At 43.1% G+C, this 288,358-nt stretch overlaps 4 protein-coding genes across 8 annotated transcripts; 2 read left to right on the forward strand and 2 right to left on the reverse strand.

Annotated features, from left to right (window-relative positions):
* Nucleotides 1-469: 469 nt before the first annotated feature.
* GABPA (GA binding protein transcription factor subunit alpha) lies at nt 470-97,951 on the reverse strand. Of its 2 annotated transcripts, none has more exons than XM_033942803.1 (10): nt 97,781-97,951; nt 80,374-80,473; nt 74,626-74,770; nt 73,191-73,275; nt 61,676-61,921; nt 48,836-49,030; nt 33,135-33,191; nt 27,459-27,599; nt 24,048-24,240; nt 470-1,310 (listed from the first exon to the last, which is right to left on the reverse strand). In XM_033942803.1, exons 2-10 carry the CDS (start codon nt 80,448-80,450, stop codon nt 1,082-1,084), a joined length of 1,368 nt encoding a protein of 455 aa, XP_033798694.1. In that variant the 5' UTR covers nt 80,451-80,473; nt 97,781-97,951; the 3' UTR covers nt 470-1,081. The 2 variants fall into 2 exon arrangements, with proteins under 2 accessions (XP_033798694.1, XP_033798695.1); XM_033942804.1 differs by lacking the exon at nt 97,781-97,951 and adding an exon at nt 97,613-97,670.
* Nucleotides 97,952-98,186: 235 nt separating this feature from the next.
* ATP5PF (ATP synthase peripheral stalk subunit F6) lies at nt 98,187-111,466 on the forward strand. 2 transcript variants are annotated; one of them, XM_033942805.1, is made up of 4 exons: nt 98,187-98,337; nt 101,472-101,650; nt 108,402-108,526; nt 111,335-111,466. In XM_033942805.1, exons 2-4 carry the CDS (start codon nt 101,481-101,483, stop codon nt 111,361-111,363), a joined length of 324 nt encoding a protein of 107 aa, XP_033798696.1. In that variant the 5' UTR covers nt 98,187-98,337; nt 101,472-101,480; the 3' UTR covers nt 111,364-111,466. The 2 variants fall into 2 exon arrangements, with proteins under 2 accessions (XP_033798696.1, XP_033798698.1); XM_033942807.1 differs by having other exon boundaries at nt 98,325-98,458.
* A 9,611-nt stretch (nt 111,467-121,077) lies between these two features.
* Nucleotides 121,078-176,259, reverse strand: JAM2 (junctional adhesion molecule 2). Of its 2 annotated transcripts, XM_033943267.1 has the most exons (10): nt 176,139-176,259; nt 154,186-154,248; nt 141,962-142,075; nt 141,446-141,595; nt 138,904-139,106; nt 138,056-138,155; nt 135,768-135,875; nt 132,524-132,536; nt 127,960-128,002; nt 122,561-122,740 (listed from the first exon to the last, which is right to left on the reverse strand). In XM_033943267.1, exons 1-10 carry the CDS (start codon nt 176,203-176,205, stop codon nt 122,708-122,710), a joined length of 894 nt encoding a protein of 297 aa, XP_033799158.1. In that variant the 5' UTR covers nt 176,206-176,259; the 3' UTR covers nt 122,561-122,707. The 2 variants fall into 2 exon arrangements, with proteins under 2 accessions (XP_033799157.1, XP_033799158.1); XM_033943266.1 differs by lacking the exon at nt 132,524-132,536 and having other exon boundaries at nt 121,078-122,740.
* Nucleotides 176,260-188,055: 11,796 nt separating this feature from the next.
* MRPL39 (mitochondrial ribosomal protein L39) lies at nt 188,056-217,655 on the forward strand. Of its 2 annotated transcripts, none has more exons than XM_033943244.1 (10): nt 188,056-188,223; nt 189,041-189,238; nt 192,587-192,726; nt 196,150-196,249; nt 202,065-202,132; nt 205,319-205,431; nt 206,774-206,839; nt 207,556-207,709; nt 215,248-215,295; nt 217,520-217,655. In XM_033943244.1, the coding sequence occupies exons 1-10, from the start codon at nt 188,172-188,174 to the stop codon at nt 217,547-217,549; spliced, it is 969 nt and encodes a 322-aa protein (XP_033799135.1). In that variant the 5' UTR covers nt 188,056-188,171; the 3' UTR covers nt 217,550-217,655. The 2 variants fall into 2 exon arrangements, with proteins under 2 accessions (XP_033799135.1, XP_033799137.1); XM_033943246.1 differs by lacking the exon at nt 188,056-188,223 and adding an exon at nt 188,643-188,709.
* Nucleotides 217,656-288,358: the final 70,703 nt, after the last annotated feature.

A 288,358-nucleotide genomic window follows, 5' to 3' on the forward strand; every position in this document is an offset into this window, starting at 1 on the left:
ACACTAGTACTTACAATAAAGCATTTTGTTTGACTCAGGGTCTGGCAGTATGTGAATGAACACCCAGGACAAGACTCCAAGTCATGCAGGTTTGCAAGGAAACAGGCCATATTTTACTATGAAAAACGTGAATATTTACTTTGAGTGGTTGAGTTAAGCAAAGAGGAGGTATGTGAGTACCAAAACTAGTCTAAACGGGAAATCTAACATATCCAGGAGAGAAGAGATGGGGTCAGACTGGGGAAAGAGTGTCATAACAGCTTCTAGTTACATTTCAGCAGCTGACAAAAAAGTAAAAAAATAGAATACATACCGACTTATTCAAGCTTGAAAATTAAAACTGTGTTAGTCTTAATAAATGATATTTGGGATATTAAAACACCTATTTGTAAAACCATCAAAGTGCTTGTTTCATAATATTGGACATGAATAGCACCTCTAACAGTTAAAAAATTTTAAACAGACAAGATTTTAACCTAAATTTTTTACTCCAGTACTGTACTTTTTGGTGTCTATAAAAAGGAACTTTATGAAGCATTTGATACATATATGCCATTCAAAAGGCATCAGCTCTCTATTTTCATAGCTCTGTCCATGGGCCTACAGCTGAGTGCCCTTAAAGCCCGTAACATGGCTTTACTGTAAAAGCATCAAGGGTCAGTGTTTCATTCACTATAGGCTATGAACAATAGAAAAGGAAAACAAAAGTCCATACACAATGTAATATAACTTTTAGCAAAACTGTACATTTCTGGTAGACATTTCATTATCTTACAGTAAGCCAATTAAGACTTGTTTTTTTTCCCCAATGGGTATAATACTGATACCCATCTTCTCTCCAGAACTCTAAGCAGTCTGTTATAATGCATCAGTCTTCATTTTGGGAAAAAAGCAGCAGTTTTGTCTCTTTAATATGTAGATAGGCATACAATGAAATATAACAAAGTACTGTTGACAGTCCTTGTAGAAAATCATGCATCATATTTGTGAGACTAGGATTAAAGAGCACTGCAGGTTGTAATGGGTTTGAAGCAGTAGCTGCTGACTCCACATGAAAAAGCCCAGCTGGTGACCCTGGCCCTCAGCTCTCCTTGTCCACCTGGAGAGAAGCAGCAGCAAGTGCCACAGCCGTGACAGGCTGCGCAAGCCCATGCAGCTGCATCTTTGCCATTTTCTTCTGTTCACACTCTGAGACCAACTGGTTCAGCTCTGCTGCACTATAGCCAATAAGAGTCTTCAAATCACACACAAATTTGTACACAAATCTCTTTCCTTGCACTTTACAGATCATATCACCATCATAGTAATACCTGCACAAGAGAAAACAGGTAATAAAACAGAGTGGCAAAGATATAAAGAATCCAACATGACAAATAATGCACGATATAATAAATCAAACCTTTAAAAAATAATAAAATTATATTTATTAGCAATTGTTTTACATTTTGATGGGCATGCTTTGCCTTTGGAGAAAAAGAAATTGTTCTGTTCAATTAGGTTATCATTTTATGCATCTCTCACATCATAAGAGTATAGTTTCTATATCTATGAAGGCAGTATTTATTTTTATTTTTCCAAATCCAATTTGGTGTGTGTGTTTATAATTTTCAAAACACGCCCCCCTCCATACTCCTCTAAGTGCAAGACACATGTGGAGGAGTATTTTGGTCATATCCAATACGTCAGTCCTCGTCTGAATTTTCAAAACATTTTTTGAGGAGCTTTACTCTAGTAATATGCAGTAAAACTGCTGCTGCCAGTAGAAATAATATTTTAGGGACTAACCATCTCTTCTATGAAATCGCGCTAGCGGTTTTTAGCGCAGGGAGCCGTGCTGAATGGCTCGCACTGCTCCCGACGCTCAAAGGAACTCAATGAGCGTTGGAAGCGGCGCGGGTCATTCAGCACGGCTCTCTGTGCTAAAAAATGCTAGCGCGGTTTCGTAGAAGAGGGGGAAAGGGGGAGTGGCCAAGATAGCGGTATGCTGCTGACAGTGCTTCAACTCTGGTAAGTTTTTGCTGGCAATTTGTCGTACTTTAATAATGCTGCATACTAATAGGTTAGGGAACTGTTCAGTCTGTTCCCTCACCGACCAGAATGTTTTTTCCCATTGAGCAAAAGATAGGACTATTTCGCCATCAAAACTCAATTACAAGCGATTTGCCTTGCTATGGTATTGGAAAAAAGGAGCATCCAGAACTATGGGGCTCGATACATCTCTTTCACCTTCAGTGACCCATCCTCCTCCATGTCCAGCAGCAGTAGCCAAGGGGTGCATATGGCAGCCTATACCAGAAAAGCTTTCGGATAGAGGGTGCTATGCCTGACAGTGAATCTGCTATGGAAACATGGTGGTCACTTTGGAAAGCCTCTGGAAGGCATGACAGACTTGAAACCACAGTCACTAAGTCAATGGGTGAAATATCAGATGTTCTAAGATGTACTGACTCCTCTATTCAAATTAAACAAAGTACAAGATGAGGTTAAGTTACTTCAAGCTCGACTATTGTAATTCGTTACTAATGAACATTATTCAAAAAGAAAAGAAACGCCTACAGATGATTCAAAACATTGCCGTCAAACTTATACACAATGGTAAAAAATATGAACATGTAACTCCTTTCTTGATCGATTCACATTAGATTCCCATTAACCATCACATTACCTTTAAAATTTTGCTCCTAGTATTTAAAACTCTATCTACTAGTGAACCGCAATTTATAAATAGATTGCTCATTCCGTATAACACACCCCGCTCTCTTCGATCTATGGCCCAAGGGCTTCTGGCAGTCCCTTCCTTAAAAGTTATTGGCACAAGACGTCATGACATGTTCTCAATAGTGGCCCCCCAAGTCTGGAATTCCCTACCTCAAAATATAAGAGATGAAAAAGACATTAACCGTTTTAAAAATAACTTTAAAACGTTTCTTTTTAAAGATGCTTTTAACCTCTAATGGAATGTATATAGCACAGTAGATTCCCTACTAAAAATGAAAAAACAAAAGAAAGAAAAATTTGTTACTCTTCCTTATGTTTTTTCCCTCTATGGCTCTTTTCTTATTCCAAAAGTATCAATTTTGTAACTTTACCCCCTTACTCCTCTCGTATTTAGTTTTGTCGGTATGTCTATTTTTTTAACTGTATGTTGTTGTTTTTAAATTGTATGTTGATTAGTATGTTTATTTTATATTTTATTGTAATTTGCTTAGTAAATTATGAATAAGCGATTCATCAGATTTATAATAAACTTGGTAAACTTGGAAACTTGGTTATCTGCTAACTTTGTGAAGGACCAGCGGTTTATGCAAAGATTGAGCGAATTGAAAATTATAATAGACTTAATCCACAAATGTTAAATTTCCTAAATTCCCTAGGGTAACACCAACTGATACATTTAAGAAGTTTTTGGTTGATAATTTGAAATTTACTTCTGAAACTATTTTTCCATTGAATTGAATATACTACGTTTCCTAAAAAACTGTCAGGGGAAAACAGTTAAGGTCAGAAAATGGATTTAAATAATTTTTCAACTCTACTAGAAGAATCTTTATCTGGAATAGAAGCAAGATCTATCCTAAGTATATCATTTATTTTTGAACAAAACCTTAATGCAGAATTAAGAATTTATTTTCATTGTTCACAATCCATGTTTTATGGCCAGAGAATCTAGATATATCTTTATATTCCTAAAAATACAAAAGAAAACAAGAGCGCTTTTCTGGCCACAAGATGAAAAATTTATATTAAGCTAATCATGTAAATGTTTGGTGAGATACACTAGGACTAAGTATATCTGTTGTGCTTCAGAACAATTCAGAGCTTTCCTGGACTTGAAAAAGTTATCATAAGGATTATTAAGATGATTTAGTGGACTATGATCACAGTAAATATCAATTTATGATCTCTTCATTTTTTTTCCCCTTCCACTCCCTTCAATTCCTGATACAGGTCTAAGGAAATGAGACTTAATTGATTTTGTTTAATATTTGTACTAATTCCTTAATCAGGCTGGATGTTGATCAAAGTATCCCTATTGCGAGGTCTTCTAGAAGTAGGAAGATCCTGGATTCTCTGCAAGGAGAACTGTTCCAGCAGTTGGTAATGGAACCCATGCGGGATGGGGTCATACTGGACTTAATCTTACAAATGGGAAAAGTGTTTCTGATGTTACAGTGGGTGATCACTGCATAGTACAGTTTAATATTGAGATAGAGAGGGCTCATTCAAAAGTAAAGGTTCTAGACTTTTAAAAAACTAACTTTGTTCAGATGGGAGATTACATCAAGGAATTGATGTCTGGATGGGAACATCTGGAAAGAGTAGATATGAAGTATGCAAAACTGAAAGGAGTTATTGTAAGGGCGACAGACCTTTTTGTTAGGCAAGTAAGTAAAAGTAAGAGGAAAAGAAGGTCGCTTTGGTTCTCAAAAGTAGTAGCTGAGAAGGTAAGGAATAAGAGATTAACTTTCATAAACTACAGAATATTGCAGAAAGAGGAAGACAGGCAAAAATATCTGGAAAAGTTAAGAGGCTGGTCGAGTAGTCGGGAAAGCAAGATACAAATGGAAGAAAAAATAGCTGATACGGTAAAATGGGGAGACAAGACTTTTAGGAAGAAGTGCAAAAGTGACATTGTGAGACTCAAAAGTGAAGGGGAGAAATATGTAGAAGCTAATAAAGAAAAGGCTGAATTGCTTATCAAATAAATTTCTGTTCTGTCTTCATGGCTGAAGAGTCGGGAGCTGGGCAGCAGAAGACAAATGCGAATAGGGATAGAGCAGTGGTAGACCTCAACTGATTTTCAGAGGGTTGTGCTTATGAGGAGCTAGCTAAATTAAAGGTAGACAAAGCGATGGGGCCAGATGGTGTACATCCGAGGGTGTTGAAGGGACTTAAGGAAATTCTGGCAGCTCGCAGACTGACCTTTTCAAGTTTATTTATAATTTGGTATACCAATCATCACAGGTATCTGGCTGGTTTACAATATAAAAAATTTATAAAACATAAAAATAAAATAGGTCTGGTTGTAGCCTAGACAGAGACAAAGTTTGGACATGTTAGATACAGAAGGAGCTGGGGTGGGGGGGGGGGGGGGGGGGGGGGGGGAGAGATTTTAACTACATCAAAAAATAAAAATAAGAGGAAGGGAGTGGTACCGGAGGACTAGAGAAGGGCAGATGTGGTCCCTCTACATAAAAAAGGAAGCAAGGAAGAAATAGGGAATTACAGGCCAGTAAGTCTGACTTCTGTGGTAAGCAAATTAATGCAAACACTTACCTTCTCAGGTACTACTTTTGAGAACCAACACAGCCTTCTTTTCTTCTTACTTTTACTTACTTGCCTCACAAAAAGATTTGTCGTTCTTAGAATAACTTCTTTCAGTTTTGCCTACTGCATTTCTACTCAATCCAGATATTCCCATCCAAACAACAATTCCGTGATGTAATCCCCCATCCGAACAAAGTTAGTTTTTTTTAAAGGTCTAGAACCTTTACTTTTGAACGATCCCTCTCGATACCCACCTTAATATTAAACCATACTATGGAGTGATCACTGGATGCCAGATGATCACCCACGTAACATCAGAAACACTTTCCCCATTTGTAAGCACTAAGTCCAGTATGACCCCATCCCATGTGGGTTCCATTACCAACTGCTGGAACAGTTCTCCTTATAGAGAATCCAGGATCTCCCTACTTTTATAAGACCCCACAATAGGGATACCCAATCAATCTTCGGCATGTTAACATTACCTATTAGTAAAACTTTTTTTAGATATATTCTGTCTACTATTAAATCTCTGTCCACTTCTTCAGTTTGTGAAGGAGGCCTGTATATCACACCAATGTAAATATATTTACCATTCCCTCTTTCCTAATTGATCCACAGTGCCTCTTCCTTGCCCTGCTGATCCTGCAATTGTGTGGCTTTAATATGATCTTTAACCACTGCCCCTCATTTTCTGCCTACCCTGTCTTTCCTGAATGATTTTAGCCTGGTATAACTACATCCCAGTCATGGCTCTCCATGAACCATGTCTCTGTGATCGCCACTATATCCAACTCATCTTCTTCCATCACTGCTTCTAGATCCAGAATCCTGTTTCTCATACTTCAAGCATTAGTATATACTGCTTTCCAGATATTACCCCCTTTTCCCATCTATGTAGAAGTATTCAGTGATTTACTTACCTGAGGGCTTAAACTCATCTGGTGGCTTTGATCACCCTGCCCCCATCACTTCTAGTTTAAAGCCCTCTACCGTAGATTAGCCAGTCTGCCACCGAAGACACTTCTTCCCTTCTTTGTTAGATGTATACCATCCCTGCTTAGAAGCCCTTGGAAAATCATCCCATGGTCCAGGAAGCCAAAACACTGTTGACAACACCATCCATGTAGCCACACATTCATCTCCAGGATGTGTGCTTCTCTGACCTGGCCCTTACCCTCAACAGGGAGGATGGATGAGAATACCACCTTTGTACCCGACTGCTTCACTTTTTCTCACAGAGCCACAAAGTCACTTTTGATACGTTTGCAGGAGTACCTGGCAGTATCATTAGTGCCAATGTGGATGAGCAGCATCGCATAATAGTCATCAGGATTGATGAGTCTTGGCAATCTCTCTGTAACATCTTGAATTTTAGCACCAGGTAGACAGCATACCTCCTGGGAAATCATGTCTGGTCTACAAATGGACACTTCTGTACCTTTCAGAAGGGAATTGCCAACCACCAGTACCTTATGCCTCCTAGTGGTCATGGATCCAGCAATTTTAGGGATTTCAAGCTTTGGTCCTTCCTCTCCCTAGGATGGTCTCATCTCCTCCATTTCCAGGGCACCATACTAGTTCTTCAGTTCAAGGGTGGGTGGAGTCACAGTCTCGTTCTTGCAAGGTTCCATAATCAATGTCCAGATGTCTTCCCTCAGCACAGATTCTTCTTCCCCACTGCTGTAAAATCTTTAATGACTCATGAACTATTTCATCAATGTACCTCTCATTCTCAGTCTTGCCACTTCCTCTCTCAGTTCCTTTACTTCCTTAATGAGGGATTCAAGCTGAAGACAGCTTGCACATTGAACTACTCCCTCTGCCTGGGTAACATTTTCTGTCTGCACAGAGACAGAAGCTATAACCTGAGCAGCAGCTTTAGTGACATGATGTTTCCCAGCCATAATGTGACTGCAGAAGTACTTATATCTGGAAGAAAAAAGAAAGAACAGAAAAATCCTACCAAAGCAATGCCATGTTCCTGGTTGGCTGAAAAGCCAAAAAAGTTTCACCTTGGGGTGGGCGGGTGGGAATTTACCTCAAGGGTCACTTGTGGAGTTTGATCTTTAAGAAAGTCCTCAGAGTTCAGTCTTGTCAGATAAATCTGATCAATTTCTTTGACTGGGTAACCAGAGAATTGTATAGAGGGAGTGCGCTAGATGTGATGTATTTAGATTTTAGCAAAGTCTTTGACAGTGTTCCATACAGACGTTTAAATAAATAATCTGAGATAATCGGGATAGGCCCCAAAGTGATGGGTTCTACACCAGAGTGGATCCCTGTATTCAGAAGCTTGGTATGGTGAGAAGCAATGTTGTCATGATGGTTAGAATAGGTGATCCATCTTTAACAAATTCTACATCCTTTATGGATTCCTGTATGGAATTACAGTGGCAGAGAGAACCAGCAGAAGTGTTCCATGATTAGCAGGCTCTACACCCATGAAGGAATACCTCTAATTTACAGGATTGTTCATAAGTAGAAGTGATCCAACTTTAAAAGACACCATAGCCATAGTGGATCCTTCAGAGTCATCTTAATGGCATTAACAATGCAAATATGCGCAGCAGAGAAGAAGTAGAAAAGGTCCAACATTGGGAGTTCAGAGTACTCGATGGTCCAGACCAAGCACTGAAAATGCCTCACGAGAGTTGTGAAATCAGTATGCATTGATGAGCTATGGAGAGCAGGAACCGGCATGTAGGTTGCTGACCATAGTGATTGCTGAGGCTAGGCTGGTACTGAGGGAAACAATGGAAGCACTGGTACCGGTCATTGAAAATAAAATTACAACAGCAGCAACGGTACCGAGGTAAAATGTAGCATTGGTACCGATTCATCCCTGCTCTGTGTTTATTGCCTACATCAAGACTCGGTACCAAGCAGAGTCTGATGCTAATTAATACTGAGTAGAGAAAAAGGGGCATTGAGGACAAATTCATTGTAAGCTCATGGCCAGCTGTGCACCATACAATTCCCCTGTATATGGTGAGTGATTGCACCGGTACTAAGGGCTATGAAGCTGGTACCATATATGTCGCAGGGTGTTGAAGCATTGGTAACCCCAAGAGGAAGTGTGCTTCAGAAATAACAGCATGCATCGATGAACGATGGCATCAATGAGAGGCATGTATCAAGAGACTCGATGCTGAAACGCCAGTGATGATATTGATGAAACTGTCAATGCTCATTGGTACCAAAGGGAATATATTCCACTCAGAAGATCAATCCGTGAAAAGGAGGCACCGGTACTATATGCTGCTCAGCTGGTACCATAGGTGCATCAGGGTGTTGAAGCATGAGGAATGCTTCAGAAATGACAGCCTGCATCGATGGCATCAAGGAGGTATGCATCAAGAAACTCGATTCGAGAGATGCCTGTGACACTGATGATGATTTTGACGTCGATCTAGGAATTGGTACCGCAGAAAAGTCCAAGTTCAGTGTTCTCACTAGCGCCTTTTAGCCGGGCGCTTCACCCGGCTAATTTAGATGCCCGCCCGGATGTCATCTGTCATGAATCTTGCTGCTGCTGCTGCTTAACGCATAGCCTGATGAGCTGCCGAAAGATTCCTGCCCGATTTTTATTAAAACAAAAAACACCAGCAAGCGACTTGAACTCGTGCTCTGGGGCTCTAACGGTACCACTGTGCTTGCCAGCTGGACAAAGGTGACCCCATAGACATAGTATACCTGGACTTCCAGAAAGCCTTTGACAAGGTACCTCATGAGCGCCTACTAAGGAAACTGTGGAACCACGGGGTGGAAGGGGACATACACAGATGGATCAGAAACAGGTTGGCAGACAGGAAATAGAGGGTAGGAGTAAAGGGACACTATTCTGACTGGAAAGGGGTCACGAGTGGCGTCCCGTAAGGTTCAGTGCTGGGACCACTGCTGTTCAATATATTTATTAATGACCTGGAAACAGGGATGAAGTGCAAAGTTATAAAATTTGCGGACGACACAAAACTCTCCAGAAAGGTTAGATCCGTTGAGGAATATAAAGAACTTCAAACTGAGTGAGTGGGCATATAAATGGCAGATGAGCTTCAATGTAGAGAAATGTAAAGTCATGCACATAGGGAAAGGAAACCCGATGTACAACTACACGATGGGGGGGATGATATTGGGGGAAGGCAACCTAGAAAAGGACTTGGGGGTTTTGATGGATAAAACAATGAAACCGGCGACACAATGTGCAGCGGCCTCAAAAAAGGCGAACAGAATGTTGGGCATTATCAAAAAAGGTATCACTACTAGAACCAAGGAGGTTATCCTCCCGCTGTATAGGGCGATGGTGCGACCGCATCTGGAGTACTGCGTACAATACTGGTCGCCGTACCTTAAGAAGGATATGGTGATACTCAAGAGGGTCCAGAGAAGAGCAACAAAAATGATAAAGGGCATGGAAAACTTTCCATATGCTGAGAGGCTGGAGAAGCTGGGGCTCTTTTCCCTGGAAAAGCGGAGACTTAGATGGGATATGATAGAAACTTATAAGATTATGAAGGGTAGAGAAGGACAAATTCTTCAGACTGGCGGGGACAACAAAAACTAGAGGGCACTCAAAAAAATTGAAAGGAGACAGATTCAGAACAAATGCTAGGAAGTTCTTCTTCACTCAGAGGATGGTAGACACCTGGAATGCGCTTCCAGAAGAGGTGGTAGAGCAGAGTATGATTTTGGGTTTCAAAATGGGATTGGACGAGTTCCTGAAGGAAAAGGGGATTGAAGGGTACAATTAGAGGGTTACTATACAGTACAAAATGCTTTAGAGCATTAGATCACTTACAGGTCATTGACCTGGGGGGCCGCCGCGGGAGCGGATTGCTGGGCATGATGGACCTGTGGTCTGACTCGGCAGAGGCGATGCTTATGTTCTTATGTTCTCTCCCTCCGGAGCATGCGGGAGATAGGCCAGCCATGGAGGGAAGCTTACAATTTGCTGCTCTTGCTTAATTTGGGCCTCTCTCGCTGTCGAGTCCTGCCTACTTTCTATTTCCGTGAAGACAGGACCCGGCAACAAGGAAGGCCTGAAGCAAGCAAGAGCAGCAAGTTGTAAGCTTCCCTCTGTTGCTGACCTATGGGAGATAGGTCAGCGACGGAGGGAAACTTACAACTTGCCTTTGTCTGTAACGAATGTGCCGATGGGGGGGTGAGAAGAGGAATGCTACTGCTGCACCCAATTAGGTGGGGAGGGGGGATAAAAATGCTGCTGCATCCAATGGGGGGAGGAGGAAGATAAATGCTGCTGCACCAATTGGGTGGAGGGGGAAGAGACATGCTGCTGCACCCAATTGGGTGGAGGGGAAAGAGACATGCTGCTGCACCCAATTGGAGGTGAGGGCGAAGAGAAATGCTTCTGCTGCTTCACCCAATTGGGGGGATGGGGAAGAGAAATGCTGCTGCTGCACCCTATTGGGGAGAGAAAGGGAAAGAGGGAGAAGGAAGACTAGGGAGAGGAGAGGAAAGAGATGCCAAGACCATGGGAGGGAGGGAAAGGAAAGGAGATATCAGACCAAGGAGGGGGATAGAGAGATGTCAGGGCATATGGGGGGAGGGGAAGGAGACAGATGCCAGACCAGGTGAAAAGAAGTAAGGAGGGAGAGAAAGGAAGGAGAAGAGATGCCAGATAATGGAGTAGGAGGGGGAGATGGAAGGAGAGGAGAGAGATGCCAGGGAAGGGAAGGGAAACTAAGGAGACATAAAATGCCAGACCAGGGGGAAAGGAAGGAGAGGAGATGCCAGAGCAAGGAGGGATAGGGAGAGATAGCAGAGAGATGTCAAGGCATGGGGGGAGGGAATGAAAGGAGAAGAGAGAGATGCCACAGCATAGGGGAGGGGGCAGAGACAAAAATTGGAGAAGGGGTAAATCTGAAATGAATCACGTACAAAGGAGAGAAAAGACACAGGATATACAGTTTATTGAAGGGACATAGAAAGAGGGAAGATGCCATATGAGAGAGAGGGTGGACACTGGATGGAAAGGGCAGAGAGGGTAGACAGTGGATGCAAAGGGCAGAGAGGGTAGACAGTAGATGGAAGGGATAGATAGAGAGAGAGGGCAGAGGCTTAGTAGAAGAGGCAAAGAGAGAGGACAGATGATGCATGGAAGGGAGAGAGGACAAGAGCTGAATAGAAAGAAGAGAGCGAAAAGAAGATGATTAAAGCAGAAACGACAAAAGGTAGAAAACTTTTTTGTTGTTTTACTAGAATCAAGTAGTATTGTAACTGTAGTGCTTAAAGTTTATCAATAGGAAATAGAAATAAGGCAATTTTGGGGGGGGGGGACTAAACCCCTTTCCTCAGGTCATGACAGGATACTATAACAGCAGTATACTGTACTGTCCTGAAGAAAGATTTGGCCTCTGAAAGTTAATTACTACTAATTGAAAAATGGATTAGTCCAATAAAATGGTATTTTCTTATTTCACATTATTTGTTTTATTTCTATTTGTTAATTTGTAAAGTGGTGATTGTTATGTAGCAATTTTTTCAAATTTACATCTATTGTCTTTATATTTTGGGCAGTATTAGGGGACATGTCACTGTTTCTGTGGTGTTGCATTGTATGCAGAGTCTGGTTTCTTGGCAGTTCAGTTTGACTTTTGTCTACATATTTCTATTTTTAGTTTGTGATTTTTCCATATTGGGCGAGGGTGTATCTGTGATCTGTGTGTAAGAAAAGGACATGGTTTTCTGTTAGCATCAACTGTACAGGATCTGGCTTATTTAGTTTTACAATGCGTGTGTTGGTGTTCTAGTGCTCACCCTTGTTGTGTGACTCATGGATTATTACTAGAAATAACTTTTTTATATAGAGGAGGGGGTTGTTATAAAATGATCAGCACTGGCTGTCTTATATACTAGGTATGCCACTGGATTTAATGACCCTATTCTAACTTTACTGTTGACGTAAGTGGTGTCCCCCCCCTCCCCCTCGGGTATAAAGAATTGAAGTTGTATCAAGCAGCTTTCAAATGACATTATACGCAAATATAAATAAAATATTTTTAATAGTTTCAAGTTTATTACCTTTTGATGAATCACTTATACAAACTTTCTAAGCGATGAACAATTTAAAAAGCCACTAGTTAGTGGTCTCACAGATAATTGGGTATAAAAGACAACATACAAATTAAATAAACCGACTAACATTATTGCAGTCAGATTAAAGACAGACATGATTAAAGAGGGAAAGGGGGGAAAAGTTACAAATTCATCTTATATTGAAAATTACACAAAAAGGAAAAAACGAGAGGGAGGGAAGGGGGTTAATATCTGTTACAAAATATGAAGGGTCCAAAATTAGACTTATTAAATATTAAAAGCGTCTTGAAACAAAAAAGTTTTCAAAAATGTTTTAAAAGAGGTAAGATCTTTTTCATTTCTGATATAATGTGGCAATGAATTCCAATTGAGGAGCCATAACAGAAAACATATCACTTCTTCTTCTGCCAACGATTTTCAAAGAGGGAACCGTTAATAAATTTAAAGAAGATGATCGAAGAGAGCGAGGGGCATTGTAAGGAATAATCATTCTTGTCATAAATTGTGGTTCATTGAAGGTTAGAACTTTGAATACTAAAAAGAGTATCTTAAAATTAATACGGTGGAAAATGGGAAGCCAGTGTGATTTAATCATTAATGGTTGTAACATGATCATATTTTTTCGCTTTATGAATAAGTTTTATTGCTGTATTTTGGATTATCTGAAGCCGTCTTTTTTCTTTTTGTGTTATGTTGATTAGAAGGGAATTACAATAATCAATTTTAGATATGATCATGGAATGGATTAATATATTAACAGATTTAAGGTCTAGAAATGTAGAGATTGAACGAATCAGACGTAATTTATGGAAACAAGATTTAACTATTTGACTGATGTGATTATGAAATGATAAGTCAATACATTGCTAATTATTACCTGCAACTTTACCTAAACTGTTTTGCCCTAGCTCTCACTTTGATCTTTATCTGCTACTTTTTTATTTTGCTGTAGTGCAATCACAGAGGTCTCCTTCAAGACTCAGTAACACCTCTCCATAAATTATGTGGAAGAGGTCTGAAAGTGGGGATTGCATCTATTTCATATCCTCAGTGAGACCTTAGGAAGGAACCTAGTGATCAAAACATTATTAGAGGTGTTGTAGAGCCATTTCTTGTATGACTGATGAGCTATATTTATCTTTTTTGTTAGTTGTTTAAATTCATGCAGAAATAAATGGCTAGGTTGAACCTAATGACTTCATTAACGCATTTCCCTTTTTTAAACCTCTATACCAGTGATCCCCAACCCTGTCCTGGAGGACCACCAGCCAGTCGGGTTTTCGTGATAGCCCTAATGAATATGCATGAGAGAGATTTGCATATAATGGAGGTGACAGGCATGCAAATCTGCTCCATGCATATTCATTAGGGCTATCCTGAAAACCTGAGTGGCTGGTGGTCCTTCAGGACAGGGTTGGGGACCACTGCTCTATACCATTTGAAAGAAGGCAAATATCTAATTATTCCCTTCTAGAATTGGATACTTCTTAAATTTAGTAAAAATATTCTGGCACAAGTGTCAAACCTTAAAATAGGAAGTCATGTTGAGCACTGGAAAATAATTAATAATAATTAACTAATAAAAAGAGTACACATTTAATTTTCCCCACCACCAAATTTCCCTGTCCCGCCCAAAGGTGAAAATAAAGAAATTTAATTAAAAATGTAAAGGATTTAAAATAAAAACAATTAACAAAAAAGATATGATGACATTATTGAAAATACAAAGCAGAAAGGCAAACTCGACTAGATAAAGTCTTCTTCACTCCGTGGAAAATGACCTCACGAGCCGGCATCTGATGGGAAGGCACTCATGCATGTGTGGTATGGGCAGTCTTAAATCTTTCTAAAGCTTAACGTGATAGTACACTTTAGCACTGTCTGTACCAGGCTCCATGGATGACATCACCAACATATGAGAATATGCTGCCTGTTTGTCCTAGGATAATTATTTTTATCATATTTAGTAACAATAAGCAAAGTTTAAAAAGGAGAAATTAGGTTCTTACCTGCTAATTTTTTTTCTGTTAGCTTCTAGACTGCTATAGTCCTTACGAATGGGTTATATACCTCACTGCTACCAACAGATGGAGACTGAGCACAAACTTGTATATCAGTATAGCTTCCCCTCTAGCAATCCAGTCAACCGAATAGCCAAGCAGAACCTAGGAAAGACTTCAACTGAAAAAATAAAATATACTCCAAACAGGAATGTAAAAACAACAAACATCTGTAAACAATTGTTGGAACATGTGTAGAACTTAATCCTGGTATAGAAAATATCCCCACAGCTCACCAGCTAAGCCAGCTGAGCCCTGTGCTTAATTCTTCCTGGCCCTAGAAAAATACTAGAACCTGCAGAAAAAACAAAATCTGCACGTGAGCAAAAACTCGCAATCACCACACAAAGACAGATAGGGTGGGGAGTATACCAGTCTACAAGCTAACAGAAAAAAAATTAGCAAGTAAGAACCTAATTTCTCCTTCTGTATCGCTTGGTAGACTGGTATAGTCCTTACGAATGGGACGTACCAAAGCAGTACCATTAAGGGCAGGACCCCCGAAGGACCGACACCAGAACACATTCACCGAATACCATGTCCCGACGCACTTGAACATCCACACGATAGTGTCTTACAAAGGAATGCAGAGAAGACCAAACTGCAGCCTTGCAAATATCCACTGGAGGCACCAGAGAAGATTCAGCCCAAGAAGCTGCCTGACCCCTAGTGGAATGAGCCTTAAGAAATACTGGAACAGGCTTCTTCTTGAGAAGATAAGTGGAAACAATAGTCCCCTTAATCCAGCACACAATAGTAGCCTTAGAAGCACCATCCCCTTTACGAGGTCCCACGAGAAGGACAAATAGATGATCTGATTTCCTGATCTGCTGGGTCCTCTGCACATAAGAGTGAAGGACCCAACTGACATCCAACGTACGCAACTGCCTCTACTTGGAAGAGCCCTCCCAGCTACCTAACACTGGGAGGACAACTGCCTGATTGACATGAAAAGGAGAAACTACCTTTGGCTGAAATGAACAGGCCTCAAGACAACCCGCTTCCTAGAAAACTTTAAGAAGGGAGCCCTACAAGAGAAAGCCTGAAGCTCAGAAACACATCTAGCAGAAGTAATGGCCACCAAGAAGACTGCTTTGAGTGTCACAACCTGCGCTTTGGCCGAGCGGTTTTAGGTAGCCAGGCAGTGACACAGGACTTGAACCTTGGCATGAGCCCCTTTGAAGTAGGGCAACCTTTCACATAGGATACCCCTAGGTTACCACCCAGGCTAAACGGTGTGGGTTCTTCCACAGAAACTCCAGTAGACTGAATGGCTTCAATGCAAATTATAGACTTTATTAGGCCACTGGCCTCGGCAGCCCCAAGAAACCCCGGTTCCACCGGTGGCATGAACTTTATACACAAAACAAGCACTCTTCAAATCAAACATAATTTGCTGTGCTCCGGGCTTCATCAAAATAAATCATAGTTTTTAACTTTTCCTAGTTATCAGTGGAACAGCAGAGAAACAGCAAGTTACAGAAATCTTTCCCCTTTTAAACTCACAGCACTTATGCAATCTCCATTTGCTCAGGATGTGTTTCACATGGAGCATTGCTTTCTTCATTTACCATAGGCTCAGGCACACAGTATTGTAAAGGAGAGTTCCCAACCTGTTCCTCCTTCATGTCCCAGACTCAGCAAGTAGCAGTGGCTGCTTCCAGGTCAGTTCAGCCTCATGCTGGGTTCCGTGCCTCTGCACTGCTCCTGTCCCGAGGGCTCTGCTGGGTCCTTCCTGCTCCGTCCCTGCTGCTCCCCTTAGCTCACTACAGAGCTTCAGTTTAAGCTGTGGGAAGAAACCACTCCCCTTTAGCTGCAGGGGGGGAAAGTTTTCTTCCCTCTGCCTGAATCGTTTCTCTCCAGGCACCCTGCTGCTTTGCTTTCTGCCTAACAGGACCTGGATCGTAACAAGGCAGAACTTTCCTGCCTGGCTTTAGGACAGTATCAGGGAAGTCACAGCTTTTCTGTTCCACTTCCATTACCTCACTGTCTACAGGATAGTCAGCTGACCTACACCCCCGGCCCTTGACTTGGTCAGTCCTTCTGCATCGGGGTTTGTAAATCCTTCCATATCTCTTTGTGACAAGCCTCGGGGATGCAGGATTGTCACAAGAGAAAGGCTCAAAAGGTAGGCGCACTAGAACTGACAGAACCAGAGTCAGATCCCAAGATGGAACAGAGGGTCATAAGGGAGGCTTAAGCAATTTGGCCACCCGCAAGAAATGAATCACATCAGGAATGGCAGTCAAATGCTGACCTTTCAACAACCCATGAAAATCTGACAAGGCCGCAACCTGAACCCGGAGAGAAGACCAACCAGTCCCCCATCCAGGCCATCCTGCAAGCGCGAAAAAGAGACCACTCCACGCACATTACACCACTCCTCAAATAGACACCAACACCCTCACATAAGCCTCCGGGACCCCAAGAGAGTTGAGATCACTTTATCTGAACACCCCTTCTTATCTTTCAAGAGCCAAGCCGTAAGACAGAAGGGACCCAGATCGAACATTGGAATGGGACCCTGAGTCAGAAGGTCGTCCAAGAGACATAGAGGAAGATGATCTGCCACCAGATGCCTCACCAGATCCGCGTACCACAGTTGTCGGGGCCAATCCAGAGCAACCAGAATCACACATCCTAGATGCCGAATTATGCGGAGAACTCTGCCCACAAATGGCCACGGAGGGTACACATGCAACAGCCCCTCCGTTGGCAATGGTTAAATCAGAGCATCCAGGCCCTTGGCCTGACCATCTCTGCAACGACTGAAGCAGTGGGGCATTTTGGCGTTGACACTTGTGGCCATGAGGTCCATGAGGGGCTGACTCCAAGATTTCACTATCAACTGAAAGGCCACGGGACTTTAGACACCACTCTCTGGGATCTAGCACGTAACGACTTAAGAAGTCCGCTTGAACATTCTCCACTCCGGCTATGTGGGAGGCCGAGATGTCTTGAAGGTGAGGCTCTGCCCAGACCATGAGCAGAGCCGCCTCCTGCGCCACCAAAGTGCTCCTGGTGCCCCCCAGATTGACATAGGTCACCACTGTGGCACTGTCCGAAAGAACCCTGACTGAATTGCCCATCAGAAAGGACTGGAAAGCTAACAGCACCAGACGGATGGCTCTGGTCTCTAAGACACTGATCGACCAAGAAGCCTCCTCCGTGGACCAGGCGCCCTGAGCTGAGTGACCTAGACAATGAGCTCCCCAACCAAGAAGACTGGAATCCGCAAGCAACACCGTCCACTGCGGCTGGTCCAGACTCACCCCTTGTACAAGATGGGAGGTCTGGAGCCACCACCGAAGTCTGCACTGAGCCAAGCCCGGAAGCTGAACAGGATGATCTAGACCAGGGGTGTCCAACCTTTTGGGTTCCCTGGGCCACACTGAACGAAAAAATTTTTCGGGGGCCACACAAACACTAACTGATGAGAAAAAAAAAAAAGGCTAAGCAGGTCCCAAATTTGCAATCACTAATATAGAAGATATACCTATCTAATAATAAACCTTCATTAAAGGGACACTGGAGAGAAACCCAAAAAAACAGAAATGCTTACCTTGACTGAGTGATCCTCCACGTGCACCGCTGTTAGTGGGAGCAGCCACAGGCTTCTGCATCCCCACTCTGATGATCAGGGATGCGCGCTCCTGGTTTTCCCATTACAGCTACGGTGAGCCTCATCAGAGTGGGGATGCTGCATCAGCTGTCAGTGGCGCATGTGGAGGATCATTCAGTCAGGGTAAATATTACTGCTTTTTTGGGTCTCCCACTTTGAGCTTAGGCTCCCTCAAAATGAAAATCTCCCCTGCTGTAGCTAGTAGGGATCCCCAAGCCTCATCAACTGACGGCCAACTCCTCCCCTCCAACTTCCCAAGTTCTGCAGCTGGCAGCAATATTGCAGAGCTGCAGTCATCCTTCCTCCCTGCCCCCACCACTACCACAACCTTGGCTTTCATGCATGCATGCAGCTTGAGGATATTGCCATTGGCTGCAAAGCTTGGAGATTTTGAGTTGCCAGACTGGAGTAAGATGTCTTCAGGTGGCAGGGCTTGAGAATCCCCATAGCTCAAGTATTTGTAAATTGCACTCAGGTGGGGAGAAACTTTGGTGCCCATCCACTAATTTTGGGCTCCAGTCCCTCCCCTAAATCATCTGTATATGACTACACCACTGAATACAAAAATAACTGTGATGCACATATCTCAAAGCTAACATATTCCAGTTAATAAATTCAAAATAAAACAATTTTTTCTACCTTGTTGTCTGGATGTTTTGTTTTTCCATCATTTTGGTCCCAGTTTCTCTTTCTGATTTTTGTCCATATTCAACTAATTCTCTTTCAAGTTTCTGCTGTTCATTTTTTTCTCCTCTCGTTCCATTTTCTCCTTATGCTTGTCTCCAACGTATTGATTTTTCCCTTTCAGCTTTCTTAACTTTTTCTTTTTTGCCTCTGTCTCACCTTTTTTGCCTCTGTCTTGCCTTCTTTCTCACCCTTCTTTTTACATGTTCAGCTATCTCTCAATTCTCCATCTTCTCTCAGTCCCTAGCTCTCCCATTTCCCATCTCACTCCTTTCCCAGCCTCTGATTTCAGACTATCTACTCCCCATTACCCCATTTCTACCACTGTACTCACTGCTCTCTCACTCATCTTGTCATCTCCCTTTTGACCTCATTCACATGGCTCACCACTTTCAGAATCCCCCTCCCTCTCTCCACTGGTCAGGCTATAACTCCCTGTCTCTTTCTTTCCATCCCCTTTCTTATCCCAGCTCTCTTCGCTCCTGCCCTCCAATGGGTCCATCTCTCCTCCTCTATCCCCATGGTCCAACATTTTGCTTCCTCTCTTTTCTGTTTTTCTTCTTCACTCCCCCCTTGATGTTGAACAATGAAATGGAGGGAAAAAAGAGAGATGCTGCATCTCTCTGCCTTCCATCCACAGGCCTAAAATTTCTCTCTACCTACTTTCCATCCCCAGATCCAATTTCTCTTCCTTTCTCTTCCCAACTGCCCCCACTCCATATCTCCCCCTGCCTGCCTCTCTCCCCCAAGCCTACCATTTCTCCCTTTAAGTCTCTCTTTCCCTCTTCCTCCACACCACCCGAGGTCCAACTTCTCTCCCTTCAGACCACTGCCCACCATCTCTCTCTGTCCTCTGTTTCTGGCCCCAAAAGCTCTCCCCCCACACTTAATCTAGCACTTCTTTTAATACCCTCCCCCTCTGTACTTTAAAAAAAAAAAAAAAAAACCCTCCCCCTCTGTACTTTAAAAAAAAAGCTTCCTTGGCCCAGCATGTTCTCCCCCTCCTCTCCCCACCCATGCATCTCTACCTCACTCCTCTCCCACCACCATGTCCAATAATTCTCTCTCTCCACCTCCCTCCACCCAACAGTTCTCCTCTTTCTTCATCTCTCCATGTGCACCATCTCTTTCCCACTCTCAGACACGCAATTCTCCCTTACTGTTCCCTCCCCCTCACACCCTCCATTCTTCAATCATATGGCTCGTGCGCCCTCCCTCCTTCCTTCATCATTTGTCCAAAGTTTGTGCTCACTCTCTCTGGCATCCCAACATGACCTTCTCCCTCCCTTCTAGCTGGCTCCCATGCTGCAATTGTTTTTCTGGTGAAAACTGTGGGCGGTGGTGGCTGGCTTCTCATGCAATCCGTGGCTGTGCTGGACATATTTATTTTATGGCCGTTGGCGATCTGAATAGGGGTCTGGATAAAAGATGGATTCCCCATGTGCTGTGTGGAAATAAATCACTAACCTACCTGGCTCTCCCGATTACTTCCTAAACCCACCACCTGTAGTGCCCACACAGTATATACATGAACACCCAATCTGCAGCACAAGAGAGATGGAGTCAAAAAAAAAATTCTCATTTTACAGAAGTTAACCTCCAACTTCATTCTAGCCTACTATAATCCTTCTCTGAACAGAAACCCCAAACCCCGCACTTTCTTTTTCTAGAAGACATCAGCACAGAACATGCACAATAGTGCAACTACAGAACTGAAAACAGCACATCTGCCTGAAGGGAGCTGTGGCAGCCATTTTGTTAATTCTCCAGCAGGTAGTTTTCTCTTGTTGCAGTTGTCCGTGGGTGGCGTCAGCTCCTCGCGCACGATTCATGGCTGATTCGGAAGCCTTCGCTCTGACGTGACATCAGAGGGAACACTTCTGACACAGCCACAGATCACGCATGAGGAGCTGACATCGCCCACGGACAACTGTAGCAAGGGAGCCGGCCAGAAAACTACCCACCGGAGGGAGGCACAGAAGGGAGGGATGGAGGGAGGGAGAAGCTGGGCTGCACAAAACTCTTGTTAGGCCGCAGGTTGGACACCCCTGATCTAGACTGTGCCTCTGAGGCTACCACATCCGAAGAAGAGCATGCTGATGAGGATGCATGTGGGCTCGTGACCACCTCACCACATTGAGGGAAGCTGCCATCGACCACAAGACTTGGAGAAAATCCTGCGCACGAGGACACCAGGACGCCATAAGCAGGCGAATCTGAGATTGCAATTTGCTTACCTGGGCCTCCAGAAGGAAGACCTTCCCCGAGGAGGTATCGAACAGCTCTAGATACTCCAGGCGCTGAGAAGGAGACAACTGACTCTTGGCAAAGTTGACTACCCATCCCAGTGACTGTAAAAACTCCACCACCCGAGCCGTGACCCAGGTGCTCTCCTGGAAGGACTTTGCTCGAATCAATCAGTCGCCCAGGTAGGGATGAACTAGAATGCCCTCTTTTTGCAACGCCGCCACAACAACCACCATCACTTTGGTGAACGTCCGCGGAGCCGTGGCCAGACCAAAGGGAAGTGCACAGAACTGATAGTGTTGCCCCAAGATCGCAAAGCGCAGGAAGCGATGATGGGAGGCCCGAATAGGAATGTGTACATAGGCCTTGGTCAGATCTAGAGAGGTCAGATACTCCCCCGGCTGAACCACCAGAATCACAGAACGCAGAGTTTCCATGCGGAAGGAAGCACGTGAAGAGCCCTGTCGACTCCCGTCAAATCTAGGATGGGTCAAAAAGTACCAACCTGTGCCCCACTCCTGTGGGGGAGGGGGGGAACTGGAACCACCGCACAGAGATTCAACAATAGGCCTGCTGCTTCCACGGCACCTGCGATGGAGAAGCGAGAAACCGGTCTGGCAATGAATGGGCAAACTCCATAGCGTAGTCATCCCGGATCACCTCCAGAACCCACTGATCGGAGGCGATGTCTGCCCACTTTGGATAAAAATCCCTCAACCGGGCACCCACCGGAACCAAAACAGGCGCCAGCAAGGAGTCATTGGACAGCACAGGTGGCAGGGGATCTGGCAGGGGCGCTACCTGTACCCCAACGGGCCCCATGAAAGGAAAGCATGCACTGGAAGAACCTGCTTCTAGAGAGCCCAGGGGGCTGAAAAGAGGAGCCTCTCGACAAGGGCGGAAATGGCGGAAATCACACCCACGAGCAGCGCCACCTCGAGTCAGCAGCCTAGGCCTATCCTCAGGCAAACGAGGCACTTTAGAATCAGTGAGAGTCTGAACCAACCTATCCAGGAAACTTTGTCAACTTAGCTTTGGATGCCGCATCCGCCAACCAAGCACGAAGCCACAAGGTATGGCGAGCTGCCACTGCAAATGCCAACGACTTGGCAGAAGCTCGCAAGAGGTCATACATGGCAACTGAAAGATAAGAAGCACCCAATTCAATTTTTGCTACCTCACGCTTGAGCAATCTCCAATCCTCAGTTTTACAGTCAAGGAGATGCTCGGCCCAGCGAAAACACACCCGAGCCACTACCCTACCACACATCGCCGCCTGGACCGCCAGAGCCATCACATCAAAACTTTGTTTACAGAGGGACTCCCACTTACGCTCCTCTGGGTCCTTTAAGGCCGCACTGCCCTCAACAGGTACGGTATGCCTTTTAGAGATGGCCGAGACCATCGCGTTCACTACAGGCGACTTCAGAGTGTCCCTATCCCCTTCAGGAATGGGATACAGGTGGGCTATGGAGTGTGCAAAATGAAAGGAAGCTTCCGGCACCTGCCACTGTGCGAGAATAATATCTCGAATATCCTGATGCATAGGAAAAGAGCGGGAAGCAGAGCGGATCCCCTTCAGCAAGGGGTCCACCATATGCGGAGGCTCCGACATAGTGTCTTCAAAGTGAAAAACAGAAGAGACCTGAAAATTTAGTTCATGAAGTTTGTCCCGCTGAAAAATGCACACCTGATGTATCTTCATCAGCAGGGAGGTGCTCGAACCCCTCGCTGGTATAATCTGACCCTCCCAAGAGGATCCTGGAAATCTCCCCAAGGGTCCAGGACCTCATCAATAACATCTTGCACCTCTGGGCAAAAATCCTCATCTCAAGAAACCCTTAGGCACTTGGATGAGAGAGGAGGAGAGGGGAGCAAAACTGCCACTGTCTGGGGCTGCACTGGGGAAGACGCTGAGGGCAACCCCCCCCCTCCCATCCCCACGATCCCCGGAGTGGACAAAGAACCTCCAGCTGCCAGAACATAACTTTTACATAGTGCCAACATAAATTCAGGGGGAAAAAATCCCGGCTGCCCCAGCAGGGGACCCTGCCATACCTTGCCCTTGTATTTCCAGAACAAGGGGATGGTCGCCTGAGGCAACAGAAATGAAGGAGAAGGTTCCTGCCCAAATCGGAGCTCCTGCGGCCTGTCATGTCTGAAAAGCCTGAGGCCGAGGAACCGACTGACACAAAAAAGGAATCCCCAGCTGCTCCGGCAGTAAGGGAATCTTTCGTGATGTACATGCGGTGGGGTGCCCTGGCCGCCGGCAACCGCTGCCAACGAGACTACCCCACCTCTCCGTCCTGTACAACGATTACACAGGCCGGCCACGAGTACCTCGCGTCTGGAGTACAATGAGCATTTTTTTCCCCCTTAAAGGTTCTCTTTGTGCTGAAAAATGGCCTGGCTGTCATAAAAGTGCCGGTTAGATGAGAAACCCCTCCCCCCCCCAATACAAATGGCAGTTTTAAAGGGAATTGAGCCCTTTAGACTGGCACACCTCAGGATTTTTTTTTTCATTTAGTCAGAACAGACACCACAGTTCTCAAAGCTGGAGGGCTGACCAACTAGGGGGCCAAGCCGCTGGCTGAGGCACCTCTACAAAAATGTGGGGAGGTGGAGGAAGGTGGGGGGGAGGGACCCAGCAGGAGACCTACAGAGTTTAACACCTCCAAGGTCAGATGGATCCCCAAATAGGACCTGTCTAAGCTCTATCCAGTACAAAAGGGGAACCCAAGAGTCCAAAACAAAATTCCAACAGTACTAAGAGGGGAGTCAAATTAGTCTTACCACCTGCTTTAATGGAGACTGAGAAGACAGGATTGCAAGAGGGGAAGCTATACTGATATACAAGTTTGTGTTCAGTCTCCAACAGTGAGGTATATAACCCATTCGTAAAGACTATACCATTCTATCAAGCGATACAGAAATCATATTTTAGGAAATATAATGTTTCAATTTTAGCAAAACAGAATACATGGCAGGATGGAGTTTTGTTTCCACATGCAGAAAAAGGATCACCTTTTATTTTGCACTATGTAAAATGTCCTTTTTTCTGAAATAATAATCCAATTACCGAGTAAAAAGATAGCTGCTCAATATCTTACCGTAGTGCACGACTAAGTTTCTCATAGTTCATAGTTGGTTTATTCTTGCGCTGTCCCCATTTCTGTGCAACTAGTTCGGGCTGGTTTAGCTTAAATTCACCCTCATTTCCAACCCAGCAAATGCACTCTCTAGAATCCTTATCAGTAAGGAGCTCGAGCAAGAACTGCCAGAGCTGAATCTGGCCATTATTTCCTGTAAGGTAAGAGTAACATGAGCTGAAGAACAAATATATAGCTATAATAATCCTTCCTTCGTGTAATTTAGATGAAGTGAGTAGCTTAATTCAATATTAAGGGTGCCCAAATGGGTTACAAAAAAAAACCAAACAAGAGCCCCCCAGTCTGGGATGGGTCTGGGGTCGCAGGCTATTCCATCTTGGAAGATCTGTAAACAAAAGATGGAGAACCCTGTTCAATATGTTTGTGAGCGACACTGCTGAAGGGTTAGAAGGTAACCCTTCAGCGGATGATACCAAGATTTGTAACAGAGTGGACACCCCAGAGGGAGTGGAAAACATGACAAAGGATCTGTAAAAGTTAGAAGAATGGTCTAGCGTCTGGCAACTAAAATTCAATGCGAAGAAGTGCAGAGTGATGCATTTGGGGGGTAGAAATCCAAGGGAACCGTATGTGCTGGGCAGTGAGAGGCTGGTAAACACAGATGGAGAAAGGGACCTTGGGGTGATTGTGTCTGAGGATCTAAAGGCATCTAACCAGTGTGGTTGTAGCCAGAAAGATGCCAGGCTGTATAGAAAGAGGAATAACCAGCAGAAGAAAGGAGGTGTTGATGCCCCTGTATAGGTCGTTGGTGAGGCCGCACTTGGGAGTATTATGTTCAGTTTTGGAGGTTATATCTGGTGAAGGATATAAAAACACTTGAAGTAGTCCAAAGGAAGGCGACAAAAATGGTAAGAGGTTTGATTCAAAAGGATTATGAGAAGAGACTGGAAAACCTAAATATGTACACTCTGGAGGAAAGAAGGAACAGGGGAGATATGATAAAGATGTTTAAATACTTGAAAGGAATTAATATAGAGCCAAATCTTTTCCAAAGAAGAAGAAATGGTAAAGCCACACAATTGCAGGATCTGCGGGGCAAGGACGAGGCACTGTGGATCAATTTGGAAAGAGGGAATGGTGAATATATTTACATTGGTGTGATATACAGGCCTCCTTCACAGACAGAAGAAGTAGAGAGATTTAATAGTAGACATTCAGAATATATCTAAAAAAGGGGAAGTCTTGCTAATAGGTGATTTTAACATGCCGGATATTGATTGGGGTTTTGCAGGGTCTTCTAGAAGTAGGGAGATTCTGGATTCTCTACAAGGAGGCTTCAGCAGTTGGTAATGGAACCTACACAGGATGGGGTAATACTGGACTTAGTGCTTACAAATGGGGAAAGTAATTCTGATGTTATAGTGGGTGATCATCTGGCATTCAGTGATCACTGCATGGTACGGTTTAATATTAAGATGGGCTCATTCAAAAACAAAGGTTCTAAACTTTAAAATAAACTAACTTTGTTTAGATAGGGGTTTATGTCTGGATGGGAACGTCTGGAAAGAGTGGAAATGTGGTGTGCAAAACTGAAAGGAGCGATTGTAAGAGCGACCAAACTTTTTGTGAGGCAAATAGGTAAAAGTAAGAGGAAAAGAAGGCCACTTTGATTCTCAAAAGTAGTAGCTGAGAAGGTAAGGAATAAGAGGTTAGCTTTCGTAAACTACAAAAAAATTGCAGAAAGAGGAAGACAGGCAAAAATATCTGAAAAAGTTAAGAGAGGCTGGTTGTGTAGTCAGGAAAGCAAAGATGCAAATGTAAGAAAAAAATAGCTGACAGTAAAATGGGGAGACAAGACATTTTTTTTTATATATTAGTGATAGGAATTTAACTTTTATCTGCCATCATATTTCTTTGGGGACTCACTTAAAGATCTCAATCTGTATACTTTGGAGGAGAGGGGAGATATGATAGAGGCATTTAAATACCTATATAATGTAAATGCGAATGAGTCGAGATTCTTTCATTTGAAAGGAAACTCTGCAATGAGAGGGCATAGGATGAAGTTAAGAGGTGATAGGCTCCGGAGTAATCTAAGAACATAAAAACATAAGAATTGCCGCTTCTGGATCAGACCAGTGATCCATCGTGCCCAGCAGTCCGCTCACACGGCAGCCCTTAGGTCAAAGACCAGTGCTCTAAATGAGCCCAGCCTCACCTGCTTACTTTCCAGTTGAGCAGGAACTTGCCCAACTTTGTCTTGAATCCCTGGAGGGTGTTTTCCCCTACGACAGACTCCAGAAGAGTGTTCCAGTTTTCTACCACTCTCTGGGTGAAGAAGAACTTCCTTACATTTGTACGGAATTTATCCCCTTTTAACTTTAGAGTGCCCTCTCGTTCTCCCTACCTTGGAGAGGGTGAACAACCTGCCCTTATATACTAAGTCTATCCCCTTCAGTACCTTGAATGTTTCGATCATGTCCCCTCTCAATCTCCTCTTTTCGAGGGAGAAGAGACCCAGTTTCTCTAATCTCTCACTGTACGGCAACTCCTCCAGGAAATATTTTTTTTACAGAAAGGGTGGTAGATGCGTGGAACAGTCTCCTGAAAGAGGTGGTGGAGAAAGACTGTGTCTGAATTCAAGAGGGCCTGGAATAGGCACGTGAGATCTCTCAGAGAGAGATAATGGTTACTGCAGATGGGCAGACTAGATGGGCCATTTGGCCTTTATCTGCCATCATGTTTCTATGTTTCTTAAAACTAGAGGGCATAATTTGAGGTTAAAGGGAGGAAGACTTAGGAACAATATTAGAAAATTCTTCTTCATGGAGAGGGTGGTAGATGCCTGGAATGCCCTCCCAAGGGAAGTGATGGAGAGGAAAACAGTGATGGAATTCAAAAAAGCGTGGAATAAAAATAGAGGATCTCTAATTAGAAAATGAAGGATGTAGATTAAAGAACTAAGGCCGGTATTGGACAGACCTGCACGGTCTGTGTTCCATATATGGTAATTTGGTTAGGGTGGGCGTCAAGGTGAACTCAACTAATATGGAACAGGAGGATGTTACTGGCCAGACTTTACGGTAGATGGCCTGCAAACAACAGGATGGTTGGATAGGCTGGAGTGAGCTTGGACGCCAACTTCAGCATTTGGAACCTAGGAGAATACCAGACTTTACAGTCTACGACCCAGAAATATCAAATAAGACACAAGTTAATCTAATCATGTATTTTTTAATGAGTATAACTTATGGGCAGACTGGATGGACCGTTCAGGTCTTTATCTGCCGTCATTTACTATGTTACACCACTGGGAGCAACAATTTCTAAACATTTTTTACCTATCTTGTGTTATGACTTTGCACTGTTAATTTAGGTATGGTATACACTGGTGCTGCAGACGTCTACTACCTGTCCTATTGCCAGGAGAACTTCGGTCTTCTCCAGAGATCCTTGGTGCTCGCTGCACTTTAGCTGCCTTTGCAGTGCTATTTATGACTTTGATGGTGGTTGGAGTAGAAGACTGTATTGATGCTGGGATAATATGCACAGCTAGAATATAAGCAAATATAAACCAGAGAGTTTATAAAAGAAAGGTTAGGCAGAAAAAATGCTCTTGAAATTTCTTCCTTTTGCAAATGAACCCAATATAGATTCTGCTTAAGACTAGAAGTAATCCTTCTCATGGGACTAATTTCTTAGTGCAGCCTAGTGCCCGAGAACACAATGTCTGCAATTATTTATTTCAATATTTAATCTGTCCTCCCAATAAAGTCCATATTACAAAGAACAAAGTAAAACAAATACAGCAATACTGTAATTAGTTAAATAGCAATGTTTAACAGCTTTCCTGAAAACCACAAATTAAGAAACTGACACATGCAAACCTTTAGAAACCTCACAGTTTCTAACAACTTATGTATCTTTGCTATGGCCAAAGATTCAAAATTCTCCCATCCACAATTTAATCTTGGTTTAATTAAAGGAAGCTTAAAATGTTAATGTCTGCAGTTTGCCAGAATGTGTCTTCTGCACAGGATCACTGAAGCAACATTTTTCAATCATCCTAGCAACTACAATTCCGAGAATACTTATTTTATTCTATAATAAACAATTTTGTTCATGGTTTCATGCTTCACTATCTTATAAGGCTCAAGACTGGTACAACACCTCTCAAATTAAATTTAACGAACGATTAAGTTCTTACCTTTGTTAATCTTTCTTGTTAATCCACACTCTATTCCTGGACTATTGGGTTATTTTCCCATACTCACCAGAGCTTGTCTTACCTCAGGATTGCCGCCTCTGCGCCCCACCCCCCAGGAAATCAGTTATTGACAATGCAGCCAGGAACATTTGTGGAGAATAAAGGCAAAAGAGATAGGTACAGGGACACTCCCTGACAAGTAAGTCAAATCTGCTCAGAACAAGAAAGTTAGAACAATCATAACAATTGAAACAGGTCAGCAAACATTAGGAACCTGAACAAAAAATAACAGTGCTATAAAGAGACAGTCTGTACAGAAAGAAGGGGGCGCTTACAGAAGGACCCCCAAGACAAAGTGCTAAACATATTCATATAGTACTCTTAGAAAGGCTGGTCAGGAAACTGAAACCCAGCTTACCAGTACTTGTAAAGGCAGACAATTGGCAAATCAGCATATCACAGGGCGGGTTCCAGGAATAGAGTGTGTATTTACAAAAAAGAAGATTAGCAAAGGTAAGAATCTAATCTTTTGCTCTTGTACAATCCCACTCTATTTCTAGACTACTGGAACATAACAGAGTAGTCCCGCAGAATCAAGATGGGACTGATGAGCCTGCTGCCAAAGCAGAGAAGCCAAAAGCAGCATCTTGCTTGGCTGCCACATCGATCCTGTAAAACTTGGTGAAAGTATACCCAGGTAGCAGCCCTGCAAATCTCCTCCGAGAATGCCGATGACTCATCCCGAGAGGAAGAGATGCCTCACCGAGAGGGGGGGGCTTTGTACCGGCTGCCACGTAAACAGAAGAAGTGGCCACATGGATACATCTGGAAATGGCAGCCCTGGAAACTGGCCTGCCCTTGAAGATGGTCAGAGAGACAAAAATAATTTGTAACCTCCAGATACCCCAACACGATCCAGCGTACATCTAGGGACAGCAACACACTATCCTGTTCCCTCAAACCAGACTTCCTGGCTAACAGGGAAAACAGAGACCACTTTCAGAAGAAAGGAGGGAACAGTGTGCAGCACCATGCCAAAAACCACAATACGTAGAAAGGGATCCTGGCAGGAGAGAGCCTGAAGCTTGGAAACCCTGTGGGTGGAAGAAATGGCCACCAGAAAAACAGTCTTGACCTTAGGGCCCATAAGGCAAACAAGCCAGAGACTGGAAAACACGGCTGAAATTCCAGGATGGACAGGGTAACTGCAGTGGGGGACGAAGCCTCAAAGCGACTCGCAGAAAACAGACATCTGGACGAGAGGCCATGGAGCCCCTCAAGGAAACAGGTCCCAGACAAGAAGACCTGCAATTCGATCTCGAAGAAAAGCCACAGTGAGGCCCTTTGTCAAGCCATCCTGAAAGAACTTCAGAATCCAGGAAACCAATGGATCTTCGTGCTCCCGAGCACACCACTTCTAATATAATCTCTAAGCCTTCGCATAGGAAGCTACCGGGGACTGCTTCATGCTATGGAGGAGAATGGCAATGACAGCCGAAGAGCATCTGCCAACTAAGGCCACGCGCTCAATAGCCAGGCCTTAAGACCAAAGCGGTCTGGATCCTGCAGCGCAATCTGGTCCTGAGTGAGAAGGCAAGGATGACCAGGGAGCTGGAACTCATGAACTCTCTGCATCCAAACCAGGTCGACATACCACATGCGCCTCAGCCACTCAGACGCGACAAGGATCACTTTGAGAGCGGTTGGCTCTCAAAGGGACTGTGAGGATCTTCAGAAAGATCTAAATCAGCTGGAAACGTGGGCGATAAAGTGGCAGATGAGTTTTAACATAGACAAATGTAAGGTGATGCATCTGGGAAAGAAAAACAAAGAACATGAATACAAGATGTCGGGGGTGACATTAGCCAAATGCAAACAAGAAAGGGATTTGGGGGTGCTGATAGACAGAACCCTGAAGCCATCGGCTCAATGCACAGCGGCGGCGAAGAAAGCAAATAGGATGTTAGGCATGATTAAGAAGGGGATCACGACTAGGTCGCAAGATGTTATAATGCCACTTTACCGAACAATGGTCAGACCACACTTGGAATACTGTGTCCAACACTGGTCTCCATACCTTAAGAAGGACAAAATTCTGTTGGAGAGGGTACAGAGGCGAGCTACGAAACTAGTCAAAGGCATGGAGAATTTAAGCTACATGGAACGCCTCGGTAAATTGGGACTGTTCACCCTCGAAAAGAGAAGACTGCGTGGGGATCTAATAGAGTCTTTTAAAATATTAAAGGGATTTGATCAAATTGACCAGGAAGCAGCATTACTGACATTTTCAGATGTGACGCGGACAAGAGGTCATAGCTTAAAACTGAATGGCAGCAGGTTCAGGATAAATGTCAGGAAGTTCTGTTTCACACAAAGAGTGGTGGGCGCTTGGAATGCTCTCCCAGAGGAGGTGGTGGCAGAAAATACTGTGCTGGGTTTCAAACGCATGTTGGATGCACACCTTCTTGCAAATCATATTGAGGGATACGGGAAAACCGGGTCTCCAAAAAGGAGCACCTAAATGGGCCTCCGCGTGTGCGGATCGCCGGACTAGATGGACCTTGGTCTGATCCGGTGAAGGCGTTTCTTATGTTCTTATGATCCCTGTGGGCCACTATCTGTCTCAACAGATGCCCGATCATGGGTCAAGGAAGGAAAGCCAGGGATAAACCAGAGTGTCCAGGCCTATGCTGATAGCTTTGTGATATTGAAGAACCTATCTGCTTTCTTGTTGGCCACCAATGACACGAGGTTGAATGTGGGATGACCCCAGCGTTCCACTATGCAGTCAAACGCTCTTTGGGTCAGGGTCCACTCCCAAGAGTCCAGTCTGACGACTGAGATAATTCACCTGCACACTGTCCACTCCAGCCACGTGCGCAGCTGAAAGTGTCCCGAGGTGCCTCTCCACCCACCAAAAGAGAAGCTTGGCCTCCAAGCTGAGGGAGTGAAGTCTCCCCTTTTATCCTTTAAAAAAATAAAATAATAAGTTTGTATTACCCTCCCTTGTAAGTATATAATTTTTATTGTTTTAATGTAAACCGCTTAAGAACATAAAAATAGCCACTGCTGGGTCAGCCCAGTGGTCCATCATACCCAGCAGTCCGCTCACGCGGCGGCCCTCTGGTCAAAGTCCAGCACCCTGAGACTAGCCCTACCAGCACATTTTCTTGTTCAGCAGGAACTTGTCTAAATTTGTCTTGAATCCCTGGAGGGTGTTTTCCCCTATGACAGACTCTGGAAGAGCGTTCCAGTTTTCTACCACTCTGGGTGAAGAAGAACTTCCTTACGTTTGTACGGAATCTATCCCCTTTCAACTTTAGAGAGTGCCCTCTTGTTCTCCCTACCTTGGAGAGGGTGAACAACCTGCCCTTATATACTAAGTCTATCCCCTTCAGTACCTTGAATGTTTCGATCATGTCCCCTCTCAATCTCCTCTGTTCGATGGAGAAGAGGCCCAGTTTCTCTAATCTTTTTGCTGTACGGCAGCTCCTCCAATCCCTTAACCATCTCAGTCGCTCTTTTCTGGACCCTTTCGAGTAGCACCGTGTTCTTCTTCATGTACAGCGACCAGTGCTGTACACAGTACTCCAGGTGAGGGCGCACCATGGCCCGGTACAGCGGCATGATAACCTTCTCCAATCTGTTCATGATCCCCTTCTTTATCATTCCTAGCATTCTGTTCGTCCTTTTCGTCATCGCCGCACATTGCGTGGACGGCTACATTGACTTAGGATGTTATAGACAGTATAGCAAGCAATAATAAGCTTGAACTTGAAAACACCCTTTTGAAGACCCCTGAAAATCAGTGATTCAGGCTGTCAGTCTTGTACTCACTGTGTAAAGTGCTGCCTGGAACTGTATAAAAAACTGCTTACAGGGAGATCCTCTGCTTCAACAAGCAAGCAAACTGGACTGCTGATCTTCTGACTGCTCCCTTGACCCGACAACCATGGCCAGGGACCTCCGTCACTCTTGGACACCCTATAGACACGCCTGGCAGAGGAAACACATTCGGCCCTGATCCTGGGAAAACCACCACAGAGCCACGCAGCCTGCGCTTGACCCACTAGTGGGCAAACCTGGGGTGAGCAAGCTCCCAAGGGAAAGGTCCCAGAGCCCCGATCTGGTGGACTGTCCAGAGGGAGCATTACCCCGCAGCCAATACCCTGGAAGCAGACTTAGCATAAAGTCGGAGCTGCCTGGAACTGTATAAAAAACTGCTTACAGGGAGATCCTCTGCTTCAACAAGCAAGCAAACTGGACTGCTGATCTTCTGACTGCTCCCTTGACCCGACAACCATGGCCAGGGACCTCCGTCACTCTTGGACACCCTATGGACACGCCTGGCAGAGGAAACACATTCAGCCCTGATCCTGGGAAAACCACCACAGAGCCATGCAGCCTGCGCTTGACCCACTAGTGGGCAAACCTGGGGTGAGCAAGCTCCCAAGGGAAAGGTCCCAGAGCCCCGATCTGGTGGACTGTCCAGAGGGAGCATTACCCTGCAGCCAATACCCTGGAAGCAGACTTAGCATAAAGTCGGAGCTGTCCCCCACAGGGAACCTCTGCAGCACGAGGGCCGAAAACACGATTGAAAGGACAGAAGATAAAGAAAAACAAAACAAAACATGAGCAGAAAAAAACAAGCTCCTACAGTCTGGCTTGTAGGAAAGAAACTGATTTCCTGAGGGGCACTCTTGAGGTAAGAGGGAAGGAGCTCAAGACTCTGTGTTATGAGGCTTCTTACAAGCTCTGGCGAGTCTAGGAAAATAACCCAATAGACCAATGGGATAGTACAAGAATAAAATTTTATATACAGTATTTCCTTTTAAGTACAAGACACAGAATTATCAAATAGACTAGAAATGCATACTTACGCTGATCAATTGTAACTGTTGCTATTTCACCTGCTTGCTCCTGGCTAGCTAACACATCTGCAAAAAGGAGAAGAAAAAAAAAACCCAGATTCAATTCTCTAAACCTAAGCTATAATATAGAGAAAATAACACAATACTTATTGGGAAGTAATAGGTCAATTGCTACCTACTTGTATTATTTATTTATTTATTATTTTTAAAAAATCTTTATTCATTGTCAAACTTACAATAAGTGTGACAATATATTCAAACAAATTAACAATAAATATATCACTTAATAATCATCAATGGTACAAATGATATGCTCTTCTCCCACCCTTCCCACCCTTTCTTATCATATAATCAAATACCTTGTACGATTTGTAATAATAAATTACCCTCCCTCCCCCCCTCACAGTTGAACTTGTAAATTCAAGGGAAAAAATGTCCTCTAATCAGTACAATATTTTGTTAATGGCTTCCAAACATTTTGAAATTTCTTAAAACACCCTTTCTGTATTGAAATAAATCTTTCCATTTTATATATATATGACAGAGAATTCCACCAAAAATTATAATTTAGTCTACTCCAGTTCTTCCAATTATAAGTAATTTGTTGAATGGCAAACCCAGTCATTATAAGTAATAATTTGTTCTTATTTGAAGAAATCTGACTTTTTGCTCTCATTGCCATACCAAACAGCACAGTATCATATGACAATGCCACTGGATTATCTAATAAACAATTAATTTGGTTCCAAATTGATTTCCAAAATGTCATAACAAATGGACAATAGAATAATAAATGATCTAAAGTCCCTGCCAACATTTATTAGACTTAGAGCTATCCAATTTTTGTAACCGAACAGGGGTCCATAATGCTCTATGTAATAGAAAAAAACATGTTTGTCTCATAGATGCTGACACTGTACATCTCATCCTCCAAGTTCAAATTTGTGTCCATTGAGTCGCAGAAATTTGATGCTTGATCTCAATGCTCCAAATGTCTCTCAGACCAGTGTTTGGTTTCTTTTTAATCAGTCCAATTAACAATTTATACCACTGGGCAGCCTGGTGACCCAGCAAGTCCGCCTGAAAACATAGTAACTCCATACTATATTGATCATTAAGGTTTTTCCATTCAGGGATTCCCGCCTGAATGGCCTGCTTCAATTGCAACCATCTAAAACTTTCTGATTTATTGATGCCATATTTATGTTGCAATTGTGAAAACTCCTAAGTCTCGTTCTGCTACAGTCCTCGCTAGGATCTCGCCATTAAGGGTGTAAGTCACAGCTGACTTTTATCCTGGGAGCGAGGACCTCTCCTCCTGATGGCAAGTGCTGGGTGGTGGCTGCAGGGGTGCCTGACTGAAGGGAGATGTCGGCAACAGCTTCAGTCAGCCCTCTTTTCTCCGCGGCTCACAGCTGAGGGCTGACTGAAGCTGTTGCCGACATCTCCCTTCAGTCAGGCACTCCTGCAGCCACCACCCGGCACTTGCCATCGTGAGGAGAGGTTCTCGCTCCCAGGATAAAAGTCAGTTGTGAGCCGCGGAATGCAGACGCGACTCCGTGGCCGTGTGGCCGAAGGGGCATGGCTAAAGGGGCAGGACACGCCCCTTTTGAGCCCCTTCGGAGCCCAGGAGGAGCAGGGAGCAGATTTGAGAAGTTATGGGCAAACGGAAGGCAAAGATTATTTCTACTACAAATTTAGGTCCAATGGATCATCACTTATGCCATATTCCTGTAACAGTGTTGGAAGGTAAGCCTGATTTACAGACCCAATCTGTTTCTCACTCATCTGGGGAACCCACGCCTCCACCTCAACCTGTTCAATTTTCTTCAGAGAAAGATGACTCTGATTCCATAATAGATTCGGATTCATCTCCTCTACACTCATTTGAACTTGAACTGGATCCCAAAAGCACAATAAAGGGGAAACAATCGTTATCTGTATCTCCTGTTTCTATGCCTACTGGACCTGTTAATAGGCCTGAGTTGGGCAATAAAGTGGTTACTCTTCAAGATGTCTGGACAGTTGTGAACAGAATTGAGAACTCATTACAAGGCACAGTAGTAAAATTATGTCAATTTTCCTCTGAGATAACAAGTAAAGTGACTGACCATGATGCTCAATTGGCCTTAATTGAGAAGAAAATTGATAAAGTGGAAGCATCTGTCTCTGTAATGCAATCTTGTGCAGTTTCTAATGTAAAGGATAATACTTTATTACATTTACAGATGGAAAAAATGGAAAACGCTATGAGATCTAGGAACCTCAGATTTCTGAATTTTCCTATATCTCATTATCTTTCTCATTTTGAGTAATTAAAAATGTACTTAAAGGATATACTCTCCTATACTAAGATAGAATCTTTTATACCAGATAATCTTTATTATATTCCTAGTGGAGTAAAAGTGGTTTCAGAAGAGGGGGAAAAGGATCAGTTAGTGTCTTCTGACAGTTTAAACATTTCTCAATTCCTGGAATCATCGAAGGATTTTATAGCCAAAAGAGCAACATTATTGGTCACTTTTAAAACTGACATAGAAAAACAAGACATTCTTAAATTATATTTTATAAATAAGAATGCCCTGTTTTGTGGTCAACAGATAAACATCTTTCCAGATGTCTCTAAACAAACACAATACAGGAGGAAACAATTCCTACAACACAAGACTCAAGTCTTAGGTGTGGGGGCTTCTTTCTTCCTTAAATTCCCATGCAAATGTTTGGTGACTTATCAAAATGTTAGATATGTTTTTGTAGATCCAGCTCATTTAGAGAATTTTCTTCAAGATAAAAGTAAAGTAAATATTTTACCTGAAACTAATACAGAGATTGAGGTTGAGTGAATATAGAAGTTCTTCTTCTTTGCCTGATCTGAAGATTATTGAATAATTTATTTCCTGTTAATCTTTTTCTTATGATTTGGTGATATCAACAGAAAAAACAGCCCTCATATAATGTGGACTTGAAAAGATTTTCTTTTATGTTGAAGTATTTTCCTTGATTATTGTTTTCATGGAATTGTTATAAGTTGTAACAAATGAATAAATTTATAAAAATAAAAAAAGGGTGCAAGTCTTGCATGGATTTTGGCTGCCAAGGTGCATGACTTTACAATTTTTGGCACTGAAACTTAGTTGCCAGGTCCTGGACCAGCGCTCCAGTCGGAGTAGGTCGTGCACCATACTGTCGGGCATTGAGTTATCGACAGGCACTGTGCTTTTGTCTGTTGTGTTCTTGCCTACTACATTGCATAGTTTGGTGTCATAGACGAATAGCGTTATTTTATCTCGAAGCCCCTCAGCCAAGTCCCTTATGAAGATGTTGAACAGGATCGGGCCCAAGACCAAGCCCTGCGGCACTCCACTGATCACCTCCGTCGTTTCGGAGGGGGTGCCGTTCACCACCACCCTCTGAAGCCTACCTCCAAGCCAGTCCCCAACCCATGCTGTCAATGTGTCTCCCAATCCTATAGAACTCATCTTGCTCAACAACCTGCAGTGTGGTACACTATCGAATGCTTTGCTGAAGTCCAAGTATATGATGTCCAGGGACTCCCCAACGTCCAGCTTCCCCGTTACCCAGTCAAAGAAGCTGATTAGGTTGGATTGGCAGGACCTCCCCTTTGTAAATCCATGTTGATGGGGATCTCGTAGATTCTCCTCATTCAGGATCGTATCCAATTGGCGTTTGATTAGATTTTCCATTAGCTTGCTCACTATTGGAAACTAATCAAACGCCAATTTTTCAATCAGTTCAAATGGTTGTCTCAGGAATGGTTGTCTCAGGATTTTTCAAATAGAGCAAAATATCATCCGCATAAGCAGAGACCTTATATTCATGATCTCTATAAGGAATACCCTGTATCTCCTTCTCTTGCTTAATCGCTAATAACAAGGGTTCCAATACAATATCAAAAAGCAAAGGAGATAAGGGAAAGCCTTGTCTAACCCCCCTCCGCAATCTAAAACCTTCTGAAAAATTATTATTAATGTACAGTTTAGCAACATGGGAGCTATACAATGTTTGAACCATTTGTATAAATTCTGGACCAATACCAAACCATTCCAACGCTTGATACATGAAGGTCCATTCAACTCGATCAAAGGCCTTCTCTGCATCCAAGGATACAGAAAAAGCCGGATCATCTAAGGCTTTTGGTAAATTCAACATATGCAAGGTCAGCCTAGTGTGTTAGAAGAATGTCTTTGAGCAACACATCCTGTTTGGTGCATTCCAATAATAAAAGGGAGAGCTTTAGCCAAACGTATCGCCAATGTTTTAGCTAAAAGTTTTCCATCAATATTAATTAAAGAAATAGGCCTATAGTTTGAAACCAGTGTGGGATCTTTATTTGGCTTTGGCAAGACTATAGTTAATGATTCCACCATGGTACCTGTAATACAACCTTTAGATAGTTGAGTCTGATATAAATTTAACAAATATGGTAATAGGGTAATTTGGAATGATTTCTGGAACTCTACTGTAAAACTATCTCCACCTAGAGCGGATCCAACTCTAAGGGACTTCAATGCTGCTTGCAATTCTTTTATTGATATTGGCTTCTCTAAGCTTTCTTTTATATGCTCAGGAATTTTCGGCCCCTTGATTAATTTTAAAAATTCCATTCCATCCTTTTCTTTATCTAAATAAGGCTCAGAAGAATATAGATCTTTATAAAAATGTAAAAATGTAAAATAGGGCCATTTTGTGAAAAAGCATTTCCTTTTTCATCTTTTATCGCCACTACTTTTGTTTTTTTGCTTTTAAATAATTTGCTAGTAATCTTCCCGCCTTATTTGAATTTACATAATACAATGCCTGTTGAGAAAATAAATCTTTCCTTATTTTAGAAGAAATCTCATTATATTTCCCTTTAGCTTTCAAGAGATCTTGTAATGTAGAGTATTCCCATTTGTCCATCAATTTTGATTCTAATATCTTTATATCTTGTTCTAAACTATAAAATTGTTTTTTAATTTGGTTTTTAATGTATGCCAAAAAAGAAATAATTTGACCTCTCATGGTTGCCTTAAAATCATCCCACAGTGTTTCCATAGAGATATCTTCCACATTAATTTGTTAGTGCAGCGGTAGGACGCCTACCGCTGCACTAACAAAAAAGCTAAGTACAAACTGAAATGTAGAAAAAACTAAAAAAGTGGTAAAACAGTGCTAAATTTGCATTTAAACAATTAGTACGGGCCAGTGAGGACATTACACCTGTGAAGCTCCCCGTTTTAAGATTCGAAAGTAACGGATGGAGGAGGGTGGTTCTGAGGTCCAAAAGAAAGCAAATGAAAATAAGTATAACAAGAAGGTCTGAAATGATATATGAGTAAAAGGAAGAAGTATACACTTGGAATCATGTCTATATGTATACATCTTCCTGCAGGATCAGCGGCAATCAATTTAAACGTAGCATTACATTGGTTACTCACTAATATTGCTACACCTGCCTTTTTCTTAACAACTGGGGAAAAAACACAATGTTTTACCCAACCTCCTTCTAGCTTTTTGGACTCTATAGTTGATAAATGAGTCTCCAGGATATAGCATATATCTATATTCTGCTGTTTTAAAAACAAAAGAGTTTTCTTCCTTTTTATTGGATGGCTGAGGCCATTAACATTTAATGAAAATTTAAGCTCCATTAAGATAATTATTCCTATGACATCTAAACTTCAACAAATACATCATCTTATTATTATTTTCCTGCGTAAAACTCTTTTCCCTTAATTTACAATATATAGCATCCTCCCTTTCCCTTAAGTCTATAAATTTTATATTTATAAGATTACAAAATTCCTTCCCTTCTCCCTCCCATAACCCTCCCTCCCTTATATTACAATAACTTGAAGACATAAAGTCAGACCAGCCATCCACCCCCTCCCCAAGCATCCTACTTCACTATTTCTTTTCATTATGCACATCAATCAATCTACATATTACAACCCCCCTAATTATTCCTTTAATTATATCCCAAACCCATTACATAAAAATCTATATAAATTCATTTTAGTAAAGAAATGTATATTATAAATTACCTTATGTTTACAATATAAATCTAAATATAAAAATACATTAGAATTTCCTTTACCCTTCCTTTTAAAAATAGTAAATTAATTGCAAACCATAAATGCATTACAATATTACAATACATCAAATCTCTTAAAACTAGGAATTCCATTGAATTATAAATTTATAACATTCTTTCACTCCTTCATTCAATATATTAAATAATTTATATAAATTTAATTTTAACCATTCCTCCAATTCATTTTATGTATTCATTTTAGGAAACTATTATATAATAAAGTATCTTATAAAATAAAACTTAAATGCATTATAAAATTTCATTCTATCTTCACTCCATTTATTACACATTTAATATAACTCAACCATTCATACATTTCATTTGTCTATTCATTTAAGGAAACAAATCATAAATATAAATATATTTATAGATGTAATAAAGTATTATTAGAAACCATCCAAAACAATTAATTTTGTTAATATATTTCTTATTATTTAAATCAGGAGTATGCTATTAAATAAACCTATCATTTCAGTTCTACCTTTGAAAAGAGAATGTACGCAAAGATAGAGCAGCATGTCACAATATCAAATCTTCAAGGGCAACACAGCAAATCTTCTCAACATGTACACTAGTGGTCTTATATATTAGTATACAAGTTTGCTTACGGAGCATCTTCAGGGGCCAATAATATTGGAAACCATTCTATTTTTCTTACTGTCCATTGTAGTGGCGCCCCAGTACCAAGGGTTAAGCTAAAATCCCCATCCAGAGGCTGTATCACTCGAGCTGTTCTTCCCCTCAGGACATATCCTCTGAAAACAGATGTGGAACGGGTACTTGTCATTTAAAATCTGAAACCTCCTGCCGTCCAAAACAGTAGAAAGAAATGTTCATATCTCTGATGTCACTATAAAAGAGGACTGCAAGAGCCCCAGGCAGCACCAGGAGAGGAAGTGGCATCATGGCCCGCTGGAAACTCCATCTGATGAAGCGTGCCGACCTCCAACACACTCAAGAGGGAGCCGGACATCACGGAGGGGTCCACGACCACTAACAGACGTGGGAACAGGACCGGGCACATGCACATCCAACGTGCTCCCGGAGCAAGGCCCACCGCTCTCCTTTCACATTAAACTGCAGTAGATCCGGGGCAGATAAGTTGCTTCTGCTGTGTAACCAGGCCCAACCTCTCCAGCAGACACCTGCGGGTGCGACGTCCTCTTCCGGCATCAACAGAGGCAACGCAATCCATCCATCTCCAGACCTGAACCTGCCTCAGATCCAGGCCTGACCTTGCCAACAGACACAGGCAGATGTGGCGGCGTCCCCCTCCAGCGTCAACAGTAAAAATGTGCCATAACTGGAGTTCAACGTCCACAGGCAAGAGGACCACACGCCGCTGCCCTGCTTCATGTATCAACAGCGGTGGCTTCAACACTGCACAAGATCTGCATTATATCCTTTATTTGGCTTCTCTTAATAACCTCTTCATGTTTTATATATTTTCCTGTCTTTAAACACCATCCAGGACAGAGAGGAGGGATCAGACTTCGATGACCTCACAAATCCACATTTAGAACTCCTAAACGTTAGATTAGCTCTGCATATATTAAATTACATCAGCAGGTATTTTTGTTAAAACTTAGAATCTTCTCCTGTTCTAAAGTACTTCTAATTCCAACAGTTCTATTTCAGTTAAAAGTCTGTTGTAGCGACTATCTTTAATGTTAAAAATAAAACTTAAAATATATATTCATTTATTTCTATAGTTCTGAATTTGTAATATTTTTCAAGCTAAATTTTTGCTCTTACCATTATTTTAATTCTTAGTTCATTGGTGTCTGAGAAGATAGGAACTCCTTATGTTTTTCTGGGTCTTCAAAGGAATAAACTTATCTTTATAGGTGATTTTCATTTGTGCTGGGTAGAATATTCCATATTTTGCTCCTATTTCTTTTAATGGTTGCCTCAGCTGTAAAAACTTTTGCCTTATTTGAACAGCTTCCTTTGCCAAATCTGGAGTAAAAATCAATTTAGAGTCTTTATATACTATATTTTGTGTTTCTCTAGCCGCTTTTAAAATATCCAAAACATGTTGGAATCGCAATAATTTGAATATTACTGTTCTTGGCTTACCTGGATTTTGGTATTTTTTTCCTCCAATTCTATGAGCTCTTTCTATTTCTATTGGTGTTTTAAACCTAAGTGAAAGAACCTTTGGAATCATTTCCTCTAAAAAAGAAATCATATTTTTCCCTTCCCTTCCTTCTTTTAATCCTATAATCCTCAAATTCTGTTTTCTAGTTCGATTTTCAAGATCTATCATCCTCTTCTGCATTACTTTTAACATTTCATGATCTTCTTTATTTTCTTGTTGTATTTGTTCTATTTTTCCTACTCTGTTTTCCATGTTATCAATTCTGTTGGTAATTATATCGTTTGCTGTTCATATGATTCATTTCCTTTCTCATCTCCATCAGATTCAAATTTATGTTTTCCAATTTGTCCATAACATCTATAACATCCAATGCATCTATAGATGATGAACTTCCACTTGATGTCTGTGGATCCTCCTTTAATCTTTTGTTTTTTCCTACAGACTTTGTTGAAATTTCCTGTATCTTCTATTTAGTAGATGTCATCTTTGAAGATTTTCCCCACAAACAAGACAAAAACTACAATTATTGAATATTGAATTCTTGTATTAGATGCTCAGAGGAGGGAGCTCAGTCTGTAGCCAGCCATTCACTCAGTCTCCAGGTCCGGAATCATACTTGTATCATTAATCAAACGAGCAAAAAATGTATAACAAAATGCAAGTCAGCGAAGTATAATCTTACTCTGTACCATTACCCATTCTATGCATGCCAATGAAAGATTAGGTTCTTACCTTTGTTAATCTTCTTTCTTGTAAATCCACACTTTATTCCATGACCAGTGGGTTTTTTCCGTCTACCCACCAGAATCTGTAGGAAGCCTCAAAACTTCAGAGGCATTTAACCTCATACCTCATCACTGAGCATGCTCCTCTGCTCACCACTCAGTCTTAAAGTAGCCAGGAACATCTGTAGAAGATGATAATAAAAGAGATGGGAACAGAGAAACTCCTCGGCAATTAAATCAATTCTACAGCCTGCACTGTCAGAAGAGGGTGCCCGAACTAGGGCTCCCCCAAACAAAGCGCTAAACCCATTCTGATTCCTGATCAGTCTAAGAAAGACTGGTCAGGAAAAAGAAAAAGCTTACCAGTACTTGTAAGGAAGACAATTGGAGAATCAGCAAGTATAGGGCAGGTTCCCGGAATAAAGTGTGGATTTACAAGAAAGAAGATTAGCAAAGGTAAGAATCTAATCTTTCGTTCTTGTACAATTCCACTGTATTTCGGAATCAGTGGAATGTAACAGAGCAGTCTTGAAAATTCAGGGTGGGACTGATGAACCCGCTGCCAAAACAGAGGCACCAAAAGTAGCATCCTGCTTGATTGCCAAATCGATCCTATAAAACTTGGTGAAGGTATGCAAGGAGGACCAGGTAGTGGCCCCGCAAATCTCATCTAGAGCAAAGGTTCCCAACCTTTTTTGAATCAGAGCCCACTTTTTCAGTAAATGATTCAATAGCGCATCCCTTGGCTAAACTATATTGTACATACTATATATTGAAAAACAAGGACAAATTTTTAAAATTATTTTATTAGAAGATAACAATATTGATATATTTTTAAAATCATACTGTGAGCAATACATGTTATTAAAAAAATGAATATAATATTATTAGTGAGAGAGCTGAGCTTAATGTGATGAAACTGCCATCAAACGTCTGCTCCTTCCTCGCTTCACTTCCCTTCAGTGTCTGCTTCTCTCTCTCTCCCCTCCTCACTTCCCTTCAGCATCTGTTACCCTTTCTCACTCTCCCTCCATTTCCATTCAGCACCACGCAACCTCTTCCCCTCATCGGGCCACCTTCCTCCCGTCCCCTAACCTTCGTGAGCACTCTTCATAATTTTCTCTTTCTGAGGTGTCGACACTGCAATGTTCTCAACAAGTCCCACGCGACTGCCCTAAAGCTTCTCCTCTGATGCACTCCCTGTTTCCGCCTGGGCAGCTTGCATCAGAGAAACTTTGGGGCAATCGCACGGGACTTGGAGAGAACATTGCTGTGGCAGCAAAAAGTTGAAGCGTCAAAACAAAATTTCTGCACACGGTCCTGCTCCCTCGAACCAGAGAAGGCAAAAGAAGAAAGTCAAATGTCCTGATTCACATGGAAAGCAGAAACCACTTTCGGAAGAAAGAAGGAACAATACGCAGCAGTACAGCAGAATCCGTAATATGCAGAAAAGAATCCCTACAGGAAAGAGCCTGAAGTTCCAAAACCTTGCGAGCTGAGGTAACAGCCACCAGGAAGACCATCCTAATTGTGAGATCCATCAGAGATGCCTGCACGAGAGGCTCATACAGAAAACGAAGCAGAGAGTGAAGAACCAGATTAAGATTCCAGGATGGATAGGGAAGGTGCAAGAGAGGCCTAATCTGCAGTGCGCCCTGCGGAAAACGATCCATATCCGGATAAGCAGCCAATGAGCCCCTCAGGGAAGGAGGGCTCATACACAAAAAACTGACAATCTGTACTTGGAGCAGAGCTACCACTAGGCCTTTCTTAAGGCCATCCTGCAGAAACTCCAGGAACCGAGTAATAGATAGAAGAGATGGGTCCACTTATCTCAGAGCACAATAGGACTGGCAACATCTCCAAGCCTTCACATAGACCGCCAACGTGGACTTCCGTTTGCAGTGAAGCAACGTGGCAATCAATGCTGAAAAGTAGCCCCAGCTAGTCAAGGCTGTGTGCTCAAGAGCCATGCCGCAAACTCAAAGCGGTCTGAATCCTGCATCACAAGCGGACCCTGTGTGAGAAGGCGAGAATGACTGCGAGAACTCTCGGCAGCCAATTAGCTAGCGGCTCTGCGTAGGCAGGAGAAAAGAAAGATTGTTCTTGCCACGATTCACCGTTGGACCACCAGGAATACTAAAGGGCATGGGCAGAGCCACTAGCAGCAGTCAATTAGCTAGTGGCTCTGCACGGACAGGAGCGAAGGAAGGTCGCTCCTGCTGCAATTCACCGCTGGGCCACCAGGGATACTAAAAGGTACACAGGGGAGGCGGGAGGAAAATAAAAATAAATTAGAATTGGCTGGGACAGGAGGTGGAGGGGATCCCTCCTGTCCCGGCCACCGCTGGATCACCAGGTCACATGGCAAGCTCGGCAGAGGCCCACAAACAGGTTCGGGAGGGGGACAGGTCAGCGCTGACCTGAACATAAACCAAGTCCCCCATTTTTAGGCCATTTTTTTGCCCAAAAATCTGTTTATATTCGAGTATATACAGTATGTTGTAATGCATTCTAACATTTGTAATCGCCATTTTCTCCGACAGTTTGAATCACTATGTGTTCTTCTGGTGGGTTATTTTTTGAAAATGGAGATTTTAAACAGAGCTTTATTTAGCATTTGTTTTTTTAAACCAGAGTTTTATTTATACGGCGGTTTATCAGCATTTGTTTTATGTTGTTTTTAAACAGAGCTTCACTAGAATTTGTTTCATGTTGTCATAGTCCCCTGATATTTGCGATTGCCATTTTTTAGCATTTGTTTCATGTGTTTTTATTTCCATTTCAGGATTTATTTTCAAGATACATTTCTCTAACATTGTACTAGATTTTTCTGTGACAAAGTATTCCCTTCAAATTTCCTTTTTAGTAGCACATTTTCATTTGTTTCACAATTTGACACTCTTATATAAGTCTTTATTTATTTATTCATTCAATTTTCTAAACCGTTCTCCCAGGAGAGCTCAGAACGGTTTATTCAGATACTCAAGCATTTTCCCTGTCTGTCCCGGCGGGCTAACAATCTATCTAATGTACCTGGGGCTGGCCCGGACCTGCTCTCCGACGTCAGAATTGACGTCAGGGGTAAGGCTTCTGGGCAGGCAGGGTGCAATCGCTGCACTCACCTGGCCCTTCTCAGCAATTTGTTCCGTTCGGAGGGAGTGAAGCGCTGCTCATCCCTCGCTCTTGGGCCGCTCTCGGTGCCGCGCAGACGAGTTTGACCTGCTGCTTTTGCCAAGAGTCCCCCCCCCCCACAACTGCAGATTCGTGGACGTGTTCTCACAGCGGCAGCAGCAGGAGCCAATTAAAACAAGCGGCTGGGCAGGCTTGGGGGAGGCGGAAGAGGACAGAGGCTGGAAGGCAGTGAGGGAAACATAGGAGGGAGTGAGGGAAGAAGGGACAATTGTTGGGCCTGAGGAAAGAAAGAAGGAAAGCAAGCACGAAAGAAAAATCACCAAACAAAGGTAGGAAAAATGATTTTATTTTCAATTTAGTGATCAAAATATGTCAGTTTGGAGAATTTATATTTGCTGTCTATATTTTGCACTATATTTGTCTATTTTTCTATAGTTGTTACTGAGGTGATATTGCATATTTTAAAAAGTCATCTGCCTTGACATCTGTGCACTGTCCCTGCCCGCCCTGTGCCCTGTCCCAGCCTACCACTAGACCACCAGAGGGGGGACAGGGTGTAGAGCTTGGCAATGAGTGTGGAGTTGGGTGCAGAGCCTGGCAGGGAGAATCTGGTTCAGAATGTTTTTTTCTTGTTTTCCTCCTCTAAATCTAGTGTGCGTCTTATAGTCAGGTGTGTCTTATGGAGCAAAAAATACAATAACTCTTTAAAATCCAAGTTCCGCCCACATATTATTCAGAACACAATACTACAGAGTTCTCTTGTATGGGATAATCAGAATAAGTGAACAGCTAGCTCTGCACACAAAACTATTTCGCTTTAAAAAAGACAAAGCAGTAATAGTTACAACCTATTGATAACAACCCCAAACTACAAGATGTTCAGAAAGGAAGTAAAAACTATACTCTTCAAGAAATCCCTTAATAAAGCCATGAATACCCCTTCTTACCATCCCCTCCCCAACCCCTAATCCTTCTTATCCCTCTCTTGGAAACGATCTCTGATCTAACTTTGTAACCCTTCTTCCATATTTTTTTTTGTAATCCGCTTTGAACCGAAAGGTAATGGCGGAATAGAAATCTGTTATGTAATGTAATATATGCTATTTTAAAACATTTATTAAGAAACCTGCAAATCAGCAAATTCCATTGGAAGAGCATATATCTGTCTAGGGGGAGCTATAAAACTTTAGATAAGCCATAAACATCACATTTCCTCGTTACAGGTTAAAATAAAAAAAAACAAAAAACTAGATGCTAGATGTATACAGCGCTGTACATTAAAACAATCAAGAGACAGTTCCTGCTGAGCAGAGTTTACAATCTAACCAAAGCAGACAAATAGGACAAGTAGGAGGTTAGGGAGGGAGTTTCTCAGGCATGGGTTAGGAGTTAAAAGCAACCTTGAAAAAGTGAGCTTTTAGCCTGGTTTTGACTACTGCTAGGGAAGGAGCTTGAGGTACTGACTCAGGCAAGTCTGTTCCAGGGGCATGGTGCAGCAAGAAAAAGGAAGTACAGGTCTCCCTCCATAATGGCAAGTTTGGCAACTCAAAACTTTGATTATTCGTGGTTTTCCTCTTGTTGACTCTGCCCCCCGAGTGATATCATCCTGGAGTGCCAGGAGTAAAGTTCAGCACTTTGCTTCAGCATGTTCAGGCAATGCCAGCATCGGAGTGTATTTGGTTGTTCAAGAACAATACAACTCTAAAGGAAGTGGGAAAGCTTGTGTGCCTAATTACCGTATTTTTCAAAACATAAGACACTTTTTCCACCCCCAAAAAGAGTGGAGCACGGGGCTGCCTGCCTGGTTGGTAGAAGCTGCTGTCTCCTCTTCTCTAGTAGCAGAGTGGTGCTGCCTGCCTGCTTCCGAGCCGCTTCCTGCAGGCTGCCTTGTGCGCTGCTCTGCCGCCAAAGAGGCAGTTGCGTCCAACGAGGGGCAGTGGAATTGAGATAAGGCAACGGGGGAGCAGCGTCCAGTGAGGGAGGGCAGTGGGATTGAGATAAGGTAACGAGACCCGGGACCGGGGCCTGATGAATTAAAAATAGGTAGGGGGGGAATTAGGTACAGGGTGGGGGGGTGCCTGAATTAAAAATAGGTACAGAGGGAATTAGGTATGGGGGGCCAGCTGAATTAAAAATGTGTAGGTGTATGTGTGTAGGTGTGAGGCCGGGCCTGCTTCCCTGCCTGCCTTGTCCCCCATCCCTACCTGCCTACCAACCACTAGGCCTGCCTGCCCTGTCCAGCCACTAGGCCTGCCAGCCACTAGACCATCAGAGGGGGACAGGCAGGGAGGATGCAGAGCTTGGCAAAGAGTGTGGGGTTGGATGCAGAGCCTGGCAGGGAGAATTTGATTCAGAATGTTTTTTTTCTTGTTTTCCTCCTCTAAATCTAGGGTGTGTCTTATGGTCAGGTGTGTCTTGTGGTCCAAAAAATATGGTACTTACATTTGATATTGATCTGTTTCTGTTGTTCAGCAATCACTGATCTTATAAGACTGCCATCTACTGGGTATATTTTGAATTGTGTATACTTTACTTTTCATTTTGTCGTTAATGTATGATCTATTGATGTCAATTTATAGATTCATATTTATTTTATATACTGTACATACATACATATATATTCATAGTTTAGACTGTATTTGGATTATTCATTTATTTATTTATTTATTTTAGTATTTTGCTAGTGTCTGATTATGGCTAAATGAATACAATTCATAGATTTGAACATGTCAAGTGACACACAGTATGTCTTTCTTTTTTAAATATACAGCTCCCCCTCCTGATTCGCGGTTTCCCTACTCACAAATTTGATTATTTGCAATTTTTTTTGCCCCTTGTTTTTAAATGTAGAAATGGTGCCCCGGAACTCCCCCAGACCTTACCTGGTGGTCTAAAGGTGATGAGTGGCAAGAGCGATCTTCCTACGCTCCTGCCCCGTGCAGAGCCGTCGTGAAAATGGCTGTCGTGAGTTCCTGTTATAGTCTCAAGACTACAACGGGAACTCATGGCTCTGCATGAGGCACGAGCGTAGGAAGATCACTCCTGCCCTGTGTCACCACTAGACCACCAGGTAAGGTCGGGGACACAAGAGGGAGGCAGGAAGGAGGCGGAGGTGGGTCAGAGCCAGCCCAAAAAATTATTTGCGATTTTCCCTATTCATGGGCTGGCTCTGCCCCTAACCCCTGCGAATATTGAGGGTCTGCTGTATCTCAGTTTTTATATACTTATACATCATCAATATTTGTAAATGTCTGTTTTTCTAGATGCTTGTGTACATCTGAAGCAGGCATTAGTGCCAAAACATGGACTGTGTCGGGTCTACAACAGTTTACTTCAATATATAACAGAGACTTTTATTGGTTCTTAATAAATATTTGTTCATTGGTTTTATCTCTGGTTGATGTGTACAGTTCCATCCTCACTTTGGCAATTTCTGTTTGTTTTTTGTGGGGTTAGTTTTCTTGTTCTCTGCTTTTTAGCAGTACATTTACAACATATCTAAAATGATAATATGCACTCTGCTCAAAACTGCCCTCATTATTGGTAGTTATATTATAAAGCTAAACAAAATTTAAAGCAAAAAGCTATAAAACAGAAATGAAAAACAATCACTAAAAATTAAAATGGCAAGCCAAAATCAGATTGACTCACGCACATTTCCGGAGCAGCTCCAGGTGACTCCACAGAATTTCTCCTTGAGGGACCCTCTGGAAAAAGTCTTCTTGGCTAATGTTACAGAGATCCCGTCCTGGAATACTGAGGGTTCCAAGGTCTATGTCTGGCATGCCAAACTCCTTCATCACCCATACCACCCAATGAAGGACTTGATCTGTAGACCACTGAAGTGGGTCTGAAACAAAAGTTAGAAATCTGCTGTTAGACTAATAGCCCACTTCTTCTGTCAACATTAGCTACTGCAAAATGTTTCGCTTTGTTCTACCAACTCAAAGCCCTGCATTTACAAACACACACAAAGCACTATGAAAGATTTAGGGCTCCTTTTATCAAGGTGCGCTAGCGGGGTTAGCGCGTCAGACATTTCATCACGCGCTAACCCCCGTGGCAAGCCAAAAAGCTAATGCCTCGTCAATGGAGGCGTTAGCGACTAGTGCGGCAGGCGGTTTAACGCGCGGTATTCTGCGCGTTAAACCCCTACCACACCTTGATAAAAGGAGCCCTTAGTCTTGCTGAAATAAGATTTTTTATATACACCACCTATCAAAATTATCAAAGCTGTTAACAATCAGGCATTCAAGCATTATCCTTATCTGTCCCGGTGGGTTCACAATCTATCTAAAGTACCAAGGTTATTCATTATTTGTATTTATTTATTTTAACATTCATATCCCTCATAACCAAAAACCTATGTAGGATACAAAAGGAACACAAATATAGGTGAACACACACATATCTTAAAATACTAACATGCAATTCTTAAACTTCCCCAAAATACACAATCATACAAGTTATTACAAAAAAGATCAAATTTTTCAAAACATAAAATAATAATGTCAAATTCAGATATAACCATCACAGATTTTAAAAAAGCCCTCTAAAAGAAATAAGCCTTCAAACATTTACGGAAAAGTAAAAATAAAGAGATTTAATGAACATTTTCTGGAAGAGCGTTCTCTGAAGACCCACCACCGCAAAAACCCTGGAATAATTGACTTAACTATAGTCCATATAGACAAAACAACCAACAGTTGCTTAGATTGTGAATGCAAAGATCAAGATGGCTCATATAAGGCACGAGAAGTTGCCATTACTTTTGGCAAAGCTTGATGGAAGACCTTATACACCAACACCAAAATTTTAAACTGAACCCTCCAAACTGGCAAACATTGTAATTTAGCCAATAAAGGGGTAACATATTCCTTATGTGAAATGCCACCAATCATTTTTGCCACTGCATTCTGCATTACTTGTAATGTCTGTAAAGACTTCTTCAGAAGACCACATAAAAGGGCATTACAATAATCTAAATGTGGTAGACTTGATGAAAGTTAGCCAATGAAAGTAAACCATGCAGTTTCAATATCAAATGAGTCTTTAAAAAACATTGTCCTTATTACTGATGCAATATGACCCTGAAACTGAAAGGAGGAGTCTAATAAAAATAAAAAAATAAAAAACCAGACTTTTGATCTCCTGTACTGTAATTGTCACTGCATTATACACAAAATCTGGTGGAACATCTAAAATACCAGATGATGATAACCACAGTAGTTTTGTTATAGAAACATTTAAACAGAGGCAATTCAAAGACATCCAAGCCATATAAGATGACAATGGAGCAAAACCTTGCACATAATCAACTGGAAATTTTTTTTAAAAACCAACAACAAAAACTGCAGATCAGCAGCATATCATCGATACTGTACTCTAAGATTTGAAAGCAATGTACCAATCAGGGGACATAAACAGAGAGAGAGAAAAAAACTAAAAAAAAAAAAACCAAACCAAACAGTGCTTAGGTTTCATACACTGCAAGCTTCTAGAAGTTGTTGGAACTCAAAGGCTGTGTTTGTCAAATGTCTTCTGGAGATACCCAGTCTGCACATCTTCTACACTTTATTTACCCTTTTCTTCTCGCATTACTAGTGCAGATCAGGTATTCTCATATCAATCACCTTTTCCGACAGGCAGCCTAGGGACTGCAGCTTCACTAAATCCCTTTGCACCACAGATGTTAATTTAGGCAGCATGAAAAAGGGACACGTGCTCCCCCCAAATATGATTTTAATTTCACATTTTATAGTAAAGGGAGATTCATGCACCAAATTCTCCTATTTTTTGGTGCATAAATCTACCCCAGGTTACACTCTCCTCTCCGTATTTGAAACAAAAGATTTTCCACTACGGAAAGTCATTTGGGATGTCCTCATCTTATGATCCATCTACTTTGGGAAATGAAATCATATGGAGCTCCTCATACACTAGAATGGGTGGCCATCCCATCCTACTATATGAGAGACCAAGAAAGACTTAGCCTGTGGGAAGGAAACAGATGTTACAGATTTAAAGGCTTAGCTGCGCTCCTGTGTGTTAGGGAGACAGACATCACTCCTAATTACCCCCGAATATCAGACCATTCATTTTCTGCGTGTTGCTGATCACCATTTTACCATCTTAGGTAGCAGCGGGTTGCTAGCCTCTGAGAAATTTGATTTAAGTGGTAGCAGGTTGCTAGCCATTGAAAAGCTTTAAAATTTGGATAGTAGCAGGTTGCTAGTCATAGAGTCCTGTGATGGCGCACTCACCACAGGAGAAAAGTTTCATTTCAGTTGAACAGAAAAAAAAAAAAGAAAGATTGAGTACAGTATGTCAGTAGCAAATTGAGTACAGTATGTCAAAACAATTCACACATTTCCCTTTTAAACATGAACCATCATGTAAATGAACAATTATTAGAACACATTATAAAGCCAACAGGCAACATCTTACTCCCTTTCTCCCAGGGAGCCCTAATTTAGGGACTCCTCTCATACTGTACACATTGTCCTGGTATAGTTTACTCCATTATAGTTTACCCCACTAATGGAGCACAAACTTAAAAGCAATACTTTTCTCGGGCTGTACCAATGGCAGGATATGGTTTACCCCTTGGTGTGGACACAAATGCAAAATATACACAGCAACCTTATACTGAAAAATAGTTAATGCAGACACAAATAACTAGTAATAGTGCCACCAACCCTCAAGTCCTCCTTAAGTACTGTACCACTTAGAGTCAGGCTTCCGGGCACTTGGCTCAACTAGGCTCGGCTGGCTGTCGATACTGATGGTGCAATCCCCATGCTACTTGGAGACTGTGATGACGCTCATTCAGAGCGGAGCTTGGACACCCAAATTGGATGCAGTTTGAGGCAACCTGCTCCATCCAGCAAGCCCTCTCCCTCTTCCTTTGGGCTTTGCTGCTGGATCACCCCCAATGGGGGCTGGCAGTAGTTCACCCAGTGTCAAACTGGCCAGGCATTCAAGCAACTAACATGGCTCCACTGTGGTACTTGCCTTGTCCCAGTTGATGGGGGTTGGGGGCAGGTCTGGAGCCCCAGTGTCTCCAACAGTCAAGGAGTTCCCTGCAGTAGGGGCCTCAGATGCAAAACCAGCTTGCCTGTTATGGTTGTGTCTGTCCTTGGTCTCAAACAAGTCCTCAGAACAATTTCGGCAACCAGGAAAAAAACAGGGACTGGCTTGTGGCAGTGCTTACAAGCTAGGCACTGAAATTGTCCCATCAGCCATCCTCCTTCCAGAGCGAGGACAACCCCTCCTTTATATTGACACACTGCCTGGTCTCCCATATCAATAGTTGGATAGGCAGCCTGGGTACTTGGGACACTTGGAGGAGTCTGTAGCTGCATGAGCAAATCACAGCCATCAGCCAACTCAGTGAGCCCGCTCTTCCTCTCACCTAACATCAAAGATAGCAAAGGCAAAAAAAAATCTCTCCCATAGCACATGGAGCCCCGAGCAGGGATGAGGGCACACAACTCCTTCAGCTCAGGATCAGCTCTGTACCCCTGCAAGTATTCTAGGTACTGATACTCCAAAAGGTTGCAATTCCTGAGCAAAGATTATAAAATTCACTTTTTGCACTATCTAACTGGGTGATCCTCGAATGTAACTTGTTCTCAAGGCCCCTTTACGTTGAGTACCATTTATGTTAATACCCTTTTCCCACTCGACTGTTAGGAAGGGGCACATAAGGTATTTCTTTAAAGTAGGTCCAGTTGGCAGATCTTCACCATCAGATCAAGGTCCATCCAAAACAGAGGATCTTTTCCAGGAGACTGATTATTGGGAGAGCTATTGAAAGCGACTGTAAAGCAATGTTACTTACCGTAACAGTTGTTATCCAGGGACAGCAGGCAGCTATTCTCACTAGTGGGTGATGTCATCCGACAGAGCCCCGACACGGACATCTTGAAAGCATGTCTTGCTTGAAGAAACTTAGAAGTTTCGAGATGCCCGCACCGCGCATGCGCCAGTGCCTTCCCGCCCGATGTACCGGGCGTGTCTCCTCAGTTCAGGTAGCTAGCCTGAGAAGCCAACCCAGGGGAGGTGGGTGGGACGTGAGAATAGCTGCCTGCTGTCCCTGGATAACAACTGTTACGGTAAGTAACATTGCTTTATCCCAGGACAAGCAGGCAGGTATTCTCACTAGTGGGTGACCTCCAAGCTAACCCCAATGGGATGGTGGGAGAGTTGGCAATTTCAAGAGAACAAATTTTGTAACACTGTTTGGCCAAACTGTCCATCCCGTCTGGAAAAAGTGTCCAGACAATAATGAGAGGTGAATGTATGAACCGAGGACCAAGTGGCAGCCTTACAAATCTCCTCAATCGGTGTCGATCTGAGGAAGGCTACAGAGGCTGCCATTGCTCTGACCTTATGGGCTGTGACCTTACAGGGAAGGGATAATCCAGCCTGGGCATAGCAGGAAGAGATACAAGCCGCCATCCAGTTAGAGATGGTGCGCTTCGATACAGGTCGTCCCAACTTGTTTGGATCAAAGGAGACGAAAAGTTGAGGAGCAGTTCTGTGAGGCTTTGTGCGATCCAAGTAGAAAGCTAAAGCACGTTTACAGTCCAGAGTGTGCAAAGCAGCTTCCCCAGGATGAGAATGAGGCTTTGGAAAGAACACTGGAAGCACGATGGATTGGTTGATGTGAAATTCAGAGACCACTTTAGGCAGGAATTTCGGATGAGTACGAAGAACCACCTTGTCATGATGGAATACAGTGAACGGTGGATCCGCCACTAGGGCCTGAAGCTCACTGACCCGGCGAGCAGACGTGAGGGCCACCAGAAAAACCACCTTCCAGGTGAGATACTTAAGTGGAGCCTTGTTGAGAGGTTCAAACAGAGGCTTCATGAGATGAGACAGGACAACATTGAGATCCCAAACCACAGGAGGAGGTTTGATAGGAGGGTTGACATGAAAAAGACCTTTCATAAATCTGGAAACCACAGGATGAGCAGACAAAGGTTTCCCCTGTAGAGGCTGATGGAAAGCCGCAATAGCACTCAGGTGGACTCGTATGGAGGTAGACTTGAGACCATACTGAGATAGGTGTAGAAGGTAGTCCAATACAGAAGAAAGGGAAGCTCGCTGAGGTTCCGTGGCATTGGAAATACACCAGGAGGAGAATCTAGTCCATTTTTGGGAGTAGCATTGTCGAGTAGCAGGCTTCCTGGAAGCCTCCAAGACCTCCCTCACTGCTTGAGAAAACTGGTGAGGAGTTATGTTGAAAGGAACCAAGCTGTCAGGTGGAGGGACTGCAGATTGGGATGAAGTAGTGAACCTTGATGTTGAGTGAGTAGTGAAGGAAACACTGGAAGAAGTATGGGCTCCCTGCTGCTGAGTTGAAGTAGAAGGGAGAACCAAGGTTGTCTGGGCCACCGAGGAGCAATTAGAATCATGGTGGCATGGTCTGATCTCAACTTGACCAGAGTCTTCTGAATGAGAGGAAAAGGAGGAAACGCATATAGGAAGCGATTCCCCCAACCCAGCAGAAAAGCGTCTGCCTCGAGGCGGAGAGGAGTGCAGATCCTGGAGCAAAACTGAGGCAGCTTGAAGTTGTGGGGGGCTGAAAAGAGGTCTATCTGAGGCGTCCCCCACTGTGCAAATATCCGATGAAGGGGTTTGGAATGGAGCGTCCATTCGTGAGGCTGGAGAAGACGACTCAATTTGTCTGCCAAGACATTGTCCTTCCCCTGAATGTAGACAGCCCTGAGGAAGGTGTTGTGGCGGACCGCCCAATCCCAGACTCGAAGAGCTTCCTGGCAGAGGGAGGCCGAGCCCGTGCCCCCTTGCTTGTTTACATAATACATGGCGACCTGATTGTCGGTGCGAATTAGGACCACCATGTCGTGAAGCAGATGTTGAAAAGCTTGAAGAGCATTGAAGATGGCTCTGAGCTCCAGAAGATTGATTTGATGGAGTCGTTCCGCACTGGTCCAGAACCCCTGAGTGCGAAGACCATCCAGATGAGCTCCCCATGCATAGTTCGATGAATCGGTCGTGAGAACTTTCTGGTGGGGAGGAGAGTGAAACAGCAAACCTCTGGATAGATTCGAAGAGGTCATCCACCAGAGAAGAGACTGCCGTAGAGCAGGAGTGACTACAATGTGGCGGGACAATGGGTCGGACACCTGAGTCCACTGAGATGCCAAGGTCCATTGAGGAATTCTGAGATGTAGTCTGGCAAAAGGCGTCACATGAACTGTGGATGCCATGTGACCCAAGAGGACCATCATGTGTCTCGCTGAGACGGACGGGCGAGAAGACACCGACTGGCAGAGTAGAAGAAGAGCATCCATGCGCTGAGGAGGAAGGAACGCTCGAAGTTGGATGGTATCCAGGACCGCCCCGATGAAGGGGAGAGTCTGGGTGGGCTGAAGATGTGACTTGGGAAAGTTGATCTCGAAGCCCAAGTTCTGCAGAAAACAAATCGTAGTCAAGGTCGCCGAAATGACCTCTGGGGCCGACGGGGCCTTGATGAGCCAGTCGTCGAGGTATGGAAACACCTGGAGACCCATGTTCCGGAGTGCAGCGGCCACCACCACCAGACACTTCGTGAAGACTCTGGGTGAAGAGGAAAGGCCAAATGGAAGCACTCGATACTGCAGATGTAGATGTCCCACCCGAAATCTGAGGAACTTGCGGGAGGCCGGATGAATCGGGATGTGAGTGTAGGCCTCCTTGAGGTCCAGAGAGCATAACCAATCGTTCTGCTCGAGGAGGGGATAGAGAGAGGCAAGGGTCAGCATACGGAACCGCTCCTTGACCAAAAACTTGTTGAGGACTCGAAGGTCCAAAATGGGCCGCAGATCGCCCGTCTTCTTCGGAACCAGGAAATATCGGGAGTAAAACCCTTGGTTCTGCTGATCTAACGGGACTGGCTCGACGGCCCGAAGCCGAAGCAAGGCCTGAGCCTCCTGGAGAAGAAGGGCGGTCTGCGTTAAGTTGGAAGGATACTCTCTTGGAGGGTGGTCCGGGGGGACCCGTTGGAAATGAAGAGAGTATCCCTCTCTTACGATGGTAAGGACCCAAAGGTCTGTGGTGATTGACTCCCATCGATGACAAAAATGATGGAGACGACCCCCTATGGGAAAAACAGGGGAAGACAGAATGTTGGTTATGCTCCCTGGAAGAGAGTCAAAACGGCTGAGTAGCCTTGGGTGCAGCCGGCATCTGAGGCTTCTGCTGAGTCTTTTGCGGAGGCTGTCTCTTCGCAGGCTGTCTCGCAGGAGGAGTCTGCCTCGGTTGATAACGCCGCTGGTAAATTTGAGGCGGTCTAGAGGGACGAGACTGCTGAGGCTTCGGTTTAGGACGCAGAATAGACTGAAAAGACTTTTCATGGTCCGACAGCTTTTTAGTAACAGTTTCTATAGACTCATCAAATAGATCAGCTCCTGCACAAGGTACATTTGCAAGTCTGTCTTGGAGGTTCGGATCCATATCGATGGTTCGAAGCCACGCCAGGCGACGCATGGCAACCGAACATGCCGCAGCTCGAGCCGAGAGCTCAAAGGCATCGTAGGAGGATTGCATCAGTTGAAGGCGTAATTGGGACAGGGTCGCCACCACCTCTTCAAACTGGAAACGAGCCTGAGCATCGATGAAAGGAATGAACTTGCGGAGCACCGGCAAGAAAAAATCCAAGTATGAAGAGAAGAAAAAGTTGTAGTTGAGCACTCGAGTCGCCATCATCGAGTTCTGATAGATACGTCTACCAAACTTATCCATCGTTCTCCCCTCTCTGCCCGGAGGCACGGAAGCATAGACTTGGGAGGGATGAGAACGTTTGAGAGAGGACTCGACTAGAAGGGACTGATGAGAAAGTTGAGCTCCCTCAAACCCCTTGTGGTGAACGATGCGGTATCGAGCATCCAGTTTACTGGGAACTGCAGGCAAGGAATACGGTGTCTCAAAACAGCGCATGAAAGTCTGGTCCAGCAGCTTGTGTAGAGGAAGCCGAAGTGTCTCCGCCGGAGGGTGAGGTAAATGCATGGTGTCCAAATACTCTCTAGAATATTTGGACCCAGTGTCCAAAGTCACATCCAAGTCATCCGCCATCTGTCGGAGAAAGGATGAGAAAGACAGTTGGTCTGCCAAGGCCGGCCGACGAGACGGACTAGAAGACGTGGAAGCCTCCGGGTCCAGGGAGAGCTGAGATCGGCATGGAGAATAGGAGGCAGATGGCTCCCAATTAGCCAACGCTGTACTTTCAAAGCTCTGGCAATTGCCCACAAGAGAATTTATTCCACCACCCCCTCCTACATAAAATCCAAGCTGCCCATCTACAACCCCACTCGCACCCTCCGCTCAAAGTCAGAGATACGCCTTTGCACCCCCCCCCCCGGAAGATCCCTGCTCACAGAAACAGCCCACAAACGATCCTACAGCCACTTCATTCCACACCTTTGGAACCAACTCCCCCCCCAACTTAGACAACAGAACTCATTATTAACTTTCAGGAAATCGGTAAAGACCCTCCTCTTCAACTAAAGATCTCCTCTGTCTTCTCCCCCCCTTACATCCCCCTCCACTCTCCTATCTCCCCCCCAAAACTCCAATACAACCCTCTCTTACTCTCTCCACCAACAAATTGTATCTAAACGCATATAACTTTCCTTAAATTAAACTACTGTATTTCCCCCTTCTCTCTTTCTGCTATACTCTCCCTGTATTTAATTCTCTCCAAAATCTATAAATCCAATTACTAAACCTGTTGTATTACTTATATGTCTATTTACTCTCCACTGTGTATGTTCATTTGTAGACCGTTCTGAGCTACTGGGAGGACGGGATAGAAATCCAAATAAATAAATAAATAAATAAATACTCCGGCCCCTCCGGCTGGGACACATCCGACGAGGAGTATCCCAAACGCTGCATCTTCTTCTGCGGAGACACCTCCGAATGACGTGAGGAGTGCCGAGAAGAGTGCCGAGATCGATGCCCCTCCCGGTGACGGGACAGAGAACGAGATCTTCTATGCATCGATTGATCCTTCGAAGCCTCAAAGGAATGGATAGGGCTCGATGCAGTGGATCGCAGAGGTGGCAGAGATGCGGATTCACGCAGCGCCACCCATGTCTGGTATGGAGTGCGGAAGAACTCCTCCTGCGATGCAGTATGCCCAGGACTACGATTATCAGGAGCCGCCCTAGCACCCTGTTGGCGTGGAGGTGTGATGGGCTCCAAAGGTGGCATCTCAGGAAGGGAAGCCCTCCTGGAGGATTCCGCCGCCCTCCGCCGATCCCCCTCGTCGAGCAGAGAGATCGAACGACGAGGAGGAGGGGGAGGGGGCGGACCGCCCTCTGAAACCGAGGTCGGAATCTCACCTTGAATGTTGGCGATAAGCCGGGGTCCCATAGTGCGCATAAGCTCGACAAACTGAGCTTCTAGCAGGGATCGAAGCGAAGCCGATATGGAGGGATCCGCACCGAAAGGGGGTCCTCCTGCACGGTCTTCGCGTTCCTTCGTGGCCAAGTGCTTCTGCTTGCTAGCTTTAGGTACTTTGATGACCACGGGAGGGACAGTGGAAGGCGGTACCTGAACCGAGGAGACGGAGGCAGGTGCCGATGCTGAACTCGAAGCTGAAGCCGGGACAAACGATGCGGGCTTCACGATGCTCGATGCAGGAGTCGCAGACGTAGGTTTCGAATGGACCGGCGAAACCTCAACAGCCGCAGTAGCAGAGATGTCCTTGGCAGTCTCCATCTTGAACATCGACTCCCAGAGCAAGCAGCGCCGCTTAAACGAGCGCGCAGTGAGCGTGGAACAAGGCCGGCACGATTTCGGAACGTGTTCCGGACCAAGACACTGAAGGCAGCGTCGGTGTGGGTCCGTCAGCGAAATCGCACGCTGGCACTTGCTGCACTTTTTAAAACCGGTGATTGGTCGGGACATAGGCCGGAAAATCGACGCTGCAAGGTCGAAGCCGCTAGGCCGCAGCCACGAGGCCGGCCCGGCCGAACCGCCGGAAGAAATAATTTTAAGTTTTTTTTTTTTGTTTTTTTTTAGAAAAATAAAGTAAAATTGAAATAAAGTCAAAGAAATAAACAGAAACGCGGGTTAAAGAAGGCAAAAAACTGAAATTCAGTCAGCGCAGAATGAAGACAAACTTCTCAGCTCCGCGGAAAGAAAAGAACTGAGGAGACACGCCCGGTACATCGGGCGGGAAGGCACTGGCGCATGCGCGGTGCGGGCATCTCGAAACTTCTAAGTTTCTTCAAGCAAGACATGCTTTCAAGATGTCCGTGTCGGGGCTCTGTCGGATGACATCACCCACTAGTGAGAATACCTGCCTGCTTGTCCTGGGATAAATAGTGTTACCTGTTCTGAAACAACACAGTTAAAGAGAGTGCCTCTGTTCCTGTTGGCAAAGAAAAAATGACAATTGGAGTTGAGTTTGCAGCTACTGGTGTGGTCTGGCTTTATCTGATGGATGAGAGACAGTGAAAAGAGTGCTTGCAATGGCCTGCCAGTTTAGCACTGGTCCCGGCTTACTTTATGTACCCTTTCCCAACAGCCGTGTGGAAAAAGAGGCATTGTGTGGCATGACCTCCTGGTGGAGGAGATGGAGAAAAAATATTGCACCTGAATTCAAGAAAGCTTGGGATAGGTACATTGGATCTTTAAGGGATAGTAGATGGCATGGCTAGGTAGACTAGATAGGCAATATGGTCTTTTATCTGCCTTAATTTTTCTATATTTCTGTGTTTTTATCTTCATCTGTACATCTTCGGAATTCTGTGTATGGGCATGGGCATGGCCACGGCCTCTTTTGTGAAATCAAACTGGAAGATGTCCAATATCTCTGTTTCTAACTCACAACTTTACAAATTCAAAGAATGAGAGCTCCTCTGGGGAAAATTTTCACCTCTCATATAATAGAGAGTAGTAGAAGAAAGACCAAGGCAACCTCTGGTGCTTCCTTAAGACACCCAGACGTGTTCAGTGTATGATTGAGAGAAGTATGCCCCTAGAGATGCCCGAGCTCTGTTTGCCTCAAATGACTAACCTTGAAGTCAGGTCATGGCCTGGGGCATCAAGGCACCAGAGACCTCTGGTGCATCAGGTAAGCTTTCTTCTCCAAAGGGCTGGAGACCAACATTGGCACAGTGGGCACCAACCCTGATGCAGACACTGAGGCCTTGAAGCATCACTTGCAAGAAGTGACCGAGTCTCCAGGATGGGATGAATGGCTTTTATCCTTGGCAGATGCCCTTGATGCAACGGCCTCTTGCTTGACAAAGTAGCATTCCATCCGTTCCTGAGCTTACCCAAGAGCCACTCCCTCAAAGGCTACCACTGTCAGATGGAAACTCTGTCAATGTGGTCATGTCCTTCAGACACACATGGGGTGTTTTGGAGGCTGGCTTGCCCCAATCTGATGCCTATAAAAAGGGTGAGCTACCCTCACTTCAGGGATGCTCCAAAGGCATCTATGACCTCAGTGCCTCAATAATCCTGGTGCTGTGCTTTGAGAGGAAATGGCATCACATCCCTTGGTGTTGTCAAAAGACAAGGACAAATCCTTCCTGGTCCTTGTGAGGGGAGGGGAGGGGGGGAAGGGAATCTGAGGGTACCTGACCAGAATGGTCTCTCCTAATGCTTAATATCAAGGAAGGTGGAAACCCCTTCAATGTCCTCGGTGTCTGATACAGCTCCCAGTCACAGAAACTGATGCTCCCATTGTGAATATCAATGGACTGGACTTCTCAGCACCAAAAATCCTTTTGTGCTACTTTTCATGACCTCTGATGCCTCTATTTGATATCTGCAGTTTATAAGAATGAGTCATGATCAGGTACCAGGCAGCAATTATAAGTGTCTTGACAGACATGATCCTATTGCACTAGGTAGACTTCTTAAAGCCACTGGGAGCTTTCTGGGAAATATTTGAAAAAACTGCCACTATAGTGGAATCAAACAGCTTGACCTTGAAAAAAATATCTAACCAGCTAGGTGCCCAGTGTTTAAAAGGCCCTTAGTGTGCCACAGAAAACAAAGGAAAAACTATAGTAAGGGCCAAAATCCCTACCTAAGAGAGACTACCAGGTAAGAGGCCCTGCAAGACATGAGATTTACACATTATGAGAAGTTAAAACAAAATAGACAAGGTTGAAATGCATCAAGGCAATCTCCAATGTGAGCTGAAGACCAATGAACACATCCATACTGCTCAATAGAAAGATGAAGACTGGCAAGATCATATGCAACGGCAGCATGAGGGCAATGCATACATGCGCAGTAGAATGCTTCCAAAATCTTTGAGAAAAAAAGCTGGGCAATTTTCTTGCATGGGCTCCATTGGGATGATATCATTTCACATGTAAGAATATCATCATCCAGCTTGCTTTCAGAGGAAAACATGTAACTATGTACACTGAAAATGGGCTGCTATTTTATATATCAAATGAAGAAACTAAGTATGCTTAAGTGTGGTATTTTTTGAAAATAAGAATAGAATTCTTACCATAAGGTATCCCAAGGCGTTCTTGCTCCTTTCTGTACCCCTCCAGTGCAGCAGCCCATCGTGTCACTTGCTCAGATGTTTCATCGGACATTGTGGCGATATGCTTTGTGCCATCCAGTGTTATCACTTGGGTTTCTTCCACAAGCTGAGCTTCAGCACCAGCATGATGGGCATCCGGGTCAATGACTACTTCGACTGTTTCCACCGGCTTTACAATCTCAAGGATGTTTAACTTTGGCTCCAACCCTGCACATTTATTTCAATAAATGTGTGTATTAAAAATGAAAGAAACATGCTTAAGTGTTTATGGTTAATCAGGACTATAAATAGATAAAAGCTCTGGATTTCTTGTCCTCTGCCAAATATAATCATTTTATTTTAAGAAGTGGTCATCTGTCTCAAGAATGCAAGTCTGGAATACAGAAAGGCCAGAACAGCCACTCTACTCTCTAATCTATTGATTATATAAGGGCCAGGAGGGGAGGGATTATCCTGAAGATGACACTTAAAGAGGGTGAATTATCACAAGCTTGGCATCCCTGCTCACAAGTTTCAATCTTCAAGGTTTTAGTCCCAATATTGATGACAAGACTTGTGCTAATTCAATCCCTTTATATGTCTATTACCCAGAGCAGCATTCTATCACTTTTTGTCCAGACTAGAGAATGATGTGGGAATGGGAAAAATATCAGCTGGTTTACATTGAGAATGGGAGCAAGGCCTTTTACCACCCTGTGGGAGCAGTAAAAAGCCTTGCTTTCGCGGTACAAAAAAAGTTGTGCCCAGGTCGGTATCTCTATGTCTTCTTCCCCAACTCCCCTCTTACCCCACAACTATTTACCTTAAGGAGCCTCAGCCATGCCACGGAAAAGAATCTTCAGAAGCCTTCTGCGAAGGGACCTGGCAGAAGGAAGGCCCTTGAGAAGGCCACTGAAGATTCTTTTCCATGGTGTGGCTGAGGCTCCTTAAGGTAATCTAGATGTGTCTGTCAGTGTGTACCCATGTGAAAGGACTGCTGGACTCGAGTGGGGGGGGGGGGGGAAGTCAGGGCTTCTGCTGCTGCTATGACCTGTATGAAAGGGGATGCTAGCTGGCTGGTTCCAGAGCTGAAGGGAATGGAGAAAGAAGTGCTGTACCTGGTCTGAGGGCTGGAAGGAAGAGCCAAAGAGGGTGCTGGATCTGCAAAGGAAGGATACTGGAGCTGGAAGAAATGGAGAGGTGCTGGGGGGAGGATTGGAACCGTAGGAAAGGGAAAGAGATGTTGGACCTGCAGGAAGGAGGAGAGAGAAGGGAAGGAGATGCTGAACCAAGGGGATGAAGGAAAAGGAAGTAAAATACTGAACACAGCAGAGGGAGGAAAGAAAGAGAAGGTGAGAGATACATTGGTGTAAGGGAGTAAGAAAGGGGAGAAGCTGGACACAGGGAGATATATGGGGAGATGGTGAGCATGGATGGAACATAGAGATAGGACACAAAGGGAATGCTGCATGGGGTGGTGAATGGACACAGAGAGACACTGCCAGACATGGGAGTATGTACAGACAAAGGGAAGATGGCTAAACATGGGGGAGAATAGGAACACAGAAGGGAGATACTGGACTTGAGGAGGGGCATAGGACACAGAGGAGAGATGCTGGACATAGGGGAAGGAATAGGGACCTAGAATGGTAATGATAATGAAGACAGGGAGATGGATACAGGGGAAATACTAGAAAAATAAGAATAGGAGACACAGAGAAGGGAGATGCTGAACATGGGGATAAATACATACACAGATACATACACAGAGCTTGAAGAAAGAAGAATGTCAAATGGGCAGGAAATCCTGGAGAGTGAGTTAAAAGAGAAGGAAACTGAAACCAGAGCCTGAAACCAAAATGGCTTGAAAAATAAAGTGACAAGACAACAAAAAGGTAGAAATTGTTTTTTTTCTATTTTACGGTTAAAATATATCAGATTTGAAATATGTATCCTGCCAAAGCTGGTGTTTGATATAGCTGGGGACCACAAAACCCACTACCAGATCGTGCTTTCTTCAGTTTCCAGCAGGCTTAGGGCTCTCTCTGGCCAGGGGCAGTTGCCCTAGTTACATTCCCCTAACTCAATCCCTGCCACATGTGATCTTTATGTTTTGAACAATATAAGAGGAAATGCCTATTTCTATTTCTTTGATGATGTACTACATGCAAGTTGTGACTTCTTGGGATTTTGGTTAATTTATATTTATTTTTTTGGGTCAGCTATTATGGATTTAGTATTTGTGATCTGTGCGCATCACTGAGGTATTCTGTTAGCATGATTTTTCTATGAAGCATTTTGTAGTAATTTGGCTTGTTCAATCTGTCTTGATAGTGGAGAGGATATTTATGAGGGGGTGGAGGGGAGACAAGGGTTTTGTTGATCCTTGTTCTGCATTTGTGATTTATGAATGACAGTTGTACAGAATATTTTTTATTTTTATACTTTAATGAAATGATTTCAATATAAAATCATAACTATTTGAAGTTTGTGCAGATGGTATCAGACAGTGTGTGCGGGGACGGGGAGAGAGTTTGCAGGAATGGGGCAGGGACAAACTAATGTCATTCTCTAGTCTAGATCCAAGACACAAGGACATATATGAAAAGAAGGGAGATGGTGGGCAGAGCAGAGCTGGCAATGGAAAACAGTTCTGGCTCCTCCTTGGAAATGGAGCAGAGCCCCTTCCATGGGCACAGATCATTTCTGGCTCCCAGTCCCCAAAAGCAAAGCAAGAAACATGGAACTATTTACACTTAGAAAGGAACAGCCACATAGCTTTGATATTGGCATGATTTACTTATACAACTGAAAAAGACAAAGAATAAATGTCTGTTAGGGTCACTGCTTTTTCCATTACTTACGGCCTCTTTTACAAAGCCGCGCAGCAACTGCCCCGAAACCCTTTAAATCTCTATGGGCTTCGGGGCCGTTAGCACAGCTTTGTAAAAGAGGCCGTTAGTGTGTCAACATCAGCTTTGCTGCTGCTTATTGTGTTAGATTCTCAGACCTCTTTTCCTCTGCCTTTGGTGACCACAGTGGGAAAGTGAAGAACTACTGAAAGAACTAGATGGAAAGGGGGATAGGGGAGAAATAAGGTAAAGGATAAGAGAGAATGAGCGAGAGAACTGGAAGGGCTGAGGTGTACAAGAAGGGGTGCGGTAGTGGAGGAAGAGTGTAGAAAACAAAGTATAAAAAGATGCTGCTCCTATCATCCTCCCTCCCCCGAAGCAATGGCAAAATAGGCCATGCTTTAGAATTCCAAGGCCCTCCACTCATCTGAGGTAAAAGAGAAAAGCAGGAAGTGCAGCCAATCTGCTCCCAAAACTGCCTTACTAGCCAATGAGGTAGTGGAGAAGAGTTTCCAGAGAAAACAATTTTCCAGGAAGGAAATTGGGGGACCATAATGGTGACAGTGGTAGTAGTGGGGGAGATCAGAGCAGAGATAGTTACAGAACTTCCATCAACTGGTTTAACTGTGGCAGAGAGAAATGTTCCAAATTAAAAGATCTCAAAGTACCAAAATGCAGGCAGAATTTATTAAAATATCATGAAGAGAAAATAAGGAAAAGTAGGAAACTTTAGACAGCCTTGGTCTAAGCCCCATGAATTTATTTTCAAAAGATCTTAAAAAGCTCCCTTTTTCCTGTCCTATTCACCCCTCCCTAATGTTTTAAGTCTGATTTCTCATCAACAACCTACCTTCACAACATTAAAATGAACTTTGGCAAAGCTTTTATTATAAAAGGGTTGGGGGAGGAACAAAACAAAAATTCAAGGAACTGATTGCCACTTCTCCTTCTTCCTGCCTAAACTGTGCCCAAATTTTAAAATGGAATCAAATACCCCACCTCTTTTTCCTAAAGTTCCATCTCAGAGTTTGGAACAGTCAGAAGAACTAGCTGCATCAAAGTTATAACCAGGATTTCTATTCTTAGATGTTTAAAAATTGTTAACTAAATATAGGTTATTTTTCAGCTACTTCAGGGTTCTTTGAGGGTTTAAAAAAACATTGTTTCAGTGCTTTTGCATTGGAATCAAATATGTACGTCAGCACAGAAAAAGGCAAAAAAAAAAACCCCAAACAAAACAAAACCGAGAGATGAATACATAACAAGCCAGGGAGAGGGTTGAGGGAATACTAAGGAAAAGTGGTGTTGTCTGATGGGTTTAACCAATAAACACCTTTTCCTCGCTCTTCAATGAGGATGTTGGCGTTATCAGCTAAAATCTAAAACCAGAGGACTTAGTTATAATGGGGAGAGACATACACAAAATCATAATACAGAAACATTCTAAACAGTTTTAGAAGTCTCTGTTGTACCAGGGAACATTTTGAAAACTTCTGAATTTGAATGGACCTAGTCTTCTGGGTTTTCTAGGCGACTACAGAATTCAAAAATTTCTAGAGTCTTTCACAAGCAGAAGTTTTACTGTTAATTTCACACAATAGAACAGCTTAAAACTCCCTTCTACTGTACAGTTAAATATGAAAATAGCTGAAGAAATTTAATAGGTAAGACTGCTAAAATCTGCAGCATGCAGAACTTGGATAACTGCTTCTGACCTCGATAGCTACAGCCTAACCTCTTCTATGGTTCAAATAACTTCAAGCTACACAATTTGAAACAAAAAGGAACAACTGTTTTGGTTTAAATTAAGTGTATTTATACTCTTTATCCACTGCCAAGCCTTTTATCAAATCGTACTATTTAATCAATTTTGGGGGTCAGGGGCACAAAAATTTAATTCATTAATTCCTAGCAGGCAGACCTAAACAAATAATATGCCCTTCTTTATGGTTTTACAAAATCTCCCACTGGAGAGTTTTGTTACCCATATGTGTAGAACTGAAACACTAGGGCAGTGCATCTCAAACTGTGTGCCTCCTGAGATTCCAAGTGTGCCGCGGCACACTGAGGGGGGAAAAGAGGCGCCTGCCAGCTGACTTCCCTATGCAGTACAGCGCCAGCGCTGCCCAATTCGCCGAAAGCCTGCATGTTTCCCCCTTCTCTCTAGTGTCCTCCGGCTTCCCCCCTCCAGTCTCACCTTTAAAGCTAATTACAGCAGCCTGCAGAGGATTGCCGGTAGGTAAAATGATTTTATTTTCAATATAGTGATTGAAATATGGCAGTTTTGAGAATTTATATCTGCTGTGTATATTGTGAATATATGAAAAATGAATGGAAAAAATTGCATTACAATTAGTAAAGGGGATAGGATCTGGGGCAGAGCTTGGGTGGGCCTAGGGAGGTCTGTGGTTGGGGTATTCAGTTGATATTTGTTAGACTTACGGGGTACTTAGCTTGAAGTAGTTGAAAAACACTCCTGTAGGCAATAAGCTGGCGCCAATGCCTCTCCTTCTCTCTGGCCCTCTTCCCTGCTGGCACCCCTGCTCGGAGCCGCTCAGGGGCTGAAGAAACCCGATCTCGCAGCTGCCACCAACGACCGGGTTAGTAGTGGGGCAGGAGCACGGAAATCTCGCTCCTGTCCGCTGCATCTCTGGACCACCAGGGATCGGCAGACAAGATACGAGAACAGGGCAGGGAGGGGAAACAAGGTGCAGAGCCTGGCGGCATCCTGCAATAATTCTGGGAGGGGGCACTGGCCCGAATAACCAGGACCCCATTTTTGGGCCAATTTTTTTGGCCCCAAAATCCCAGTTTATATTCGAGTATATACGATAATTGGTCATAATTTGAGACAGTACTCCATGGCAGCCTCACTATATTTAGTCTCTGAAAGATGCTTGCCCACTGAAATTTGCAGTGGCCAGGGATAGTGGTGCAGTGTTTTACAAGATGCAGGTTAATCCATGAATAGCAGGTGCAGGGATTTCAAAATGAAATTCTCTTCTTTGTATCGGGAGCTTGTCTCCAGCACTGCCTCTTTTCTCTGTGAGGAAAAGTAGATGAGCACATTTCCCTCTATCCCCACAGTGTAGAACAGTTTTTTAAAAACAGACCATTTCAGCAGATTAACATATATTCACCCACAGAGAATCCATCTGCAAAAGTTCCTTACGGATATCCATAAGGGAAGCTCAACAGAAGAGAAAAGTTAGATTATGACTATATCTTCCTGTATGTGTTCAATTAAGCAAAAGACAAATAAGGAAGAGCTTATTACTGCTCGATAAAGTCTTGCATGATCTTGTCAACTCATGTTTAAACTTATGGAGAGCTGTCATGTTATCAAAGCTTGCAAAAAAGCACAGTTACTTACCCTAACAGGTGTTATCCAGGGACAGCAGGGAGATTTTTACATGTGAGCAATGTCATCCACAGAGCCCATACAGACAGCGCTAAAAGTGTACTGTAACTTTAAGTTTTTAGGAAGCTTCGAGACTGCCCGCGCCATGCATGTGCCTTCCCACCCAACATCAGCTCACGGTACTTTAGTTCAGTGAACAAGCTAAAAAGCCAACCAAGGGAGGTGGGAGCAATGTGAGAATATCTGTCTGCTGTCCCCGGATAACACCTGTTAGGGTAAGTAACTGTGCTTTATCCTAGGACAAGCAGGCAGCACATTCTCACATGTGGGACTTCCTAAATTAACTACAAAGGAATGAAGGGAGAGTTGGCCTCCAAGCAGAAAATAAATTCTGTATAACTGCTTGGTCGAACCTACCATCTCATCTGGAAAAAGTCTCCAGACAGTAGTGGGATGTAAATGTGTGAACTGAGGGCCAAATAGCTGCTTTACAAATATCTTCAATGGGAGTAGAATGTAAGAAGGCAACTGATGCTGCCATTGATCTGACTGTGTGTGCTGTAACACGTCCCTTGAGCGGCAGCCCAGCAAAAGGAGATGTAGGCTACTAACCATAAGGAAATAGTCCGTTTAATTACAGGTATTCCAAATCTGTTAGGGTCAAAAGAGATTAACAGATGAACAGAAGTTCTGTGCAGCTTAGTATGTTCCAAATAGTAAGCCAAGGCATGTTTGCAGTCCAAAGTGTGAAGCGCAGTTTCACCAGGGTGAGAATGAGGCTTTGGAAAAAAGCAGTTAGTACAATGGATTGATTGAGATGAAAATCTGTGTCTACTTTCGAAAGAAATTTGGGATAAGTCCGAAGAACCACCTTGTCATGGTGAAAAACTGTGTACTGTACAGTGGATCACAGACTAATGCTTGGAGTTCACCGACTCATCAAGCTGAAGTGATACAGATTAATAAAACTACTTTCCACTTGAGGTACTTAAGAAGAGTAATTACAAGAGGTTCAAATGGATGTTTCATCAGAATGTAGAGGACTACACTGAGATCCTTAACAACTGGAGGGGGATTGATGGGAGATTTTGAGTTCATGAGTCCTTTTATAAACTTGGAGATTAGTGGATGAGTAGCCAGAGGTTTATTATTGAAAGGAGTATGGTAGGCATTAATAGCACTGAGGTGAACTCTTACAGAAGCAGTTTTGAGTCCCAAGTTGGAGAAATGCAGAAGGTAGTCTTAACACTGAGGAAACTGAGGTCATTTTAGGGTCCAACTAATGGTGACTACACTAAGAGGTAAAACATGTTCACTTAAAACAATAGCTTCACTGAGTGGAGGGTTTCCTTGAACAGCTAGAATAGCCTGAACCAGGGCAGAGAGATTGAAATTATCTATATGCCCATCGAGAGGTACCAGATTGTTAGATGTAGAGACTAGCGATTGGGATGAAGACGGGAAACTTGGCTCTGAGTCAGAAGAGACAGAAAAATCTGTAATGGAACAGGATCCTTGACACTCAGTTGAAGTAGAAAAGAATACCAGGGTTGTCTGGGCAATGAGGATCATGGTGACTAGTTCTTGCTTGAGTTTGAACAATGTCTTCCACAAAAAGTACTGGCAGAAATGCATACAGGAACTTACGAGACCAATCAAGAAGAAAAGCATCCCCCTCCAGATGATGCCAACAGTACTGTCTGGAGCAGAATTGAGGTAACTTTTGATTGCTGGGGGACACAAATAAATCTATTAGGGGAGTTCCCCAAATGGAGATGTAACATAGTAAATGATGGCAGATAAAGATGTGAACGGTCCATCCAGTCTGCCCATTATTTATTCTCATTAAAAATATGATATTCTTGGATATTTCTGGGCCATAAACTAGAGTCCACCTGGTATTATCCTAGGTTCCAATTGCTGAAGTTACTATATAAGCTCACTCCAACCTATTTACTTTAGAGCCTGGCCAGTAACATCCTCATGTTTCAAGTTAGTGGAGCTCCCGTTAATGCCCTCCCCTGCCCATCCTATACCAAATCACCATATACGAGACACAAACCATGCAAGTCTATCTTAGTTCATTAATTTATACCATTAGTTTTCTAATTAGAGATCCTCTGTGTTTATTCCACGCTTTGAAAGCCTACTCGTTTGGCCGAAGAAATCTGCTGAGCTTATCAGCCAGAGCATTCTGCTTCCCTTGGACGTATACTGCTTTGAGAAATATATTGTGTCAAATCACCCATTTCCAGATTTGTATGGCTTCCTGACATGGGCAAGAGAGCTCATATCTCCCTATTTGTTGATGTAATACACAGCTACTTGATTATCTGTCCAGACAAGTAGCACCTGGTAAAGATGACGGTCCTAAAATGTTCACAGTACATTGTGGATTGCATGGAGCTCTAGTAGGTTGATATAAAGAGCTTTCTCCTGAGTGGACCAGACTTCTTGAGTCTGCAGGCCATTGAGATGAGCTCCTTACACATATATTGAGGCGTCTGTCATGAGAACTCTTTGGTGCATAGGTACATTGAACAGCAAACCCCTGGATAGACTGGCTGGCTGTAACCACCAATGAGGAAATTGACACCGAAGTGAGGAGACTGACCCCGCAGGGATAGTGGTTCTCTGGCTTGAGACTATTGATACACTAGATCCCACTGAGCTGCTCTGAGGTGGAGACATGTGAAGGGGGTCACATGAACAGTTGACGCCATGTTTCTAATAGGCGCATCATCTGCCTTGCTGAAATTGTTTGAAGAGCAGACATGTGATTGCAAAGATGAAGCAAGCTGTCCTTTCTCTACTGGGGCAAGTAAGCTCATAAGTGAGTTGTGTTAAGCACCGTTCCTATGAATTCCAGGATTTGAGCTTACTGAAGATGAGAATTTTGGTAATTTACTTCAAACCCTAGAAGTTCTAGAAGAGTTATGGTCATTTTAGTAGCCAACTGAGCTGACTGACGCATTGAAGCTTTGATTAGCCAAACAACCAGGTAAATAAAAACTTAGCAGCAACTTTTTGTTCGTATGGATTCCATCACAACTAGGCACTTGGTGAAGACTCTGGGAGAGGAAGATAGGCTGAATGGTAGCACTTTGTACTGAAGATGGCGAGTTCTGATGCAAAAGCGAAGGAACTTCCTTGAGCAGGATGAATGGGAATGTGTGTACACTTCTTTTAGATCTAGAGAGCAAAGCCACATGATCTGGCAGTTTGTCAGAGGGAATAAATTGCTCAAACTCTGCCAGATGCTTTACCAGCTGCTTTAAGTAAAAAGTTATATATAAATTATAACCGAGCACCCAGTTGGCAAGCATAGAATTTTGATAGAGGCGACACCCAAATTTGTCTAAGGTGCGACCTTCTCTTCTTGGCGGTGTACTGGCATGTGACCGTGAACTAGTTGTCTTTTTGAGGGTTGACTCAAACAACAAAGACTGGTGCTGGAGTTGGAGCTGTGGCCTGTCAAAGCCTGAGCAAGATTGAACCCTGTATGAGGACTCAATTTTTCTAGGCACCACTGGCAGTGAGAAAGGAATCTCCCAGTTCTTAAATATAGCTTCCTTGAAGAGATGGTGGAATGGAAACTTGAGAAGGTCTTTAGGCACTTCATCAAAGTCTAAGGCATCAAGGAGTTCTGCCCTGGGCTCCGAGTCCGTCTCCATTCTTACTGGTAAAGCTTTACTCATCTGTTTAATGAATTTAGTAAAGGATAAGCTTTCAAGATGAAATTTGTGCCTGCGTGGAGGAGATGGATCAGAAGAACTCCATAAGATTCAGGCGCAGATAATTCAGGCTCAGGCTTGGTATCATCATGCATAGTGAGGTCTATGTCACATTGTCCTACCCCAGGCAAATCCTTGTAGGACTCTGGTGAAGGAGCTTTGTGTTTATAAGTAGATGGCATGTGGCATCAATGGGAACATCAAGAAGCACTCCTATGAGCAGACCGGTACTGATCTGATGAAGAAGATGGAGATGCAATGACGAGAATGTGTAGACCTCGACTTATGTCATGGAAAATGAGATCTAGTACTGTGGGACCTCAATGATATCTGAGATTTAGATCTACGATGTGGAGAATGAGAGGTGGTACTGCTGGGCCTCAACGCACCATGTTCAGGCTTGGTCGGTACAGAGGGAGGCAGTGCAAGCAGTGCTGATTGCGTTTGCAGCAGTATGGCAAGCTCCCAATAAAGCAGCTCCTTGAGTTGATACTTTATAGACTGCACTGGTACCAATTGCTGTACAGCTGGTACCTCTGGTGCAGCAGGGCATCGAGGCGTTAGGGACCTCAGTGGTGATGTAGGCTACACTGATGGAGATCAATGGTGGCACTGACACATGGCACGCATTGAGGGACTCTATGCAGAAGATGTCTGCGATGGTAAAGACTTCTTAGCAGGTTTACCCAATGCCAGTACGAGTCTGACATTAAGGGAGGTGTTTATGCCGGTACCGTCGATATAGTGTTAGCTTCCGAAGTCATGGAAGTGGACGGTTCTCTAAAAGGTTTCTCTTTGCTGGAGACGTTGAGCCTTAAGAGAATGCTTTTGCAGCGTGAGACAGCTGGTACAAGAGTCCACTCGATGCTCCAGCCCAAGACAATAAATGCACCACTTGTATGGGTCAGTGATAGAGATGGCCCAGTTACAACAAGTGCACATCCACTAGAAGGCTTAGACATTGACAGAAAAATTACAGCAGCCAAATCAAAAGACTCTGGTTTGAGAACTGCGACAGAAAAACTCAGCGATGTTTCAAATTTCCTGAGGGCGGGCACAAAGCCCGAACTGAGAAGAAGAAAAAAAAAATTTGACAAAAAACTAAAGTAAAAGGGTAGAAAAGAATTATATGGTATGTAAACCAAAAAGAAAAAAGCTGAAGGCCGAGAAACTGAAATTTGAAAAAACCAGGAAGGCAAACTAAGTCCAGACACAACTTCTTCACCTCACAGAAAACGAAGAACTGAAGTACTGCAAGTCGACGCCAGGCAGGAAGGTACTCATGCTTGCACGGTGCAGGCAATCTTGAAGCTTCTTAAAAGCTTAAAGTGTCAGTACACTTTTAGCATTATCCATACCGGACTCCATGGATGACGTCACTCACACATGTGAGAATATGCTGCCTATTTGTCCTAGGATAATTTGTTTTACTCCAGATCAATAAGGCTTCTAGAGCTGAGCATTAATATCTCCTTTCTATAAATTCAAAAACCACTCTCTTTCATCCCAAATGTACATCGACAGGTAAAATTAATTGCAACTTCTGGTACCTGGACGGGATATAACTTGTATACTCAGCTGAACGGTTCCATCTGTCTTAACTCCTTGGTCAAACAGACTGCGATCAGGATCAAGCTTGTGGACAGCAGGAAAGAAACTTATTAGTTTTTGAACAATTTTGGAATTAGAGACTTTTCAGAAAAGGTCTTTTCTTTCAAGTGATATCAGATAAAAATAAATCAATTCCTGAGCCGCTGATGTCAAACACCATAGTTTTGTTGAGAGGAATGTGTACAATCCTAAATCCTAAACAATCCTAAACAAGGCTACTTCTATACAGTACTTCCCAGCGAATCGTGAAAAACCGTGAATATGGTTTTTCAATGGGGGAGACTGGGGAGGGCAGCGGGAGAGGCAGGAGAGAGCAGCAGGAGCGCCGGCGAGAGCAGGAAATCACTCACTGTATGCTCCGACGGCCTCTTCCTGCGTGTCAAAGCAGCTCCTGATTGGATAAGGCCCGACTTAGTGCAGGAAGAGGCGGTCGGAGCATACAGCGAGTGTTTTCCTGCACTCGCTGGTGCTCCAGCTGCTCTCTCCTGCCTCTCCCGCTGCCCTCTCCTTGTCGGCGGTTCGCGGTTGGAAAATACCGCGAATGACCGGGACCGCAAACCACCAACCGTGAACGACTGGGGGAACACTGTACTCTTACAGGAGGATCATTGTACCTTTACATTCTGACAAGACCAGAACAGAATGTCACCTACATCAAACTCTATAGGCTAAGTAGACTCAGATTCCCTATAAAAAAAACTTTTACAGTAGAGTAAGATAATTTCACTGTTATATTCATGTACAATGCATAAAAAACAAACCCCCTTCTTTTATCAAGCTGCGCTACAGAAATTCTATGAGCATCTCATTTACCGCACTTGCTCGTGCTAATAACATATAGCGCAACTTGATAAAAACCAGGAAGGCAAACTAAGTCCAGACACAACTTCTTCACCCCCCCCCAAGACCTTTGTTATTCAACTAAATGAATAGAAAATCACTAAAATAGTTATAGATCATAATCATAAATTTATCTCACTTTTACAAAATAAAGCAGTCAAAGTGCCTGCTCTTCTTTCTCCATTTACACAAGTTTTGATTATAGTTTACATTCTCTAAAGGGGGGGGGGGGGGGAAGACAGCTTGTTCTTAATTTTCAGCTGAATATAAATTAAAACTACACACTATTTGTTAAAAAGTCAGTCAACAATGAGCAAATGATCTTTCATGTTTACGAGATACTTGAAATTTCTAGGAACACCATGTACAATCATATAAATATTTTTAAATTTTTGGTCTAATAAGAATTTTGAGTTCCTCTCTCTTTCTAGCCAAAGTTTAAAAAGCATCTTAAAGTACAAGGAAAGAATATGATCATTTATTGCTCTTCATATACAATATAAACCTAAACAGTAGTCCTCTCATTCTCTTTACCTGAATATCCTGCAGACAGATCTCATGTGCATCCAATGAACACTGAAGTCTTGGCTCCAGTAATTTCTTGAGATTTCCAATTGGTTCATTGATGTCAACGGCCTGACTAACAAATTCTGCTGTAGTGTATGTCTGCTCCACAATGCTGAACATCAAAGAACAATGACATTGCAAATCAATATTGATCAAACATTGGCATTATCTTTTATATATATTTTTTTTTCCTCCTTGCATTGTTGTACATATAATACTCATGTACAACTCATGATACATGGTTTCTGTTAGTGCTGCCCGATTCAGGGAAAAAAATTTCGATTCGATTTGATTCAGCCTAGTGAATCGATTTTTCGATTCGATTTTCCTGTCCAACTGGGTGTTTTTTTCAAACATCCCGGTGGGTTTATTTTATAGCCTCTTCCCCCCTTTTTCCTTCTCCTAACCACACTGGCATTGTGGTGTAAACAAAATAAACAAAAAAGACTTTTCCTCTCTCTGTTAAATCCTAGCTCACGTTTGCGGTCTAACTTCAGTTCTGGCAGGACACATGTTTCAAATCTGACATATTGTAATCACAAAACAGAAAATAAAATTTTTTTTCTACCTTTTGTTGTCTGGTCATTATTCAAATCTTGTTGGTCTCAGGCTCTGGTTGTCTTCTGATAACTTGTTTGCTAGGGTCTTTCTTCTTTCTCCATGCTAACCATCCATCTTCTATCTCTGTCCTCTCCTTCCGTTTTCCTTCCCTCCCCAGGAGGCCTGGCATTTTTCCATTTTTTCATCTCCATTAACAGATCCACCTTTTCTCAGTTACCCTTTCATCCAGCATCTCTCCCTCCTTCCCCACCACCCCAGGATCCACCATCTCTCCCTTTCTTTTCCGAACTACCCTCCTATCCAGTATCTCTATCCCCCCCTCCACACCATCCCTTGTGTCCAACTTCTCTCCCTTTATGTTCCTTCCTTCCCTAAATCCCATTGTTCACCATCTCTCTCCCTCTCCTCTGTGTTTAGACCTATTATTTCTTCCCCCCAAAGTCTGGCATATGCACGCCTTTTTGAACCCCTCCTTTCCTCCCTCCATGTACTTCTACAACAGGGCCCCCCTCCCCTGAAGGTCTGTCATCCCCCCGAAGGCCTGCACCCCCTCCTGAAGGCCTGCCTGTCCCCACTGAAGGCCTGTACCACCAACCCTGAAGGCCTGTTAACCCCCCCCCCCCGGAATGCCTGCATGTTCCCGACCTCCTGAGCATCCGTTTACCTCATTTCAGCAGCCTGCAGAGAGGATCACTTGTGCTAGTGATCTCTGCAAGCTGCTAAAGGCCTTCGGAGCTGTTTCCTCTGCCGCAATCCTGCCTCTGATGTCAGAGGAGGGGCAGGACCGCGGCAAAGTGAAGACAGCTCCGAAGATCACTAGCACTGACGATCCTCTCTGCAGGCTGCTGAAATTAGGTAAACGGATGCATTGGAGGCCAGGGGAGAAGCCAGGCACCAGCGGGAAGCCGGATACCAGCACTTCCCGACTGACCCTCCCCTCTTCGCCCTCTAAAGCAGGAGCTGTAGCGGCCGGCCAGCAAGAGGCAGCGCTGCAATTCCTGCTTTAGGGGGCGAGGGGGGAGGGTCAGTCACTGAATTGGGAGGCCGATTTTTTGTTGTTTTAAATCGATTCACCTGAAGTGAATCAGTGAATCGATACGAATCGTGAATCAGGCAACACTAGTTTCTGGTTTCCTCTGTAACTCTATTTGTATTCAAAAATACAATAAATAAACTTTGACTAAAAAAAAATATTGCTCAAACATTTGCTTTTTCTAAAAAAAAATAAAAATAAAAATATGCAGTCAGCCTGCTTGAGCATCATTAATGGGGGGGAAAAAAAAGGCCACATATAAAAATATCTAAAATTTATTAAAGAAAATACTGTTAATTTTTACATCAATAGAACATTTTAGTTGTGAATCATTTAATACGACGTCATTCCATAGGGGTATTTTATTAAGGGATGCCAACAGATTTAGCACAAGCTAGTAAATTCATGTGGGTTAAGTGCCATCTAGACCACACGGATACAGTGGGCTTTACAGCATTTAGTGTGTGCTAAATTCATTAACTTCTTAGTAAAAGGACCAGTACTGTTAACCTGAAATGACAGGGAAAAACCTGAAAATAATTTTGTTCACCCCCTTTCCATCTCATCAGTAGACTGCATGCTACTGAGCAAAACTGTGCACTATTAATGATATTATCCCTCAGATAAACCATAAACGATACTGAAAGCATAACGAAAATTCTTGGCCTGTGAATCCCTTTATTTCAGAGCCGACTGCCATACTTACATTACATTAGTGATTTCTATTCCGCCAATACTTCTATTTCACCTCTAGTGACCATTGATTACTTTGGTGTTAACACTCTAATGCACTAGTAATTCTAGTTTTTACAAGATACTGAATGAATTACAGTCAAACCTCAGTTTGTGAGTAACCCAGTTTGCGAGTGTTTTGCAAGACGAGCAAAACATTCTCGCAAAACTTGTCTTGCAAACCGAGTGTTGACTCGATTTGCGAGCACCCCCCCCCCCCCCGAGAACCGGCATCGCTCCCCCCCCCACTCGCAAAGGCCTCCCCGATCGAACCGGCACCCCACACCTGAACAACATGAAACTTACCCCCCATCTAACACAGGCACGCAGCCCACAGGACGTGCCGTTGCCGCTAGAAGAACTTCCTGCTTCTGCCGGGCCTTGAGCATGCATCTGCGCTTGCTCAAGGCCTTCTAATTCTCCCTCTCGCGCAGATGCATGCTCAAGGCCCGGCAGAGGCAGGAAGTTCTTCAAGCGGCACCGGCACGTCCTGTGGGCTGCATGCCGGTACCAGACAGGGGGGGTAAGTTTAAAGTTGTTCGGGAGGGGGGTGCTGGTTTGCGCAGGGGGGGTGGGAACGTATCAAACGAGTTTCCATGATTTCCTATGGGGAAACTCGCTTTGATATATGAGTATTTTGGTTTATGAGCATGCTTCTGGAACGAATTATGCTCATAAACCAAGGTTCCACTGTACTTATGTACTTTAAATTTCACTGAGCTTTAGAAGAACCCCTAACCAACTGCCAAAATTCATCTCCTTATTCTATTTATTCCTTTTACTGACAGCAGTGAAAACCAAAAAAGATGTACAAGAGGGTGCTGAAAAGTTCTCAGCCCAACCAACTTCATAAATTCTGAGCATTAACTTTGTAAAATAACACACTTTTCAGCTATAGTGGCAAAGTGCCAATTTGCAGAATCGTAATGCTATGTTTTGACATCATTTTAGATCATTGATTGAACCATGTCAACGAAAAGTGTGGAATTTTCAAGTGGGGAACTCTGAGCCATCATGAAGTTCCTAATCCTGCAGAAGAAAACTCCAAAGGAAATCAATGAATGTATGGTGTAACCAATGCCCATCCTACTGTGCAAACTTTCAGCATGGAAATTTTGAGACCAAAGATGCAGCAAGGTATGGAAAGTCTCAAATGGTGTCAACTCCTGAAATTGTTGACCATGTCTATGACCTGATTTTGGCAGATTGGTGAATATCAGCTAAAATAATTGTTGAGACACTAGAGAATCCAGGAACATGTTGGGTGTATTATTCACTGAGCAGCTGGGTATGCAGAAGCTGTCAGCCAAGTGGGTGCCCAAATAAGAAGATAAGAACATAAGAATTGCTGCTGCTGGGTCAGACCAGTGGTCCATCATGCCCAACAGTCCACTACCGGGCGGCCCTTAGGTCAAAGACCAGTGCCCTAACTGAGTCTAGCCTTACCTGCTTACGTTCTGGTTCAGCAGAAACTTGTCTAACTTTGTGTTGAATCCCTGGAGGGTGTTTTCCCCTATAACAGCCTCCGGAAGAGCATTCCAGTTTTCTACCACTCTCTGGGTGAAGAAGAACTTCCTTATGTTTGTACGGAATCTATCCTCTTAACTTTAGAGAGTGCCCTCTCATTCTCTCTACTTTGAAGAGGGTGAAGAACCTGTCTTTATCTACTAAGTCTATTCCCTTCAGTATCTTGAACGTTTCAATCATGTCCCCTCTCAGTCTCCTCTTTTCATGGGAGAAGAGGCCCAGTTTCTCTAATTTCTCACTGTATGGCAACTCCTCCAGCCCCTTAACCATTTTAGTCACTCTTCTCTGCACCCTTTTGAGTAGTACAGTGCAGTATTCCAGGTGGGGGTGCACCATGGCCTGGTACAGCGACATGATAACCTTTTCCAATCTGTTTCTGATCCCCTTCTTAATCATTCCTAGCATTCTGTTCACCCTTTTCGCTTCATTCACTTTTCGACCAGTACTCCCAAGTCTCTTTCCTGGGGGAGTCTCTCCGAGTACTGCACCGGACATCCTGTATTCGTGTATAAAATTTTTGTTATCGATATGCATCACCTTACACTTATCCACGTTAAACCTCATTTGCCATGTTGCGGCCCATTTCTCGAGGGTGTTTATGTCACGTTGCAGGTTTTCACAATCCTTCTGTGTCTTCACTACTCTGAATAACTTTGTAACATCTGCAAATTTAATCACCTCGCTTGTCATACCAATTTCCAGGTCGTTTATAGGTAGGAAGAGCACCGAACTCTGCGGCACTCCACTCATGACTCTTTTCCAGTCAGAGTATTGTCCATTTACTCCCACACTCTGTTTCCTATCTGCGACCAGTTTTTAATCCATGTGAATATTTCACTCTCGATTCCATGGCTCCCAATTTTTCGAAGTAGTCATTCATGCGGAACCTTGTCAAACGTCTTCTTAAAATCCAGATATACAATGTTGACCAGGTCACCCTTGTCTATCTGCCTGTTTACTCCCTCGAAGAAGTGCAGCAAGTTCGTCAAGCAAGATCTTCCTTTGCTGAAACAAGGTGAATGATGCGGTCCTTTATCAGCGCCTCTACCATCTTTCTTGGTTTGAATGTTGATGAATGTTTGAATGCTGACGAGGAACAATGTCAAGTGGACACTTCCAAGTTAATTTTGCAGCATTTTCAGCAAGCTGGTGCCAACATTTTGGAATGGCTAGTTATTGTTGATGAAACATGGTTACACCACTATGATCCTGAGACAAAACAACAGAACATGCAATGATGACACTCAGGTTCTCCAAGGCCAAGAAAATTCAAGACCCAAAAGTCAGCAGAAAAGGTCATGGCCACAGTGTTTTGGGATCAAGAAGGTGTTGTAATGACTACCTTCCAAAAGGCCAAAAGTTAATTCAGAATACTACTGTAACTTGCTGTGCCATTTAAAGGAGGCATTGAGAGAAAAAAAGGAGAGGGAAGCTGCCGAAAGGAGTTCTCTTTTTGCACAAGGTTGGTAAAAAGATGGCTATTTTGACGCAGTTGTGGTTTCAGTGCATAGACCATCCAACCTACTCACCAGATTTTGTTCCATCTGACTATTCTATTTCCAAACCTTACAAAGAGTTTGAAAGGATGGTGATTTGCAAGTGATTCGGAGGCAATTGCAGTACAAAGCAATATTTCAGTGACCAGATATCAGAGAATTTTTGGGAAGAGTTACAGAAATTTCAGACATGATGTGCCAAGTGTGATGAATTTAGGGGTGAATATGTTAAATAACTTGTAAATTTTATGGCTCTACATCATTCCCTTCTTGGTTGAGCTGAGAACTTTTCAGCACCCCCTCTTAACCATCAGTTAAGTAAATCTGTAGCACTGAAAACACTCTAAACAACAATACGATTCTTACCTTTCTTCTGTACATTCTTGCTTCTCTGTTCCATCAATTTCTATCTCTATCAACTCCTCTGCCTCTCTTTTTGTCATGGCTAATGCCTGCTACAAGAGCCCTGCAAAGGAATCATGTAACAGTTATAACCAAGGTATACTTTGTTGCCATTTATCAAACTCTCTATTGTCCCAATATTTCAAATGCTATTAATTTTTTCTTATTGAAAGCATAATAATGCTCGAGTGGTTTGAAGCCATCATTATTGAATCTACTTTTCAATAATTTTTTGTAATTAGAATTAAAAAGCAAATGAAATATATTACCATTATATTACTTTTAATCATTCACCAGGATGTGACTCTTAGAACAAACTGGTGTCAGACTAATGGTCCATAAAGCCTAGCATCCTGTCCCATAAAGTGGGGAATCAAGATCACTTTGAAGTACCAGACATCTTAAGGGAAAGACCCTATTCTTCATTTCTAAACAAAGGAGATGGTAATACTCAGGTCTACCTGGCCATAAACTGCTCATGGACTTTCTACTAGAAGTTTATACAAATTTGCTCTTATATCAACTATTCTATTAACTTTGAGAAGACAACTACTACTAGGCATTTGATAAAAGACCCTGGCAGCTGATGCAATGCCAAAAGGTGGGATGTAGTAATGTCTACCTACTCAAAATCTCAATCATAGAAGTACTGAAATGTGGTAAAGACATCTTTCAGATCCAGAGAGCATAGAAATCTTTTTCATGAACTTTTCTTTGACTAGGAAGTATCTGTTTGTGCTGAGAGCTGATGAATGAGACTCTTGGTAGGCAAGTTGGTGCTTTCTGACGCCAATGAAGTGCATAACCGAGACAGACTATTTGAAGAACCCACTGATTGGAGGTTATAAGGGATCACCTCTGATAGAAAATATTCAAACTCCACCCTACTGATAAGCCTTGAGAGTCTATGCATCCTCACATGCATAGCGGAAAATCTGGATGCAATATCAAAAGCATCATAAGTGCCTCTGGCCAGATATATCCTGCACTCCAGCTACTTCTTGGTCAACTGGTGAAGCTCTGTGGTCTGATCTTGAGGAAGAGAAAACTGGTGAAGCTCTGTGGTCTGCTCTTGAGGAAGAGAATTCATAAGACTGAATGCATTGCATATCAAATACTTCAACATAAAGCCTTGAATGCAGTTGGTAGGTTTGGATGCAGCCAACAAGGTCTGATAAAGCTTTCTCCCAAACGAATCCCAAATCTTGGTCTCTCTATCTGAGAGGAATCAAGCCATGAGTCATGGAACTCCTGGTCCATTTGAGGGTGGATTTGATTACTAAAAAGAGTAGTGATGTACTGTAATAGTGCCCTTTTGAATCTGAGAGCTTTTCAGATACAATATTGTGTACCCACCTTCTTTGGTATGACCTGCACTGAGAGGGGAGAATCCCAGCTATTCATTGGTGCATCCTTCAGGATATGTTTTAGTGAAACCACAACTCCTCAAGTCTCCAACTTAACTGGGATAGCAGATGCCATCTCCTTCACAAAACTGATGAAAAAGAGCCTCGGGTTGAGGATTTGCATCTCTCTTGTGGTGGGGTGGGATCAGAAGGGCAGACCACAGAGCACAAGACTCCTCCTCCAAGAAGTAATGTGGATCCTCTTCTTGACTCCAATTAGCAGTCCAAATCAGACTCCTCAAAACACTTAGGCTGGACTGAGTGATTCTGTGCCTACCCACACCCCAAAGGGCACCAAGATACAGCTCTACCCTCAGATTCTGGAGAAGCTTCCTATGCTTGATGCTCCATGGGTTGATATTGGCATTGATGCCCTCTCCACAAGCAGAACCTTGGCCTGAGGAAGGAGCCAAGCCTGAGGTGCAACTGGCATAAGCATGGAACACCTGTGCCAGCTCCTGACAAGGCCCAGTACTGCTCAATGAGGAAAGGTATCAGCAAAGGTTGAGGAGTTGTTTCAGAAGACAGCCTGTTGAAGTGTTTGTGCCAAACCAGAAGCGGGGACCTGGTTGCATGAAGACTAATACAGCGGCAACTCTACTAAAATGGGGAAGTGGTTCTCGCATACCAGCACATCTCCATACTCGGCAACTTGCTTCGTAGAGGATCAATGCTGATGCTTCTTAGGCTTCCTTCGATGTTCAGCATCACAATCCCTCGGTGCCAACAAGGATGTTAAATCTGTATGCATCCTCGGTGTCAGGTCTGATGCTAACTAGTCTCACTCAGAGCCTGCTATCAGCACCTGATGTCGAGTGAGAAGAAGAACTCTTAGATGTTGATGCACACCCATATTGATTCAGCCTGGGCAGTCATCAAGGTCAATACTTCTAGTGCCAATGTCAATGGACCGGCCTTCAAGGAGTCAAAAAGTTTCTCCTGCTGGACCCGACACACCTTCTGTGTCCTCAACTGCATTTGGAAACAAAGAACAAGAATCAACCTGGTAATAAGGCCCTAGTACCCAACTCACCAATTGTGCAGATCCGTAACAAATCATCCGACTACAGTGGGTTCTTCAAATAGTCTGTCTCGGTTACGTACTTCATTGGCATCAGAAATCACCAATTTGCCTACTAAGAGTATCATTCATCAGCTCTCAGCACAGATACTTGTAGAAGAAATTTCTGCCCTTCTGTAGACCAATGCAGTCAAACCCATATCACCAAGGGAAGATGGGGGGATTTTGTCTCATCCTTGACCTAAGGGCTATAAATTCCTAGTCAAAGAAAAGTTCATGAAAAAAAATTCCACTTAGACATTAAGAAAAGAATCTTTATCAAATTTTACTCCTCAATCTTGAAAGTCAAAAAGGGACAACTTAAATCGAGGCTGGTGGTCAGGCTTAAGCAGGCTTAACAGCCACGAAAAAAAGAAAAGAAAACCTAAAAAGACAAAAATAATTAACAGGGAAATGAATAAAAACTAAAATACTGAAAAAAATAAGTTAAAAAAAGAAAAGGGGTGGAGGGGCTCAACCACCCACAAATGGAAGGCACTAGAAAAGCTGAAAATTGATTTCTCATATAAAATTCTGGGTTTTATTCTAGATTTTCACTCTCATTATCTACTCAAATTAATAATGTAACAAAAAATATGTTTTTTTAGTCTAAAGATGTTTAGAAGAGTACGTCATCTTTTTTTTCAGCAACATTTTGCAGCCATGGTTCAGGCTATCATTCTATCTCAGTTGGACTATGGTAACTCACTTTATGTCTGCTTAACTAAATGTAATTTGAAGAGACTAAAACTTATCCAGAATACAGAGGGCAAACTGATATACGGTAAACATAAATATGATCATGTTACACCTTTATTGAGATCCCTTCACTAGCTTTCTGTTTATTGGAGGATCCAATTTAAATGTGCAACTGTAATTTTCAAAATCCTATATGGTATTTCTCTCCTTTGATCACTGTCTCGTTTAATTCACAAGAAATCTCTAATGCTAGGAGTTCTCAAAAATTTAAGCTTGGTTTCCTACTTTTAAGAGAATAAAATCTATGGCCAATTTCTGTCGATCATTTCCCTTTTTGTTCGCAAAAATTTGGAATGACCTACCTTCTATAGTTAGAGTTCTCCCTCATTTATCCATTTTTCGTTAAGCACTGAAGACATACTTATTTCAGAAATGTATTAATGATTCTTTCTTTTCTAATAAACGACTATTAAAGATAAAAATTTCTCTGTATAAATGATACAGTTTTTGCTCTAATCTTTTGTATATCTAATATAATAAAGCCCTAAGCGCGCATGTGCACTCCCACCTGCGTGCTCCCGTTTTCCGTGAGCTGTAGGGACCCACAGGTAGGAGTGTGCATGCGCGGGGCGGCGCGGAGCCCATCAGACGCGGCGGCTGTTGTAGTCTGAAGGATGTGAACTAGCCAGGGTGACGTCAGCGGGGACCGGAACGGACTTTAATTCCTGCCTCCCAGGCTTCTCCTCCTGCTCCGGCTGGGCTCGCGTAAAAAAAAACCCAAAAACCCAGAGCACGCTTCGGGTCCGGCAAGGGCTGCGGGTCCTGAAACCTTCCGATTCTAGTAGCGTCTGCAGCACTCTACACACGCTGCTTCGGGGCCTTCTACTGAAGCAGCAGTGTGTAAAGTGCTGCAGATGCTGCTGAAAATGGAAGGTTAGTCGGGACCGCGGGAAGGGAAGGGGGGGCGGTAAGGGACTAAGGGAGCCGGCCAGACCGCGGGAAGGGAAAGGGGGGTAGGGGAAATGCTGCTGCTGCACAGGGAAGTGGTGTGGGGGGAGGGAAATGGAGGGGGAGGGAATCCTGCTGTGGCTGCTGCACAGGGAAGTGGTGGGAGAGAAATGCTGCTGCATAGGAGGAAGGGAGAGAGACAGATAGAAAGAAAAGAAGAAAGACACAGGGGCAGGGAGAGACACAGAAAGACAAACAGACAAAGGGGGCCAGGAAGAGAGAGACAGACAGCGGTAGAGAGAGAGAGACAGAAATAAAGACACACAGACATATATTTTAGCACCCGTTAATTTAACGGGCTAAAATACTAGTTTCATTAATATTTTGTTAACAGAGTTGAGCCCTCTTGTAGGGATGAATCGGTATATAAAATCAAAGATTAAGAACACAGACACATCCTCCTGGCTTTTCAAAATACAGACTGATGAACTCATGCTCACGCATCAGGCGGTAAGACATCTGTGCATGCTTGGCAAGATGCTGCTAGAATTTTCTTAAGCCAATTCCCACTAGGCAGCATTCACATTGTGTTCTGTTGGATGACTTCACACACACGTGATAATACAACTGGCCTGCTCATCATTGGAAAACTTCTGCATTCTCTGTGCTATCTGCATTCTATTGGATAATGCTTTCAGTTTCCTGGGGGGTCATACTCCATTATTCTATTCTATTCCATTAGAACTTCAACTTCAGTGCTTTATTCAATTTGATACAGAAAGATTCAAGGCTCATCTTTTCAAGTATCTGGTGAGCTTTTATTGCAGAGAGACTCCATGGCTTTTGTTATCTTGCCTTTCCTTTCTCTCCTGTTTTTTTTTTTCTTTACTGCCCTACTAGTTTCTGTTTTAGATTGTACACTGTCTTGTTTGTGCCACAAGAAAGGGGTACATTAAATGGAAATAAGTAAAATATATAGAATAATAGCACACTATACACAGATCAGACATTCACCTTGATTTTCTGTCCCATTTCACATGAGCAGTTTCTTGTACGAGACAAGTATATAGAGTGCTTGTTTTAAAATGTGTACTTAGAGCAGGGGTGTCAAAGTCAATCCTCGAGGGCCGCAATCCAGTTGGGTCTTCAGGATTTCCCCAATGAATATGTATTAACCTAAAGCCTAAGCTTGGGTTTTTTTTTCCAATTAGTTAAATAGCTGTCTTTTGGATAACTCAAATTCTTAAAACCAGCTATTAAATATTTAATACAAACAAGTATTATCTGAATCAATTCAATTTTAATCTTATCTCCCACAGTTCTTTTCATTACAGTACTTTTACAACTTACCAATACTTAATTTATTAATAAATATCAGAATAATTTAGTCCCCATCACTCACACTCACTTCCCAACTTTCACACACATACTACAGTCATTGTGATTTACTTTTATCCAAAACTGGATCTTGATTAGTTCATGAGTTCATTAGCCCATGATCATCTAGTCAGAGAGGCTTCAAACTGAGAGTTGCACAACAGTCTAGCACAGTGTTTTTTAACCTTTGTACACCTATGGACTGGCAGAAATAAAAGAATTATTCTGTGGACCGGCATTGGTCCGTGGACAGGCGGTTGAAGAACACGGGGCTAAGTCGTGGGCCAGACCCCGCCAATCTCTACCCAATCTCCACCCCAGACCCCACCCCCATAATAGTACTAATTGCACCTTGCACGTTCGGCACCTCATCTGGAAGCCTTCCCTCTGATATTGCAAAGTCAGAGAGAAGGCTTCCGGTTCAGGCGCAGGATGCCCGTAGGAGCCGCTGCCCGTGGCTTTGTGCACTGAATCAGTTAGGAAGAGAGAGCTGGCTCGAAGATAACGCCGCATCGATCACACCGTGGACCAGCGGTTGAAGAACACTGTTTTGGGCCTGATGCACATGTTGGCCCTGTGGACCAGCACTGGTCCATGGACCAGTAGTTGAAGAACACTGGTCAAGCACAGTGGTTCCCAACCCTGTCCTGGAGGACCACTAAACTAAACTAAACCTTAAGTTTATATACCGCATCCTCTCCACGGAAGTGGAGCTCGGCACGGTTTACAAGAACTTAAAATATAAGAAGAGAAAGGAAAAGGTTTACATGAGCTTATAAATAGAATGGAAGAGTAAGGGGGAAAATAGAATTACAGGTTAGAGAAGAGCCAAGTTTTCAGTTGCCTGCGGAATATTTGGAGAGAGCCCAGGTTCTGCAACGGGATAGTAAGGTCGTTCCAGAGACCTGTGATTTTGAAGTGATTTGGAAGTGAGAGGCATGCAAATCTGCTCCATGCATATTCATTAGGGCTAGCCTGGAGACCCGATTGGCCTGGGGGTCCTCCAGGACAGGGTTGGGAACCACTGGTCTAGCACATGAAAATCACAGTTTCTTAAACACAATCGGCAGTGTGAGCGATAGGGATTAGGTTCACTGCCTAAATTATTCTGATATTTATTAATCAATTAAGTATTGGTAAGTTGTAAAAGTACTGTAATGAAATTTTTTTTTTTAATTTATTCAATTTTCTATACTGTTTTCCCAGGAGAGCTCAGAACGGTTTACATGAATTTATTCAGGTACTCAAGCATTTTTCCCTGTCTGTCCTGGCAGGCTCACAATCTATCTAATGTACCTGGGGCAACGGGGGATTAAGTGACTTGCCCAGGGTCACAAGGAGCAGCGTGGGTTTGAACCCACAACCCCAGGGTGCTGAGGCTGTAGCTCTAACCACTGCGCCACACACTCCCATAAATGAAATGAACTATGGGAGATAAGATTAAAATTGAATTGATTCAGATACTACTTGTTTATATTAAATATTTAATAGCTGGTTTTAAGAATTTGAGTTATCTAATGAATATGTATGAGATCTATTAGCATACAATGAAAGCAGTGCATGCAAATAGATCTCATGCATTTTCATTGGTGAAATCCTGAAAACCTGAATGGATTGCGTCCCTCGAGGGCCGACTTTGACACCTGTGATTTAGATTGTGATCTATGGATTCAAGCTCCCAGTAGGCTTTGCTGCAGCCTGTGGCTGAAGTCCGCCTTCTCTTCAGCCTCTGTGAGAGAACAGAATCCATTGAGTGGGACAGGACAGAGCTGGAAGAAACCTTAGGACAAACATTGTCTCCTCACCAGGTTTTCATCCTTTAATTCTGATAGTCTAATACTACTTAGGTTCAGTAACTAAGGCGCACTAATTATTATAGAATATAATGGACGCGTTAGCCTTTAGCGTGCACTAAATCAGCTAGCGTGCCTTCGTAAAAGACCCCCTAAGTCTGGAGCAAAGTGCTATTCCCCACAAGGTATGTGGCTATACTCCCAGCTTCCCTGTGTATAGGATGTGCTGGTCAAGTTTGAACATACTGTAAAGAATTGAACTGCCTTGAAAACATCAAAACTATAAGTGTTTATTCTTTAAGTTATTAAAGAAGTTTATTCAAAGAACTACAGAGTCTGATTTGATAACATTAAGACTATAGTTTTAAAGAGTTTAACTGAGTGGGATTGTCAGGGAGATTGTAAAAGGAATATCAATGTGAAAGCTGGCAAATTATTTTTTTCTTTCATTAGTAGTGTATTTTATTTCATATGTATGCACTTTGGAAAAAAAATCATAAGATAAAAAAACGCCCATATGAAAAAGTCATCACAGCAAAAATCAACATACAATCCTTGACCTACAGTGTGCTGCACGCTGACTTTGTAGTCCACTAATTAAAAAAAAAATCTCTTTGAACTACTGGTGGTAATAATCTAAGCACTACACTGAAACAGACATGGAAGTAAGACTGGAGTTAAAAGGCTTTATTTCATAGCTGTGAACAGCTAATGATTTCCTAATGACAAACAAGTTAGTATAAAAAAAGATTATGTACTTACCCTGGTAATTTCTTTTCCAGTAGATATAAGAACATAAGACTAGCCTTACTGGGTCAGACCTATGGCCCATCAAGCCCAGTAGCCCGTTCTCATGTGGCCAATCCAGGTCACTAGTACCTGGCCAAAACCCAAGGAATATCAATATTCCATGCTACTAATACAGGGCAAACAGTGGACTTTTTCTCCAGGAACATGTCCAAACCTTTCTTAAAACCAGCTACGCTATCCGCTCTTACGGTTCATAGTCTGTCGCGCGCAAGACACCAGCACGCCGACAATCCAGTGCTGACAATTGGACACAAGAAAAAAGCGCGCCACGGAAAAACTTAATTTTAAAGAGCTCCGAAGCGGGGTGTGAGTGGAGAAACCCCCCCCCCCAACACTTTACTGCATAGTGTTTGCACTGCTTTTGGGGGGGGGTTGGGGGCTTGGAACCCTCCATTATAGAGAAAACGGAACTTTTTCCGATTTTTTTCGGGAAAGTTCCGTTTTCTCTATAATGTGTGGGGGGGGGTTGCACCCCACACACACCCCCAACAGCAGCGCAAACACGATGCAGTAAAGTGGGTGGTTCCCCCAACACCACCCGTCGGAGCTCTTTAAATCGAAGTTTTCCCAAAGCGCGCTTCTTTTTTGCACCGAATTGTCAGTGCTGGCTTGTTGGTGTCTGGCGCGCAATTATCCCGTCACCGCTCTTACCACATCCTCTGGCAACGTGTTCCAGAGCTTAACTATTCTCCGAGTGAAAAATAATTTCCTCCCATTGGTGTTAACAGTATTTCCCTAACTTCATCTAGTGTCCCCTAGTCTTTGTAATTTTTGACGGAGTGGAAAATCGATCCACTCAGGATTTTGTAGACTTCAATCATATCTCCCCTCAACCTTCTCTTTTCCAAGCTGAAGAGACCTAACCGTTTGAGTCTTTCCTCATACAAGAGGAGTTCCATCCCCTTTACCATCTTGATCGCTCTTCTTTGAACCTTTTCTAGCGCCACTTTATCTTTTTTGAGATAAGGAGGACAGAATTGAACACAATACTCCAGATGAGGTCGCGCCATGGAGCGATACAGGAGCATTTTGACATTCTTAGTCTTGTTAACCATCCATTTTAAAATAATTCCCAGCATCCTGCTTGCTTTCTATAATGATACCCAGATCCTTTTCTTGGGCGCTAACTCCCAAGGTGGACCCTAGCATCCTGTAACTGTGATTCAGGTTATTCTTCTCAATGTGCATCACTTTGCATTTGTCCACATTAAATTTCATCTGCCATTTGGACACCCAGTCTTCCAATTTCCTAAGGTCTGCCTGCAATTTTTACAAAATCTGCATGCATTTCAACAACTTTGAACAGTTTAGTGTTATCTCGTCGTTCCAAATTCCAGATCATTTATAAATAAGTTAAAAAGCACTGGTCCCAGTACAGACCCCTGCGGCACTCCACTGTTTACTCTCCTCCATTGAGAAAAATTACCATTTAACCCTACCCTTTGTTTTCTATCCAATAACCAATTCCTAATCCACATTGCCACCTATTCCATGACACTTCAATTTTCTCAGGAGCCCCACATGAAGAATTTTATCAAAAGCTTTCTGAAAATCTAGATACACTATATCAACCGGCTCACCTTTATCCACATGTTTATTCACACCTTTATTTATGTTGATATTTTCAAGAATGTTTTTGTATTGTCTTGGTTTTCTTGCTTTGTGTATATTTAATTGGAAACTCCTGTGACTCCAGGTGGTATATTAAGTTTTTAAATAAATAAATAAAAAAAACAAGTGAGTTGTGTCCCCATAGCCACGTGCCATCTGCAGAAGGAATGCAATTTGGATTTCTCTGTGCCTCTTCTGTACTTCACCGAGCTCCTTAGCACCACCTACAGTTAGTACCCAAGCACCAAGAGCCACCAAACCAAAGTGAAATAGAGACACCCACAACAAACAAGTTCATAAATAAATGTTCTGCTCTAAGAAGTAACATGAAAATATAAGCTGCAAACAGCCAGCAAAAACCTCAAGGGAGCTTAGAAACCTCCCATAGAAATGAGGAACAGATATACAGCATTCTCCCCAGCCCCCAAGGGCTGATTGGCATAAACAAACTGGAGAAGCATAAACAAAGTGAGAAAGTAGGCAGGCACAGGAAAGATAGGGCAAGAGTCTAGAATGTCTCACCTATCTACTGGAAAAGAGTAAGTACATAATCTATTTTTCCAGTGCAAGTGCATAATCTCTTTTTCCTAGTGCAATAGGCAAGACATTCTAGATAAATGGGATGTACAAAAGCAGTCCTCAAAAAACTAGGGTGGGTTTACTGTGCTGACCCTCAAGACTGAGGACCCGAAGGCAGAGTCCTGTCTCATTACCATATCCACTCTGTAAAACATGGCAAACGTGTGCAGAGGACCATGTTACTGCCCAGCAAATCTCCTCAGGGTGTAGATCTCCCTAGCTTTGGCCCACAAAGAAGCCATACATCTAGTAGAATGTGCCTTGACAGAAATAGGAAACTGTTTCCCAGAAAGAACGTAGGCTGACGAAAGGGCCTCATGGATCCATCTGGAAATCGTGGCCTTAGAAGTGGGAGCAACCCGCTTGACAGAATGAGTCAGCACAAACAAATAGTCAGAAAGACGAAACTAATTTGTGACCTCCAGATAGTGAAGAAGCACTCTGTGCACATTTAGTTTCCTCAAAGCATGATCCTATCTTTGAACCAGTAAGCTGAAAAACAGGCAAACGGACTTCCTGATTAACATGGAAAGCTGAAACCACCTTTGGCAGGAAGGAAGGAACAGTGCACAAGGAAATCCCCATTGCCATTACATTGTTAGAGAAGACTGACTGTTTGGCCCTCCAGAGTCTTCTGCAAACACACTAGAACCAGCCAAATGGCTCTGAGCTCCAACCAGCTGAACACCCTTGAATAGGATGCCGATTGTGGTGGGCTTCCCAGCCCCAAAGGCTGGCATCTGTCATTACCACAACCCAGGAGGTAATCTACAGTGGTACACCCTTGTAAAGTGATTGCAGGAGAAGCCACCAATCATGTTGGCCCAAATCTCCAGAGTCCAGGGTAAACTGTTCTGTAATGCATCCGTGGGTGAAGCCCAGCAAGAGGGTAGGACATGCTGGAGAGGATGCATGTGTACTCTGGCCCAAGGAACCACATCCAACAGGGCAGTCATGGACCCCAGGACCTGGTTGACTCAGAAGGGAAGAAATCTGGGAACGCAGTTTCAGTCTGCATGCCCCTGGAAGATAGACGCGGCCCGCAGCTGTGTCGAAGAGAATACCTAAGTATTCCAGAGACTGTGTGGGTGAGAGACTGCTCTTTCTTAAATTCACAATCCAACCAAGGTCCTCTAGCACCTGGGTCACTGGATCCACCATGCTTCGACCCTCGGGTATGTCTGTAGCCGGAGTACCAAGGTCTGAAACTGGCACTGGAATACAAGAGGTAACGCTTGGAGCCACGAAAATTAGAGTGACCAGAACCTCTAGAGCACAGGTGTCAAACTCAAAGCCCGTGAGCTGAATCCGGCCCACCTGGCAGTTTTATGCGGCCCGTGGTACGATGCCCCCAGTGTTATCTTCTGGCTGGCTCCCTCTTCCTCACTGCCTTAGTGTGCACAAAGCTGCAGGTGGTGGCAGCTCCTTGTGCGTCCCACGCCTCATCCGGAAGCATTCCTCTGACGTTGTGAGGCTTCTGGTTCAGGTGCAGGAAGCGCAAGGAACCGCCGCCTGCAGCTTTGTACATACTGCGGCAGTGAGGAGGAGGAGGAGGGAGCCAGCCAGAAGATAACACCAGGGGCATCGCACCACGCACCACCGTGGGCATGTTTGTATATATTAGTACTTTTAGTTTTTGGCCCCGTATTTGCATAGCGGTTATCTGTGTTCTGGTAGGAATGAATGTTGAGAAGCATACAGTGTGCTTTGTGTAATTTAATTTTGTGGTTAACCATTATGTGTTGTTAATAAGATTATATTGTGTGTGTATATATGAAAAATGAATGGAAAAAATTATGTTACAATTAGTACTATTATGGGGGTGGGGTCTGGGGCAGAGATTGGGCGAGGTCTGGCCCACAACTTAGCCTGTTTTGGATTTCAGCCCCTGCTCTAGAGCAGTGGTCCTCAACCCTGTCCTGGAGAACCACCAGGCCAATCAGGTTTTCAGGATAGCCCTAATGAATATGCATGGAGCAGATTTGCATGCCTGTCACTTTCATTATATGCAAATCTCTCTCATGCATATTCATTAAGGCTAGCCTGAAAACCCGATTGGCCTGGTGGTCCTTCAGGACAGGGTTGGGGACCACTGTTCCAGTGGGTCTGGGTCAGCTATCAGGCAGGGTCTTAGAATGACTGACTACCACTACAGAATTCATGAGGTAGACCAGGCCCTTGCCAAACAACAACTGCCCTTAAAGGGAAGTCTTGCCAAAGTAACTTTAGAAGTGGAATCACCAGCTCATTGTCTAATCCGGAGCATTTTGGGGGGGAGAAATGGAGAACATCAAAACTTGCATACGGTCATATAAAGCATCAGTCACATAATCCAACCCAGCCAAAAGAAATTGAGGAGAATCTACAGCCTCACTCTCCAGAGTGCGCAGCCGAGACAGACAATTGCATGTGACAAAAGACGCCACCAAAGCAGCTACATCAAAAAGCTTCCAGAGGACTATGTCAGCACGGCAGTCTTAACATATCTGTAAGCACCATATCATCTTCCCTGAGAAGAGAGGTGCGGTTTGGCACCTGTACAACCATAGAATCCACTCTAGGCTGATCCAGAAGCTGGTTGCACTCCAGTGCCAGAGGGTACAAGTGAGACATAGCCCTTGCTATCATAAAAGCACATTCTGGAGAGTCACACCTCTCTTCCCAGGGAAGATGATATGGTGCTTACAGAGAGTCAAATTGTTCTTAAAATGCTCATATCTAGGATGCCAAGGAAAGGTGGAAGACTGTGAGCGCACACCACAAAGCCAGGAGGAAGAAGAGGATGGAGCTGGCTGAGTGACCAAATGCAATACCTGCAAAGACTCAAATAAGATCCAGCAAAGCCACTGACTTAAAGAAGCGCAGAACTGTGGGATCATTCCCAGGTTCTAGAGCCACTGAAGGATCCAAAGATCCAGCATATAATCCCTGGTCCACCGTCTTTGGTAGCGTTGTATCTATAAATAAGGGGTCAGCAAGCTGGTCATCAGCATAAAGATCTGGATCAGGCAGACCAGGAACAGTAGCTGACTGAGACAAGAACATGCCCATAGAAGCAATGCCACTAAGAGATGCAGCTGAGGCGGAGCGGACTGCATAGAGGAAGAATGCCTGCCTCGATATGCATTCCACAAATGTTTCAGAAACCCCGATAAAGTCTCAGGCTCTTGGGATGCATAGTCACCCTCCGATTACTAAACCATGCATTTTGCAGGCTGCGGAGGGACCACAGCCTTGCGTACTGAACTATCATAAGAACATAAGAATTGCCACTGCTGGGTCAGACCAGTGGTTCATCGTGCCCAGCAGTCTGCTCACATGGCGGCCCTTAGGTCAAAGACCAGTGCCCTGAGACTAGTCTTACCTGCGTACGTTCTAGTTCAGCAGAAACTTGTCTAACTTTGTGTTGAATCCCTGGAGGGTGTTTTCCCCTATAACAGCCTCCGGAAGAGCGTTCCAGTTTTCTACCACTCTCTGGGTGAATAAGAACTTCCAAACGTTTGTATGGAATCTATCCCCTTTTAACTTTAGAGTGCCCTCTCGTTCTCTCTACCTTGGAGAGGGTGAACAACCTGTCTTTATCTACTAAGTCTATTCCCTTCATTAACTTGAACGTTTCAATCATGTTCCCTCTCAGTCTCCTCTTTTCAAGGGAGAAGAGGCCCAATTTCTCTAATCTCTCACTGTACGGCAACTCCTCCAGCCTCCTTCTCTGGACCCTTTCGAGTAGTACTGTGTCCTTCTTCATTTACGGTGACTAGTGCTGGACGCAGTATTCCAGGTGAGGGCGTACCATGGCCTGGTACAGCGGCATGATAATCTTCTCCGATCTGTTCGTGATCTCCTTCTTAATCATTCCTAGCATTCTGTTCGCCTTTTTCGCCACCGCCGCACATTGCGTGGACAGCTTCATTGACTTGTCGACCAGTACTCCCAAGTCTCTTTTCCTGGGGTCTCTCACCAAGTACTGCACCGGACATCTTATATTTGTGTATAAGATTTTTGTTATCGACATGCATCACCTTACACTTATCCACGTTGAACCTCATTTGCCATGTTGCAGCCCATTTCTCAAGCGTGTTTATGTCACGTTGCAGGTCTTCGCAATCCTCCTGCATCTTCACTACTCTGGATAACTTCATATCGTCTGAAAATTTAATCACCTCACTCGTCGTACCAATTTCCAGGTCGTTTATATATTGAAGAGTACGGGTCCAAGCATCAAACCCTGCGGCATTCCACTCGAGATGCTTTTCCAGTCCGAGTATTGTCTATTTACCCCCACTCTCTGTTTCCTATCTGTCAGCCAGTTTTTAATCCATGTGAGTATTTCACCCTCAATTCCATGGCTCGCCTCAAAAATAAAGAAAGCCACTCTATCGGGCTAGCCAAGCATTTTGCCACCTACTTGCTCAGGAATAGGCAAAGCTTTGTGCTGCTGCCCATCCCAACTGCGCCACTTCGCACCTGACACAAGAACACTACTAAAACAATTCTAGCAAGAATTCACATTAGGAGAGGCTAAGGATTCCATCCCAACAAGATATGAGGCAAAAATTGCAGATTTGGATAAGCAGGGAGATTTTGAAAAAATATCATAAAAATCCAAGATGGCCACCACAATAAAATTCATCCAAAATCACAATTTTTTCACACTTACTAAAGTAAAAAAAAACCCAGCTATTTTAGGATTTTTCAGGTGGGGGAATAAAGGGGAACATGCAGAAACCTTCAAAACCTCACAGCCTTTACACACTGTGACCTATTTGTAGAACTATGCTGCAGCCTGCATCATCTCTCAGAGAATCACTGTCTCATGCTGGGAATGCCTCTGCAAAACTGATGTTCAGACTGCCAGTGAGACCCTATGCCTGACTGCACCTCCACCCCTACAGACCTATAGGCACACCCTTGGACAGGCGGAGGTGAGAAGACGTAGCTGGCATTCTGCGAGACACCGCCAAGCCTTCTAAGGGAACCTAATAGATTGCACTCGACCCCTGCTTAACAGTATATAAGACAACTTCAGGTACAGCTCTGAGTTCCAAAGAAATTGAAGACAATTTCAGGGACAGCCCTGATCTCAAAAGAAATCTAAGCAGGTTGGCTAACAGGTGCCCACTAGCATTGGCCTGTCAGTGTTCTCAATGCAGGCAAAGTTGAAGAAACACTCTGAGCACAAGAACCCCCCCCCTCCCCCTGAAAAAAAAAAGGACTAAAAATACAGAATAAAATAATAAAGAGAGAGCAGAATAAATACACTCCTGTTGGCACTCGTGCAAAAGGAAAAAACTGTAAGTGGAGCTAAGGAGCTCAGTAAAGTACAGAAGAGGAACTAAGAAAAATCCGATAGATTCTCAAAAATTTATGGGCTGCTGTCACAGTCGTTATTGTAGTGATTTTTAAAAAAGCGAGTCATTCTCCAAAAAAATGCACATGCAAATGAGGTTGGCAGAGAGTAGCGAAGGTTTGCTAAATTTGCATGTGCCCATAACTGGTGATAACAACGAGCACATGCACAGAATAAAGGCAAAAATAAAAAATTGAACCACCGAAATCAAGCACCCACCCCTGGCAGTGGGAGAGATACCAACTCCCTCTCGCCATCAAGCAATGCCCACCACCCCCTCAGCAGTGGAAGAGATGCCCACTTCCTCCTGCCACCATGTACCCCCCGTGCCTCCAATGACCCCCAACTCCCTTCTCCTTATCTTACTTATAATGGCTGGCTGGAGAGATGCCTGCTCCCTGTGGCCAGTAGGTCCGTCTCTTCAAAATGGTGGACATTCTCTTCCCCGGTGCATCCTGAGATGCACAGGGGAGAGGCCTTAAACAATCTGGGCCAATCACAGCCTCAGGCCCCTCCCCGGGGAAGGCCTGCCATTTTGAAGAGACAGGCCTACTGGTCAGAGCAGGCAGCCCTCCAGCCAGCTATCGTTAAGTAAGGGGAGGGGATTTGTATGGCGGCAGTATGAAGTGAGCATCTCTCCCGCTGCTGGGTGGGGGGTTAGCAGTGTCTAGTGATTGTGCAACGAGGCAGGAGAGAGTGGTGGGCATCTCTCCTGCTGATATTCAATTTGTTTTTTTATTATTTTAATTGGGGTGGGGGAGGATTCTAAGCTGTCAAACCTTACTTTCTTGTAAGTGCCTGAGTCAATCAGTGCTCAGGTACTGATCAGAAAGTAAGGCAACAACAGCTCTGACCTGTCAGCAAATTTTGGTCACAAATGTGGCACAACAAGGGAAGAGAATCACTCAGCAATTATAGAGAATCGCTTGGAGTGATCATTTTAATATTAATGACCTCATTGTACTATATTTGCATGGCAATATCTGAGACTGCTAGAAAACTCGGTAAAGACCTCGGTAAGCTGTATTGATAATCCACTGCTAAAATACATGCATGATAAACCGGCTGGAACCAGTTTAGCGAGCACATTAAAGGCAGATTTTAGTTTTGAGAATCTGCCCCTGGATTCCTTCTGCAGATGGCACGCAACCATGGGAACACAACTCACTTGTTTAGAATGTCTCACCTATTGCACTGGAAAGATGGTTGTGTACTACATTGGGGGGCGGCTTTAAAATATACACCAGTATCTAGATTAGAAGTTTCAACACTTCCTAAGTTTTTCAAAAGTTACATTGTGTCTGACACATTTCACAAAATATCACAATGTGATATTATGTACATTACATAATAATCTTCTGAAATAATACCACGGCATCAAAAATACTTATACCGGGGGAGGGGAAATTCTACCCGAAAGTCTTCAAAATGTAAGCTCTGATTAAAAAACAAAACAAAAAACTTATTTGCAAAAAGAAAGCTGCTTTGCTTATATACCAGAAAGTAAAACGGAAAATAGACACAAGATGTAGTGGTAGCAGACTGAGAACTTCCGCAGATCAGGGATTACCTTGTTTTTGCCAAGCTCACCCTGCCCCCAGTTCAACTTCATAATCTTAGATCGCAATGAATTGCGGGAAACATTACCAGCTTCTAAAGCCACCCTAAGGCGCGAAAACCCTCCCGTGTTAGGATTCCAGAAAGGAACTTATATCCCCCCCCCCCAGCCTTGTCTCACCTCTTTCCCACACACCGGGCTCTCAGCAGTATAAGGTAGATACACAGGAGTTCAGGAGACACGGAAACAAAACAGAGCTGCGCCGGAGAGGGAAAAAGGCCGCCACAAGCAGCGCCGGAAATCACGCCCCTTCCGGAACGCACTTCCGGCGCACAAAGGATAGAATAAGTGCACGCTCCAGAAGTTTCTGTTAGAGAGAGGCGTGGAGCCACAGAGGCATACAAATATAATCATTTTGGTGTCTTTTACCCGCCTCTAAATATTACTGTTTAGGGGGTTTTAATAAATGTTACACTTCAGGTTTCTTAATGAAAACAGGTATCTTGGATTTAACAAAATGACAGGTTCACAGACTAGGGAAACTAAACCACATTTCCCAGCTGTCGCACGGCTCGCCCCTTCTGCGCAGGTGTAAACCCTATGTAGGCTGACGTAAATTGGGCGTTCCAAGGACGTCAGATCCTTTCTGGCTGGATGTCAGGGTCTCAGAGGCGGGATTTTCCGGTGTGCACTGGGTTGTGGAGCTGCAGTCTATCGCCGGGAGAAGAGACTCCAAGGTGACTGGGGGAAAGCCTGAGAAACCTTGTATTTTTTTAAATCTAGTGCATTGGTCATATTCCCGTATAGATTACATTTGATATCCAAAACTCTTCTGCCATATTCACTAAGCTCTGTGAGGCATGTATTCTCATTTTGGATCATTCAGCAATGTCTATGTGGATTGAGGGTGATTTTGTTCAAAGTGGTGGTGTTTTTGGTGATTGAATACTTCATTAGCGTAGATTAGTGTTATTGACTTTGTAAAAGTAGCCACTGAAGAATACACATAAATGTGTTAAGTCGTTGTGCCCTGAATACTTGTTGAGAGGCATGTCTATTATAAAGGGGGTGGTATTCTAAATTATGTAAAAAGAAGATGGCTAATTTGGAGAGGGAGATTAAGGAATTGGAGAGTACTGTAATTGCCTATCTAATTATAGGGTAGATACGAGGGTGAATCAAAAATTAAAGGCAATTGTTAAATTATGTGATAACTGGAACAGAGCTAGCAAAATGCAACATATGTACTTGTACATTGCCCATTGAATAGTTTATCCACACACAGTGCAGTGCTTGGCCTATAGTTATGTGGCAGCCATGCGGTCAGAAACATGGATGCGCCATTGCAAGATTGCACCATTGAAGAATATGCAGTACTGTAGTGTGCTTTCTTTGGGCAGAGGAAGTGAAACTTGTGGAAATTCACCATTGGATATTGACTCAGTATGGATATAGCACCATGAATCAACACAAGGTTTATGAGGGGGTAAAAAAGGTTTTAAATGGGAAGAAAAGGTGTAACCAATGAAAGTTGGAGTCTGCATTAAAGAAATCTACTAGATCAGCCAGCACCCCTCCAGGAAGGGAGGGACGCACATTGGACAAGTTTGGTTGCAGGCTCTTTCAAATTTCTATGGTCTCCAGTAGAATATTGAGGTATAATTTCTATATAACCTTTTACATGAAGTTATTGGTGCAACAACTATCCCAGTTTGAGCAGTACCTTCTGGATAATGAACTCAACACTTCAACATCTCGTTAATCTGGAAATGAGAAAATTTATGGCTAGGTCAGTTTTTGATCCTATGATGTCACTTCTAGAGCGTTGGCACTGTCCATTGCCATGAACAGACAAGCATGGATCCAAGTATCGGACCTAGATGCTAATGTGCAAGACCTTTTAGCAAACATACCATGCTTGGGAGATGAACTCTTTGAGAAGAAAATAGGAGGCCACACAAAAGATCACTAGACATGAGCAGTTGATGACCATACTATCAGCTTCAAAACCTCCAACTGTCAAGCGCTTTACATCCATAAGCGCTCTTATTATTCCATCCACTTCTTTCAGGGCTCCAACACAGAAACAATCCAGGCAACAGAGGCCCCAAAAGACCCAGCCTTGGTCTCATCAGAAAACCCAGCATTCATTTTGTCTTTCTCATAGAGGATGTTGGGGCAGCCCTCATCCACCAGGAGCTGCCCGTTGAAGCCTCAAAATGACTGCAACAGCCTAAATAGCAATGGAGGAGTGGAGTCTGGGCTAGCATGGAAAAAATGCTCTGCCCCCAATGTTGACATCACTTGTGGTGCCTATGGCACCCATCTTCCAGGGCATAGGGAAGCAAGCAGGACATCTGGGCAATCCCTCACCCACCAGGAGCTGCCTGTTGAAGTCCCCAAATGACTGCAGCAGCCCTAAAAGCATCAGAAGAGCAGAGAGAGTCGAGACAATGGCATGGGAGAATCACTCCGCTCCCTGACATTGATGTCACTTGCAGAATCTGCAATGACCATATTCCAGGGCACTAAGAAACAGACAGAATGTTGGGGTAGCCCCTCATCCACCAGTATCTATCTGTTGAAGCCTCCAAATGACCGCAGCAGCCCCAAAAGCATCAAAGAAGCAGAGAGAGTCAGGCCGGCCTGGGAAAATTGTTTTCCAACCTCCAACGCTGATGTCGCTTGTGGTGCCCATGGCAACCATCTTTCAGACCTGCTGATGTTACATACTTTCTTAATTTCCTTCCACACCCTCAACAGTGGTGATAGAAAAGGATGTTGAGATGGCAATCTATCAATTTCCAGGTGTGGTAAAACCTCCTGATCCACAATTTCAAAAGCTGAATAGACTGTAGCCAACATTTTCCAAAGGGACCCAGTGTACTGCTGCATTTTCCACAAAATGTTCCCTGAGTGCTTTAAGTACTGCTGCTTGGTAATTTCTATATAAATTTAATAGCTCCACTCATTGCCCCTTTCGTATCCCAGGTAATTTTGTTCCCCAAAATATCTTAAGAATTTATCCTAGTGAGTAAATTGATGTCTTGGAATGTGGAGAAATTTAGGCAGTATCAACATCTGTAAAGTAGCAATTCTCCACCACCAAGTCAGCATTAACAGTGCCCTAGAGTCTAATGTGTTTCGAAGAGTCTTGGTAAGTTTAACATAATTTAATACATACTGCTCAGACACCTTGTTAGAGAGCATAATAACCAAATATCTAAACCCCTTAGTGGCCACTTTAAACGGAAATTCTGCAAAATCTTCTAGTTTGACATTAAACAACAAAGTTTCAGTCTTGACTGTTGGTTTTAAACCCTGACATCTTACCAAAGCGGTGCAGTTATAAAAAAAAAAAAAAAAAAAGTAGGGATTTATCTGGTTGTGACATAAAAATTAAGGTGTTTGGTGTATTAGTTTAGGTAAAAGGGTATCCAGCCGATTTGCTAAAATCTTGGCAAAAAAATTTCAAATCATTGTTTGTTTAAGAGAGCAATCAGCCTGTAACTTGCATACTGTGTAGGGTCTATCCCATGTTTTGGGAGGACTACTATATTTGCCTTATAAAAAGAAGCCGGAAGGGTTCCATTTTCTTTAATCTCATTAAACAGCTTTGCCAAATTCAAGAGTTTAATTACATGTTGAATAAAGAAATATTTTCTCTGATATTTTTTTTAATTTACTATGTTGTAGCTTGATTGCATGTCCCCTAGTTCTTGTATTTTTATAAACAAGCTATTCATGTCACATTTGGCATCATTAAATGGAAGCCCTGCTCTCAGTGGGTAAACACTTAGTAACTTTGGAGATATTCTTCAGAACCCTGCAGAAATTTTATGCTTTTATAATCTGTTGTGGTCATTTGCAGTGAAGCAACATGATTCTCCAGCGCCTGTTTCAGCTGTCCTCCATCTTTCGCTCTACAATCTCCATCCATTTGCGAAGGAACATTGGACTGTCTGCCATTGTGTTTAATAAGACCAAGGAACTAGATCCAGTACAGAAGCTCTTTGTAGACAAGATAAGAGAATACAACACTAAAAGCGAGTAAGTAAATGAGAAGTTTAGAAACATGAAGGAAGATAAGGTCTCCAGTGCAGAGAGTGATGCTTGCAGACCCAGCTTTCAATCTTCTGTCTCTTTCCTATAAGTCACTCATGGTTTTCCTGCCCTTATTAGCCTTTCAAGTTTAATACTTTAATATACCACTCATCGTTACAAGTTTCCGAACAGTTTATGTAAATCTGTCCTTTACAAAACAGAGGAAAATCTATTAAGAAAACTACAAAGTCCAAACATAGTAGGCCTATTGTCAGAACCATGCTCCATAAATTTGGAAGAGGGAAATTCAGGAGGTAAAAGCCTTTGAGAGAAAAAATGTTTTTAGCCATGTCCTAAATTTGGGGAATAATGTGTTCAATCACAAGTATGTTGGCAAATTATTCCAAAGAGTTGCTAAAAATTGAATTTCTAGTTGGATCTAAATGAATATGCCTAAAGAAAGTGACCACCAATAAATTTTGTTGATCTGACCTAAGAATATGAGCAGAAGTGTTTGGAAGTACAAGAAAGAAATGGTAGTCTGTTTCTTGAGTGAAGGAGTGACCTATAGGTTAGAGCAGCTACCTCAGTACCCTGAGATTGTGAGTTTGATTCCCGTTGCAGCTCCTAGTGACTCTGGACAAGTTGCTTAACATTCCATTGCAGCACGTAAACCACACAGAAAAAAAGCAGTATATCAAGTCCCATCCTCTTAACCCTTTAATATATTTGATGTGTCAATACTAAAATGTATGAACCTGTTGAAACTGCATTAATAACTGTTCAGAAGTAGAGACCGGCCAAATTTTGGGTTCGGTTTTGGATGTGGCACCAATATCGTACCCAAAACTCACTTCTCCCCTTGCAATTACTCGCTTTCCCTGGGCCTACCTGAGGAAGACCTGATGGTCTAGTGGCATCTTTGGGGGCAGGAACAAACCCAGTTTGTTCCTGTCCTGGCAGCCATTTTGCAATTGGAACCAGCATGGAAAGGAGACTCTCTCCTGTCCATGCTGGTTCCAGTTACAAAATCACTGCCAGGATCTCCTGTGACAGTCTTGATAGCTATTGCAATGTCACAGTGGCATGAGGCAGGAATGACTGGTGTTTGTTCCTGCCCTTGAAGATGCCACTATACCACCAGGTCTTTTTAAGGTGGGATGGGAGGGAGAAGTGATCAAGGATGGGGGGGGGGGTTCTGCTCCAAAGGGGAACTTTTTTTGGTTGGGAGTGGGGGGAGTTTCATTTATGGATTTGTAGAAAGATTTATGGTGCACTAATCAGTTACATAAACAAATACGTGCCTGTTAGTTTTCTAGGGAAGACCATAATATCTCCTCCAGGTTCAGCTATCTTTGCCTACTTACACGACACCAGACCCATGCTAATGAGAAATACTTTTATTATGAAAATAGAAAAATATAATTCATAAGCCAGCAGCAATAACTAAATATTGTTCACAAAATATCCGATTACATATATGAAACTCAGTACATAATTATCACAAAACACTTGTTAGATAAATGAGATAAACTAATTCTTACACTCTAAATAATTCCTTATAATAATAATTCCTGATTAGCAGCAAACTAAATATATCGGTTATCACCACAGGTGCTTTACGAATCCTTATCCTAAAGACAATAGGATTCTCTCTCTCTAACCCAGTTGAAAAGACATATAATTCCTTATCCTAACTATCCAATTAAGCAGTAGCACAGAATCAGGTGAAATGGAAGACGTCTTCCCTCAGCTCAGCAGATAAGGAGATCCTTCTGTTTAGGAACAGTCCATCAGCAACTGGAGAAGCTGTAACTTAGGTTGGCAGCAAAGGTTTCCTTGATGTGATGGAATCCAGAGGTATAAAAGTCCGGTTTCACTCTCTCTCAGGCAGAGAGTCACAAGAGGTAACTTTTCAGGTCTTAATTATTATAAGATGTGCAGAGAATCCAATGTTAAGATGTAAGCTCCCTCACATCCCAACACAGAATATTATAATTAGCACCTTTCACTTGGATCTCGTCAGATGACCTCCCTGGACCAATCCAGAAACATAACTTAGATGAGTAGCCTTTCTGTATAGAGTCTCGTACAGGCTGAGACAGAGACGCCTTCGTTAGATAAGACCAGCACAGGAGCAATTCCTCCCCCAAGATTCACACAGGCTGAGCATGGAGGCATAGCTGGATTTCCTTGACTAGAATACAATTCTGGTACATACCCAGAATACATCAGGCAGAAACAGCAAAGATGTGTTCTTCTTTCTCTTCTTGCTAGGTTCAGGCTGGAATGATTTCTTACAAACAATGGTTCAGGCTTGATGATGTCAGAGAGGCCTAACCTTCAGGTGCAAATAAGGAAACACCCCTACAGATTAGGTTTCTACTGAAACTGACATCCAATTTTAGGTGTAGATTTCAGTTTCAGCAGAAATCAAAGATCTTGAATTTGTCGGGATGACCCAGGAGTTGATCCTGAGGGGCATACCCTTCGCAGTTGACTGTGACTGAAGCCACCATTTCATGCTGCTTCTGGAAGCCATGGTCCAGGGGCACAGAGCCTGGGGTGAAGGGTCTCATTGAGGAGACCCATCAGATTAGTATAGAGTCCTGGAGAGGCCACGTGGACTTTTGCCTAGGGAACCACTGCTGTGGTCGTCGCCATAGAACCAAGGACCTGAAGGTAATGCCACACTGTGGGAGCTGCCTTGACCGGCAGTTCCTAGATTTGGCAGCATAGTTTTGCGTGCCTCTGGAAGACAGACCTGGCCTTCTGCTGTGTGGAACAATGCTCCGAGGTACTCCAGAGACTGCTGTGGTTCAAAATGACTTTTGTGAAAATTCATTATCTAGCCAAGGTTCTACAGCACATGCACTACCTCCACCACTGCTGCCAGGCATTCTTGAAGAATTAAACAGTCGTCGAAGTATGGGTGGATCTGGAACGACTCGCTCTGTATAGGTGGACTGGAACGACTACCATGATCTTAGTGAAGGTATGTGGCGCTGTCACCAGGCCAAAGAGAAGCACCAAGAGATTTAATGGTTTTCCAGTACATGGAACCTCAGGAACCTCCTGTGTTCTAGAAAGATTGGAATGTGGAGATAATGCTTCCATAATATCTAGGGAAGCTATGCAATGACCAAATGAATGCTCTTCATTCAAAACTGCATAATCTTCAGCGCTGCCTTAACGTGTTTGAGATCTAGAATTGGTCCCCATTCATCTGACCCTCACTTGAGCACAATGAAGTATATGGAGTATCTACCTGAGCCCTTCTGGAGGTACTGTCTCTAAGGCTTGGATGTCCAGTAACCTGTGTACCGTGGCTGAAACCCTGGCTACTTTCTCTGGTCAACCCGCCGAATTCACAAACCAGTCCGAGAGGGGATGTTCGAACTCCATCCAGCTTATAGCCCTCTCAGATGACATCTAGGATCCAACAGTCCAAAGATATATCTGATTCCAGGCCTACAGATATTCCAAGAGCAGCCTTGGGTTTGGCTTTTTGCTGCTTTTTAGGAGACACAGAGGAGCGGGAATCAGACCCCTGGCTCATGCGCGTCCTCCTGAAGGCCTTTGCATTGAAAAGGCTCCACCTGAGTACTGATGGACATGCCTTGAGCCCAGAAAGGAGGACCAGCCTGATCCTTAGAATTTGTGGCCTACTGTCAGGAAGGGATTTGGGACGACAATCCACCAGGTAGGCCATAAGATTATCCATACCTTTCCCAAAGAGCAGCTGATCTTTGCTCAAGGTGGCCTTAGAGGTAGTCTCACATAGCCACTGCCTAATCCAGAGTATTCTGTGGATGGAAATGGAGTAAGCTGAAATCTTACTCAAAACCCTGATAATGTCTAATAGACTGAGCATCCGCTTTATAATCCATCCCTGCTAGGATTAAGTGGGAAGGCTCCTCCAGATCCTGTTGTCGTAACCTAGAATGACAGGCATGGCCACAAAGGAGGATGCTGCTACATCCTTAATTCCTAAGGCTGAGGCCTCAAACAGCCTCTTTAGTACTACATCTACTCGGCTGTCCTGTGTATCCCTCAAAACTAATCCTCCCTCAGCAAAGTCCACTTGGTCACTTGAGTGATCAGGGCATCCAGCTTTGGCTGTGAGAACATTTGCTGAAATTCCTGAGCCATGAGATACAACTTTCCCATGGTTTTGTCCACCTTAAGTGAACCCTCCAGATTGTGCCAGTGTTCTGTAACTAAGAGACTCATTTCTGGGTGCCATGGGAAAGATGTGGGGTGAGCTCCTGCCTCACTAAAGAGGGAGTATTGAGATGCCGGGGTCTGAAAGGCAGAAATATTCATCACCTGTAGGGAGTCCATAATGATTTTCAGCAAAGCCAAAGTCTTAAACAGTTTGCAGACCATGGGATCATCCCCCGACACAACATCCTGGGTATCTGCATGCATTGCTGTCTTCTCCATGATGAAATCAAAAATACAAAATCTCAAAATGCTGCAAAAGGAGCTTAAAAGATACTTTAAAGAGCAGCAGTGTCAATGATCAATCCAGAGACGTCACACGAAACACCAAATTGCCCCGTTAACTGTCATAATAAAGATAATACATAATAATGTGAGACAATTTGATTATTTGCACACGGACACATCCTATATTAGTGTGCGGCTTCATGCGGGTCAGCTGTCTCGCTTTTTGAGCCATTCTAATAAGTGTTGAAACAGTGAGCTTTTACCGGTTCCCCATGCTTATTGTCTCACTGAGGACATGTCTCACATTATTATGTATTATCTTTATTATAACAGTTAAGGGGGCAATTTGGTGCTTCGTGTGACCTCTCTGGATTGATCGATTGGCATTGCTGTTCTTTCCAGTATCCTCCATGATGGAAGCATCACTTTGAGACAGCAATGGCATACTAACCAACCCCATGTCCTCTCTGTCCTCATCACTTTTCCAACTCTATAAGGTGCTCCTCTCTCGGAGAGGGGTGCACTTGAGGAAAACAAGTCCTCTTGTGCACTTCCCATACCTTTAGTGGACTACCTAGACAAAAGTCTGTATTCCAAATAGGCTTCCCAGAGTAGATTTACAAAATCCGGAGTAAACCTCTTTTGGGATCTGCGGGTTATGTGCCCCTGCGGAGCATGGGGCCACCTTTCCTGGTTTCCGGGAGGGATTTTCGCCCACCTTAGAAGACTGCTGAGGAGTGAAGCTCGAAAATCCTGCCTCTCCATCGCGTATTCCATGGAATGCGGCACAAGGGCACTCTTCTGCTGGCCAACTTGCACAAATTTGGCATGAATTGGGGGTAATTGAGTGCAAGGACACCATCCCAGACAGCTCAATCAAAAACAAGATGATTTGGAGAAGTTTGAGAACTTAACAAAATAATCGGGGAAACATCTAAGATGGCTACTACCAGCATTTTAGTGCCATAAAATGATCAGGGAGACCCAATAACTAGTGAATTTAGGATTTTAGGGGAGGGTGACCAAGGCCCTAACAGCCCAAAACCTCAAACACAATTTTCAAACACCCATCCCCCTGATTTTCCTCATAGGCTGTCACAGCCTTACTCGCAGACAATATTCTGAGGAGAAAGCTGCAGTCTGCTTTCAGCTCCCTGAAGTTTAGCTGGACCAGGAGATTAGTATCTTAAACTGCAGCCAGTCTCCTCCATGATGTCTTTGGGCTGTCTGTCAGACTAAAGTCAGATTCATCTTCAACCCACATGAATCACGACTGCACGGAAGGGGGGAGGCAAAAAACAGCCAGCACTCTTGGTGCCTGATGGAACACCACTGGTGCCTAATGGCCTGTGCTCAAACTCCTGACAAAGTCAAGGATGCGAGCAAAATGCTGGGGGCATGGAACCCTGAGTTCCAGAAATCCTCAGCAGGATGGCTGAAATAGGTCCCAAGGGATTAACCTGCCAGCTGCAGAGCCCATGTCTGCATCTTTGAGCAGGTAGCAGCAGTCCAGTGGAGAAAAAACCCATGAAAACCCCCCACAAAACTGCAGAAACGCACAAAATAAAAGCTAGGCAGAGCAGATCAGACTTAACACCTTCCAGCTGGCTTGCACAAAGAAGAACTAGAGATGGCAACAGAGAGCATGAGCCTAGAGGAGGCTGAAAGAATTTGAGTGGCAATATCTCTCCTCTCTCCCTATATCCTGCCCCAGGAACTCCATACTTCAGGTAAATCTCTCATCTGTACCCCTTTCCTCTACTGCCAACTCCTGACTCCGCCCCTTCTGCCTTGCTACGCTGTATGCCTGGAACAACTTGCCTGAATCAGTATGCCAGGTTCCATCTCTGGTGGTATCCAAATCCAGGCTTAAAGTCCACTTTTTCGAAGCTGCGTTTAGGAATTAATGATTCCAACTTGTAATACCCTATATCTGTTTCTCGTTCCCTCTGTAGCCCCTACCCTCTCTACCACATCATCCCTTTGTATTTCCCTTCAAGAGCAGCATATATTGATCCACCCTGTGTTCTGCATGTCTGGCATTAGATTGTAAGCTTTTTCGAGCAGGGACCATCTCTTAAGTGTTTAATGTATAGCGCTGCATCCATCAGGTAATGCTAGAGTATAGGATTTGGTAATTTACTAAAGTATGTGTTTTATTACTATGAAAGTCCGATTTTTAGAAACAGATTTTGAATGTTTTTTTTAAATACAGACATGAAAAGACCAAGTGAGTGACCTGTTTTATTGGTAACTGACACAGCATGTTGCCAAAAGATATTAAGCTGTTAATGCATTCTTACAGGAAGGCTGGGGGGCCCGTGGAAGCAGGCCCTGAGTTCCAGAAAGAAATGACTGAAAACATTAACAAACTTCAGCGGCTTTATGGTGGCGGAGACATGACTCAGTTTCCAAACTTTAAATTTGAGGGTATGTTGCATGTTGCATCTCTTACAGGCACTAAGGCCCATATTCTATAAACAGCACCTTAAGTTAGGCGCCTAACTTAATTTGATTTTAAATGACTTTACCTTTTAAAAACCCTTTTAAAACAAAAATGTAGGTGCCTACTGGCATGTAGAAAAACAGAGCCTTCATTGTGTCTACAGAGGTGCCTTAGAACGCCTAAGGTCGAAGTAGGCCGGAAACGACCTTAGGAGTTCTAAGGCACCTCCATAAACATGTAGGCCTTTAAAATCTTGGCCTACATTTCCAGCACCTACCATTGACAAAAGCTGAGATTCTGTAAATGACACTGTTGCGTGATTGACATATGATCGGATGGCAATGTTTACAGAATCTGACCCAAAAGTAATGCTAACCAAAGATGTGTCTTGTAGATTTTGTTTGTCATCAAATTGGATTCAGATAAAATAAGGTGCTGTTATTGAATCATGGAAAGTTATTTTAAATCTAGATGTTATACATACATGTTGTGTTTATGTAGATGTCCAGTTATAGATATCCCATTTCTCCTTTAAAAAGAGAAATAGTATCCCATTTCTCCTTTAAAAAGATAAAGAATGAATAAGGAAAATCTGTGATTTTGCTGATCGCTTTTTTGAATTGACCAGTTCCAAGATTGTAGAGGGAGAGACTGTTGTGACCTTACCTGGATGTGGATCAAAAATCATAAACTAGGTGAAAAATTGGTTGAGCAATATAACTCGGCATGGCAGACATTGAGGTCTACTCTGATAAAGTGACCAGCTGGGTGCCACAAGGATCGGTCTTCGGTCCAGTCCTCTTCAGCGTCTGTATATGTTTACATTGGGGAAAGGTTGGAAGGAAAAGTGTGCCAATTTGTGCATGATATAAAAATAGCAAATATGCAGATAAGCAGGGAGGGAGATTAAAAGTCCATCTTTCATTTTACTTGAAACTGGAAAAATAATTGAGAGTTTGGAGAGTTACTTTAAAAAACAAAAAAAAAAAATTTCACAAATTGTATATTTGGAGTGCAAAAATCTAAACACCAGATACTTTATTGAAGGGGAAGAACTAGCAATAACTACCGTGTTTCCCCGAAAATAAGACTTGGTGTGTTTTTGGGCTCAAAATTAAAATGACACTGTCTTATTTTTCGGGTTATGTACATGATCATCTCTCCCTTCTTCTCCTTCACCCGAATTCTTCCTTTTCCCTTTCTCTCCCCCACATGTGCAGCATTTTCCCTCTCCTCCCTCCCATCCCTGTGCAGCAGAAACTTTGCCCAGCTTCTATCCTTCCCTCCCTCCAATCCCTTGTGCAGCAGAACCCTTACCCAGCTTCTATCCCTCCCATCCCCATGCAGCAGAAACCTTGCCCAGCTTTTATCCTTCCCTCCCATCCTTCGTGCAGCAGAACCCTTACTCAGCTTCTATCCCTCCCATCCCTCGTGCAGCAGAACCCTTGCCCAGCTTCTAACCCTCCCATCCCCATGCAGCAGAAACCTTGCCCAGCTTCTATCCCTCCCTCCCATCCCTCGTGCAGCAGATACCTTGCCCAGCTTCCATCCCTCCCATCCCTTGTGCAACAGAACCCTTGAGCACCCCACCCCCGCTGACTCTCCATCCTTCCCTCCCATCCAAACCCCGCCAACCGCGAGCAAACCCTACATACCTCCCTCCAAAGCGTCGGGCCAGCAGGCTGGTTAGGCCTTGTCAACCAGTGAATTCCCTCTGCTGTGTTACTGATGACATCAACAATGACACGGCAGAGGGAATTCCCTGATCGAGAAAGCCGAAGCAGCCTGTTTAGAGCTCTGCCAGCCCGACGCTGCTTTGGAGTGAGGTATGTAGGGCTAGAACGTGGTCGGCGGGTTTCAAATGGGAGGGTCAGTGGGGGTTCGGCAAGGGCAGGGGGAAGCGCTGCTGCCGGCGAATCCCAGGACTAGGGTTTATTTTTGGGGTAGGGCTTATATTAAGACTTACCCCAAAAATCATGCTAGGGCTTATTTTCAAGGCAAAACGGTAAATGGGAGAGACTTATGGGTTGGTGTCACTGATGATCATAAGGAAGGGAGTCGGTTTTTAATATACTCGCAGCTGAACAGAGATCATTATAGGAGTGTGCCTTCAATCTAAAATGGTTAGGATTAAGCTTATTCTGGATAATGAGAAGGGAAAACATGAACCAAATTAGTCTTTTCAGATAATGGGTGTTTTTCTATATAATGGAACAAAATCAAATCCAATTTTTTGTGGATAATATGATTTTGGATGAGATTATAGTGTGAGGAGGAAAGTAATACTGTCTCCTATTATGTACAATATTATGTTTAGTTCCGAGGACACCATCTACATAAGGACATTGATAAGTTGGGGATAGGTCAAAAGAGGAGTTACATAAACAGGAATCTATGTGTGTGCACCACATTAATCCTTTTTTATAAAGGACCACATCATTAGATGTGTGTGTGTTTTTTGGCCACTGAATATTTTAGCTTAGCATGTTATAGCATAACGTATATTCCGTAGAATGTGTGAATTGTTTCTAAAATTGTGACATCATATCCACCAAATAGCACTACGTAAAAATCTTTACGTTGGATGCCCCATCTTAAATATTTTGAGTATATAGAGAATTTTGTTGAATACAAGTTATTGTTCTTTATGTAACTTGCTAGAAATGACTCCATTGCAGTATGTAATATGATGAATGAAGCTTATGAGAATAGGTTTATATGAGTGCATATGGCAAATTGTTCTGTTATGTTAAGCATGTCATCAGTGCTTCTTTTCTTTTGTCTTTTTGTAGAACCCAAGTTTGAAGACACTCAAAAATAAATGTTTCTGTGGGCTCCAACTTCTGCCATGTCCCTTGACTCCTGCACATTGTTTGTTTCTGGACAGTTATAGTGGTATAATAAATTTTATCATTTCCAGTTTCCCTTTTTTGTCTTGCATCAATACTAATCTGTTGTGATTTCTTTCCCCCTCCCCCCCATTTCAAAATGCTGGTATTGGTTCTCTAGACTTATAATGCACATAAAGAGGTCAAGTTCAGAAATATCCCTTTCTGTACTAAAATCCAAACTGGTGCACACTACTTTGGTTTTTAGCATGCAGAGCGGTGTTTGTAAATATTTTTCACTTCCACAATTTGTAAAATTATGTGCATAATTTTATTCAAAATCCAATGGGCTGTTGTGATGCACTATCAAGGAAAGTAGCTCATTAACTTTGCATTTTGAAAAAAATGAGCACACAAATGGGTCTATAGTCTGATTTTTCTTTAAAAGAAACAAAAACCCTGCATCCCAGTGTTCTTTCAGACTACTGGAGCAGGGCTCAGTTGGTTATGGAGAGCATCATGCAGGGTAGTATGTTGCTGTTAGAAGCAGGGAGAGTGGACACAGCCAGAGGGCCTACTGTTTTGTGCCTCAGCACTCTTGATTTAATTTCTTTGTCCCCTGTTTCTCTAAAATATACTTTGTATTATTTCAAATCAGAGAAAATAAATCTAAGGGCTCCTTTTACTAAGGTGCACTAGCAGTTTTAGCTCATGCACAAAATTACCGCATGCTATAACACGCACTAGCAAAATTATTACTGCCTGCTTAAAAGGAGGCGGTAGCGGCTAGAGCACACAGCAATTTAGCGCGTGCTATTCCACACGTTAAGACACTGGTGCGCCTTTGTAAAAGGAGCCCTAAATCTTGCATTCCAAAATCCATTATTTAAAAAATATTTTCTGAGCCTACTCTATAGCTCCTTACGCTTTAGATGTATTGGTGGATTGTGATTGTGGGGTTCTGGCAATGGTCAGGAGAGCAGTGCTTTGAATTATTTAGGTATATTGTGGTACAGAAATTTGGGACTGGAAAAAAATCCAAGGTGCGCCTGCAGCTTAGAATCTAACATTGACAGGTTCCAGGATTCGATGAGAGAGACTGCTCTCGACCCAGGCATAAGACGTGGTGAGGCTGGTAAGAGGGAGCAAGTGAATAGGGGGAAATAAAAAGAGCAAAAAAAGTGAAAAATGGAAAGGGTTTGGGAAGGAGGAGGATTTTCCCTTTGGCTTACACTCAAGTTTTTGGAGAATGTTTTTATCTCCAATAGGCAAAGCTTTCCAAATCTTTTTAAAAGCATGCCATTTTCTAAGGTGTTTAAATAAAACTTAGACTAAATACCCTGCATTATATTTTGTGTATAGTAAATGGTATAAGGAGTTGTACACACATCATTAGGGCTTTTTCCTGTTGCACAGGTTAAGTGTCTTTGTACAACATCCTATTTGTAACTCATAAACTAGAGTGTGACATGGAGACAGTTTGTCGCCCTCCCAGTACCCATGGACTCTGTCCCTGCAGAATCTGTCCTCATTTGCACAGGTCTCAAACATTTATGATTTTATATTTCAATCTTTTTATTAAAGTATAAAAAGGGACATTCTTTAGCACTCTCCAGACCAGTAGAGGTTAACTTTACGAATGGGTATATATCTAATCATGACCAGCAGGTGGAGACTGAAAACAAAACTTTGGGACAGTATATCCTAGCCCCTCCTCTCTATTTCCCTCAGTCTTCTTTCAGTCTCCAGCAGGTGTTGAGTGATCTGTACCCATCTCCCTTGGTAGGGCTGTTGGAATTTGTTTAGGGGGTTTATTGTCCCTGTTTTTAGCCGGACGGAGCTTGGACGGACTCTGTTTGGGGGTTCGTCCGACCTCGGGGGTGTCAAACCCGGCGGGTCACGAGCGGGGTCCCTCCCCCCACTTCCTCCACCTCCCCACATTTTTTTAGAGGAGCCTCAGCAGTAAGCCTTGCCCCCTAAATCAAGCAAGGCATATTGCTTCGAGAGCCTGTGGAGTCTGTTCTGTAAAAAAAAAAAAAAAAAAAAAAATCCTGAGGTAGTGCTGGTCTGGAGGGTTGTATCCCTTAAAGAAAACTGTATTTTACTGTATTTTTTCAACTAACCGGCACTTTTTTTGCAGCTAGGTCGCGTATGGAGCAATGAGCACTTCTAAAGGGAAAAAGTGCTCATTGTGCTCCAGACGCGAGGCACTCACGGCCGGCCTGTGCAAGCGGTGTTCAGGCCGGTGCGGTGGAGGAGCTCCGTCGGCAGCGGCTGCAGGCGCCCAGAGCTCCCCGCCGATGGTGCCTCGCGAGTCGGCAGGGAACGGTGGGGAAGCCCGGTCTTCTCCGTCCGCCCACGGAGGGATTCCCCAAACCGCCGACGGTCGGGTTTTAGAGGATTCCCTCTCAGCTGATTTTTTGACAGCTGATGCCGGCTTGCCTGCTTTAGCGGCTGAGACTATTCAGGTTTCTCAGCCGCTTCAGGCTATGGAGGGAGCTTTTTTGGCGGGAAAACCGCCATCTTCTCTGTCTGGCCCCTCCATTTTGTCTTCCACCTCAGGTGACCTTCCCCCTGTTTTGACTATGCAGGGGCAAGGTTCTGCTGGGTCCCCTGCTGTGGCAGGGAGTCCCTTGGGACCCTCGGGGGGTTTTTCTCCTGAATTTTTCTTTTCTTTATGCAGAGCCTATTTTCAGGCGGCTGGGGGTCCCGGTTGCGCCCAGGGGGTTTCGGGGGGTGGGTTTTCCTCCGCGCTCCCTGCGGCTTTGCCTCTTTCATCTGGCGTGACGTCCCCTCCGCCGCCTCCCTTGTCCAAGCGTCCGCGGGTGTCGTGGGACGAGAATTTGTGGTCGGAGGAACGGGTCGGTCTGGAGGAGGACCTGGACCCTTCTGAGGAGTTCCAGGACTCTCTGGAGGGGACGGAAGCTGGCGGCGGGTTGTCGGATTTCCCGTTCTCCAGTGACGAGGCGTCCGTGGTGCGCCTTTTTCAGAAAGATGAGCTGCCTGACCTTATTCAACAGGTTTCTTCGGTTTTGCGTTTTGAGGACGCGCCGCCGGAGACTCCGCGTGTGGGGGACCCCCTGTTACGGGGGATCCGTTCCGTTTCCCGCTCTTTTCCTATGCATCAGGATATTCGGGATATTATTCTGGAGCAGTGGAAAACGCCGGAGACGCCGTTTCGGCTGGCGCGCAGCATGGCTCGCCTGTATCCCATTCCTGAAGGGGATCGGGCTACGTTAGCTTCGCCAGTCGTGGATGCGGTGGTCTCGGCAATTTCCAAGCGGCATACCGTGCCTGTTGAGGGCGGTTCTGCCTTGCGGGACCCTGAGGAGCGCAAATTGGAGAGCATCCTTAAGCAAAATTTTCAGGTCTCTGCCTTTGGGGTCCAGGCGGCTATTTGTGGGGGACTGGTCGCTCGCGCCGTGTTTCGGTGGGCGGAGCGGGTCTTGGATCGAGAGTCTGACGACTGGTCTCTGGTGGATCAGGAGGTTGCGAAGATTGAGATGGCGGCCTCATTCCTCTCAGATGCTCTATATGACTTGGTGCGGATATCGGCTAAGTCTATGGCTTTTGGCGTGGCCGCAAGGCGTGTGTTGTGGCTGCGCGCTTGGGCGGCGGATGCTGCGTCCAAAGCTAAGCTTACTAAATTTCCCTTTCGGGGGTCGTTTTTGTTTGGAGAGGACTTGGATAAGTTGATTCAGACTCTGTCGGACTCGAAAGTTCCCCGTCTGCCGGAGGACCGTGCCCGCCCGGCGTCTCGGGGGGGTGCGGCCCGGGGGCGTTTGCGGGATTTTCGCAAGTATTGCCCTGGGCGTGGGGCTGCTTCTTTCCAGTCTCCGGGATTTTCCCGGGGTCGGTTCTTCCAGCGCATGCAGCCCTTTCGGGGGGCCCGTCGGGGGGCAGGGAATCCCTCCGCCGGTTCCCCCGCTTCCCGTCCTGCACAATGACGCCTTGCCGGCGCCCCCTTTGGTTCCGGTGGGGGCTCGGCTGCGCGAATTTTTCCCCAAATGGGCCGAGATCACGTCCGATCAGTGGGTCCTGGAGGTGGTGCGGGACGGTTATGCCCTGGAGTTCGCCCGCTCTCTGCCGGATTTTTTCCTCGCTTCTCCGTGTCAGACTCCGGGGAAGACGCAGGCTTTTCGCCAGACCCTTCAGCGCTTGCTAGATCTCAGGGCAGTTGTTCCGGTGCCCCCGCCGGAGTGGGGCACGGGCAGGTACTCCATTTACTTTGTGGTGCCCAAAAAGGAGGGGACCTTTCGGCCCATCCTCGATTTAAAAGGGGTCAACAGGGCTCTCAAGATTCCCTCTTTCCGTATGGAAACTCTGCGGTCGGTCATTCTGGCGGTTCAGCCGGGGGAGTTTCTCACTTCTCTCGATCTGACGGAGGCCTACTTGCATGTTCCCATTCGGGCCTCTCATCAGCGTTTCCTGCGCTTTGCGATCTTGGGTCGGCACTTTCAGTTCTGTGCGCTTCCCTTTGGGCTGGCCACGGCTCCTCGGACGTTCACCAAGGTGATGGTGGTCGTCGCGGCAGCCTTGCGGTCGGAGGGCATCCTGGTACACCCCTACCTGGACGACTGGTTAATTCGGGCAAAGTCGTTGCAGGAAAGCTCCCGGGTTACTGCTCGGGTGGTGGAGTTTCTCCGGTCGCTGGGCTGGGTGGTCAACCTTTCCAAGAGTCGGTTGGTCCCGGCTCAGCGTCTGGAGTACCTAGGGGTGCTGTTCGACACCTCCTTGGGGAAGGTCTTCCTCCCAGAGGGCCGGGTGAGCAAATTGCAATCTCAGATTCGCCTGCTTTTGGCGTCCCGGTGTCCTCGGGCGCGAGATTTCCTCCAGGTCTTGGGGTCGATGGCGGCGTCCCTGGACGTGGTGAGGTGGGCGCGGGCCCACATGCGTCCTCTCCAGTATGCTCTGCTCCGGAGGTGGTCTCCCCAGAGGCACGGGATGGATGTTCCGGTTCCCCTGCGAGGCTTGGCGCGCTGCAGTCTGCGTTGGTGGCTCCGGACCCCTCACCTAGTTCAGGGGGTGGGTCTGGATCTCCCGCAGTGGACGGTGCTCCTGACGGATGCGAGTCTCCTGGGTTGGGGGGCTCAGTGTTTGGGTCACTCAGCTCAGGGCACCTGGTCCGCGGAGGAGGCCGCCTGGTCGATCAACGTGTTGGAGACCAGAGCGGTCCGTCTGGCGCTGTTGGCTTTCCACTCCCTGTTGCTGGGCAAGTCGGTCAGAGTGCTGTCGGACAATACCACGGCGGTGGCTTATGTCAATCGTCAGGGGGGCACCAAGAGCACTCAGGTGGCACAGGAGGCGGCTCTGCTCATGGTTTGGGCGGAATCCCATCTGCTGGACCTCTCGGCCTCTCATATAGCCGGAGTAGAAAATGTTCAGGCAGACTTCCTCAGTCGTCACTTCCTAGATCCAGGAGAGTGGTGTCTCGGCGCCGAGGCATTTCAGTTGATAGTGCAGGCTTGGGGGCAGCCCCTGATGGACCTGATGGCCACGGGTGGCAACGCCAAAGTGCCCCGCTTCTTCAGTCGTCGCAGGGACGGTCTGGCCGAGGGTCTGGATGCTCTGGTCCAGCAGTGGCCAACGGAGGGGCTGTTGTATGTGTTCCCTCCTTGGCCGCTGGTGGGCAGAGTGCTTCTTCGCATTGTTCACCATCCGGGTTTGGTGGTGCTGGTGGCGCCGGATTGGCCTCGCCGTCCGTGGTATGCGGATCTGGTGAGGCACCTGGTAGCGGATCCTCTTCCTCTCTCGGACGACCTTCTGATGCAGGGTCCCATTCCCATGTTCGACCCGTCTCCCTTCTGTCTTACGGCGTGGCTCTTGAAAGGGGTCGCCTTAGCAAGAAGGGATATTCAGACAAGGTGATCTCTACACTGTTGGGGTCCCGGAGGCTTTCTACCTCTCGGGCTTATGTGCGGGTTTGGCGTCTCTTTGAGGAATGGTGTCGGGCGCGGGGAGTGACCTCTTTTCGCGCTTCTCTGCCTAACATTCTGGAGTTCTTGCAGGATGGCCTGGATAGAGGCCTGGCTTAGTCTTCTCTCCGGGTTCATCTTGCGGCCCTGTCGGCTTTTCGAGGGTTGGTGTCAGGTCAGCGTTTATCGGCTCTTCCTGATGTGATTCGGTTTTTGCGGGCGGCCAAGTTGCTTAGGCCTCCCCTACGGCCCTCGGTTCCCTCTTGGGATCTTAATCTGGTTCTCTCTGTTTTGGTGCGTCCGCCTTTCGAGCCCTTGGACGACTGTTCTTTGAAGGACCTTACTTTGAAGGCGGTCTTTTTGGTGGCCATTACTTCTGCTAGGCGTGTTTCTGAGCTGCAGGCGTTCTCTTGTAGGGCTCCCTTCTTGGAGTTTTCTAGGGAGCGGGTCGTCTTGCGGCCTGTTCCTTCCTTTCTGCCGAAGGTTGTTTCTCCTTTTCATGTCAATCAATCGGTGGTTCTCCCGGTCTTGGGTGGTCGGGAGGGCTCTTCTGAGCAACGGCAGCTGCGCAAGTTGGATGTCGGTCGGGTCCTTCGCTCTTATGTGCAGCGGACCCAGGAATTCCGGAAGTCCGATCATCTCTTTGTCCTCCTGGCGGGTCCTCGTCGGGGAGCTGGCGCTTCTAAGGCTACTATTGCGCGCTGGATCAAGGAGACGATTGCTTCCGCTTATCTTCTGAAACAGCAGCCTGTTCCGGAGTTTCTCAAGGCTCATTCCACTCGGGGTCAGGCGGCTTCTTGGGCTGAGTCGTCGCTCGTGCCTCCAGTGGATACTTGTAAGGCTGCGGTTTGGTCTTCCTTGCATTCCTTTGTTCGTCATTATCGGGTTGATGTGCAGGCGCGTCGGGACGCGGTGTTCGGTGAGCGTGTACTGGTATCGGCCCTTCGGGGGTCCCGCCCGTGAGAGGGACTGCTTTGGTACGTCCCATTCGTAAAGTTAACCTCTACTGGTCTGGAGAGTGCTAAAGAAGGAGAAATTAGGTTCTTACCTGCTAATTTACTTTCTTTTAGCTTCTCCAGACCAGTAGAGGTCCCCACCCTGTCTGTTGTTGTTGTTGTTGGGGCTGTTGCGCGGGCAGTTTTTGGTTTTTGCTGCGGGTTCTAGTATTTTTCTAGGGCCGGGGAGAATTGAAGAACAGCGGCTGTGGCTCGGCTGGCTTAGCTGGCGAGCTGTGGGGACATTCTTCCTTCGGGAATTTCTCCTCTGCATTTTCCAACAGCATTTTGGGTATGTTATTTGTTACTCCTTTCGGAGTATTGTTTTTTCTCTCTGTTGTTTTCCAGTTCTTGGTTCTGCTTGGCTATTCGGCAGACTGAGGGAAATAGAGAGGAGGGGCTAGGATATACTGTCCCAAAGTTTTGTTTTCAGTCTCCACCTGCTGGTCATGATTAGATATATACCCATTCGTAAAGTTAACCTCTACTGGTCTGGAGAAGCTAAAAGAAAGTAAATTAGCAAGTAAGAACCTAATTTCTCCATATTCTATACGACTGTTTATAAATCTCAAATAGAGCCTTCTATTTCATTCTGGTTTTAGTACAACCTTCCCAAGGATTTAGTTGCCTGTGTTTTTACATCATCTGCAACGGTAATTGGATTGTCTTTCAGACATGAGTGTAGAAGAGAACCTAAACTGTGTAGTGGAAGAACAGGAAAATTAAGTGTCTATTAAATGTCGGAAATGTTCTTTGATGCCAGCAATGGTGGATGAATCTGTTGTAGTAACAGTTAAGATGCTTGAGCAGCTGGGCACATGATAGGATGTTGCTGAAGGTAGTTTGGTCAGCAGATAAGACTCTTGTTGCCACAACACAGGCAGACAAGACACAAATGATGTAATTTAACAATAGTTCATTTAAATCCAAAAGCAGGTTAATCACTGAATGCAGTTGCCAATTATCTAAGACAGTGTATCGCAAACTGTGTGCCTCCTGAGATTTTTGGTGTGCCGTGATGCACTGGCTGCCTGCCTTCATGACGCTTCTCTCACGGCGAGAGGCACGTCCTGTAGGAAGTAAGCCGGTGCAGATGACTTTCCTCTCCCTGCACCTCTCGGATCCCTCCACCGGCGGGGTCGTGTCCAGAGATGCCTCCGCGCAAGCGTGGACATCAACATGATGATGTCATGCATGCACGTGATATCATCGTGTCAACATCCAGGTGCCTTGCGGCCAGGGCACTGGATTTAGTGTACCGCTGGCCGGAAAGTTTGCGACACACTGATCTAAGATGTGTTAAATTTTTGGCTTAATCTCAAGCTTTTAGAGAATGACATAGGGCCAAAGTTTGTCCCTGTCCCTGCCCTGTGATTAACATGGGTACCTGTCCTTGTATCATTCTGTAGCACACACTATATAGCATTATTATGCCTCATTATGAGTAAAATTTGCAATTTTACTTTGAATAATTATAGTAGTTACCTGTAGTACCTCAGGTTAAGTGACTTGCTTGTAAATTCCATGTTGCATTATTATACTTGGGAACATGTATACTCGTATGCAGTCACAGCAACACAAAGTCTGGGAAGCCCCTAGTAAAGGGGTGGAAGGGAATCCATAGGTATTTTGTGGGGAAAGGCACATTGGCCCGGATTCTGTAAATGGCGCCATTATCGGTGGCTGCTTTAAAAATGGCTGCCGATCACGTGTCAATCACGAAATGGCACTGTTTGCAGAACTGCGACTATGTGGAAGATAGGCGCAGGACATGGAGGCCAGGGTTTTAAAGACCTACGTTTCTGGCACCTATCTTCCACGAGAATCGCGTCCACGTAGGCGCTTTATTTAATTCATTTTCCAGCCTGTTGTCGCCAAAGAGCTCAGAACGGGTTACAGGTTTAACATACATAATTTCTGTACAAGTTTACGGTACAAGTTTTATCCTAACTTGATACATGCTAGGGGCTAATGATAATATACAGTTTACTGGTTACAATTTGCTATGGTTGTCCTTACAATGCAAGGTTTCCAGTACAAGTTATACCTAATTTGATAATGTTACCTACCCTGTTCTAGGTTGGTTCCCCCTCTGTACATGATTATATGTTAACCTCTACATTGTACTTAGGTCCCCTCTACAATGCCTAATGCGTTAACCTTGCGTACAATGAATATTGGCAGCCTTTTTAGGAAGTGCCTTTAAGGTACCTCCATTTTATAAAAAATCACGGTTTAATTGTTTTTTAATCAACACAACCAATTAGTGCGCTAATTAAGCCAAGTAAGTTAGGTGGTGATAGGGTGCTTACTCCCACCTAACTTACAGTGCACTATTAAGAATTTGGCCCATTGTTTCCTCAATCATGAGCAACTAGGAGCATCAAACCTTGTGTTAGTGGCCTGATGCTCCTAGGAAGGAAACATAACACCAGTTTTGAACTATTATTGTCCATAAATCTGCAGCTTGTATAATAATCTCCCTCTCCACATATCTGCTCATTTGTATAATTTGCATCTCCCTGTTACTTAACTTGCTAAAATAACATGGTGACATGTGATAGTAACATGCATTAAATAGGCAATAACTATTCCTGTTTTAATGAGACTTTTAAATCATAATTTGCAATTGTCTGCAACTTGCATTTAGGTGTAGGATCCCCATCAGCAAACCAGTTCCTCAAAATTTATCACAATTGTACTTTTTCAGAGCAATCTGTTTCTAAAACTAGTTGTTGCCATAAACCATGAGTTATTATACACCTCTGAGAGAAACCAGACAAACAAGTCTCTCACATAACTGTCCATGGCCTTTTTATCAGGTGGTCTTTTATTTAAATTAACATGCTGTAAGTGGAGAAGAATAGTCACACTATTGTAAGTTAAGTTAAAATTTTCTTTTTCTTATACAAAATTAAACAGGTACAAAAATAGTCTATATTTAATATTTCCCATAAGAACATAAGAATAGCCTTAATGGGTCAGAATAGCCTTACTAGGTCCATCTAGCCTAGTAGCCTGTCTTCAGTGGCCAATCCAGGTCACTTGGCAAAACCCCCAAATAGCAGCAGTTGCAGCTAAACTATTTTATGTGAAAAATAAAATTTTAGTTAATGTTATTTGCAGCAAGGTGCTTAGGCATAGCTTCTTTATTCAGATAATTGTTAGGAAAAGAAACCATTTACTATTATTAGTATGTGCAAACCCAGGACTTCCACAGATCTCCTTATTTTAGGAATGTTCTTCTGTACACATGCACCATCAGAATTTTATGGGGGGTGGAATTCTATTCATCACAATAGGTGAAGGGGATTGTGAGTGTTACACTAAAAAAATTAACTCATGGGAAATATTTCAAAAAGGTTTTGCATTGTTCTTGGATATCTGGTTTCTGTGTAAGCTGGTATATAGAAATTAGCCATATTTTAGTGTACATTAATACTGTAGTAGAACAGAGGCTCCAGTAAATGTGGCTGAATTACATGAATAGTTTTTCATGTATCACAAAAGCAGTGTAAGGAGGTTGTCCAGGTTCTTAAGTGCAGACAGAGTTCATGCTGTGGAATCAGTCCTTTGCCAGAAATAAGAAAGGATTTACATTTTTTGAAATTAGGCTATAGTAAATTTGTCTTGTATTAGACAGAAAGTCTCTAGTCTTCGCACAGGTACAGAGTATCTGATAACCACAGATGGGGACTGTTTCAACTAAAAAGCTAAGATTGGCGGGCCTGCCTCCTCCTGCCATTTCTTCCTTTTTTTTTTTTAAAGCTGATTCAATGTATCCTTACCTGTGTGTTAGACATTTTGCTGAGAATATGCACAAGGAGTTTGCTCAGCTGATGCATGGTGTGTTATAATAAACTCTAAAAACTGAAAATGGTTTGCTGTAGTTTTGTTTTTTTAATTGAAGAGAAAATTAAATTTTATGTCAGTGTATACTACTGTAAATTATGTTATGAGTCCTTTTGATTAGAAAGATGGGATATAAAAGGACTTTAAATAAATATCTTTGCTTAAACTAGATCCAGAAAATTCATGGTTCAGGGCCTCTCTACCTACAAGTGAATTTAAAACTAAGCTTAGACTGTTTATTCAGAAAAGTGGGTTGTTGAATGATCACCATAATGCTGGGTATGACTTAAGTTGTTCTCCTCTCAGGAAATACAATTTTTCAATGCACTGGCTAAGCTGAGACACTTATCCAAGCAGGAGAACTTGCCAATTCTTTCTACTAAGGACTGCGAATGTTCAGACTGTGTAGAGGTGGCTGTACTATAGAAAATGCACTTTGCCTCTTAATGCCAGTTACAGTAGAGAGACAGTTCTCCATAGAAGGCTAATGCAATCTCACATATGCACAAGGCATGAAGCTGAAAGAAAATCCTTTTGCATGTCCTAGGATATGTTGGCAACAGTCAGTGCTCCAGCTAGATAACAAAGGACTTTGTGTGTTTGAAATCCTGTAGTAAAGAACAAAGGAAAAAAAATTAATCCTGGTCAGAAACCAACTATTAAGTTAAATAGTGAGAGAGATTGCAATTACCAAATGTATACAACATTGGAAAACCACCAATGGGATCACCCTGTCTTGTCTTTCAGGTGTGATGGCGCATAACTGAAGGCAGACAACCTGTTTTATTATTATTATACAGCACTCTGGAGAAAGATTTATGACTATGTTATAAATGAATAGATTAAATTAAATTTTATTCTTTGATGCATGTCATAGACACAGTTGCTCTTTGGTTTTCCTCTACTTTGCTCTAGAAATCCTCCACTTTTAACCATGGAGATAGTGCATGCAAATACAGTGGTACCTCGGTTTGCGAGTGTTTTGCAAGATGAGCAAAACATTCGCAAACTTGGTGCCTCGTAAACCGAGCTTGCCTTGCTGTACGAGCCGCCCCCCCCCCCCCCCCGTGACCCGGCACCTTCCCCCCCCGCGATACGGCCCCCCCCCTCCCGCCGCCATCGGGCACCCCCCCCCCCCCGCCGCGACCTGAGATCCTCCAACCCACCCGAATCCTCTTCTTACTTCCAGTGTAGCCTCCACATTGGCACCGAAACCAGCATGTCCTGTGCGTTGGTGCCGGTGCCTGAAAATCTGCTTCCTGTGCTGGGCCTTGAGCATGTGCACATGCTCAAGGCCTGAGAGTTCGTGAAAATTTGGTTGGTTAATTTTGGTTCGCGGCGGGGGGGGGGGGTGCCGGATCACGGGGGGGAGCAATGCCGGTTCTCGTGGGGTGGGGTGGGGAGGGGGGGAGCAGCACTGCTGGCCTCGGGGGGGAAGGTGGGGGGTGGGAACATATCAAAGCAAGTTTCCCTTACTTCCTCTGGGGAAACTTGCTTTGATATACGAGCATTTTGGATTACGAGCATGCTCCTGGAATGGATTATGCTCGTAATCCAAGGTACCACTGTAGATCTCATGTATAGTTGTTGGAGGAAATTTGGAAAACATAGATGGGTTGCCTGCCCTTACTGTAGCATCTGGTAGACAAGGCTGTTTTATCCACTACTATTTGCATGCAGAAATAATTTCAGCTATTAAGCCTGAGTTTATTTCCTTGAACCCCCTTCTCTTGCCCATTAGTTCTACAGCTTTATTTCTTCAGAAAATTGCTTCTAATGCATAGAGATATTTAAATCCTAAAAGTTTCACCTTTAAACATGGTTCTGATGCACAAGTCTGGCAGCTGTTTGTATACATTGTCAAAGTAGGAAAAGGGAAGGCCAAATTGAGATCTAACAATTAATTAAGGTCCCCTTTTACAAAGCTGCAGTAGCAATTTTGTGGCAAGTACACTAAAGAATGACACAGTGACAAAATTCATCACTGTTCCCAGCTCCGCATCATTCTTTAAGAAGAGAGGAAAGAACCAAAGTATGAATGGGTACAACTACTGACGCTCAAGCCTTCATTGAAGAATGCTGGTGTAGGACTGAGGTTGAGATAGACACTTAGGGCTCCTTTTACAAAGGTGCGCTAGCGTTTTTAGAGCACACACCAGATTAGCGCACACTAGCTGAAAAATTACCGCCTACTCAAGAGGAGATGGTAGCGGCTAGCGCGTGCTATTCTGCGCGTTAAGGTCCTAACGCACCTTTGTAAAAGGAGCCCTAAATGACATGGCATTGTTGCCTATGGTTATCTGTGGGAATGGGGATAAATTTTGTCACAATATCATTCTCATTAGCATTCCCTTTTAGACTGTACTAAACCTCCAGTATATGAGTAAAATTCAGAGTTGCTATAGGTGAACAAATTGAGAAAGCATGCAGAGTATGGTTCACAGAATTATTTTCCCAACCTCCCTATAAGTGTTTATGTGCATGTCTGTATTTGTATCTATAAGAAGTACTCACAAGTCATGTAACGGAAAATATTTGCTCACGTCAGCTCAGTCCTTAGATGTAGAGCAATGGGCTGAGCATAGGTGTTCTGTCTTGCAAAACATGTAACTTATATGAGTGGAGGAGTGACCTACCTAGTGGTTACAGCAGTTGCCTCAACACCCTGAGACCATGAGTTTGATTCCCACTGCAACTCCTTGTGACTCTGGGCGAGTTACTTAACACTTCATTGGCCCAAGCACAAAATAAGTAAACTGCTTTGATTGTAACCATTCAGAAAAAGCGGTATATCGAGTCCCAACCCCTTTACACAATACTAGTTACCCGCACTGCATGGTGTACTTAGGAAAGGCAACATGCCCACCATTGTCATGGCATAAGCAGTTGCACCTAGATACTGGCACACCAAGGGTGCTTTGCATTAGTATTCTATAATTGGTTATATGCACCCTATTGTTATAGAATTGGTACTACATGCAACCCCTTTTTTGGCATGACATAATACAATTACCCTCATTGATGGCAATTCTACAAAGAATGCCAAGAATGTGTTTGTGTAATATGCATAAAACTACCAATATTTCAGCTATGTTCTGTTCTAGAAAATGGTGCATTTGAAGGTGGGTGAACACGGGGTAGAGTCTGGGCTGAGCATACAGTTCCATACACATAGAATGCTGAGGCATATACTTATATTAAAGTAATCCCGTCGTGAGTATTTATCCCAGCTAGTTTAAATGACTGGGCCTAAAATATATGTGTATATTTGCCATGTTATGCAAGTAGCCTTATAAAAGGAAGTAGGTACCTCGGAGTAGTGCTGACAGATTCAGGGGGAAAAAAATGTATGATTCAATTTTGCTTATTGAATAAATTTTTTGATTCGATTTAATTCGCTTTTCCCACCCAATTGGGTATTTTTTTTTTATTTTTTTTTCCAAACATCCTGGCAAGTTTATTTTGTAGCCTCCTCACTCACCCTACCGTCTTTCCCTCTCTCTTAGGTCCTAGCTCACACTCGCTGGCAGGATACACATTTCAAATTTGACATATTGTAATCACAAAATAGAAAATAAATATTTTTCTTCCTTTTGTTGTATGGTCATTATTCAAATCATGTTGGTCCCAGACTCTGGGTTCTGTTAACGCGTTTGCCAGAGTCTCCTGTCCTTTTTGACATTTTCTTCTTTCTCCATGCTCACCATCCATCTCTGTACACTTTTTATAGAATAGCGCTTAGCGCCAATGCCCAACTAGATCCTAGCCTTATGCCTGCTGAAACGTGTAAATGCTGGCACCCAAGTTAGGCACAGAAGCTGTATTCTGTAACTACATGCACAACCATTCCAACCGCCACTGACACACCCATGGCCACATCGCTTTTTGAGTTGGGTGCTGTGTATTTTACAGAATAGTGCCCAGCCAGATGTGCACATAAATCTTAAGTGGTGCCAATTAACTTCAATAATTGGTTGTTAGCTCCCAATTACTGATAGTTATGTGCTCATTAATTTGCAAGCACTTATTGGGCATATGCTATATATAGAATCCAGAGGTAAGAATCAGAAGGCTAGTGTCCTTTATGTCATAGACTCCAAATACGTGTTTTATTAGTGCCTAAAAATAAATGCCCCTTTATAGAACTGTCTCAGTTATCCTGGTGAGCTTTTACCAATGATTGATACAGAGGTTATCATCTGCTTTCTTTCTACATGTTGTGCCTCTTCTAGCCAGAACTAGCATTTCTCTGACTCTGGCTACTGCCTTAGTACTCTGAGCTGATCACACATGGTCATGCATAGATCACACATGGTCATGCATAGATACTTGTATCTCCTGGTTGGTACACATCAATATCTCAGGATGAACACTGTAAACACGCTAGAGCAAGCTTGGTCCCTTTTTAAGGATACGGTCACCGAGGCACAAAATCTTTATATACTGCGTATCAACAAGGGATCAAAAAAGAACAAAGAACCGGCATGGCTCACTGTAGAGATAAAGGAAGCAATCGGAGAAAAAAAACTTTGTTTAAGAAATGGAAAAGGTCAAAAACTGATGAAAACTGGAATAAGCACAAACAACATCAACGCAGGTGCCATAAGGCGGTAAAAGGGGCCAAAAGAGACTATGAGGAAAAAATAGCCAAGGAGGCAAAAAACTTCAAACCATTCTTTCGATAAGTTAAAGGGAAACGACCTGCGAAGGAAGCGGTGGGACCGTTGGATGACTAAGGAATAAAAGGAGGACAAAGCAATCGCCAACAGACTGAACACATTTTTTTGCATCTGTATTTACTGAAGAGAATATACACAACATACCGGAACCCATCAGGCTATATGCTGGAAGCGAAAATGGGAAACTGACAGGGTTAACGGTCAGTCTAGAAGAGGTATGCAGTCAGATTGATAGGCTTAAAAGCGATAAATCCCCGGGACCGGATGGTATCCATCCAAGGATCATCAAGGAACTGAAAGGGACTATAGCTGAACTGCTTCAGCTAATAGCCAATCTGTCGATCAAATCAGGAACGATTCCGGAGGACTGGAAGGTGGCGAATGTTATGCCAATCTTCAAAAAAGGTTTGAGGGGAGACCCGGGAAACTACAGACCGGTGAGTCTGACATTGGTACTGGGAAAAATGGTAGAAGCGCTGATAAAGGACCGCATCATTGATCACCTTGACGGACATGGTCGGATGAGGGCCAGCAAGCACGGTTTCAGCAAAGGCAGATCTTGTTTGACAAACTTGCTGCACTTCTTCAATGGAGTAAACAAGCAGATAGACAAGGACAATCGGGTCGACATTGTATATCTGGATTTCCAGAAGGCGTTTGACAAGGTTCTGCATGAACGACTACTTTGGAAAATTGTGAGTCATGGAATCAAGGGTGAAATATGGGGATAAAGAACTGGCTGGAGCATAGGAAACAGAGAATGGGGATAAATGGACATTACTCGGACTGGAAGAGCGTCACCAGTGGGGTGCCGCAGGGCTCGGTGCTTGGATCCGTGCTTTTCAACATCTTTATAAATGATCTGGACATAGGTATGACAAGCGAGGTGATTAAATTTGTGGATGATACAAAGTTATTCAGAGTAGTGAAGACGCAGGGGGATTGCGAAGATCTGCAACGTGACATAATCTGGCTCGAAGAATGGGAAACAACATGGCAGATGAGGTTCAACATGGTTAAGTGTAAAGTGATGCATATCGGTAACAAAAATCTCATGCACGAATACATAAATTAATCTTTGTTATATGCCCACAAATGCCTATTTTCCATAGAATGACAACAATTTCAATACTGAATAGCATACTCACACTTTCTTTAGGTCGTGCAGATTTACAAGCTGTTCTGGCTTTTCTATTGGAGACAAGAAAGTTATTTTCACCTTACAGTATTTTCCGCATTCATTCATGTAACAAAACATGCTTTCATGTTACTTGAATATTTTAGTGATTTATTTTTATTTTTTTTACTCACTACAACACAAAATTTTTTGTATTCTTTTTTGTTTTTTATTCTGGTTATCATTCCATCTATGGATCCTGACTTGACAGTTCAGATTTGACCGTTATTCCTTGTTCTGTCAATAAGGCCTCATTCTCACCTGGTTGTTCCTGCACCATTGACGATCCTGAGTTATGCCTGACAACTTGCCTGTTTTCTCTCCTGATGTTTGTTGGCGATCCTGTGCTGTGCCTGGCGACCGATCCATGGCGAATGGCATTGGTGATGAGTTGGAGAGGGAGTGCTGCCGAGGTCGGCGGCGGGTGACTGGCTCACCGAACAGAGGCGGTTGTCGAGGCAGAGGCGTCGTGGCTGGGATGATGGGTGTGAGCTGTGATCTCCCTGCAGCTAGACGTGCTCGGATCCCCTACTGGCAATACGACACCAACAGGATGGGAGGTCTGGAGAATGGCCGTTTTGTCATGCCGGAGTGTTGCAGCGTCGGATGTCCCACAGCTGACTGGATCATCGTTCGTGTGTTGCGATGTCTTCGGGGGCTGAGTGAACTGCTCTGTCCTGTCCGGAAAGCAGAGAATCGAAACTGGAAGATCTGTAAGCTATTGAATTTGATGAACAGCAGTCCAGAGGGTCGGAAAATGCTTCTTCTGCTTTGAAGAATGATCCCAGGGCTGATGTACAAAGCTCAATGATGGCGGTTGCCCATTTGAAACAGCTAAAGCTCTAGAGACGATACTCATTGATGACTGAGGGAAATAAAATCAAGCCCTTCCTGAACTTTTGTCCTATTTATATATTATATCTATTTCTTTTTACCTTATTTTATTTTATTTATTTTGCTTAGCTTTTCTTTTAATTAATTTTATTTAATTAGTTTCTTTTTATTACTTTATTATCTTGGCATATACATATTTGTTTTTCAATAGTTTTAAATATTGAGAGCTCTAAGTATTCTTGTTAGGATGTTTTGTATCTCATTTCCGCTATCTTTATTTTCTTAATAATATTTACTAATTTTGCTTGTCTTTGGTACTTTAGTTAGATTGTGAGCCTTTGAGACAGTAAGGGAATTTCAAAGTACCCATTCCTTATTTAATTCATCTTAACATCTTTTCTCTTTGTTTCTTCTCCTCTTTTCAAATGCTCTTGTAAATCTTTCTCCTCTCTCCTCCTATATTTAAGATTTGTAAACCGTGTCGAGCTCCACTTTTGTGGAGATGATGCGGTATATAAACTTAAGGCTTAAATTAAATTAAAATTAAATTAAATTAAAATTTATTCATATGCTGCAGAGAGAGTGTCAATGTACCAGTCTGGATGCAGAATCTTCATGGCAGCCACTTGTGAAAGGTAAACAGGGCATAAGTAGCCTGAGGAGTTTGTTCCCAAAAGCATTTGGGATAATAAAGCCTCATTACGTTGTTGTATTAAAATACTTGTATATGTTTATAAGAATGTGGAAATTCTGTTCTATTTAGTAATTGCTTTAACATAATTTACTTTCTTTTTTGAAACACAGTTCCCTGGGGTGTAACCAGTACCCCACAGGAAAAATCATAGATCATACAGATATCTGTATTAGAGAATATCACGGTGGCTGTTACCTGCGGGTAGCCCGCCAAAACGGTGACAAAAAAAATGGTCGCTGTGGGGATGGGGACAGAACGGAGCGGTGAATGGCCTTGTCTCCGCAGTTAAGGGAGGGAACATGCGTGGTCACCGATCGTGTGGTCCAGCAGCCCCCTCCCTCCTTACTAATGATAATGGCCATTTGGGCATCTCCCTCCCTCCCTACCCCTTTCTGGCAGCCACACGTGACTTCAAGGCTCCAGCTGCTATTAGAAAGAAAATTAGAAATTGCCGCGAAGGTAAGGGGATCTACTACTACAGGCATCTACTACTGAAAAGTCCCACGCTGACACCAAATACCTTTGCAGCCACTGGAAAGAGGTAAGGAAACAGCAGAAGGAAAAAGGAGATGTGATTGATACTGCCCAACTGTTATGCCACTGCCCACCAAATTTTGCCACCCTTGGCAGCAACTTAGTTCACCTGAGAGCAGGGCCAGCCCTGCCTGCTGCTGTCTGCAGTGGTATGCGTACATGTTAAGCTTCCCCTGCATCTCCCTCGGCTCTATGTTTCAGAGTAAAGGAAAGGGAAAAGGACATGCAATATTGGTAACAATGAGTAATGTACAGCTGCTCCTCTGGGCCCCTTGGTAATTAGAAATAGGGTTTGGGGTGAGATACTGAAGGGAAATGGGGAAGAGAAAGAGGGGAGAAGACGCTGAAGGGAAATGGGAAAGAGAGAGAGAGAGAGAGATGGGAGAAGATGCTGAAAGGAAATGGGGAAGAAAAAGAGGGGAGAAGACACTGAAGGGAAATAGGGAAGAGAGAGAGAGATGCCAGACTATGGGGAGAGTGGAGGGAAGAATATGGGTGCCAGACCAATGGGGGGGAGGGGATTGTGGAGGGAGAGATGGAAGGGAGAGGCACAGTAACAGAGCAAATGGAAGAGGGAGAGAGAAAGCAGATAGTGGATGGAAGGAATTTAATGAGGAGAAGTTGAGGAAAGCAGAAACCAGATAACAAAGGTAGAAAAAATAATGTCTATTTTGTTTTTTTGCTTTAGGATAAAGTAGTATATTAGTTGTGTTGATAAACATTTATAAACAAAGCCCTGCCAGCTCAACATCTCTTTCTCTAGTTCAGCAGCTAGAACTTTGATTTATAAAATGACAAGTGTACAGAATATTGTTTCTTTTTATACTTTAATAAAATAAGTTCAGTATAAAACTATTCGAGGCTTGTGTGGATGGGATCAGATGGTTTCCAGGGACGATGTGGGGATGGGGACTAAGCTCGGGATGGGACGGGGATAGGAACCAGCTCGCATGGACAAATTTTTTCCCTGTGTCATTCTCTAATCTATATTACCTATGTCTATCTATAAAAACAGAAACAGAGCAGATGAGACCCAACCACACTGGCCATTTCTCTTTTATTGCAGTACAGTTGAACACTCCTAATCTCCAGTCTTCCCTTTATTTTTTTCATTGCTGAAGAGCTTGAAAAATTTAATCCTATTTAAACTAGATCAAGGTCAACGTTTAGTTCAGGGGTGTCCAATGTCGGTCCTCGAGGGCCGCAATCCAGTCGGGTTTTCAGGATTTCCCCAATGAATATGCATGAGATCTATTAGCATACAATGAAAGCAGTGCATGCAAATAGACCTCATGTATATTCATTGGGGAAATCCTGAAAATCCGACTGGACTGCGGCCCTCGAGGACCGACATTGGACACCCCTGGTTTAGTTGTAACACTTTTCTCTAGGGCAGGAGTAGGGAACTCCGGTCCTCGAGAGCCGTATTCCAGTCAGGTTTTCAGGATTTCCCCAATGAATATGCATTGAAAGCACTGCATGCAAATAGATCTCATGCATATTCATTGGGGAAATCCTGAAAACCCAACTGGAATAAGGCTCTCGAGGACTGGAGTTCCCTACCCCTGCTCTAGGGTATAGGGCTACTGCAATGTCCTAGGAAGTTTCTAGCCTGTATTAATCTGTGAACTCTGGTCAGAAATGGTTTAATTAATCATAAACCACATGAATTTCATGAACAACATTTATGCAAATGTCACACATATTCATTGGGATATCCTGAACACCAGATGAGTAAAGAAAAGCTGGATGATTAGTTTGAAGTTTGCTGCTCTCCACTTAGCATGCACAATACTTTCATCGTTAATTGTGTATGTAAAGCAAAGTTGCTGAAGTGTAACAGATGTGATATTCTCCATGGATGGTAGGAACATAAGTAGGTGATGTAATCTGATGGCACCAGGATGGACTAGCTCTCCCAGAGATCATAACTAAGGTTAAATTCCAAGCATGTGTAGTGAAAACAAGGATGGGTGTCAAAGTTTGTGATCTGTAGGCTGGATAGGGCTGGTAACCTAGTTTGATTTGTGTCTATGTTCTGCAGCTGTTGAAATAAAGACTGAAATGAAAAGCATATTTTTTTTTCAGAAGAGAAATAAATGAAATGAAATACAGTAGAAACAAAAACATGATACAGATGTCAATGAGCAGATCTCCAGAAAGTTGAGCAAGCTTTGTTTCACATCCAAAACCTGAGAGGACTAAGGAGACCAATGCTTGTGGGAAGGCCTGTAAATGCTCAGAACTTTATATACTTCTAATCTCTGGAAAAGCTCCTCCATCTGATGACATCACCCAGCTGTGTGTCTTATTCAATCCTGCTTGCCATACATTATAAATAATATTCTACATAGTGTGCATGATCCTCTCTCTCCACATTATATATACAATATTCTTTCCATATCTAATCCTCTTTGGAGCATAAAGAAAGCTCAGAAGCAAAAAAAAAAAATCAGAAAATATTTATACTTACTGTGATGATTGCCCTAGGGAAAGAGCAGAAGGAACATAAAGTGAATATTACAGATTCCTAGGTATGCTTTTAACTTATTTTATGTTATTTCTACAACATTAAGATGATTGCCTAAAGCCACTGTTTCTCAGACCATAAGGACTGGGCCTGCTCCTATTACTTACCTGGATGTGGCCACTAGTCTGCAGCCGACACCAAACTTATTGAGAGCTGTCTGCCTCCACTGTCACATCAGAAGCAGTAGGTGTAGACCAGGGGTTAGCAATCCACGGCTCTTTCACCACATGGCTGCAGCTCTTCTCTTGCTTCAACGGGTTAGTGGCAGCAATTCCTACAGCTGCCTGCCACTACCCTGGCAACCTCTCCTCTGCCACGTCCCATCCTGCTTCTGCCTGGGTCGAACGTGACAAAGGAGAGGCTTATGGGTTAGTGGCAGGCAGATAAGGTAGTTGGTGGGTATGTCTACAAAACTTGCTTTTCTATGTTTTTTGCGTGGACATTTTTATTTTTGAAAATGGACAAAAGTAGATGTCCTAAGGGCCAAAACTTAGACCCAGCTCATTTTGTAGCGATAATCGAATATTTTGCAGGACCTCCTAAACTTTTACGTTTTTGCCTAGTCTTGTTTTAGAAGTGTCTGCCAAAAAGGAACCCAAACTGACCAGATGACTACAGGATACATGAAGGCATGACCCCCTCCCTAAACACTCCTTCACTGGTCACTAAACCCACTCCCATCCCAAAAACATCTGAATGGAAGAGTCAAAAATTTGAATGAATGGAGTATATACCTATAGAATAGTAGTATCTGGTATGGGAAAGCCTAGTAAAGCATAACACAGGTGTCTTAAATAGCCTAGTGGATGGGCTAGTGAACCAGAGAGAGGAATAACGAGGCCCATATGCCACTCTAACCAGTACATTTATGGTATAAAGTATGAGCCCACCAAAACCCTACTTTACTCCATATAGGTGCCACCTGTAGCTATAAGGGCTATTAGAGTGATAGACAGGTGGGTCTAGTAGGTTTTGGGAGAGGTTTCTAGAGCTCTCCATACATTTTAAGGGGATTATGGTGAGATGTACTTCTGGCACCCTTTATGTGACGTTCACAGCAGTGTTCTCTAAGGTGCTCTATTGGCATGTCTTTGTGGCCAGTCCATTAGAATGCTGACCACTTCCATGCCTAAATGGTGCCGATTTGGACATTTCTAACTTGGACATTTTTGTGGTCAGAAATGACAAATAACTTTATACACCTTGGTTGTCTAGACATTTTGGCAGCCAAGACGTCCAAATAGGCGATTAAAAAAAATATATATATTTGGACGTCCCATTCAAAAATAGATATTTCTGTACTCCTGAACGTTAACAGGAAATGTCCAAGTTCGGACTTAGACGTCCTATTGAAAAAAAACCCTATGTCAAATGCCTTTTGAAAATCCAGATACACAGTATTGATTGGCTCACCTTTATCTGCATGTTAATTCACTAAGGAAAACAAAGAAAATGCCATCCCTAGCCAAAAGTCTACTGCTGTCAGTGACCTCACATTAACCTGGCATAATCAATCTTCCTTGTCACTCGCTAAGAACCTCCTAGAGGACACACTTTGGTTTCCACTGTTGGAAGTGGCTCACTTCTGGATGGCCCATCGAGATACCCACAAAAGGGGTGTGTTTGGGGTTTGGTTTGGCTAGGCTGCAGCAAGAGTCTCAGGCAGAGCCAGGAATCTTCTTCATGTCAGGGAAGCCAAATTGCAACACTCTCCCTAAAATTCTAGTGACCAGCCCAACACTTCAGGGAACCCTCTGTATATTGTGAAGTTCTGTCAAATCCCATCCCATCCAAATCTGAAATGTTAATTTGCTGTCAACCCCCAAAAGACTCCTAAACTTTCAAGAACCTATACAGCTGTATGGAAAGAAGATACTATATATGTTTTCACATTAGCATTTCCTTTATTGAGGCCTGGAATGACCCATTTTAGCAGCTCGCATCCCATTTGTCTGATAATTTTAACTTTGGTGATAACTCTCCAGAAGCTCTGCAATTTCATCTCAAAATTTCTGGATCTTCAACAATGTCCACCATATATGTTGGGAGGAACCAATCTGCCCACAATTCCAGCAATATTACACACTACCATCCCCGCAAATCTTTCTGAATTTTTTGGGTGTATAGTCCCACTGATATAACATTTTATAAACATCCTCTCCCTTCTTTTCCTCCACCCCTGGTCTGGAATTTCTTCCTCCCTCCCCCACCCAATCCTTTTGCAGTCCAGCATATGTGAATATCATCTTTCCCTTTCCAATTAAGTTTAGGATTGAGTATAAAATCCTAACAATTGTTCATCTGATCTATGGATGGTACCCTGGTATTTATCTTGGAACAAGTATTTTCCATAGATAGTGGAACTGATCAGGTACACAATCCCTCCCACTTCCCTATGAGTTGCCTGAATATTTTTTAAAAAATTTTTGGAACTGAAGAGTTGGAGACCACCACACATAGGAAGGGTTGCATGTGCTCTGAACTTCACACCACATTCTGAGCTCTGGGAGTTCCATTCTGGTGCCATCAGATGATATTCCTCACTTATGTGTTTGAACAATCCTGCTGCCTACAGAACATAAGAAGTTGCCTCCGCTGAGTCAGAACAGAGGTCCATCCTGCTCCCGCGATGGCCCATCAGGCCTAATTGCCTGAACAGTGTCCCTGACTAATTTTGTAACTGCCTCTAATCCTCTAATCCTATCCCTATTACCTACCTCTACTCCTATCTGTACCCCTCAATCCCTTTGTCCTCCAGGTACCTGTCCAGACCCTCTTTGAAGCCCTGTAACGTGCTCCTGCTTATCACATCCTCCGGTAGCGCGTTCCATGTATCCACCACCCTCTGAGTGAAAAAGAACTTCCTGGCGTTTGTTCTAAACCTTTCCCCTTTCAATTTCTCTGAGTGCCCCCTTGTACTTGTGTTTCCCCGTAATTTGAAAAATCTGATTTTTCAAATTATGGGGAAACACAAGTACAAGGGGGCACTCAGAGAAATTGAAAGGGGAAAGGTTTAGAACAAACGCCAGGAAGTTCTTTTTCACTCAGAGGGTGGTGGATACATGGAACGCACTACCGGAGGATGTGATAAGCAGGAGCACGCTACAGGGCTTCAAAGAGGGTCTGGACAGGTACCTGGAGGACAAATACCTGTTACAGGCAAGCAACAATACGTTTATTCACTTACTTGATAAATAACCTTTTTTCTGGGCATAAAACACACCAAGCCCACATAATGCAATCACCAGAGCGACCACCACCACAGCAGCTACAATTCCACTAACATTTAGGTCATCTGAAAAGTAAAATACTAGAAGTTATAATCCAGCTATTATAAGCTAACAGCTGCTAAATTAAGGCACAGGGAGGTAGTAGGAACTTACTCAAGGTTACACAACTAATATGGCAAAATGATCACAGAGAACACAATTATCTAATTGCAAGTTATGTTATGAGACCCTCTTTGAGAATTAAAACCTTTTTTCAAGCATGAATGAGTTTTTAAATCCTATTAAATGATCTTCAAATGGCAGCATTATTTGCATCAACTATTGGACTATTTGAATTTGTTTCATTTCCTACATGAGTCACAATTGGATTTTTGACCCTTGCACAGTACTAAGACTTTAATAATCTCGCTATTGAATTATTTACATACTTGATTTAGTAAAGGTACTGGAGTGCTTTTACTGCAATTTGATCTTAGTTCAGCTTTTGATCTTGTAGATCATGATATCTTACTAGAAAATTTGGATATGATGGGAATTACAGGGAAGGTACTTTCTTGGTTTCAAGATTTTAAAAAATCCCCTACGTATCAGGTATATTTAAATGGTTCATATACAAATAGATGGAGTAATCCATGTGGGGTTCCGCAGGGTTCACCACTGTCTCCTGCACTTTTTAATATTTATCTTGCCTCTTTAGCTCAGAGATTATCCTCATTTAGCTTGAAAATATTCAGCTATGCTGATGACATTACCATTGCTGTTCCTATCAATTTTTGTCTCTCAGCTTCCAGGAATATTATTCAGGAGATTATTTTTACGTTGAATAACTGGATGAGGGAGTATAAATTAAAACTTAATACTGATAAAATGAAATTTTTTTATGCCTTCCCTTCTAATAAAATGATAGAAAAAGAACTGATTGTAGATGGAATAAACTACACTATCGATCCAGAAATTAAAATTTTGGGTGTTTACCTGGATAAGAATTTACTATGAAACCATTTATAAATGCCTTGGTTAAAAAATCTTTTTTCACTCTTTGGAAGTTACGCACGATTAAGTCTTTTTTTAGTCCCATTGCATTCTCTGGTACTTAGAGCTCCTTTTACGAAGCCATGTTAGCGGCTTTATCACACTCAACTTTTTAGCATGCGCTAAGCCCCGCACTAGCCGAAAAACTATCGCCTGCTCAAGAGGAGGTGGTAGCGGCTAGCACGGCCGGCAAATTAGCGCACGCTATTATGCGCGTTAAACTGCTAACATGGCTTCGTAAAAGGAGCCCTTAGTATACTGGACTATTGATAGCTCAGTTCATTTGGCAGGTCTTCAGTCAAATTTGCATAGATTGCACAAAATCCAGAATGAAGCTGTGCGTCTAATTTTTTATTTGAAGCAATCAGATCATGTTACTCCATACTACAGACAACTCCATTGGTTGCCTTTTGAGGCTAGGGTTTAGTTTAAATTTGGCACGCTCTGTTATAAAGCCGTACATGGTCAGGCACCTGGTTATTTACTAGAACAATTTACATTTTTAAGGCGGTTTGTCCACTAAGGATAACTTCATTGTGTTCCCTCCAGTACGACGATGTTTTTACAAGAAATCTGTGCATTCTAAAATTGCATATCAGGCTGCTACGGTAGTTGGGATTCGGAACTGTGTATTTTGTTTGCTTCTTTGATTTCATATATGCATTTCCGAAAACTATTAAAGACATCTCTTTTTGTAAAGTTCTTAGGAAAGTAATGAAGATGATATTTCTCTTGTATCTCACTGTGATGTACAATCTCTTGATGATGTAAACCGCATCGATCTGGAAGGTATTGTACTTTTTATTCGGATCAATTTTACTGAAATGTACGCACTGCCTTTTATTGTATTGTATTGAGATTTTTATTGAAAATGTATATATGTACTGTTTTTCTCATGCTGTGAGCCGCGTAGAACCTCCCCGGTCTGGCGGCATATAAATAAATAATAATAATAAAATAGAAATATATTTTAATGTAATGTAAGAATCAAACTCTTCAGAAACAAAGCACCATCATTAAATTATATCCAGGAAGTGCGGGGAAGCCCCATTATGAGCACTTTAGGTAGTAAAGATAAATCACCATCAGTAACACAGTGGATGATATCAGGGTTTGTCATTCTTAAAAGGGCTTTCACACATTACAATTGCAACGGCATCAGACTGCCATTCAGTATCTTGAACTGCCTGTGTGGACTTCCTGTGACACTTACCCACTTGCATCCGCTTTGCAGCACATTTCTGCTGACCAATTTCATTGTAGGCTTCACAATGGTATTCTCCTGTGTCTGCCTTTGCAACTGTGTTAAATTGCTGAAATCAAATATATCAATTATTGTACAACCAGCATCAAGAAATTGCTCTCATTCTCGCTAATAGCAACACTGTGCACTGTTTTCTATATTAAATAATCCAAAAATGTAACATTTTTAATTATCAGAAAATTGCATTTTAAGTTGGAAGGTATACTACCAGCAGAAATTCTAAAATTCCTCCAACTTATTCTCCAGTGTGAAAAGCACTTGTCATCATAAACTCTCATCTTCCATTCCCTACAGTCGGCATATGGGTGGACAACATCAAGTCTCAAGAGCCACAACCCAAACAGGTTGTCTGGAATTCCCCAATGAATATGCATGAGATCTATTTGCCTTCCCTGCCTCCATATTCACTGTGGAAATCCCGACCACCTGACTTTTGCAGCCTTCCTTCATTCCTAGCCACCTCAGGAAAGTGCTCTTCTAGTCCCCCCTCTGCCACAGCCCTCTTACACTCTTCTCTTCCTCCACTTTTACTTTCTTCCCTTCCCCATCACATACTTGCTCACTCCTCCTTCCTCTTGCCTGACCCCAAAGCTCACCTCCCCCTTGAGGCTTCTGCCACTTCATGCATCTTTTTGTTTACAGCAAACTTAAAGTTTACATGAAGAAATGGCTATTCCCCCCCCCCCCCCCATGAAGTGTATTTGGGAGATGTCCTTGACAAATTGGACCCTTAAGAAAATGAGATAAAGGTCTTGTGTTTAATAGGTAAAGAATTATCTGAAGGCTGTTTTCCTTACCAGTGTCCCTGACTTCTTGTTGATAGTATAAGAAGAGTTTCTGACTTTGGAATGAGTGGTTAAAGTTTCTAATAAAGGGGTACCATCCTTGAACCAGCGATACTGGGAGGCAGGGGATCCTTCTTCTTCTCTGCACTTTAACTCCACCACTGTCCCAGTCATGGCTGAAATGGGAACCACACACACAGGTGCCCCGGGTGCCACTAAAACATACAGTGAGTCAATCAATACCTGTATCAGGGCATGAAGGAGTTAATGCTTCTTTAGATTGGGTGCAGTCACTGACTAAAAGTAAAAAAATATGCTTATCTAAGGAAGCAAAAGTACATTCTACTCTGGATATTGACCTATTTTTAGGACTAGCCCTAATAGACACAGCTTTGTGCTTTACTACTACTACTTATCTCTATAGCACTGAAAGGTATAGGCAGCGCTGTATATTCATTTCAACTGTGTTTCTTCACAACCAGTATAGAATTTATGCAGCTTTCTAAGGCATATTTTGTAAAGTAAACTTTTTTCCAATAATAGGTTGGTTTACAGTTCAGTGGTCAGTGTAAAGAAATACAGAAATAAAAATCAATTGTGGTATTTTAGACACTATAAGAGCTGTAAATGATGGAGAAAGCTCATCAGATTGGACAATAGGGAAGTTATGTGCCACAGCTAAAAAGCTTTAGGTTGAAAAGAGGAGGAGAAAGCTCTTCAGCTAAGATAATAGAAAGGTTATGCATGACTGTGAAAATGCTTTAGACTGAAAGCTCTTTGGGCTGGACCCTGAAAAATCTGAAATGCTGTACTCTCTTTTTCATTCTAGACAGTGAGGAGAAAGATGTGTGTGATGTTAGGAGAATGCAGGACAGAAAAATAAAATCACTGATGCCGACTAGACAGCCGGGTGACAAAGAAAGCCATTTGGACTGGACACCAAAAGCAAGGCTATAAGTGATGGGAAAATATCTTCAAGTGGACACTGAGGACATGGTGAAAGCTCTTTCTCAGTCTAGATGCTGTAAACGTGCATCCCACCATCTGAAAGCTTATCCCTTTTAAAGAGATAAGGTAAGGGGAACAAACAGGATTTTGGAAGTGTAATAGTGAGATGTGCTGTCCTACCTAACAGCCAAGAAAGCCAGAAAGCCTTGGAAAGATGTTGCTGATGCAGGCTTTATTCTAATCCGGATGTGGGGTGTCAGGTATGACCAATAAAAGCAAGACGCTTCAACGGTCTGTCGTTTCTTCATTCATCCCCAAACATCATGATATCGTAATGACTGTATGTATTTTTTTTAAATTATTTTTCTTTATGCTTTTAAATATTCTATATACGTTTTTCAGTGCATCTATCTTAGAAGTAAGTTAACTAGTAATAACTTATCTTCGTTCCATTGTGAATGGTGATTTTATTTATCTTGTGTTCCAGCGTTCAATTCAACGCTCCCCTCTGCCAACGCGTTTTACTGATCTTTATCAAGGCTGGGGGGCACTGCATAGTTGTAACTTCCTAGTTGTGCTGTCAAGCGGCATCTTTTTGATGCCGCTTGACAGCACAACTAGGAAGTTACAACTATGCAGTGCCCCCAACCTTGATAAAGATCAGTGAAACGCGTTGGCAGAGGGGAGCGTTGAATTGAACGCTGGAACACAAGATAAATAAAATCACCATTCACAATGGAACAAAGATAAGTTATTACTAGTTAACTTACTTCTAAGATAGATGCACTGAAAAACGTATATAGAATATTTAAAAGCATAAAGAAAAATAATTTAAAAAAAATACATAGTCATTACGATATCATGATGTTTGGGGATGAATGAAGAAACGACAGACCGTTGAAGCGTCTTGCTTTTATTGGTCATACCTGACACCCCACATCGGGATTTTTCACTTTCACTGGAAGTATTTTGTTTTGTTATTTTGTTTTTGATTTTTCCTTATATTTAATTTTTGTGAGGATGGCCCAGAGTACAGTAAATAAAGATCTTTATTCTAATCCAACATGCTGTGTAATAGATATGCAGTATTACATAAAAATCCAATGACAGGTGCGGACCCAACACAGTCTGTGTTTTGGCTAATACTGACTTCCTAAGGGGTCCCAAAATAATAAAAGCACTATTTTGTGGACACCAGTATAAATGAAAAGGATTTAGATGACACGCTTTGTGCAAGCGCCAAAGAAGGTTACCGAGAGCAACTCTTTGCTTTTTCCATTGCAGAGTTGAGCTCAGTAACCTTCTTTGGCATTCACACAAGGTGTGTCATCGAAATCCTTTTCATTTATATTGGCGTCCACAAAATATTGCTTTTATTATTTTGGGACCCCTGAGAAAGGCAGCATTAGATGAAACACGGATTGTGTTGGGTCCGCACCTTTCATTGGATTTTTATGTAATGCTGCATATCTATTATATGTTGGATTAGAATAAAGCCTGCACCAGCAACATCTTTCCACAGCTTTCTTACTTACTTGGATTTTTTGATTTCTCCATTTGACTGTGGAACTACTGGGTTTTGTTTTAGATTTTGACTCGGTCCTACCTAACACCTTGAGGTGGATGAGGGCCTCAGCAAGCACCTGGGTATCCCCTTGGGCAGACACTTCACAACGATAGTTCCCCGAGTCCCCCCTGCTCACATTCTTTATCCTGATGCTCGAGTCTATCATCTCTGCTCGTGCTTTAAGAGCACCTATAAGGATAAACATTGAAGAGGTCCATCAGAAAAGAATATCAATTTATATCAAGACATTTGCAAAGCACTGGACAAGATCTGAAAGTTACAAAGCATTCCAACTGTACCAACCATCTTTAGTATTCACATGGAATCAGGAAATATAGTCTGAAGGACCTGCTAACATGTCATATTTCAAAATGGTGGACAAGGTCTTAATATTACAGAGACTGTGAGTAATAGGGTGACATCAGGCCAGTTTGCATCAGCCTGAGTTGTGCGCTATTAACCTGTGAATGGCAGGCCTTTATGATGTTGGCCAGCTGCTGTCTTTTCATCTCTTTTATGGTTCTTCATTTTGACTTGATCCAGTTTCTAACTTACCTACTAAATGCCCACGATAATAGACAAAGGAGACATGAGTCTGTCCCAGTTTCTTCCACTCTAACCTCGGGTTCGGATCCTTCTCAATTGTATATTTACAGGATAAAATAGCTTCTGCAAATAATAAAGCACAAATTATTCTTTCTTCCCATACATGTGCAATTGAAGTGTCCTGCTATACACTATCACTCTGCACTAGTGACAAAATATACAGTACCCAATTTTCTTTACTTTGGCCATCAGGTACTGGCTGTACACAGTGCTGTACTGGGGGTTAGCAGCGCCCCTCCCCCACCCTCTTCTCCACCCCCACCTGCTCCTTCCCGCCTTCTCCTGCTGCGCATGTGCACCCTTCCCCGTACCTCTTTAATGTTTGCAGTGCAAGCAGCAACCCTAACCTGCTGTTCACACTGGAGTCGGCTTGTCCTCTGACATCACTTCCTAGGCGTGGGTCCAGGAAGTGATGTCAAGAGCTGAGGCTGGTGCACGCAGCAGGTTGAAGGTTGCTGCTTGTACCGCGAATGTTAAAGAGGTACGGAGGAAGGGAAGGGACATGCATGCACGGTATGAGGGGGACAGAGAGGAGGACCGGTGCTGGCGCCCTCACAATGATAGGTGCCTGGGGCAGACCGTCCCCTCCCCCATTACTACACCACTGGCTGTGCATGTTTTTGTTCTGTGACTCACTATGAATCATGCCTTTGTGAGTGTAATTATATAAAAGGGCACCCAGGCTGTTAAAGCACATAAGGGCATTTGTTGCTTCTATTTGTAAAGAAGACATATCTGCTCATGTGCCTTTATAAAATAACTCGCTGGTAATCTAGCACACAAAATTAGCATATGTTGGAAGAAATTGGCACATATGTAATTCATATGATGCCAGTATCAGACCCACTCTGCCAATTCTCAGACACTAGCAATGCCTATGAGTATATCACATAAAAGCAGGTACTATATATTTGAGCTCCTTCTTTTCTGTATGTGTTATAAACACCTACTTAAGGAAGTAAAATGCTATTCAGGGTACTTATATTGCTTATAAAATTACCCCCTGTATGTATCCCAGAAGAACTAACAAATTGATTCTGGAACAGATCAAACTGGCTATGTCACTAGAAGCCCAAATGAGAACCCACTAGAAGCTCATTGAGAACTTTACGAGCTGCAGACCACAATTTACTTGTAATTACCTCCTTAAAAGTCATAAATACTCAAAGAAACAAAATATTCACAATTTATGCTCCGCAGCTATGGAATACTCTACCCTCTCATCTTAGAGAAGAACAAAAGCGCGATCGCTTTAAGAGCAGTTTAAAGTCTTTTTTATTTAAAGATGCTTTTCACACTTAAGTATCAAATGTATGATACTTCTTTTTTTAAAGAAGTATACAACTCAAGAGACATCAGAGATTTCCCCTGTCAATCCTTTATGTGCTTCCCTAGACCACTTTCTTTACTATAACTATTGTAGTTCAACCCCTTTCCCTGTTGTATCATGTTGGTCCTTGTATGGTTTGATATGTATTCTAATTTATAATAATGTACCCCGTTTTAAAGTGTACATCACTTAGAAGTATTATAAGCGATATAATCAAATTTTAAATAAACCTGATCTTATTTTAGTCACACCATCTGAAGAGAAAGATCACTGGAGAAGGACATGCTTGAGAAGATCGGAGGAACCAGGTGACCTGCAATCAGATGGCTGGACACATTGAAAGCAACCATGGAGATCAGTAGCGTAGTAAGTGTGTGTGGGGGGATACCATCCCGGGCACCGTCTTGGTGGGGGCACCAGCACCTCTCCCCCCCCTCCCCATGCCATACTCGCACCCTCCCTTCCCCGCCCCGAGAATATCTTAGGCTCACAACAATGTCCTTCTATTATAACTCCGAATGTCACAGATAACCAAATCTAGCTATGATTGAGATATCTGGATTTTTACTTCCATTGCTTTCAATGAAAGTAAAACCCAGATATCTCAATTCATCCTCTTTTTTCTGGAGTCATGGGACTCAGCTATCCCCACAGTAGGAATCACTGGTAAAGTTCATCATGGCCCATTCACAACTATCTTGATGAAGGAGGTCGTCTCCTTTGCACATGGCGATCAGACATGGCAATCACTTCAGGCTATCTGAAGCATAGCGGCCACTTCAGCTTCAGCTGGCATCCAGAACTGGTCACTCACATAAGGTAGGAATGCCTGGGATATGAGCTTGCCCTTCTCTGTAGAATTACAGAGACGTCCATACTTAGGTTAGGAGGGGCCCTAGGAAGAGCTCAGAGAAATCAGTCTGTCCTCTCCAAAAGCCAAAGTTCTTTTTTTTCCCCCTTCAGACCAAATTCTTTTCAGCAGACCTTGGTCCAGTGTCTTGGCCCAATCAGAATACACATTCCTCCTGTCCAGATGACAGAAAACAGGCCAAGTGAACTCTCCAGTCCGTGTTTATTCAGACACTAATGCTGATAATCCTGGAACCACAAAAGGGTCTTATGGCATGCTGGTGTCTCATAAATCTATCTTCTTTCCCTCTTGATTCACTGTTATGAAGTACAGATGTTACTTGGTAGCCAGTGCCTAAGGTGATTGCAGGAACAAATGCAATAGCAGGTATGCAGCAATGACAAAACTGGTTCATGCCTAGTTTCAAGTTTCAAGTTTTATTATTTTTAATATACTGACCATCAACATGTATCTGGCCGGTTTACAAAGCTAAAAAGAAATAAAATAAAAAATAAAATAATAATTGTTTATATATGGGGGAGGAGTGAACATTAAAGAGACAATAAACAAGAACTTACATGAATTTGAGGGTAATAAGGGAAAGGAAAGGTCGATAAATAGTTTGGTTCATAAGTCTCTTGCACAACTGAGCACCTAAGCGGTTTACAAAAACACATTCATAATAATTCAAAGGCAGCATAAGAATTAAACAAAAAAATAATAGAAATTAAAATGCACCCACAGTTTGCTCTCTGCACAAGATATACTATGCTTATAAAGATGTAGGCAGTCTGCTCCATACATAAGTACTTCAAAGAAAAGCCTATACAAAGAGATATGTCTTGAACAGCTTTCTGAAACACTGTTTACTGGTGCATGAGTCACCGTTCCCTCTAAGCTGAGGGCTGGATTCTCAAAATTTACCGTGCTTTTAACAGTGATCACTAAACCAGTTCTAGCTGGTTTAGCATGCCAGAATTTTACCGCCTAATTACCAGCACAGCTCACCATGGTCTTTTCAGAGTTTCCTAGCAGACTCCAACTCTGCCATGTAAATGTAGTATAACGAGGTCATTACTATTAAAATGGCAGTAAAATGGGCTCATTAATATTTAAATGAGCACACTGGGTGATTCTCTATCATCACCGGGCAATTCTCAAAGCAAAGTTCCGGCTTTTAGTGACCAAAAATTTCCGGCTGGTCCGGGGGTGCCGGTACTGTGAAAAGCGTGTCACAGGTGTGTGTATCTAGATGTGGCCTATGCTAAAAATATGTTTTTTAACACACTATTCACATAAATTATAGTAATGGGGGGAAAAACCCTCATAAGCACTTATCTTGAGCACATATATACAAAGCGTGTCTTATACACGCTTGTTGAAAGTCAACAATTGCACCTCTCCTCCCCTCCATCCAATACAACTGGAATACCTGTGACTGACACGAAGATGTAGAATTTGCTGATAGTTCTCTACCCCATGCTTTTCGGCAAGAAAACTCTACAAAGCATACCAGGATATTGGGCTCCAATAAGGCACACCTATGATATGCATATCTACGGTGTAGTTTTTCCCGGAACATGGACACATTTACGCCTATTTCTGTGGAAATAATCCAATGAGTTTGCAACCTATCCTTGAAAACTGGCGAGATCCCGGAGGACTGGAGGATAGCAAATGTTACACCTATCTTTAAAAAGGGATCGAGAGGTGACCCGGGAAACTACAGGCCGGCAAGTTTGACATCGGTTCCAGGCAAGATGGTAGAGGTACTGATAAAGGACAGCATCTGCGAGCACATCGAAAAAAATGGACTAATGAAAGCGAGCCAACATGGCTTTTGCAAAGGAAGATCATGCCAAACAAACTTACTGCACTTCTTTAAGGGGATAAACAGCCAGATGGACAAAGGGGAACCCGTAGACATCATTTACCTCGACTTCAAAAAGGCCTTTGACAAGGTACCCCATGAGTGGCTACTTAGGAAGCCCGTGGAAGGGGCGGGGTGGAAGGGGACGGGGTGGAAGGGGACGTGCACAGATGGGTCAAACACTGGTTGGCAGGCAGAAGGCAGAGGGTTGGAGTGAAGGGTCACTACTCAGACTGGAGGAGGGTCACGAGCGGAGTTCCGCAGGGGTCTGTACTCGGACCGCTGCTGTTCAATGTATTTATCAATGACCTTGAAACGGGGACGAAGTGTGAAGTTATCAAATTTGCGGATGACACTAAACTCTGTAGAAGGGTTAGAAATGCGGAAGAGTGTGAGGACCTACAAAGGGACCTAAGCAAACTGGAGGAGTGGGCGAATAAATGGCAGATGGACTTCAATGTAGGGAAATGCAAGGTCATGCATTTAGGGAGAAAGAACCCGATGTTCAGCTACCAAATGGGGGGATTAGTGTTAGAGAGAAGTAGCCTTGAAAGAGATTTGGGTGTACTGGTGGACACAACAACGAAGTCAACAGCACAATGCGCAGCAGCCGCGAAGAAGGCAAACAGAATGTTGGGTATTATTAAGAAGGGTATTACGACCAGAACGAGAGAAGTCATACTGCCGTTGTATCGGGCAATGGTGCGCCCGCACCTGGAGTACTGTGTTCAGTATTGGTCACCGTACCTTAAGAAGGATATGGCAATACTTGAGAGGGTCTAGAGGAGAGCGACACGAATGATTAAGGGCATGGAAAACCACATAGACTGGGGCTCTTCTCCCTGGAAAAGCGGAGACTCAGAGGACACATGATAGAGACCTACAAGATCATGAAGGGCATAGAGAGGGTAGAGAGGGACAGATTCTTCAAACTTTCAAAACATAAAAGAACAAGAGGGCATTCGGAAAAGTTGGAAGGAGACAGATTCAGAACGAATGCTAGGAAGTTTTTCTTTACCCAGCGTATGGTGGACACCTGGAATGCGCTTCCAGAGGACGTAATAGGACAGAGTACGGTACTGGAGTTCAAGAAAGGATTGGACAATTTCCTACTGGAAAAAGGGATAGAGGGGTATAGATAGAGGGCTACTGCACAGGTCCTGGACCTGTTGGGCCGCCGCGTGAGCGGACTGCTGGGCACGATGGACCTCGGGTCTGACCCAGTGGAGGCATTGCTTATGTTCTTATGTTATGATCACTTACAGGTCATGGACCTGATGGGCCGCCGCGGGAGCTGGGCACGATGGGCACGATGGACCCCTGGTCTGACCTAGCGGAGGCAACTTCTTATGTTCTTATGTGCCAATTGCTATCACCATCGACTGATCTCATGTAAATTTTGCGACCCTCCGCAAACCTCATTTGCATGCGCAGTCCTTTGAGAATGGCTTGTCTTTTCTGAATAGTTAGATTTACGGCACTACAGCAACTCATTGGATTTTACCGGTGATATTAGAGAATCTGGCCCTGAGTGGGAGTTCTCCAACTGCATTGCTGCCAATGGGAGGGGGTGCTCAGTATTTTTTTCCAATCACTAAGAACAGGCAGGTTCCCTGGAGTCCTGCAGAGCCTGCCTGTTCCTCAGGATTGAAAACATGATAGTTACATTACATTACATTACATTACGGATTTCTATTCCGCCTATACCTGACAGCACCCCCCACTAGCTGCCAGTTGTCTAGGTGGAGGACTCCTGCTCAGTTTAGAGGGAACAGTGACATAAGCGCAGAATAAGTGTTCCCGCTAAGCTGCGCTGGGGTGCGCTGGCGCACAAAATATTACCTCGCAGCGCACAAGTTTCTCGTCACAGCGCACACAGTGTAGAGCACAGTTCTTCAACCGCCGGTCCGCAAACAAAATCTTGCCGGTCCGCGAAGGATTCGGTCCCCGCCGCAACGAAAGGCCGGCGTCAGCTGACTTGCAACTTCCTGTTGTAGTCGCTGTGCCGGGACTCCTGCCTTCGCCGGGACTCCTGCCTTCCACCGCGTTTGCCTCCTGCCTTGTCTCCGCACCTCCAGACCAGCAGCGGCAGCTGTGTATGCTTTTAACTTCGGCACAGAGCTGCCCCTAATCAATAGTTTAGCGCGGTTTCATAAGGCAGCCTCGGGGCCTTTGCTAGGCCGGCCCACATCGCATCATCGAAGCGGGCCGGCTATCAAAGGCCCCGAGGCTGCCTCATGAAACCGCGCTAAACTATTGATTAGGGGCAGCTCTGTGCCGAAGTTAAAAGCATACAGAGCTGCCGCTGCTGGTCTGAACTCTTGGGCCGCTGAAGGAGGGCAAAAAGCAGCTGTCCTGGAGGTTTCCCTTCCTCTCGCCTTTACAGGTTCCTTTTTTCCACCTTTTTTTTTTTCCTTCAAACGGCAACGGGCCCCAGCATCGACATCAATCAAGTAAGTTCCACTGTCAATCAAGCGGTTCTGCTCGGCCAAAGCTTCCCCTGTGACATGAGCCACCCTCAGGGGAAAGAAAGTGACCCACAAAGGTGAGGGGAAGGGGGGAAGATGATGGAAGTTGGGGGGGGGGGAGAGAGAGAGAGAGAGACAAGGGGCAGATGATGGAATGGAGGAGATGAGAGAGAGAGAGAAGGGGACAGATGATGGAAGTGAGAAGAAGGGAGAGAGAGCAGAAGGCAGATGGATGTCAGTTGAGAAGGGAGAGCAGATGCTGAATGGAAGTGGGGAAAGAACACATACTGGATGGAAGGAGGAGATAAATAAAGGGGGAAGAAAATAGTAAGATAATGGAGGGGTGAGGGAAAGGGGTGACTGACAAGCTGTGTGTAGACACAGTGAAAAGAGGGAAACGGGACTAAATAGTAAGAAAGAATTTAATTTAGATGGAGGCAGAAAATAGAGAAGGAAGACCAGAGAAGAAAAGGGAAGAGAGAGCAGAGAATGATCAGATCTGAGTGGAGGAAATGAGAAGAGAGATATGCTAAAAACCACAGGGGGGAGGGAAGGATAGAGATGCAGTTATTTTGAAGCTACACTGTTAAGTTAATATGCTGTTGGTAGAGTTGCAGTGGCATCCTAAACATATTTCTGGCAAGCCAACTGTATATGGTGACATTATTAGAAGATGACTGTGTGAAACTTTAGGGAACTTGGATGCCAATCAGTTTTTGGAAGCCAAAGGAAAACATACATTTTTTGTATGCTATACTGTATGTTTGGCTCGTTTCTACTTCAGTTTTGTTCTTGCCTTTTCGTTTTGTCTTCCTTCCACCATCTCTTATCTGCCTTCCTTATCATCCTTTTCAATGTGATTTGGCAGCTCCTGTCAATCATAGGCTGGCTGTGCAAGATTGCTAATTCTAGATGCCTGGGTGACCTAATGCCTGTGCATGTGATTTTCTGTTTTTGTGTTTAAAACATTTTGCTGAAAGCACAACAGTGCAAAAGAGTAAAACAGATTTTATGCTGTTTATTCTAGGAATAAGCAGTGGGCTTTCCTAAGTCCATCTTAATAATGTCATGCAGATTTTTTAAGGAAATTATCCAAATCTTTTTTTAATTACATGTTGAATGAAAAATATTTTCCCAGGTTTGTTTTAAATCTACTACTTAAAAGCTTTATTGCATGCCCCTTTACTCCTAGTATATATTTATTTTTATTTTTTATTTTTTAGTATATATATATTTATCTTTTGGCATGGCCCATCAGTTATAGCATTTGCTACATGATGGGCCATGCCAAAAGATAAATGTAGCATTTGCTACATGAATTGATTTTTTGTCACGTATGGTTAAGGGGCTGGAGGAGTTGCCGTACAGCGAAAGATTAGAGAAACTGGGCCTCTTCTCCCTTGAGCAGAGGAGATTGAGAGGGGACATGATAGAAACATTCAAGGTACTGAAGGGAATAGACTTAGTAGCTAAGGCAGGGAGAACGAGAGGGCACTCTCTAAAGTTGAAAGGGGATAGATTCCATACAAACGTAAGGAAGTTCTGTGGTAGAAAGCAATATATTTATTTGGCTCATAACTTGCTGGCGCCCGATATTTTTAGCTCACAGTGAAAAAAGTTTGCTCACAACACCCGCCCGCTTAGAGGGAACACTGCCTGGCAGTAACTTCTACATTGCTGGATTGGCCACAGATAAAGCTGATGCCCTCATAAAGGCATAATACAACCCAGTTCCTCCTCCAGCCTCTAGCTGCATTGCAATCTCCAATCTTAATGATCATCTCAAATGATAAACATGTAACATTTCTGTAAATTTAGCGACCAAGTTCTTAACACCACTGCCCCTCTTAGACTTCGCCCCTCAAACAGCTGGTTTGACGCGGACCTCCTGACCATAAAACGAGAAGTTCGGAAACATGAAAGAATCTGGTGTAAATCAGGGACTGACTTAGACAGACTCACCTGGCGACTAAAAGTCAAAGAATACAAAAAACTGATCATCGATAAGCGCAGTAAATACTACTCCCAACTAATAAACTCCCCTTCTCTAAACAGTAAAGCACTTTTTAGACTAGTTAACTCTCTACTCGATATAGACTCTCACAAACGCCCCATCTCCGTCCTCCCGCCCTCCGCTACCACTCTAGCCGACCACTTCGCCAACAAAATCCACACTCTAAAACTGTCTCTTATAACTCCCAGCCCCGAACCTCCACCCAACCTACCTACAACAGATACTGAAGGTTCAAGAGCCGACATGTCCTGGACCTCCTTTGAAAATCCTGACTGGAATCTATTCCTCAAACTTTATTCTAAATACGCCAACTCCAACTGCCTATTAGACACCTGTCCTCCCACCATCATGAAATCCGCCCCCCCCTCATTCAAAGCAGAACTATTCAACTGGGTATCTCTATGCCTATCCACTGGACACTTCCCGACTGAACTTGGCCACATCCTCATCTCCCCTATCCCTAAACACCCCAAGGAACCAATCTCTTCCATCACCAACTACAGACCCATCGCCAACATACCACTCTTCCAAAAACTCATGGAAGGCCTTGTCAACAACGACCTCACGAAATACCTTGACAAGTACAACATTCTTCACGACTCCCAGTCCGGTTTCAGACAAAACCATAGCACAGAAACAATCTTAACTGCCCTGACAAGTTACCTCCTCCACCTGTTCTCACTGGGCAAAAGCGCCCTGATACTCCAATTCGATCTGAGCAGCGCCTTCGACCTAGTCGACCACGACATTATGCTCTGGTGCCTTGACTCCATCGGCATCTCTGGCCAAGTAATAAACTGGTTCACAGGTTTCCTAACTAACCGTACCTACCAGGTCCATAGTAATGGAGCCTTCTCCCACCACTGGCGTAACCCTTGTGGAGTCCCACAAGGCTCTCCTCTTTCCCCCTCCCTATTCAATATTTACCTGGCCCCTCTGGCACGATCCCTAGCCGACTCAAACCTAAAATCGTTCATATATGCAGACGACATCACCATCATTATTCCCATCACCTCACTCACTCTAGAAACGGAACAACTCATCTCTTCCATCCTCACCAAGTTAGAAATATGGACCTCCAAATTCAAATTAAAACTGAACCCTGAAAAAACCAAAATTTTCCTAGCGAGTCCAAACCATAAATTAACAAACACCTCCCTCAAACTGAATGGACTAGATTACCCTATCCTACCCACCATAAAAATCCTCGGAATCATCCTGGACCGCACTCTAACCTTCGATGACCATACCAGTGCCCAGGTGAAAAAATGTTTCTGCACCCTCTGGAAACTGCGCACCATCAAACGTTACTTCGACCACCAAGCCTTCCGACTACTCGTTCAATCTCTGGTGCTAAGCATATTAGACTACTGCAACATTATTTACCTCGGAACCTATAAAAACACCATCAAACGTCTAAGAATAGTCCAAAATGCAGCCGTCCGCCTCATTTACGATCTCAAAAAATATGACCATGTCAGCCCCTACTACACCAAACTCCACTGGCTCCCAGTTGAGGCAAGGATCATCTTTAAGTTCGCCTGCCTTTGTTTCAAAACTCTAACTGGCTCCTCCCCAATCTACCTGTCTGAGCATCTTGAAATAGCAGGCCCCTCTCGCACACGAAACACTCATTTATTCACCTTTCCCTCCCTAAAAGGCTGCCTCTATAAGAGATTCATTGATAGAACCCTAGCATTCCAAGCGGGCAAATGGAACAATTGCCTAACTGACCTCATCTCCAACTCCCCGCCTTATCACCTGTTCAGGAAGTCACTAAAAACCTTCCTCTTCGACAAATTCCGCTAACTCTGCCTTCCCTCCTTCCCTGCTCCCTCCCTACCTCGATATGACCCTCTTACCCAATCTCAGTTTTGATCTAAAGGCCCCTCAGGCCTCCATAGCATATGCCTTTTCACGGCCTTATATTCAACAACGCTGTAAATGTAACACCGTTATAATTGGTAACATCGCTGTAAATGTACAGCCTCTTCTTAGCACATGCCTTTTCACTGCCATATATGCAACATCGCTGTAATTGTAAAAACGCTGTAATATGTAACTTCACTGTAAATGTATGTAACTTCGCTGTTAATTTTCACTGCCATTTATGTAACATCGCTGTAAATGTAACAACGCTGTAAATGTAACTTCGCTGTAAATGTACAGTCTCTTCTATTGTTAACCGCATAGAACTTCCATGGTATTGCGGTATACAAGAATAAAGTTATTATTATTATTATTATTAAAATACCAAGGTATTTTACCATATACAGTCTGGTTAATAATTGACAATACTTATATACTGTATTCAAAACTGACTTGGCAACCAATGAAGTTGTTTCAAAATCATGGAAATGTGTTCAGATTGGGTTCAACTGATCAGCATTCTTGCTGCAGAGTTTTGAATCATCTGCAACACCTTGACACATACAATGGCAATACCTAAGTACAATGCATTGCAATAATCTACCTTAGACAGAACCATGCTTTGTAACACACTCCTAAAATCAGATAATAATCACATATGTTTTAGTTGATACAACATACACAAAGAAAAAAAATGAAGATTGTACATCCCTCAAAATTTGTGCACTCATTGTCAATTTAGCGTCCAAAACCATGCCCAGCAATGTCATCTCTTTCTTCATAGGCACCACTACACCATCTATACAAAAAGATTCTGGCCACCCATCTTCCATAGTATTCCCCACAATCATGATCTCCATTTTTCCCACATTCAACACCAAACCATGCATACTCATCCATCCTCTAAACTCATTCATATATCCCTTCAACTGAGTTACCCATCTATCTCCCCAAACAAAAACTGGGAAGAAAAACCTAACACCATCAGCGTACAAATGATAAAAAATGCCTAAATTTCTCAAGCAGCTTCTCCAGTGGGACCACATAGATATTTAAAAACACGGCTGATAAATCATAACCCTGTGGCACTCCCTACAAACTGATATCACCATCGAAGTAACTCCACAACTAGAGTGTCCTGACAGATCTAACACATACCACCGAAACATTGGACCCACTAACCCTAATGCCCAAAGCTTACTTAACAAAAATTCCAAATCTAGGAATCAAAACCTGCAATTTTACACACCACTCTGCTTGTTTGAAGCCATTTTCACTTTTCTGCTCAAAGACACATACAATGTTTTTAGCTCATATTTTTATCTGTGTACCCTACATCATCCGGACACCTGAGGAAGGCGGTCTTGACGAAACACGGACCGTGTAGGGTCCGGCAGGACAATTATACATGTATTACAAATTCAGACTTTTATTTGCATTTTTATTGTGAAGAATGAATAATAAATAAGAATAAAATCCCTAATTATGACACACCAGAGTACCACACTCTAAACAGAAGCTAAAGTATTTGACGAGAAGGACTTGAGATAATCTGCATATGTATTTAGATTGTCACAGAAACCAAATCAATGCATGCCCTGCTGGTAAATTGATTTAATCAATTTGTGCAACAGTGACTTTCACGACTGTTTTAAAGCACTTTTCACATTCACTAATATTGTACAATCTGTATATTGCTTCTAGTTATGTCAAACCTGAAGAGATATTCAGCCCCACCCACCATTCACCCCTTCCTCCCTTGTCTCACTTACCTTCAAACTCTATGGCTTGAACATTGGCATTATCTGTTGTGATGGTTACCCCGCATGCTTTATCTGTGAAAAACACAATATATGGCATCATTATTTAATGCTGATTTTTATTCATAAGCTAATATCTCTTATATTATTTCAAGCACATGCACATCTTGCCACTTTGAGGGTTATTTTATAACAAGGTACCTAGATTAATAATAATAATAACTTTATTTTTTCTATACCACCACAATCTTGCGACTTCTAGGCGGTTTACAGTGAAGAGAGCTGGACAATCAGCGAATTACAGAATACAAATAGTAAAAAAATACACATATTTCTCAAAGTTATCAGCATGGTGTTAATAGTTTTAAAATGGTGTCTGATTAGGAGATAAATCTATCGAACAGTGCTGTCTTAATTTCTTTCCGAAATGTGCCGTAGGTCAACCTGGCTCTGTTGATGTAATTGCCTAGCCAGGTCTGCTGTTAAAAGTTCTGACCAGAAAGGACCTGTATTTGCAATCAGTGATCCTTGGACAGGCAAAAAAATTGCAATTTCTGGTTGTCCTAGATGGGGATTAAGAGGCTAAGAAGGTGCCTATTTAGGAGCTTTTCTATAGAGACACATTTACCGTATTTTCACGCATATAACGCACATACATGTATAACACGCATACGCGTATGGTGCGCGGGAACAAAGCATTGCTGTAAAAAAAAATCTATATAGCATGCACACGCATATACCGCGCATGCTGCTATAACCTCCTCCCGCCACTCCCTCTTCTGGCCTGCGAACTGGCATCCTCCCCCCCCCCCCGCTCACGTCACCCCCCCTCCCCCACGATCCTACATCCCCCCCAGCACCGCAAAGACATCGCTTACCCGATTGGGCACTGGCACCAGCACCAATGCACAGGACATGCCAGTACCAGTGCTCGAAGATCCTCCCTCGCCTTGGGCTGGGCTGGGCGATGCGAGGGAGATCCTCCCTCTTCCCTGTGCTGGGCTGGTCTGGGCTTTGAGCATTTGCACATGCTCAAAGCCTTCTGGTCTCACTCTCTCCGAGAGTCTCAGATTCAGAATCTCGGAGAGAGAGAGACCAGAAGGCTTTGAGCATGCGCAAATGCTCAAAGCCCAGACCAGCCCAGCACAGGGAAGAGGGAGGATCTCCCTCGCACCGCCCAGCCCACCCCAGGCGAGAGAGGATCTTCGGGCACTGGCACTGGCACGTCCTGTGCATTGGTGCTGGTGCCGGTGCCCAATCGGGTAAGCGATGTCTCTGCGGTGTGGGGGGGATGTAGGATCGCGGGGGAGGGGGGGTGACGTGAACGGGGGGGAGGATGCCGGTTCGCAGGGGGGATGCCGGATCGCAATGAGGAAAAAAAATTGTATAACGCGCTCACACATATAACGCGCATGGTTATACTCGGTTTGTAAAATCGTGTATAACGCACGCGTTATATGCGTGAAAATACGGTACTTATTTTTATTTTTTGCTATCTAATGTCCTAGGCAGATTACAAAATTAAAAAAAAACTAATAAAGCAAAAAATACTGGACACACTTAAAAACAATAATCTTCTGCCTGCCTACATCATCAGTTAGTTATTTAAGCACAAGATTTAGATTAAAAGTTTGCCTTGTCTAACCTGTTCCAAAGGTCTATTCAAACAAGTATGTTTTAAACCCATCTTAAGGCAATATTTTGTAATGTCCTCAACTTTGATGGTAACAAGTTCCACAGTTTTGGCCCAACTATCCTAAATACAGACTTTCTATACTCCTCCAATCCGACTACATAAAAGGAGGTGATTGCAATCAGGGTCTGAGGCCCTGATGCACAAAAGCTTTCTGTGGCAGTAAGAATCGTTAAAGCACTTTTACTGGCATATAAAGCTGTCCTCCTGATGCACAAAAGGGTTCTTCATGGCTGCTAATGATCCTCAAAGCAGCCACTGAGAACCATATGCAAATACATTACAAGGAGCTCATTAGTATTCTAATGATATCCAAAATGAATATGAACTTGATTTGCATATGCTGCCCTCATTATATGCAAATCTCTTTCATGCATCTTCATTGTGGATATCCTGAAAATATGACTGGCAAGGGGGTACTCCAGGACCGACTTGGGAAACACAGGTAAATGCCTATTTTTCGTATGGATAAGTGCGCCTATTCCAGCGTCTCTCAAACTTTTTCAGCTATGGCACACTAAAAGGAGCAAATGTTTTTTGCGACACATTATAATTGAAATTATAAAATTGCAACACCAACAAAAAATTACATTTGAGAATTAAAGTTCTTTTATCTATGTGGGCAATTGTAATAATGGTGAAATTAAAGTAGAATAGAATTGCTAATCAATGTGAAGAATATGCTTGTTTTTGAGTGCAAATTAACTCAAAATGCAGCTCGATAGTCGAGAAGCAGACACGCATTTCACCCTCCACCATCTGCAGTCGTTCTCTTTTTTTTCTCTTTAATTTCTGTCAGAGCTCAAAATCCAAGTTCGCAAAGATAAGATGATCCAAACGGTAACAAAGCCTTGATTGCTTTGTTGCTCAATAAAAATAAAAATAAAATTGCTTGCCGTTAGTTTTCAAGGACCAATCACGTCAAACAATGAGGCTTGCCTGGGCGGTTGTATTCTTACACACACAGATGCTCATAACATTGACAGACTCTTGTGTATGTGATGTACATGTCATCTATTCTAGTGTATATTTATGAAGGGAATTTTAAAAATTCAGTAAAATTCTGGAATCTATGATACTTTGTATGGCTAAGTGCTTTGAAAATGAGCCCCTTGGCATCTAAATTTAGGAATCCTTTAATGAAGTGCCCATTTTGTGTTTAACTAAATTATTTCATATCAGGATTATAGAGTTCATTTTAAATCACTCCAGAAAGTTTCACAAACCAAACATAATTGCTTATTTCTGAAGCAGGCTAATATTCTTGTTCAGTTTTACCCTTTCTGATTAACTTTATTTTCTGGTACTTCTGCTCACATTGTAGCACCTTTTTACAAGCTCAGCGTTGTCCAGCCTGAATGATCTCTCCATGGGGTGCCAGGATTCCTGCTTCCTAGCCTGCCAAAATTATCTGTTACCCCATCAAATCAGTACTTCCTTGTCCCAGAAACTCATGCATGTTCCCAAGGATTATTGCAGGGCTGCAAAACAAATGGCTTCAGATATCCTAAAGCAAAAACAGGGCCATACGCTGGGATTTGTTATTCCACAAGTGATTCCATTGTGCCTATCCAAGTCTGTTTGTTAGGAAACATTAGCAGGAACTGTGGCTTATTTCCAGATTTCTAGTGAAACCTTGTAGAATACAGCTAAATAGGCAATTCTTTCATTTAAGAACTGGCTAGAACTAATGACTTTAAATCTTAAGTGTTCCAGAGAATTGTAACAATAGTGTACTGCTGCCATGCCAAAAAAGTGTACCCCAGCTACCCCCCCACACTGACCGCCTGCTCATCATTTACATGTTTATTCTCAGAGTTTTCAGCTCTGAATGGAGAGTTAGAAACACTGTACTGATCTATAGGCAGCACTGAAACTTAACCAACCAGACTGAGGGCTAGACTCTCAAAAATCTGCATAAAAAAACCGATGGGGCCACTGTCGAAGCCATTATAGTACCAATTTTAAAAAAGCAAGTCACTCTCCAAAAACCGCTCATGCAAATGAGGTTGGTGGAGAGTAATGAAATTCACTAAGTTTGCATGTGCCTGCCAAGAAACACCCTCCCAACACCCCTCGGTGGCGGAAGAGATGTCCACCCCCTCCCCCCCACAGATGCCCGATCTCTCCCACTGCCAAGAAACACCCCACCACACCTCCCTTGGAAGGAGAGATGCCCATGCTCTCCTGTCACCATACACCCCCTCCCCCTTATCTTGGTTAGATGACTGGCTGGAGGGATGCCTACTCCCTCCAGCCAGATGAACTGCCTCTTCAAAATGGTAGGCCTTCTCCTCCCCGGTGCATCCTGGGATGCACCAGGGAGGAACCTATGACTCTGATTGGCCCAGACGCAGCCTTTCATCTGCCAGTCTTCTAGTATCACAAGATCCACAATCCACTCCCATTTTAACATTAAACAACACATGTCCCAGTACACCCTTGGTGCACTCCACTCTTGATCCTCTCCTCTTTGGAAAACTAACCTTAGTCCTACTCTCTGTTTCCTGTCTTTAAGCCAGTTTCCAATCCACAATAGAACATTAAAATATCATGGGATATGAGGTAATTTCCTCAGAAACCTCTCATGAAAGACTTTGTCAAATGATCTCTGAAAATCCGCATATGTTACACCAACCACATAACTTTTTAAACCTGTGAAAAAAGTGTAATAAATTGGAAATTCAATATTTGACTTTGCTAAACACAGTCTTACTAGCTCCATTAAGCTGTGCCTGTCTATATTATCAGTAAGTTTTTTTTTTTGTTTCTTTTAGAAGACCTTCCACCAGTGTGTGTCAATGCCATCCATCACTTCCAGTCTCCTCCTTTCAAACTTTTCATTGGGGATAGATATTTCCAATTGCATTCTCTTCTATTGTACTTCAAGCATGGAGACATTCCTCCTATCCACTTCACCCTTTCAGAATTAAGCTTGGATATAGAAGCAAGAAGAATTGGGGTAAAAATACAGAATGACTATGAAACTGCCATTTGCCCTCAGGCCTTGTATTGAAGAATGTTGCCCTTTCTATAATATGTGCACCTACGATTCATAGTAATCAACTCAAACAGGGACAAGGCCATGGGAGGGTTCATGGATGGCTCAGAAACATTTCCAGAAGTTAGGCAAAATGTTATAGAATACTTCGTTTTGCACACCCAACTGCCATCAGCTGGGTGCAACAATTTACACTAGCTTTTAGCAGGTATTAAACCAGGGGCCCAAAGTTAGGCACAGGAAGCACCCTTTACAGAATACTGGCTTAGAGCAGATCTCAACTAACTTTGGTTGTCATTTACTGATTTTGGCCTACTTTGTCCTAATAGTAACATAGTAAATAACGGCACATAAAGAAGACCTGTGTACTGTAGTGCATCCAATCTGCCCAATAGTCACATTCATTATCAAGGCAATGTTGAAACAACAATCCAATATATTATTACATTTTACTTGCTAAGCTCCGCTATAACATGTATTCTCCTCCCCTCCTCCAAGATATGCAGGACCTATATTCAGACAATATAAATATGTTATAAAATAAGCTCAATGGAGCAAGGTGAAAAAGATGATTCCTAGCCTGGTAATGATTCGTCAAAGGACTTTATTGCATATGAAGAGCCTAACATGGATCCACGTTTCGGCCAACAAAAAGACTTATTCAGGGGTACAATGCTGGATCTAAATAAACAAATAAATAAAATAAAACAGTACATTGACTTTGGGCTCCTTTTACTAAGGTGCGCTAGGGTCTTAAGGTGCGCAATACCGCGTGTTAAATTCCTGAGCGTGCTTTTTAGGAGGCGGTAGATTTTAGCGTGTGGTAATTTTGTGCGTGCGCTAAAAACCCTAGCGCACCTTCGTGAAAGGAGCCCTATAATTAATAATTTGAAATAAAAAATACAGAACAATAACTTTCCTTGGGGAGCCAGATACAAGCTCTTTCTTCTTACTGTACTTTGGTTCTCTCTGTAAAATCTAGACATTAAAAATAGAGTTTCAACTTTGGAAACCAAAACTGCTGCTTATGAGAACAGATTGAATACTTTGGAGGGTCATGCTTTAACCAGTGGTGAAACATAGTGGGAGTTTATGTTTTAAACTGGAGAATTTGGAGAAAGCTGACAGTAGACGTAATCACAGATTAATACATTTTCCTAAAGCATTTTCAGTTAATGCTCAAGATATGTTCAGAAGATATTTAACTGAGATTTTGAAAGCTCCAGAGGCCTCATATCCTCCTCTCTCTAAAATCTATTATTTGCCTGAAAAGAAAAAGAAACAAAGCCCAACCAGTAGGTTGGACTTAACAAATTTCCTATAGATTTTGTTCCAGCTACTCTTTTGATACAATTTGCTATTGATTCGGACAGGGAATGTTTGCTTAAATTGTTTTATAAGTTTAGGGATTCTTTGTTCATGACATATAAAATAACAATGTATTCAGATATATCAAGGTCAATCCAGAAGAGAAAACATTTCATGTTATTAAGTTCTCAGATGGTGCAGTTGGGAGCTATATTTGTTCTAAGATACCCATGTAAATATGTTGTCACTCATTCAGGAGTAAGATGGGGTTTTTTTTAACCTCAACAGTTATCTAGCTTTATTTCTGGTAAAAGACAAATGATAACAAATATGAAGTTTCAAGTTTCAAGTTTAATAATAATTTGATTAATTGCTTAATCTAAATTCTAAGCGATGTACATAATAATAAAATTACAAAATAAGGGGAATAATACAGTAAATAACGAAACTAAGACTAACGAGACTATTGACAAATTTAACGAAAGTAGGAACATAAGGGAGGAGATGGATAAGAGTTACAAAACCAAAGGAAACAAGGGGTCCAACCTTGTCTGCAGTAAAAAACCAACCAGAAGCAAACAATCCAAAACTGCAGATATGTACACGATGCAGGCAAATTTTATTGTGACAAATAAATTATATCTAAAAACCTTTTTACCAAGCAAGGGACCCTTGCTTGATGGATAAGAGTTACAATTTGTTTAAAAGTTATAGAAACAAATAAAGGAGATACATAAGGAGAGGGAAAATAAAAATGACTTCAATAAAATTATAGAGAAAAAATAAAATTAGTTAGAAGACTAAATGACTAATTTACAAAGGCATCTTTAAAGAGAAAGCTTCTTTAAAGAGAAAGGCATCTTTAAAGAGAAATGCCATAAAATAGTCTTCTTTTTACTCTAAATACAGTAGAATCTCAGTTATCTGAAACCCATGGGAATAGGTGGATGCCAGATAGCTGCTTTTCTGGTTGATTGAAAGTGCTGTGTTAGAAACCCTGTCTAACACAGATTTCGATTCCCCTCTCCCTCCCCGCCCTCCCCGAAGCAGCAGTGGAACTGAGCCGCAAAGCTCCCCTCCCTCCCTGAAGCAGCAGAAGCAGGCGATGGTCCTGAGCCGCAAACCCCCTTGCTCCCTCCCTCTCTTTCTTATCCGAAGCGGCAGCCAGCCAGCAGGAGGCAGCGCTTAAAACAGGCTGCTTACAGCCAGCCCCAGTAGACCCTTTCCTATGACTATCTCTCATATTTGAATTTCAGTGCTGTTAATAAATATATTTTTGAAACTGTTTCCTGGCAGTCCTACTATTAAGTTTCAATTTATTGATTTTAACTTTAATTGTATTTATGTTTATATTTGGTCTTTTTACTACTGTTATTCTGTTAACAAAATTGTAAGTTTTATGTTGAATTATACCTGCTGTACACCGCCTTGGGTGAATCTCTTCACATAGGTTAGTAAATCTCAATAAATAAATATACAATAAAGTCCTTTGGTGAATCTTTATCAGGCTAGGCATCATCTTTTTCACCTTGCTCCATTGAGTTTTCTTAGCAGACTTTTGCAAGGTTATTTTTACTTTTCTTGTTATCTTGTAGTATAAAATATGCATATTTGCTTCTGATCCATCCTTGCCATTTTCAGGGTTCAGAATGTAAATAAGTCTGCCCTGCACTGTCCCTACTTCTCAGCTACTGAGGTGTCATCAAACCCAGCCCATCCTGATTTGTCTTGTCACATATGGAACACAGACCAGAGAAGTCCATCCGGCATCAGCATCACTTCCCCACTGCAGGAGCTGCCATTTAAATACAACCCCTGCACATCATAAACAAAGTTGATCTGTTAGGTTTTGCTTCTATTTATCCAGTGTTCTATCTTCCTACTAGGAAAAAGGTCTCGGACACCTTTCAAAAAGTATAAAGATTGCAATCTAATGAGCAGTGGTAAGATATTCCAGATACTAGCTGCCTAGAAAGAAAACAAATTGTCCCCAATCCATTCATAATGAATGCCCTTCACAAAAAGGAAACTAAGCAAACAGGAATTCCAATAGCAGGAAGAGCCTCTAAAACCATGGAAGCTACAAAATGATAAAGATGTTCACGGGTAGAGCTTTGCAAAAAAATTTAAAAGCCATACAGGCTATTTTGAAGGTGATTCAAGCTTAGATTGGCAACCAGTAAAGCTGAATCCAACAAGGAGGCACTCTTATCCAAGCCTATGGTGAGCTAAGTGCAAGGCAGGCAGTGCAGTTGTACAGGATGCAAGGGAGTGGGGGGAGGGAACCAAATTTGTGCCCCATTCGTTCGTTGCCTTCTCACTTTGGCAGGAGCACTAGAAGGCATATTTCTAGCTAGGGATGCTCCTGGCTAGGGTTACCATATGGCTCCAGAAAAAGGAGGACAGATTGAAAGCAATGGAAGTAAATTTTGGATTAGAGAATGACACGGGGACAAATTTGCTACCGTCCCCGCAGGAACTCAATTTTCCCGTCTCCACGAGTTTAGTCGCTGTCCCTGCCCCATTCCTGTAAGCTCTGTCTTAACCGCACAAGCCTTGAACACTTATGATTTTAAAGTGTTTGAGGCTTGTGCAGATGAGGACAGAGCTTGCAGGAATGGGACAGGGACAGGCAAATAATTTTCTGGGACAGAACAGGAAAATGAGTTCCCATGGGGACAGGGAAAAACGTCCCAGTGTCATTCTCTAATTTGGATGTCTCAATCTGTCCTCCTTTTTCTGGAGCCATATGGTAACCCTACTCCTAGCCCTATCACATTACAGGGTTTATTCTTTATTCCATACATGATATACTTGCTGCCTTTCAGAGCGGTGGTATTCTGCAAAAGCCAAAGGTGTTTTAGTAACTTAACTAAGATCCTTGAATATAAAGGATTACAAAATATCAAGTTGCAGAAGCATTAAGGCTGGGCCAGGTAATCTAAAATGATCTTTTTTGCAGAAATAAGATCTAACACACCTCAATTGTCTAAACTTAAAGCTAAAAGTCCAATGGATTGGAGAGTCCATTGATTTCCCCCCTCCTCACTAAGGGCTCCTTTTACAAAGGTGTGCTAGCGGTTTTAGTTTTAGGCGGTAGTTTTTCGGCTAGTGCGCGCTAATTTTGTGCGTGCGCTAAAAACGTTAGTGCACCTTAGTAAAAGGAGCCCTTAGTTCAGTCTTTGCACGAATAGCCCTTCATCAAGGAATATGCACCAGAGACACTTTCTCCATGCAGCTAACTGAACTGGGAATCAAACCCATTATACACTATTGTACTTAGGATCAAACACAATGTCATTGTTCTGAACAGTTTTGCCACTTTTCCAGACCATTGGGGAATGTACTCATTAAATATGGCTTCCAGTTGTCCAGAAGTTTCAGACTGCTTCTATGATTTTAAAAGCTAAACAAATCCAAAGATATTGTGGAGCTCATTTTCAAAAGACAAACATTTTCCCCAAAAAAACAGCATAAAGTGGCACTTGGACATTTTATTTGCCAAAATGTCCAAATCATCATTTTCAAAACCTATTTTATAGATGAGTGGTTCTTAAACCTATCCTGGGGGGATATATAGGGATATCTTGAAAACCTGACTGGCTGGGTCCCCCAGGACAGGTTTAAGAACCAGCGTTCTAGATGGTTATATATGTCGTTTGTCAGTAGTTCATCTAAATTCCAAAGGGGCATATTAGAGGTGTATTTTGGGCCAGACTAGGGTAGGCTTATGATCTGAATGTTTTACAGCGATAAACATTTTCCAAAACATCCAGGGCACAATTTGGACTTTTGGGGCTACACCTGTATTAATAATGAATAAGTGCCTACAAGGTGTCCAAACTGACAATATGACCACTGGAGGGATGAAGGCATAACTTCCCCACACTGCCCCAGTGGTCACTGACTCCCTTCTACTCCCCCAAAGATGTAATTTAAACAGTACATACTTGTTTGTATGACAGCTGCAGATGTTATGGCCAGACCTATTAGAACAGTAAGCAGGTGTCTGGATTAGCCTAGTGGTCAGTGCAGTGGACTGCAGAAAAGGAGACCCAGGCCTATATCTCACCCTACTACACTTGTGGTGGAACATGTGAGCCCACCAAAATCCTACTGTACTGACATATAGGTAACACCTGTAAGCATAAGGGCTATTGGGGTGGTATACAATGGGGTACAGTAGGGTTTGGGTGTTTTGGAGGGCTTACTCTACACTTTAAGGGGGTTATGGCGAGATGTGGACCTGGCATCCTTTAAGTGAAGCCCACTGCAGCGCCCCCTAGGGTGGCCCACTGCTCTTCTGGGATGTCAGTGTGGCCAGTCTATTAAAAATGCAGACCCTCCTACATTCTAATGGCTTTTATGCGCTTTTCATTTGGATGTTTTGTTTTTTGAAAATGATCAAAAAAGACAGATGTACTAAAGGTGAACATATCTAGAGAGGTAATTTTTGAAAAATAAAGATAGACATTTTGCAATTTTGAAAATGGCAATTTTCTATATCTGATATTTAGATGCACTTCCAAAAACATCCAAACTTGGACTTAAGACGTCACATCAAAATAAAATTTGGTCACCGATACCAAATATTTCTTCTTTAACCTAATTTATAGATATTATCCAACTGGTATTATTGAGAATAGTATATTATATAAAAATTTTAATAGCTTCTTATGATCAAAATTGATATAATCCCTGCTCTATATGGAGTATTTATAGTTGTCTGTGAATAAATGACTTCATACATATATTGGTTTGATAACATAGATGCTTTAGTCCTTGTTGCATCTATGATTTGAATGTAAGTAATATTTTAATTATAAAATATCCTTGATTTTAATTTATTTGTGTACATTTCTTATGTTAAAATTTCAATAAAAATATTTTTTTAAATAATAAAAAAAATGTCCCTCCACGTCACACCCTTTTTGGAAACACTGAAATAACCACATATAACTCTGACTCTTTTTGTTCAGTCAAACTATCTTCATCTTACTATTCAAAATCTCAATTTTCAGTGTATTCTTCAAGATGCCAACAAACATATTTACCAATATAATGAGAATTTTAGGAGCATACCCACTTGAAGAGAGACTTTTTTATGAAAATGACTTGTTAACCAGAGCTATGACTATACAAGCAGCCCAACAGCTCATACAGAAAATACTGGAAATTATTCAAGTTATGGTATGCTATGAGTTTATCTTGTCGGGAAGACTGGATGGACCATAAGGTCTTTATCTGCCATCAACTACAAGGGGGGGCTTATTTTCAAAGCACTTAGACAAAGTACCATAGATATTTTGTGACTCTAAGTGCTTTGAGAAAAAGCCTCTCTCTATATGTATGATCCTGTATGGCTTAAAAAGAGAGAAATTATTAATGTTTTTTTGAAAATCTCTGGAATTCTGTTGATTAAACTCTAATTTGAGGCCCACTGAACTTAGAAAAGAAGCTACTTCCCATGAGGAAGAACTGAGCTGTTGTATCTTTTAAAACCTAAAGCTTTTGTTTTAAAGACTGATGTGAAGGAAAGTCTAGGAGTGCCTCATTTTATGCCACTAACGTATATTCTTTTTGCTAAATAAATTTTACCACCACTTGATCTCAATGTTGCCTATTAAATAGTGTATGTCTATTGGGCCGGTTTAGGTTGTACTTTAGTTGGTTTACTCAGTGGGTGTCTTGGGCTTTTCTTTGGTGTTTTTTTTTTGTGGGATGGGGAGGTTATGGAGGGAAGCATAAAACCTGGATGATGCATAATGTAATATATTGTTTGTTATACATTCTGTTTTCTATGCAGTCATCAATAAAAAATTGTTTAAAATGAAATAGTGTGGCCCGGATTCTGTATAAGACACCGGTCCCGGGCGTCCTATACAGAATTGGGCCTACACCCACCCAAAGTTACACAGGTTACAGAATCGGGTTTAACATATCCAATCCCCCTCCCCGGACTCCCCCAATGGCCCCCACCAAAGATTGCCGACAGGAGGGTGCACAACTCCTCCTGCCAGACCCCCCAACGCCCCCCCCCCTAAGATCACCGGCAGGAAGGTGCTCAACCCTTCCTGCCGACAGAACCTGCCCCCCCCGACAATCACCAGCAGGAAGGTGCTCAGCCCTTCCTGCCAACAGAACCCGCCCCCCTGACGATCACAGCAGGAGGGTACCCAACCCCTCCTAACAGACCCCCCAATGGCCCTCCCAAAGATCGTGGCAGGATTAAGTCACAAATTCTGTAATTCACTGTTTTGTATAGTCTCTTGCTTATGTAAATTGCATTGATCTGGAAGGTTTTGCAGTCTATAAATGTACTATAATGAAATGTAAAGCAAGTAATCAAATCTTCAGATGTGTCTTCTTATGGTTCTTTTCATGTACCATAGGAACCAACTCACATTCTTCATTGATTTGTGTTTTGTCAAATTTAAATGTTTTAAACTCTTTCTTGTAATTTTTGCAGGTTTCCGGGTCTCACTGCGTCTTGTCAGGTAGAAACCGATGTTTCAGCCACTATGCTGTGGCTTTCTTCAGGGTATGCTCTGAAGTCAGCAGTTTGACTTTATAAATAGTGGGTTCACTGACCTGATTGGGAACAAGGAAGTCCACCAATTTGAATTTTGGCAGGAAAACCAGTTAGTCAGAAAGTTAAAATTATGTCCTTACCTGATAATTTTCTTTCCTTTAGTCACAGCAGATAAATCCAGAGATTAGTGAGATTACGTCCATCAGCCAGCAGGTGGAGATAGAGAGCACCGAGTTGTCGTCAGGTATATCTTGGATGCACAGCCTCCTGGCCAACCAGTATACTCTACTCCAGCAGGCTGATAGATGGGTTCTTCACAGCTCCTGGATTCTATGGTAGATTTCGAGCCAGGCCTGGCTATTGGAAAGAGGGGTGTTCTGGCTGATGGTGCCAGCTTTAGAGGTTTCAACTGGGCCCCCCAGCTCCCTGCCTCACCCTCTTAAGGGTAACACCTGCTCACCGCAGGTCCCTTTCCCTAGCTGACTTAGTGCCTGAGAAGCGGTCTCCTTTTCTATGTTGGGGAAACACAGAAAGTGAGAGAAGCAGGCACAGTGCAATGGAGTGCCAGTTGGATACAAGAATTAAAATTTTAAACATTTAAATTCTTTGACAAAACACCAGTCAACGAAGAATGGGTGTTGCTTTCTATGGTACATGAAAAAAAAAACCCAATAAGGCAACACATTTGAAGATTGGATTACTCATTTTATGCCAAGTCATATAAGGGATCTGCTGGTTGACTAATACATTTGACACAATAGAAGACTTCAGGAAATCTTTTCTTAAAGAAGACCTAAGTTTACAAAAAATGTACCTGTTTTCTTCAGATCAATGGTTCTCAACTCAGCTCTTGGAATACATCCCGATACTGTATATTTTCAGGATATTTACAATATGAATGAGATTTGCATGCAAATCTTTCTTAAACATGTTCATTAGGATATCCTCGACTCCAGATTGGCTGAGGTGAGGTTGTCTCTACTTCTTGTTTGTGGAGGAAAATCCAAAGATCCAGAATCATATATGAAATAGAAGAGCATTGCATTGAACTTTTCCTAACTATTTAAGAAATGTGTGCTGTACTTAGCCACCAGTTCCAAGAACATCTGTCTGATCTAGTCTGGCAAAGAAGCTTCATACCTGAACATTTACAGATTCCTAGCTAGCCTTAACAGCTTCCACATGCTTCTGTCAGGAAATAACATAAAATCTCTGAACATAATGCACATCACTGAACTCAACAGACAATGTATGAATTCAGTTCTAGCACCAAGAATAAAAAAATAGAAGGCGCCTCTGTAAGGGTTAGGGTTACACAAAAGCTGAATACATTTCACCTGCTAATTCAGAGACTGTGTCTGAAGCAGGAAAAAGTTCTCGCCTACTTCTGCTCCTTCCAAGTTTTATTATTGTTTGATATACCACATTTCAAGGTAATATCAATGAGAAGTACAATTGTTACAATATAGAGTCTATTCAGTGACGAACTGAACTGATATAACTGGGACTTGCTATCATCCCATGGTCAAGCTTGGAGCCTTATCTTGGGTATGCTGGCCCTTTTAGACCACTTGGAGCCCAAATACAGTGGAACCTTGGTTTACGAGCATAATTCGTTCCAGAAGCATACTCGTAAACCAATTTACCCATATATCAAAGCGAGTTTCCCCATAGAAAGTAAGGGAAACTCGTTTGATTCCATCTTCCATCTCCCCCCCGGCCACCGGTGCTGCTCCACCCCACCCCACCAAATCCCCAAAAGACCCCACCCCCACCCCCGAGGCCACTGGTGTGCTTTTACATCTCCCCCCTGTGAATCGGCATGGCCCTTCCACCAACAAATGCTGTCCCCCGTGAACTGGCATCACCCCCCCCCCCCCGCTAACACCCGCCCCCCCCTGCACTAACTGGCATCCCCCGCCTGCCCAAACTGAAAGCTTACCCCCAATGTGGCACCGGCACGCAGCACCAAGTCATAGGAGATGCCGATGCCAGTGCCCGAAGATCGTGCCTGTCCTCCGACTGGGCCTTGAGCATCTGCGCATGCTCAAGGCCTTCTGGCTCTCGTTCTCTCTGAGAATCTCGGAGAGAGGCAGGAGCCAGAAGGCCTTGAGCATGCACAGATGCTCAAGGCCTAGTCGGAGGAGAGGGACGTTCTTCGGGCACCAGCACTGGCACCTCCTGTGGCTTGGTGCTGCGTGCCGGTGCCACATTGGGGGATAAACTTTCAGTTTGGGCGGGCGAGGGATGCCAGTTCGTGCGGAAGGGAGGGCAGGCATTCGCGAAGGGGGGCGATGCCGGTTTGCAGGAGGCAGCGTTTGCGGGCGGGGGGGCGATGCCGGTTAGTGGGCGGGGGGACTCGCAAATCGAGTCAATGCTCAGTTTGCGAGTCACGATTTGTGAGAATGTTTTGCTTATCTTGCAAAACACTCGCAAACTGGAGCACTCATAAACCGAGGTTTGACTGTACTCTGGAGGCCACCAGCGAGGAGCCAAGGTTCTTGGAATTTCCCTGAAGCAACATCTAGAGCAGTGTCTCTCAAACTTTCTCGAGCCGGGGCACACTAAAGGTAGTGGCTACAGTGTGAGGCACCCAGAAATGCGTGGACGTCGCTGTGATGACATCACGCATATGCATGCCATCATCATGTCGACATCAGCACATGTACAGAGGCCTTCCAGATGGGCCCTGAGATGCCAGTAGGGGGTGCCAGCAGGGAAGAGGGCCAGAGAGATGGAGAGGCACTGGCGCCAGCTAATTGCTTATAGCAGTGTTTCTCAATTACTTCAAGCTAAGTATCCCCTAAGTCTAACAAACCCCAAACACAGACCTCCCTAGGCCCACCCAAGCTCTTCCCCAGATCTTATCCCCTTTACTAATTGTAATGAAATTTTTTCCATTCATTTTTTATATACACACAATATACAAGGCAGATATAAATTCTCAAAACTGACACATTTCAATCACTATATTGAAAATAAAATCATTTTACCTACCGGCGATCCTCTGCAGGCTGCTGTAATTAGCTTTAAAGGTGAGACCGGGAGGCCAGGGGGGAAGCTGGAGGATTCTAGAGAGAAGGGGGAAAACATGCAGGCCTTTGGCGAATCAGGCAGGGCTGGTGCTGTACCGCGTAGGGAAGTCAGTTGGCAGACACCTCTCTTTCTCCTCAGTGTGCCGCGGCACACTTGGAATCTCAGGAGGCACGCTAGTGTTCCGAGGCACAGAGTTTGAGATACACTGATCTAGAGGATATTTCTGAGATGCTCAGGTCAAGAGGTTGGAACAGGAGTAATGGAAAACATTATTTTCCTTTATAGGAACTGAGTCCAAAAGACTATAATAATGAATTCCCGAGAGAGGGCTCATGGTTCCTGGCTATCACTCTCTAAGAAAGGATCCCATGCTGGTGGTTCCTGATCCTGAGACATGCAGGCTATGCTAAGCTTGAGCTGCTACCTTTCAGATGTGTGACCGAGGTCTGAAAAGAGTTGCCAGACCCAGACTTTTTATGGAGTTCCTGCTGCCTGACAGGCATCTTTCCTGCATCGTACCAGAGCTCAAGCTGACCAAGGAAGACCTTCTCTGCATGTACAGGTTGTATAAGGTTTTCTGTGCAACAGTAGCAATGTATCAGAAGGCAAATTCCTAGCCTATAGGGGAAACTTGTGTTTGCTTCCCAAGTGATCAATACAATAGTGGGTAATTGTATACCTTATGCATTCTAAGCACTAAAAAGAATCTTATATCTAATTTACACATTCTGATCATTTTATTTGCCACTTGCAAGATAAATAAACTTCTATTTTGCTAACACCACGTCTGGTCTATTTGCTTTTTAGTAATCCTATTGACACAGGGTGTTGGGATTTGGATTAGAGAATGACACAGTGACAAAATTCATTACCGTTCCCGTCCCCGCGGATAACCGCGGGAAACCATCTTCATGTCATTCTTTAAGGAGAGAGGGAAGAATCAGAGTACGAATGGCCACAACCACTGACCCGCAAGCTTTGCTTTGAAGAATGCTGGTGTAGAAGGATTGAGGTTGAAATAGACACTAGAAAATGACATGGGATTATTTCCCGCGGTTATCCGCGGGGACGGGAATGGTGATGAATTTTGTCACCGTGTCATTCTCTAATTTGGATCTTTGGGAATATAAATAAATAAATAAATATAGATAAAGAGATTTCATAAACCAGAGTGCTACCATAATATAAAATCTGTATTCCAATGTCCTGGTTTTCCACAAGGCCATGTAGGTGAACCAGATAGCCTTACCAAAATTCTTCCAGCTCCTGTAATAAAAAGTACTCTGCCTGTTGCAGCAAGGGCTCTCTAAGGCGGTATGGGTTCTCCTTCACTAAGACTGCAATTATACCACTGGGTAGTAGGGGGCACTAGCTCCAAAGGGGATGAACTACATGTCACAAAACGCAATGAGCTCTGCGGCTCAGAACTGAGCCACAAGAAGGCAAGTAATGCAACTCAGCTGAGTCAGAGGGGTGGAACTCAAGCAGGGAGAAGGATATATGCTCTAGCCTGGAGTGATTACAGACTGACAAGGAGGTAATCCAGGACCGAGTTGAGAAACACTGGCCTAGAGCAATAGTTCTCAACCTAGTCTTCAGGGCATGTCAAGCTAATCAGGTTATCAAGATACCAACAAAGTGCAGATTAATCTGCAGGCTTATAACACTGGATGAGCCAGCGAAGATTGTTTTTTTGGGGGAAGGGGTTAATTAAATAGTAGTAGGTAGGTAAGAGGATGAGTAGTGGGTTGTTAGGCAGGTTAGGTAAGGGGAGGAGTGGAAGTAAGAAGGTAGAGATAGGTGTAGGTGAAAGCGAGCAAGGATTGGCTAGAAAAAGGGGCTTAAGGATTGGTGGAGTTTTCTGAGGAGATTTGGCGGGCAGTGGAGAATTAGGGGTTTGGAGGGAGTGGGGAAGGTTAGGGTTGGAGGAGTAAATTGTCCCACCCTCCCCTTCCCTATTTTGGGGGCTCTCTCTTTGGTGGGTTTTTGTTTTGGGGGTAGGGTTGGTCGCAGTTTGGTTGCGGAAAAACTTATATGTTGGGGCAACAATTTTGGATCAGTGTGGCTATGCAACAGATTTGGTGCCAAAATTTTGTAACTGCTCATGTGCGAAACCGCCATGGGTGGCGGCTGGACTCTGCAGCACCGCGAGTCTTGCTCAAAGAGAATTGGGGAATGGGGGAGAATTTTGGAAGAGGAGCTAGTTCGACACCGAGTAGCTCCAGAATTTTGAGTATAAGCTACACTGTTTTTTGAAAATGTTGATAAGTTGATTTGATTAAGGTTTGTTATTAATGAAAATAAAGCTGCGGCCCATTTTTTGCCACTATATCTGAGTTGGTGTATTTTATTGTGAACAATCTGAGTGTGGTGCGAATTCCAGTGTTATGAACATGCATGAGATCGATTTACAGACAATAGAGGTGGTGTAAGCAAATTTATCTCAAGAATATTCATTATGGATATCCTGAAAACTTGGACCATTTCATTGATCACCTTGACAGACACAATCTGATAAGGACCAACCAGCACAGCTTCAGCAAAGGAAGATCTTGCTTGACAAATTTCCTGCACTACTTCGAAAAATTGTGAGTCATGGAATCGAGGGTGATATACTCATGTGGATTAAAAACTGATTGGCGGATAAGGAACAGAGAGTGGCAGTAAATGGACAATACTTGGACTGGAAATGCGTCACAAGTGTAGTGCCACAGGGTTCGGTATTCGGGCCCGTGCTCTTCAACATATTTATAAATGATCTGGAAATTGGTACGACGAGTGAGGTGATAAAATTTGTGGATGATACAAACTTATTCAGAGTAGTGAGGACACAGAAGGATTGTGAAAACCTACAACGAGACATAAACACACTCGAGGAATGGGCCGCGAAATGGCAAATGAGATTCAACGTGGATAAGTGCAAGGTGATGCATGTCGGATAACAAAAATCATATGTATGAATACAGGATGTCCAGTGCTGTACTCAGAGAGAGCCCCCAAGGAAAGGGACTTGGAGTACTTGTAGACAAGTCAATGAAGCCGTCCATGCAATGTGTGGTGGCGATGAAAAGGGCGAACAGAATGCTAGAAATGATTAAGAAGGGGATCACAAATAGATCTGAGAAGGTTATCATGCCACTGTACTGGGCCATGGTGCGCCCCCACCTGGAATGCTGCGTCCAGTACTGGTCGCCATACATGAAAAAGACATAGCATGACTCAAAAGGGTCCAGAGAAGAGCAACAAAAATGGTTAAGGGACTGTAGGAGTTGCTGTACAATAAGAAGCTAGAGAAACTGGGCCTCTTCTCCCTTAAAAAGAGGTGACTGAGAGGGGACATGATCGACACATTCAAGATATTGAAGGGAATTGACTTAGTAGATAAAGACAGGTTCTTTACCCTCTCCAAGGTAGAGAGAACGAGAGGGCACTCTCTAAAGTTAAAAGGGGATAGATTCCGTACAAACGTAAGGAAGTTCTTCTTCACCCAGTGAGTGGTAGAAATCTGGAACGTTCTTCCAGAGGCTGTTATAGGGGAAAATACTCTCCAGGGATTCAAGAAAAGGTTAGATAAGTTCCTGCTGAACCAGAACGTACGCAGGTAAGGCTAGACTCAAATAGGGCACTGGTCTTTGACCTAAGGGCCGCCGTGCAAGCGGACTGCGGGGCACGATGGACCACTAGTCTGACCCAGCAGCGGCAATTCTTATGTTCTCCCAAGTATAAAACAAAAATTAAAAAAATTATAGAAAGAAACTTCATTATAGAACAGATCCCACAAACACACACACAACCCATACCATACCCATAGAACTCCCATTGCTCACAACTAACCGCCATCAGGAAGGGCTACCCCAAAAGCCAAATTAAACAAATAGGCCTTTAACAGAAAGAAAAACAAAGACATGCAAGCTAAAAATTATGTCCCAAAGGTTTGATGTAAATTAAGCCCCTATGTTGGAAGCCCAGAGACCCCAATACACTTTGGGCTCCTTTTACTAAGCTGCGATAGTGGTTTTACATGCTAGACGCTAATGCCAGCATTGAGCTGGCGTTAGTTCTAGCCATATAGCATGGGTTTAGCGCATGCGGCAATTCTGCGCACACTAAAAAATGCTATCACAGCTTAGTAAAAGAAGCCCTTTGTCTTCATGACTGCAGGTTCCTCTGCTAATATTTATCACAAGTCAGCTAAAGAAATGCCAGGGAAAACATGGACTTAGTTCAAAGGAACAAACCAAGGTTAACACTTCCTTCTGAACTTCAAAACAAAAGGAGATAAATTAGACTACAGGCAGCATATGAAGATTACAGTTATAGGATTTATCTTTGGAGGCATAGGAGTCAGCTCTGTGGGTGCTTGAGCAGCCAGGGAGAGGTAATATTCATTGGGTTTAGTACTTCCAATAATTTTGAAAAGTTGGCTCCTATGTTTGTAGGCTATAGTTCCATGTAATGCTATATTATATTATATAAAACAAAGAATGCAAAACCAGAGCCCTGTGCTCGGCTTGTCTCTTGTACACGGTTACTTCCACAACACCTTCTGATTTAATAGAACTGTGATCTCTGTATTAAATTCCTTTGGACATAGACAGCTGTCTCAGACTAAATCTACATATTTAATACTTATCGATACTACGGGCAAACCCAAACCCAAACATTAAATAAACCTACTGCTGTGATGTAAAATGACACCTATAATCATAACCCAAACATGCATGTAGTAACCATACTGGTTGTGAACAACTGGATCATTTGCAGTTTCGTGCACAATATACGGAATGCTGCATTTAGGTTTTGGAAAGTTTTTGGATCGCTTGAAAACTCCACTACAAAACAACTCCATAGCAATTCACCGATAGACCCAGAACAGCTGGAAAGCCACAGATGCTCTCTGAAAGCAATTTGCCAGCTCTTTGGCTCCTGCAGACTGAGACAGAAGGAGAATCTATTGACAAAACAGGAGAAATACATGGGCAGAAGTACATGGAGGACAAGGCGGGAACGGTATACAAAAAGAACAAAGGGGCACGGCAGGAGAGAGAAAACCAGATGGCAGAATCAGGGCTAAAATCTGCAGCGAAAAGGGGTTTATAGAGAAATATAAAAAACAGGCCAAAGAATCCAGCGCCAGCCCTCAAGATGTGGGATAGTAAGGAAACAGATTTAAATAAAACAATAATTGGCATTACAAAGAACAAAGGTGCGAGCTCGGTGATTGGATATCCGTTTTTCAATTATTTTGGGATTTGTGGACTCCAGGCAGGATTCTCACCACCTGTGTTAACATCTTAATTTTATATCACTCACACTTTCTTAGAGTACATGACAAACACCTTTTCTGAATAGAAGCAGCTGGAATTTTTCTAAGAGTTATTCAGACTCTTGACTAGATTTCCCTTGAACACATACTGCATGGGCACCTGAAATGCAGGAAACAATTAAACCACTCAACTAGACGTTCTACTACGATTTATCATTTCTATAGAGCTGAAAGGTCTGCCAAAGTTTTATCTAGAGAGCACGCATTATCTCTCGAAAACATGCACGTGTTTATTATAAAGTTTGGGGTTGCTTTTTTTTGTAAATCCTTCCAGCTGTTACACCTAGTGCAGCTATTGCCTAACCTGGGGTGGAGGAAGAATTAATCCCATGGCGTGTCCCTCCTACTTTACTTAGGGGGGAGGAGAAAATAAGAGGGCAAACAATGCTACTTGCCCCTGTTAATAAAAACAAGTGATATAAGGGGTTGTAGCTTTCTGTTATAGCCTCAGTGCAGCACTGCTAGTAAATAACAATTGCAGCTTTTACACATCTTCTCCTAGCCCCAAGAACAAATATAAAAATATAGCAAACCAGAAATCCATGGGAAATACTGTATATCAAAAGTAACAAAGGTCCATAAATTAAACAGAGCCCCAATGCAATACACAGTTTTTGCCATAACTCCTGGCAGAGGGTGTTTGCTTGCCCAAGGTGCATTCGCCTCACTCTTCCTGTACTATAGATACCTCAGGTTCACATAAAACTGTCCATTCCTGTCTCCACGGAACTGATACACAGCCGCATCCCTCCGAATGCAAATTTATCTCACTAACTTCAATACACAGCACAACTTCTGCACAGCCTGAAATCCCCTCTACCAACCAAACTTGGCAATATGGAGAACCACAGGCGTTACTGATCCTGCCGAACTCAAACTTAGATCTGTTTACTGATCACCCCCCCCCCTCCCCTCAGATCTGAGGCTTATAGCTCCTCTATCCCTCCTCGGATCAGAAAGTGTCCATTAGCCACCCTTCCCCCAAACTCAGATCTGAGAAATCTTACAACCCCCAACTAATGCTTCTCTCCTCGAGTGCTGAAGAATTTATAGAATCCAAAGCACTTACAGCAGAGAGCCAGGGCGCAGCCAAGGAGCAACAGAGGCATCCTCTGGGAGCTGAGCACCGACTGCATGGATGGAAACTACTAGGGGCTCTGAGCTCTGCTTGCTGTCGGAGAAGGCAGAGCAGGGAGGCTGTGGCTCCTCCTCCTGGACAGTGACCGAGAGGCCCTACTGCCGGCTGACCCAAGACTGCCGAAAATCCCTAATCTGAATGGGGCTGAGAGGATGGAGCTGGAGTACTAAACATAAACGAATATATGAATAAATGTAAACAGTGCACTCACAGCAATAAATAAATAAACCCATTCTAAGGGTAGGTCCTAATAAACAGTTTGTATTAGAAACTGGTTGGTATTATAACAATAAGTGTAGCCCGGGAGCTTGTCTCGACGGGCGTAAGGTAACACGGGGCTGGGAGGCCCGTATGTCGCCCATTGAGACAAGTTAGTGGGGGTGGGATTGTGTCAGGGAGCGTTAGGTTAGGAAGTAAGGAAAGAGTCATTCGTGCTGAAAAGCTGTAATGGGATTGGGGCATGGGGAATGATAGACGGTGTGGAGGGAGGTTATAAAGCTGGGACCTTGGAGGACTCGGCTCCTTCCAGGGTCCTCCAGGGCGGCTTTTTTCAGTTGGAGCATTTGCGGTTTTTCGGTCACGCGTGCGAGTGTCGGGGTTGTTGTGTGTGGTCCATGTTTCTCGTGGTAGCTGAAATTCTTTCTCATATCAAGCCTTTAAAAGATCAGTGAAAACGTACTTATTTGATAAAATTTCTTTAATTGTATCACTCAATTGTGTATTTATCGGATCATGTTTTGATGTAATTTTGTTGTACTTTCACAGCTTTTCTTGTTGTGAACCGCTCTGACCTGTAAGGTATTGTGGTACACAAAATAAAGTTCTTTCTAAGCTACCCTCATACCTTTTGGAAGCATAATGTGATCATTTTACAATGCTTTGTAACCAGCTTTTGTGTTTGTGCCATGCGTTATGAATTCTGTTACCATTTTTGGCTACATAACTTCCTTCTGAAGTCATGCCTTTGAACCCTTTCCCTACCAAATATTTCCTAAAGTTGTTTTCTATTGCCATGGAGCTTCATATCATGACCTATGCACTATTTGAATGGATGAATGGATTATGCCACTGAGTTGGCTACTGACCCCTGGCAACACACAAGGCTCCTTTTACGAAGGTGCGTTAGGGCTTTAACGCGCAGAATAGCGTGCGCTAAAATGCCGCGTGTGCTAGCCGCTACCGCCTCCTCTTGTGCAGGCAATAGTTTTTTGGCTAGTGCGTGCTATAGCGCGTGCTAATCTGGTGCGTGCGCTAAAAACGCTAGCGCACCTTCATAAAAGGAGCCCACAGTGAGGAATCCACCCTGTATTGTTTCACGGCAGAGTATAGGAGTGGTTTGCCATTGCTTTCTCCCGCTTAGTGTGTGGCTCCACTATGTTGCTGCTTCCCAACATAGGGCCCCTCAGTCTACAAATGGCTACACTGGGTAGGCCTGCTCTTAATATTGGAAGCTAAGAGGGGTCAGGCCTGGCTAGTACTATTTGAATATCTATACCATATCTCTTCTTTTCTCTGGAGCAGTGGCTCTCAAACTGTTGGAGAACCCCTAGACAGTTGGGCTTTCAGGATATCCACAATAAATATACAAGGGATAAATTTGCATGATGCAGTGGAGGCAGTGCATGCAAATTTATTTCATGCATATTCATTGTTGATATCTTGAAAACCCAGATGGCTGGGGATCCTCCAGGACCACTGCTCTATGGCATATATGAGGTTGGTTTGAAAAGTTTGGTTAAAATGCAAGTTAAACAACATATGGCCTCTTTTATAAAGCTGCGCTAACGGTTCCGAAGCCCATAGAGATTTAAAGGGCTTCGGGGCTGTTGCCGTGCAGCTTTGTAAAAGAGCCGATAGTCTCCATTGAGGGCTATATGCTTAGTCCAGCAAGTTTCTAGTTTTTTCATAAGCTATTTTTCCTATGATGCAAAAGAACTGAAAACTCACTGGACTAGCCCCCCCCCCCTTCTATTAAACTGTGCTAGCAGTTTTTGCACAGAGAGCCGCGCTGAATGGCCCGCGCTGCTTCCGAAACTCATAGGAACTCTAGCGCAGTTTAGTAGAAGAGGCCCTAAGTGTAATGCCCTCGATGGAAACTACATTGTTTAACTTGTCTTTTTTTTAACAGTCTTTTCAAACCACCCTTATATATCTAAATCCTGAAATTTTTTTTCATATGACTTCATCTACTGATGTAGCACCATTTTTGTTTCCTTTATTTGAATTGGCTCTAGCTTGTCACTGTCAATTCTGAGATGCAGCCTTAAGAATTGAACATGGTAGTTTTATGGATTGTATAATGAAAAGTTAATTAAAAAAACAGAATTGAACATGGTATTACAATTGAGGTCTTACTGTTGACCGCTACATAGGCATTGTTAACTCCTTTTTTTCTGCTTATGTCTTTCTGTACAGCCAAGCATTCCTCTAGCTTTAGCCACCAGTGTAACAAGATACAGTTTTTCATTCTGAGATAATCAGACATTATCACCCCAAGGTTAGTCTCCTGGTTGCTGTATATCAGCTTCTGTCCTCCCCAATCCCCATCATGTACAGTTTCTTTGTATTTCTGCTTCCCAAATGCATAACTAGATTTTTTTGTACTGAATCTTATTTGACAAGCATTTGACTACTCCTCAAGCTTTTTTTGTTTACTTATTTATTAAGATTTAACTATTTTTAAGAAAAGATTCACCTAATGTAGTATATCACAGTTATGAATTGACATAGAGGCTAATTTTCAAAGCAGTACAGAAACCTTTAGTACTTTATATGTCTAAGTGCTTTGAAAATGAGCCCTAAAGGAAACTAACATTGTAGTAACAGCATAACTATAGTAAAATGGGCAAATGTCAGTGCAATATGCAAGTAGAACAGAAAAGTAAACTTAAATAGGCAACTTAAATTACAGTAATAACAATAATTTAATATAATCTCATAAAACTACAAAGTAAAACATTAATATAATTGGAATATGATACAGTATTCACACAATACAAATGATATATATTAACAGGCAGCACAACTGAACATTCATACAACAGAAGTATGGTACAAAGTCATCACAAAACAATGAAGCATCTTAATAAATAGCAGCTTTTGTGTTCATGCCACCCATCAGAAAAGTCACCATTTAGATTTAATCTCCTTCTCATCCAAAGACCCCTCCTCTTCCCACATCAACCTATCAAATGGAACCTGAACTGACACCATCTGGTCGGACCATCTGATGGCTAACTTTCAAATCCTATGGAACAATACACACCCCAACTCAACAATAAAATACAGAAAGAACAATGCAATCACAAGTTTTAGACCTTCTCTAAATCCAACCGAATTCTGGTCCCACCTTGACTCACTATTCAATTTTAGCATTGAAAAGGAGTCCAACATTAGCAATCAAATCTTAGACAAATTTGCACCCCTAAAGAAAGGAAAAAAGAGTTGACACATAGATGGCTAGTACGACACGGAATTAACAACACTAAAACAAAAGGCACGACAACTAGAAAGAATATGGAACAAAACAAAGAACAAAAAGGATAAAGCAATATGGAGATCTAAGATAAATGAATACAAGAGAACCATTAAAGAAAAACATCGTACCTTCTACTCTAACAAAATAGGCTCTTCCACAACTAATAGCAAAGAACTCTTCAGATTAATTAACACCCTATTTGAGATAGACCACCTCAAAAGATCTTCCTCCACCCAACTATCATCTTCAGAGAACTTTGCCTCTTACTTCAAAACAAAAGTTCTCAAACAAGAACCTCCTTCCAAAATTTCCTTCTCAACTACCCCCTATCGACCATACCCACACACACAGAAACAACCCCAGCAGACAGGTGCTGGAACCACTTTAAAAACCCTAACTGGTTTCAATTTCTCAAGCTTTATAAAAAATATGTCAGTTCCTACTGCCTCCTAGACAACTACCCACTCATAATCATGAAATCAGCCCCCACCTCCTTCAAGGCCATACTTTTCGACTGGATCACACTTCTAATGTCTAATGGTAAATTTCTGACCGATCGCGGCCACATCCTTATCACACCCATCATGATAAACCACAAAGACCCCATTTAAACAATCACCAACTACAGACCCGTAGCCAACATCCCCTTCTTCACCAAATTGATGGAAGAGCTGATCAACACTGATCTAACAAACTACCTGGAAAAATTCTCAATATTACAAGAATATCATTCAGGATTCCGCACACACTACAGCACTGAACCAGCCATAGCCTGTATTGTGGACTACATCACCCGCATACTCAGTTTAGGGAATCATGCACTATTTCTCCAATTTGATCTGAGCAGTGCGTTCAACCTGGTAGACCATGACAGACTACTAAGCTGTCTAGATGTCATAGGCATCTCCAGCCACATGTTAAATTGGTTCAAAGGCTTCTTGAAAAACAGATCCTACCAGGTCATCAGTGAACAAGTCTACTCCCAATCATGGACCAACTCCTGTGGTGTCCTGCAAGGCTCCCCACTATCACCTACCCTGTTCAATCTAGACATGTCTTCACTAGGCCATGAACTATCCAAACTAAATCCCCAAATGTACATATACACTGATTACATCACAATCATCATCCCCCTTCTCTACACTATTGACAGAAACCAGACACTTCATTTCATCCATCATCGATCAGGTAGAACAATGGACAAAAAACTTCAAACTAAAACTGAACCCTGAAAAAACTATAATATTCATGGCTACCCCAACGAACAAATACAAAGAATAATCAATCAGCTTACAAGGAAGAAACTTTCCTATTAACCTCACTATAAAAATCCTTGGAGTGATTTTAGATCAGCAACTGACATTTGAAGCCCACTATGGAAACTACGTACGATAAAACCATACTTCAACTTTGCATCATTTAGACTATTAGTACAATCACTAATCCTAAGTTCGCTGGACTACTGCAACATCATTTACCTAGGATCCTACAGAAAAACTACCAAAAGATTGAGAACAATCCAAAACACAGCCATACGACTGATTTTGGACCTGAAAAAATCCGACCACATCACTCTATATTTCAAAAAACTGCACTGGCCAGAATAATTTTCAAATTTGGTTGCCTATGTTTCAAAACACTATTTGGCACTGCACCCACCTACCTTCTGAATCACTTTGTTCTCCAAGACAAACTCCACTTCTCATGCAGAACATTACTATTTGCCTTTCTGACTCCTAAAGGATGCCGATTCAAAAGATTCCTTGACAAGACACTTTGCTGCTTAACCATTTGTCATACCAATCATACAGAAGATCACTGAAAACCCATTTATTTGACGAATTTGTTTAACTTCTGTAATCGTTTTCCTCTATGTCTTCCGGCATGCTCCTACCTCCTGTTGCATATAATTACGTTACATGCCTGTTTGGTCCTCCTACTTCATGTTCATGATGTAACTTAGCTGCATTCATGCAGCTTCTCGTTGTAAACTGTCTTGAACTGAAAGATATGATGGGATATAAATAAAGCTATTATTATTAAAAACAAACATGGACATATTCAGTATAAGAGTGGGTGGCTGAATAAGGGTAAAAATACAAAATGTGTATACAGTCACATAAAGTAAGTGCAACTGGACACAAGTTAGAGGTTGTGCAGAAAGCTAGTCCTGATAGTGATGTGAATGATTTGGCTGGTTAGTCACCCAGGTCATTAATGACTTGAGAGGAATTAGTCTGGAGTTAGGCATGGACCTTTTTAGAGTTCCAGAGCACAAGAGCTACTTATCATCCTGTCAATTCCCTCTGGAGTGTACACTCTGTTGCAAATCTTCATGTCATTTGCAAAAAAAACCCAACCCAAACAAACATTTTCTTTATAACTATGTTGGGGAGGACCAGAGAGCCATTTGGGGAACAATAGTACTTGTGCCAAAGAGAGAGACTTATGGCAAATGAAGAGGGGGAAGTTGGCTGGAGTTACAATAATGAAACAGGAGGAGGGTAGATGTGTTGAAGAGAAGGGGTATAGGGAACTGGGAAGGATGGAGTTTAAGGATCAGAAAAGGGGGTATTGGAACCAAGGACTGAACATTGAGAATCTGGGATGAAGTAATAGAACTTTCAGGAGGAAAGTCACCTGAGAGGGGGATGAACCCTGCCTGCTTAGGTGCCTCAGATTTACACACCAAAGATCTGAGAATCGTATGATGAAGACTAGGATGGGATAAAAGGCAGAAAAGTGAGAGAATATGGATACAGAGGGGAACTGGGCTTGGGCTTAGGGATGGACACTTCCCTAATGCCTGTGAATCCTTCCAATTCCAGAACATGCCCTCCCCTTCCCTTCATTCTCTCCAATTTTCTCTTCCATTTCATCCTGTTCTTCCCTAATTCTCACACCATCCTTGCGATCCTCTTCCTGTCCTCCTCTATATAAAGTTATAGAAACATGTTGGCAGATAAAGGCCAAATGGCCCATCTAGTCTGCCCATCCACAGTAACCATAAAATTTCCCAAAGAACCAGGAAAATTACATAAACATAATACAAGGGAGAACTATTTTATTATGAAAACAATTTAACATCTACTATAATAAAACGCTAAGCGTGCATGCGCACTCTTACCTGCGTGATCCATGATCCGTAGGTCCCTGGCCTGCAGGAGTGCGCATGTGCGATTACAATGGCCCCATACTCACGGACCCCAAGGTAATGTTGTGCGGTCTGGCCAGCTCCCTTATACTGCACATCTGAAGTTCATTTTTAAGTTCAAAGCCGCCGCCGCCACTCCTCTCACGAGCCGCACTTGCGTCAGAGAAGGCTTCCGATGCAGGCAGGGATCGTGAGAGGAGCCGCCATGGCAACTTTAAACTTAAAAATAACTCCGTCAAGGGCCTAAGGGAGACGGCCAGACCACGGAGAGGGAAGGGGAAATGCTGCTGCAGCAAACATTCCTCTCACACCATGAAGCAAGCAGCCGACTCCGAGCCACAGCCCAAAAAGCTCAAGCTGGAGGAGAAAGGGCAACTGCCAAGGTAATTCCCCTTCACTTCAGGGAGTGATCGGGTATGGTGGGGAGTCAACCAACTTCAGGGGGCTGCCTCTCTCCCATTGGCATCATTGTCCAATTGGACAGAAATACCCACTAAATTAAGCTCATATAGCTGTCGCTTCACCTCATTTAGCTTCGTAGCACAATCATGTTTAACTTTCCCGGTTCTAAGGTCGCTTCACCTCTTTTAGCTTCGATTCCCCCCTCACTGTAAGGCAGTTCATCATCGTTGCCCCCCCCCCTCCCGCCACACCCCTCCCTGGCACACCTGAACCCCAGTTGAGCCGACCCTCCCACCGCGAGACAACCACAAACCTCCCGGCTCCAGCAGTGTCCGCAGTATTCTAAATACGCTGCTTCGCGGCCTTCTACTGCCCTGATTTCCTCTGCCGCGTCCCTGATGACATCGAGACAGAGATGCGGCAGAGGAAATCACAGGCAGTAGAAGGCCATGAAGCAGCGTGTTTAGAGTGCTGCAGACGCTGCTGGAGCCGGGAGGTTTGTAGATTGTCTCGCGGTGGAAAGGTCCGATGGGGGGCCAGTGGGGTCTGCTGCACGGTAGCGGTAGTGGCTGGGGGGGATGGAAACATGCTACACAACTGTTCTACTGCACAGGGGAATGGGAGGGAGGGAGGGATAGAAAAAGCGGCACTGGGGGCACTAAGGACATAGGAAGGAGGCACTGAGGCACTAAGGACATAGGATGGGACACTATGGACATAGGAAGGGGGCCACGGAGAGACAGCCAGGCATGGCTCAACAGAGAAATACAGGCAGGCAGAGGGCCAGGGAGACAGAGACAGAAAGAAAGACAGAAAGACAGGGGGCCAGGGAGAGACACAGACAGAAAGAATGAGACAGACAGACAGCGTCCAAGGAGAGAGAGAGAGAGACCAAGAAAAAAACCCCTAGACAGACAGACAGACATCTACTCTGGCACCCGTTAATGTAACGGGCTTAAACACTAGTAATGTACTATATTATGTCAAAATTCGAGGAACTTTGCTGCAGAATTTTCTAGCTCTTCCAGCACAAACTACTCCTGAGTTGCTATAAGGGCTGTAATTCTCTTATGATTTCAAGGTTGTGAAATAATGTAATTTATTGATCTCCTCACAAATCCCTATTTTCCTTTCTCACTGATCTTGACTCCTGGCTCTCCATATTTCTTGAACCATCGACTCCTTCACTTATCCTTGGTGATTTCAACATCCATGCTGAGGACATCTCAAACTCCTACACTTCAAAGTTTCTTGCTCTAATATCCTTATTCAGTCTTCAGCTGTGCTCCACTACCCCTACACACCAGAATAGCCACTGCCTTGACCTTGTCTTCTTCTCTAACTCCTCAGCTGCCAATTTCTCCACCTCATTTCTCCCACTCTCTGACAATCTACATGACTCAACACCCTCCCCCTCAGATATGACTGATCCTCACAAATACATTCAGGAATCTTCAGACTATTGATCCATGCACTCTGCCACTATCTCCCTCCTTCTCTCAAGCACTACATTATGCAAATCTGTCAATGAAGCATTCTCTTCTTATAATACTAGTCTCTCCTTTGCCCTTAATATCTTTGCTCCTCCTATTTCATGTCCTGTAAGACATGCCAAACCCCAGCCCTGGTTGACCTCTAAGATCTACTACTTATGTTCCAGCACCAGATCAGTGAAATGTCACTGGCTAAAATCCCATGCTCATACTGACTTTATTCAAATTCCTGTTGATTTCCTTCAAATCTGCCCTTTTGCTTGCAAAATAAAACTACTACACCTGTTTGACTGATTTTCTTAGATCCAACCCTTGCCATCTCTTTGCTACACTTACCTCACTACTCAGAGTGCCCTCACCTCCAACTCCTCCTTCACTTTCTCCTCAGATCATGGCTGAGTATTTCCATGAGAAGGTTAACATTAATCTTGAGTTGTCAAACAAATTGCTTCTGCCTCTGCCTCCTACAGTTTGACCCACTGACCCAGAGGAGGAAACTGCATATTTTTTCTTCTCCTCCAAACTCAGCACCTGCTCCTCTGATCTCGTCTCCTATCTACTGATCACCATCTCTCCTACAATCATTTCCCACTATGTCCGGTTATCTTCAACCTATCCCTCTTTATTGTGACTGTACTCGATGCCTTAAAACAGGCCGTAGTTATGCCGCTTCTCAAAAAAACCCTCGCTGGATCATACCTCCTCCTCCAATTATCACCCCATCTCCCTCCTCCCCTTATTATCCAAGCTACTTGAATGTGCTGTTCACCGCCGTTGTCTTGAATTTCTTTCTTCTCAAGCTATTCTTGACTCCTTTAATCATGCTTTTGCCCTCTCTGTTCTATGGAAACTGTCCTTGTTAGAGTCTCCAATGACTTGCTCCTGGCCAAATCCAACAGCCACTACTCCACCCTCATCCTCCTTGATCTATCTGCAGCGTTTGAAATTGTAGATCACTGCCTACTCATTGACATGCTGTCCTCGCTTGGATTTCAAGGCTCTTTTATCTCATGGTTTTCTTCCTACGTTTCTTGTCACACTTTTAGTGTGTGCTCTGGAGGAACCTCCTCCATGCCATTCTGCTATTGGTCAGCTCTGTCCTGGGACCTCTTCTTTTCTCCATCTACACTTCTTCCCTTGGAGCTCTGATCTCCTCCCACAGCTTCTGATACCATCTCTTTGTGGACATGCAGATCTACCTTTCTATGCCCAAAGTTTCTATGGCAATGTAGGCCTGAGTCTTGTCCTGTCTGTCTGACATTGCTACATGGATGTCTCGCCATCATCTAAAGCTAAACATGGCCAGGACAGAACTCCTTAACTTTCCTCCTAAACCTGCTTCTCCTCTCCCTACATTTTCTATTTTGGTGAATAATGCTTTCATCCTCTCTGTCTCATCAGCTCGCAACATTAGGGTCATCTTTGACTCGACTCTGGCCTTCTCTTCACATATCCAACAAACCACCCAAACTTGTCGCTTTTGTCTATACAATGTTGTTGAAATCTAGAGTTTCCTTTCTGAACATGCTGCTAGAGTATGACATGGTGACAAAATTTGTCACTGTTCCCATCCCCGAGGATAACTGTGAGAAACCATCTCCATGTCATTCTTTAAGGAGAGAGGGAAAAATCAGAGAATAAATGGACACAACCAGTGACCTTCAAACCTTTCATTAAAGAATGCTGGTATAGAAGGACTGAGGTTGAGATAGACACTAAAGAATGACATGGGATTGTTTCCCAAAGCTATCTGTGGGGATGGGAACGGTGATGAATGTTGTCGCCATGTCATTCTCTGAATGCTGCCAAGACCATTATCCATTTCCTCATCACCTCTCGCCTGGATTACTGCAACATGCTTCTCATGGGTCTCCCACTAACCCATCTCTCCCCCCCTTTAATCTGTTGAGAATTCTGCAGCATGCCTTGTATTCCACCAATGTCATTATGCTGAAGTTACCCCTCTATTCAAATTGCTTCATTGGCTTCCTGTCTGCTTCTGCATACAGTTCAGACTCCTTTTACTGATCTACAAGTGTACTCACTCTGCAGCTTTTCAATATCTCTCTTCTATCTCTCTCTACACCCCACCCTGGGAATTCTGTTCTTCAGGTAAGTCTCTTTTGTCTGTACCCTTCTCCTCTACTGCCAACTCCCAATTCCACCCCTTCTGCATTGGTGTGCCATACGTCTAGAACAACCTGCCTGAACCAGTATGCCAGGCTCCATCTCTGGTGGTATTCAAATCCAGGCTCAAAGCCCACTTTTTTGAAACTGTGTTTAGAACCTAACGCATCTAACTTGTAATACGCTATATCTAGGGTTACCAGATGTTTGGATTTACCCAGACATGCCCAGGTGGACAGATGACTTTTCAAATCCTGGCACTTTGTCCGGATTTTGAAAAGCTTCCAGCTTGGGACCGCATCGGGAGGGCATATGCGTTTGCGTGGATGCAACAGTGACATCATGCGCATGTGCACATGTGTGTGATGTCGTGTCACACCTACGCAGATGCACTCCCGACGTGATTCTGAGTATGAGAATAGGTTGAGGCTGTATGGCTGGGTGGGGCACGAGGCTGGGGCAGAATTGGAGGAGCTGGGTGGAATTGGGCAGGCCTTTGGGTCTGGATTTTATAATAGTAAAATCTGGACTCATAGCCCCGCCCAGTTTCACCCCACCCCATTCCACCTCAGCATGCCCCTCTCAACCTGTTTGTCTTAGGGACAGTGTCAGAAGGGCATCTGCACATGCGCGGATGCAACGCGATGACATCATACACATGTGCAGATGCCCTCCTGACGCCATCTGGACATATCCTGTAAAAAGAGGACATATCCGGATAAATCCAGGCATCTGATAACCCTAACTAGATCTGTTTCTCATTCCCTCTGTAGCCCCTACCTCTTCATCCCTTTGTATGTCCTTTCATGAGCACCATATATTGAGCCACCCTGTGTTCTGTCATAATTTAGATTGTAGGCCCTTCCGATTAGGAACCGTTTCTTGCGTGCTTATTGTACAACACTGCATATGATAGCGCTGCAGAAATAATAAACAGTAATACTAGCAATAGAGGAGAACCAGGAACGAGGAAAATGCAAAGATAGGTTATGTTCTACGTTTCTTTAATTAGAATCTACAGAAATATTGGAAACGTTTTGTCTGCTCTCAGGAATGTTTAAACGCAGACTAGCTTAACAACAGAGGATGTCTGGGTGTACACAAACAGCGACTTTGAAATGCTGGCCGGCTCTATTCCACTCTTGCTAGGCGTACATCCGGTTTAGTTCCGGCCAGCAGGCGAGTCTCTCACTTCTTCCTGTGACAGCGTGTGGGTGGGTGATTGTGCCTCGGCGCAGGACCGAAACGGAACGTCAGCTCCGGGCGCGAGTTTCTGGCCGAGGCTTCGTGCGAGCTGCTCGATCCTTTCCATGGCGGTGACCGGGGCGCGCGGTTTTCGCCTCTGTCGGGGACTTGGGAGCAGTGAGTGTTGTGCTCATCAGCGTCGGGTCCACGGGAGAGACTGGCCTCGGCCCAGGATGTCACTGGACTAACTCCACCTCCCTCCGGTCCAGGGAGAGAGTGGGAAGAGCTAGGGTTGCACACTGGATCCAGATTCGTCTGACAGGGTCGATCCATTCCAGTCTTGGGTTTACCCTCATGGCATGCAGGGACATGTAGTCTGCTTTTCATAGGGCATACAATGGGGAAGTCAGCAACACAAGTCTCTTCAATGGGGTATACACAGGACTGGATCAACCCTGTTGGGCGAATCGATCCAGTTGGCCACCCTAGAAAGAACGTCTCCACTCTGTGGTATCACTAGGGCTGCTCAACCCCCTTCTGAAAGAACACATTGTTCCGGGGATATCACCAGGGCTATTTCTTCCTCTCTTTTGGGGGGGAGCAGCCCTAGCATGAGGGCATCACGAGGACTACATTCTCTTCCTTTTGACAGAACAACCTGGGGTATCGCCATGACTAACCCCTCTCTTCCTTTGAAAGAGCATTGCCACCAAGGGGTTTCACCAGGGCTACTTTTTTTTTTTTTTTTTTCCTTTTGAGAGAATGTTCCCTTTCTAGGGTATCACCAAGGCTATTCTTTCTCCCCCTTTTGAGTGTGATCCCTTTGTTGGGGTACCTGATTTCTGCATCTGTGCAGGCTTCCTCATTGTACTGGTGTCCAGTGTAGAACTAACAGTGGGAGATGGGGAAAGTTACTGAGGAGGCTGTACAGTGTTTTTGCTAGTATTCTCCCTTCTTTGTCTCCAGGGTAAGTAAGCTGTGTTTGCTATTTCAGGGCTGCTCAGCACATCTTTGGCGCCCAGTCCAAGGAATACAGAGCTGCGCAGTAGCCTCTTCCTAAGGGAAAAGGAGCGACAGCAATCCTTGTTCCCTCGCATTGAGAAGATTGAGGTCACATACATGGGCAAATCGAATCCTGGCACCATCTTTGTAATGAATAAGGGCTTGTCCACACCTTATAACTGTGCAATGCGTAAGTAAGGGCATTTGGAAATCCACATGGTATTGGATTTCATGTAAATAACCAGTACTATTTATAAATGTGTAAGGAGTTAATGGAATTTGTGCCCCCTCCCCGGACAATATTGCCTGTACCTAAGCTCTGTTTTCATGCTCATAGAACATCTCTAGGCCTTAGGATGGAGAGTGATGCTTGTTACCCTTCTGAGCATTCAAAGTTAATGTTGCATGTTGTCCCTTTTTTTTTTTAAGAATGATTTTCTTACGATTATGTTATAATCTTACATACAAACAATATATCACACAATGCAAAAGAAAAAATCACAACCCCATGTGTGGGATATGAAACCAAAAAGGAGTGGGGTAGGGACACAAAGTCAAACTACTGTGAGGACAATCAATTTATTAAAACATCATATATTAACATAATACATATATCATGTACATAAAATGAGGCAAATTGGATCCAGATCTGTCTGACAGGGTCGATCCATTCCAGTTTGGAGTCTCTCTTTGCTGATAATTAAGATAAGTGTTCAAGGGCGCATGATATTACTATTTATAAAATGAATGAATAAGTTGTGACCGATGAGGAGGTTCGCTACAGTATACTCGAATCTTACATGAAATAGAAAATTTGAGTGTAGCCCTGAGGTCATGATTGAAGAATATAAGAAAACTGCAAGATTTAAATAAATCAAGTTTCAAGTTTATTAAAAATTTGATTAATCGCTTAATCCACATTCTAAGCGATGTACATGTTACTAAAATTACAATAAAAGGGGAATAAAACTGAACATATTATTGACCAAAAAAAAAAAAATACTATTGACAAAAACGAATAAAAAAAAAACAAAACAAAACATGATACATGAGGAAAAGCGTGGGTAAAAGTTACAATATATTTTAAAGATAGAAGAACAAGTAGGGAAAATACATAAGGAAAGGAAAAGGCTGAATATTTCAGTAAAAGATTAGAGGTAAAAGAATTATTATTAATTTGAGTAGAAATGATTAAGTAGAAAAGGCATCTTTAAAGAGAAAACTCTTCAGCTTACCTTTGAATTTTTCTATGTTTGTTTCTTCCCTTAGATAGATAGGGAGAGAATTCCAGATTTGGGGTGCTGAAACAGAAAAGATAACTTGTCGTCGAGTATTTATGAATTTAAGAGAGGGGACCGATAGCAGATGTTGTTCTGTAGATCTTAATATTCGATTAGTAGTATATGGAATCAAATATTTATGAATGAATGCTGGGGTTTTGAAAAGAAGAGTTTTATATGTAAGCAGGCATATTTTATAAGTTACACGATGTGTGACTGGTAGCCAATGGGCTTCCCTAAGAAGAGGTGTCACATGGTCGAATTTCCTTGCTTTAGTAATCAATTTTATAGATGTGTTTTGAATAATCTGAAGGCGTTTAAGTTCCTTTTGAGCAATACCATTATATAGAGAGTTACAATAGTCTATCTTAGATAAAACGAAAGAATGGATAAGAATTTTAAGAGACTTTTTTTCACAAAGAAATTGAGAAATAGAACGAATTTGTCTGAGCCTAAAAAAAGATAACTTGACAACACTGCTGATATGATCATGAAAAGTGAGTTTATTATCAAATATAATGAAGTTATGTATTGAAGTGTAGTAGAAGTTTGGAGCAAACCTGGAAAATTTTTGCAATCTAATCTAGGAGTGTTGCTATTTTTGGGGACATAAAATGAGGCAGGCATAAAATAATCTTTTTTAAACCGAACTGGACCCCTGTTAAGTTTAAAAAGGATTATTTTATGCCTGCCTCATTTTATGATATATGTATTATGTTAATATATGATGTTTTAATAAATTGATTGTCCTCACAGTTTGACTTTATGTCCCTTCCCCACTCTTTTTTGGTTTCATATTCTTACATACAACAGCAGTCTGCTGAATAAAAACAATGTCTATAAAATGTTTATGTGCATGAAATATGGTACGTTACTTTATGTTAAGCCTACTTTAGACAAGTATAAAAGTCGCCTTTTCCTGATCATGACAGGAATAGTTGGTGTTCAACTGATCACACATAATTGGAAGAACCATGACAGGATTAATTATACTTTTTGGTGGGTAAATGTGTGTTCCACATATAAGTATGAAAGAATGATAGTGGAATGTTTGGGGCCTAGTAAGTCCTTTAATGATGTATGGAGTCCATTGACTACTTTTGTTGCATTATAGTAAAGGTCATGTTTCTTCCCTTTTCATTAGATTCTTTACACATCCAGGGAGGGTGGGTAGCTGGGGGAGGGAAATGTACGTTGAGGAGTTAAATTATTTAATTATAATATTGAAATCACATCATATGTATTATTGTATTAATAATTAAGATGAGGATGGGAGAAAATGATTGTTTAATGTAATAATTGTATAGTTATTAGTGTGTTCTATGCAGTATTTATGATTTACCAATTGTATTGCACTATCAAAGTTTGAAAATCAATAAAGATTTAAACGAATAAAAAAGAAATATGGCACTCTTAATACCCATTAGAAAACTGCTTAGTATTCATTCTTTCCAGTTGGTCTCTAATTTTTCCTTAGAAGAACTGGAAGCCGAGACAGTGTTGGAAAGCACTCATGACCCTATACACTTGTTTGTAGGATGTCAGCTTTGTGAAGCAGGGCTCAGGTCTTCAATACTACAAACACATGATCAGCCACATATTGCAGTCTAGACCAGAGTTGGCAACCTTTTTACCCCAAAGAGCCAATTTACCCAAAATGTTTGACCCAAGATTTACAAAAAGCCGCAAGTTGTAGCTTCTCTCCCCTCCAACCCTTTGCAGGTTTCTGCACCTCTCATCCTTCCCTCCCTGCCTATCCCCTCACCAGGACCCGACCCTTTAATCTCCCTCCCAACCCCATGATCTCCCCCCTAGGGCCTACCAATGTACTTGGTGGTCCAGCAAGGGTCTTTGTGGTCCTCTCACTCCTGCCTCCTTGCAGCTGCCTTCTAAAATAGCTGCTGCGGCCTCTTGCAGCTGCTTGCAACATTTCTGTAGTACCGCAAGCTGTCATGAGAGGTCACAGCAGCTATTTTAGAAGGCAGGAGTGAGAGGAGCGCTCCTGCCACAAACCCCTCCTCCCCCCCACCCCCCTCCGCTGGACCACCAGGTACCTCAGTAGGCCCGGTGGGGGGGAGATCATTGAGTTGGGAGGGAGATTAAAGGGTCACAGCCTGGAGAGCCACAGCCACATCCAAGAAGAGCTGCATGTGACTCATGAGCCGCAGGTTGCTGATCCCTGGTCTAGACCATATGTCTCTGGCTGTTCATATTTGGTGAACACTGATTTAGCCTATTGTTTTCTGTTTCTCACTCAGATCTCAGTGAATGGCATTGTCAGAATTCTGTCCTTGCTCTTGTGGATGGAGAAATTTGGGACATGTACAGACCTTTAACCAAATCTTGTGAAATCCAGTTCCTGACTTTCAAAGATGAGAATCCAGAGGAAGTGAATAAGGTACTTGATTGCTTTTTTGAGGATAGTATCACTGTCTTTCAAAGGATAGGAGCAGTATGTCCTTGCGTCCCCTTTAATATGCTTAGTCACAAAATTTCAGACTTATTACTATATTCTTCATTCAAAATTGGCTACTGTAGCCAATGAAAATATGCTTAAAAAGTGTGAGTATTTTCCTCTTTGGCAAGTTTATGTTCAAGTTCTCTTTTGGTCTGCTTTGTTGAATCTTTATATGTACCATGCCTGTGCTTATCCTCTGCTATTTTCTTCATTGTCATCCATTTTCCACCTTTTTTGAAAGACATCCTTTTAGGTTTAATAGTCTTTTATTGCACCATTTACTTATGTGACTCTCTTCTAGTCTTCTTCCTATTTTTTTTTGTTGTTGTTGTTGCATAGAATAGGGATTTACATCTGTTTGAAATGATGTGGGTTTGTTTGTTTTTTTTTGCCTGAAACAGGAATTTCATTTTCTGTTGTAAATTATGTTCCCTCTAAGCTAGTGTATCGCAAACTGTGTGCCGTGGCAGATTACAGATGTGCTGAGAGGCACCAGCTGACTGCTTACAGGACATGCCTCTCTGGCAAGAGGCACGTCTTGTAGTCGGTAAACCTACGCCTCTCCTCCTTGCCAGCACCTCTGCTCCTTCTCCTCACCTTTCCTTTTGCAGCCCCCCCCCCCACCCGGAGGTAATAGGAGGCTCATGGCCACGACTGGAGGACATCCATGCATGCGCAGATGTTGATGTGATGATATCACACATGCATGTGATATCATTGCGTCGACATCTCATTTCCAGGTGCTCTCCAGCCGCGGACCCGAGATTAGTGTGCCAGGGCTTAAAAAGTTTGCAACATATTGTTCTAAGCAGAGCATAGGAGCAATTGCTCATTTATTTTACATGGTTGTTACATGGTCACTTACAAAAAATACTGACCAGACTATCAAACCAAATTAAACTATAAAAATTAATTAAACAAAAGCCTTTTATTAAGCCACGTTAGGGTTTTATATTGCTAGCCGCTGTGGTAAAAGCTCTGACATACATAGGAATTCTATTTATGTCGGAGCTTTTACCACGGCAGCCAGCGATAAAAAACCCTAATGCAGCTTGATAAAAGGAGCCCTAAATCGATTACCAAATGTGATGTTTTTTTGTGCTATATACAGAAATGCATTGCTAATACTTGGCTTACAAATTGTTGGGTTTTAGATCTCATCAATCGCATGAAAAAAATTTGCAACCACCAGGCCACGCCTTAGATCAGGGGTGTCAAAATCCCTCCTTGAGAGCCGCAATCCAGTCGGGTTTTCAGGATTTCCCCAATGAATATGCATGAGATCTATTTGCATGCACTGCTTTCATTGTATGTTAATAGATCTCATGCATATTAATTGGGGAAATCCTGAAAACTCAACTGGATTGCGGCCCTCGAGGAGGGACTTTGACACCCCTGCCTTAGATGAAGCATTGGTTATAAACAGTCCACACTATTTCTAAGTAGTGTTTGTTCTTTCTTAAAGAGTGTGCACTATTAACGATATTGCTCATGCAATGAAAAAAGTGAAAAGAAAGAACAGAATTGAAAGTTGTGGAAATGCCACAGGAAATAAAACAAAAACGTTTGGGCTACTCACCCCTAGTTTAAACTGCATTTGGTCTGAGCTTCCAAGATGTTGTTTCTAAACAGTTTCTAGGATGTGTGCCAGTTTTTAATTGCTGCTTATTTTAGTGTGTTTTTCTGATTTCATCAGTTTGTCAGTCTTCCCTTCTTTATTTTTTTCTTCTTTATATGAGTTTCAGTAATTTACATAGGGGGAAATTCTATAAAAGGCACCTGAAGTTAGTTACCTAACTTAATTAGTAAATTGACTTCAATAATGAGCTTTCCAGTGGAATAGGCAAAACATTCTAGACAATAGGGTTATTTCCCCAGACTCGCATGCTGCAGAAGGAATCCACTCCGTATTTTTCACTCTTCCTCCAGTGTACTTCACAGATCAGTTTAGCGCCCTCTACAGTCTTTTCCTTTTGCACGCTTGACTGCATCTGTGTGTGTTCTGCTCTCCTCATTTTATTGTTTTAAATTCGACGTAGTTTCGTCTCTGTTATGGGTATTTTCGCGTTTCACACAGATTGGAGCTCTGCCTGCTTGAGAATTCCCAGACAGGCCAATCCCTTTTTGGGTACCTGTTAGCCAGTCTGCATAGTTTTCATTGGAGTTCAGGGCCGTCCCTGAAGTAGTCTCATTTTCTGTTAAGCAGGGGTCGTGCGCAGACTGTTAGGCACGCTTAGGGGGCACAGCGGTGTCCTGCAGCATGCCAGGTGCATTTTTGTGCCCCTGCCCATCCTGGTGCACAGGGGTGGAGGCATAGTCTGACAGTGGGGTTTGACCGGCAGCCAGAAGATCAGCTTTGAAAAAGAATTCCCAGCAGTGTGGCAGAGAATTCTTTGCCGCCTTTTAAATAGAGCTGGAAGCAGGTGCAGCCCAGTGTATAAGGTCCCAATGAGTAACTCTGAATTGACAGCCTGAGAGAGAGAAGTTGGAGAAAGTTTGAATCGAGGGGTTTTCTCTGTTTCTAAGTGTTTCCCCACCTCAAAAGTCCTAAAATCACAATTTTTCAAATTTGGGAAGTGTAAAAAAGAATCACATTTTTGGCACGAATTTGGTGCTGATAGCCATCTTGGATTTTTAGCAATCTTTTTTTTTTTTTTTTCTTCCTGCTTCTTCAAAACTTAGTTTTTTTGCCTTGAAAACGGCTGGGATGGCATCCTCAGGGTCTCCTCATGAGAATTCATGACCCAATATGTTTGCAAGCCCTTCTTGGATCTTTGCTGAAATTTTAGCACTGTATATAGAATCTGGGGGATAGGAGTCAATTAGCACCCCAGGCATTTCATTTTAGGCACCACAAAGGGGCACACTTGGCACCAATTCTGTAATGACTTAAAGGCACCTCTTAGATATTTTTTTATTGAGTTCAAAAATGTTTTATTAAATTTTTACATAACCACAACAGAACAAATGGTGCAGTACATGCACCATTGTACATGCACAATGTACATTACAGGTGAAGGCACCTCATAGATTTTTATAGAATGCTAAAACAAAGCTGCGGTAAAGGTTTGTACCGCGGCCTGGGGTGCTAAATACTTTCAAGCTGCTCCAACGCTCATATGAATTCTATGAGCATCAGAGCAGTGTTGGAGCATTTAGTGTTCCAGGCCGTTGTAGAAACCTCTATTGTGTTTTAGTAAAAAGAGGGGGGTAAGTTATTTTTCTATGTAGCAAGATTGATAGAGTCTCTATATCTGAGTATGAGGGTAGAGAAAATTCTAAGCTATGTCACTACCTAAATTCAAAATGGAGAAGTTTCAGTTTATACTCAAGTAGAATTTGACAAACTATGATTTATTCTAGGCCTATTGGCGTTCCTGTGCCATGCTACTGGGCTGTGTGTTAGAGCAGGCTTTCAAAGATGAGTACACTGTGGAGTTAGTGCGAGCGCCAGAGATACCAGGTATGGACAATATGAACCCTAGTAAATAATACCAGCTTTTTTCTCAGGCTATTGCTGTGTTTATGGCTTTCACAATAACAGGGAGCCAGGCATTTGCTTCTGTTTTATTCTTATCATCAAGAAGTGATTTTTGTACCTGGAAAATGTAACTGGATGATGATCAGGTGTGTTATCTCCTGTTTGTGCATAAAAAAAGCAGTTAACAGAATTTGTGAAGGTTTGAGATATTTTAACCAAATGGGTGGAAGCCAAACTATGTGAGCTAAACTCTGTGCATTGGAATTAGGAGCCCTGAGGTATGAAAACATAGGCTCTCAAGATGTAAAAACAAAACAACACATTATGAATAATATTTTCATTGCAGTCACTATATTTTTGTTTGTGTGTAAAAACATCTGTCATTTCCTTCCCTTTTATGTTCAAGAACAGGTTCATTAGATTATGACTGAGGTTTGAGGTGCTGCACTGGGAGGGAGGGGAAGTAGGCAGGATAGGCCTGATATTTTATTCTGTTCAGTGGTAGGAACAGGGTTGAATGTTTGCAGTTTTGTAAACAACTGCCATCCGTCCTTTTCCTGGTGAGCAGAGAGGTGATAGAGATGAAAAGGCAGATAAAGGAAGCACAATCAAATGGTACTGTAGGCCATAGGCCAGGCAAGTTGCTTCTAGCATTCTTTGTAGACAAGCAGGGGAAATAGTGCCTTTGTTTTCTCTTGAGCATGTACAGATATTCCTGCTCTGAACCAGATTCCTTTTTCCTTTGATCTAGTTGTTCTTTGCTTCTCAACAGTTATGGTTCTCCTCCTCTGAGCAAATCAAGCTCTCTAGATAACTTTCTAACACTAAAAAGAAAATAAAAATTTAAAAAAGCACATAGAAGTAAAGGTTATCACATCCTTTAATACGTCTGCTGCGGAATTTAAAAGAAAAAAAAAAAGAGAGACAGAGAGAAAAGAACTTCCATTCCTCATATGGTCATGACAGCTCTCTTCCTTTCAGGCCTGGTTTCAGTACTACCATGTAGTATCAGAAAGGACTCGGTGTTTCAAACAGTGCTTCCCAGTTGACTGGATGCAGTCTCCATTTCAATGGCAGTAACAATCAAGGTAGCACATGGCCAGCAGCCTATAGACCACTGCTTTACCCCAGTATTGGCCAAATACACCACTGGGCCTAATATTGCCTCAGAGAGAGAATTGCATCATCTAGAAGGCGGCTCTAGCCATGATGATCAAACTCTGTTCAACAGGCTCGAACACGAACAGCAACAGCTTGGTGCAGCCATAAGGTATCACAGACTCAAACAAACCATGGGACTGTTTTCTTCTCACAAGGAGCTTTGAGCAAAGGCAGAAATATGCATTTAAATAAAATGAAATAAAAATAAAAATCTAGCACAGTAGGTCCCGTTCAGGGAAGTTCCTCCCTCCTCAAGATCCTCCTCAAGATCAGAAGTTCCTCCTGAGATCAAAATAGCCACTTTCCCCAGATCATCAGGATTTGGAAGGCCCTCCTTCTAAGCCACTGTTCCCGTCTGAGCCTGAGGGATCTCCTGCCCCAAACCTTGATTTGGACACTCGTAGTGCACTGCTGCATCTGTTGCAGCAGTTTTAGTACACTTCCAGCATTCTACAATATGCATAACTTGCTCCTCCTCGGGCCATCAAGGGTCCCTGCACAACAGGCTTAGCTCCTCTTCCCACTATCTTTATGGAGGACTGGCTGTCACTATCTTCATGGAGGATTCCTCCTTGCACCATTGATTTTTAGGGCCTCCAGTTGGGATGGACTCGAGGATGACATTGTCTTTGTTCCTGCTAGTCCTGCTTTGCCTTCACCAGAGCATACAGAGGACTACTCCTATCCTTGTTTCCTGCAGAAGATCTCTAAAGTACTAGAAATTGGTTCCAAACAGATCCAAACAGATCCCAAGCAATAAGTCCTCCAGACCGGCACAAATGGATGGGTTTACGCTCCTCTGCCAGCAGGTGGAGACTGAGAACACATTGACTTTTGGCAGTGCAATTTTTAAGTTATTTTTTAATCATTATACACACAAATCCAATCAGGAACTTCAATTTAAAATCTGACACAATTTAGCATCTTTACATAGGCCACGTCTAGATCCCTTAAGCTCAAGTACAAAGTATATCAAGCCCCAGGACCAAGCTTAACAGTCACACCACTGAGTCATTTCTGAGGCAGTAGTAAAGAAGTTCATATCCTCCAGATCATATGCTAGTGTGCATCCTGCAAAGGATCAAAGTAGACACGATGGTCTACCAAGCCACTATTAGAGTCTTAAAAATGTAGTATCTGAAAAATTGTAGCATATCAGCTGCAGAACCTTCATTACTATCGCTCTCTGCTTCTGCATATTTAGGGGATTCTTGACTTCAGTTTCCAGTGATGAATAAGACAAGTTTTTTCAACTCCATCTCTTTGGAGTAAGAGCCATGTACCACCTCATCCACTCCACCTGTCATACCTATGACATAACTTCTTGAACCATTGTGGTGGCCATCTGTCTTGCATGACTGACTTGCTGATTTGCTTTGCATGGGCAACAATCCCCTTGGGGAAAAGTGAATGATACAGTCTCCCAAATCTAAGGACAACTCTTCTACTCTGCAGGAAATGTTTTCATAACTAGCCAAACAGTCTGCTTAGTCTAAAGACTTGCACAGTCTGCCTACAAGAGGCTCTGCCATAGCAGTTCTTTCTTAAGAATGGTTCTTGGGTTATTTCCAATTGCTTTCCCAATGCCAACTTGCCCAAACCAGCACACAAAGGCAGGCCTCCCCATGAATGCAAACAACCAGCTACCCTCAAATCTAATCCCAATTTTTGAAACTTGTCAGTGGAGGAAAGCTCTTCCACTTCAGGGAAGCCTGGCCTGCAGTCACCATGGATCAGTTGATCCTCAGCCTTGTCAGGCAGGGATGCAAACTAAATTTTCTGCACAGACCTCGTATCTCCAAATTTAAGTTTGTCTCGACAATTCCTCATCATGTATCCATTCTAGCTGTGGAGCTTGCCCTGGTTTGCAACAGAGCAGTTGAGGAAGTTCCTGTCCCTCTCAAATCAGCAGAAGATTCTGTTTTAGGTTTTTCTGAGTTGAAAATAATCAGAATGTCTCAGACCCATTCTTGATGTTCGCAAACTAAATCTCTTTCTCAAGAGAGAAGTCGAAATGAATTCCCTTTCCCCAATACTGCTCATTGGTCACAACAGCTGGTTGGCCTCTCTATCGCACTTATGCCAAAACCCACATTCCAATAAACCCCTGACAGTGATAGTTCTCAACCATCCTTACTAATTCTAGATGTTTCCCTTTGACCTCTCATCAGCACCTTGAATATTCACAAAATGCTTGGCATCAGTGGCTGCACATCTCTGAAAGGTTAGACACTTTAGGAGAAATTCTATATAGGGTATCAAAAAAATCAGTGTGGGAAAAAAACCTTTTTAGCACTATTCTATAAACCATGCCTGAAGTTAGATGTAGTTTATAGAATAGGGCTTAAAGCTGGGACCTGTAACTAAATTTAGGCATGACCATTTACAGCAATTAAAACCTGATGTAAATATTGTATAACAGTGCTTGCAAATTGTCAGAATGCCCATGACCATCCCATAGGCATGCCCCCTTGGTTCCACACACTAGAATTTACGTGTATCTCTTTATAGAGTACGTCTAAAAAGGTGCATGTGTAAATTCTAATTAGTGCCAGATATTTGGTTGTCGGTGGTTTTATCGGTGCTGATTGGCTCATTAATTAAGTTGCATGTGCAAATTTGTCTGTGCAATTTGAAGCACCATGTATAGAATCTGGGGGTTTATGTATTCATACCTCAGTGATCGCTGAAAGGCGTATGCAGCAAGTGCTGCTTACACTGCAGGCCACTATAAAAGTCCTGTGACCTACAGAAAGTTCACACCAACACACCCTACTCTTCGCAAGGGCTGCAGACCACACATAATATTCTACATCTTCTGAGACATAGAAACATAGAAACATGGTGGCAGATTAAGGCCAAATGACCCATCCAGTCTGCCCTGCAGCATCCACTATTTCCTCCTCTCCCTTAAAAATCCCATGTCACTGTCCATGTTATTCCTCTTGCCATGCTGTACATGAGGCCACTACAGTGACACTACTGCTGCTATTTATTACTACTATTTTTTCTATAGTGCTGAAAGGTATATGCAACGCTATACATTTTAAAATATAATAGACTGTCCCTGCTTTGCAGAATTTGCAATCTAATCTGGACAGACAGACAGGACATATAGGGGTTGAGGAATTTCTTGCAGAGAGAATGAAAGGATGGACATGGGTGTCTTACAGGGAGTTAGGAGTTGAATGCAGCTTGTAAAAGTGGGCTTTTAGCTTGGATTTGAATACTGTTAGAGGCGGAGCCTGATGTAATGACTCAGGCAGTCTATTTCAGGCATATGGTGCAGCAAGATAGAAGGGACGGAGTCTGGAGTTGACAATGGAGGAGAAGAGTACGATAACCGGAGTTTATGGGGTGGGGGAGCATAAGGGAAGATAAGGGAGGAGAAATACTGAGGGGTTGCAGAGTAAAATGGATGTGGAGCCAGTGGAGTGACTTGAGAAGGGGTATTGTGGATATGGCGGCTCTCATGGATTATGAGTTGTTTCAGCATAACTTTGAATGGATTGAATGGGAAAGAGATGGTTGAGCGGAAGACCTAAGAGAAGCAAGTTGCAGTAATCTTAAGCGAGAGGCGATCAGGGTGTGGATAAGGTTTTTTGGTAGTATGCTGGGAAAGAAGAGGTCAGATTTTGGCAATATTATAGAGGAAGAAGTGACAGGCTTTAGCAGTTTGTTGGATTTGAGCGGAGAAGGAGAGAGAGGAGATGACCCCAGGGTTACGAGCTGACAAGACAGGGAGGAGGAGCATGTTTTCCACAGAAATACAGAATGGAGATGGGTTTAGGTGGAAAGATAAGGAGCTCATTCTTAGCCATACTTACTTTTAAATGCTGGTGAGATATCCAGGCGGCAATGTCAGACAGGCAGGCTGATACTCGGACTTGGATTCCTGTAGAGATATCTGATGTGGCAAGGTAGATTTGGGCATCATCAGTAAGGTGATACTGAAAACCATGGGAGGAGATCAGTGCTTCGAGGGAGTGGGTATAAATTGAAAAAAGGAGAGGTCCCAGGACAGGTTCTTGAGGTTCACTGATTGCTAGTGGGAGAGCAGTGGAGGAGGATCCCCCATTACATAGACTAAAAGTGCGATGGGAGAGAGTGGAAGAAAACCAGGAGAGAATAAAACCCTGGAATCCCAGTGAGGACAGCGTATCAAGAAGTAGATGGTGTTCAACAATGTCAAAAGCAGCAGACAGATCATGGATGAGAGAATATGAGTAGAGTCCTTTGGATTTGGCCAAGAACAGGGCATTGGATACTTTAGCAAGGGCCATTTCCATGGAATGCAGTAGGCGAAAGCCAGACTGAAGTGGGTCAAGAATAACTTAAGATGAAAGAAAGACCAGGCAATGGCAGTGAACAAGCAAGTTCAAGTAGCTTGGCTAAGAAGGGAAGGAGGGAACTGGGGTGATAGTTGAAGGGGCATGTGGGGGTCTAGTGAGGATGTTTTGAGGAGAGGTATAACTGCAGCATGTTTGAAAACATCGAGAATAGTTGCAGTAGAGAGTGTGAGCTAGGATTGTAATGATGTAATGTCTTGGTTTTATAAGAATATCTAATATTTATTATGTAAGACTGTTCTTTGATTGCTGATGAATCTTTTATTTTTGGCTGGTGTGGTTTGCAGTCATCTCTGGAGCTTTTTGCTATGATGTCATTCTGGACAAAAAACTTGAAGGCTGGTCACCATCCACGGTAAGAGTAAACCCTAACTCCTGTTATCACATGCTCCTTCCTGAAAAGCACAGACGTGCTGCAATTAAGAAGTACTGTAAAAACGTGGGGAGTATAAAAAAAAGCATGCTTCACTGCATGTCTACACTGATCATAAATAGGCTGGGAAAAGGGATGTGGGGTTTTTGACTAGTATTTAACGCTTTGTGAGGAGGGCTTTTTTTTTTTTTGTTTGAGGATGTCCATCAGAGCTGTTAAAACTAATAGAACTGACAGGACTCTGAGGCTTTTTCCTCCTCACAGAGGCACATATATAAATATACGAGCCCACCGGGACAGAGAGGGAAAAATGCTTGTAAAATGTTCTGAGCTCCCTTGGGAGAGTGGTATAACACACACGCACACTCACTCACTCACTTACACACTCGCTCACACACTCCATATTTATTTGTGAGTCTCTACTATCCCGCCTCCCTCACACCCCCTGAACTCCTCCACAGCTTACCTTTAAGGCCCTGGTGGTTTAGCAGTGAAATGGGGCAGGAGAAATCTTCCTACGCTCTTGTCCCATGCAGATCTGCTATAAAAAAAATGGCTGCCTGAAGTTCCCTTGTTGGTCTCATGAGTTTCTGTGGTCTCGCAAGACTGACACAGGAACTTGAGGCAGCCATTTTTTATAGTGAATCTGCATGGGGCTGGAGCATAGGAAGATTACTCCTGCCCGGCTTTAAAGATACCGGTAAGTTGTGAAGGGGACCGTGAGGGTGTCAGTGTGGGGGTTCTAAAGTTATTCACAATTTTTTTAAATATTTGTGAGGGAGCTTTGCCCCTAACCCCTGCAAATATGAAGGGAGACCTGTAATATACATATATAATATGCCTAGACTGCTTGTATGGTGATTTTTTGTTTAGTGTTTCTGCCTAGTGCCCCAGGTGATATAGGAAGATATTGGTTTGGTCCAGAAGCCCTGAACAATCTTTCTATGTAGACCCTGTGCACTAGAGAACTCTGAGTAGGAAATCTCATAATTTTAATATATCCCTGTGTGTGCAGTATACACATTCCTATGTGCAGAAAGATTGAATCTATCAACATAGAAACTGATTGGTTGCCACACTGAGCAAGGAAGGGATTCTTCAGTTCTTCAGGGATAATTCTGTATAGTAGGTACTAACATGCTTGAATAAATGTTTAAAGTACTAGAATATTCGTGTATGTGCCACAAGCATGCATGTATGCATGTCAGATACGGAGAAATTATTTCATACCTGCTAATTTTCTTTCTTTTAGTCCTTCCAGACGGGCACAGAATGGATGTTTATGCTCCTCTGCTCGCAGGTGGAGACTGAGAACACATTGACTTTTGGCAGTAGTACAAGTGAGCTGTGCAGTCCCATTTACAGTCAGTCTGTTCTCAGTCTCCAGCAGGTGCAATCTTTCCTTTGGTTAGTTAGGGCCTGTTGGATTTGATTAGTGTCCCCACTCAATCTACTATTGTGAAACTCACTATCCACCTATTGTAATGCGCTGTCGCACAAATCTCAAATGCACTCTTATAAAACAATTCTTAGAGATTAACCGGGATCTCAAGTGCTCACAGCCATAGTATTGAGGTATTTTTCAAAGTCAATGGCCGATACCGTGAGCTATCATTGAACCCTTATGTATTCCCTATATTCTCTATATTTGTATTATGTGCATTTTACTTAACCCTTTCAAATTTTCCTTTTTTCTGTTAACTTTCAAATCTTTCTTTTTTTCTGTTATAAAATATATAAATATATAAATTTTTTGCTTTGCTGTTCCATATAGTGTAGGATCACTTATCTTTTTTTTTTTTTCTTTGTATTTCTCCTGATGTTTATTTCACTTCAATATTTTGTTCTCACTTCCTTTACTTCAATGTTCTACGGAAGATCTCCGTTTCGCACCCAAACTTTACCACGGGGCTTCGTCAGGAAAGCGACGACTTTCACTACAGAAAAAGCAAATTCCGTTAGTATTCTCTTTAAAACGGGGTTCAACCTTAGCCCCCACCTCTTTATTTCTTTGCGCTAAACTAAGTAATATGGTGATAGCTATTGGGAACGATTTTTCTCTACTACATCTTATAGGTTATATGTTCTTCTCTACATTATATTCTAAACTTACTTATATGTTATATTGCAAAACAAACTGTTTTTCAAAAGCAAAACTCTACTCTTCCGTTTTGCACAAATCCCTACTACACCTCTTTCGGATCAAAGTGGTTTTTTCCACCTACCTCGCTTTTATTCATAACACGAAGTTATTTCAAATAGAAGTCTCAAAACAATTCTGAGAGACTTATTCCTTGTCTGCGTGACCAGCTACTAAGGACCGGAGAATGAACAGGGCTCTAACTCTTTCCCTATTTAAAGCCTGACATTGGCGTCTAACGACACATCCGGTAAAACCGGTGCAGCCACGGCCCCACTCAGTCTCCGCCCCCTAAAACTTACGTCCTATCATCTACTAACCTGCCTTAACTACTTAACCTGCCTTAAGATTTGATTAGTGGCCATAGTGTCCCTGTTTTGGTTTCCGGACAGATCTTGGGGAACCCTTTCGGGGGTTCGTCCGACCTTGGGGGTGCCACACTCGAGTGATCGAGTCCCTCCCCCCATTTCCCCCACCTCCCCAAAATATGGTATGCTAGTATTCTAAAAGGGAAAGCAGGTGTCTACTTTCCTCTAAAGAATATGTGCCAATCAGACATCCAGCTATAGCGTAACCACAATGTATATTGATGTGGATTGAGTTCTTGCTGCTTTATCTGGTGATGGGGAAGGGTTAAAGCTAAGTGACGTTCCGTTGAAAATATATAGAAAATTTTAAGAAAAAACAACTTAAAAAACAAAGAGAAAAATTGAAAATGAGCACATTATAAATAATTAATAAAGGCTGGACCAACAAAGATTAAAATGATCGGTGTTTTATACCCGACGGTGGTTTGAAGGTCCATACATTTCAGAAAAATTATTAGAAGAGTGTCTTTCAGAATATCTATTGTTAGTCCTTAATGTGAAATCAACTAAGACAAATATAGTACATGCATATAACAAGGCACTACAAGGAGAGAAGCCTGATTAGGACTATATAAGGACACTGTTGAGGAAGGGGAATATAAGCTTATCGTAGTGAACAGGGGGGATATGGAGTTGATCATAATTTGTTTATGTTTTAAGGAGAACCTTCATTCTTTTACCAAAGATGTTCTGAATCTCATTCACAAGGACCTGCCATTTGAACCTTTGGAAGTAGAAGCTAAAGTGGCAATGGATATATTTCAGCACAATAAGTAAGTGTTCTTGATAATGCAACGTTGAGAAAAAGTTTGTGAACCCATGTATAACAAAGAGAATTACAAGTTCTTACCATGATACCTGCGTTTCTTTCTTTTGCCATAAAAAGGTATAAATCTGTGTTTTTTGAGATCAAATAAGATTCAAAATAGGAAAATTCAGAATCAGTGTGTTTCCTTAGCACAATTAATTGGCTAATTAGAATCAGAATTTTAGACATGAGGAGTAAATCCCTGCACCTAAATAAGGCGTGGATCTCCCATCTTCTGTAACACTGTATACAAACCTTAGAAGTGTCCTGACTCGCCCATGTCCTTCCCGTGGCCATGCTTCTTTTCTGATCCACTTGGAAAAATTTACACACACATCTTTATATAATAGTGATGAGAAAGATGCATACATAAATTCCAATTATTGCCCACCAGTGCCAATAATTGATTGTTAGCACCCAATTTATTGGAATTAATTGGCTCCTTAAGAAATTGCACGCACAAGTTGGGTACATGCCCAAATTTGTGCTCGCAGTTTTGAGCGCTTTGTATAGAATTAGGGGGAATATGTGTTACAGATATTTCCAGTGTTTCTGACTAACAAGAGACTTAAGGCTCCTTTTATCAAGCCGCGCTAGCGGGGTTAACGTGCGCGATGTTTCATCACGCGTTAACCCCCGCGCTGGCCTAAAAACTACCGCCTGCTCAAGGGAGGCAGTAGCGGCTAGCGCGGCCAGCGGTTTAGCGCACGGTATTACGCGTGTTAAACCGCTAGCACGGCTTGATAAAAGGAGCCCTTAAATTGCTTACCCAAAGTGTTACGAAGATTCTTGTGGAATAATAAAAGGCTACACTACGGTCACACTTTTGTCTTGGGACTTTGGGGAAAGGTTGTTCTTCCTGACCTATAGAGATATAATGTCTGATGAGACATAAGGTGAACTGGATAAAAGGGTTACATCTTCTAAATTTGTAACCTTGAGCAGTAGGGAGGGGAAGGTGGGCAGTTAAGGAGAGTTGTGTTGTTGAGGATAATCAACAAATGGTTTCTATGTTAGAATGGGATCACCTTGAAGGAACAACATGTGTGATCCTAGATACTTATTTAAATAGTTTGATTAGATAATTTGGGGTGAGGGGGGAGGTTGTAGGAGTAGAATTTATTGTATTAATACTAGAGATACAGTATTGAGATTGAAACTGGTTGATTTTTAAAAATATATCTATAGCTTTTAATCCTTTGGTTGATTGTATTATTTGCTTTATTTTATTTGTGGTTTAAATAAAAAAAGGTTATAAAAGCATAAGTGAAACCTCTCATTTTAACTGGTTACTTGATTTATTTCAGGCACAAACTGGCAATGATAGAAAAGAGAGCGTCTAATGACCCTAAAGGAATGGTCAAAGTACATAGGTAGGTGGATTGTATCTAATGAGAAAGCAAAGAGAATAGCAGAAGAAGATCCCAGCAGGGAACATTTAGCATACTCATTATGAAGAATTTTGTCACTTTAGCACAGTTATATGCTTCTGAGTAAGTTACATTGGCCTGGATGCACTAAAGATAGTCAGTCATACCGACTGGATCGTTGTTGGCCAATTCTGAACTAGCGATCAAAGCACTACCAAGTTTTCATGCAAATGATTTGCAGTGTTCTGTAAAAGATAGGCACCTATTGCAATGTGCTTAGTGGCACCTAAAGCCAAAATGAACATTTCTATGGGCGGAGTGTGAGTTAGGTGCCGCTATGCGCGATTCTCCAAAAACTTAGGCACCTGAAATGTAGGTCTTCAAAACCCTTGTCTACATTTCAAAGCGCCTAAGTTTATACATAGGTGCCGCTTGCTGTGATTCTGTAAACTGCGCCTAAGCATGATTGACATGCAGCCAGTGCCCTTTTTTTTTTTTTTTTTTTTAGACACTGGCTGATTTAGGAGCCATTTATTGAATCAGCCCCTAAGTGCAGTGTCTGGAAAGATGGTGGAGTCCTTTCTAGCCTGTCTATTATTGTATAGGGAGATTTCATACTGAGAACCAATTAATACTTTGCATTTTCCTCTAACATATTTTGGAGGATGAGGATAGACGTTCAGCAAAATTAATTGATTTTTATTGTTGTTATAAATCAGATGCGGGGACTTTGTGGATATCAGTGAAGGGCCTCATATACCCAGGACAAGCTTCTGTTTTCAGTACACAGTGACTGCTGCTCATCACCTTCCTGATGATCGTATCCCTCATGTCCGAAGGTTCCAGGGGCTTTCTCTACCCAGACATCTCGAGGCAAGATCTTAAGGGCAAGGGAGGTACCAGGGTTGCCGCCTTGCTAGCATTTTCCATCATTACTAGTAGGCGGATCCCATTCTTTTATTAAATGTTTTTATAAAACTACACAAAAAGACCAGGTAGAACCTATAATCCATACTAGAACAGCACAACCAGAACTTAGAAGCACCAGCCTTATCTTACCTATGAATAGGCAACACAATTCATATTATATAATGGTCTTATACAGAAATAGCCCACTAATAGAATCACTCACCTCTATTACACATGGAAAAACACAGACATACCTTTACTAAATTAGAAATAGAAATATGCAGAGGGGAACCCTGATAAACCAGGCTGTGCATGCAGTGGAACACTAGAGAAATAAAACAAAAATGCAAAATACAAAGACATCGGAGATGGGCATTCCCCAAACTGATATTTTTCAATTACATTTCTAAAGTAAAATGTATTTTCTATCCTTTGTTGGCTGGGGATTTTATCTTTCCAATCATGTTTGTTCCAGTCCCTCTTTTTCTGCTTTCCTTCGTCTAACTCTTTCCAGGGTTTGCTGTCCATTTGCTATTTCTTCTTCTATTCCTCTTTGCATTGATCTTGCCCTTTTTGCTCCTTCCTCCATCTTTTTTTTTCTGCCGTATTCAGTCTAGTTTCATCCCTTCTTACCCTACAGTCTTGAGTCTTTCACCTACTTACTAATCTTACATCTACTTCTCTCATCTTTTCTCCCACTCTTGCCCTCTCAGTTTCTCCCATTGCCTATCTTGCCCCCTTCCCTTGCCTCTTATTTCCTTCTGTTTTTCACTGTCACTTCATTTCTACCCTCTGTACTCAGTCTATCCACAGTCTTCATCCACTTTCTTTTTCCTCTCATTAGCCCTAGTTCCTTGCATATCTTTCATTCTTTCCCTGTCTTCAGCTCTTATGTCTCTTATGCACATACAATCTTCAATTACTCTCTTTCTGTTACGTCCCTTCAATCCGGGAGTTGCAAAAATCCAGAGCTTCCCCAAGGCCCTGAAGAATGATGTTAAGATTCCATGAAGTGAAAGGACACAAGGGAGGCCACAAACGAAGCGCTTCTCTCATAAATCTGGTCACATCTGGATGAGCAGTAAGTGAACTAGAGAGCCTCTGCATGCTCTGAAGCATGAAAGGCTTACAACCTGAACTTTAAGGGAGGCCACTGTTAAACCCTTCTCTAGGCCCAACAGAAGAAAAGCCAAGACCACCGAAATGGGAGCTCTCTCAGGCTGATGGAAAACAAAACCTTCCAGGCTTTGGCATAAGAAGCCATAGTAGGGGTTTCTGTGATTGCAAAAGCATTGAGAGGACTACATCTGAAAAACCGCGCTTCAGCAAAGCTAAGCGCACGTGAGCCATACCAGAAGACCAAAATGCTGTGGATTCTCCATAGGTACCAGACCGAGAAGGTTGCCAGGGAGAGGGAGGTTGAGCTTCCTGTCCCACTGAAGACGAGGCCTGTCCAGAGCAACTCAAATCACGAAGCTGGGATGCATCACTATCTGGCGGATGAACCGATCAATCGGAGGCCACAGAGGGGACACAAAGGAGCTTGTGAGGTGGCCAGGGCTGAACGAAGGCACCCTGCCCTAAGTTTCCACACTTTGTTCAATGACTGAAGAAGCGCATAACCCTAGACACCATCAAGTCCATCTGGAGCCGACCCCAGTGCTGTATGATCAGAGAGAAACACTTTCTGCAAGAAGGACCATTCTCCGGGTCCAGGACTTGTCAACTGAAGAAGTCTATCGATTCCTGCCATGTGCGCTGCCGAGAGAGACAGAAGACGTAACACTGCCCAGCGAAACAGCATGTGAGCCTCCTGGTCCGAGAGAGCACTTCTCGTGCCCCCTTGATGAAGGGATTCAATCTCATCGCACAATTCGGGAGTTGCAGAAATCCAGACTTTTCTGAGTATGTGCTCCTCCTACCTTACTGAGTGGGTTAGAGCCCCCTATAGTTTCAATTTTTGCAAGCAATCCATGCAGAAGTCTTTTGAATTGTTCTTCTTTTTCTTCTGTGCCTTTTTCAGTGGCTTCAGTGCCTTGAGATCCCTTTCCGGTGGTCCTCCCAATACCGCGAGTCCGGACTGCTGCTTCACAGAGAAACTTTGGTGGATCTGTGGAGCCTGCCTGTTGTGTGCCACCATTCTTTGACTCGGGGTCCATTCCCCTGGGAGTTTGCTTGCCCATTGAGTTTGTCAGGGGTTTAAGCGCAGGCTGTATGTATCCTGAGCAAAAATCCCCCAGGTTTCAGGGTGCAGGCTGCATTTCTTGCCCCCGATTATGTGGAGAGGATCCATGGGGTTGGAAGTTACAGTCGATATCCAGCCGACTGGCAGTCCGAAGATCTTCAAGTCTGGTCAATTTGCAGCTATTCTGAGGCAGAAAATAATTTTCTCCATTCAGCTGCTGTATGAAAATGCTGATTGGCAAGGCACTTCAGTGATTGTGAGTAACCTCCATTATTTTTCTATGGGAACTTTGGGGGTGGTTTGTAAAACATATTTAAACTCGTTTTTCACAGTTTCTGAGGGTAGGGTTCAGGTCCCCCACTTCCCCAGACCCTAAATCGCTATTTTTTATTTTTTTATTTTGTTTATTTTTGGTGCAAATTCGCTGGCTATGGCCATCTTGGATTTTAATCAGTCTTTTTTCCCAAAGTTTTTAAATTTCTGCCTCAAACCCCCTCGATTTGATTAAAAATCATTTGGGATGGACTCCCCAGCCCCTAATCTGTCAAATGTGTGCCTTAATTGCACTGGATTGGCTCTGGATCTGTGACCATCTACAGTATAATCCCGTTATAACGGACTTCAAGGGACCTGGAAAAACAGTCACTGCATAAGCATATCAGCAACATCAATAACAAAACTCAGCAAAATATTAGTATGGCACGAAATTATTGCAACCCAGAATACTGTACTGGAAAGAAAAATACTCTGTCATTTTTTTTTCTGGTCTGCATTTTGATACTATATCACTGGCATGCCACGTGCCTTGTAGGTTGAGCCTGCATGTCCATTATAGCTGAATAAAACTACAGCTAAAAGCGGCTCTGGGGACCAAAATAGTTGTCACGTATATCTGAAAGTCCATTATATGCGAGTCCACTATATCTGTTGATTTTCTGTATGTTTATAATGCCACTCGGCCGGGACCTGCAAGCCTCGTCTGCTATATGAGAGGTTCCATTATAAGCGAGCCTGGTATAACGTGATTATACTGTACTGGTTACAGACCCAGGTTTCTCTTTCCAGCTCTGTCTAAGCTTTCTCTGAGGACTCCTGTTTTCCTCTTGTTGAGCACCTGTGGATTCTGCCATGGCACAGGATACCCGGCGAATGGACCACCTTAGTGTTGGAAGAGTAGTGTTTAAGGACTCCAGGATTGCACAGTGGTGGTTTTATTTATTTAAAAACAGCACCTTTTTGAAGTGTCTTCTTCAGGTTCCAGGTGGCAGCAGCCTCCTTTGTGACAGGTGCCTGTCACGTGAGATTGCGCAGGGTGCCCTCTAGGGAAGTGGAGGTCTGTCCCCAGCTAGTGCTGGACAGTGTGGATTATGTAGCAGATGCCCTTTCTGATCTCATTCGTGCCGGCCTCTTTGGTTTTGTCCTTGGGCTGGGGATACTGGCTCCAAGGCCACGTTAAGCAGACTTCCTTTCAAGGGTCAGCTTCTTTTTAGGACAGGTCTGGATGACCTCAGGGTAGGGCTGGTATTGCTGATCACCGCTCTAAGTCTCTCCCTGTGCACAAGTCTCACTGGACTTTGGGAAAGGACAATAGTAATTTTTGTCCCTCAAACAGTTTTCTTCAGAGATCCTCAGGCTCTTTCTCCCAGAAATATTCCCAGGGATACGGTCCCGTGACAACTCTTCTATTCCAGTAATCCTCAAGACATCCAGATCCTGGGCAGCTACTTCTCGTAAATATCCCTCCAGAGGGCCGCCTTACTTAATTTTACTAGGAGTGGACTTGCCTGTCAGATAAATGGGTGCTGGACAGCATTCGGGAGGGGCACATGATTAATTTATTTTGCCTGCTTCCGGCTTGTTTCTGGATTTGCTGGCAGGTTGGCTGGACAAGGAGTCAAGGGTCTGCGCTATTTTGCAGCATCTCTTGGACATCTGAGCACTAGAATCCATTCCTGAACATGAATCGGGCTTCGGCAGATACTCTTTATATTTCATCATGCCAAAGTACAGCTCAGAGAATTGGAGGCCCATTCTGGATCTCAAGTCGGTCAATCTCTTCCTGTGGATTCATTATTTTTGAATGGAAACTGTGCGTACAGTTATTGCTGCTGTCTCTTCTGGAGAGTTCTAGTGTCCTTGGATCGCATGGAGGCTTTCCTCCTTATTCTAATATTTCTGGAGCATCGCAGATTTCTGTGTTTTCATGTTCTGCAACAGCATTTCCAGTCCTTGGCTCTTCTCTTTGGGCTCACCACAGCTCCCTGCACATTCATGAAGGTGATAGTTCTTGTAGAGGTTTTTCTTTGCAGGCAGGGTGTCCAGGTCCATCCTTTCTTGGACAACTGATTGATATGGGCTCCATCTCGATACGAGTGCGCCCGTATGGTGGAGAGGTTGTCTCTCTACTACAAGCTGGGGGTTGGATTGTCAACTTCAAAAGAGGCAGTTGACGCTGTCTCGGGCCTTGGAGTATCTGGGCCTTCTGTTCGACACCCAGAAGGGTAGTGCATTTCTTCCCGAGCCAAACAGTTTGAAACTTCAGCAGCAGATTAGAGATCTCCTGAACCTTCAGCTCCCATGCCCTGTCATTATCTTCAGGTGCTGAGGTACATGTGGCAGCCTCCTTGGAGGCACTCCCCTGGGTCCTTCCATTTTTGATGGTCTCCACAACATCATCCCTTTCAGATGTCGCTCCCCTGGATAGCACCAGGCACCAGAAGTCTGCACTAGTGGCTTCAGGGAGAGGTTCTCCGTCAGGACAAGTTTCTTTGGATCTTAAAGTGGTTAACTCTAATGACGGATCCCAGCCTGTCAGGTTGGGATGATCACTGTGGGGACCACTCCATTCAGGGGCAGTGGTCTCCTCATCAGTGGTGTTGGTCGATCAATCGTTTGGAGTTTCAGATGATTCACATGGCATTACTTGCTTCTATCCCACTCTGGAAGGAACAACGGTGCGAGTGTTCTCAGACGCCATGTCAGTGGCATATATAATTCATCAAGGGGGCACGAGAAGTGCTCTCTCGGACCAGGAGGCTCACATGCTGTTTCGCTGGGCAGTGTTACGTCTTCTGTCTCTCTCGGCAGCGCACATGGCAGGAATCGATAGACTTCTTCAGTTGACAAGTCCTGGACCCAGAGAATGGTCCTTCTTGCAGAAAGTGTTTCTCTCTGATCATACAGCACTGGGGTCGGCTCCAGATGGACTTGATGGTGTCTAGGGTTATGCGCTTCTTCAGTCATTGAACAAAGTGTGGAAACTTAGGGCAGGATGCCTTCGTTCAGCCCTGGCCACCTCACAAGCTCCTTTGTGTCCCCTCTGTGGCCTCCGATTGATCGGTTCATCCGCCAGATAGTGATGCATCCCAGCTTCGTGATTTGAGTTGCTCTGGACAGGCCTCGTCTTCAGTGGGACAGGAAGCTCAACCTCCCTCTCCCTGGCAACCTTCTCGGTCTGGTACCTATGGAGAATCCACAGCATTTTGGTCTTCTGGTATGGCTCACGTGCGCTTAGCTTTGCTGAAGCGCGGTTTTTCAGATGTAGTCCTCTCAATGCTTTTGCAATCACAGAAACCCCTACTATGGCTTCTTATGCCAAAGCCTGGAAGGTTTTGTTTTCCATCAGCCTGAGAGAGCTCCCATTTCGGTGGTCTTGGCTTTTCTTCTGTTGGGCCTAGAGAAGGGTTTAACAGTGGCCTCCCTTAAAGTTCAGGTTGTAAGCCTTTCATGCTTCAGAGCATGCAGAGGCTCTCTAGTTCACTTACAGCTCATCCAGATGTGACCAGATTTATGAGAGAAGCGCTTCGTTTGTGGCCTCCCTTGTGTCCTCCTTTCACTTCATGGAATCTTAACATCATTCTTCAGGGCCTTGGGGAAGCTCTGGATTTTTGTAACTCCCGGATTGCAAGAAGGGATTGAACATCTAATGTATGGAACCCTACAGGGACTAACAGAAAGAAGATTATCGAAGGTAAAACTTAATCTTCCAGTTACCACATCCTCATCTTTGTTTAAATCCTTCTGACAACCCACTGCTGTGGTCTGTCTCACATCATGGTTGTAGCACAGTTGGCATCTCCCCTTTATTTCTCCTCTCTCATCTGTCCAGCAACTCCCCTTTCTTTCTTCTTCTCTCCCATTTGTCCATTAACTTCCCTTTCTCTCTTCTCCCCCAAGTCCAATAATCTTCTCTCTAAGATGTGTGAGAGCCTTCCATTGGAATTGCTACCATTGGGAATGCTGCAGGAATATTACAGTTTCAGTTGGGAAGGGACAAATTAGGTTCACTAGGGATCCTGCAGTACTTGGCTGCTCTTTGCAATTGAAACCATGATATTGGAGCATGACTCCCAATGGTAGGAGTATTGGTAGACTGCCACACAGCATCTTCCTCTCACTTTCTGCCCACCCCACTACTGCTGTAACCCCTTCCCTGTACCCCACTCCCAGGTCCAGCATCTCTCTATCTTCCTTTTTGCTTCTTTTCTCTTCCCATTCTGCTCTCCCAGATCTAGCATTTCCTCCTTTCTGCCAATACTGTGAATTCCCCAACTGCAAACAAACATGCACTAAGGGGTCTTTGAGTCCTTGCAGATGCTCATAACTTGTCAGCTTTCCCCTCTTCAAAACTACAAATCTGAGTTGCATGGAGGAAGGGGGACATGGCAGACCTAGAGCATGTGCTGAAAGGCCATGTGCTGCTTTTTTTTCTTTGCATATGTCACTTCTGTGCTGGACTCCCCAGAAGCTGGAGACAGAAGCTGCCCTGCTTCTCCAGCACCCCCTTCATGCAGGTGCATGGAGGCTGTTGCCCTTGGTCCTCCCTCCTTGTGTGGGGCAATAATGAAACATGAAGAGGTTGCAGGCAGCAGAGAGATGTAGACGATAGATTTCTAAAATACTTCAGTGATGATTTGAACTCTTAAATTCATTGGGGATCTTGAGGTTACAATTTGCAGATTTATAGATTTGTTCCATCCTTTAGTTAAGGAGCTGTTCCAGAGTAACTTATTTTCAGTTGACCTGAATTCACTTTCCTTTGCTGTAACGAGCACATGGCACCAAGAGTTAGCCTTGTGAGTCTTGGCTGCATCGCTAATCTGCAAGACCTTTTCACCTCTTAGATCTTGGTTGGATTGGGTAGTTGAGAAGTGTGTGCACCAGTCCCTGTAATGTTGATAAGATGTGTGTGACTGACTGAGGATTTTACAAAAATGTATGGGGATCTGTGTGCTATTTGAGTGGTACTGATAGAGGGACTTGATAGAGTTGAGATAAGATGTGTGCTGGCTCATCAAGGATCTTTCTTCTTTTGCAGGCACATCATACTGTGTGGAACAGACTGCTGAAGCGCTCAAAGACTCTGGTAGGTGTTAGGCTTTTTTCCACATCTAGGTAATGCACAGTGGTGCACAGGTACTCTTGATATGTAGAGCATATCAAAATAAAAAATAACTGCTGGCACCAGGTTACCAGAACCCTGGCATTCACCATTCTGCTGAACTCTCCTAATTATCTATAGATAATTTCTTAGCATATGGACTTGTTTGGGGGGGGGGGGGGGTGATTTAAGAGTGAAGGAAGTTTTTTGCATGTTGGGAGGTTTTCAGTCACTCCGCTACTGAAGTATGGCAGATGGTTTGAAAATGATAAAAAGTAGTTTGAAAGCCAGGGGATTCTCTCCAACCATTCCACACTTAAGTAGATGCGACCCAGGTTGCCTGCCTGCTGTCATTCACACTTCCCATTGCCTGCATAACTTTGGCAGGTGGGATCCAGGCTTCCTGTTTGCTGTGATGCCACATCCTGAGTGAGTGAGGCACAATTTTCAGATTGTCTCTCAGTCTGGCACTAATATTTAGCAAGCTTCCTTGGCTTGTCAGCACCGTCTCAGACTTAGATTTAACCAATGTTCTGCTGCAGCATTCTGTCTCCTTTCTCCTAGTTTTGTTTGTAAGTGTTGATACTCATTCAATAGGTGTTGCATGTGAATACATGAAAAATGTATGTCATTGCTGTAAAAGAGAGATCCAATAAGTTGATAAAGCAAAATTTAATAACATTTTCTGAGAGGCTAAAAACACATAAACCAGAGGCGATTTAATAAAGTATTCATTAATAAGACAGGCAGTCAGGCCATTAAATCACAAATATATGCCACTCAAATTCCTGGTTAAAACCATGAGGATGTGTGGCACACATTTCATTGTTTTCAGGTTGATAGAGGCTTTGAGGGCATAAAGGCGCATATAGAGGGGGGGTTGCAGCTCTTGATTTCAGCCAGGCAGCTGATCTGATAGAGAGGGATCTACTGCTAAGGGTATTGTTGTCTTTGTTAATTCAAGGCTATTTGGAGTGAATAGAGCATTTCCAGTGTCTTTTCTAGGCCTGGTAAAAGAGACAGAGTTGGTATCTCACCAGGCTCAGAAGAGGAAAGAGTGGTGATACCATTCTTAGACCTGACTGAAGGAGAAGACACCAGCCTTTCAGCAGATCAAGCAAAGATATCTTAAGGCAATCTAGAATCTGATGCCTGAAGCAGGGAATGAGATGGTGCCTCCCACAATCCCAGATTCTATTAGGGAGCTAGCTGTGTGTGAGGGTATATGTGTTTTGACGGGTGTGTGGTAGAGGGGATGGGAAGTATGGTATGTGGAGGCTGTTTATGGAGTGTCTGGAGTGGTATGTGGGAGGGTATCTGCCATAAATGGGTTGTGTGAAAGAGTAGGAGATATATCTATCAGTGAAATGGGGGGTATGGTATGTATAGGTTATCAGGGGTGACTGTTTTGAGTTGGTTAGGGTGTATGGGGAAGTAGCAGCGTAAGGGGTGTCTGAGATTGGTTAGGTATGTATATCAGGGACCTTGGAGTTTCTGGAATGTACTGGGTGACCAAATCTTCTGACAGGCTGAATACTCATGTGACACTTAACATGAAACTTGGTCCCACAGGTAGCTTGAGATGGTATGCTTAAATTTGCCTACCGTATAGCCTGCTGTATTAATTGAGATGATGGGGCAGCACTGCTGGAGGTAAACCTCAGTATCTGCCGTGCTTACCTCCTCTCAGTGTACCACTACTGCCTGGATGGAGGAGGAGGGAACAGCCTCCTGTTTACACCACAACAAACCTCCAGAGTTCTTAACATTATGGTTGAGAACAACTGTTATATAGTGAAATGTGCAACCCACATTAGTGTCTCTCTGATACTATAAAGAGAAAGCTTAAAGGGCTCTAGCCCAGTAATTCCATGCCCTGCCCTGCTGAGCTCTAGGATTCAATTTCTGGTTCATATCTTCCATTTCTCAGTCTTGCCAGGATAGGGCATGCTGCAAAAGTGGTGTCAAGAGAACCTAAGGGAGCTTAGTTGCTGGATTTAGGACTCCTGATTGTATAATTGGGAAGGAGCCTGGCAGAGGACTATCATCACAGTGACTGGGCTAAGTGATTTGGGAGAAGATATGAAATAGGGATGCCTGTCCTCTCCATCTAGATAGTTGTGAGTGAAAGCTTATGTTGCTGGGACAGGAGAAAACTGTTGGGTCAAAAATAAAAGAAAGAATGCTTAATATTTATTTTGTTTTACAGGTCATGGAAAAGAAGGATGCCCCAACGTAGTTTAGGTGTTTGCTATAAATTTTTAAAAATGTAATCTGTCTTGTATATGTGTAGATTCTGAATGCTGATTGTGATAATAAAACTTAAGCATGTGTTTACTGTGAAACTGGGTAATGCTTAATGCCAGTTGCAAGATGCAGCAATGTGTTAATATCAAAATACCCTTGGTAATAGGCTGTATTTGTTCTGTCTCCATGCTGCACACCGCCTACACTATGCTACCTGTCAACATTATCTGATACTCAGCGATGCCAACTGTTTGTTACGTCTCTCATATTCTACCAGCCACTAAGGCCCGGATTATGAAACTGGTGCTGTTGTCAGCAGCTGCTGACCACATGTCAATCATGCAATGGGTAGAGAATCTCACCTCCAGTAAACGTAGGCTGGGTTTTCCAGGCCTACATTTCTGGCACCTACCTTTGATGTGAATTGCATCTCCTTAGCCACTTTAGGCCGCCTAATGCCACTTCTGGCGTTAGTCACACCCATTGTGATGATAGGCAGTCGTGATTCTGGTGCTGATTTTTAGGCGCCTTGAAACTCGGTTAAAAACGTCATTTGAACTGCATTTTTTTCTGACCCTTGGGCGCCTACCGGCACCTAAAAATTGGCGCTGGTTAGAGAATCTGGGCCTTAGTGTATTATACCCTTGAAGTAAATAGGAGTGTCATACATTTGTGTAACACAATATCTGAAGCTTGATGGTTGCCCTTATATGGAAAGCTGACCACTAATAGTAGTACCATTAGACCACCACTAAAGGTCAGCAAGTGCTATATTGTACTAGAGTCAGATGGGGGTAGGAGCAGAAGGAGACTGCTGATGCCAGACTACCAAGGCTGGACCACAGAGAGTTCTGAGGGGAGTAGAGTGGTTGGAAGGAATATCAAGTGGGTCTGAGTTGGGGGTGGGTGGATTTCAATTGGGGGCATGGGGTTGGAGGATTAAAGTAAGGAAATTGGATAAATGAGCTGGTAGCTGTGATCAAGATGATATTCAGTGCTAAGTGACAAAAGACAGCACTGCACACAAGGTTGTCCTATCTGGCTGCTTATCTATGTGGACACTGGCACTGAATATAGCTCATGCCAGCTCCTCCCTGATTCCACTCACAGACTATCATTTCACTGCCCAATATTTGAATGTGTGGTTGGAGCCAATATTTAGGGGCACTGCCTGGTTAACTACTGCTGGATATCGGTGATAGGCCTGGTCAACATAGTTTCTGGGCAAGTGAGGCTCATGCTTGATTAAACCCTTTTGAATATCGTCCCCAGTATGCATATTTTAAATTTCATGTGATAATCCAATGGTAGCCTGTGCAAACCCATCAATTTGAGAGTAATACAGTAAGTTCATGCCATATTGAGCTCATCAAGCAGCTGTATTTGTACAATCTGTAACAATTTCAGTACAAATGCAATACAGCAAAGAAAAACAGAATTGTAATTATCTAGGTCACTAAGGCCTAGTACAGGGGTGGGCAACAAGGGCCGCAATCCAGTTGGGTTGTTAGGATTTCCCCAATGAATATGCATGAGATCTATTTGCATGCACTGCTTCCATTGTATGCAAATAGATCTCATGCATATCCATTGGGGAAATCCTAAAAACCCGACTGGATTTTGGCCCTCGTTGCCCACTCCTGGCTTAGTATCTGAAGAACTGAATGAAAGTCCTGAAAAGACAGTATGTAATGCAATTCTCAAAAAAATCCACAATTTAACCAAAGTGTCTCTAATCATCCTATTTATGTGACTGTCATAAGGGTAGCGGAAAGTCATTCCAGACACCTAGGTTACATGCCTCTTTTGATATTGACATAATCCCCCTTACAACATTAAATGAAAATAAACACCTCCCACAGGCAGGACTGTAGGTGGAGGACTCATGCTTAGCTTAGAGGGAAAAGTAGAAGATCATAAGAACATAAGAATTGTCACCGCTGGGTCAGACCAGTGGTCCATCATGCCCAGCAGTTTGCTCCTGCAGTGGCCCCCAGATCAAAGTCCAGTGCCCTAACTGAGACCAGCCCTACCTGCGTACGTTCCAGTTCAGCAGGAACTCGTCTAACTTTGTCTTGAATCCCTGGAGAGTGTTTTCCCTTACGACAGCCTCCAGAAGAGCGTTCCAGTTTTCCACCACTCTCTGGGTGTAAAATAACTTCCTTACGTTTGTATGGAATCTATCTCCTTTTAACTTTAGAGAGTGCCCTCTCGTTCTCCCTACCTTGGAGAGGGTGAACAACCTGTCTTTATCTACTAAGTCTATTCCCTTCATTATCTTGAATATTTCAATCATGTCCCTTCTCAATCTCCTCTTTTCAAGGGAGAAGAGGCCCAGTTTCTCTACTCTCTTGCTGTACAACAACTCCTCCAGCCCCTTAACAATTTTAGTTGCTCTCTGGAACCTTTCAAGTAGTACCGTGTCCTTCTTCAAGTACAGTGACCAGTGCTGGATGAAGTATTCCAGGTGGGGTCGCACCATGGCCCGGTACAGCGGCATGATAAACCTTCTCGGATCTGTTCGTAATCCCCTTCTTAATCATTCCAAGCATTCAGTTCGCCCTTTTCGCCATTGCCGCGCATTGTGTGGACGGCTTCATCGACTTGTCAACCAGTACTCCCAAGTCTCTTTCCTGGGGGGTCTCTCTGAGTATTGCTCCAGACATCCTTGTTACCAATATGCATCACCTTACACTGTCCACGTTAAACTTCATTTGCCATGTCGTGGCCCATTTCTCAAGCGTGTTTATGTCCTGTTGCAGGTCTTCGCAGTCCTCCTGTGTCTTCACTACTCTGAATAACTTCGTATCGTCTGCAAATTTAATCACCTCGCTCGTTGTTCCAATTTCCAGGTTGTTTATAAATATGTTGAAGAGCACAGGCCCAAGCACCCGAACCCTGCGGCACTCCACTGGTGATGCTTTTCCAGTCCGAGTATTGTCCATTTACCCTCCACTCTCTGTTTTCTATCCGCCAAACAATTTTTGCTCCACATTTTTGTTGTGTATCCAGTAATGGCCATCTTGTTAATATCCCAGCAGTAAATGGGAAAAGCTGACACAAAAGTTGAAAAGAACCCCAGACTGATATCTAAAGATTTCCAGACCTATTTCTTGCTGAAGCTGATTTGAGGATTCATCAGGAAAAAAACTGAATGAGAATGGTTATCAGGGGGGGTAGGGGGGGTTAGATATAATGAAACTGTGTGTTAGGTGCCATGAACTTGGGTTTGAGTCCTAGCAACTTGATGAATTACAGATCCAAAAAGAAGTCAGTTTTATGCTAGTCCAACAGCCTTCTAGCTTCATTCCCATGGTTGTCTTCAACGTATCCAACCAAGCTGTCTGCCCTAGTTTCACAAAAAGACGTTTGGATGATTAAAATTTCTGGAATAATGTTCTCTGGATTGATGAGTCAGAAATTGGACTTTTTGGTCCCAATAACAAGTGTTTTTTGTTTGGTGTTAATCATACGCTACCTTCTAAAATAACTTGATTCCATCTGTCAGACTTGGTGTGAAACTTCTTGCTATCGCTTATGAAGCCATGAATTCTGCTTTTATATCAGAATTCTAAAGGAGCATCAGGAAATCCTTAAATAAACTGAAGGTGAGCGGAAAGTGGGCCATGCAGCAAGGTGTCCCAAAGAGTGTTAAAATAAATCTACTACAGAAATAGGTACTGTAATCAAGTAGAGACTTCCCCCCTCTTTTATGAAACTGCGATAGCAGATTCTAGCGCGGGGAGCCACGCTGAATGGCCCGCGCTGCTCCCAACGCTCATAGGAGCTCAACGTCAGGAGCAGCGCAAGCCATTCAGCGCGGCTTGCCGTGCTAGAAACTGCTATTGCAGTTTCGTAAAAGGAGGCCTTAGTTTTTGGATTGACCTGACTAAAAACATATTAAAAGATCGCATTCTATATTCTGTTATCACTTGATTCCCTTGATATGTAATTCTCATAATTGAATCCTCTACCACACCATATAATGTACACGAATCACTGTTATGTAATTTATCTAGATAATCTTTATTACGCAATTCTTTTGGTAATTCCTATAATTTGTATTCCGCCTTGAACAATATATAATGTATAATGTATTCGAAATTAATTTTCCTATGAACTGTTTTCCTACCTTCTTCTACTCTATGTTTATAACCTAACTAATTTATTTTTCTCAAGTACTTTAGCAAGAATGTGAGCCTTTGGGACAGTCAGGGAACTCTAAGTACTTTCTCTTCATCTTAATTAATCTTACTTATTGCATTTCTTCTGTTTCTACTGTAAACCGCTTAGAACCTCACGGTACAGCGGTATATAAGAAATAAAATTATTATTATTATTATTATAAGGGCTTTGTTTCAGCCAAAATGAAAATATTCACATATTTCAATATGGGTCTGTCAAATTGCAGTCAGATATATTGTTGGTTATATTTTTTGTCCTGATGGAAACATTTTATTGGGATGTATACAGAATTGTGTTACGGTTCTTTTTTCTACTACTGTTCACTGTTGACATTGGTCTCTCTATAATGTTTGTTATTTTAGCTACCCATATCTGTTGAAACCATCTGGCAGTGAATTCCTGTTTTCCACATCAAGCTACTGTGCAGGGGCTGTTACCAGGGGTGCAGTGCTGCGGATGCTCTTTATGGCAAGGGGGCACAGGAGCAAGAGCCTTTTTTATAGCCATGATTCAAATAACAGAGAGGAGGGAGGGACAGCAGACAAAGCAGTTCCCCGCCTTACTGAATTATGGGTCTACTTAATAAACTGTGGATTTGAACAGTGCTCTTAGGTTCAGTGCAGTATTCTAATGCATTTGCTGAAATTTCATTCCCAGTGCAATAAACTAATGGGCATACCGTTTCTCACAATGTTAAATGTGTACCGATAGAAAGAAAATGGGCATACTGCTTTCAGCATTGGGTGGAACGTTTATCATTTCCTGTCAATGTGTTTGCCAATCCCTGTTCAGTATTGACTCGTGTACTGACAGGAGGAGACAAAAAAGATTTATATATTTATTCAGTTTTCTATACTGTTCTCCCAAGGGAGCACAGAACAGTTTATATGAATTTATTCAGGTACTCAAGTATTTTTCTTGTCTCTCCTGGCAGGCTCACAATCTATCTAATGTACCTGGAGCAATGGGGGGATTAAGTGACTTGCCCAGGGTCACAAAGAGCAGCGTGAGTTTGAACCCACAACCCCAGGGTGCTGAGGTTGTATCTTTAACCACTGTGCCACATATTCCTTTCCAGGGCACCCATGAGCCATGTACTCAACACAGAGAGGTCCTTGACCTGAGAGCCTTTGATGCTGTGGCACCCTTCCTCCTCCTACCTCATGGACCAGGAGAAACATCTATTGATGTCTTCTCCTTTTACTGCCATCTTGAAAAATTATGGCTCCAGACTCCTATTGGCATGTCAGGGCACACTGTGAGGGGCTAGGGCTCAGCCTGGCACATAAAGGAGGTACTAATTTAGCAGGTTGAACCCTGGTGGTTTTTTCTGGTGGTCAGGTGCCACCACTTTTCAAGATTGCACTGGAGGCAGAAACAAGTGGCCATTGTTCCTGAGTCCCAACCCAAGGCAGACGGGAGAGCATTGGAGATGGGGGGTTGTCCAGGGCTACTTGAGCCACTATGCAGTTTGGGTGTTTGCAGGAATGGGAGGTGTACAGGGCTAACTTGACTCTTATCAAAGATCCCTGGTAGCCTATCAGAGATGAAGTGTTGCATATTATCACAAATGATCCTTTGCTTCTGCTCTGGAATATTTACTTCAGCCTTAACATACACTAAGGATTTAATGCTACAAGGGAAGTTAAAAAAAAAAAAAAAAATCCATAATTTAGCATGATTTTTGTATTGGAAGCAATGTCTGATCAGCCTTTTTACACATCCACTATAAATCCACTATATGTGTAGCAGTTTTACTGCTGGTGTTTTCCTTGTTAAATTCTATAACTAGGTGCACCATTTAAAGTGATGTTAAAAATGTACTTTTCAGAATTAGCCTTTGGTTCAATGTGATCGATACCATCTGGTGCGGAGAGGATGTGTGGTTTTCCATGCCCCTAAATCACAAACTTCAATGTACCAAGTCAAGGAATCCCAAGATTAAAATTCAAATAGACTTGTAAATCAAGAATTTAAGAGGTATAATCAGCCTGTACTCTCAGATACCTGCTTGGTAGATCATCAAAAATCTCAATGACCAAATTTTGCAGGTTCAGATATCAATCATTGAGTACAGGGTGAAAACTCAAAAGGTGTACTAAAGTGCTCAAACTAAGAATTGAAAATAAATAAATGAACTTATCTTAGTGTAGTGTAGTTAAATACAACCCTACGGGGACCCGTTTCACCATAATTTGGCTTCTTCAGGGGTCTATAATTTGTATTGAGACTCCTGAAGAAGCCAAATTATGGTGAAACGGGTCCCCGTAGGGTTGTATTTAACTACACTACACTAAGATAAGTTCATTTATTTATTTTCAATTCTTAGTTTGAGCACTTTAGTACACCTTTTGAGTTTTCACCCTGTACTCAATGATTGATATCTGAACCTGCAAAATTTGGTCATTGAGATTTTTGATGATCTACCAAGCAGGTATCTGAGAGTACAGGCTGATTATACCTCTTAAATTCTTGATTTCCATGCCCCTAGCCATTTTCCTTGTCCCCTTCCTCATTGAATGATCTCTTTCCTATCATTTTATGGTTTTCCTTTTCTGAAATGTATCTTCCATAGCAAAGCAGCAGATGAATCCAGAGACTAGTGGGTATAGCTCACATCGACCAGCAGGTGGAGATAGAGAACTGATTAACAGTTGGCCTTAAAGCCTGGTGCTCCTTCTGTTGCTTCAGTTTTGCTCTATCTCCCAGCAGGGTTGGAGCTACCCTTCTAGCTCCTAGTCTCTGGCTGCTGCCGGATAGATTGGATTGGTGGTCCGTTGGAATTCCTCTGTTGAGACTAGTTCTCTTCAGTAGGTTGGGGGTGCCTGGCTGATTGGTGCCGGCTTTAGGAGGTACACCTGGGCCCTCCCAGGTCCCTCCTCCACCCTCCCCTCCGTTGGATAGAGGGGTTCCTTTCCGGGTTGCAGGACTATTGGCTGGCTTCTCCATTCCAGTAAAAAAAAAAAAAAAGGAGCCTTCCTGCGTGTACTGAGCCGGGCAGGGGTTAAACTCGGCTTCCAGTACATTTACCAACAATTCCCTGGCTTCGGGGGTGAGCGGCTTCCCGTTTGGGTGAGTGATTTTTTTTGCTTGCTTGTTGGTACTGGTCCTCGGAGCGTTCCCGGGTGCCGGGCGGCTTCGGGGGCGGAGTCGGCGTTCGGCGGCGTTCGCCGCGTGTGTATAAAAAAAAAAAAAGCGGAGCTTTAGTAAAGCCGAGGAGGGATGGCTGCCGAGGCTGGTCAGCAGTGTTCGCGCTGTGGGGAGCGTCGAACACTGTCGGGTCTGTGCGCTGCCGGGTGCAGGGAAGCGCCGGCAGATGATCCGTTTTTGGCGGCTTGTGAGGCGGCCATTTCCCGGGTGCGGGAGTCTCGCTCAAGGTCCCCGCCGCTCGAAGTCGATGCAGGGGGACTGCAGGACTCGGCCACGGAAGACAAGTGTGAGGCGGCGGGGGGAGAGCTGAGAGCGCTGGAGGCCGGCGTGGGCCCGCCCCTCGGCTCGGAGCAGGGTGGGGGAGTGCCCCTTAACTGGGGATCTTTGTCGCCCGAGTTTGTACAGTTGCTCCATCATGTGTTTCAGTTGAAGTCCTCCCAGCCTACTCAGCCGGTGCTGGGGGCCGGGAGGTCCCTTGCGGTACCCTCTACCTCGGCGGGGGGGGAGGGGACAGATACCAGGCCCACTGCGGGGGCAGCTGGGTCCCCGGGGCGGTCGCAGGGGGCTAAAAAGCGCAGGCTGGTGTCTGCGGAGGCGGTAGATATTTTGCCCAGGTCGCCTTTCTCTTTACCTGAGTCATTGGAGGAGGGTGAACTATTGGATTGGGATGAGGAGAGTATCCCGGGTAGGGAGGGGGATGACCCTTCCGCTCTCCGGTTGTTCCATGGAGAGGAGCTTTCTTCCTTTATTTCAAAGGCTTTACAAAGTTTGAATATTTCTCAGGAAGATGCTAAGGTGTCCGGTAACCCGCTGATGGCAGGGACACGTAGGCCGCCTAAGTCCTTTCCGGTCCATGAGGCCATGCAGGAGCTGATCTCGGCGCAATGGGAGGCGCCGGAGGCCAGTTTGCGGGTGGCAAAGGCCATGAGGCGCTTGTATCCGCTTGACCCGGCCGAACTGGACAAGTTTCGGTTACCTAGGGTGGACGCTTTGGTGGCGGCGGTGACCAGGAGGACTACCTTGCCGGTTGAAGGGGGCGTGACACTAAAGGATGCGCAGGATAGAAAGATTGAAGCATCCCTAAAGATGTCCTTTGAGGTGGCGGCGGTTACTTTACAGGCCGCAATATGCAGTTCTTACGCAGCGCGGGCATGTCTGCAATGGTCACAAGGGATGACCGATAATTTGCTGGAGTCTGGGGGTTCTGTCCCTGCGGAACTGGCAGATTTGGAGGCCGGCTTGGCTTATTTAGCGGACTCCTTGTATGATATGGTTCGGGCGTCTGCGAAACAAATGTCTCTGTCTGTGGTTTCACGCAGATCCTTGTGGCTCCGTCATTGGGCGGCCGATGCCGCGTCCAAGCTCCGGCTGGTGAGACTCCCTTTTAAAGGGGGTTTATTGTTTGGAGAGGAGTTAGATAAACTGGTAAAGGATTTTGGAGATTCCAAAACGCAGCGTTTACCGGAGGACAGGGCTAGGCCCCCGGTACGGGCCTCATCGTCTAGACCACGTTTCCGGGATGTGAGGCGGGCCAGGGCTGGTAAACCTTTTTCCAGGGCTGCATCTGGCCCGTTCTCTGCTTCGAGACCTCGGTTTCAGCAGAGAAGTTCCTTTCGCACGACGAAACCCTCTCCAGGGCAGGCAGCCCGTACCCCAGCCAGTCGCACTCCGCAATGACGGGGGCTGGGCTCCCTCCGCCCTGCCCTTAGGGGGTCGGCTTTCGGCATTCCGGGCGGAGTGGGCCACAGTCACGTCCGATCAGTGGGTGTTAGACATTGTTCGCGACGGGTACAAATTAGAATTCGCCGCTCCGGTCGTAGATTCTTTCGTGGTGTCCCCGTGCAATGGAGCGGCCAAGGGAGCCGAGGTCCGCAGGACCCTTCAGGTGCTGCTCGATCTGGGGGCGGTGGTACCTGTGCCCCCGGAAGAGGTAGGCAGAGGTATTTATTCCCTGTACTTCATTGTTCCAAAGAAGGGGGGGTCCTTCAGACCAGTGCTGGATCTCAAAGGGGTCAACAGATTCCTCAGTGTGCGCCATTTCCGAATGGAAACGGTACGCTCGGTTATTGCAGCGGTAAGGCCGGGAGAGTTCCTCACGTCTCTCGATCTCAAGGAAGCGTACCTCCATATTCCGATATGGCCTCCGCATCAGCAGTATCTGCGGTTTGCGATTCTGGGCCAACATTATCAGTTTCGGGCAATGCCCTTTGGCCTAGCGACGGCTCCCCGCACGTTTTCCAAGGTCATGGTGGTGGTAGCCGCTTTTCTACGCAAGGAAGGGATTCGGGTACACCCTTACTTGGACGATTGGTTGATCCGCGCCTCATCCCGGCAGGAGAGTTTGTCGGTGACGCAGAGAGTAATCTCTCTCCTTCAGTCGTTGGGGTGGATTGTCAACTTTCCCAAGAGTGTTTTGTCCCCATCGCAGTCGTTGGTGCATCTGGGGGTGCGGTTCGATACGACTCTGGGGAAGGTGTTTCTACCCCGAGAGCGGGGGGAGAAATTGCAGGCGCAGATTCGCCTCCTTCTCGGGTCGCCCAGACCTCGAGTTTGGGATTATGTGCAGGTGCTGGGCTCCATGGTGGCGACTCTGGAGGTGGTTCCCTGGGCCCGGAGCCACATGAGACCCTTACAGCAGTCCCTGCTCTCTCGCTGGTCTCCAGCTTCTCTGAACTACAATGTGCGTCTCCAGTGGAGTCCTCGAGCGGCTCAAAGCATGCGCTGGTGGCTCCAGGACGAGCATCTGTGGAGGGGCATGCCGTTGGCCACACCGGATTGGGTGGTGGTTACAACGGATGCCAGCCTGCAGGGTTGGGGAGCCCAGTGCAGGCACACGTCGGTGCAGGGAAGATGGTCTTCCCAGGAGGCTCAATGGCCCATAAACTTACTAGAATTAAGAGCGATCCGGTTGGCGCTGCGGGCTTTTCAGACCCTAGTTCAAGACAGGCCGACCAGGATCTTTTCGGACAGTGTCACGGCGGTCGCGTATGTCAACCGTCAGGGGGGTACCCGGAGTCCGCAGTTAGCCGAAGAGGCAAGACTGTTGTTTCAGTGGGCAGAGGGGCAGATCCCGCTTCTGTCGGCGGCCCACATTGCAGGGCACGAAAACGTGCAAGCGGACTTCCTCAGCAGAACTCTTCTCGAGCCGGGAGAATGGGAGTTGTCGGCTCGAGCATTCAGCCTGCTAGTCCGTCGATGGGGGTGGCCAGAGATGGATCTCATGGCCTCTTCCCGCAATGCGAAGGTGCCTCGGTTCTTCAGCAGACGCAAGGAACTGGGATCGGAAGGGGTGGACGCATTAGCGCTCCCGTGGCCTCCGAATTCCCTTCTGTATGTATTCCCGCCTTGGCCCATGATAGGGCGGGTGTTGCAGCGCATTGCTCGCTTTCGAGGCACAGTAATCCTGGTGGCTCCGGATTGGCCACGGCGGCCGTGGTACGCGGATCTGATGCTGCTGTCGGTAGGCGATCAGGTAGCGTTCCAGGTAACTCCGGACTTGCTAACTCAGGGTCCAATATTAATGGAAGATCCGGGCCGCTTTGGTCTTACGGCCTGGCTATTGAAAGGTCACGGCTGAAGAAGAAGGGCTATTCTGAACGGGTGATTTCCACCCTGCTTAAGGCTAAGAGGATTTCAACGTCAGCCTCCTATGCGAGGGTCTGGAGGATCTTTGAGGCATGGTGCGGCAGACACGGAATTGCGCCTTTCCAGGCTTCTCTGCCGGCTATTCTGGCGTTCCTGCAGGAGGGCGTAGAGAAAGGGTTAGCATATAACTCTTTAAAGGTGCAGGTATCGGCCATTGCCTGTTACAGGGGCCGGGTGGCTCGCTCGGCTCTCGCATCACTGCCGGACGTGGTGCGTTTCCTCAAGGGGGTTCAACATATCCGGCCGCCGGTTAGGCGAATTTGTCCAACTTGGAACCTTAAACTCGTCCTTGGGAAATTGCAGGGGGCACCTTTTGAGCCCCTGTCAGCGGCCACTTTGAAAGATGTCACGCTAAAAACAGTTTTTTTGGTGGCGATGGCTTCAGCAAGGCGAGTATCAGAGCTGCAAGCGCTTTCTTGCAGGGAACCCTTTTTGCGTTTCTCGGAGGCTGGGGTGACGGTGCGTACGGTGCCGTCCTTCCTGCCTAAGGTTGTGTCGTCCTTTCATGTGAACCAGAGCCTGTTTCTGCCATCCTTCAGGAAGGAGGATTGGGGGAAGCGTTTTTTGTCGGTACGGCGCCTGGATGTCCGCCGTATGCTTCTCCATTATTTGGAGGTGACGAATGCTTTTCGTCGGTCGGACCATCTCTTTGTCGCGTTCGCGGGTAAAAACAAGGGGATGGCGGCGTCTAAAGCGTCCATTGCGCGTTGGGTCAAGGACGCTATTGCTTCGGCGTATGTGTTGTCAGGGAAGAAGGTACCGGAGCACCTTCATGCTCATTCCACTCGGGCTTTGGCTACATCTTGGGCGGAGTCCGGGGGGATGTCATTAGAGGAGATTTGCCGGGCGGCCACTTGGTCGTCAGGTAATACTTTTTCAAAGCATTATCGTTTAGATGTAGCAGCCCGGTCAGAGGCGAGTTTTGGCGCGGCAGTGCTGGCAGAGGCGGCATTGGCGTCCCACCCAGTTTGAGTTTGCTTTGCTACATCCCACTAGTCTCTGGATTCATCTGCTGCTTTGCTATGGAAGGTAAAATTATGGTCATACCTGTTAATTTTCTTTCCTTTAGAAGCAGCAGATGAATCCAGAGCCCCTCCCCAAGTGCACGGGTTGTGTGTAGGGTGTTTAGGTCATTTGGTTAGCCGGGGCTATGGTTGGTAAGTGTATTATTTCATTGCTGAAAAAAAAGAAAAAAAAAAACAAAACAAAGGGATAAGAAGAAGAGAAAGACACATTTTCTACTGGAATGGAGTTTTCTGGTTGCTCATTCTCCTATCGGGATGCTTGGGCAAAGTGCAAAACTGAAGCAACAGAAGGAGCACCAGGCTTTAAGGCCAACTGTTAATCAGTTCTCTATCTCCACCTGCTGGTCGATGTGAGCTATACCCACTAGTCTCTGGATTCATCTGCTGCTTCTAAAGGAAAGAAAATTAACAGGTATGACCATAATTTTACCATTAGTTTTATGTAAACCGCTTTGTCCTACAGAGTTAGTTAAAGCAGTATATCAAGTAGTGAGAAACATGAGCATGTGGCAGGAACCTGTTCTATAATGAAACCTAGGTGCTTAGGTTCTGTTATATTGTAGAATACAAGTCTAATTCAGTATTGGCATGCTTTAACAACTAGATGTCTGTGCTTATGCCAGCCATAGAACTGGTGAATATGCAGGCACCTCAATGTGGTAGGGATGTGCATAGCTTACAGTATAATGTAAGTGGGAGACTTGCCTACGTCCTGCCCATTCTCTGCTATACACCCAGTAGTGTGGTAAGGGAGTGCGGCAGCTATGTCTTGGTGGGGATACCGGCACCTCTTCTCCCCCTGCTCCTTCCCGCTCCTCCCCTGCCATGTGCGCACCTTCAACACCTCTAGTTCTTGCAGCGCGAGCAGCAGCTCCAGCCTTTTGCTTGCTCAGGCCTTGGCGCTCCCCTCTGACGTTACTTCTAGGTCCCAGATGTCGGAGGGAGAGCTGATGCTGGCAGCAAGTTTTTCTTTTTTAAAAAAATTCTTTATATTTTGAAAAGTTATACAAGCACTTATAACTTCAAGAAAAACAAAGATCATTACTAATTAGGAATAAATCTCTAATTAAGAGACAGAAAGAAAAAAGAAGAAAATCTTTACTCTTCCATAGACCAGTATAAAGAAAAAAGTTAAGGGATAGTGGACAGAAAATGGAGACCAAAAAAAGGAAACAAACAATTAAAGAAAAGGCATTAAACTGATATTTATCCACCTATCATTTACAAGTCATTTTTGTTGGCTCAAGACCACTGGAGATTTTCTTAACATCAACGAAGGCCCTCAAATGCTTTAGGTCAAAGAAAACATATTTTACACCCAGGTATCTTATTATACATTTACATGGATATGCCAACAAATATGATGCTCCTAAAGCCCGAGCTTCCTCCCTCTGTGCCAGAAACGTCTTTCTTCTATCTTGTGTAATTTTAGTCACATCAAGATAAATCCAAATTATTATTATTATTTTTTTTTTTTTTACCACAAAATGGAATATGGGAATTTTGAAATAAATTAAGATACTGTTCAAAAACAAAAGATAGCAATAGTGTTGCTTGAACAGTTACTTCTGATAATGAATCTTCCAAAATAGGTTTTTATTGCTTTCCTAAAGCTCAAAAGGGATTTTATTGCTTTCCTAAAGCTCAAAATGGATTTGATGTGTGGAGATAGCTGATTTCAGTATTTTGGTAAGAAATGGGCATAAGATCTGCATCTGGCACTTTCCAATCGGAGGCTCTGACCAGGGGGTAATTGTAGATGTGTTTCCCCTTGGGAATGGAGGAGTCTGTTTGGGATGTAAGGTGGAAGTTTCTTCCTATCCGTTTCTGAATATATTTCAAGCTCCTCTTACTGACCTACAACTGCACTCACTCAGCTGTCCCTCACTATCTCTCTTATCTCCCCCTATGATCCTCCCCATCCCCAAGAGCTCCGCTCAGCTGGTGAGTCCCTCCTATCTGTGCCCTTCTCTTCAACTGCCAACTCCAGATTCCGCCCCTTCTGCCTTGCAGTTTAGTAAAAGGGGAGGGGGTATATTTGTCTATTTTTGTTTAGTTGCCACTGAGGTGACATTGCTTATTTTAAAGTCATCTGCCTTGACCTCTTTGAAAAAACCCCCAAATATAAATAATTAACATTTTCTCTGCATATGGTGTGCTTTGTGGAGTTTTGTGTTTTTAAAAAAATATGTTTATTAAAAAAACATTGCACAGAAGAAAAATACAAAATCCAAACAGAAAGAATCAGAGGGCAGAACTAGCAAACAACAGTAAACATAGGTTGTCTGATTCGCTTACATGAACATCTCCCATGCAAGTTCCAAGTTTTGAAATACAGATTCCCTCCCTCCCCCCCCCAAATCCCTCCCAAACTGGGTCATTTTAAAAGTAGTTCGCAAGCCAAAAAAAAGTATGGGCACCCCTGTATTAGACAAATACCAATGTAGCCCGTATTGCCTTAATTATCTGTATCTTGTTTGTTTAATTATTATGTATGTTACCTTGTAACCCGTTCTAAGCTCTCTGGGGAGGATGGGATATAAAACAAAATAAATAAATATGCATGTAAATGTCAGTGCCTATTTATAGAATTTCCCTTCACAAACATTGGGAGTAAGATTAGTGTGGGAAAATGAGTATACTGCTGTGTTAAAGGATAGCATGGTTTATTATTGAAAAACCTTGTAACTATGGCAAATTGTAATCTGTTAACTGTATACGAGGGCTGTTCAGAAAGTATCAGACCTTAATTTTTCTTGCATAAACAAATAAAGCTAGGGAGGCGTGGTTTGGTGCGACCCTAATGTGGATGCTTGAATTTTTCCCCGCCTACAGAAGCTGTCAGTCGCTGGCAGACTGCCGATGAGTGAGGAAGGGTAAGTGAGCGCCGTCAGATTTTCGTTTCTGACAAAATGACAGAAAAAGTTGAACAACGCTACTGCATTAAATTTTGTGTAAAGCTTGGCGATTCCCAAGTGGAAACGATCCACAAGATTCAACGGGCCTTCGAGGATGAAGCAATGGGCACCACACAGATAAAGGAGTGGTACAACTGCTTCAGAGATGGCCGCACATCAGTGGAGAGTGAAGCACGTTCTGGTAGGCCCTCAACATCCAGAAATGAGATCGTCATTGACCAAGTGAGGACCCTGGTGATGCAGGATTGTCGAATCATGATCAGAGAACTTGCAGACAAGGCGAGCATCAGCGTTGGATCTATTCACTCCATTTTGACTGAGGATTTGTGCTTCAGAAGAATTTCACGAAGCTCGTGCCAAAGCTGCTAATGATTGAACAGAAGCAACTCCGTTTGGAGATCGAACAGGATATGCTGGAGACTGTGAACAGTATTCTCAACTTCCTCAGCAAAGTGATCACTGGCGATGAGTCCTGGGTTTATGGGTACGACCCAGAAACCAAGTTGATGTCATCACAATGGACTCATTCAACATCCCTGAGGCCAGAAAAGCAAGGCAGGTCCACAGCAATGTCAAAGTCATGCGCGTGGTTCATCACGAGTACACACCATACGGCACAACCATCAACAAGGGGTATTACTAAGAGGTTCTGTGTCGCCTTTGTAACACTGTGAGACACAAACGGCTGGACCTGTGGGCAACGGGCAATTGACAGCTCCATCACGATAATGCACCTGCCCATTCTTCACATTTGATATGGAGTTTCCTGGCCAAACACACCTGTGATTCTTCAGGTCCTCTCCTGACATGGCTCCATGTGACTTCTGGTTCCAGATTTCAGTCAAGAGAAAACATCATGCAGAATGTGACGGACCAGTTGCGAGCAATCTCAAAAGAGGCATTCCAGCACTGCTTCTGACAGTGGCAGAACCGTTGGAAGAAGTGTATGACCACCCAAGGGGACTACTTTGGAGATTAGTATAAAATTGTTGTATCTGAATATGAGTATTTTTTATGAATAAAGGTCTTTGAACAGCCCTTGTATTATGTATGTTAGCTTGTAACCATTCTGAGCTCTTTGGGGAGGATGAGATAGAAAATAAAATAAATAAATAAATACATCAGCCCCTCCGTTAGAAGAGGGAGGGATGGGAGTAGCTTCTCCCTCTTCTAGCTCCTGAGCCAGAACAGGAAAATGCAATGATTAGGAAAAAGGCATTTCCTCAAGGTCTAGACAGGATTCTTTCCCTGCCCTCCTTAGGCCTGCTGCTGCAGATGGTTTGTATGCACAGCGGATGCTTTTCCTCAAACTACAACCCTTCCCTCCTGGATCACTCTCCTGAAGCCATTTTCCAAACAGGAAAACCAGCATAATAGATCTAAAGTTCTTCTCTACATCTAATATAATAAAGCCCTAAGCGCGCATGCGCACTCCCACCTGCGTGCTCCCATTTTCCGTGAGCTGTAGGGACCCGCAGGTAGGAGTGCGCATGCGCGCGGTGGCGTGGAGCCTGTCTGACGCGGTGGCTTTTGCAGTCTGAAGGATGTGAACTGGCCAGGGCGATGTCAGCGGGGACCGGAACGGACTTTAATTGCTGCCTCCCAGGCTTCTCCTCCTGCTCCGGCTGGGCCTGCGTAATAAAACCCAAAACCCAGAGCTCGCTTCGGGTCCGGCAAGGGCTGCGGGTCCTGAAACCTTCTGATTCCAGCAGCGTCTGCAGCACTCTACACACGCTGCTTTGGGGCCTTCTACTGAAGGCCCCGAAGCAGCAGTGTGTAGAGTGCTGCAGACGCTGCTGGAATCGGAAGGTTAGTTGGGACCGTGGGAAGGGAAGGGGGGGGGGCAGTGGTAAGGGACTAAGGGAGCCGGACAGACCGCGGGAAGGGAAAGGGGGGGTAGAGGAAACGCTGCTGCTGCACAGGGAAGTGGTGTGGGGGGAGGGAAATGGAGGGGGAGGGAATCCTGCTGTGGCTGCTGCACAGAGAAGTGGTAGGAGAGAAATGCTGCTGCATAGGAGGCAGGGAGAGAGACAGATAGAAAGAAAAGAAAGACACAGGGGCAGGGAGAGACACAGAAAGACAGACAGACAAAGGGGGCCAGGGAGAGAGACAGAAATAAAGACACACAGACATATATTCTAGCACCTGTTAATGTAACGGGCTAAAATACTAGTTTATATATATATATATATATTTAAATTCTTTGTTCAGTACTGTGGATAAACTATCATTTCTAACAGTTGATTCCTCTCGTCCTGGGCTCTTTTGGGAGGACAGGATAGAAAACAAATTAAATAAATAAAACAAATGATTATCTCTTTCTAAGTGCCATAGTGCCATGATGTTAGGACCTAGCTTACATTTCTTTGCAGTCTTCTTTCTCTATCTTTGTTACATTAACATTGCATCCATTCCATTGTACTCTCTTTTAAAAAATGCTACCTGCTACCACCTCCCCCATCAGGAAACACCTAAAGTTTGCATTTGGGAGCACTGAAACCGTGCTTTCTTCTGCATCTGCAATTTGTCATAGTCTCTGATCTTTTACATTATGGGGCTCTGCTGCCAAGTTTAGTATACTCATACTGCATGTCTGTCAGCCTCTTACCTTTGCCACAGCTATTGCTATCTGTTGCTGCCATCTACTGGAATGCTGGGAGCAGCTATTGGTGCAGTCTTACTTCCAAAATAAAGGGGTGTTTGGGTCTAGTTTCAGCTCCCTAACTCTATTGAATTCTACACTCTGTATACACCCCAGAGATGGTCATAGATAACATTTGCTGTCAGAGCTTATACAAGCCACAGTGCTGTAGCCTTTAATCTTTGTGGGTGCAAGTCAACACTGCTTCTTGGAGAAACCAGTTTATAGAAATTGTCGGGATTGCTGAGAACAATAGTGCAAGAGTTCTACTGAATGGAAGCAAAACTGGACTTATCACACCAACAGGCAACAGGTCTACTTTTATTTGATTACAGTATGCTGGTTGCCTTTCTTATTGCTGTATTCACTGTGGTATTGGGAAGCTATTGGAGTAGAGTATCAGAAATTGATGTCTTGAGATCTGCAATGATTTGTGATATCAGAGACTTTAAGGAAAAAAGAGGAAAATACAATTCTGTCTCCCCTATCAGTAGTCGTATTTGTGGTCATCTGTTGTTGCTTTACTTCTTTTACAAGTGGCTGATGTATGTCATAATAGCAATTTTCTGTATAACATCTGCAAGCATGATTAGTTAAAAGTGGTAGGAATGGAGAGTGGGTATTAACAGTAACATAAGTTGCTGTAAGTATTATAATTTTAGAAATAGAACACTTGAGATGCTGTTAAGTTTACTATATTTGAGGCAGCAATTTAATGGCCTCAGATTTAGAGCTGACACATTCGGGTCTCAAGAATGACAATTTCACTTGGCTCTCATTTCAGTCATCAGCAAAAATCCTTCTTAATCTTTTCTTCTTTTTTCTGTTATACTCTTGTAAATTTCTTAAAGTGCTTTATCAATTTTTGATAAGCATTTTTTCTAACATACTTAAATATTTTTTATATATAAAACCATGTACCCTCATGTTGAAAATCAATCTTTAGTTGATTTCTAACTGAAAGGCAATCCCGTGTGAGAAGAGTACCTAAGATCTATAATTTGAATAAGCTTTTAGAGTAAAGACTGCTTAGTAATACACAAACAATCAGAATGGGTTTATTAATTATACAATCCTTTTTTTTCAGGAGCCATATAGTAACCCTAGTTAATTCTGCATCTGTGTGGATGATCCATAATCTGTAATAGTGATGATCCATAATCTGTAAGATGTGAATAACATGAGAAAGGATCTATTCCAGAGGTGCACTTTTGTCAGATGTTCCTCATCTTGGACACCAGATAAAATCATTTGTATTAATTTAAATACATTTCTACTTGGAAAAAAAAAAAAAACAACATCCCAAAAGAAGTAAAAATGAAAACTTGATTCAAACCAGGAAGTTTTATTTTGTCAGCTAATTCACACTGCTGCATATCTGCTATAACTAAGATACAGTGGTAGTAATTTTTGCAAATAACGCTGGCATTGCTGCTGCATTTAGAATAATTTAAAAAAGCTAAAATCTCCAGATATAAACCGAGAAAAGTTGAAAGCACTGCACCCAAACAAGCCACAACCCTAAATAAGGGCGATATAACTATAAATATATAAATGTGAGGCCTCAGTGCTATAGTAAAAGCTATGGTGCGCTGATTACCAGTGCTCCTGGCTTACCACTTGAAAACGGGGCTCTTTCTCAAGCCATGCTGTGCACCATCATAGGCCCCACATGTGCACAACTTATAGTGAATTTAAAGTGCAAGTGCAATAAATAAATAAATATATAAATACTAGTCTTTAAGCCCGTTATATTAACGGGTGCTAGAATAGATGTGTGTGTCTTTCTTTCTCTCTTTCTCCTTGGCCGCTTTCTGTTTGTCTGTCTTCCTTTCTTTCTGTCTCTCTCTTTCCTCGGCTGACCACCATCACCCCTTGCCTGCTCCCCCTGTCCAGCAGCAGCCCTTCTCCCTTCGTTTTACCTCCCCCCTGTCCAGCAGCACCTCTTCCCTGCTCCCCCTATCCAGCAGCAGCCCTTCTCCCTTCGTTTTACCTCCCCCTGTCCAGGAGCACCTCTTCCCTGCTCCCCCTGTCCAGCAGTAGGCCTTCTCCCTAACTTTGACCTCCCCCCTGTCCAGCAGCACCTGTTCTCTGTTCCCCCATGTCCAACAGCACCCCTTCCAGCAGGGAACTTTTACCAGCCAGCATGGGACACCTCGCAGCAGCTGTACGACACCCTCCAGCCATTTCTCTAGGTGCCAGCTATCAGGAGTGAAACCGCCACCGCAGCTCAAATCCCTGCATGTGCCGACAGCTGTTGAAAAGCAGCGCATGCACTGCCAGCTGGCACAAGCGCCTCAAGCTGCCGCGAGCCGCAAATAGAATACAGCCAAGGAAGGACACAGTATGCTGTCAGGGTTCACAAAACCCTAAGTGTGCATGTGTGCTTAACGTTTTATTATAGAGGATGAAATCAGCAAACTAAGAATACAGTGCTGTCAACGATTCAAGGTTAGGACTCAAAACCAGTGGAAATTGAAAACTTGCCTGCAATGGCTGCCAGGACAGTTCATATCCAACATTCTCAAACTCTCAGAATGATTCCTCTATTTCCAGATGAGGCAAAACCGCCAGGTTGATAGCTCAACTGCTCTAGTTTCAGGTAAAACACCCTTCTTCAGGAGCTTAGGCAAGAAGAAACCTTTCATGAGGAGGCAAGCCGCAGGTTTGTAGAACACCGCAAGTGAGACACGAGTGGCAGAGACGCAAGGCAATTTAAAACAGCTGAGAACTGCGTCATCTTCAACAAGCTTTATTAACAACATACACACAACATACAGCGCTCCATTCAATAGTGTCATTCAGTCTAGCTGGGCTAACTGTAACCATCTCAATAATCCAGTATTGTTCGTGTAAATGGAGATAGGATCTTCTGTCACCAATCCAGATTTCAGGGATTTATTCAAGTACCATCCACCTCAAATCCTGGAAAACATGCACATGTTTTTCAGGATTTGAGGTGGATGGTACTTGAACAAATCCCTTAAACCTGGGTTGGTGACAGAAGATCCTATCTTCATTTACGTGAACAGTACTGGATTATTGAGATGGATACAGTTAGCCTGGCTGGACTGAATGACACTATTGAATGGAGCACGTTGCTGTAACTGCCCGTGCTTGTGTGCTTGGTGTTAATAAAGCTTGTTGAAGATGACGCGTTTCTCAGCTGTTTTAAATTGCCTTGCGTCTCTGCCACTCGTGTCTCACTGGCGGCGTTCTACAAACCTGCGGCTATCTAAAAAGTATGCAGCGATGACGAGCTTGAGACACTAGAGTGCTGGGGGGGGGGGGGTGTTGGCTGAATTTCCCCCGAGAGGGAGAAATCTGTCCACCTAACTTGGGTCTAGGCCCATCCAAAATTGGGTGTCTGGCTAAGCCCCTGCTCCATCCACTAATCCAAGAATCTCGGAGAGAGGGAGAATTAGAAGGCCTTGAGCATGCGCAGATGCATGCTCAAAGCCCAGTAGAGGCAGGAAGTTCTTCATGTGGCACCGACACGTCCTGTGGGCTGCGTGCCAGTGCCAGACGGGGGGGTAAGTTTCAAGTTCGGGCGGGAGGTGTCAGTTCACGCAGGGGGGCCTTTGCGAGCAGGGGAGCGATGCTGGTTCTCGGGGGGGTGGGGGGTGGAGGTGCTCGCAAATTGAGTCAACACTCGGTTTGCGAAACAAGTTTTGCGAGAATGTTTTGCTCGTCTTGCAAAACACTCGCAAACCAGGTTACTCGCAAACTGAAGTTTAACTGTATATATCTAGGGCTCCTTTTACGAAGGTGCGCTAGCGTTTTTAGTGCACGCACTGGAGTAGCATGTGCTATAGTGTGCGCTAGCCGAAAAACTACCGTCTGCTCAAGAGGAGGCAGTAGCGGCTAGCGTGCGGGGCATGTTAGCGCATGCTATTCCATGCATTAAGGCCCTAACACACCTTCATAAAAGGAGCCCCTAGTGTGGCTCACTGGTAGAGCTGTTGCCTCTGCACCCAAAGGTAGTGAGATCAAATCCCAGTGCTGCTCCTTGTGACCCTGGTAAGTCAGTTAATCCTCCAGTGCCCACTGCTTTGAAATGCCAAAGCACAAAAAGGCAGTACACAAGTCCCCATCCTCCCCCTACCCCACATATTTAGTATGACTTAAATGATTAGCATTTTTCATAAATAGCCGTTGTGAAAAACAGCTGTTTGACAGGCCTTTGTATTCCTTTGTATTTATGAGTAGAAGAGAGGTTGATGGAGTTGTATCACCTAGACCCACTAAGTCACCACATGTGAAGGTACCAGTTCTTGTCTATGAGATCAGAGAGTATGACTCACAAGTTTAATGTATAGTCCTCCCACTGATGGCTGCAGTTTGTTCCATGTGTAATCGGCATCACACAGCGTTAATGCTAAGATGTAGGAGTTCTTCACATTTAAAACCCCTATCACGATTAGCATTAACCTCATATGGCCCATTGACAACATCCAGGCAGGACAGGAGGAGGCAGAGATCTGAGATTTCCTCTTAAGTTATCTGAATCACCTAAGAGAAAGAAAGAGAGACCCATTATGCATTATACAGTCAATACCTGGCAAATTGATCACAGTGCAAGGTCAACAGCTCTTAAATAGCCAACTTAAATACTTTTTCTGGGTAACAGTTTAGTATTAATTGTGTAGGTCAGAGATGGGGAAACTGGTACCAAAAATATGGCCTGTTGCCCGGTGTAAATATTATTTCTTTGGGTGGTCTCAAAACACCTGCTAGCCATTTGATCTGTCTCTACCACTGCTGCCTTTCTCCATAGCAAGGTGATGCTATTAGTCTGAGCCGGAATGTCCACTTTTAATGACATGTGACTACCATCATAAAAGATGGACATTCAGGTTGACAGGTGATGCTGGATTGCTTTGGAGGAAGAGCTACAGCAGTAAAGAAGTACTATAGATCAAATGGCTGGGAGGGGGTTGCAGGAAGGGATTTGTTTCCCCTGAAGTGCATGGTTAAGGGTGGTGGGATCAGTCTCATCCCTCAAACAACACCAGCCTTTCAGAACATGAATGGGTTTCAATGTGGATCCTGGGCCAAAACATTCTCCCTCCCTCCCTGCCTTAGGTTAAAAAAATCCCAAAACAAACCAACCCCTATATAGCAGGACTTGGCTTAATGCCGTACACGCAGATGGAAGGACATAAAGCACACACCTCAAGGAACCTGGCCTAAATGCTCAGGAAAGGTCCAACCCTAGAGCAACTGCTGGGCACAGATTTAGGGGAACTTCACTCCATAAGGCCGTATGTATGTCAAGATTGAAAAGTGGTCAGTCAGATGTAACCTATAGCATAACTGTTTTCCCTGCAGCTTGGTATGTCTGTGTTTTGGAGGGCCTCTGAGCATGCTTGAACGTTGACCAGTGATGTTAAACAGTCAACATCTGCTCATGCTCAGAGGCCCTCCAGACGTGGTCCTAAGTTCAGGGCCCTTCCAAAACCCAGACAAACTGCCAGGTTTTGGAAATCCCTCCATCACCAGTGGGGCTGAGAGGAGGAGAGGCGCCGATGCCTGTGCCGGCAGTGACAGGCTCCTGCCTCACCGTGGCACGCCCAAAATCTTACTACGGCACACTATTGTGCCACAGCACACAGTTTGCAATTCACTGTAGTAAATGGAAGTGGTTATAATTAGATAAAATATATTTTTAAAGGGCTTTTAAATTAAGTGTCATGCAATGAAACAAGGACCATGCTTTATAAAAACCTTGAGGGCCCAAGGGCAGTGCAGACTGCAGCTGTGTAGGAGACCCTGTTTGGTTTCCCAACCTGGCTTCTGTACCTCAGTCCAACCAGAGCTGGGTATACCACAAAGAAAGTGTGCACAGCCCAGGACAGGAGGAAGGTTTGTAATCATCCATGATGAAACCTATAGGGATTTAAGCATGCACTCGGTCTGTTCTAGACAGAAGAACCTTTCAACTAAAATGCACAAATCAACCTTTCAGTTGCAAAATTGTAACTGGGCTGGATTAAAATTATTATGTTGGCCCAAGGAATAGAATTCAAAATCTTCTTTGTAATTCATAAGTTTTTTATGAATGGAGTGGAGGTATAGCCTAATAGTGCAGCGGGCTGAGATCCTGGGGGAGTCGGGTTCAATTCCCACTGCAGCTCCTTGTGGTGATCCCACCAGGTACAGAGAAAATACCTTCACACACCTCCAAATTCTACAAAAAAATGCACAAATTTGAACATGCAGTTTAATTAACAAGTCAGTTAACACTGATAATTGTTATCTTAAACAATTATTGGCACTGATTGGATTTTTTTTTTTATTTTAAAAATTTCTTCTTTGCTTAGTGCCTAAGCGGATTACAGTAAAACACACACATATTCAAATTCATACTGACATAACATAAAGACAACAAAGTCTCATCAACCCTACACACATCTACTAAAATAGAATACAGCTAATAAAAGCATGCTCTGCACCAGGGATGTCAAAGTCCCTCCTCGAGGGCCGCAATCCAGTCGGGTTTTCAGGATTTCCCCAATGAATATGCATGAGATCTATTAGCATACAATGAAAGCACTGCATGCAAATAGATCTCATGCATTTTCATTGGGGAAATCCTGAAAACCTGACTGGATTGCGGCTCTCGAGGAGAAACTTTGCCCAATTAAGGAAAGGCTTTAACAAATAAATAAGTTTTCAGTTTAAGGGCTACTGTATGTATGCAATCAAATTTAGGTGCAAGTTCTTTGTCTAAATTTTATATGCGAGTCCAAAAAGGGGGCACAGAAATGGGAGGGTTCAAGGGGAGATTGGGGGGTGCCTTCAAGTTACACATGCACTTATAGAATAAGGGGAGATCCATGCTTAATTTAGGTGTGATGATTCACACTACATTTTCGTTGATGTAAATGGCCCCGCCTATAGTTAGGACACAGTCCTTGGTACTAAGTGCCATTCTGTAAATGGTGCATAACTATGAGTACTATTGAAAGAATAGCGTTCTATGGGTTTGTTTTTTTATAGTTGTCATATAGAATATAGTCCAGAATATATCCAGTGCTGCATATACCGAGCCACTGGAATCAGCTGCCCTCACAGATCCGATCAGATCCCTTGAACTTTAGGAAAGCAATAAAAACATAATTGTTCATCTAACTCCCCTGCCCACGACTGATGGATTACAAAGAAATGTATATTGGTACTAGATCCTTGGTATGTGTTGCGTTAGTATAAAAACTTGCATTGATAAATCTTGCACTGTAACTAAGGCAAATTGTAACCCATTAACTGTATATTATGTATGTTAACCTATAAACCCGTTCTGAACTCGTTGGGCAGAACGGGTTAGAAAAAAAAAATAATTAAATAAATAAAATAAATATGTCTAGCAGCATTGTAGAAATGATGATTATTATTAGTTTTATATCAAAAGATGCCCTTCTGTTTACACATGTGACTTATGCTCCACTTCACTCCTGTGACGTTCCCAGCTAGCTTTGATTCAGTTACCTTCTGGCTGCCACACAAAAGAGATTTGTTCTTTTAAAATGTCCAACCGCTTAGTTTTTAAAAAAGCATATTTATTTATTTTTGAATTTATATCCTGATTTGACCAAACCTATGGTTAGTTTTTATGGTTTAGGTGACTGATTTTCTCTGGTTTCATATGTATTATGCTATTTGAACTGTTTACATTTTGTAAAATGTTCCAAATCATTTTGAAGCCTTAAGGAACGGTGGTGTATAAAGTTCCTAAGTAAACATATACACACATTCAGTAATTTAGGTGGAATGGGAACAGCCCCAGGCAAACTGCAAACGAAGGCTTTTGCTGCTTTAGTCCAATTAAGACCAATTGCACCGGATGCCAGAAAGAAGCAGGAGGAAACTGCTAGGCCACAACGCAAGATATCTACTCAAGTGTATAGCCTCTACTGTGAATTCTTTTCCCTCTCATCACATTATTCTATACCTGAGGTTTGCTCTGTAAAGGACTATTTTTGAGTTTCTCACTGTCAGGAAGTGGCATGGTTTCCTCTTGCTGAAGGTTTGTAACTGAAATCGTGTATGGCTTTTGCCTTGTGTCAGGGGCCCTTTCCTAGAATTCCTTTAGCTGCCACTTATCAGGTAAAGAGGATCTTTCTTCTTCCTTCCTACAGCTCCACCCCCAAGGGTTGCTTGAGTTCTGGGGCTTTAAAGGGGCGATTCACATGCATCCTTCTTTGCTGTTTGTCTGTTGCTGCTAATTAGTACACTGCCAACTTTTACAGAGGAGAAGTGAGGAGTTTTTCAGGGTTAGTGCACAGAACTAGGAGGTAGCGGGCAGCTTCCAGCACAGTAGCCTCCACCTCTGGATTTCTGCTATCAGCTTAAGTAGGTTGAATTGCCTTTTCATTCCTACATTGATCTAGTCCAGGGGTGGATAACTATGGACCTTGAGGGCCACCACCCAGTCGGGTTTTCAAGATTTCTACAATGAATATGCCTGTGATTGATTTATATGTACACTTCTCCCTCCGTAGTCGCAGGTTTATTACTTGCGACTTTGATTATTCATGGTTTATTGCCTCCCAAATGCTAATAATTTTTAAAAGCTGCCTCTGATCCATCCCTGCCTCCCTCCTGCATCCTGGACCTCTCCAGACCTTACCTGGTGGTCTAGTGGTGACGTGGGGCAGGAGTGATCTTCCTACGCTCATGCCCTGTGCAGAGCCGTCAACAAAAGTGGCTGCCGTGAGTTCTTGTTGTAGTCTCGTGAGACCACGGGAACTCAGGGCAGCCATTTTTGTTGACGGCTCTGCACGGGGCAGGAGCGTAGGAAGATCGCTCCTGCCCTGCGTCACTGCTAGACCACCAGGTAAGGTCTGGGGAGGTCTCGGACGTAGGAGGGAGGCAGGAGGGAAGCGAGGTGGTTTCACAGGCCGGCTCTGCCCCTAACCCCTGCAAATACGGAGAGAGAAGTGTAATGCTTCCATTGTATGCAAAAAAAATCTCATGGATATTCATTGTAGAAATCTTTCAAACCCAACTAGGTGGTGGCTCTCAAGGTCTATGGTTGCTCAACCTGATCTAGTTTGACAATAGCTCTTGTTACTCCCTTTTAGAGCAGAATAAAATTTCAAAACCTTACTCTGGACTAGTGCTGCCCGATTCAGGGAAAAGTTTTTTGATTTGATTCGATTCAGCCTATTGAATTGATTTTTCGATTCAATTCGCTTTTCCCACCCAATCGGGTATTTTTTTCAAAACTCCTGGTGGGTTTTTGTAGTCTTTCCACCCCCCTTTGCCCTCTTCAGCTCCATGCTGGTGCTGTGGTGTAAACAAAAAATACTTTTCCTCTCTCTGGTAGGTCCTAACTCACGCTTGCTGTCCATAACACCTCTGGCAGGATCCATATTTCAAATCTGACATATTGTAATCACAAAATAGAAAATAAAATAATTTTTTTCTCCCTGCTACTGCTATGTCCAACATTTGTTTTTATTCTCACTGTTTACCATCTCTCTATCTCTTTTCCTCCCCCCCCCCCCCCGGCTTGTGCCTTTGGTCAAACTTTTCTATTCCTCTCCATGCAGCATCTCTCCTTTCCTCCCCTCTATTATCATATGCAACATTTATTTCTCTCTCCCTATGCACCATCTCTCCCTGCCCTCCACCCTATGTCCAACATTTCTCCCTCTGTCTAGTGGTGTAGTAAGGGGGGATGGGGCGGTTCACCCCAAGCACCGTTTTGGTGAGGGCGCAGACACCCATCCTCCTCTCCACTCTCCTGCCCCTTCCCCACCCCCTCCTGCCACAGGTGTGCGCTACTTCCCTTTCCCGTACCTCTGTAAAGTTCCTGGCATGAGCAGCAACCCCCAGCCTGCTGTCACGCCAGCATCAGCTCTTCCCTCTGACATCACTTCCTGGACCTGCCCCTAGGAAGTGACATCAGAAGATGAGCCAATGCTGGTGCAACAGCAGGTTGGGGGTAGCTGCTCATGCCAGGAATGTTACAGAGGTACGGGGGAAGGAAACAACAGGAAACAACGTGTACAACAGGAGGGGGTGGGGAAGGAGCACGTGAAGGGGGAGGAGAAGAGTGTGGGGGAGGAGAGGGGCGGGGAAGGGTGCCACTGCCCTCGGCGCCTCTCACCCTCGCTATGTCACTGCCTCTGTCTTCTCCATGCATGTCTCCCTCCCCTCCACAATATACAGGATTTCTCCCTCTCACCTCTTTCTACTTCTTTGTTTCATCTCTCCGTTCCTCTCCCCCACCCCAATTTTTCCTCTCTCCTCCCCTGTGTAGCAGCTTTCCATCGCTTCCTCCCATTCCCCTGTGCAACAGCACCCCACTGATCCTCCCACGGTGAGACCTGACGTACCTCTGAGGCCTACCAAAGCAGCAGCAGCAGTAGCAATGCTCTGAACAGGCTGGCCCGCCAGCGCTTCCCTCTTAGACAACATTTTGTTGTCTAAGAAAGAAGGAACAGAATATAACTTTCCTTTATTTCATGAGAGCAATATTTCTCCATGTCCCTGTTTTATCACAAACCTTATCTCATACGTAAACTACTGTATACATGCATGCATTGAGAACTTCTCCCAATAAATTTTTTTGTTTAGATTTATCTATCTATAAAAACAACCTTCTGGCTATCTTGAAGACACCCTGGAGAAATAAGGTGCCATCTCTGTTAACAAAATGGAGTAAGGGGCGAAGGAGGGGATTACTCAACAGTCTCTGAGGACCTTATGCTATATAAGGAGGAGTTTTAGGGTTACCATATGGCTCCAGAAAAAGGAGAATGGATTGAGATATCCGGGTTTTACTTCCATTGCTTTCAATGAAAGTAAAGCCAGGATGTCTTTATCTGCCCTCCTTATTTCCATTGCTTTCACTGGAAGTAAAGCCCGGATGTCTTAATCTGTTTTCTTTTTTCTGGAGCCATATGGTAACCCTAGTTTAAGGTCATCGAGATTGTTGTAGGACTTTACTTTATTCTGCTTCATATCAGCCCTTAAAGTTCTCTTGCCTCTAATAGACTCCCATGGACTCAGCAAATGGGACTGAAGCCAGAATGGGCTTGGTTGGAGCTCTATAGAGATTCCTATCTAATAAACAATTCAGCTCCCTAATCTGAAGGATATATTTAATAAAAGAACATCCTACAGGCAATGTGCTATATATGTTCCTTTTCCTGGAAATTCTATTCATAACTTTAAGCTTTTTGCAGACTGGGAGAGAGAGGGTGTGTGCAGAAATGCAAGTTATCCAGTTCAGGGCTGATGATTTTGGACAGTCCTGGATTTCTGAGCACCCGATCCTGTTGCATTATGGGACCTGTAGCACTGATTTCCAATGAGCAGGATCAGGCACTACAAATCCCACTCTGCTTTGGGATGTAAGTTCAAAACCAGGAGTGTCCCAACATCTCCAGCATGGAAAAAAGATATAGTGGAATTAGAAAAGGTTCAAAGAAGAGCAACCAAAATTATAAAGGGGATGGAACTCCTCTTGTATAAGGACTGCTAGTCATGATGGACCACTGGTCTGACCCAGCAGTGGCAATTCTTATGTTCTTAGGTAGTGGTTAGCATGGTTAGCGTAGCTAGGTTTAAGAAAGGTATGGAGAAGTTCCTGAAGGAAAGGTCCAGACATGGTGAAGCCACTGCTTGCGCTGGATTGGTAGCAATGAATGTTGCTACTACAGGGTGGGCCACAGAAAAGTAGCCTGCCTCCAGCGATAGTATGGCAAGATGAATGAGCAAGTGGATTGTTTTTATTCACGTACCCACAAGTTACAACAGATGGTGAAAGTGGTCCCCGTTCATGTCTATGGACTTTTGGGCATGTGAGATCATGTTGGCTGATACTGCTTGCATCTCTGCACCGGTGATAGAGGCGGACTACTTTTCCGTGGCCCACCCTGTATATGGGTTTCTGCCAGGTACTGTGGCCTGGATTGGCCACTATTGGAAACAGGATTCTGGGCTAGATGGACCATTGGTCTGACCCAGTGTGGCTGTTCTTATGAATTGGTTAACTTAGTATCTCTAAGAATGAATTCTGGTGAAAGGAGGGAGGGAGGCACAGAGCTCCATGTCATATGAGACAAAGTGAGCCAAGTCTGTTTTCACTTCATTGCATCCAGGGGGTTTATAGTTCAATTGAAGGGTTTATTTCCAAAACCCGCTAAGTCCATATGACTTGGAAATAAGTCCTTCAATTTATCTGAGAGACATTGCAAAATGCATGACTGATACAATATCCCAACTGACTCGGAACTCTTTGAATAAAGTAGCTGTGTCAGTTCAGTTGAATGCATAAGGTGATACCTTTTTATTGCAATAACTGTAACATGGTAATGAAATAAAAAAAGGTTCAATAAAAAAGGTTTCATTTTACAATTTATGTTTTGTTTTTATTAACGTTTATTTCTTTAGAACTCTCTGGGCTGCTAACCTTAAAACAGCCTAACTGTAACTTTAAGATAAAAAGAGTTAAAAGAAAGGCTGATTAGAGCTTGCTATCCCTATTCCTTCCTGCAGTCGCTGGCCCTTCTGTACCACGTGATACTGGCAGTCAAAAGAACAATGCAAAAAAACCTCTGAGATACTGTACCTGTTCAAGCAGTCTCTACACAAAGATGCAAAACTCCACATTCTGTACTGTGAACTCGGATTTCCTCTGTTCTGCTGTGCATGAAACCAACACGACTGTTAAAAAAAAAATATATATTATGAAGAAAACCAGCATGAGGCATGCAGTGCAGCTCTTGGTGTGTGCCTGTGCGCGCTGCAGTCTTGTAGTCCTTCAGCAGAATTACTGTAGAAACTGCTCTCGCCAACCTGAGACCCTTTTATAAAGCAGATGGAGGTGACTCATAAGCTAAGCAACAGACTTTACTTTCAGTAATTTCCCCCTCTGCATTTTTCTCGGAACCTCAATTTCAAGAAAAAAGTCAGGAAAAAGAAAAATCCCAGTGTGTGTGTGTGTGTGTGTTACTCTCAGTGTCACTTGTTTGTACCATTCATTCCAAAATGGTCAAAAAATGTTTTAGCTCAACTGGTTTCTGAAGAATAGATGAAAAATTGGGTTTACTGAGAGATAATCAGTAAAAGTGAGATATCTGAAATCTCTCTAGAAAATATTCTGACCACTCTGTAGGAAGCCTATTAATAATAGCTAAGGGTCTTTTGAGGTTTGGGCTACTTGCTCAGAGACTCAAAGAAATATTGTGGTATGGTGCAAAACCTTGCAGACAACAGGAAGAAACATTGCTCTGTGAAAACAAGGGTACAATAAAGCCAAGCAAAATGATTCAGACATTATGACATTCTGATACTGTATACCAAATCCGTTAATTTTTTAACTGGACCAAGAGAGAAGACTAAAGATCTAAAACAAAAAAATTCACAATATATCTTATGGATTAGCAGCTGTCAGCTTATCATACTTTTTCTTGCTATTGTTTTTTCCATCAAGGCTCTTTATAGATCTTGAGTTACTCATGTGCTACTGATACAGGGCTGGTCTCCATGGGCTCCAGAGCGACCCTTTCATGGTCCTGGATTGGACTTTTGTCCCTGAGTGACTTTTATATTCCTGATCCTGGACTTGGCTCTCCTTGACTTCTGAATGACATTCCCATACTCTGGTTCTGGGCTGGGCTCTGTATGGATCCTGAATGATTCATGAGGTACTGATACTGACCTGGCTTCTGTGTGACCCTTTCATACCTTGTTCCTGAGCTGGATTTTAGCTCATACTTTTTCAGTAGTAGCTCAAGGTATTTTCCTATCACTAGGGGACTTATAATCTAATGGGTTGACAGTGGCATGGAGCTGGAACAGAGTTAATAGTAATCTAATTAGCAATGATAACCAGTCTGCCAATCAGGTAACTTTAACTATGGATAAAGTTAGGACAACAAGAAAGCTAGGCCGTATATCAGTATAATTTGGAATGTGCTAGTAGTCAGTGCTGAACCCAGATATTTGAAGCTGTCCACTATCCAGATTATGGTGCCAAATATCTGGATTTATTTCAGTTGTGGTGGCTAGTGTTTTGAAAAATGCCCTGGTAGAATATTGATCCTATCAGATCAATATTTATACCTTAGGCAATGAAGGACTTTACCTAAGGTTATAAGGAGTGGCAATGGGATTTCAACCCCAACTTCCCAGCCTACTGCTTTCATCATTAGGCTGAGGAACACCTTGAACCAGAATTGCACACTGTGCAACACATCCATTAGGCAACCCCCCCTCCCCCAACCACCCAGTGTGCCACAACCAGCTCAGGGGAGACAATGAACTGGGAACAATTTTTGGGCCCCCATCTGCCACTCTGCCTACACAACCCTTGGGATGGTCCTAATTAAGCTGCTCTGCTGTGTGACTTCTGTAGGCTTACTTTGGAGAGGGGCATCATGGGGGTAATACCCTCCCAAATGTTCTTGGTGTTATTGCTGAATTCCCCTCTGAATTCCTTACTATTTGCTCTTCCCTCTTTCAAAATAGATAGGCAAACTATATCTGTGGTAGCTTCTGAGTGACCCACTCATACTCTGGTTCTGAGCTTGGCTATATCTATTTTGGTTTCAACTGATTTTCCTCTGACTCTTGCATTCTTTAAGATATTGATGTAGACTTTTTGTTCTGTGTTCATATCTGAGATCACAAGATATTTTGTTCCATTTTTAAAAATTCCTATATTTATTTATTCAGTTAATATGCTATTTTCCACCTCTCAAACAGAACATCATAGCAGAGTACAATCAAATCATCTTAATACACATGGTTCTCAGAATCTATGCCTTCATTGCTTGGAAAGCTGCAATGCACTTGTTCTTGTTTTCTTCTTCTTCATGCTGCTTCATGTGCTGTGCCCCTCTGAATCACAGTCTACCTGTGTCTCATGAGAGGACAGTGAGTGGTAGATCTTTTTCAATAATCCAGTACTGTCATTTGCACTTTTTGGACTGTTTATTCCATGTATCTACTACCTTAGGATTATCAGGGACCCCTGAAGAAGACTATCTTGTCAAAACATGGACTGTGTTGGGTCCCATGCTCTCGGTGAATTAAGTCCTCAAGGTTTTTATGTGGATCATTTTATTTCTATGTGGATTGGTTACATTGACTTGTGGAATTTTTAAATTTTCAATAAAGTCCATTTCAGGAACATTGTCACTCCAGTGTTTTTTTGTTTCATAAAGTATTTTAGTGCAGTTGTCTAAGGCATTGTAGAAGTTGGTTATGTATTGCTATCACCAGTAGATAGACTTGTCTCAGGGTAACAATGAAATAGTTTACACATCATCGGAGCTGTGATTTCTAGAAGTTTTCTATTTATTTATTTATTTTTTTACCTATGGGTAGCTCTTTTAGGAGTCTGGTTCCTTGTACTAGTCCTGAACTGATTAGGTGGGTGACTGTATAGGATTGTGTTGACTTGAGATATTCATGGCCAGATAAACCAGATGGGATAGACATCAGACCAGTAATATGAACAGCTATCAGTTCTGGACAGACCAGGAGCTACAAACAGAGTGGTATCAAGATCTAAGTCTGACAGGGGGGCTACTTTGCTTCTATTGTACATGTGTCTCCAGAATGACAATAGCATTGTGACTTTGTCATGGAGGAGTTTAAGAATCGGAAAGTCACCTCCACGAATCAGTCACATACAGACAAGCAGCGGAGATGTCCAAAGAAAACAGGTGAGCTAATGTGTTTCATGACTTTGCTTTATTACTGACTCAGCTTGCGTCAGGAGTCTACAAACCATACATGTTCATGTCAAGTCAGTAATAAAGCAAAGTCGTGAAACACATTAGCTCACCTGTTTTCTTTGGACATCTCCGCTGTTTTTTGTAGATGTAGGAGTTTAAGAATCATCATATGGGAGCCTAAGAAGACATCAAAGAAAAAGTCTTGTAACCAAAGTGATCAAAGTCAAAAGAGTGTTGAAAGGTCTAGAAAACAGTCCTTGTTGGATAGGCATGCAGGGGTGAGAGAGAGCAGATGTGAACTGGTAATGAGTTGCAGTCATTTCTAGAGCAAGGTGTTGCAAGACATGGTGCTGAGCCTTTGCATTTGGCAGTGGAAGAGTAACTAAGACTAAAGGAATCTCAGGAATCTGATGGAATTGAGAAGTCCTTCTTATGGGGGGTATGTAACTGAGGAAGAGCAGGGCAGCCTGTATATGATGGAATAGAAAAAGGCTGGCAATGTGGGACTATTGCTATGTGTTCTTCAGTTACCAAAACAACAAAAAAATTGTGGAACAGAAGATCGAATGTACCAGTTTGTAGTTTAGTAAGCGCTCAAATAACTTGAGAACAATAATCTTAAAAGCAATCCACAAAGGCTGTATACAGTCACAAGTGGCCTGCAAGATAAAAACCAAATACAGTAAAACCTTGGTTTGCGAGCATAATTCGTTCCAGAAGCATGCTTGTAATCCAAAGCACTCATATATCAAAGCGAATTTCCCCATAGGAAATAATGGAAACTCAGACGATTCGTTCCACAACCCAAAAACTTTAATACAGAATACTATACATACTTGCATTGCAAGACCTCGCTCATTTAGAACAGTCACTAGTACCAGTGTTCCCTCTAAGCGGGCGGGTGTTGTGAGCAAACTTTTTTCACTGTGAGCTAAAAATATCGGGCGCCAGCAAGTTATGAGCCAAATAAATATGTTGCTTTCTACCACAGAACTTCCTTACGTTTGTATGGAATCTATCCCCTTTCAACTTTAGAGAGTGCCCTCTCGTTCTCCCTGCCTTAGCTACTAAGTCTATTCCCTTCAGTACCTTGAATGTTTCTATCATGTCCCCTCTCAATCTCCTCTGCTCAAGGGAGAAGAGGCCCAGTTTCTCTAATCTTTCGCTGTACGGCAACTCCTCCAGCCCCTTAACCATTTTAGTTGCTCTTCTCTGGATCCTTTCGAGTAGTACCGTGTCCTTCTTAAAGTACCAGTGCTGGACGCAGTACTCCAGGTGAGGGCGTACCATGGCCCGGTACAGCAGCATGATAACCTTCTCTGTCTCTTCAGTCCAGCATCTGCCCCTTCCATTCACTGTCTGTCTTTCCCTGCCATCTCTCCTCCTGCCCCCCCCCACCCCCCAATTTGGTCTAGCATCCATCATCTTCCTTCTGTTCCCCTCATGGTCTGGCATCTCTATCCTTCCCTCCCCCCTGTGGTTTTTAGCATATCTCTCTTCTCATTTCCTCCACTCAGATCTGATCATTCTCTGCTCTCTCTTCCCTTTTCTTCTCTGGTCTTCCTTCTCTATTTTCTGCCTCCATCTAAATTAAATTCTTTCTTACTATTTAGTCCCGTTTCCCTCTTTTCACTGTGTCTACACACAGCTTGTCACCCCTTTCCCTCACCCCTCCATTATCTTACTATTTTCTTCCCCCTTTATTTATCTCCTCCTTCCATCCAGTATGTGTTCTTTCCCCACTTCCATTCAGCATCTGCTCTCCCTTCTCAACTGACATCCATCTGCCTTCTGCTCTCTCTCCCTTCTTCTCACTTCCATCATCTGTCCCCTTCTCTCTCTCTCTCATCTCCTCCATTCCATCATCTGCCCCTTCTCTCTCTCTCTCTCCCCCCCCCCAACTTCCATCATCTGCCCCCCTTCCCCTCACCTTTGTGGGTCACTTTCTTTCCCCTGAGGGTGGCTCATGTCACAGGGGAAGCTTTGGCCGAGCAGAACCGCTTGATTGACAGTGGAACTTACTTGATTGATGTCGATGCTGGGGCCCGTTGCCGTTTGAAGGAAAAAAAAAAAGGTGGAAAAAAGGAACCTGTAAAGGCGAGAGGAAGGGAAACCTCCAGGACAGCTGCTTTTTGCCCTCCTTCAGCGGCCCAAGAGTTCAGACCAGCAGCGGCAGCTCTGTATGCTTTTAACTTCGGCACAGAGCTGCCCCTAATCAATAGTTTAGCGCGGTTTCATGAGGCAGCCTCGGGGCCTTTGATAGCCGGCCCGCTTCGATGATGCGATGTGGGCCGGCCTAGCAAAGGCCCCGAGGCTGCCTTATGAAACCGCGCTAAACTATTGATTAGGGGCAGCTCTGTGCCGAAGTTAAAAGCATACACAGCTGCCGCTGCTGGTCTGGAGGTGCGGAGACAAGGCAGGAGGCAAACGCGGTGGAAGGCAGGAGTCCCGGCGAAGGCAGGAGTCCCGGCACAGCGACTGCAACAGGAAGTTGCAAGTCAGCTGACGCCGGCCTTTCGTTGCGGCGGGGACCGAATCCTTCGCGGACCGGCAAGATTTTGTTTGCGGACCGGCGGTTGAAGAACTGTGCTCTACACTGTGTGTGCTGTGACGAGAAACTTGTGCGCTGCGAGGTAATATTTTGTGCGTGAGCGCACCCCAGCGCAGCTTAGCGGGAACACTGGCTCACTACACTCCTGAGGCGTCAAAAAGAGAAGAACCATCGGCTCAGTTGTTGTGATGTGACGCACGTATACTGTATGTACTCGTATTGCAAGACTTTACTCGTTTAGAACAGTCACTACACTCTTGCAGCGTCAGAGAGAGAAGAACCATCAGGTTGGTTGTGATGTATGTATACCGTATGTACTTGTATTGCAAGACATTGCTTGTATATCAAGTTAAAATTTAATGAAATGTTTTGCTTGTCTTACAAAACACTTGCAAACCAAATTACTTGCAATCCAAGGTTTTACTGTAATGTATAAAATGCAAATGACCCAAAACGGGCCATGTTTTGGCAAAATAAAAATGCCTTCTTCAGGGATCTTATGTGATCTACAAAAAAATCCAAGTAGTTAAAAGGCTATAAACAGGACAGCACATAAGCCTTTAATGAACTTCTGCTCCACAACCTTTTTTGTTGCTTTGCTGCTTCTTTTGTAGAACCTTTTTTTGGTTCTATTTGGATTTTGTTGTTTTGTCTTCAGTTACCAAATACATTAAACCATTCATATTATGATTTAACTATGATTAGCATGTGAATTACACAGTTATGTGAAATAAAGTTGAACAATTATGAATAAATACCTTTTTCTTTTAAGGCAGATAAGAACAATAATGAAGAGACACATTTTTGATGGAAAACATATGAAATTAAAGAACCTAGCAATCTAAGCCAGTCAGTTTGCTCATTTGCCTGATATCCAGTTGCATGCCATCCTGGAACAGTTCATCTTACAGTAATTGAAATATTGTTTATTCTCTATGATTCAGCTAAAGAATCTGTTTTCATATACAGTAGATACTTTGATTTTGCTAATGTAGCAGCTGGTCTGGCACATATCTATCTGAAGAACGATAATTAAATTGTGAGTGAAGGCAGTTTGTCAGTATGCATAAATCCCATCTATTATTGGGTGTGCAACTAGGGCCTATTAGAATTATATATTTCATTAATTTAACCCTTTATTTGGCATTGCTGCTCAGAAGCAACATGTGTCTTCTATGGCTCTTATGGGAGATCTGCATCTCCAAATGCCTGTTTACTTGGCACTGTTGCTCTTCTTCAACATCAAGTTACGTAAAGCATCTGTTTCACTGTCTGTTAAGTAAAGGGTTAAAAGGATGTAAAGTCTGCTCATCAAAATGGCTGACACAAAAAGAAAGAATAATATCCGATATGTTCGAACGAAGAGTTCTTGCTTCTCGTTAGCTAGTCCACAGTTGTGGAATGCGTGGTCAGGAACGTTATGTCTTTGTAGAAACCTCTTGCAATTCAGGAAGTTGCTTAAAATCTACCTATTCATTCAAGCTTTTTTTTTTAAGTGCATACATAACAGTGGTTTGAATTAGGTTTCAACAGGTAAATGGTTTATTAAAGTGATGAATGATGGCACTCAAGAATAGTTTGAATGCATTCATATTGGGACTATGCAAATAGACTTTTGTAACTCTGTATTTTTGTCTACTTATTGTATGTCTTTTTATTTTGTGATTTTATTCTGTACTAGCTGATGCCCCGGGGTTGCACGGGTATTTAATTATAGCAATAACACTGTAAATGGATTCAAATAAAGATACTTTATAGTGGTGAATGAATGCAAGTCTCACTGGAATTAGCAATCTCTTAAACTGAAAAGGAAGATCTGTTGGAATAAGTGGCATCCAAAAGTTTCAGTATTGATTTAAACAACTCAATATGTGGAAACTCAGGTTGAAAAGAAACTCCATGCAGTTTTTTCCCGGTTCAGAATGGAACCTGTGTGCCTAGTTCAGCATATGTGAGTACTCATGTAATGTAATAACATTATGAACTGGGGTGCATGAAGGAAACAGTTACAAACACAGTTAGAACATACTAACTCTATATGTATGGTGTCCGTGGTAGAATAGAAAAGATGTCCCTAGTGGTTATAGTGTCATATAAAGTGTTTTATAGTTGGAATTACTGTGAGAATGGCAGCTTTTTACATCCTTTCCATTGACATGAATGGGTGAAATAAGATTTTCTGTTTGTAGCTCCGCCCACGTGTGCAGGTGGGCCGCGAGACCCCCAGAACATATCACCCCAGGTAGTGAGGGATCTGCATACCAAGTTTCGTTCAAATCGGTCAAGCCGTTTTTGAATTACTGTGAGAATGGCAGCTTTTACATTTTTTTCCATTGACATGAATGGGTGAAATCTGATGTTCTGTTTGTAGCTCCGCCCACGTGTACAGGTGGGCCGCGAGACCCCCAGAACATATCACCCCAGGTAGTTGGAATTACTGTGAGAATGGCAGCTTTTTACATTTTTTCCATTGACACGAATGGGTGAAATCTGATTTTATGTTTGTAGCTCCGCCCATGTGTGCAGGTGGGCCGCGAGACCCCCAGAACATATCACCCCAGGTAGTGAGGGATCTGCATAGCAAGTTTCGTTCAAATCGGTCAAGCCGTTTTTGCGTGATCGCGGCACATACACACATACATACACACATACATACACACATACATACCTCCGATTTTATATATATAGATGAAAACTTTTTAACATAGAAACATAGAAATAGACGGCAGATAAGGGCCACGGCCCATCTAGTCTGCCCACCCCAATGACCCTCCCCTACCTTTCTCTGTGAATAGATCCCATGTGTCTATCCCATTTGGCCTTAAAATCAGGCACGCTGCTGGCCTCAATAACCTGAAGTGGAAGACTATTTTGCAGTTTTACTGTGTATGGAAACTTGTAAGCCGCCTTTGTTAAAGGCAGATTAAAAATGTTTTAAATAAATAAATCAGTAAAAGAAATAACAACACGTATGGGGAGAATTCTATAAATCAGTGGTCCCCCAACCCTGTCCTGGAAGGACCACCAGGCCAATCGGGTTTTCAGGCTAGCCCTAATGACTATGCATGGAGCAGATTTGCATGCCTGTCACTTCCATTATATGCAAATCTCTCTCATGCATATTCATTAGGGCTAGCCTGAAAACCCGATTGGCCTGGTGGTCCTCCAGGACAGGGTTGGGGACCACTGCTATAAATAACACCTAAAATTAGGCACTAGACTAGTGTTCTAAAACAGCAGAATTGTGCGCCAAATCTGTTCTAGAATACTAGTGTAAGTCCACAGATACGTGCTAAACTCTAGGCTTGATTATTTACGCTTGATTATTTAGCATTTTTAGCGCAAGCAGAAAATTACCGCACGCTACGCTTCTAGAACTAATGCCAGCTCAATGCTGGCGTTAAGGTCTAGCGCACGTGGCAATGTAGCGTGCGCTATTCTGCGCGTTAAAGCCCTAGCGCACCTTAGTAAAAGGAGCCCTTAGTCTTCTCCCCTCAGTTCCCCAGGAATTGTCTTTCTTAATCTTCTCCTAGCTTGTCTCCCCCTAGTCCCCCAGGAATGGTTTCTTCTCCAGCTTTTGCCTCCTTTCTCTTTCCTTAGAACATTCCATTTACTGCCAACCCTTATGAACATTTTTTCCTTCCTCTTCCTCTGTCCAGAATACCCCCTTCACCAATGAACCCCAGAAAAATTTCCAAGTTTATTAAGGTTTTGATATACTACCCATCGTGAGATGTCTGAACAGTTTACTAATTGTAATTATAATAGTGAAAGACAGAGGTTAAAAGTAGGTTAAAAAAGGTCATAAGAGGGGGTTGGAAAGGAGCTACAATATATAATAAGATAGTGTTTATTTATTTATTTTAAAAAGTTCTATACCGTTTTTGTCCAAAACGGTTCACAAGGGGGTTACATACATACAATGTTACAAGTCTATACAAAATAAAAAAAAATAAAATTGACATATTCAGTGTAGCAAAAATTAAATGTAGTATAAATCAATTGCTCAAAAAAATGCATTAACAAATAGTTGAGTTTTCAACATTTTCCTAAAATAATTCCTCTCTCCACATTTTCGAATCTAGCCAACAAGGCCGTGTGATAAGGGAAGGGAAGAAAGGGGAGCCCATATGTCCAACACGCTGCTCTCCAATTGTCTGTGGACAGAGAAAAGAAACAAAAAGAAGAAAAAATGTATGAACAATGGGCATTGACTGCATCATTGAAAAGCAAGCTCTTTAACCCAATTTTGAATTTGTCAAGAGAGGATTCAAGTCTTATATGTGAGGGGAGATAATTCCAAAGAACATTTCTTTTTCCCCTGTTCCCTTTCCCCAACCAAGACTGATGTTGGGATTGCCATCATACACCTCCTTCTTCCTTCTTAGCACAGTTGCTGGAAAAAAAATGGTGCCTTCAAATCTTCCCCAACACTCTGGAGCATTACCTGACAAGATATACAATGTGGTAGAAATTTAAAAAAAAAATTAAAATAAATTGCTGCTGATGTACCTTTAAGCAGAGCCTCTGTATCTGCTCCTCTGTTCAAGACACATTGGGATAAAGAAGCCATGTAGGGGCTGGGGGGGAGGGGAGGGGGGATTCCTGAAACAGTGTCTTTTTTTCTGGCTCTGTCACAGTGACTGGGCATGTTTTTCTTAGCACCAAAAGGCAGTGTCCTGACTGTGGCTCTAGCTCCCCTCCACTTCTGCAAGGCAGTTTGTTTAGGGGTGCAATGCTTTGCCCCCCTCTCCACAAACTACACCCAAGCAGACCATACATGTTTAAGCACTAACATTTACGCATGTCGTAAGCCTGCCTTTTTAGAATTCTACATGTGTAAATGGTTTACGGTTTATTAAGTACTTAAAATGCCACTTTTAATACGGGGTGAGCAGTCTACAATCTATAAAATTGTTAAAAATAGAAAGGAACATCATATTTCTGATAGAGCAGGAAAGATCCTCACCAAGGCAAGAGAAAGATAATTAAGAAATAAGAATATAGATCTACTGTACTTAAATTAGGATTATAAATCAACATAAAACAAAAACACCAGCAAAAACACAAATAGTCTCTCCTGGGTCAGTCACAAACAGCAGGCTATTTTGTTGTAAATTGCCCATTTAAACAGATGAGTCTTAAGCACAATATTGAACGTGGAAATACAGGTTCTGCTTTTAACTTATATGGGAGTGACTTCTAATCTAATCTAATCAATAGTCTTACATTCCACTATTGTTCAATTCAGATTCAGATCGGATTATAAGAAGAACCCTACATTAAGGGGAGAACATACAGTATACTTAAAAATTAGTGCACAAAGAGATAAAAGATCAAGAATAACATTTATCAAAAAAGTAGGTCTTTAAAACTTTATAAAAAATAATATACAAATTCGGGCTTCTTATTTCTTTTTTTTTATAATCTTTACTAGCTGATGCCCCGGCGTTGCACGGGTATTTAATTATAGCAATAACACTGTAAATGGATTCAAATAAAGTTTATAGTGGTGAATGAAATTATTATTTTACAGCTTTATAAAAAGTACAATAATCAAATTATAATGTGAAATATTTGACAAAATGAATACAATACAATTAACACAAAACTTGATTATAAACAACATTTTTAGTTTCACCTCCAGGAGCAAGAACATATAAATTCTTGGGTGAACCCACCCTTGAGCAAGCAACATAGAGTTGTGGGCCATGAGACCCCCAGAACATATCACCCCAGGTAGTGAGGGATCAGCATACCAAGTTTCGTTCAAATCGGTCAAGCCGCTTATGAATTACTGTGAGAATGGCAGCTTTTTACATTTTTTCCATGGACATGAATGGGTGAAATCTGATTTTCTGTTTGTAGCTCTGCCCACGTGTGCAGGTGGGCCGCGAGACCCCCAGAACATATCACCCCAGGTAGTGAGGGATCTGCATACCAAGTTTCGTTCAAATCGGTCAAGCCGTTTGTGAATTACTGTGAGAATGGCAGCTTTTTACATTTTTCCATTGACATGAATGGGTGAAATCTGATTTTATGTTTGTAGCTCCGCCCACGTGTGCAGGTGGGCCGCGAGACCCCCGGAACATATCACCCCAGGTAGTGAGGGATCAGCATACCAAGTTTCGTTCAAATCGGTCAAGCCGTTTTTGAATTACTGTGAGAATGGCAGCTTTTTACATTTTTTTCCATTGACATGAATGGGTGAAATCTGATTTTATGTTTGTAGCTCCGCCCACGTGTGCAGGTGGGCCGCGAGACCCCCAGAACATATCACCCCAGGTAGTGAGGGATCAGCATACCAAGTTTCGTTCAAATCGGTCAAGCCGTTTTTTGAATTACTGTGAGAATGGCAGCTTTTTACATTTTTTTCCATTGACATGAATGCGTGAAATCTGATTTTCTGTTTGTAGCTACGCCCACGTGTGCAGGTGGGCTGCAAGACCCCCAGAACATATCACCCCAGGTAGTGAGGGATCTGCCTACCAAGTTTAGTTCAAATCGGTCAAGCCGTTTTTGAATTACTGTGAGAATGGCAGCTTTTTACATTTTTTCCATTGACATGAATGGGTGAAATCTGATTTTCTGTTTGTAGCTCTGCCCACGTGTGCAGGTGGGCCACGAGACCCCCAGAACATATTACCCCAGGTAGTGAGGGAGCTGCATACCAAGTTTCGTTCAAATCGGTCAAGCCGTTTTTAATTACTGTGAGAATGGCAGCTTTTTACATTTTTTCCATTGACATGAATGGATGAAATCTGATTTTATGTTTGTAGCTCTGCCCACGTGTGCAGGTGGGCCACGAGACCCCCAGAACATATCATGCCAGGTAGTGAGGGATCTGCATACCAAGTTTCGTTCAAATCGGTCAAGCCGTTTTTGCGTGATCGCGGCACATACACACATACACACACACATACACACATACATACCTCCGATTTTATATATATAGATTAATTTTCTAAAGCCAACAAAAATGCAACACAAAATACATACACATAATAATACTCATAATAAGCACTTATAATCAATCAATAACACTTACAGAAAAATGAACCCCCATTCCCATCCAATTCTTCCATTAGGGAACAAAACAAACCTAATCTTCCCTGGATGTGTGTGAGCTAAACAATGAAAAATAAAATAAAAAAAACAAACACCCCCCCCCAACTATAATGAAGCAACAAAAGACGTCAATTGACCCCAAACTAATTTAAATAACTTATTGTGCCCCAGCATATCAATATTCATCTTTTCATACTTATAACATAAGCATAGATTCGCACACCAAAAAATAAAACTAAGGCGATTGCAGTTTTTCCAATTGCGAGTAACTATTTGCATGGCTATCCCGATCATAATAAGGAAAAGCTTACATTTATATTGGTTCAATGGGGGTTTAAGATGTAATATCATCCCACATATGACTACATCATATGCCAATGGAATTGATGACTCCAATATTGTATTAATTTGTCCCCATGTTGACCTCCAAAGTTGAGTATTAAAATACAACAACAAATGATCCAGTGTCCCTATGTTTAGATGCTTCTTATTTCTAAAGGAAGACGTTTCATGTCTGAACTGCCTGATAAGAAAATGATCATACCAGTTGACTCTTCCCAATTACTCTAAAAATAGTTGGAAATAGAAGTTTAAAGATACATTTACTCTATGTATTAATAAAATTAGCTGGAATATATAAAATAGATGTTAATTGTTTTGGAGCATCTATATAATAAAACACTAGCCGTGCATGCGCACTCCTAACTGCGTGTTCCATGATCTGTAGGTCTGTGGCCGCACACGCTGCTGGAATCGGCAGATTTGTCGGGACCACGGGAAGGGAGGGGGGTTAAGGGAAATGCTACTGCTGCACAAGGAAGTGGTGTGGGGGGAGGGAATGCTGCTGCTGTGGCTGCTGCACAGGGAAGTGGGGGGGGGAAACGAAATGTTGCTGTACAGGGAAGTAGGGTGGGGGAAATGCTGCTGCACAGGAACTAGGAGGGGAGGGAATGCTGCTGTGGCTGCTGCACAGGGAAGTGGGGGAGGGGGGGAGAAAGACAGACAGCTAGCACCTGTTAATGTAATGGGCTAAAATACTAGTTACCATATAAAGCCTTATGCACTAGATAAAATTAATCCTATATCTAATTGAAAGCCAATGCAATTTGCGGAAAAGAGGTGAAGCCTTTTCAAATTTTTTAACTGAAAAGATTAGTCTCTAGCAGCTGTATTTTGAAACAACTGTAATCTAGTAAGAACCTTTTCGGATGCTCCACAGTAAATAGAATATGGCAATAATATTGATTGACAAAGTACTCGAAAACTGGATTGTGAGAAGATAGATCTTGTAACTCTCAATTGTTGAAGATGGAAAAAGAATTTTTTGAGAGCATTCTTATATGATGATTTAATTCTAAATCAGAATCCAGGATTACACTTATGATTCTAAATGCATTATCTAGTCTCAAAACTTCACTAGATATTAACTTTAATTCATTCATACAGATACTTGTAATTTTGAAAACCAATAAGTTTTGTCTTAGCTGTATTCAATTAAAAAAAAAGTTTTTCCCAGCCCAATTGCTAACTTTGCCTATAACTTGACTGATATATTTAGGAACTTTTATAATTACTTCCATAAATGGACAAAATAGAAATATGTCATCTGCATACTGTATAGTTTAAATTTGAAAATATTTTTCCTAATTCATTCATTCATTCAAGCTTTATTCATCACTTAGAAGTATGATTAAGCAACTAATCAAATTTTAAACGTTGAACTTGAAAACTATGGGGTCCTTTTACTAAGGGCTCCTTTTACTAAGCTGTGATAGCGTTTTTAGCGTGCGCAGAATTTTAGCACACGCTAAACCCACGCTACACGGCTAGAACTAATGCCAGCTCAATGCTGGCGTTAGCGTCTAGTGCACACGACAATTCTGTTCATGCTAAACACGCGCTAAAACCACTATCGCAGCTTAGTAAAAGGAGCCCTAAGGCACGCTAGCTGTTTTAGTGTGCACTAAACGCTAAAGTATCCATTATAGTCTATGGAAGCATTAGTGTTTAGCATGCGCTAAAATGGCTAGCATGCCTTAGTAAAAGGACCCCTAATCTAATCTAATCTAAACCTTAAGTTTATATACCGCATCATCTCCATGAGAATGGAGCTCGACACGGTTTACAAGAACTTAAAATAATGGGTAGAGAAGAAGAAAAAGGATTACATGAACTTATGTGTAGAAGGGGGGAGAGAAAGGGAGGAAGGATAGAGCTACAATTTGCTGAAAAGCCAGGTTTTCAGTTGTTTGCAGAATAACTGAAGGGAGCTCAGGTTCCGCAGCGGGGTGATGAGGTCATTCCAAAGACCTGTGATTTTGAAGAGAAGGGATTTTCCCAGTTTGCCTGAATAGTGGATGCCGCGTGGAGAGGGGAAGGCTAGTTTAAGCCTTTGGGCAGTTCTGGAGGAGTCGGGACTGGAGGAGTTGAAAGACAGTGGGATAAGAGGAGGCAGATATGTTAGATAAGGAAGGCGATAAGGGTGAACCTTGAGGCACACCTTGATTGAATACAGCCAATCAAAAATTATATCTTTGATAAATTTCTCTGACCCCACTTCTGCTTTGATGTATTTCTAAAACACTTCCAAATTTAATTAACCTTAATATGCTAATGTAATTTCAAAAGTTTTCTGTAATATAGCTGTCTATACAGTCTCTTTTCTCTGTATATCGCTCTGAACTGTTTGTGATATTGCGGTATATAAAAATAAAGTTATTATTATTATCTAGTTTTCCATATTTCAGATAATTCAGTGCCTCTTGCTATTTGATATGTTCTTCCTTCCAAAAATAATTTCAACCATTGAAAAACATTACCATAAATACCCAATTCACTCAACCTATAGAATTAACTGATGATACACTGCGTCCAATGCAGCGGAAAAATCAAACTGCAGGACCACTGTCTGTTTCCCCATGCTTAAGTGCTCCCACACAGTTGAAACCATCTCTAACAATAGTGTTTCTGTACTATGAAAGGCTCTAAAACAGGGCTGCCCAAGTCCGGTCCTCGAGATCTACTGGCAGGCCAGGTTTTCTGGATATCCACAATGAATATGCATGAGAGAGATTTGCTTATACTGCCTTCTTGGTATGCAAATCTCTCTCATGCCTGTTCATTGTGGATATCCAAAAAACCTGGCCTGCCAGTAGATCTCGAGGACCGGACTTGGGCAGCCCTGCTCTAAAACCATGCTGAGTGTAATGTAATACTCTAACTTGAGTGACAAATCTATTCAATTGATAATTAACCAATGATTCAAACAATTTAGCAGACCATGAAATACTTGCTATTGGTCTAAAATTTTCAGGTTTAGAAAGATCTGCCCCTATTGTCTTAGGAATAGGAGTTAACAAAATATGTGAAATATTTTTAGGGTAGCAACCCTCTTGTAATATTAACAAATTGTGGCCCGTTTTTATCAAGTTGCATTAGTTAAAAAAAAAAAAAAATCACTGGCCACTGTGGTAAAAGCTCCGACACTCATAGGTATTCTACGAGCATTGGAGCTTTTACTGTAGCGGCCGGCGATAAAGAACTCTAATGCAGCTTGATAAAAGGGGGGCCTGTGTTAACTAATTCACAAGATTTAGGGCTCCTTTTACTAAGGTGCGCTAGCATTTTTAGCGCGCGCTCTATGGAGGCGTTAGCGTTTAGCATGTGCGGCATTGTAGCGTGTGCTATGTGCGCGCTAAAACCGCTAGCGTACCTTAGGGCTTCTTTTACTAAGCTGCGCTAGCGGTTTTAGTGCGCGCTACAATGCCGTGCGCTAGACGCTAACACCTCCATAGAGCTGGCATTAGTTTTTCCGCATAGCGTGGGGGTTAGCGTGCGCTAATCTTCAGCACGTGCTAAAAACGCTACCGCAGCTTAGTAAAAGGAGCCCTTAGTGGTATTGTCCTCAACAAATATGATGGACAAGAATCAAGTGCACAATACTTTTTAGCTAACCTTTTTAATAACTGAGTAATATGCTTTTCTGTCACATATTCAAATGTATCCCAGCATTGGTCGCCTAAAACCTCATGCAGCTTACCACTAGAGTTATTCTTTATATAATTCAATTTATCCTTGTCTATTAGAAATGTGCCTACATTTTTATTTATTTTGGGGTCCTTTTATTAAGGCACGCTAACTAATTTAGTGCATGCTTAAGATTAGCGTACACTGCTAGCGGCTGCTAGCAGCTGCCATGCGACAATAGCCCCAAAGCCCATAGAGATTTAAAGGGCTTTGCCACACGGCTTTGTAAAAGAGGGGGTAAATGCTAAGACACCCATGGAATATAATGGATGTCTTAGCATTTAGTGCATGCTAACCTTTAATGCATGCTAAATTGGTTAGCGTGCCTTTAATAAAAGGACCCCTTTGTCTTGGACGTACTTTGCTAAAATTTCAACTTTAGGCTGGTCAATAGCAGGTGTTTGTAGAACTACTTCAGTACTTGTCAAGGTAGAAAAAGAAATCTGAAATAATTTTTTAGATGAATTATCAGCCTCCTGAATTTTTTGTTCAAAATACTTCTTAGAATTCAATATCATTATCCTATATAATAAAAGCCTAAGCGCACATGCGCACTTAGGATTTCGTGTTCCCTGCCGCTGTGGTGTGTGATCCGTGGCCACCAACCTGGCGGCAGGGAACATTCTGGTCACTCCCCTCCTCCCGCCCTCACTCACCATGGAAGCCAGGCAAGCTCTCTCCCTGCCTGCGTCCTCGGCAGAGAATACACCTCCCGCCCTCACTCGCCGCTGCTGCCGCCGCCGCCACCGCTGCTGCTGAACCTCCTCTTCAGAGCAGCCTGCGATGGTGGCCGGCTATAGCGAACCTTGCATGCCGCTCTCCAACCTCGGTAGCACGTTCCCTCTGACGCACGGGATCGCGTCAGAGGGAACATGTTACCGACTTGGAGAGCGACCTGCAAGGTTCGCTAAAGCCAGCCAACATCGCAGGCTGCTCTTTAGAGGAGGATCAGCCACCACGATCGTCAAAAAGTAGAGTCCTGCATTTGTGGCAGCAAGGGGACCTGGAGGGGAAGAGAAATACCGCTGCTGCTTCTGCAAAGGAAAGTGGGGGGGGAGAGAGAAGGAAATGGGGGGGGGGAAATGCTGCTACTACTTCACAGGGATCTGGAGGGGAAGAGAAATATCACTGCTGCTTCTGCAAAGGAAAGTGTGGGGGGGGGGGGAGAGAAGGGAATGGGGGGTGGGTGGGGGAAAATGCTGCTACTACTTCACAGGGACCTGGAGGGGAAGGGAAATACCGCTACTGCTTCTGCAAAGGAAAGTGGGGGTGGGGGGGGGGAGAGAGACAGAAAGAAATACAAACAGACAAAGGAGGCCAGGGAGAGAGACAGACAGAAATAAAGACAGACAGGGGACCAGAGAGACAGACAGAAAGAAAGACAGACAGACATAGGGTGACAGACAGGGAGAGAGAGAGAGAAAAATAGCTGGAGGGAGAGAGACAGAAAGAAAGGAAGAAAGAGACAGGAGCAGGGAGAGAGACATAAATAAAAAAAGACAGACAGGCATATATTCTAGCACCCGTTAATATAACTGGCTTAAACACTAGTCTTATATAATTTATAATCACATCTCCTAGTATTGTACTGATCTTCACCTTTTCTCTTTCTCCACACCCTTTCCAATTTCCTACATGTTTTCTTCAACTCAGCTAATTCAGATGTAAACCAAGGATTATTCTTTGTTCTTAAATTTCTTTAAAGGAGTCAACTCATCTATAACTTGATTTGTACCTAAGGGCTCCTTTTATTAAGCCGTGCTAGTTTTAGTGCGCGATTAGTGCATGCTAAATTGCCGCAAGCACTAGACAATAATGCCACCATTGAGCTGGCGTTAGATTTTGGCGCGCAGCGCGGGGTTAGCGCGCATGGCAATGTAGCGAGCGCTAAAAACGCTAGTGCACCTTAGTAAAAGAAGCCCTAAGATTCTACTAATCCAACTGAATTATCTCCATTCTCTAATCTGCCACTTCCTTCCTTCCAAAATAACTCATCATCCACTTTAGCCCATCTTTTGTTGACAGTTCAGGGGGCGATTTGCTGGAACCTATTACCACTGGAAGTGAGACAAGTGTCCGGTGTTTTGCAATTTAGGAAATTTTGACAACTGTGCTATTTGAGCGTTTCTATGCTTGATAGGTCCTACTCTGTGATATATGATTTTGGTTAGATGTTATTGGTTTTTTTATTTTTGTATTACTTGCTGTTATTCTATTAGAGATTATTTATGCTGTGTTGTTTTCTTTTTGTTATGTGTTTGCAGTGTATTTTATTATGTATGTTTATTTGTGAGCCGCATAGAATTGCTGGATATGTGGGAATACACATTTAAAAAAAAAAAATAAATAAATAAATCTTTTAACAATTTTCTTAACAATACTCATTTTTTTATTTTTGGGCATATGTTTTTTGAAGAAAATTTTGGCCCTTTAAATGGATGCAAACTGATATAGGAAGTTAAAGGTGCACCTTATTAGAAGAATGAAGATACCAAAGCGTTTATTAGGGCTTAACTGAGAAAACAGGTAAAGTCAAGCAACTGAGCAAAGTGCTTTGTGAATCATAGTGAGAATTTTGAAACAATAACAATACTGTACAGGTAAACTAATGGTGCGGAAAAAAATAAAGGGGAAACGTGATCAAGTCTTTGAACATGACATAGGATACTAATTGCAGTATTTTTTAGAGTTTGTAGTTGTTTGATGATGGTTTCAGGTAGACCTACCAGTACCTCATTAAAATAATCAAGTCTGGAAAGACAAGAACATACAATACTGTAATCTGAGTTGAGTTATGTATTGATCTAAATTAGAGAAATGCAAGAAAACAGTACTTGATTACAGGTGTAATTTAGAAATATAGAAACACAAATGAAAAGTGATCATCTAAAAATAACTCCGAAGTACCTAAAGGAACTAATAGGTTAAATAGGAGACCCCCAAACTAATACTGTAGTAGCAATTGTAAGAGGGGGAGACAATAGTTAAGTCACAACAAAATGATTTTAGGATTCAGTGCTAAATGGAATTCAGAAAGCACGGAAGATATCAGGAGCATAGGAGTGACTATAATGGATCACTAGTACTGTATATCATCTGCATGATAGTAAGCAGTAACATGGGTATCCTGAACAATAGTAGCAAGGGGACTAATGAAAATAAACAGAAAGGGAATCAGAACAGATCCTTGAGGGAGAGAAGAATTATGATTGAAAATGATCCCAGGGTGGGGGGGATGGGAGGGGGGGGGTGGAATATATTTTTTTAATCTTTAATTTGAGTGTAATTTTTGAATTTGAAGATGGGGGGGGTGATATATATATTTGTCATACATTACAATTTGATTGAATTTAGGTGCTATTATAGTGTAATATGATTGTATAATATATTGCACTTATTTTTGGCTTCAAAATGAATAAAGATATTTTTTTTAAAAAAGAAAATGACCCTAAAGGACAGTGATGTAGGAATGATGCAAACCAGTTCTAAATAAAAATCCAAAAGGAGTAGGCGTGACCACAGCAACGAACCAGGAAGCATTAAAATATAAACCAATTCTAGCCATGGTTGGCAAGACCAATAGAGGAGAGTCTGGCAAGCAAAACAGAATGGGTCAACCAACTCAAATGCTGCAGAACGATTTACTGTCACTATTAAAACTGCTTTATCTGAATTGCATGCTTAATGGACTTCACTGAGTAAATCAGTGATTGCCACACCTGTCTGTAGGAACCTCAGCCAGTCAGGTTTTCACAATAGCCCCAGTGAATATTCATAAGACCGATTTGCATACATTGTCTCCTTGGTATGAAAATCAATTTCATGTATATTTATTGTGAATAAAATAAACCTGACTGGCTGAGATTTCCACAGGACAGGTTTGGGAATCACTGGAGTAAATGATCTTTCTTTCACTTTTGAAGGGGAGGGGGCAATGGGGAATTAAGGAGGAGGCTTCCCATACTCTCTCCTGTAAAAGGCTGCCCTAAAGGAGCACTTTTAGAAAACTTATGTATGGGAGCAGCTGTATATCCTCACATTGATAAACTAAAGCATCCACATGCATTCCCTTTCTGAAATGGGGAATACATATAAGGCTGGATTCTATAAATGGCACCGATATTGTCGTCTGCCTATAAAATGGCCATCAATAGTGTGTCAATCATGCAATGGCACCATTTGTAGAATCGTGGGCACGGCTACCCCATATATAGTCATTGGAAATGTAGACCAGTGCTTTGAAGGTCTACATTTCTGGCACCTATGTGTGATGTGAATCATGTCTACAAAGGTGCCTAAGAATGCCTAAGGTTTTTTCCAGTATTAACCATGCCTATTTTGACTTTAGGTGTTCTAAGGTGCCTCCATAGATAAGATGATGGCGCTGTTTTTGCAGGTGCCTCTATATTATTTCTTAAATCATTTTTAGTGGCTTTGCTGATTAAGTTAAGTGCAAGTAAAATATGCCCCATGTAGCTTTCAGTCCTGCCAAAGCCCCACCCTCTTGTTATCAGCAGGTAGTATATATTTATATGAAAATCAAAGTTTAAATAAATGGGAGAAAAAATCTTTTATAAATCTATTCACCTACTTAATAATATAACAAATGAAGTGAATTAAATTATTTAAAGTATATACTATAATATTAAAAATAATTATAGAGTGCTCAGTGTAATATCTTCTTCAAAACCAACAGGTTAGTAGAATAAAGATGTATTTATATGCATAAATACCAGCTTTTTAAAATCAGGTTTTCTACGTGTATCTGAGATACATGTGAAAATGCCAATATTTCCCTGTGTAAGTTACAAATAGGGCTTTTAAAATAACTGCCTAAATCAAGTACATATAACATGCATTAAGGACAACTTAAAATTGCCATCTCAAAATATCTTTAATCAGATCTCAAATCAAAACATAAGAACATAAGAAATGCCTTCACCGAATCAGACCTTTGGTCCATCTAGTCCGGTGACCTGCACACGCGGAGGCCAATCCAGGTGTTCCCTGTTTAAGACCTAGGTGTTCTCTGATGAAGACCTTATTTTTCCGTATCCCTCAATGTGATTTGCAAGGAGGTGTGCATCCAACTTGCACTTGAATCCCATAATGGAGGTTTCCGTCACTACCTCCTCCGGGAGAGCATTCCAAGCATCCACCACTCGCTGTGTAAAACAGAACTTTCTGACATTAGTCCTGGGCCTGTTGCCCGTCAATTTCAGTCTACGACCTCTCGTCCGAGTCTCATTTGACAACGGGCTGTAATGTCTTCTGTGGGAGACTATACATTGCTTCAGGCCTGAGTAAACCAGAGTTTTCACCTTTTTCTTAAAAATAAGAGTGTCAGTCATTAGTCTCAGCCTGATGGGAATTTATTTTGCACAAGAGGCCCTGCAATGGAGAGACAACAGCTCCTTGTTTCCTCAAAATGAATTTTTTCAAGGATGGAATAGAAATAAATTGTATGTCCTCTGACAACAAGGCTTGACTAGCTTTATATATTTTTAATACAGGGAACATCATTCTGTAATGCTTTGTGAATTAATGATAAGACTTTAAATTTGATTCTGAAACTGATGAGTTACTAAGGCAAAGGCATAAGCTGTGGAGAGATGTAATGAAAACCAAACGTGCTAGTAAGTAGCTGAGCATCAGCTGTAAATCTGTAAGTAAGAACATAAGAACATAAGAAGTTGCCTCCGCTGAGGCAGACCAGAGGTCCATCTCGCCCAGCGGTCCGCTCCCATGGCGGCCCATCAGGCCTATTGCCTGAGCAGTGGTCCCTGACTATTTCTATAACTTACCTCTACTCCTATCCCTATAACCTACCTCTACTCCTATCTGTACCCCTCAATCCTTTTGTCCTCTAGGAACCTATCCAAACCTTCTTTGAAGCCCTGTAACGTGCTCCTGCCTACCACAGACTCCAGAAGCGGGTTCCATATATCCTCCACCCTCTGGGTGAAAAAGAACTTCCTAAACCTAAACCTGTCTAAACCTGTCCTAAACCTGTTCTAAACCTGTCCCCTTTCAATTTCTTCGAGTGCCCCCTTGTACTTGTGGTTCCCCATAATTTGAAAAATCTGTCCCTGTCTACTTTTTCTATGCCCTTCAGGATCTTGAAGGTTTCTATCATGTCTCCTCTAAGTCTCCACTTCTCCAGGGAGAACAGCCCCAACTTTTTTAGTCTGTCAGTATATGAGAGATTTTCCATATCCTTTATCAGCTTAGTTGCTCTTCTCTGGACTCCCTGAAGTACTGCCATGTCCTTCTTGAGGTACGGCGACCAATACTGGACACAGTATTCCAGATGCGGGCGCACCATTGCACGATACAGTGGCAGGATGACTTCCTTCGTCCTGGTCGTGATACCCTTTTTAATGATACCCCATTTTGTTTGCTTTCCTTGAGGCTGTGGTGCACTGTGCCGACGCCTTCAATGTTGTGTCTACCATCACTCCCAGGTCTCTTTCAAGGTTACTTACCCCTAGCTGTGATCCCCCCATTTTGTAAGTGAACATCGGGTTCTTTTTCCCTACATGCATGACCTTGCAGTACACTATGGAAACCCCCCAACTAAGGAATTACAATTATTCAGCATGGTCAAAATTAAACTCCACAAAACTGTCCTAAAATCATCAAATGGAAGCATAAATTTAGCTGTCTCAATAAATGCAGCTTAAAAAAATACATTCTTGTTGGGACAGAGATCTAAGTATCATTAAACAGAATACTCAAAAAGAACATCTGAAATGAAGACTGGGTGAAGACAATCTATGTGCCAACACTCAGGCCCACTTTTACTAAGATGCGCTAAGCATTTTAGCGCACGTTAAATCAATGCATGCGCTAACTGCTAACGCATCCATAGGATAACATGCACATGTTAGTGTTTAGTGTGCGATTAGCTCGCGCTAATATTTATGGTGCACTAAAAAGCATAGCGCACCTTAGTAAAAGAGGGAGTCAGTGCAAGTATATTAACTGTCATCCAAGATGCAATAGAGAATGATCCATCAATTGGAAAAAATAATTGAGTGTGATTGCCATCAGTTTTACATTGAACATTCATGACTCCAGTTATAAGGCCGCAGTAAATGCGCTGAAGCTCATTCAGTTCCTTCACTACCACAGCTTTGCAAAAGGGGCCCTCAGTTTTCAAAACTTCTGGCAGATATATAGGAACAAAATAAAGATTAAATAACAATTCTTCTGGAGCTCCTTAGGTTTGCCATAAGAACATAAGAAGCGCCATCTCCGGAACAGACCCTAGGTCCATCAAGTCTGGCGATCCGCACATGCGGAGGCCCCGCCATGTGTACCCTGGCATAGTTTTGGTCCCCATATCGCTCCAAACTTCTCGTAAAGAGAAGTGCATCTAGCCTACCCCTACCCATGTTACTTCATGCCACTCATAAGGAGATGTACATCTAACTTACCCTTAAATCCTAGAACGGTGGATTCCGCAATTACCTCTTCTGGGAGAGCATTCCAGGTGTCCACCACTCGTTGCGTGAAGCAGAACTTCCTGATATTTGTCTTGAACTTGTCCCCCCTTAGCTTCAGCCTATGTCCTCTTGTCCGTGCCACATTGGACATTGTAAATAACGTTTTTTCCTGCTCTATTTTGTCGATTCCTTTCAGTATTTTGAATGTCTCGATCATATCCCCTCGTAGTCTCCTTTTCTCAAGGGAGAACAACCCCAGTCTCTTAAGTCTTTCCTCATAATCCAGGTTCTCCATACCTTTCACCAGCTTTGTTGCTCGTCTCTGCACCCTCTCTAGCAGTATGATATTCTTCTTTAGGTATGGAGACCAATGCTGGACGCAGTATTCCAAGTGTGGTCTGACCATCGCTCTATAAAGCGGCATTATGACTTTCTCTGATCTACTCGTGATTCCCTTCTTTATCATGCCTAGCATTCCATTCGCGTTCTTCGCTGCCGCCGCACATTGCACCGACGGCTTCAGTGTCCTATCGATTAATACTCCCAGGTCCTTTTCCTGTTCAGATTTTCCCAGAGTTGCACCTGACATACTATACTTGTGTTCCTTATTTTTTCTGCCTAAGTGCATCACTTTGCATTTTTCCACATTAAACTTCATCTGCCATTTATCTGCCCAATTCGCCAATCGGCTCAAGTCACTCTGGAGTTATTCTCTGTCCTTCTGCGATTTGATGGCCCGGCATAGCTTTGTGTCATCTGCAAACTTGATGATCTCACTGGATGCCTTCAACTACCAGAAGTCACATCTGCATCCTTCTTAGGCACTTGTAAGAGACAACTTAATTTAATCGTGTATTTTTAATGAGACTAACTAATGGGCAGATTGGATGGACCGTTCAGGTCTTTATCTGCCGTCATTTACTATGTTACTATGTTAACAGTGCTAACAAGGCTCATCCTCAAAGAACTCCTGCTTTCAAAGGACTAACTACTGAGCACATTTCTCCACTTGCTTTGCGTGATCGCTCGGGAAAGAGGCACATCGTTATAACATGGCACCAGTGATACCAACATTTTCCAAACTTTTGATTAAACTATGTTGAGTAATCAAAGGCAGAGGAAATGTCTAATAAGACTAGAAAATATCTAGAATGCATATCCAAGCTCTGTTGTATAACATAAATACTAGTGAGCAAAAGTATCTCTGCACTGAGTGCTTTCCTACCACTGAACTGGTAATGAATGATCCAACAGTTCTTAATTCTCCATACAGTCATTCAACTGAGTTAACTTCCCCTCCCTTCTCCCCCCCCCCCTCCCCCAGGGCTATTTTATTAACATGGGCTAATGTTAAGATGTGTTATTTTACTGGTAGCTCCAGTTATTAGCAATCAGGCTTCATTACATAAATTGGGAGCTGTGACAAAATAGCACATCTTAACAGTAGCTCATATTGATAACTACACTCAGTGAATTTACCTAACATAGACAATGAGGACATGGGTTGCTAATTTCCAGGAATCTTAGCTTCTGAGAAATCCTACTCCAGGAAGGCTGAACAATAACAGATTTTAACATTCCTAGCACAGTTCCATTTTTAAGGGAAGCTTTGATTAAGTAACAAATTGATGGCACAGTATCTTCCAGTAACTGTCTAAAAACCAGAGGGGAGTAATTATCGTGTGGATGGATTCAAAGAGTTCAAAATCTCACACTCGTAACGCTTCAGGGTTTCCCAGGATTCAGCTTTGGTCTATGCTGATGCAATCGTATTTCCGTGGATTCAAGGTACTGATTCATTTTGATTATGTTAGTTGACAGATCATTACGGACAAGCAACTGTTAACAGTGATTCCAAACCCTGTGATGACCTCTGATAGGAGAATAAGAAAGACACCGAGTAAAGTCATGCAATAAACCCATGGGATACTCCGTACTTTAGGGGTTAAAATCCAGATTTTAACTCATTCCAGTATTTACAACTATGGGCGCAATATTCAGCCAGTGGTTGCTAGCTTTATTCCCAGATATTCAATGCCAGGTCAGATCCTAGCAAGGTCATTGAATATCCAGGCATATGTGGATGGATAAAACCTTGCTGGTAAAGTCCAATATTCATTGCTCAACTGGCTAAGATGAACCCACATAAAGATAGGTTTGTGTTTTGTGTAATCCTAGCTGGTTTTGATCTGAATATCAGCTTTTAACCAAGTGCCTTGGAATGCCCATTGAATAGACAGTTTTTGCTTAGATACTAACCAGGCATTTTCAGTGGCAATATAAATATCTTGAATATGAATAAATTAGAATGCCAAAGGCAATCGATACTTGACTTTAAGCATTAATGTGTTTGGATTTTATGCCAAATACTTGGATTTACACTAAGAATATAGGATTAGAGTCAATAAAAGGCTCTCAAACAATGAAAGCCATCCTTGAGGAGTGCTATTCTCTAAACAATAATATGCCGAGTTAGACGCCATTTATGGTACAGTATTTAGAGTCAATTTCTACACTAAACTTTAGGCGCAAATACTCATACCAACTGAAACCTGGTGGGCTATTTGGAGGGCCGTCCGTCCATCCAACTTCATATAAATGCAGGGAGGGGGTGTTGGGGTGGGGGTGTCAGGGGGTCATGGGGTTAGGGGAGCCATTGGGGGGGGCGGTCATGGGAGAGATGCGCTGTGGGCAGGAAGGCCTGGGATCCCTTCTGCCTATATTTTAGGGGGGATGGGGGTGCACCTCAGCAGGAGGGGTTGGGATCCCTCCGGCTAGTATTTTAGGGGGGGTGGAGGCTCACCTTGGCAGGAGGGTTTGGGATCCCTCCTGCCGGTATTTTAGGAGGGTGGGGGGGTCGTGGGGTCACCTCAGCAGGAGGGTTTGTGATGCCTTCTGCTGGTATTGTCAGATGGGGCGGGGGCGTCGTAGGAGGGTACGCCATTGGCAGGAGGGCCTAAGATCCCTCCTGCCCATATTTGCGGGATTCAGGGGGGTTGGGGGCTCGCGCCTTGGCAGAAGGGGTTGGATTCCCTCCTGCCGGTATTGTTGGGGTTCGGGAGGGGATCGCGTGACAGGGGGTGGATTCTGTAAACAGTGATGTTTTTAACAGATGCCGGTTACAGAATCCAGCTGTTAGGTGAAGGACTGGCCCCTCCTTCGCCTAAAAGATCTTGTTTTGGGCTATTTTTTGTTGATAATGTATTCTAAGGTTAGACGTAGTGGTGGTCTTGGCGATTAAACTGCTGAACGTAGAGGTAGGCCATTCTCAAAAAAAACCTCATTTTGGACGTTTTTTTTTGAGAATGGACATTTTCCTTGCTGCTACTTTCAGCATTTAGGGCCTTAAGCCAAAAGGGGACTTAGACATTTCTTTTTTTATTATGCCCCTCCACGATTTTACATCTTAGAAAAACAACTAAGATTTCAAGTAATAGTGCCAGAGTTTAAATTCGCCTTCACAGAAAAGTAGTTTTGCAACATGGGGATCATTTGACATTTCCTCTTTAACTCAATTATCGCAAATGCTTCCTAAAGTACGTCACTACTTCTTGGTTAGATCCTTTTCGTTCTAACTGGCTGAAAATTCCAAGGCATGGACTATTACTTCTTGTCTTGCATTTAATCAGTTTGAGCTTCTCCACAGTGGAATGGAAATCTACAGCTGTACGTCCAGTTATTATAGACTCAGCTTTACCATCCATTCAGCTTGATAATTATCATCCCAAATCTAATATTTGTATTATTTCAAAAATAGTTGAATGTGTGGTATTTCAACAGCTTGTGAAATTTGTTGAAGATACTTTAGTATTATGTCCATGGAAGACAGGGTTTTGAAATACCCTTAGTACAGAGACTACTATAACAGCTCTAAACAGTGAACTGCATGCTTCACTAGATGCTGTAAATTGAATTATTTTGATCTCTTTAGACCTTTCTACAGCTCTTGATTTGGTTGACCATGAACTGCTTATTTAACAACTTCAATCAATTGGAATAACAGGTTTGGTATTAAAATAGTTTGAATCGTTTTTGAAAGATAGAAAATTTAGGACTTTTACTTCATCTACATCAATTTCATCTCTGTTTAAGGTGACCTGTCAAGTTCCTCAGGACTCAGTTTTATCTCCATTATTATTTAATTTCTATTAAAGTCAACTATTGACTTTAATCCAGAAAAAGAATATTTAGGCATTTGTATATGCAGATTACATCCTACTGATCTTTCCAGTTGCCCCACATACTATAGATTTAGCCCCTCTTGAATCTTGCGTGCCTATTGTTGCAGATTGGTTGTCGTCTCATGGTCTAGTTATTAATCTGAAACCCCCCCACTACCTGTTGGATTATTCAAATGCTTTCTGCACCTACAGATCCTATTAAATTATTAGATGTAGGTTTGATTCCAGTAAAGACATTTTGCTATAAAGGAATCCTTTTTGACAGTAAAGTTTCCTTTGAACAGCAAATAGGTCAGGTATTAAAAAAAAAGGCTATTACTGGCATAGATGTATTGTTCAGTCAGTAAAACCTTAGATTTTGACTCCATTCATACATATTCGTGCCTTTGTAATTTCATGGTTAGATTATTATAATTCTATATATTGTGGAATCAATGCAGCACTTTTATATATGTTACAGACATTGCAAAATTCAACAGCTAGGCTTCTGTTCAAGGCTAAAGCATATGATATCACTCCTCTGTACTGGTTGCCTGTACATTATAGATCTAAATTTAAAATTCTTTGTCAGACTTTTAAAGCTCTACATTATCCAGCTCCATCATACTTGGCTGCTGTAACCATTCCATATATTCCAACATGTATATTACGGTCAGTTGACTCTCAGAGATGGGTATTTCCCTCACCAAAAATGGCTCATTATGATTCAATAGATGATTAATATAAACCCAACCACTAAATAGCTAAAGAACTGAGACTGGAGTAAAAGTTTTTTCTTGGGTTTATAAGCCTCAGAATATGGAGCATTTTTTTTTTACCCAAAGAAGGTTTTTTTTTTTTTTGTGGAAACAATCCACTTGCTCCTGCTCACTTCATTGGCTATAACCTGCCCTCTCTCTCTCACTCAAATATATTTTATTTTCTCAAATGATAAATTTTTTTTTATCATTAAAATTAATTATAAGCACTTTGGCCAAACTTTAGTTCAACTCTTCATGGAGTAACAACTTCATTATTTAAAACATCCCAGCTTAATTCAAGACACAGAATCGGCAGATTAGTGCAAACATAAAACCATATTGTTATTTTTAGTGCTTTTTCTTTGTACTTATCTTTTGGCGTTGTATTTCTTGCCAAGTAACACCGGGGTACAGAGCCTTGCTTATAAAACTAGTCTCTCTGCATACATGGTTTTATGTTTGCACAAGTCTGCCGATTCTGTGTCTTGAAGGAGGTAACTGGAAGGAGGTAACTGTGATCCCCTGCTGACCTGGAAGGCTTTCTTCCGACGTCAGCTCTGACGTTGGAGGGAAGCCTTCTGGGTTGGCTCCGGAGGAGGGGGGCAGACAGGAAAGAGGGCATGGGATCCCTGGCAGTGGCAGCGGCTTCGGTGGAGGGGTGTGGGTGAATATGCAATAAGGAGGGCATGAGATCCTGGGCAGTGGTGGTAGTCAAAGGAGGAAGGGGGGCAGAATACCCGCGCACTGCCGCATTCACCCATCATGCAGCTTGTGTAGCCATACCGCGTGTTGAGAAACAGTGATGTACAGTGCTTAGATAATATGTAAACGGTATATCAAATTTTAATAAACTTGAAACTTGCTGGACGTGCTCAGAAAGAGAAAGAGATAATGGTTACTGCGGATGGGCAGACTAGATGGGACATTTGGCCTTTATTTGCCGTCATGTTTCTATGTGCTTGTATTTAACTCTCTCACACTTGCAGAAAACCCTTCTTCTTTCTAAGTATCAACTTGGCTGACACAATTCTGACATCATAAGCGAGTGCATTTTATTTCTCCAACACCAAAGTGAAGGGGGATCCCCACTTAGTCAAAGGAAAGAGGAGACTGAGAGGGGACATGATTGAAACATTCAAGATAATGAAAGGAATAGACTTAGTAGACAAAGACAGGTTGTTCACCCTCTCCAAGGTAGGGAGAATGAAAGGGCACTCTCTAAAGTTAAAAGGGGATAGATTCCGTGCAAATGTAAGGAAGTTCTTCTTCACCCAGAGAGTGGTGGAAAACTAGAACACTCTTCCGGAGGCTGGTATAGGGGAAAACACCCTTCAGGGACTCAAGACAAAGTTAGACAAGTACAGAATGTACACAGGTAAGGCTAGACTCAGTTAGGGCACTGGTCTTTGACCTAAGGGCTGCCGCGGGAGCAGACTGCTGGGCACGATGGACCACTGGTCTGACCCAGTAGTGGCAATTCTTATGTTCTTAAGCTGGGTTAGTTTGTAGTAGAAAGAATGGCTAAGTTTTCTGATAGATTTGATTTTACCCTTAAGGGAAGGAAAGGAAAGTTTTAATCTCTGAGAAATCTTAGCCAGATGAGATCTGCATGCATTCCAGTCCAAAGGGACAAGAGTGATATAAATAAGATCTTGAATGCAATACAAATGCATTTAAATTGAATTCTCAAGTGGACTGAAAGCCAATAGAGTTCTCTAAAGAGAGGGGACACATGGTCAAACTTGCACTAACCAAAAATGAGTTTGGCATCAGTATTCTGTATTAGGTGGAGTCTAGCCTTAGATAAGTACAGTGAATTGCAATAGTCCAAACTTGCCAGAATGATTGATTGGACCAAGGCAGAAAAATGCTGTTGGTAGAAGAATGGTCTAACTTTCCTCAAAACATGAAGATTAAAAAAACACTTTTTTGCAAGAGAGTTAATTTGATCCTTAAATGTGAGTGAAGAATCGATGAGAACGCCTAACACTAATGAGGAGAACTTGATTTTCAAAGATTCTCCCCAATCTAATTCACAGCAGAAGGAAGAGAATCTAATTTAGGGCCAAGCCACAGAAGTTTTGTCTTAGCCTAGCAATAATCTTCAAAGACCATCTAAACTGCACCACACTCAACACCAAATCCTCCCCCAACCTAGAAATACTAGCCGCCTCACTAACTTCAAAGACCTTTGCTTCCTCCCTAACAATCACTCTCTTTTATATCCCCCCCAAAAAATGGACGGTCGCCAGGGAGGACTTCGCCGAATTTTTATTAACCAACTCTTTAGCAAGCCCATACAACCTTCTATGCGGTGACATCAACATTCACCTAGAGCAAACAGATCAGCCAGATATATCCGACCTCTGGTCACTAATCTCACAGCTAGGTTACTTCAAACCCCCACCCATCATAACCCACCAAAGAGGTCACCAGTTAGACCTGGTGACCTTCTCCGCCAAAGAACCAATCACCCCCAAATTTGTGTGGAAACAAGACAACTGGACAGACTCCCTATGGTCTGACCACAAACTTTGTAGCTTCTCCATTCACTACCAACAAAAAACCACCATAAACAGAAAAGCAAGAAACACCAAAACCCACACCACTAGAGGCAAGATCGACCCGAATGAATTCTGGTCCCGCTACGAAACTATCACAAAACAAAATGACGAAACGAACCAAATCATGACCACCTGGATCAAAGACAGCACAAACATACTAAACGAAATAGCCCCCTTAAAAACCAGCAGAATTAGATCCTCAAACCAGGAGGGCTGGTTTGACCTAGAGCTACTACAGGCAAAAAAGGACCTCAGAAAATCGGAGAGACAATGGACCAAATCTGGAACCCAAGAGCACAGAATAGAATGGAGACTTAAACTAAAAAACTACAAAACCCTAACCAAGGATAAACGAAAAAACTTCTATGCCCAAAAAATTGGAAATGTCACAATCAACAGTAGTAACCTCTTCAAACTGGTCAACGATCTTTACAATCTCGAGACAGTTACCGACAACCGGGACGAGGAACCCACACTAACCGCCAACTCCCTAGCCGACTTCTTCAACTCCAAAATACTGAAACTAAGATCTTCGATAACTGCCCCTGCTAATCCCCACGGGGACTTTCCAACCCTCCAAGACAACAACAGTCCCAAACCAGACCCGGGGTTCAGAGCAGACCTAAACTGGGATCAATTCACTACTATCGATTGGCAATCCTTCAACAAATTCTATAACAAATATACCAACTCCTTCTGTAGACTAGACACCTGCCCCCCTAACGTCATGAAAACGGCTCCAACCCACTTCAAAGCAAATATGCTGGCATGGGTCAACCTCCTACTGTCTACCGGAAGCTTCCCAGCAGAACAAGGCCACATCTCGATCACCCCAATCATAAAAAACACAAAAGAACCACCCAATATCCCGTCCAACTACAGACCGATCGCAAGCATCCCACTATTCACCAAAATAGCAGAAGGGCTGGTTAATGCCGAACTTACCACATACCTTGATAAATTCAATATCCTAAATGACAATCAATCAGGCTTTCGCTCCAACCACAGCACCGAAACCATTATAGCCTCTCTCCTAGACCACCTTCACAAACTCTTCAGCCAAGGCTCCAGCGCCTTGATTGTACAACTCGACCTGAGCAGCGCATTCGATCTGGTCGACCACAACATTCTCCTTGACTGCCTCTCCTACATAGGCATCTCGGGCCAGGTCCTTAACTGGTTCCACGGGTTCTTACGGAACAGATCATACAGGGTATTCAAAAACGACGCCTTCTCATATAGCTGGGAGAACTCCTGTGGCGTGCCACAGGGCTCCCCCCTATCTCCCACCCTGTTCAACGTCTACCTCGCCTCCCTAGGAAACCTTCTGCAAAACCTCAAGCTCAAATTTTTTATCTACGCAGATGACATCACTATAATCATCCCGCTAACCAGTTTTACATCAGAGCTCCTTACCTTCCTTTCAAGCATACTCAATCAGATAGAACACTGGATGTTATCATACAGACTAAAACTAAACCCGGATAAAACAAAATTCTTCCTAGCAACCCCCAAAGATAAAATCAAAGACACCACAATTCAAATAAAAGGATCCGTTTTCCCCCTTGAACACAACCTAAAAATACTCGGCGTCACACTAGACAAACATCTATCCCTCGACAAACACACGGACAATACCGTCAGAAAAAGTATCTCGGTGCTTTGGAAACTCCGCACCATAAAAAAATACTTTGACGAAACTTCATTCCGCCTGCTAGTACAATCCTCCATCCTCAGCATATTGGACTACTGCAATATCATTTACTTAAGCTCCACAAAAAAAACCATCAGGAGACTCAAAATGATCCAGAACACTGCTGTCCGCCTCATATTCGGCCTGAAAAAATGGGAACACATCACCCCTTTCTACCACAAACTCCATTGGCTGCCATTAGAATCCAGAGTCCTATTCAAATTCGCCTGCTTCTGCTATAAAACAGTATTTGGTTTATCCCCAAGCTACATCATCCCTCACTTCGCCCTAAATCACAGCATCAAGGACTCCCGCAGAATCCAACTATTCGCCTACCCCTCCCTTAAACTCTGCCACTCTAAAAGATTCCTCGACAAAACCCTCGCCTTCCAAGCCACTAAGCTAAACCCATGGTTATCCCAAATGGCCCTCAAGGCCCCCAACTACCTCGGCTTTAGAAAACTACTCAAAACCCGCCTCTTCCAAGACCAGGATCCCAACGCCCCTTCTATCTAACACCCACTCTCCCCTCTACATCCTTCCCTCACCCCCCCCCCCCTGGCAACTTTGATCAATTTGTTATTGAACCGCTCATAACCCCGCTCAACTGCTGTAAACCACTTGTAACCTTGTTTAATTGATGTGAACCGCCTAGAACTCTTCCGGGTATGGCGGGATACAAAAATAAAGTTATTATTATTATTATTATTATTATTAGCAGCATTTAATTTCATCTGGACCATCAGTGCTCAGGACTGTAGTTTTGCAATACAGTGGTTAATATTGGATGATAAATTAACTAGGTCTGGATCGACCTCGAGTAATATAAAAATGGTGTCAGCATACGTCAATAGGGTTTTGCAAATAGTCAGATCATAGTATTTCAATGTACTCATATAGATGTTGAATAAGATTGGAGACAGTGGAGAACCTTGGGGCACACCATAAGGGGCCCTCCAGGATTTTGAAGTAGATCCCTTTATATTAAGTGAGTAAGAATGATATGATAGAAATTTAGAAACTACCATTCCAGAACAGTCTGATTGAGACCAATTTCTGAGAGCAAGAAACGCAAGATGTCTTGATCAACAATGTCAAAAGCGGCAGATAAAACAAATTGAAGCAGAGTAGCGTGTTTCTTACATAATTGCAATTGTTGAATCTTTGAGAGCAGGGAGACGAAGAGTGTTTTCGTACTAAAATTTGAGCAGAAATCGTGCTGGAAAGGTTGGCGGATAGAAAATTTCTCCAAGTAATTTGAGAGTTGGGAAGTAACAATTGATTCCAAAGGTTTGGTTAGAAGGTGTATATTAGCAATCGATCTATAGAGAGAGGAGACAGCAGGATCGAGGCTTGATTTTTTCAAGAGGGGAGTAAGACTTATTGAACCCATATCATACAAAAAGTATCCATTTTCAAAAGCATAATTCAGTAGCGCAGACAACCAATTAATGGCTTGAGATGGAATATTTGCAAATAAATAGGAGGGGTTTACATTTACATTTCATCAGTTTGTTATACATATTAGAAACTTGAAACTCAGATACAGGGTCAAAAGTATACCAAAAACGATCTGAAGGGATCTCCACTGAGCTGTCCTTGAAATCCCTTAAAAAAAGGTTAAGATTCACTATAGGAAAAGAGTTCTTTTTTATATATATATCTTTATTAATTTTCCAAACTAACATTGTGCAAACAAACAATTTAAAAATACATAATATTACATGAAATGCACATTAAATTTATAGATATTAATGAACAATTATTTCCCCCCACCCCCCCACCAAATAATCAGAAAGAAGATACCTACAAGAAACTATCCATATGTCCCCTGACATAAATTCAAATACAAACCCTTCCCCCCTCCCTCCCTCCCCCCCCTCCGGATGTGATTTCTGAAAGGTCAATAAAATAACATAAATTATCATTCTTTACAATACTTAGCCAATGCTTCCCAAACATCCATAAATTTCTTGTATCATCCCTTTTGTATAGCCATTGAACGTTCCATTTTGAAAATATAACAGTAATTCCCACCAGAGCGTATAATTCAACCTATCCCAGTTCTTCCAATTCTTCATAATGAGTTGTATGGTAATCACTGTCATTATTAAGAGAAGTTTATTATTTCTAGCTGAAATTTGGCTTTTAACTCTCATCAATGTACCAAATAAAATGGTGTCATATGTTAATACCACTAGATTTTCCAATATATTGTTAACTTGATCCCAAATAGATCTCCAAAATCTAAGTATCAAGGGACAATAGTATAATAAATGATCCAACGTCCCAGCTTCGAGATGACAGTGCCAGCATCTATTAGACTTTGAACTATCTAATTTTTGTAAACGCACTGGGATCCAAAACGCTCTATGTAATAAGAAAAACCATGTTTGTCTCATAGATGCAGACACCGTACATCTCATCCTCCAAGTCCAAATTTGTGGCCATTGAGACACAGTAATCTGATGCTTTATCTCAATGCTCCAAATATCACGCAGGCCAGTTTTTGTTTTTTTATTCAAAAGTCCAGATATTATTTTATACCCTGAGCGGCCTGGTGTCCCAAGAAGTCCACCTGAAAACATAAGACCGGCAAACTATACTGATTTGAAAGATTTTTCCAATCAGGGAACCCCTCCTGAATGGCCTGCTTCAACTGCAACCATCTAAAACTTTGTAATTTGTTAAGACCAAATGTGTGTTGCAATTGTGAAAAGGCAAGCAGCTTACCGTCAGATATTACACCATCCAAAGTGCGTATGCCTGCCTTCATCCAATGCTTCCAGATGACTTTAAACCCGCCAATTTGAATCTTGGAGTTCAGCTAAAGAGACTTACAAGCGGATTTGTGTATCGGAATGGGTGTTACCTAGGTGACGAATCAGGACAATAGCCCCCATCGCAATCCCTCCCCAAATTAGATCTTGTAAACTGTTAACCTCTAATCTCTAACTATGAATGTTCCTTTCAATTTATGGAATTTTTCTAATTCATTGTAAACCGCATGGAACTCCACGGTCCTGCAGTATATAAACTGTTGTTATTATTTTCATTGTTGCTACTATCAGATATTCACTGCTACACTCTGTAATTCGATGTCTGCACAGTTTCTCTTCATTGTAAACCGCCTAGAAGTTGCAAGATTGTTGGTGGTATATAAGAATAAAGTTATTATTATTATTATTATTAAATTACTGACACACTTTAATGTCTTCCATGTATCCATCAAAATTCTATTGTCCTTGTATAACCTTGGAACCTTGATACTCAAAACGTGACATAATCTCAGTGGAGACAGGAGTTGCTATTCCAACCATAACCAATCAGGAAGTTTATCCATGAGCTTGGAGAGGATCCAATACATTCCTTGATGCATTATATAGGCTTGATGATACCTATAAAAGTTTGGAAAATTTACCCCTCCCTCAACAGTAGGTTTTTGTAAAGTCTTAAGAATCTCGCGGTTGATATGAATAGTCCACAAAAGTACAAACAATCAAATAATGGCTGCAATTAACTCCAGGATTTTTCAACCAGAATTATTTATTTTAAGTTCAAAAAATTTTATTGAGTTTGGTATATTAAGTACAATAAATGTTAACAAGGCAAGAAACATGCACGCTGCACCAATGCAATGAGTCACAAGAAATTATCTACATAATGTGATACAGCAGGCAGACCCACGCCTATCTAGAAAGAGGGGAGTAGCAGCACAACACGCAGCCAAAAGTACATGTAATATCCAAAACACAGAGAGACACTGGAGCCATACACCCATACAAACATTGGGAATGAGCCATAAGGTAAGAGCCAGATTTAAATGATGACCCAGATTTAAATGATGACAGTCATGTTTCCACACATGAGCTGAATGTCGTCAGCCTGTGTTGCAATAGGAGTTAACCGGACTCCATATTTTAGTATAGGAACTCGTGGCCTTGTGTTTTTCCATTATAACGCTTTCATATTTTACTGTAAAGCATAGCGTTTTCCACCATGTGTTGTAGTTCACCTTAGACAAGTCTTTCCAGCAATGTAATATATTTTTAAGGGCTAGAAATATCAATATGTTGAGCAGTGTCGCATTGTGATCAGGCAGCAAATGCAGGAAGCCATGATGACCTAGTATAATAATGCATAAACTCAGAGGCTTTTAGGATTTTAGAAATAGTTTCCCATACTTTATTCCATTAATTCACTAAGTGTGCACAATCATAGATCATATGCGTTAAAGTGCCATCCTGCATGTTACAAGACCAACACATGGGAGAAAGTCCAGTTGAGAGTTTTGCTACGTTAATTGGGGTCCAGTGACTTCTATGCAACAGAAAGAACATAGATTGAAGAATGCTGGCAGATCGAGAGGATTTAAACATATTTTTCCAGACTACCTGCCAAATTTCATCCTCTAAAGCTAGTCCCAAATCTCCATGCCAGGCATTCATCACCTTCAACAGGGAATAATTTGAAGATTTTCTCAATAGAACATACCATCTTGAGGCGACTCCTTTTTTATTTTTATTAATTAACGAAGTTTGAGAAATCAGTGCTGGAGTAGTTCCCAATTTCCCCTCATCTGGATACAGAGCTTTCAAGCAGTGTCTCAATTGTATCCAACGATATTGTTGATGATGAGGCAAATGATAACGAGTGTGAAGGTCCTCAAAGGTCATCCATTGGGAGTCCTTTAGTAAATTTTGAAAAGTCCAGTTGCCACAATTCTGCCACAACCTCCAATCAAGTGATCTGTTCTGAATCTTGATATGATCGTTATGCCACAGCAAGATTCGACGAGATTCATGCCATTTAATAATAATAATAATAATAATAATTTATTTCTTATATACTGCTATACCGTGAAGTTCGAAGTGGTTTACAATAAAGATACATTTGACAGTACATGGGATAGAAACGGTTTACAATAAAGATATGTTTAGTCAGTACATGGGATGCAAGTGGTTTACATTAAAGATTCATTTTGTCAGTACATGGGATACAAGTGGGTTACAATACAAATGGTTTACTATCAAGGTGCATTTTGTCAGTGTATGGGATACAGGTGGGTTACCATAAAGATACATTTAGTCAGTACATGGGTTACAATAAAGATACATTATGTCAGTACATGAGATTCAAGGTGGAAAGTATAATTAGTTTTGGGCCTTGGAATTAGGGGGCGAGGTGGAAGGGTCATGGCGAGGAAGAGTTGGGTATGGGAATTTAGAATTTGTTAAACAGTCGAGTTTTCAGGGATTTTCTAAAGTCTGCGTATGTAGTGGCCTCAAGTATGGGCTTACCAAGCCATGTGTTCAGCCTAGCTGCCTGGAATGATAACATTCTATCTAGAAACATTTTGTATTGGTAAGATTTCAAGGAGGGGTAATTAAATAGGTTTGTTCTGCGAGTGCTCTTGTTGGACTCGGGGGAGAACTGGGAGATTAGGTAAGCTGGAAGAATCCCAAAGACAGCTTTGTAGCAAAAACAAGCAAACTTGAAGAGGACTCTGGATTCTGCGGGTAGCCAGTGGAGTTTCTGATAATAAGGGGAAATGTGTTCCCATTTTTTTAAACCGTGGATTAGTCAGATCGCGGTGTTCTGAATTAATCTCAGCTTGTTGAGGTTCTTTTTATAAGCTCCTAGGTATATGATGTTACAGTAATCTAGGGTGCTTAAGATGGATGATTGTACTAGTAAACGGAAGGACTTTTCATCAAAGAATTTTTTAATAGTGCGAAGTTTCCAGAGGACTGAAATACATTTTTTAAACAGTAGGTTTGTGTGGTTTTCCAGGGTTAGGTTTTTGTCAAGTGTTACCCCCATAATCTTTATGGTTTGGTCAATTTTGTATTCTCGGCTCTGTAGGTGAATTGAATTTTCTTTTATCTTTTCGTTGGGTGATGCCAGGAAGAATTTGGTTTTTTCTGTGTTGAGTTTCAGTTTGAAGGCCATCATCCAGCGCTCTATTTGATTTAGGATGTTGGTTAAGGAGTTGGAGAATTGTGACGTTAGGGTGGTGAGCGGAATCACTAATTTCAAACAAGTTGTCATAGGCTTTGAATACTTTGTGAGTAGAATAGAAAATGGGTTGGCATTTATCCGTTGCTCGTAAAGGTACAGATAAAGTGTAGGTGAGGCGAGTTGAACCATGCAGACTCTTTTCCAGTTTTAACCAGATGGGAGAATTAGGATTGGAATTAGAATCTAACCACATCGAGCCATGGCGCAAAATGAAAGCTTGGTGGTAGTGCAAACCACCAAAATTATTTATAGTTCTGCACCCATGATTTGATTGTTTGTACTTTTGTAGACCATTCATATCAACCACGAGATTCTTAAGACACCTGAGGCAGGCCATCCTGACCGAAACATGTACATGTCGAGTCATTGAGTTATCTTTGGATGAATAAAAGGACATTTTTGAAATACATTTGAGTCCACCAGTCGTTTTAGGACATTTCCACTCTTTGTTATGTGGAAATATATTCATACACTTGCAGAAAATGTGAGTATGTGAGGTGTGACGGATTGAGTATGAACGAAAAGGAGCAAAACGGGGAGTGTGCATTAGGTGCGTTAGGGCCTTAACGCGCGGAATAGCACGCGCTAAATTGCTACACGTGCTAGACCTTAATGCCAGAATTGAGCATTGAGCTGGCATTAGTTCTAGAAGCGTAACGCAGGTTTAGCACGTATTAAAATCTTGCGTGCGCTAAAAATGCTAGCACACCTTAGTAAAAGGAGCCCTTAATCTGATGAGGGCAATGGTGTGCAAGCTGTACAGGGTAAAGGAGAAGTTTGCAGAGATCAAAATATTTTTGTCAGGATGTAAAGACAGTGGTTTGTTAAAGCAGTATTTCCTTTGTAAACTTTAGCTTGTGTGTAAAAATAGAAGAAGAATTTCTGAGTTTTACTGGGGAGAAATATGATAGTAAAAGATGTTTCATTGACACTTGCTAATCCCCCAAGCTTGAAACAATTTAAAGCTGGAAAAATCACATTCATAGGAAATACGTGAATAAATGTGGACAAAGTGGAAGACAGTAATAGTGTGTATGTGGCTACTTCTTATCCTGTGCACTATGAATATTTTTTTCAGGTCATAATGACATATTTTTCCCAGATATCATCCAAATCTTTACTTTTGGGTGGTTGCTGGTCAGAATTTTCCCTTTGTTTGCCCTGCTGGGTACAGGAAAATTTGAGCAAAACAGAGTCCACTATCTTTACTATTCCTTGCACCTTGCTAATCAATGAGGAATTTTAGA

The sequence above is a fragment of the Geotrypetes seraphini genome, chromosome 4 (assembly GCF_902459505.1).
Source record: "Geotrypetes seraphini chromosome 4, aGeoSer1.1, whole genome shotgun sequence".
Classification (NCBI taxonomy): Eukaryota; Metazoa; Chordata; class Amphibia; order Gymnophiona; family Dermophiidae; genus Geotrypetes; species Geotrypetes seraphini.

What these genes read in the sequence shown, in the direction of transcription:
- ATP5PF (XM_033942805.1), top strand. Translation starts at nt 101,481, where the DNA reads ATGATTCTCCAGCGCCTGTTTCAGCTGTCCTCCATCTTTCGCTCTACA. An exon ending in GAATACAACACTAAAAGCGA is followed by an intron (nt 101,651 to 108,401) that starts GTAAGTAAATGA and finishes GCATTCTTACAG; the next exon opens with GAAGGCTGGGGGGCCCGTGG. An exon ending in TCCAAACTTTAAATTTGAGG is followed by an intron (nt 108,527 to 111,334) that starts GTATGTTGCATG and finishes GTCTTTTTGTAG; the next exon opens with AACCCAAGTTTGAAGACACT.
- JAM2 (XM_033943266.1), bottom strand. Translation starts at nt 176,205, where the DNA reads ATGCAGTCGGTGCTCAGCTCCCAGAGGATGCCTCTGTTGCTCCTTGGC. An exon ending in ACAAGAAGTCAGGGACACTG is followed by an intron (nt 138,156 to 138,903) that starts GTAAGGAAAACA and finishes ATTTGATTTCAG; the next exon opens with CAATTTAACACAGTTGCAAA. An exon ending in CTGCACGACCTAAAGAAAGT is followed by an intron (nt 122,741 to 127,959) that starts GTGAGTATGCTA and finishes TCTTTACTACAG; the next exon opens with GATTTCAAACACACAAAGTC.
- MRPL39 (XM_033943244.1), top strand. Translation starts at nt 188,172, where the DNA reads ATGGCGGTGACCGGGGCGCGCGGTTTTCGCCTCTGTCGGGGACTTGGG. An exon ending in GCGAGCGCCAGAGATACCAG is followed by an intron (nt 196,250 to 202,064) that starts GTATGGACAATA and finishes TGTGGTTTGCAG; the next exon opens with TCATCTCTGGAGCTTTTTGC. An exon ending in GATATATTTCAGCACAATAA is followed by an intron (nt 205,432 to 206,773) that starts GTAAGTGTTCTT and finishes GATTTATTTCAG; the next exon opens with GCACAAACTGGCAATGATAG.
- GABPA (XM_033942803.1), bottom strand. Translation starts at nt 80,450, where the DNA reads ATGACAAAAAGAGAGGCAGAGGAGTTGATAGAGATAGAAATTGATGGA. An exon ending in ACGCCTTGGGATACCTTATG is followed by an intron (nt 49,031 to 61,675) that starts GTAAGAATTCTA and finishes CTTTTGTTTCAG; the next exon opens with ACCCACTTCAGTGGTCTACA. An exon ending in TTCTCCTGGCAATAGGACAG is followed by an intron (nt 24,241 to 27,458) that starts GTAGTAGACGTC and finishes CTTACCTTACAG; the next exon opens with GAAATAATGGCCAGATTCAG.